This window comes from Erpetoichthys calabaricus, chromosome 12 (genome assembly GCF_900747795.2).
Source record: "Erpetoichthys calabaricus chromosome 12, fErpCal1.3, whole genome shotgun sequence".
NCBI classification, from domain to species: domain Eukaryota; kingdom Metazoa; phylum Chordata; class Cladistia; order Polypteriformes; family Polypteridae; genus Erpetoichthys; species Erpetoichthys calabaricus.
Genome location: NC_041405.2, coordinates 134858739 through 135147096, shown reverse-complemented (window position 1 = coordinate 135147096; position 288358 = coordinate 134858739). Strand labels below are relative to the sequence as shown.

The 288358-nt window shown below is 39.8% G+C and overlaps 5 protein-coding genes and 1 long non-coding RNA gene across 18 annotated transcripts; 2 read left to right on the top strand and 4 right to left on the bottom strand.

Annotated features, from left to right (window-relative positions):
• Positions 1–11394: 11394 nt before the first annotated feature.
• ncln (nicalin) lies at positions 11395–32722 on the bottom strand. Of its 2 annotated transcripts, none has more exons than XM_028816314.2 (15): positions 32262–32722; positions 24875–25065; positions 24653–24797; positions 24438–24532; positions 24125–24205; positions 15333–15436; positions 15155–15243; positions 14711–14850; positions 14433–14611; positions 14260–14347; positions 14139–14177; positions 13861–14021; positions 12254–12307; positions 12090–12168; positions 11395–11897 (listed from the first exon to the last, which is right to left on the bottom strand). In XM_028816314.2, the coding sequence occupies exons 1-15, from the start codon at positions 32434–32436 to the stop codon at positions 11835–11837; spliced, it is 1683 nt and encodes a 560-aa protein (XP_028672147.1). In that variant the 5' UTR covers positions 32437–32722; the 3' UTR covers positions 11395–11834. The 2 variants fall into 2 exon arrangements, with proteins under 2 accessions (XP_028672147.1, XP_028672146.1); XM_028816313.2 differs by having other exon boundaries at positions 13861–14024; positions 32262–32634.
• Positions 32723–47552: 14830 nt separating this feature from the next.
• On the bottom strand, positions 47553–59365 carry s1pr4 (sphingosine-1-phosphate receptor 4). 3 transcript variants are annotated; one of them, XM_028816317.2, is made up of 2 exons: positions 59250–59365; positions 47553–49443 (listed from the first exon to the last, which is right to left on the bottom strand). In XM_028816317.2, the coding sequence occupies exon 2, from the start codon at positions 49368–49370 to the stop codon at positions 48225–48227; it is 1146 nt and encodes a 381-aa protein (XP_028672150.1). In that variant the 5' UTR covers positions 49371–49443; positions 59250–59365; the 3' UTR covers positions 47553–48224. The 3 variants fall into 3 exon arrangements, with proteins under 3 accessions (XP_028672150.1, XP_028672148.1, XP_028672149.1); XM_028816315.2 differs by lacking the exon at positions 59250–59365 and adding an exon at positions 58464–58547; XM_028816316.2 differs by lacking the exon at positions 59250–59365 and adding an exon at positions 58193–58353.
• A 15573-nt stretch (positions 59366–74938) lies between these two features.
• On the bottom strand, positions 74939–101615 carry LOC114662691 (hippocampus abundant transcript 1 protein-like). The gene is made up of 12 exons (XM_028816310.2): positions 101300–101615; positions 93113–93208; positions 78150–78212; positions 77677–77804; positions 77470–77584; positions 77151–77369; positions 76867–76980; positions 76676–76747; positions 76472–76584; positions 76299–76396; positions 76020–76186; positions 74939–75921 (listed from the first exon to the last, which is right to left on the bottom strand). The coding sequence occupies exons 1-12, from the start codon at positions 101381–101383 to the stop codon at positions 75709–75711; spliced, it is 1482 nt and encodes a 493-aa protein (XP_028672143.1). The 5' UTR covers positions 101384–101615; the 3' UTR covers positions 74939–75708.
• A 5796-nt stretch (positions 101616–107411) lies between these two features.
• LOC114662690 (unconventional myosin-IXb) lies at positions 107412–206956 on the bottom strand. 9 transcript variants are annotated; one of them, XM_028816309.2, is made up of 43 exons: positions 206737–206955; positions 188892–189788; positions 166131–166225; positions 165987–166049; positions 163379–163478; positions 144449–144549; positions 144220–144349; positions 144046–144135; positions 143816–143932; positions 143580–143714; positions 141018–141139; positions 140638–140779; positions 140137–140332; positions 139935–140010; positions 139620–139712; positions 136024–136137; positions 135089–135128; positions 133345–133467; positions 133174–133254; positions 132753–132863; positions 132550–132672; positions 132263–132412; positions 132018–132175; positions 131110–131937; positions 130706–130784; positions 124210–124368; positions 123717–123835; positions 123140–123273; positions 120526–120698; positions 120182–120289; positions 119888–120055; positions 119657–119698; positions 119362–119473; positions 119191–119264; positions 118469–118655; positions 118261–118389; positions 117684–117789; positions 117459–117590; positions 117193–117316; positions 111177–111221; positions 110465–110577; positions 110151–110278; positions 107412–108339 (listed from the first exon to the last, which is right to left on the bottom strand). In XM_028816309.2, the coding sequence occupies exons 2-43, from the start codon at positions 189726–189728 to the stop codon at positions 107930–107932; spliced, it is 6567 nt and encodes a 2188-aa protein (XP_028672142.2). In that variant the 5' UTR covers positions 189729–189788; positions 206737–206955; the 3' UTR covers positions 107412–107929. The 9 variants fall into 9 exon arrangements, with proteins under 9 accessions (XP_028672142.2, XP_051791054.1, XP_051791055.1 ...); XM_051935094.1 differs by lacking the exon at positions 206737–206955 and adding an exon at positions 206390–206596; XM_051935099.1 differs by having other exon boundaries at positions 108194–108339; positions 110139–110278; positions 206737–206956.
• A 459-nt stretch (positions 206957–207415) lies between these two features.
• LOC114661557 (uncharacterized) lies at positions 207416–209803 on the top strand. Its single transcript, XR_003717860.2, has 3 exons — positions 207416–208603; positions 209339–209488; positions 209597–209803. It is a non-coding gene; the product is annotated as an uncharacterized LOC114661557 (long non-coding RNA).
• Positions 209804–218107: 8304 nt separating this feature from the next.
• On the top strand, positions 218108–260916 carry use1 (unconventional SNARE in the ER 1 homolog (S. cerevisiae)). Of its 2 annotated transcripts, none has more exons than XM_028816308.2 (8): positions 218108–218240; positions 223608–223657; positions 225167–225245; positions 240124–240276; positions 244634–244649; positions 244995–245025; positions 250767–250929; positions 254803–260916. In XM_028816308.2, the coding sequence occupies exons 1-8, from the start codon at positions 218139–218141 to the stop codon at positions 254983–254985; spliced, it is 777 nt and encodes a 258-aa protein (XP_028672141.1). In that variant the 5' UTR covers positions 218108–218138; the 3' UTR covers positions 254986–260916. The 2 variants fall into 2 exon arrangements, with proteins under 2 accessions (XP_028672141.1, XP_028672140.1); XM_028816307.2 differs by having other exon boundaries at positions 223608–223723.
• The last annotated feature ends 27442 nt before the right edge of the window (positions 260917–288358 follow it).

The following is a 288358-nucleotide window of genomic DNA, read 5'->3' as shown; positions in this document are numbered from 1 at the left end:
GCATAGAAGGTGACGATTAGGAACAAGAAAAACGGGGGCTTTAGACCACACACCCAGAACAGAAGCTTGTCTGTCTGATGTCTTGTGTTTTATGTACCACATAGCACTAGGGTGTTGTACCGTGTTAGCCATTATGGATGTAGTGAAAAGTCAAACAAAATGGCCCCTTTTATTGGCTAATTAAAAAGATTTCAATATGCAGGCTTTCGAGGCAACTCGGGCCTCTTCTTCAAGCAAGATGTAAAGTGTGATTACAAGATGTGATCACATTTTGCCTGAAGATGAGGCCTGAGTTGCCTTGAAAGCCTGCATATTGAAATCTTTTTAATTAGCCAATAAAAGGGGCCATTTTGTTTGACTTCCCACTATGTTCCACACAAGAATAGAAATAAGAAAGAAGGGCAGAGATTTTTCATTTTGATTTTTGATTTGATGGAGGAAATTGTCTTTTCGCATGACCTTTGGGGGTCCGAGTGCCGATTGCTGGTGAACTTGCTGTAGCTGTTAACCCTTCGTACAGCACTGGCTCCGTCAGGAAAAGGGGTCAATAGGATTGTGCTGGAAGGTCATAATGGGATCACTAAATGTGACATGGACTGTGAGCTTTCAGTCGTTTAAATGGAGATGGTCCAGCAACAAGATCAGCAATCGCAGTCGGAAAATCTGACACCTCCCACGACTAGAAGTCCATAAAGTCAGGTCAGCTGATGAAAGGACCCTCCTACCCGACGATTCCTGCGATCCTCCATGACAGGTCAGCTGATGGTCAGTCAGACACTGGGGGGTTGATTTACAAGAAGTGCTCTTATGACATCTTAAACTGCACTTTCTGATAAAGTAGTGTACCTAAAATTCTACACTTCCAATTCCTCAGAGCTTTTACACTTTCTACATAAACGAATTATTAAAACATTCATGTACTTCTTGAGCAAACACCAACACATTAGCAGACAAGGTACATTTTTAGTTGCCAAGTAACATACAATACAATACAATTTGTTTTTGTATAGCCCAAAATCACACAAGAAGTACTACAATGGGCTTTAACAGACCCTGCCTCTTGACAGTCCCCCAGACTCTCTAAGAAGAGAAGGAAAAACTCCCAAAAAAAATTCTAGTAGGGAAAAAAATGGAAAAAACCTCGGAAATGGCAGTTCAGAGAGAGACCCCTTTCCAGGTAGGTTGGGCATGCAGTGGGTGTCAGAAAAGGGGGGACAATACAATACACAGAAGAGGACACAAGTACAGTAATGTTCAATACAATATCATAGAAATGCAATAGAAATGTTACAAGTACAGAGCAGAATTTAACAGCAGATGATCCATATTACTAACCGAGAACGGTAAACTGGATGGCATGGACCCAGGTACACGGCGATGGACGCAGGACACGTACTGCGCAGGCGCCGACAGCGCGCGTCTCATAAACCGCCAGGGAAGTATGATCCACCGCGCACAAAGGAGTCACCGCTCAAAAACGAAAGAGCTCTTGACGTGAATGAGAAATGAAGCAACAACTTGCCCATAGCTAACGACTACCGACACGGACACACAAAAAAGAGGATTCTACGCTGCAGCCCAGATTCAAAAAGGAAAAGGCTACGGAGGCCCCACAGGTCCAGAAAGATAGAACAGAAGGCGCGGGAAAGTACGAAAGGCAACGGCGCCTACACAGCATAGTGAAACCCAACATAGTACGGACAGCGCAGGAGTCACCGCCATATTGTGAGTGGCACTACTGCGGAGTGAAGTTCGGAATGATGTGCTGCTTGGGATTGTACAAACTAGCTCGACTAACGGAGCTACAAACACGAGCCCGCATGGATAAAGAAAATAAACGTGGGCGCCTACTACGCGCGTCTGAAACCGCGGAAGCAAAACTGTCTCGGCTCCAGAACCAAACAGCTCGACTAACAGAGCTACAATAACGCGCCAGCATAGACAAATACAATGAACATAGGCGCCTACAACGCGCATTTGGATTTGTTCAGAGTCCTGGAGACCTCGTCTCCCTCCCCCTATTGGCCATTCTACAGCTGAGTCAGCGCTGAGCCAGCCAATCCGATGAAAGGACCCTCCTACCCGACGATTCCTGCATCCTCCATGACAAGCTGCTGTAAGAGAGACGACCGTTTCAGCAGTGTGAGGAATAAAACGTCTTTGTAAAGTTCCGCTTTTTTAAAACATTATATGAAAACTTCTGCTCCTTTCTCCTCAGACCCCTACAACAGATTGGTGCCCCTTATTCCTGACCCCGTCAGGATACGCTGTAACCCCGCCATGACCCTGAACCAGATCAAGCGTGACTGGGAATGCTCCAAGTACGTTGTGTTAACAACAGCCCACAGGATGAAAACTGAGCCCCCGGATAAGGTCACTGCTGGGAAACCTAAACAGCGGCGGGACCCTCCAGAGAAGGCTGTGCCTCGGTGACGAGGGACCACTGATTCAAAGCCGTGCTCCTCAAACTCATTTCTGGGGACTCCATTCATCTGCAGGTTTTGTTGAAATGTAATGTAGAAGTTGTAAAATGAAGTTTGGAAACTTTTTATCATAATGCACCAAGCATCTTGTTACATGAAGATAATTTTGTATTTTTTTTAAGATGGTTTTTAAGATTTTCATGATTTTTAGATGGCTTTTCCAGGTGTTCTGGTTATTTAATTCATTATCTACTAGCTGGCATAGCGAAACACTCGTTTATTAAAATGGGCTCACTGGCACAATAGTCTGTCTGTTTCAATCGCCTGCTGCTGTACGTCCCTCTTTCTTTATGCGTGTTGCTGCCTTTCTTTGTCAGCCATTAATAATAATAATAATACATTTTATTTATATATTATATAGCGCCATTAATTCATCTCCAACAGACTCCGGCTACAGATCTACGGAGCTCCACGTCATTGAGGCGCTTGTCCCTTCATATATAACACTTGGTTACATTAGATAGATAGATAGATAGATAGATAGATAGACTTTATTATGTTTATAATTACGGTCAGGGGAGGGTTATGTGACCATTCAAGTGACAAAAACCTGCAATCCAATTGGCTGTCCAGCAGAGCTACTGAGTCACGAGCCGCGGAGGTGTGCAGCTGGACCCCTCACCATTAAACACTCCAGCCCTGCTCTGGTCACCGGACGACGGGAAGCGCAGTTTATTGTCTTACGGCAGCCACTATTGGCGCCCTCTTGTGGACGCAGGACGACATTACATTTAGGTACGGACATCTTAATACTTTCTATGGGGGGCGTGGGTTCGTAAACTTTTTTTTTTTTCTCGCGACCCAATTTTGAATTTTGTGTGTCTTCCTGACAGGCAGTCGCCACGCAGTGCCATCCTGGGGATACGTCCCCCTTGAGAAACTGCTGCCTATCATCATCCCTCCCCCATGTACAATTGCCCCTTGCAGAATCCCCCTGCCGATCGTTGTCCGGGGGTGTAGGGGGTCCCGTTTGGAGGATCACCACAGATCGTCATCTGGCAGGAGGAGGGGACAGTCGGCAACGTCACAAGCAGCAGCAGCCTATTAGGAGGCATTTCACAAACCTTTTTGCACCCTTTTCTCATTCATTACAATTGTAATTCACAACGCTGTGCGACCCAAGCACTCTCAAAGTTTTAGAAACGCAGCCTTGTGGAGTCTCTCCCTGAAGCAGATGGTGTGGTGGGGTGTAGCGGTTATGGCTTTGGACTTCAAACCTGAGGTTGTGGGATCAAATCCCACTACTGACTCTGTGTGACCCTGAGCAAGTCACTTCACCTGCCTGTGCACTAACTGGGAAAATAAAGGAAATGGAACCAATCGTATTATAAATGTTGTAAGTCGCCTTGGATTAAGGTGTCATCAGTGTCGTTTGTTCCCCCCTCTGCTCTGTTAATTTATATTTGGATAAAATTAGCCAGTGGCAAAAAATACAAATGTTTCTTAATGTCTTATACAGTCTGAGTGTCTGGGCTTGTGAAAGTCCTGATAAAAAACAAGATCCAGGCTTTTAATGAGCTCTTGGGCACGGCCATCAGCAGTGTGTCTGTCTGTGGAGAGAGTGTCGACCTCATCGAGAGGTTTACTTACCTCAGCAGTGACCTTCATGTCTTCATATGAAGTTAGTAGATGGATTGGGAGAGCATGGGGGGTCATGAGGTCACTGGAAAGGGTGTGTGGCTCTCTTGATATCTCTGCAAAAGGACGAAAGTCCACGTCCTTAGAGTCCTGGTGCTTCCTGTCTTGCTCTATGGTTACGAGACATGGACGCTATCCAGTGACCTGAGACGAAGACTGGACACCTTTGGTACTATGTCTCTTTGGAGAATCCTTGGGTACCATTGGTTTGACTTTGTGTCGAATGAGCGGTTGCTCATGGAGTCCCGAATGAGACCCATTACCTACATTGTGAGGGAGCGTCAGTTACGGCACTACGGCCATGTGGCGCGATTCCCAGAGGGTGATCAGGCTTACAGGATCTTCATTGTTGAGGACCTGAGTGGCTGGACCAGGCCAAGGGAACGCCCAGGTTAATACCTGGTATATGAAGGGTCATTTCCGGGGGGTGGGACTGGACGATGTGTCTGCTTGCGGGGTTGGGTGGTCCCAACCGGGATCTCAAGCTGTTTCGTCGTGTGGTGGGTGCGGCAACACGCTGTACCAGTGCAGGCTCCCCAACCTGACCTGACCTGACCTGTCTCATACAGTCAGTCATGTGAAAAAGTAAGTACACCCCATGGAAATGGTTGACTCTTCCAACATAGTTGAATAAGCAAACAAAAGATGCAGAGCCATCTCTAGGATTTTTGCTGCCCTGGGCAAAGTTGTAATTGGCATCCCAAACCACAGATTTTGAGAGGAATGATCGCTGCCAGACCTGTACATTGAGACCTGGGGACAGCAAAGCATTTAGGAGCTCAAATTCACAATTTGAGAATGTCGAGTTATAGCAACGTCTGTTTACAAGACTGTGTCAGAAAAATACGCTCTTGAGGGGGTGCCGTTTGTGAAAGTAAGCAGGAATTGGGCTTTATTCGTAGTCTTGATTTATCGCTTTTAACGTTTCTCTAAGAGAGTTAGAAGAAGAGCACCTCTACTATTACTAAGGGTTTAGTTTCTATAGATAAGGTTAGGAAAAAATGACATCTCGCCTGAAGAAGGGGGTCTGAGTTTCCTCGAAAGCTTGCATATTGTAATCTTTCTAGTTAGCCAATAAAAGGTGTCATTTTGCTTGGCTTTTCTCTACATTCATAATGGCTAACACGGTACAACACCCTAGTACTTTGGTAATAGTACTAATATATTTTTGCATAACCCCTTTGACAGTGGCAACACACTGATCTGAAAGTTCGCTAAATCAAAATTCACAGCAAACAAAAGTGGGACCGTGGAGTTATGCTTATATGATCAGCACTAAAAGGGACGGCGCACGTATTTGTTGCACGAGGCTGAATTGCACAATCTTTGAAGTCAGGGTGTGGTTCTTCATGAAGTAAAAAAAAGAAAAGAAAAGAAACACAACCGCCTGGCTGCAATGCTCACTTCTGGCCGCCCGATGGCACCAATCCACTATACTGTACTCACTAATCGAACTCCTCCTCCGGCCCACTTCTTGCGTTATTGCTATAATATAAAGACTGTCTGGTCAAAGGGGTCCTCGGGGACCCAGTGCAACTGGGGGGTGTTTGCACTGAACCGACAGTCGTGTGGTCTACAGTTACTTAGGTTATGGAGGACTATCACAGTGTATTACTTATATTTAAGGCCCAGAGACATTTTCACAATCAAAGAATGAAGGAATAAAATGAAGGTATATTTCAGACCACATTATTCAATTTTAATAGCAGAAGGTCCTCACGGGTTATTTAGGACAGCAGTGCACCTGCTCCACACCACAGCCCTGGTCCGTGTACTTTGTGTGTTATTCTCGTGTCTGTGTCTCCACTGTGTACCTTGGTTTTCCCTCCCACAAGAGTTTTTGTTTTCTGTTGTTTCATGACTAATGGTCTCAGACTTGAATTGAGTTTTCATATTGATTTAACAGACATTCAAAACTATTCCTACATACATACAGTACTACACATGCTGTGGGAAAATGTTTTTTGGCTGACGCCTTCATCCATGGCAGCTTACAAGTTCTATCTGACGGATAAGCAAGAGTTTGTTAGTCTTGGCAACGGCAGATCCAGCTCAGCGCCGGTCACACAAGGAGTTCCTCAGGGCTCTGTCCTCGGTCCTCTTCTCTTCTGTATTTATATGCTTCCCCTTGGCCATATTATCCGTAGCTATGGCCTGGCTTATCATTTTTATGCAGATGATACTCAACTCTATTTCAATGTTAAAAGTGGAACTTCATCAGAGCTCTCTCAGCTCACAACTTGCCTCGGTGAAGTTAAAACCTAGATGGAGCAGAACTCTTTAAAATTAAATTACAACAAATCTGAACTCCTGCAAATTGGGACTAAAGTGCAACTTAATAAAATGAGCTCCTTCCCAGTCTATCTTGGCGGTGATCTCATCAGACCTGCCTCTACTGCAAAGAATCTTAGTGTCATTTTTGATTCCTCCCTCTCTTATTCCGTCCACATAAATCACATTAAGAAACTTTCTTACTTTCACCTCTGTAACATATCCCGTGTTTGCTCCTTCCTCTCCTTTTCTAACACTGAGAAACTCGTCCATGCTTTTATCACATCCTGCATCGATTATTGTAATTCCCTACTGGCAGGTGCCCCTTCTAATCTTATATCACAGCTCCAGCTTATTCAAAACTCAGCTGCAAGAGTCCTTACTCGAACCAGCAGCAGCGAGCACATCACAAACACCCATCCTGCTTCGCCTTCACCGACTCCCGGTGTCTTACAGAATTGAATATAAAATCCTACTAATAACCTACAAAGCTTTAAATAACCTCGCGCCAAACTACACCAGTGACCTTCTCCATCACTATGTGCCTGCCCGCCCACTAAGGTCCTCTGATTCTGGCCCACCTTGTTGTGCCCCACACTAATCTACACTCTATGGGTGACAGGGCCTTCAGCTGTATAGCGCCCAGACTCTGGAATGACCTACCGAAATTAATCAGGTCAGCTGACTCCATGAATTCTTTTAAAAAACAACTCAAAACTCATCTGTTCAGGAAGGCTTTTAGCTCTACTTGACTTTATTACCCATCTTTCAGTTTACCTCTCTGTCAAGATGCTCATGTAACCTGTGTGTGTGTGCGAGACCATCAATTATGTTGTCTGTTAGGCTTTTCTCTGAATTTACTATCTTAATCTTCATTTATTTATTTATCTGGTTTAGTACAATGCGATGTACCGTATACCCTGCCATTCTTTCTTAAACTCTGTGAAGTGCCTTGAGCATGGGAAAGGCGCTATATAAATAAAATGTATTATTATTATTCATTTTGTTTGTGTATTTCAAGTTGGAGCCCAGGCAGGTGAAGTGACCTGCTCATCAGGAAAACACAAACCAGACCTGGGAGGTCACACTGATGCTTTTTCTACCGGGATGCAGGACATGTTTCGTCATGTGAGGAGACGACATTGGGCAGAATGTCCAAATGCTGTGAAAGGAGAAGTCCTTTACACGTTCATCAAACGTTACAGACTAAATGGCAGCTGCACAGACGATCATAACAAAAATGAATGCAGGCCTTACGGTGTGCCTTTAAGCAGCAGTTTTTGTGTTTTTTTGCATAAATAAGCGTAAAGCAATGCAAAAGTAGACACATGAGCTGCATTTCAGGTCAGGTCACCCACCTGAAGCCAAGCATGTTCAGGCCCGGCCAGTACTTGGATGGGAGACCAACCAGGAAAAGTTTGCGTTGCTGCTGGAAGAGTTGTTGGTGAGGCCAGCAGGGGGCGCTTACGCTGTAGGCTGTGTGTGGATCACAATGTCCCAGTGCAGGGACAGGGACACCATGCTGTAAAAATGGAGCCATCCTTTGGATGAGATGTAAAATCGAGGTCCTGACTCTACGTAGTCAATAATGATCCCTGGGCGAAAAGGAGTAGGGTTTATCGCAAAGTCCTGGCCCCTTAATCATCCCATCACTTAATGGCTAACGATCTGTCTTACTCCTTCACCACTTGGCAGCCATTATCGCTCACCACACATTAGCTGTAATTGCCTCAGTCAGGTGGTTGTGGTTGAAAAGGCTGCGCCTGTGTAAAGCATTTTGAGGAGTAACGAAGAACTAGCAAAGTGCAATTACTTTTATTGCAAGCTAAAATATGCACAATGAGATGAGAGTTCTGTCTATTGGTGCTCCATCACTTGGACTGTATTGACAATGACCTACTGCATTAGAATTCCTGCCATAATTCTGTAGTACTAGGGTGTCGTCCCACCTTGGTCATTCACACAGTTTAAATAGAGTTTTATGGCCAGGTATGACGACTGTGTGCATCTCTCAGACTGACACAGACAACCTGACTACAGACCCACATTGTATGGAAAAACCCATCAGAAACTTCGATACTTTGTTGGACAGTTATCTTAGTCAAAGATCTTGACCATACATTGTTCTCCTCTCTTGCTAAATGAATCCTGGAGAGGTCATATCTAAGATGTCTCATGTAAAGCTTTTCCAATGTTGTTATTTGTCCTAGTGTCTATATAAACACAGGGAACTCCACTTTCTGTATTACATCTTGCCTGAAGAAGGGGTCTGAGTTGCCTCGAAAGCTTGCATATTGTAATCTTTAGTTAGCCAATAAAAGGTGTCATTTAGCTTGACTTCTCACTGCTGCCATAATTCTAGTAAAAGAATGTGAACATAAATGTATGCAAAGCTATTATGTTTTTTTTTCTATCTTTTTGATTAAAAGTTTTGTTTGTGTGCATGTCCTACACGTGCTGTAGGTAATATTCATGGTCTTGTATCCCTGTCCACGAGTACCCAACACACACTTGTAGTTGTTCCAAAGCCCTCGGTATGCTTAACACTCTTATGTGAACCACCACAGTCACTCCGACAAAGACAGCAAATTCAGACACTCATTAAAAGTAAACTGCACCACTCGGGTCAGGTCAAGGTACTCATCAAAAGGTGGCACACGACGTGCCTCCAGAGTACAGCACAGAGGCTCTGGCGTTTGTGCTCAGATTTTTATGTCTCTGGACCGTGTGTCGTGTGTCTTTAAGCTTGTTCTGCAGCCGAGTCAGAAGAGCAGACAGAAGCCTGTGGCTTCCTGCTAATGGATTCTGGAGCCAAGGGAGCAGTTTACATAGACCAATTAAATATACTTAGTTACCATTTACAGCTTTTTAGGTTATGTTTTTACCCGGGTGGCAAAGAGGCTAATGCTACTGCCTCACAGCTCTAAGGACCCACTTTGGTCACCGTCTGGGTGGGGTTTACACACAACACCTCGAAATGGGCCTGTATGAGTCAGTGCAAGTGTACCCCAGCTATGGCCGATTGGATCCTGCTTTCCTCCAACTAGTGCACCTTGCAACCCTGTGTAGAAAGAAGTTCAGAAAAATGAATGTGTAGCCATCTTCAGCTGACAGAAACCCAGCCAAGGATGGTTAAAAAAAAAAAAAGAAAAGAAAATGAAAAATGGATAGAACCAAACTCGTCCAGCAACCAAAATAATCAGCCACAAGTATAACTCAGAATTCACTTGCAGGCATGGGAAAAAGCAAGTACACCCAATGGAAACATATCTGAACAGGCAAACCATTAGATCTTCCTTCAAACATATAAAGATGATCTACTCAAACAAATGGCCCCTACCAATGACATCCATTCTCATAATCTAAATGAACCAAAATGCAGGTTGGTCATGTACAGAGCACAAGTCCACCCACCCACACATGTAAACCGTAAAATCATGATTAGAACCTCCTTAGGGAGTATGCAGGTGGACCCTGACTTATTTTTAACCACAGATATCAAGGATCTGGCGTTCTCTTTGCTGCTGACATGTGCGGTCAAAAGAGCTCTCTGTGGCCCTCAAAAAGAAAGTCATGGATGGCTATGATTCTGGCAAGGGGTTTAAAAAGATGAGAAAATTATCTGAAACCATTCACTGTAAGGAAAATCATCTACCAGTGGTGTGGATTTCAAATGACTGTTAATTTGTCGAGGACTGGCCACCCAAACTAATTCAGCACAAGAGTCGACTGTTTCGTACTACAATAAATCACCCAAGAACCTCAAAATGTCACTGCGGCATCTGCAGGTACCTCTTGCAAAGGCTGGTGGCAGAGAGCACACATCCACAATCAGCTGAGAGGGCACAGATTTGCTGTCCAAAAAGAACATCAGAGCAAGACAACAGTTTGCCATTGAACATTTAGGCAAAGACCAGGCCTTCTGTAACAATGTGCTCTGAATAGATAAATCAAATACAGAGTTGTTTGTTCATAACAAGTGGATATGTTAGGGGCAAAGCAAAGAGAGAATTTCAGAAGAGTAACCTCACACAAATTGTGAAACATGCTGGGGGGAATGTTAAGGTTTGTGGTTGCTTTACTGCCTCAGGGCATGGCCAGCTTGCAGTCAAACTATGGATTCTGAATCATGTCAAAGTGTGCTTGAGAAGAACATCAGGCCAGCTAGTGTGCTTCAGGTTGTTACCATGTTGAAAGGTCCTTTTTCATTTTACAAATGGCCTCACCATTCTAGATTTCACTTTTCTGTTCATGGCACAGCATTCCCGATCCACCAAATAATGGCCCAGAAAGAAAAGATAGAGGGGTATAGACTGACCTAGCTAAAGCCTGGATTTGATTACCACTGAAATGTTGTGGGGCAATTTGAAATGGGCAGTACATGCAAGAAATCCTACAAATACCTTACTGTTGAAGGAATTTTGCATGGAGGAGTGGTCACAAAATTTCACAGAGTTGATGACAGAGACTGGTGGGCAGTTATGCAAAATGAATTCATGAAGTCATTTCTGCTAAAAGGGGTAATACCAACTTCTAAGGACAAGTGTTGATAGACTCTTTCCCCAGTGTTCCATTATATCCATCGATACTTTTGTTGAATAAATGATTGAAAAGACAAATTTTTCACAGGTTTTATTCAGGTATTATCACCTTAATCTGTAGACACTGTTTGCCAGTTCAAAATTTGGTGAAAATATCCACCATTTCCATTGGGTGTACTTACATTTTCACATGACTGTGCACACTCAGTTTATTCCTATTTAGGCATTAGGCTGTTCATCTCCAACACCAAGCCACTGTTTAAAAAAAAAAAAAAAATTGATTAGGTGGCCTCTGGTACAACTGGCACTGCACTAGCAATTTTCATTTTTAAGCATCTAAAAACAATTCAATAATAGTATAACCGCCATGAATGCAGAAGCCAATCACCCACAGTGCTGTTTAGGAATTTGCACCAATCCTGACCTGCACCACTCTCTATAAAAACAACACACACTCCCTCTGGTATGTAAGCCACTATTTTAATTAAAAAACAGAGTTCCAAGGGGCAGCAGGTTTTTGTTTTCAAGTTAATTAAAAATGCCCCACATGCTCCCAACCACACTCCCAAATTAAAGTTTCCAGTGTTTCACATTTTCTCAGTACCGTAAACCACATCCCAGAGTTGCTGTGGATTCAAAATGAAAACCATAATGGAGGTTGGCAGGTCCCCACTGTCCAAAAACCACTCCTGGAGTGTTATGGACCAGCAGCAAGTCGACTCACAATGGGAGGAAGTTGACCGGCTCTTCCATTCCCCTACAGGACAGCAGGAACTTTCAAACACCAGAAAACCGCTTCAAAATGAATCCCATTTGGTGCCACTGATATTTTTTTTTTTTGTTCTTTCAATGGCATTACCGTTAACAGAGCCTTTACAGTGGGTGCACTGATGGCCAGAATTTAATGCTGTTTAGATTTTGGCTGGATCACCCTCCTGACCAAATTATATAGCACACCGAAGTTCTGAAAAAAAGGAAACAGATAATGGTAAGTGTTTGAAGAATACATGAAAATAAAATAGAGGATGAGAGAGGTCAGCCAAAGAATAAACAGAATAAACGGGGGGGGGGGGGGAGCTGGGGGTTGGATAGTCTAACAAACGAACAGTTAAACTAGGGCACAGAAGGACAGAAGCATGTGTAGTAGCCAACTTACCTGAACTGCCATGTACATGGCCCCTAGGTAGGCAGCTATGCAGACTGCCAATAGAAGATCAAAGATGGCAGGCTTCACTCTGAAATATTACAAAATAGAACAACAGATGAGAAACCACAGAAGAACATGCCAGTAGCAGCCCAGTGGTTATTCAGGCCTCTTACCTGTATGCATTCAACGTCTGTTTTAATTGGTCATAGAAGACAAACTCTGGATCTCTAAAGGAAAGAAAGTAGACATTAGCCTATGGGTTAGTCCACAAGAAAAAAAAAAAAAAAAAAAAACACCTTTCAAATACTAAAATGAAAAGTCCGCTAGCTAGTGGAACAACCACCATCCCCCAAAAACACCTCTGCACAAATTAGTTGGTGTGCTGTGGCAAGCAAAAGTATTCAATCCCCTTGAAAGTCATCATAATTTTCTGCATGACAAAGGATGTGTACACATATTTATCTTTTCAATATTTTTAATGTGAATTCTTCTGCTGTAACAATACATTTCCAAAATTAAAATAAGCCACATTCTGTAGATATTTAACTGAAGAAAAACTAAAAAGTGCTTGTGTGCACAAGTGTTCATGCCCTACACGTTAACACTTTGTTGAGAACTCTTTTGCTGCAACAATAATTCTCCTTGGCATAACTTCTAGAAATCCTCTAGGTTGGTCAGCGTCACAGTCTAGATTCTCAATAGGTAAAATCAGGATTTGACTTGGCCATTCCAAAACATTCACCTTTCTGTTTCTGAGCCATTCCGATGTCACCTTGGCCTTAAGCTTATGGTCACTGTCATGTTGAAAGATGAACCGCTCCCATAGCATGATGCTGCCACCACCATATTTCACAGTAGGTAGGGTGTTTCTTTAGGCATGGACAGGGTTTGTTTTACACCACATATACCTCTTTAAAGTCTGTCCAAAAAGTTCTATTTTGGTCTCATCTGACCTTAAAACCTTCTCCCACATCCTACCTGGGTTTTAATTATGCTTTGTAGTAAATGTCATATGTGATTTTATGTGGACCTTCTTAAGGAATGGCTTCTTTCTTGCCATCCTCCCACAGAGGTCTATTTTATGGACAGCTCTCAAGACTGAGGACCCCTGCAGAATTCTGAGAGTGACGGTTGGATTTTTAGTTGCCTCTATCTTCAGTCGACATCTTGCTCTGATGTTCAGTGTTGAGGGACGGCCTGTTCTAGTAAGAGTCTGGCTGCTGTAATGAACCTTCCACTTTCTGATGATGTATCCAACAGTGCTTAACAGGACATTCAAACGCTTTGATATTCATGTAGCCATTTCCTGCTTTGTGTATTTCAATGACTTTGTTTCTCACATAAGCAGAATGGTCCTTTCTCTGAATTTTTGCAGTGACTGTCCAACAAAGACTATGACCCATAAAAAGGGAACTTTTAATATCCAGAGAGATATAAAAGGACTCACAAGTAGTACCTAATTATGTTTAATTATTGGCAAATGAATGTCGCCTTTGTGTTGTTTGTGATTAATTGGTCATTTGTGTAAACCTGGAGCTTCCAAAGCACAGAGGTTTATTATGTAAACACTAACTTTCAGTTTTTCTTCAGTTAAATATCTACAGAAAAGAGTTTATTTTGACTTTGAAAATGTAATATTAGCACATAAGAGTTCACATTAAAAATACTGAACAGATAAATGTGTACAAACCTTTTTAAATGCAGAAAATAATGAGGACTTTCAAAGGGATACTTTTGCACGCCACAGTAGCTCTCAAAAAGACAGAATACACAGTTTTACCTTTTATCTGCTTTGACGTAATGTCTTTTAATATCTTTGAGGTAGCGTCCCATGATGTACTCGAGTGTACTGATCACACTGCTGTCTTTGTCAATGAGCTGGGCTGCACGAGGCTGAGAAGTCAGCCAGTCGATAACGGCAGAAAGCTGCTGCTCTTGCACCTGCTAATGAGAGGAAAACATGTCTTGGCCAGGAAGGAGCTACATGCCACCACTTTGTATCTAAAGGGATGTAGGTTTTAACTTATTTTTTAATCCTGTATTACTGAAAGAACTCACCATTTGTTCAGTGAAGATCTGTAGATCTCCAGGGGCACTCTGCAAAGAGAAGAATAAAATAAAGGAAGGGGACAACAAGCTAATATTGTACAATTTTCCTTTACGCCCCCATCATTCTTACCTTCTCAGTCAAATTGTAGATAACTCTAGCAAGAGCTTCTGCCACAATTTTGGTGTTACGTGCCAGTTTTTTTACATCAACATTTGAGCTAAAAAAAAAAAAGTCCTTGTTAGATTGTCCACAACTTACCCATTCCCATTATCAAAGACGGCCTTTAGGCCTTTAATACTCACCGCACATCCATTATACTGTTACGGTGGGCACTCCGATGGCTCTCCAAATGTGAAAGTGTGAAAGCTGGCAGGCGACGGATGCCAAAGCGTTCGTGTTCCCAGGCCAAGGTGTCATCAGCCAGGTTGATTTTCTTATGCACCATAGAGAACTTGATATCTGGGTATTGACTGGAGACCACCTGTCAATGAATAAAAAAGAAATAGGAGGTGAGAATGCTCAACAACTGCTGGTATGGCCAATCACACACAGGAGAATCATTACTTATGAGGAAACTCACAGTCTCCAGCTCCCGGAGAAGCATGTGCTGTGGGCTACCCTCTTTTGGTGGCTTGGATACATGGAGATGTAGGGTATCACCTGCCCCCAATGTGTCAAGACATAAAACAAAGGCAACATTGTCCTGTAGCAGGCTAGAATCTGAAAAGCAGAAGCAGTTAGAATCACATCCTCTATATACTATAAATATGCTAGCCCCACAAAGAAAGACCCAACTCTTTCCATAACCCCAGTTTAGACATATCCATGTTTTAGTTAACCTTTCCAAATGGGTAACATTCACACACTATTTACTGAAATCTTTATGTCACCCTCTCTAACGACAAACCATAGTAACAAAGTAAACCTGCACCAGTCACCTCTAAATTACCAGTAAAGGAACATCCACTAGATAGGCCACTCACAATCCACACATGGAAGATGGTTCAAGCAAGGAATGACTTGCCTGTGTGATCAAGATTATCTTCCAGCCAGCGTTTTGTGCCTTGATAGTTAAATTTTCCACCACCAGAAACGAAAAAGAGCAAGTTGTACCTGAAAAGGAGATATCAAACCTGACTTTACCTTGGCAGAACAGCTCTGCAATATATGGGCCAAAAAGTACAGGAACAGAGACCACTTACGCAGCATGCGTCCTCTTGTAAGTGTAGAGGCGGGAGAAGAGCCGTGCCAACTCTAGGATTGCTGATACACCACTAGCATTGGAGTCTGCGCCATAGGAAAGCCACTGAAACAAGAGAGAAATAGTTAGGCTGCCAGCTTGCACACCCGTGCACACTCGCATAAAGCACCTTTTAGACATACTTCCATGGGTTAGAGTGAAAGCATGTACCTGTACATTATGACTGACACTTGCAGTCACTGCAAGATGAGCAGCATGAAATCATGGCAATTACCACTACCTCATTAACATCTGGAACAATTTGAGCATCTCCCTTCTGCTTGGCTTAATTTTTTTCCCCTCAAATGAGGGTCATACCATGCAAATTCTACACCAGAATTCCTGTTTGTCCTTCTCCTAAAGGTAAGGAAGGATGAGCCTCTGTTCCTCTCGAAGAAGCAAAATATTGGGAACAGTAGGAATAGCGCGAGTATTCCACCACTGTGGCTAGTTGGTGTTTATCTGCATAGTGAAGCATTGCTGCTCAGATGAAAGTTAACACTGTAGTATTTTTGCTGACTTCTGTTCCCATTGCAAAGATATCCAGTGCCATCTAATAAAATATTCTTTTACACAAACAGGACAGTCAGTCCAACAATTTGCAAGTTCTAGTTATTTGTTTGTACAAAATAATACAACCTACAGAGCTGCTAAGAATCTCGTTTTACTTAGCAAGATTTATGCATGTGAAAAAATACTTTCCAGCATTTATGTGATGTTAATCATACCCTCGTAAAAAGGTAATTTAAATTAACAACCTGTTTTTAAATATACTTAGCTGCTTTGTTCTCCTCTTAAGCTCTTGTTAATTTCACCTGCAAAGACGCAATATTTAAATCTTCCCTCAGAACCATGCGGCAATTCCCTGGACTTTCTATAGTGTAATCCATTTGTGTTCTTCTTGAAACTGGCCTTAAAATATTCTTCAATCCAGCCTCTCATTTTCAGAAACTAGCTTAACCCAGTAAAAGTTTGTGGGTGGGTAGAAGGAACCCATCTTGGAAGCATTAGGTACACCACAGGAACCAATTCAACAGGGGCACCAGTCTATCACAAGGCATATGGTAACACTGTAGTTTTGATACTGCAAAAGTGCATCTATTACTCATTTACTCTTATGTAACAGGACCTTAAGAAAGGCTTCTTTGGTCTTAATGGTAAAATTACATTTAGATTCACAGGTCTTATACTAAATATGTAATATCAATAGAAATATGTCTCCAGTAACCCACCTCAGATCATTCCAAAGTATAGGTTTATTAGTAGGTAACCTATCTAGTTAAGTTTAAGTGTTATGAAATCTAAAACAAAGGTTTAAGATCTTGTTACACAATAGTAAAGAGTTACCAGGCATACTCACACACTCTGCTGCACTCACATGAGATCAATTTAGAATTTTGGCGTCCAGGCTTTAAAAAGACATAGCAGCCCTACAAAAAGTCCAGAGAAGAGCAGCTAGGCCGATTCCAGGACTACATGGGGTGAACTGTGATAAAAGATTTAAGGAACTGAACCTTCTCAGTTCAATCATGTCACCTATTTCTCTCCATTTGCTTCAAGTACTTAAAATTATTTAAGGAATTAGTGCAGTGGATCGAGGCTGTTAACTTTAAAATGAGTTCAACAAGAACACAGGGGCACAGGTGGAAACTTGTTAAGGGTAAATTTTCACACAAACGTCAGTAAAGTCACTAAAATAAAATGTATCAAGTTTTTTCTCCCCACACAAAGAACTATGGACACTTAGAATAACTTACCACCTATTTTGGCTCAGAGTGAGATTTTAGGGGCCTTCAAAACTCTAAGCTTTGTTGGGCTGAATGTCTGTTCTCATAAAAAAAAAAAAAAAGTAAACTAGTGTGCATATGTTTGGGATGTGAGAGGAAATACCATGCAATCATTGGAAGAATATGCCCCCAGTGTCAAGAATTCAAACCCAGGGTTCCGCAGCCAAGAAGAAGCAGCAGTAACTACTCCGCCACCCTGCACATTTACACATTTTAAGAATGTGTTCAAAGTTGTTCTGAACATGATCTGCATCAGAATTGTTTGCAGGCACTGAAGCCTGAGGACAAGAACGTCACCAAATACAGATTTGCAGGCGTAACTTATGACCGATAATTAACTAAACTTTAGAAAATTCCAACATAAATAAGTAATTATTATAACTAACAGAAATAGAGGGCTCAATCACTGAATATCAAAGATCACCATCTCCAATAAAGTAATATTTACATTACACATTCTAAAAACAACTTTGCATATAAAAGGAGACAAAACATTACACATTCTGCAAAGCATCTTTTTCATCTGTTCTAATAAGATCCGTGTAATTTTGTTCTATACATACGCACACATTTAAAGTATTACGATAGGATATAAACTGTTACACTCTGCTGCTCTTCAAACACTGGCACTATTGTCTGAGACAAAGATACACTAATTATATTTGAAGTCAGCAACTTGGGATAAAACAAGAAACACTTTGAACCTGCTCCAAAAATTCATTTACTCAGCTGTTTAGGAAATGACCACACTAGCCACACATTTGCAAACATACTGCATGTGTTTTGTGCTACAAACATAAAGACAGGTAAAAGGTTACACCACCATTTATGGTCCAGATATGAATTTTACATTAAATGAGCGCAATGTTTCTTTTTCAAGGGTTTTGGATCAATCTGAAGCCATGGCAATTTAGCCTTCTCAGATGGCAGTGTTAATGGTTTAACAAAGCCCATCCCAGAATGCCACAGCATTTCTCAGAATAAGCTGCAGTATAAACAAAAATTAAAAGGTCTGCATTCATTGTAAACTGACCGATGCAATCACTTCTTTATTTAATGCATAAGTCATCAGGTTGTCAATAATTCTGTCTTTTAGATTCAGTGTTGAGTCCTTGTTGAATCAAATAATTTTATTTTGGTCAGGTCAAGTGTAATTTTTTGGACATCAATCATCAATGGTCGTTTTCAGAGCTCTGTTAAAGAGCGAAGTAAATGTGCATTATTATTATCACCCATCTTCTTCATCAGGTTAGCAATGTACACAGATTTATAAATTCTGTAGTGCCTAGTGCAATAGTTTTGATTTAAAATTATAACATGGTGGGCGGCACGGTGGCGCAGTGGGTAGCGCTGCTGCCTCGCAGTTGGGAGACCTGGGGACCCGGGTTCGCTTCCCGGGTCCTCCCTGCGTGGAGTTTGCATGTTCTCCCCGTGTCTGCGTGGGTTTCCTCCGGGCGCTCCGGTTTCCTCCCACAGTCCAAAGACATGCAGGTTAGGTGGATTGGCGATTCTAAATTGGCCCTAGTGTGTGCTTGGTGTGTGGGTGTGTTTGTGTGTGTCCTGCGGTGGGTTGGCACCCTGCCCGGGATTTGGTTCCTGCCTTGTGCCCTGTGTTGGCTGGGATTGGCTCCAGCAGACCCCCGTGACCCTGTGTTCGGATTCAGCGGGTTGGAAAATGGATGGATGGATTATAACATGGTACAAATGCTTATTATACACAAGCAACTGTTGCTTTAAACTTGTCAAAAGTATTGTTAGAAGAGTTTTTTTTTTTTTTTTTACTGTAGAACCATATCCCATTAATTCTCTCTTTAACTGTTTATAGATTGTAATATTTCACGCGCATTAATGAGCTGCTCACTAAAGGAGACGGGCATAAAGCCCAGCTAGTTTGCTTCCTTTATATAGCCTTGCATGTTCCTCATGTGTGTTCTCCCCTGACTTTTTGCCACAATCCAGACACATACTGAAAGGAGGATTGTAAAAACGAAAAATGACAGTGTGTGCCAAAAGTGTACAATTAAATTGAATGGAGCAGGTCCAGCTTGTTATTTGCTTGAGTGAAACATGACTCAAACTGAAGGAAACTTGTCATTGTTCCATCCAAAGTCACACGGTTGAAGTCACCACATATTACAACTGCACAGTCAGCATGAGTCATCATTAAAGTGTTAGCGACAGAATGAATCATTTCTGCTGTTGAGTCCCAGTTTGCGAAGCAAGAAATATAAACACTAATAACTATGACGTAACATATCTCCAAGGCACATAACGTGGATGAATTACAGACTGTAGTTTTAACTGTAACATGCTCCCTTTTATGCCATTCCTCATTAACTAAGATAACGAGTCTCACTCCTGTCTTTTTTCCACACCATACTTGGTCTCTGTCTGCTTGAATAAGATGAAATCTGTCCAACATTAAAACAGTGTCAGGTATATCAAGTTTAAGCCAGTTCTCCGTAATATATAAAATGACAGCGGACAATTCATCCATCTTATTTGAAAGCAATTGAACATTGCCCAATACAATGGATGGCAGATTCACAGCAAAAAAAAAAAAAAATACAAGTTTAAACTGAAAAAAAGTTAATTACTACTATAAAAAAAAAAAAAAATCATCACTGGATATCTGAAAAAACGTAATTTTCTTGTATTACCTTTGCCATTATAATCTCAATATAAATCAAGCACAATTAATTTTATATTTAGTACCAACAAATGACAGCATATTTAAATTAAATAATGTACTCTGCAGGCGGCACGGTGGCACAGTGGTAGCGCTGCTGCCTTGTAGTAAGAACACCTGGGTTTGCTTCCTGGGTCCTCCCTGCGTGGAGTTTGCATGTTCTCCCCGTGTCTGCATGGGTTTCCTCCCACAGTCCAAAGACATGCAGGTTAGGTGGATTGGTGATTCTGAATTGGCCTTAGTGTGTGCTTGGTGTATGGATGGATATGTGTGTGTGTGTGTGTGTGTGTGTGTCCTGCCCAGGATTGGTTCCTGCCTTGCGCCCTGTGTTGGCTGGGATTGGCTCTAGCAGACCCCCGTGACCCTGAGTTAGGATATAGCGGGTTGGATAATGAATGAATGAATGAATGTACTCTGCATAAAACACAATGGAAAATCTCAAAGTGTACTATGAACTTTTAAAACTCCAGCATACTGCAATACCAACCAAATACCCCCTAAGAGAGTGCCCCTCCTCATCGAATATTTATATGAGGCAGATTTCTGTGCTTTCGTTTTGCAGCCTGGTGTGTAAAACACACTTATATCCCTGCCACTTTTAAAACAGCAAACAGACATTGTTTGATTAACTATAACAAAGTTGCCTTAAAGATATGCTGCAAAGTGCTTGTGTCTTAACTACTATTAAAAGGAAGCAGCAAACACTAACAAATACAGTTCTTGAACAATAAAAAAGCAAAGCCAACCCCCAACCATAAGATTGCAACATTTCAGAAACCGTTAAATTGAAAGATGACAATTTAGTACAAAACTCATTCAGCCGTCTACCTTTGGGTAGTATTCAATTATATATTTAAATGTCTGTGCAGTTTGAATAAACTGAAATATTCAAAATGCCCAGCCTCAAAAAAAAAAAATAATAATAGCAGCACTCCTCTTTAGCAATGCATGGGTTAATCTAAATCGCAAGCTAAAATTAATATCTTTGCACATACAGTAAATTATTTATCACATCTTTATAATCCAAACTGAGGGACTGCTGCTTCTCAGAGATAAGAAGAAATAATCTCATCCAATGTGTGCTTGATGAGTTTCTGTTTAAAAGTTAGCATTTCTTGTGTTGCCTCAAAGGAGTGAGCAATCAGCTTTCACGCAGTGGTGACACCCGAGACACTGGGAAGAACAGATCAGTTTTCATTAAAACAGGTTTACTAATGTCTTCCACTGATCAAGTACCCTCAATCTACTGAAACTTCAGAAGGAAAGAAAATATAAAAGGTAGTGCTCTGGAATGAATGCAAAAAAAAAAAAAAACGTAGCAAGTTCTCTTCAACTGGAATGGGGTTCTGGACTGTCCCCAAAAATGATAAGTTACTCTTGTTAGGTTAGGAGAAACATTTTTATTATGACCTGCCAGTAAAAACTTATCTTTTCAGCAATGGACTCTTCAGCATTTTACTTCCTCTGCCTTTAAATTTGAATGACTTTATATTTTAAGTAGATATGCCACCCACTAAAGATGGATTGAAATCTTAGTAATCAATGTATACCTCAGCGTTAACATTTGCAGTGTACCTCCTAATGCATTTGTCTCTGCTATATGCCATTTCATATGAGATTTGTAAAAGTAGTGTTAATGCTTGTGAAGCGACATCAGTTGAAATGACAAATGCATTGTATTTTATTACTAAAAATGTTTGTCATCTTTTGGAATGACAGAAACATAGCAACTAGACAGACACACTTATTTTTATTAAAGTGGATTTTGGCAACATTAAATTCTCTGAAATCTACTTTCTTTTGGGAGAGTGGGGGAGGCACACAGATAACATAGCATAGGTTTACTGAAATATCTTTACAATTACTCCATCGGTTTGAAAAAAATCATATATTACAAGGTGGCTCTGAGGCCAAGGATCTGCACTGGTACCCAGAAGGTTGACGGTTTGAATTCCAGTTACTGCCAAAGTGATCCTACTCTTCTGGGATCTTGAGCAAGGCTCTTAACACTAGAATTATCAGGGCCTACAAAAAAAACTCGTAGATCCAGCCCATCTTAAATCCGTTCGCACCTCTCCCTCAGCGTCTTTTGTCCTGTAAATGTGCCTATTAAGATAAGCAGCAAGCAGCCTGGTATTCCATCCCCCACAGCCGAAGACCGTGCACAAACTTCTCCCAGCTCGTGCCTTGATTGATTATCTAGGAGTGAACTGCTGGAGTTTTAGAGTGGAAATAATAGATAGTTATTTGGAACACACGCATTTCATGTGTGTTCCATTTCTATAATAATCTGTGTAAACACATTGTTAAAACAGAAACGTTTGTCATATTTTAGTAGTAAATGACAAAATGTTGGCATTAACTATATAATGTGTGAAGCCTGAAGTCCAAAGATCAAATAAACACTTTCACAAAAGGTTCAAGGACGATACAACAGCTTCCGTGGCGTAGCAGTAAGATTTGCTGACTTGTAATCAAGAGTCCCCGGTTCGATCCTGTCTGCCTCCTGTATTTGCCGTTTTCAGAAGTGAGTTGCTCTTATTGTTAATATTATACAGTATACACATACATTTGGTTTGCATCCGTAACAAATGGTGTACATTTATAGGACTTGTGAAAGTTACCTTTTTTTTTTTTTACTTTTATTCTCTCAGTTACGATTGCGATACATACTACCACCCTAGGGATCTGACGCGGTTAGTTTTTATTTGAAACTGGGAGGAACTGTAGATGTGAGTGGTGTTTTGAGGCAATGGAACTGGACATTCTCTGACCTGGAGGGATAAAAGCTGACACACAAACGCTGGTGAATCTGCTTTCTTCGTATCTCACCGTTACTTGATTTTTTTTTTTTTTTTAACTCAGTTTTATTGAGTATGTTTACTCCCAAGTTCCAACGATTTGCATGTTAGGCTACTGGCAACACTAATTTGGCTTGATATGAGTAAATATGGATTTGTGCAAATATGGATTTGTGCAACAATGTGCGCAGAAATTAATTGGCATCCCATCTCAAATACTGTTGGGTTAATGTTTGTGTCCCTTTGCCTGTGTAATACATAAATGCTGGTTTGGACAATTAAATACTACCTTTACTCTGGCAGTTATTCAGTTACACACACTGATGGATATCTGAAAAACTAGATAACTACAAAATAAAAGGCTTGAATGACAGCTCAAACACAGGCGTAAAGCTGTGGTCCCTTGTACATTTCAGCTGCTTTATTTTCACTTTCCTTGTGAAAAATTAAAGCTTCTCCAAAGCACAACAAGCAAAGATTTCAGAGAATCAACAGGAGACAACGAAGGAATAAAAACAATGTAAATGCAACATTAGTTCACCAGCCACCTTTATGTCTTGTGTGATTACTTGTTTATTTACAAATGCAGCCAAACAAGAAACAGACCAAGTTATCCAAATTATGTTACAATTGGTGGCTACCAGATGGTACTAATGTTAATAGCAATAGGATCCATAACTCAAAAAAGTCACATCAGACTTGCAGTCGCAATTACCATCCTTACCCTGTCAACTATGAATGTGAGACGATGACAAAGTCAGAATCTGTCCAGCTATAATAATCAGGATCTTAACACAGATGTACAAATATTTTAAATAATTCTCTCCCACAAAGGAAATCACTTCTGATTCACCACCATAAGCAAGGGTCCTCCTCTCCTTCCACCACACCTCCCTCATATAAGCTCATACCCCTGAGGTCAGTGGTGCTAGTGGCAAAATTATCTATGTATAGAAAAGCGTTAATATAGCAATTAAGTCTCATAAGGGAACTTTTCCTCTCTGACTTACTTTTATATGGCTGAAGGTTTCCTTCCACATCCCAAAAGATGTGTGTACTGTGTTAACTGGAGATTGTATATTGGCTTTGTGTATGTCTGTGTGTACCCACCATGTCCAGGGTTGTTTCTGGTTTAACACCAAGTGCTACCAAGCTAATCTTCAGCCTCGGTGACTACCTTTAGTTTTCAGTGGGTTTGAGAAGGTTGTGTTTGATGGTCTTTTTCAAGAATTAGAAATCAAAAACTGACCAAAAAAAAAAAAAAAAGTGTACAGCAGAGCACTTAATGAAATAAAGAAAATATCACAAGTAGCAGGGCATCCAGGCAACATTCTCAAACAGTGAAATCTTGCACATATATGTCTCAGCGGGATGCTAATCACAGCACTGTATTTTGCTTTTGAATAAATTAAGATAAACAATTTACAATTTTTTGTCAAATTCAAATTTCATCCTCCAAAAATGAGATAACACTTACAGGAGCCACACCAAAAGAGTCGTGGTGAGCAACCAAGACAATGGTTGGAAGATCTTCACCACCTAAACCAGTCAGCCTGCCCTGTATGGAGAGAACAAACAACAAGTTAGAATCAATCATGAAGGACTGAGCTCTCTACGAGATCGGTAGATCAGAGATGCAACAGCCTATCAGGTTAAAAGGAGGCTTATGGGAAACGGCACCCAAAAAGGAAGAGCACAAAACAGAAGCAGAAGAATGCAGTGTCAACATTGACAAGACATAAAATGGCCACTGATACCCCATGACTCTACTAAAGGAAAATGACACATACCTCCAGGCTGGTGATGGCCCAGTCACTAACTGCTTTGCTCTGGGCACCACTGGTCACCATTTGGAAGCCATTGGCAGTTGCAGTGTGGAGCAGCACTAGAAGAGTAAGCAGAAGAACTATCAGGGCTGGCAAGAAGTCCTCAAAGTCTGATGTTCTGCATTTGTACACACAAGGCTATACTCCCCCAGCTCCCACTACCCCTTGATCCATTTTACCTTCTGCAGCTGAGGCAGAGCCTTGTGAGGAAGAGGAAGTCTGTGTCTGCTCATATATGGAGAGCAAATCTTCATCTTCTAGCGCAAAGTAGACTGGCACAATTGTCTCAGTGGACATCAACTCTGGCTCTATCTCCATGAATTGCTGGGAAAACAGGGATTAATTAAAAAAAAAAACACTCAATTTACAATCTGCAACCACCATGAACCCACCGTCTGTACCTGCACCACATCCTGTGGCATAGTGGACATGTTCTTTGGCAAAATGATCACAACAGCACCAGCCGACTGCCGAATCACTTTCTGGTACTTCTCATAGGAGAAATCAATAAGCCGCATTAGGACACAACGACGACTAAGTACTTCCGCCTCCACAGTACGGGCTTCTGTGTTGAGCATGGCATTTCTTGTCCCTGTGAATGAAAACAGTATTATTTTAGCATTACAGAGGTTTTGGAGGTGGAGTGGCAACAGTCAGCTAGGGTTCACAAGGCTGAACGGATATCGTCTGGAACAAATAAAATGTATGTTGTACACTGCTTTCTAAAGGAACTGGTGATGAGTGTTTGCTATTACTTAACTACATGAAACAATGATGATCTGATAAACCCACTGATATTCTGAAAGATAACTTGTCTTGATACTTCCACTTTCGGAAGCCACTTTTCCATTACAATCTAGTTATAATCACGTTACATACTCATCAAAGGGTTCACCTGTCCTTAGAAGGCAACAAGTTTAGAATAATCTCAGCATGAGATGCGAGATTTGGAAAATGGATTATATGGAGAAGTCAACTCCAAAGAGTCGAGGTCCCTAAAGCTGCTAGCACAACCAACAGAGGTTCCATTACCTGCCTGACACAGATAACTAGTAATGGAATCTGACAGAAGGCATCCATTTTCCTTCTAAGATAGAAGACTGTTAATGTTGGAATCACCATTAATTTTACTGAATCTGCCCGCAATCTAGGAGTTATCTTTGACTCTAGCATGTCATTTAAAGCGCATATTACAAAGTTGTCCAAATCATGTTTCTTCCATCTTAAAAATGTTGGGAAATTAAGGCGCTTTCTAAATAAACAGGATTCTGAGAAATTAATTCATGTATTTATTTCTAGTAGGATTGACTACTGCAATGCGGTGTTCACTGGATGTTCAAACTGTTCTCTATACAGCCTCCAGTTAATCCAAAATGCTGCAGCAAGAATTATTACAAAAACAAGAAAATACGAACACATAATTCCAGTTCTTAAATCCTTACACTGGCTCCCGGTTAAGTTTAGGGCAGATTTCAAAATCCTCCTTTTAACATATAAAGCCTTAAATAGCCTAGGTCCAGCTTACTTGTCTGAACTTATCATGACTTACAAACCAGAGTGCACATTAAGATCTCAAGATGCCGCTCTGCTTAGGATTCCAAGGATTAATAAAATAATGGTGGGAGGTCGAGCTTTTAGTTATAGGGCCCCTAAACTGTGGAATGGTCTGCCTGCTACTATAAGAGGTACCCCTTCGGTCTCAGCTTTTAACTCTTTTAGGGCTAATTTGTTTTTCTCCCAGGGCTGAATATTTTTCCAAAAATTAACTTTTTTCTTTTTTAAAAAAGAACACAAAGCAATGGTTTAACATATCAAATCAACAAAAAATTTATTTTTGCCAAAAGCTACTGTCTTGCATGTTGTATGAGCCTACATACTATATGATTTCACATACTGTACATGTTACACAGCAAAGTATGATATCACTCAAAGCAGCCAATTGCATGCTTTGCCACATTGCACTGCTTATAATGTGTGTTGCGCTGGCAACAATTCAATTCAATTCAATTGTCTGTTGCTGCACACAGCACAGTCAGGTTTGTATTTTTTGGCCTCATATGTTGCAGGAAAGTCACCCGTTTGACATCATGCCGTGCCAATGCCACCAAGTTATCTGCCCACATGAAAACCGGATTGTCACCTCTTTTAATCTTCAACCTGTCTGGTTTCAACTGTGAAGGCATGCGCCTCCTGTTCACCCTCACTGTGCCACAAGCTCCAATTCCCCTGCTCTGTAGCTCCATGAACAATTCTGGACATGTATAAAAATTGTCCATGTACACAATATGACCCAAATGTTCATAGCCCTGAAGCAGCTCCAGCACAACCTGACTTGTCAAGGGACAGTTCTCTCTTTGAAAAGAATACTTTCCTGTATATGTAATTAATTTCAGGCTGAAACCAGTGTTTGCTTCTGCCAGTACAAAATCCTTTATGCCATACTTTGTGGGCTTGTCTGGCATATATTGGCGGAAAAAAAGGCGTCCCTTGTATTTTATCATAGATTCATCCACAGATAAATCACGGCCAGGCTGATAAAATTGTTTGCAGCAGCACGTACCTATCACGCGGCATAACCTGTCCAAAACCACCAGGGGACAAAGCACGTTTGGACCAATGCTTCCTGAAGTTATATCGCCAGTCTAGTCCCATCTCTATTTGTAATGCCACAAAGCTCTTCATCTCGTCTTTTGTTGTGGGTTTCCACTTTGAAAAACGAGAATGCAGTGCAAGCGCAGCCCGCAATTCAAAAAATTGCTCTGCTTGTCTTGTCTGTCAGTAGCTGAAAAGCAGCCTCAGGAAAAAACAGATTGAAGTAGTCCACAAGACGGCACAGCTTGCTGTTGGACACGACAGAATACCAGCTGCTGAAGTCCAGTAGCCAATTTGGCTCCCACAGATCAATGTCTGGGTATTTCTCCCATGCGAACTTTGCTGTAGGTGCATCGGCTGTGCGAATGCACTCAGCTGGCATCCGATCAGCTGGGGCAGCATCAGCTGGTGTCCAATCAGCTGATGCCGACTCCTCACTCTCTCGCTCGATCTCCTGATCACTGTCAACAAAATCAGATTCTGAAAAATCAGAGTCCGACTCAGCAATAATGCACAAACCATCGACTGCCGAGTATTTTCTTTTCTGCACTCGCTTCGCTCCCTCGTGAGATGTCGATGTCATCTTGCCTTTGTTTACATTTCGTAACTCATGCACACGTAAGGATTAAATGCTGAGTCAATGAGTCTAACATTCCTCCAAGCAGAGAGGGAATGCATGTGACATAACAGTGAGTTTTGTCACCATTAAAAGCGGATTGTCGCTATCTACCCCTGGATGTCGACATGCGCCCTCAACTCCTCCCGTCGACAAAATTCGACATCCACCCTAAAAGACTTAAATCCCGGCTGAAGACTCACTACTTCAGTTTAGCACACCCTGACTAGAGCTGCCGATTAACTATACAGATTGCATCTCTGTTGTTAGTCATTAGCACTAAAACATAAGTAACATGATAGTTATAATTTGTTACTAACCCTCACCTATTCTGTTTCTCTTCTCAGTACTCAACTGTGGCACTTGGTGCCACGGCCCACCCGCCAAGTTGTTTTGCCTGCCTAAGGTAAAGTCATCCCTGATGGAGGATAGCAGGATTCGTGGGGTAGAGGGGTCCTTTCATCAGATTGGCTGGCCCAGTGCTGTTTCAGCTGTGGAATGGCCAAATGGGGGTGGCAGCTTGATGGCTGAGGTCTCCAGGACTCTAACCAAACCCAAATCATATTATGTGATATCATCTACTATTAAATTCTGGTCCGTATTTGAAAAATTTTTATTCTGTATTGAGGATTTGTTCTGTTCTGTGTTTTGTATTGTACTGACCCACTTCTTTTTGGCACCCACTGCACGCCCAACCTACCTGGTAAGGGGTCTCTTTTTGAACTGCCTTTCCCAAGGTTTTTTCCATTTTTCCCTACAGGTTTTTTTGGGAGTTCTTCCTTGTCTTAGACAGTCAAGGCTGGGGGCTGTCAAGAGACAGGGCTTGTTAAAGCCCATTGCAGCACATCATGTGTGATTTTGGGCTATACAAAAATAAATTGTATTGTATTGTATTGGATTGCATTGCAATGTGTATTACCCAGCATGCAACAGAAGCCAAGAGAGTTCAATAGCTTGTCCATGTTCTTCATCCTTTTCTCTTTGCGTCCTTTGTCTGTCTTTTCAACATGTCGCTGTCATTCATTTTCTTAAGTCTACTCTTTATCTCCTCCTCTTCTACATGCCTTCCTCTCTTTAATGCTGATTGTCAACATCCTCTTTTTCAGGTCTCCATTGCCAGTCTCTTCAACTCATGCCCACTTCTCTCCATTAGCCTCCCTTCCACCCACTTCCTCTCTTAACTATCCCTGATTGCTCCCTATGGTCCTACTTCCTCTTTCCCACCCTTGCAAACTGAAAATAAGGTACAAGTTTCTGTCACCGAAACATTAACACTGCACATAAATAAATACAGACGACATAACAACAGAATCCCTGTCCATAGTAATATCTCGTTTGAGAATCGGAAATATGTTTCCATTTTAGAGCGTAAAGTGTTGTCTGTCAGTCTTTAGGCAATTTGCTATTTATTTTATCCCAATATCTTTTCCATTTCCCAGTATTGCTTAAATTGGTCAATACATTAACAGAATTGTGTACATATGACTGGATATTTTTGTCACCATTCTCATGATTAGACAGAATATGAAGAAATATGAGTTTAAATCAAAAAGTAAAAGCAATTTGAAAATTACAGGTAACCACAATGGAGAGAAGCTGACACAATACAACACACGTACAACAGCTTATGGGTAGTTCAAACATGTACAGTGCAGCGCTCTGTCGTTACTCTAGTGAAGCCAAGTTCAAATGAACATTGACACTTCACACCAGATATTCTAAGAATTCTACTGAGCTGAAACAGTTCTGTAGGGAAGAATGGCCCAAAACTACTCCTGAATGTTGTGTGTAGGTCTGAATTGCAGCTGCTGGAAATGCTTGATAGATTGGTCTGAAGCTCCACTGGCAACAATAACCTGTCTCTAAATCCTAGGGTTCACTAGAGACATGAACAATTATTTGTGGGTTATTAGTGTAAGCATATTGTGTTTGTCTGTCCTTGTGACTTAGACAAAGATCAGATCTCATTTCATGACCAGTAAATACAGAAAAGCAGGTCAATTTCAAAGGGTGTACATACTTCAGCACCACTGTAACATTATCAAAACATCATTAGACAGCAAGGTCCAATACATTGTAATGTTCTTCCTGAAGTGCACAATTGAGTAACCAATCCATCTATTTTTAATAGTAATATTACAAAAATTCCTAAAAGAACAGGCCTCTCAGCCTAACAAAGCTTGCTAGTCCCATCCACTTAATTCATCCAAAATATCATTAAGTCATTCTTTGAATGTCCTTAAAGTCCTACTGTCTACCACACTATCTGGTATTACATTATAACATAACATAAATCAGATCACCAGGGCAGCATTTTTTGACTTAAGGAATATAGCAAAAGTTAGATCCCTTATAACTTTGCAAGATGCTGAAAAATTTGTTCAACAAATGAGTTTGTTTTTAGTCGATTAGATTACTGTAACGCTCTCCTCTCAGGACTACCCAAAAAAAAGACATCAATCGATTGCAACAAGTGCAGAATGGAGCTGCTAGAATCTTAGCTAGGAAAAGAAAATCTGACCACATCTCTCCAGTTTTGATGTCACTACATAGGATACCCGTGCCATCCAGAATTGACTTTAAAATGTGCTAATGGTTTACAAAGCCTTAAATAATCTCATTCCGTCCTTCATTTGGGAATGTCTTGTCACTTTACACTCCAAATCGTAACCTTGGATCTTTGAATGAGTGTCTGCTTATAATTCCAAGAGCTAAACTTAAAAGTAGTGGTGAAGCAGCCTGCTGCTGTTACGCACCTAAAAAACTGGACTAGCTTACCGATAGAAATTTGCCAGGCTAATACAGTGGTGCACTTTAGAAAACTGCTAAATACCCATTATTTTAACATGTTTTTCTTACAGCTACATTTTAGTGTATCCCTGTTAAGCTATACATGTACTGCATTATCATTATTATCAAGGCTCCACAATCCGTAGTAATTACTACTATTCCCTGCTGTTCTTTTTCCGGTTTATCTGGGGTGGTGATATGTGCCTGACCACCTGGACCACCTGATCAAGGAACCATGCAGTCCCTACACTGATGGGATTGAAGGCCAGATGTCCACATGACCATCATCATCTAATTCTTTCACACGAAGCCTGAAAATCATGAGGACTGATTTAGATCATTTGTTAGGAAGAATGCCCAGTGGGAGCTGGGTGGTCTCTTGGCCTTGGAAACTGCAGATTTTTTTTTCAGTTCTCCTTGCCATTTTAAACACTCCAATCATGTCACCTCTTAATCTCCTTCTGCTTAAATTGAAAAGGCTCAGCTCCTTTAATCTTTCCATACAATGTTTCTCCTGCAGTCCTGGAATCAGCCTAGTCGCTCTGCTCTGGACTTTCTCTAGTGCTGCTTTGTCTTTTTTGTAATATGGAGACCAAAAACTGAACACAGTACTGCAGGTGCAGCCTCAGTATAGTGCATTATAAAGCTTGAGTATAACGTCCCTTGATTTTGACTCTACGCCAGTGTTTCTCAACAAGTACATTGGGTCACAAGTTGCTATTGTTTATAATGACAGTGGTGTCGTGCTTGATCTGCTCTGACAATTGTGCTAGATTCATCCTTGAAGGGTCATGACACCAGAAAGGTTGAGAAACACATCGTACTATATAACCCAACATTCTGTTAGCCTTCTTAAATGCTTTTGAACTTCATCTGGATAAAGACAGTGAGGAGTCAAGCATGACTCCAGAGTCTTTCTCATAAGAGGTAATTTCAATTTTCAGACCTCCACTTGATTATTTAAATCTAATAATTTATACTCCCTACATGAAATACATCACATTTACTTGCATTACATTTAATCTGACACAAATCCGTTTATCCAGTTCATGTGTAAATATATTTTCTAACACCCACTTAATTCCACCTGAGCACAATATATCCTTAACCAACTTCCATATGTGGCCTCCCTGTTTAAGTAAATTTTTTTTTTGTTTGTTTTTGGTTAATGAATTTTAAAGAAACAAAAACATCCCACTTAATTCCTTTATAAATGCAAGCATTCCATCTATGGTCAATTAATTAGTGGCTTAAAATAAAAAGACTAACCGGGATTTCTTCAAAGTTCCTACCACACAATCCTGGAATTCGTCTATTGGAAAAATCTCTTACGTATTCACCAGTACTGTTCACACAACTCAATTCAATTCATTCTTAAAATCATTTTATAATAAAACAGGCTATAATTTCCGAGCTGAGGTCACACAGCTTCAGCATACCACCCCATAATCTGCACCCTAGGCATTGCATGCGCATTGCACACGAGACTTCCAAGTGACTTTTATAATCTGACGTACTTTCTACCCCCAAACACACCTTTGTGTTAATATAGCTTATACTTGTCCACAACAGGTCTAAACCCTTTTCATTTACTTAAACTTAAACTTAAGTCGCCACACATCTGACTTTTGTTCTGGACCATCTGTAAGGATTCTGCTGACCCTACGGTATAAACTAATCTACCTAGTGTCCCCTCCTCTAACCTTCCGTCCATCCCTTTGCCTCTTTATACCCTGTTGGTCACCTACCCGTCTCCCCTTTTCTCCCCGCCTTCTTTATTTTGAACTCACCATACGGCTGGCCCTGCAAGTCATACTGCTGCATGCGATAGACGGTGAACTCGTGGGCCGCTTCTGCGGGAAGCGGCGAGACAAGAATGAGCACAGCAGGCAAGAACACGATAAACGTCAGGGGGAATGAAGACTTCAGCATGTTCTCAAATACTTCGCTCGCCTCCTCCAGCATTTTGGCGTCGTCAAAGTAAACGTCTCAGAGTTGACAATACAAATAAAAATAATTCACGAAAACTCTGATTCCAAAGAGCCCCCCACCCCCCTCCTCTATTCAATCGAGGATATAAATCTGACAGTTTCGACTGCTCACTCACACACGAGTCGGTGCAGAGGTCTTTCAGGCGATTCTTGCAGGCTACTAAGTGAGGTTATAAATAAGAGGGTCCTTCAGGCACCCTCGATCAGCTGCTAATATGGACCCCAGAGTGTAAATTCTATGCAGGCAGTCGCAGACACCTCATAAGTTGGACGTCTTGTTTTAAGTTTTACGGTCAGTTTAGCACAATACTGTTGTTTAACAATTGTGGACGATCGTTAAAGTGTCATTACAGACGTGATGCAGTAGGGACACGTGTCTTTGAAACGGCGCGACGAGATGGCATCATGTCTGGTATAACGTTGTGTGTGTGTATTTATCGCAAGAGACGAATAATTTAACCAATTCCTGTCGTGACGTTTTATTCACACTGACATTTACAGGTATATATATTTGAATGTGTATCTATTACATAAAGTTGTTTTCCATAATATGTGTAGTAAATATTTTGAAAGTAATGTGAAACACACAATTAAAAAGTTTAACACGCGGGAATGATCAATATTTTTATGATGATGTGGATATTTTGAAAAAAATTGATAAGTGGGTCATTCCGTTTGACATCAATAGAGGCCACCCGACTAACAATCTCCGATTTGCGTCATACTTAAAGCAGATAATGTATCCAAACACTGGTGTTCCAAGTTTTAGCCTTGTGTTTTCATCAGTTTCTGAGATGTGGCGCCTTTAAAACTTTAAAAGGGGCGTGTGGCCCTAATTTCATTGTATAAACAAGCACTACTTAAAGGTACCGTAAGTCAAAACATTTGAACAGTTAATACTAGATCCATGACATTTTCAGGGGTTGTTATTTAGTACTTAGACGTATTTAATTCTAACATATTTGGCCAACATATTTCTAATTTATATCTTGCTGAAAATTGTATAAAAACATTTTTGTGTTATAGAGAGCCAAAGTTGTTCTATATCTCCAAACTAAACCACATGAAATGTTTAAAGTTTTGATAAGATTGAAAAAATCATTTTTATATCTATATTGCAAAGGCATATGGCTATATATAACATAGTCTGCTTTGAATAGAATTATACCACTAGAAAACCCTTTTTTAATTAGTAAATGCACAAAATATTAATTTGGTACCTTGAGACAATCTATATTTGCAAGGTATCAAACATGTTTTTTGCCATGTTTTACTACAAATAGAAATGCAAAGTACAAAGTCATACTACTTACAGTACAGTATAATATAATCCCAGATTGTGTAAAACAATTATAAAACGGTATCAGTAAAATCATATTTGTTTTTTTATCTAAATATAGAATATTTTTATTCTGCCATATTATACTAAACCTAGTTCTACAACTTAAAGAAACTGCAAAGAAATAGTGTCTGCTTTACAAGTTTGAACAATGCACAGATGTCCCTTTCTGCATCATCTGGAAGTTTATGCTGCCTGCCCCTTGACGTAAATGGTGCCTTAATGATGTTCAGGTATTCACAAGAGGGATCCAACAGTCATGTTCCCTCTTGAGCCAACTGTAAACCTTAGAAGTGTCATGAGGATGCTTAAATATTTCTTGTACATCTTGTTCCTCCACGGATGTTGCATGGATGCTTCCTATCCACCACTGACGGTCATAGATAGATAGAATTTTATTTGTCCCCTTGGGGAAATTTGTCCTTTTGCAGAAGCTCTTTAAGTAAATAAATGCAATAATAGGTAGGTAAGTAAGTAAATAAAGAAAACTTCTGACTTGACAGTCACAGTGACCATGAGGCATTATGCAGGCATATTGCTGTTGGTATAAAGGAGCCCACATAGCATTTCTTATCACACTTCAACTAAATGATTTATTTGCTGAAAGTCCTCAGTGTTGGTGTGTCAGACAGTGGATGTGCAGCATTGTTCATAGTGGCACTCAGTTTTGTTTTCATTCTCTCCTACTACCTCCACGTGGTCCAGAGTGTGTCCCATAACCGAGTCTACCCTTGTAATTAGCTTGTTGATTTGGGGGGGCCTCTCTTGAATTGATGTTACCAGCCTAGATCACCACAGAGTAGAAAATCACACTGGTCATTGCAGAGTTGTAGAAGATGTGAAGGATGTCACTACCCATATAAAAAGAGCACAGTTTCCTAAGGAAGAACAGTTTGCTCTGTCCTTTCTTATATAATTCCTCCGTGTTCCAAGACCAGTCCAACCTGTCATTAATGTGTACCCCCAAGTACTTGTAGGAGTGTATCACCTAAACATTCACTCCTTGAATAATGGCCGCACATACAAACAATAATAATATTTGTATGCTTTAAAAGAACATTTTGGTTTACAAGTTGTATAACATGGCATGTTGAATTCCTTCATAAATTTAGGTATGAGATGTTTGACACTGTGGCTTTAAGCTTGTATCACCTTAGATAGGTAGAACTTTGTCTCCAGATGAAATTGCGGCTTTTTACAGAAGCTCGTTAAATAGACTAATACACATATATTTATATATATAAAATCCTAAGCCTAAAATTGCAATGGTGAAGTTTTTATGTCACTTTTTTGTCATGCTTTAAATCGGCATATTTTAAAACCTACATATATATGTTTGGTATCATTCTTTTCAGAATTTATTGAACTTTAATGTGATGATGTTAGATTTTCAGATTCAAGTTACGTTTTTAAATTCTAAACTAAAAAATATCAAGAACTCACATCTCGCGAGACGGGACTTTGTGCCAAAAGATTTAACTATGCCGAGGGCTGGAATTAAAACACAAAGAGTAGGACAGCTGCTGTACAGACTTTTAAATGTTCGAAGTGGTGCACAAGATGTATATCACACGGCACGGCAGCAGCAAGCCAGCAGCTGATCGAGGAAAGAGGAGGTAAAAAAAAAAACTATTTGTTTCCCATTGTATCACCATTTAAGAGGGGGTTTCGGAGGAGCGACCGCGTCTCCTTGGGGTGCGTTCAGCCCCCCTCTTCACAACGCGAGCAGCAGAGAGGCGAAGTGGCTGGTGAGCAAAGCGAGCAGGGGGGAACCCCCTAGTATATATATATAGCCACCAAAAACAGACGCAAGAGTCATAAATAAATGGTGGCCAATTCCACCCGGGGGGGTAAACGTTAACATTATACAAAGTTACTGTCTGTTATACCTGCATTTTTATCACTCTTTAATATTGTTTTTATCAGTATGCTGCTGCTGGAGTATGTGAATTTCCCCTTGGGATTAGTAAAGTATCTATCTATCTATCTATCTATCTATCTATCTATCTATCTATCTATCTATCTATCTATCTATCTATCTATCTAAAAAGGTTTGGGGCAGCCACCCGTATAATAGTTTCTGGCTGCAAAAATATAAATTGTTCACACTGATGTGCTCAGAACGGAGTCCAAAACAGAACTGATCAGTTAGGGTAAATATGGCAGCTTTAAAGGACAGCAAAGGAAGTGAGGTCATCCAGGGCGGAAGGGTTCTCTTCCATAGGCTCGGACCCAGACATGACATCATCAAAAGGGCCGGAATCGGAAGGCTCTTCGTTCATAGGTTCTACACCGGAATTGACATCATCAGAATGCCCGTAACTGGAAGAGACATCATCAGAAGGGTCAGAACCAGAAGTGACGTCATCAGGGCCAGGCGGAATTTCCCATGAACAGTCTTCAGGAAAGTGAGAAAAAAGGTCAGTGCACTTCACCACCCCCTGGTCTGGCATGAAATTACTCTCATTTAGACCCTTTAGTTGCCTCCTATGCGCACGTGTGTGACAATATCCATCCATCCATCCATTTTCCAACCCGCTGAATCCGAACACAGGGTCACGGGGGTCTGCTGGAGCCAATCCCAGCCAACACAGGGCACAAGGCAGGAAACAATCCTGGGCAGGGTGCCAACCCACCACAGGACACACACACTAGGGACAATTTAGAATCGCCAATCCACCTAACCTGCATGTCATTGGACTGTGGGAGGAAACCGGAGCGCCCGGAGGAAACCCACGCAGACACGGGGAGAACATGCAAACTCCACGCAGGGAGGACCCGGGAAGTGAACCCAGGTCCCCAGATCTCCCAACTGCGAGGCAGCAGCGCTACCCACTGCGCCACCGTGGTGTGACAATATGTGTATATATATATATATATATATATATATATAAGCCATGATACATAATAGAACAATTTTAAAATATTTGCTATCTCCTGCCCTACATGTACTTTCAGCGCCTTTCCTCTGTATTTGCGTTTGTCTTAACCTCTCTTCACCAAGCTCTCCCTTTCTCAAGCAGATATATCAGAGAGACAATGTGTAGCATTGTCCCTAATGGCACTCAGTTTTGTTTTAATTCCCCACTTCACTTTTACCACTGGGGGTCCAGTGTGCGTCCCCTAACTGAGCCTGCCCTTTTAGTTAACAAAGTACACTTTCTTGAAACAGTGCATTGAAGGTTCATTGCCACATGACTGATGACATCCAAAGGTTTGTCACACCTCTGAAGTACTGGGAATGGCTTGACTGTGTTCTCCCTCATAGGTAGGGTTTTGGTGTGGCCTTATCCTTTCCATCCCTCATTTGCAACACATAGAGATGCAATCTTGTAAGTGTGGTTGCTGTCTCATCACCGCTCAAAAGTCAGGGTTCATTATATCATGTTTAGCCATCAGACCTCAATTTATTTAAAAAAAAAAAAAAAGGGCAGAAAGAAGAATCCATGCCTTCATGGCACTCTATCACAAAGCGTGTTCATGCACACACTAACATTGGACCAATTTAGAGAGGACACTCAAGCAGGAGTTCACAGACATGGAGAACATGCAAAGTCCACATGGAAGGCAACCCCACTAGGATTCACACTGTGCTTTAAGTACAGTCCGGAAACCAATGTAAGGAATTATTATTATTACTCTTGCCACTCTCCCTAAGAATAAATACAGGTTTATATATATTTACTAGGGGTGTGCGCCCCTGCCCACCTATGGCAGCCCAACCTCCTGTCCGTAGCTTGCTTCACATGCTATTGGTAGATGGTGGAATTTTTTCGTTTAATGAAAAAAAAAAAACCTTTTTATAATATTTCACACAGAGAGGACCCAAGGCACAAACTCACAATCTTCTCATTGTGAGACAGCTGTGCTATCATTGCGCCACATTGTGCAGCCATGGCTTGTTGACTACTAACACACAACTCAACCACTACTGTTCTAAGTGGAGCAGATGTATATAATTTTTTCTTTTTTTTTTTATGTTGTGACGTGTGAATCCCTGTTTTGCACCCCAACAGCAAAACCATCTTTATTTAGCTTTAAACAGGAACAGCATGGTTATTTATTGTAACAGGATCTACCACTCTCCTATACACAGACACAGCAGTCAGGCAGAGTTGTGGTCATGTTAGTGGCCAAGTAATACTGTTCCCTGTAGTTATAATGTTCCTTGCATCACCCATCGACGACAGGTGCTCATAGTGCGACTGCAATCTTTTCGGGTTTGTTTTGGCAGTGAACTGCTCCAGTGCTGGGAGCTTGCGGTTGCCTCGGCAACCTATAAGCTATCTTCCATAGACACGGTGATCACACTTTGGGACGGTCTTCGGCGTGTCGTCCTGTTGTAGATAGCCCCAAAAGAGTTTAGAAACCTTACAACGTATTCACATTAAATTGGTTGTATTTACACGAGAGTATCACTGTTGTATTCTTCTAATGAAGACAAAAAAATTATAGATGTACAGTATACTATATGATATACAGTTTTGAAGAGAAATGAGCATTACATGAAAACATTGCACTATTTAGTTAGTCTTTTTATATATAGAGAGTAGATATCAGTTACATATATATTGATTGTCAGTCAATGGGTAGAAGGCTTGAATCAGTCTTAAATGGAGTGTCTGTTGATTGCATGATAACAACAACATTTATATAGCACATTTTCATACAAATAATGTAGCTCAAAGTGCTTTACATGATGAAGAAAAGAGAAAAAAAAGACAAAGTAAGAATTAAATTAAGACAACACTAATTAACATAGAATAAGAGTAAGGTCCGATGGCAAGGGAGGACAGAAAAAACAAAAAAAAACTCCAGACAGCTGAAGAAAAAAAAAACAAAAATCTGCAGGGGTTCCAGACCATGAGACCGCCAGCCCCCTCTGGGCATTCTACCTCACATAAATGAACAGTCCTCTTTGTATTTAGGGTTCTCATGGAAGGACTTGATGATGATGGTTATGTAGACTTCTGGCTTTTAATCCATCAGTGTAGGAACATCATGGTGCTTTGATTAGGTGGTGGTGGCGCAGGTCAGGAAAAGAAACAGAAGAGAGAGTTAGTACGGATTCTAGAGCCACCATGAATAGTTATGATAATTAATTGAATATACAGAGCATCAGGATTAAACTAAAATGAAGTTATGAGAAAGCCATGTTAAAGTAGTGTGTTTTTTAGCAGTTTTTAAAGTGCTCCACCATATTAGCCTGGCGAATTCCTATTGGCAGGCTATTGCAGATTTTAGGTGCATAACAGCAAAAGGCCGCCTCTCCGCTTCTTTTAAGTTTAGCTCTTGGAATTCTAAGCAGACACTCATTTGAGGATCTGAGGTTACGATTTGGAATATAGGGTGTCAGACATTCCGATATGTAAGATGGAGCGAGATTATTTAAGGCTTTGTAAACAATAAGCAGTATTTTAAAGTCAATTCTGAATGACACAGGTAACCAGTGTAGTGACATCAAAACTAGAGAAATGTGCTCGGATTTTCTTTTCCTAGTTAGTATTCTAGCAGCTGCATTCTACACTAGTTCCAAACGATTTATGTCTTTTTTGGGTAGTCCTGAGAGGAGTGCGTTACAGTAATCTAGTCGACTGAAAACAAAAGCGTGAACTAATTTCTCAGCATCTTTCAATGATATAAGAGGTCTAACTTTTGCTATGTTTCTTAAGTGAAAAAATGCTGTCCTAATGATCTGATTAATATGCGATTTAAAATTCAGGTTACAGTCAACAGTTACCCCTAAATTCTTTAACTCCATCTTGACTTTTAATCCTAATGCATCAAGTTTATTTCTAATAACCTCATTATATCCATTATTGCCAATCACTAAAATTTCTGTTTTCTCTTTATTTAGCTTGAGAAAATTGCTATTCATCCATTTAGAAACACAAGTAAGACAATGTATTAGTGAAACAACAGAGTCGGGGTCGTCAGGCGCTATTGATAAATACAGTTGTGTGTCATCAGCATAGCTGTGGTAATTCATGTTATGCCTCGAGATAATCTGACCTAACAGAAGCATGTGGATCGAAAAGAGCAGCGGACCCAGGATAGAGCCTTGTGGAACACCATATAGAATATCATGTGTCTTTGAGCTGTAATTACCACAACTAACAAAGAATTTTCTACCTGCCAATTTTCAAACCAATTTAAGACACTGCCAGAGAGGTCCATCCATTGACTAAGGCGATTTCTAAGAATATTGTGATCAATGGTGTCAAATGCGGCACTCAGATCTAAGAGGATGAGAACAGATAAATGGCCTCTGTCTGCATTTACCTGCAAGTCATTTACTACTTTAACGAGTGCAGTTTCTGTGCTGTGATTTGTTCTAAAACCCAACTGAAACTTATCAAGAATAGCATGTTTATTGAGGTGGTCATTTAGCTGCATAATGACTGCCTTTTCTAGAATTTTACTTAAGAAAGGCAGGTTAGAAATGGGTCTATAATTCACACATTCACACTCACACCCACGCTCATCCTTACTGGGCCAATTAACCTAATGCACATGTCTTTCAGATGTGACAGGAAACCCCATGCAAACAATAACTAAGTCAGTTGTTTTTAAAAACTATAACATTTGGTTGTCAGTGACCCCACTGTTGCAAAAGGACAAAGAGCCAGTATGACCTAGTGACTCAGGCACTGCATTTTATGTATGTCATGCACACAATGTCAATTGTATGTCAATTAACATGCCTCTGTTTGGATTATGAAAGTTTAGAGTGCCTTCACTTTTTTCACATTTTGCTATGTTGTAGCCTTGTGCTAAAATCATTTAAATTCATTTTTTCCCTTATCACATAATGCTCACAATCCCAGGATTACAAAGCGAAAACAGGATTTTAGAATTTTTGCAAGTTTATTAAAAGTAAAAAAAAAAACTTGAATATCACAATTACCCTTTGCTATGGCACTTCAAATTTTGTTGAAAGTGCATCCCATTCCATTGAGATGTTTCTACACCTTGTGTGAAGTCCAACTGTGGTCCATTCAATTGGTTGTGTTCACACCTGCCTGTAGAAGGTCCAGTAATTGTGCAAAAACCAAGCCTTGGGGTTGGATTGTATCAAGGCACACATTTGAGGAAGGCTACCAAAAAAATCCTGCAGCACTGAACGTTCCCAAGAGTGCAGTGATGTCCATCTCTCTCTATGTAAAATCCATTGTCTGTCTGTTTGTATGTCTGTCTGCTTTTCACGAGGGAACTACTGAATAGATTTAGATTGGGTTTTTTTCTATAATTTGCTTGAACATTTCAGGTGATTCTGTGACTTCTGTCACTTGTGGTACCGATTTATTTGCACAAATCCGAGGGGGGAGGGGCCCTCCTCATTCACACGCCAACCTCGGGGCGTTCCTTACCTCCGCTTAGTTGGTGAACGAGAGAACTACTTTATGGATTTACATCGGGATTTTTCTATAATTTGCTTGAAAATTCCTGTTGATTTTGCGATTTCTCTTATTGCTCTAAGAATCATGGTTCGCTTGCAGCAGCGATATATTTGGGCTAATCTGAGACAGAGTCTGCAGGCCAAGGTTTAGCATGACATTAGGTGTGGAGAGCCGGGCAGGGCCATCCTCACTGTCCTGTTTCACTACTACACGGGCAGAGTATTGAGGGATGGCTAGTCTCTATATATATATATAAAATCTAATGTCTGTCTGTTTGTATGTCTGTCCGCTTTTCGCAAGAGAACTACTTAATAGATTTAGATTGTGTTTTTTCCTATAATTTGCTTGAACATTCCGGTTTGATTTTGTGACTTGTCTCATCACGCTAAGTATCATAGTTCATTGCCGGCAGCGTTTTATTAGCGCGAATCCAAGAGAGAGGCAGCAGGCCAAGGAGAGGGGGAAGCGTGACATCCGGAGTGGCGAGCCAGGCGGGGGCCCTCCTCACTCGCACACCAGTCTCCGTTCAAATCGGTGTACCTCTCGCCATGTGTTGGAGTGTACCTTGCCTCCACTTAGCTAGCAATACCTCTTTGTTTATTGATTTTTAAAGTTTGTTCTGTTTCACTACTACACGGGTCAGCTAGTAGTAGTTAAATGGAAAACATTTGAAGCAGCCACAAGAGCTGTTAACTTCCTAGAGCTGTCTGCCTGACCAAACAGAGCAATTGGTGGAGGTGATTAAGACCTCCATATTCACTCTGGCAGAGCTCCAGAGAAACTGTGTGGAGACTGGAGAAACTTCCAGAAGGATATCCATCACTGCAACACTCCACCAATCTGTACTTTGTGGCACATTAGCCAGACAAATGTGAAAGCCACTTGGAATTTGCAATAAAGCACTTAAAGAACTCTCCAACTGAGAGAAACAAGATTCTCTGGTCTTATCAAACCAAGGATTGAAATGTTTGACCTCAACACTAAGCATCATATCTGGAGGAAACCGAGCACCGCTCTTTACCTGCACAGTACTATTGCAATGGTGGTGACAGCATCAGGGACCAGGACACTAATCAGTGACGTGGAAAAGCTGAACAGATCAAAGTACAGAGATCTCCATAATTAAAAACCTGCTGTAGACCACTGTGGACCTCAGACTGGGTTGAAGGGTCACCTTCCAACAGGACAATGACCTTAAGCACAAAACTAACAGAACAGAAGGAGTGGCTTAGGGACAACTCTGGGAATGTTTTTGAGTGGCCCAGCCAGAGCCCAGAGCTGAAAACGGCTGCCCACCAATGCTTTCCATCCAACCTGACAAAGCTTGGCGGGATGTTTAGAGAAAAATGGCAGAAAATGCCCAAATCCAGGTGTGTGAAGCTGGTGGTGTCAGACCCAATAAGACTCCTGGCCTGAGTCGCTTCAACAAAAGGTCTGAATATTTGTGTTAATGGGATATTTCAGTTTTTTACTCTAAATGAATGTGAAGCAAAGTTCTAAAATCCTTTAACTTTGTCATTCTGGGGTGTTGAGTGTTGCATGATGAGGGATAAAAATGAATGTAAATGATTTTAGTACAAGGCAGCAACATAACAAATTGTGAAAAAGTGAGGTTGACTTCACCATCTGACTTTCCGAAGTGCCGCACCTTTGTTACAAGTGCATACTTCTAAAACTCAGTCAAACTGTGTACTTGGAGAAAGGTGCTAAGTGAAATGTGCTGCGTTTTCGCACTAAATCGGGAATTTTAAAAAAGAGAGCTGTCTTCTGCATCACCAGAATTCACCACTAGGGGAAGTGACGTGCCACCTGGTTAGCTGGACTGACTCTGCTTATTTTTAACACTAGTAGTAGTAGTAGTAGTAGTGTAGTCACGTTTACGATTTACAGTGAAATGCTCACTCACGTGTCTGACCAACATGCAAATCGTACAGCATACCATCTGCAGCAGTTCCTTTTATTTAGTGCCACTCAGCTGGAGCATTACATGCAGCTTTCCAGGTCCAACTTTTCTTTAAGTTAGTAAACTAATATGAATGGAGGACATAGGAATGGTGTTTGTAGCCCTGCAGACCTAACCGGTAACAAGGGAGACCCCAGCGTGAACACCTCAAATGGGCCCAATTGTGATTTAATGGCTTTCAAGGAAGAGCAGGTCTTAGTTTTGCTGAGGTTCCAAACATTTCATTGAGTTCGCATACACATTCTCAAGGCAATCGTTGGACTCGCAGCCCGAAGTATGAGATGAGGAGACTCGGCCTTGGGGTGCACTAGATTGCTGTGAGTTAACTGGCAGGTGAAACAACCTGTCTGTGGTACACACTGTAGAACTGTGAACAGACACACTTAGGTTCTGTGACTAAACTGGGATGTTAGGTGACCTGGCCGCAGAACACAAGAGCTTTATATTTTAACTAAGAATGGAAGGGACATGGTGCTGGAATATACTCAAGTAATGTGACTGAACTGGGACATGAGGTGACCTGCTGGCAGGACAGAGAGAAAGAGACATGGCTGTGGGACACACTTGAGTAATGTGACATAAAATAACAGTAAGGGACTAAGTACATACTGGTGATTTGTTACTTTTCTGTTGACACTAGGTGCTGGGATACACTCAAGGACTGTGATTGAACTGGGACATGAAGTGACCTTCCTGGAGGGGAAGAGATGTGAGTAATGTGACTTAAGGTGAAGGAAAGTGGACTGACCTTTAGCACACACTGCTGAAGTGACTTGGTGCTGGGACACACTCAAGTACTGTGACTGAACTGTGATGTGAGGTAACCTGGCTGCAGGACACATGAGCCTTGTAATTAACTAAAAGGGGAACTGGTTTGGCTCAGTGACACACTTGAGTAATGTGGCTGAACTGGAATGTGAGGTGATTGCTGGCAAGACAGAGGGGAAGGGACATGGCTCAGGGACACACTTGAGCAATGTGACTTAACGTGAAGGCAAGAGGACTGTTCTTCAGCACTCACTACTATATTGTGACTTCTCTGGGTGATGAAGAGACTTGGTGCTGAGACACACTCAAATGGGCAGTGGGACACATGACAGTCCTACTATTACTTGAAGGTGGTGGCACATGCCTCTCAGACTCAACTTGACTACTGTGACTTAACTTGAAGCTAATGTTACTCCTCTTTGACACACACTACAGGGTTGGGACATTGGAGCAACTTAATTAGGAGGTGAAAGGACTTGGCTCTGGGTCATTCAACCTCTATGATTTAAAGGGAAGGTGATGGAGTTCTACTGAGTGTTCCTGGAGCACTGTCCCAACATGGTGCTGGAACATATCAGAACTTTGTGATGAAACTGGGAGAAGATGAGAGCCTGGCTCTGAGGACCTTGTGGCTCAATAATTATACATGGAAGGTGAAGGGACATAGTTAACACTAAAGTTTGAGACTTGCTCAATAACAGTGTGGCCTTAACTGAGCAATGGGACTTGGCACTGGGCACACATTGTAGAACTTTGATTTAACTTTAAGGACAGGAGGCTCGATGTAAGGCCATTGTGGAGCTAAATGACTTAACTTTAAGGCAATTTGAGTCAGAGATGGGGAGGACTGAAGTACTCTGACTCGTTTGGATGCTAAAGGGGCCATGGCTCAGAGACATACTGTGACTGAATTGGTAGGCAAGGGGAATGGAAGGAGAGAAGACTCAGTGTTTGACTAGAATGGTCGTAGTTTATTTGACCCATAACCACAACTCCACTTCTTAAGGGTTAGGTGATGAGGCTCATAGAAACACTCCAAGTCAAGTCAACATCTGAACCATGACGTGAGGTGAGATATTCACATCCAGACTCACAGACCGGGATGGATCATCTCATGTAAAGGATGAACTCTTGAAATGGAAGACGAACTGGTAGGCAGTTAGTGGCTGATGTTTGAACTTACCTGATTCAAGGCCACTGTAAAGGCTGGAGAAGAACAGGCAATTGAGGTAATGAGACATGTTGGTGGACAGAATGGCGCCCTATCATTTGTAAAGGATTTTGTTTCACAAAAACATAAGAGAAGTGTGTGTGAGCAGCTTAAATCAGACATCCTGGAGGGCCACAGTGGTTGCAGTTTTTCAGTCCAGTTAACTCAAGTGTTTCCAACAGTCCAGCAGGGCTGCCATTTTCAAACCAACCAGTGTCCAGTTTACTATTTATGAAATGCATTTAATTATGCGGCTCATTGGTGCTGTCATATCTGATCTTCCTAAAGTGTCTGCTAAATGTAAATGTCACATCAGAACTTTCAAAGGTGTTGATTTTCTTTGTTTTTTGAGAGCACCAGCCACATACTTGGTAGAGTAGATTGGTTATTTCTCAGAACTTGTATTTTTTCTTTTTAAATATTATATTGAGATGGAGATGTTATAATGGACACGCAGGGGCAAATGGGATCAAGTCGTACATCATGAAGACCTTTGAGAGTCCAGTCCTGAAAATGTGCTATATAAATAAATGTTGTTGTTGTTGTTGAAACTGCTCCAACCTCTGGCTTCAGAACATCTCGATCCTCTGCAGTTTGTCCATCATGCACATGTAGGTGTGGAGGATGCTCTCATCTCCATGCTCCTCAGTACCCACCCCAACTTGGACAAAGCCCGCACCTGAGCTAGGGTCATGTTCTTTGATTTTTGCAGTGTCTTTCACACCATTCTACCTCATCAACTAGGAAGGAAGCTCTGGGCTTTGAATCCTGATGCCCCCACAATCTCTTGAATCATAAAGTACCTGACCAACAGATAGGAGTGTGTGAAGCTGAAGGACTGTGTGTCAGAAATTTATGTGGTGTATAATAATGAAGCACCTCGGGGAAGTGTCCTGTCCCCCTTCCTGTTTACTGTCAACACAATGGACTTCCAGTGCAGCACAGGGAGAACCGCCTGCTGCTCAACACCAGCAAGACAAATGAGATGGTGGTGGACTTCCAGCATCCCAAAGAGCCTCAGAGACCAGTCATCATTCAGGAGTAGGATATGGAGGGGTGCAGAGCTACAAGTACCTGGGGGGTTCACAAAAACATCAGACTGGACTAGTCTGACAACACAATGGCACTGTACAAGAAGGGCCAGAGCAGACCGGACTTCCTAAGGAGACTCGGGTCTTTTGATGTGTGCAGCAAACTGCTGGAAAGGGCCTACCAGTAAATAATAGCCAGTGTGGTGTTCTGTGCTGCAGTCTCCTGGGTCTCAAAAGAAGCACAATACTTGAACAAAACTTATCAGAAGAGCCTGCGCCATCACAGGGCCAACTGTGGACACAATGGAAGCTGCTGTGGAAAAGAGGATGCTGGCAAAACTGGATGCTGTCATGAAAAATCCCCTGCAGGAGGCGCTGTCATGGAGCACTTTTAGCCACAGGCTCATTCCTCCAGGGTCTCTTCTACCCACTATTATCAGGCAATTCAGTGTTTCCTCCTGATGTCCCAGTCTTTAAGTTCATGTTGCTATTTCTGCACAATATACATTCATTTATTTATTTGTCTGTCTATTGACTGTATTATTTGTTCTGTGGGACAGTATTGTTATGTTTTATATGTTTCTGCTGCTGTATGCATCTAAATTTGCCCTTTGGGTTAAGTAGTGAGAAGTCAAGTAAAATGACACCTTTTATTGGCCAACTAAAAAAAGATTACAATATGCAAGCTTTTCGAGGCAACGTGAGCCCCTTCTTCAGGCAAGATGTAATGTAGAAGGGGCCTGAGTTGCCTCAAAAGCTTGCATATTGTAATCTTTTTTTAGTTGGCCAATAAAAGGTGTCATTTTACTTGACTTCTCACTACATTCATAATGGCTAACACGGTACAACACCCTAGTACCCTTAGGGTTAATAAAGTTTATCTGCTTATCTATTGCATCCCATTATTGTTTGGCAACTGCGTAAAGTTAATTAAAATCAAGACAATTAAAGTCCATTAATGGCAGTAACAGGATACTAACAAAGAAAGTGGGAGGAACAAATACCTGCAGCCACGTCGCCCCCAGCCCCAGGGAAGGTGAACTGGTTTGGTCACACTGGCCATGAGAAGGCAGTACTGGAGTTACTTGTCACAGCAACATGCTGGATGTCATTAGTGAAGTGACACTGATTGACTCGGGGACGTATGGACATTAGAGCAGGTGACAGGACAAGGCTTGGGGACACACCAGGGTCAGCAACTGATCTAGGATTTAAACTTCCGTGGCTTGTAAAACCCTCAAGGCGAGCGCATGGTTAGGGTCACAACAAGTGCAGAGAAACAGAAATCTGACGGGCAGAGAATTGGCATGATTAATAAACATGAAACAGAAGGTGAAGATACCAAAAAAAGGAAAAGAAAGTGGCCACTTCTTTATCTGTTTGTTTCAGTCCCAGAATGGAACTTGTTTTTATTTTTATGCAATACACCACACCCCACGCCCTTTCACATTTGAATTTCCATTTTGCATCTTCTTCTTCAGCAATACAAGACCATTTACATTCAGTCATCTCGCGTGTTGAACATGAAGTATAAATGGCGAGTACGAGAGCCAGGACCAGAGTGACTCCCCCCTCGTCGGCCATGTACAGTACTTGTACACTATGGAGGCAGTCAAAGCAGTTGGGTCAGCCTGTGTTACACAGCGGGCAGCACTCTTAAGCTGCTTCCTGACATGCAGTGTTCTTTGGGAAAGGGGAAGGAACAAGCTGTGCAATTTTAGTAATGTCCAGGAAGCACTGGTGACAAGATGACTCTGACTCATCGGCCACCGGCACGTGACAGATTCCATAATCGATCAAACACACACACGGTCCAAATACTAGGAGCAGACACTGCAGAGGACAGTCTTTCAGGACCATTTCCACATCCTACATGTCCTTTGAGGCCCCTTATTGCTCATTGTGGGCCCCGATTCATGTTTTATAAAATTTCTAAAGCAATTATGGCACAAAGATCTTGAGCCTTGTCCATTTCTTCCCTTGACACTTTGATATTCCCTTCCTAATGCATTCAGGGCTGCCCACAGTTATGTCCAGCACTCCTCTCTCCTTTACCCGCTTGACATGGACAAGCAAGACGTTGTGGAGTTCAGGCGGGTCTTCTTCATCTTCCTGTCATGCCTCATCTGTGGGCTGATGACCCTCCTGAAGCTGTGTCTGAAACTTTCCCGCAGAGAGCTCTCCGACGAGGTCACAGGCTCGGCACCCAAGAAGACGCTGGGCTCACAGAGACCCACCCGGAAACAGCAGCAGCAGACAATACTGATGATGGCTTTGCGGACCTCCATGCTGCCACAGGCGTAGATGATAGGGTTGATGGCTGAGTTGAGGATAGCCAAGGCTATGGCCCAGTCCATGCTATAGAGGAGTTTACACTGCTTGGGCCCACAGAAAAAGTCCATGACCAGCAGGACAAAGAGGAAGCCCCAGCAGAGGAAAAATGCTCCCAGAATCAGGATAACGGTCTTCAAGAGCCGCATCGACTTCCTCTGGCTGCGGACTGGAATGTTGGAGTTCATTGTGCTGCTGACTACCCGCCGGTAAATGGACAGATACAGCAGCCAGATGACAATCAGGATGATGGTGAACATGATGACACAGAACAGAATGTATTTCTTGGAATACAGTGGGAGGAGAGTGGAGCAATCTTGGAGGTTACAGATGCAGTTCCAGCCCATCAGCGGCAGGAGGCCAATGACCACGGCAATACTCCAGGACAAGACAATCAGGATGTAGATGCGGTAGGTCTTACCGGTGGACTTATAAGGCATGGCCTGCATCATGGTGGTGTATCTCTCCACAGCAGTAAGCAGCAAGCTGAAAATGGAGGCAGCCAGAGTCACAAAGAGGACCCCTTCACGGAAAATCCAGAGACTTGGCGAGAGCTGGAAGGTGATCTGTCCAGACAGGCACAGGTTCACGATGAAGGCCACACCAGCAAGGAGGTCACTTAGAGTGATGTTGACAATGCACACGTAGACCCAGCTTCTGAAGCGGATGTGCCTCAGGATTGCGGTGAGAACCACAATGTTCTCCAAGATGATGCAGAAGCTGAGGATGGCAAAGCCGATCTTGGCCCAGCTGATCCCATTCTCCTGGAGCCGCCTCCTCTCTAGCTTGCCGGTGAAGTTGTAATGGTCAATGATGATGTTTGCATTGTTGCTGCTGTAGAGGTTCAGGCAAGTGCTGATATCCATGATGGGTCCTGGTGAAACTCCTGGAATGCAGGCTGACACACGATGGACCCTTTTTGGATGAATCAGATGTAACCTGCAGGTAGAGGGAGCGCGTTATTCTGCTGGGAACATTTTAGGATAGTGCCACAGGGGCCACACACACACACACACACCTTTCATTCCAGCTTGGACTTCTTGTCTGTCAATTTCTACACTTGAAATGAGACTTCTAAATTATATCTGTGTGCCGATTTCCAACAAATTTATGAAAAATGAAATTTCTTTAACAACTAAATCCAACAGGGGTGCACCTTTACATGGAATCAATAATGGCCTTAGTATAGAGTCGTCTCAAGGCACAATCATAAGAAGGGGGTTACGTCACGAAGTGTTCATTCACTCGTTCCAATAATAGGCTGGTGGGGCCAAAATCTGAGATGTCATCATGTGTTGTGTTCAGTTATCAAACGCACTGTTACATATCTACTATATGCACATGGATTAGATACTCCTCAGCTCTCCCAGATGATAGTTACATATATCTGAAACTACGTTTCATGTTTATGGGTTCATGGGGACCCTGGACAGACACTAATAGCATCATGCAAAAGGCAGAAACCACCGCTGGATGGGACACCAATTTGTAGAAAGCCACAGAAATTAATTCAGAACTCCCCTCTCATGTTGCTTCAGAATTCTGACCAATAAAGTGTGTGTGCTGTGCTGGACCCTTTCCCTTCTGTAATAGAAGAACAGTATGGAAGGAGGCATAGCCCGGCCAGGATGGAACTGAAGCAACATCCAAAGGGATAACTTAAGTGATAATGCGGGAGAGTTGGTGCATCCAGGGCAGTTCCTCCCCCAGTATAATAGATGGCAGTGCAGTGCAGTAGGGACGCCCGCAGGGGTGTATGGGACAATCCTGTCGGGGTCCTTGGGTGCCGCAGGCAGGCCCGTCTTAACAGCATCATAGGCCCCGGGGCAAAGTAGTGCGCTGGGGCCCCTGTTTTGATAGCTGAACAGAAACATTGTGGGCCCTCAGTTAGTTTCCATTGTGCCCATACATTAAGATGGCATTGGGCTGCAGGGAGAGGGACTCCCTGTTTCAGGAGGCATCCGTTAGGCTATGCCCCGGTACCGGAAGTACTCCTGGGTCTGACATAAAAGTGAGCCGTCCAGACTCCTCCAGTGGGTCTGAGTCGGGAAGCAAAAGGCAAATCTCACCTGGAGGAGGAACAGGAGGTGCAGTTTATTGAAAGAGAGTGGGATTGGTCAGGAAATAAGGTATTTTGTTCAATAAAAACCTTTATTTTGCACCTGGGACTCTTTACTGTGGTGTTCCTGAGGTTTTGAGGCTCTGTGATGCCCCCTGTCTTTTACAAAGGCCAACAAAGATATTAGCAGTTTGCAGGTAAGAAAGACAGAAGCTTCAAGGTAAGGTTGTTCTACTCACTAATCATGGCGTCAGAAACTGATGTGTTGCAAGCTGAATAACATGTCATGACCCTATAAACCTATATAAGCCCATAGTGGTGTGATTACTGTGGTTTGGTTATCCAGTCAGAGCCTGACGGCTCTGGTGGTCCAAAGCAGCAGGCTTTGTTATCCATTAGAGAAGCCAACATCCACTTGCAGATAAAGTCATGTCTGACAAGATCTTGAAGACCAGCTCAGATGGACGAATTCAGTAAAGGCAGAAATCCACCCCTTTTCTATCCTGTTGATTTACTTCAGTGTCATGGGATGCCAATGCAAATGCATTGGGCGCCAAACCAGAGCAAGGTGTCAGTCCACAGGTCAGTTTAAACATCAATTAACCAAACCTGCATGTAGGTGCAAACTCCACACAGAAGACTCCGGGGCTGGAATTTCCAGGAGCTGTGAGGCAGCAGTCAACAAATTCCCATTCCAGCAATGGCATCTCACTAGAGTTTTGAGGTAAGGAAGTTCAGCACACTAATCATGGGGCTAGATAATGACGATGTTGGTGAGCAAATGCAAGTAAGAATTTCATTGTAATATCCGTAACAGTATTAAGCCTATAACCCTGTAATTTCGAGATGCAGTTTAACATAAACATTAATGGGATGTGGCAGCAACCAGAAATTGTGGGGAACACTACGTGGACAGTGTGCAAACAGTAAGTGCGCTTTGCAGGTCTTGGGTATTCTGTTGCGCATGCGCACGCGCAAAGTCGTGACTGTGCGTGTCAGGTACAAATGCCCAAAATTACTGCGCGAAGTGGTCCCTTTAATTCAGGAAACTCCAAATTCATCAGTAGGATTCTGCATCTGAAGTGTCGGCTGTAAATGTGATATTTGATGGCCGATGGTTTACGAAGGATACACCAATCAAAAAGCAGAACTCACTAGAGCCTGCCATCTCAACTTTGACGAGTGAAAGTTACAGTTTTCATTCAGCGCTTGTTTCACGTTGCCTATAAGGAGGAATATTTCGGACAAAATTGAATAAATACTAAATAAATCAATGTAATTTGAAAGGAGACGACAACTAACTAATATGAAATGTATATATAAATGAGTAAATGTGTCACAACAATTATTTTTGTTATTTCTTTATGTATTTAACTATTTCTTCATTTATGTATTTCAGCGACACCACACAACATGAAATAAGCTCTGAAATGAAAATTGTCACTTTCACTCGTCATAGTTAAGAGAGTGGGTGTTTTGATTGGTAAATAGTCCGTAGAGCGGAGAGGACGCAATCATTTCGCCATCAAGTGCCTCGTTTACAGCGGACACATCTGAGCCTCTTGAATTAAAGTCGCCGCTTCGCGCAGAAATTCTGGGCCACATTACCGGGCGCACACGCTCACAACTTTGAGCATGCGCGTCAGCCACGGGATTCCCAAATCAAGCGAAGTCCACTCTACGGACGATTCACCAATCAAAAGGCGGTGCTCGCAAGAGCCCGCCCACTGAAATCTGATGAGCGACAGTTTTCATTCCATGTTGCTTGCGGTATCACTTAAAGAAATCAATGAAGAAATAATTAAGTAAATACTTAAAAGAAGTAAGCAACACAATATTGTGTGCAACATTTAATTATCTATAGTCACATTTCACGTTTTTATTTATTGCACCATGTCACAATAGTTATATTTAATTAATTTTGTCCGAAAATATTCTTCTGTATGCGCACAGAGGCTTAGGCGGGGTCTCCCAAACGCAACTTGCTTGATCAACATTTTGGTGGGTGTGGGTCCGGAATTTACACAGCTGCAACTCAGCAAAAAAAAAATCTAATCTGAGTTGTGCGAATGCTTACCGATCTGCCTTAATCGCCTTCTAAAATGAGATGCTTGTTGTATGAAGTAGAAACCTTTTCTACAAGGGCACACGTTTGATCCACTGACCAGTTGAGTGGCTGGTTAGGGTTTGACATTCTCATGCCAGACGATTTGTTTCTGATTAACCTCAGAATGCGTATTGTCGCGTTCTCTCAGTACTCTCCGAATGGGCAGCAGTTCTACATCCCGAGCTTAATTAACAGCCAGTCGGTTATGCATTATTAACCGCATGCAGCAGTCAAGCGCGTCAGCGGCAGCTCACTGGACTTCCGACTCGTGTGCACCTTTCCTCGGTGGTGCATTGCATTTATTAGCGGCGCGCTGTCTGGCTGCAGTTAGCGTCTGTCTTCTAAGCAGAATAAAATGCACCATCCTGATAACGAGCGTTAGATCGCCTTTTAAATTACAATCACTATCCGAAGAAAGTCAATAAAAAGAACAGCGCATCTCTGTACACTTCCTTAAAAGCTTTCTTGATTTGATGAGCTGGAGTGCTGTTATGAATCATTAACCCACCAAAGCTAACAGCGGTTGGAAGCCGCAGGTCGGTTCGTTAGTTCTGATTAAGAAAGGGAATTGCAGTTAAAGGAGTGACAGGTCCCTCATCTTTTGTTTTTATTTCCTTCCCACACTGAGGGATGGCTTGTGTGACCCTTTTTTGATGCTAATAAACCGATGCTATTTCTAACGGTAATATGATTTCCGCGCAGGAGTTAACTGTCATTTTCACAATAAAATGCTGTATTGGAAAAAAAAAATCACAAGAGGCTAAGGCATCTCCTGTCTTTAGACAGCAAATTACTGTAAAATTGTATTTGGACTGCTCCGCATTGCACTAAGGGGACATTTTGTGCATTTACATTCCGTGTCACTGATGTGTGCGGTAAGATGACAGTTAAAAGTCCAGTCCTGGCTACAGGGACAATGATGGCCACTTGTTTGGAATCGTACAAGCAGGAGAAAAAGAACCAGAGGCACAAGGAAGGAGTGACCAAATAGGCAGGTGGACAGGATGAAGACCTTAAGGACCTTCAAAACTCAACTTGATGTAAATTTAGGGGAAAATACGTGAATACAACGTAAAAATATCCCGTAAATATACATTACATTAACTATATATTTTCACAGTCAAAAAAACTAATAGAATGGTTTAAACGACGATTTTAAACAAATAAACTTACATTATGGCAGTGTTTTAGCTGGCAATATCAATTGTTTCAATGTGCAAGACTATTTCTATGAATAACTGTTGTGTTTCTGTAAAGACACAATCGTAGAGAAATGTAAATTTGCATAAAGTCGGTATATAATTGGTATATTTGCATAAACCACGCCCACTTTACTGCCCGCAATAATCATTGCTCCGATGGCCTCCACACCTTTCCATTGTGAGAAACAAAATCTTAAAAGGACGGCCAGCGGACTCGTTTTTCCTTTTCTGCCTGTGATGAAGGTTTATTTAATGTGGTTATGGGTGCTGGTTTATGGTGTTTTTTCTTCGATAGACTGGTGAACCTGTAGCGCACCCTACATCACCACAGTATACTCTAATTTCCACAAAACGTTGAAATTGTGTCTACGGATACAAATGATGGTATGTATGTTTGAAGATAAAACAATTAATTAGTAGTTGAATTGCATCTCATTTGACCGCTAGCTTACAGACAAATTGTTTTCTTTTCCTTACAACATTTTTAACTAAAATTTGTGTACGTAAATATACAGTAAATTACTGCGATGGGCATTTAATTCACTTTACTCATTCAACTCTTTTGATTTATTTGATGCGTTTAGAAGTCGAGTCCCTCAAATCGCATTACAAATATAATGTAATAATTCACACATTATTGTCATATGTATGTATGTGTTAATATAAATATACATATAACGCATATTGCTTCGCCACAACACCTGCGCTTTAGAACAGGTCATCCACTAGAAGCTAAGCTTGTTCGGGCCTGGCCAGTACAGTACTCAGATTCTAGGAAAAGCTTAGGTTGCTGCTGGAAGAGTTGTTGGTGAGGCCAGCAGGGGGCGCTTACCCTGTAGTCTCAGCGCCCCAGTTCAGGGAAGGGGACGTGGACACTGTGCTGTCCTCCGGATGAAACACAAACCTGAGGTCCTGTGGTCATTAAAGATCCCTGGACATCGTTTGTAAAGAGTAGGGTGTATCCCAATGTCCTGCCTAAATTGCCTATCACGGACCTGCCCATTCTGGCTCCTTAATTATCTCCAGGCTAATCGTCTCTCCCTCTTCCAACCTAACAGCGGACGTGTGGTGAAAATACTGACCCAATAATGGCTGCCCTCGCATCATCCAGGTAGATGATACACCTTGGTGGTGATTATAGTGGTTCCCCTCTATGTAAAGCGTTTTGAGCAATGAGAAAAGCGCTATATAAATGCAATTATTATTATAGCAACGTTAATATGCCACTGTCCTGTTTACAAACGCAACGCATGAAACTACATTAAAGATGCTTAATTAAAACAAGACGTTTCGTTACAGAATCAAAAGTGAATGAGAGCTGCGCCACTCGAAACGATTATTTCGCGAATCAGACGAACGAGAATCACTAGACTGACTCGTCGGTATTAACTCGTTCTCGAATCTAACGAATCTTACTAGCGGCAGCGAAACGAAAGACGACGGCGGCATCACGCAGGACACGTTCAGCTCCACTGAACCGAGGCGTTGCTGCTCGCGAATCCGAATCAGTTCACATAATTCATTGAAACGAGACATCCAAGAAGAATGAATCGTTCGCGAATACTATTACTGTTAACGTGTAACAATTCAAGAAATTACTGGACAGCAGCATATATCATATTCGTTTTGTGTCCTGGTTTACCGTGAAGTCACTGTACAGCATGGTGTTTTTGTTGAAAGTAATGTAATTAGTAGCCAGCAAATTTACTATAAATTTATAGTTATTTTTTACTCGGGGCTACGGGGGTGTTCTGGAGTCGGGGCCAATCTCGGCACCACTGGGCATAACGCGGGAGCGTCAGTCCATTACCGGACGCTATATGAGGCCACTTTAAAGCAGTGATAGATGTAGGTATGGGCGACATAAGCATCTTGCGGGGAGGGGGTGGACCAAAAATGTGGAACGGTTGCATCCTGAGCCGGTCAATCCTTTAGTGACACCGTTTATGAAAGTTAAGGGGCGCGCGCTCCAGACACCGAGGGGAAGGTCGTGGAATTCTAATTCAGACTACCGAGGGACGTCAACCCCCACATCCCTGCCTAGAGCTCCAAATAGGTGATCAATTCATAAAATTTCACACAGACATTGGCCGGGGTTATGACCTGGGATGCTGGATTCAGAGCTGGCACCGCACCAACACATACTTTTTTTTCGATTATTGCTAAATATTCAAAAGGCGGTTTCAATCAATCACACTTTATTATAGCGGCTTGTATAAAAAGCATCACAACGCTGCACTCTTAAAACTAACGGTTCTGTAACGACATTTTAATGGGCTGTGTGGTCTCTCGTAGCTCCATTGCCTGACAAAGAACCATTTTATTCTGGGGAGAAAACTGCATGTGAAGTTGGTTCGTTGGGCTTTGAAAAGGTTCCCTAATATGTGAACAAAACAGAAATCCTTAATGTCTAGTAGGCGACCTCTATACATAAACTGAACAAGAAAACCTGAGCTGACTACAAAAAGATAAAGCAAGATGAAGTGCTAGTCCATCAACGGGCAGCTATTCGCACACACAGACACCCCGGGCCATTGGGGCCAAGCTGCGTGTTTTAACAAATCTCACAGCGTGTGTGAGTGCGTGCGCGCGTGTGAGTGCGTGTGAGTGCGCGTGTGACTGCGTGCCCTCGCGCTTAAGCAGAAAAAAACATTCAAACTACCGAAGGGATTATAGGAGCCGTTACTGGGCACCGTAACTCACACCGATTTAAAAGGACCAACTAGACCTTTCATGCACGTTGTAATTTGGTAAAAAAACCGGGGTACAAAATGACCGGGAGTGGAACCAACGTTTCCAGGGCTGTGAACGTTACAGTGCCATCCGGGAGTAATGTTAGATCGATGTAAAAGGCACTATATGAAATTAAACAGAGACAGACAGATATGACACTATATGAAAGAAGAGAAGGTTGACGTGTAAGGCACTATATGAAATAAAGACAGGAAAAGTACTATATGAAATTCGATAGATAGAGACCAAGGGTGGCGCAGTGGTAGCGCTGCTGCCTCGCAGTTAGGAGACCAGGGTTCGCTTCCCGGGTCCTCCCTGCGTGGAGTTTGCATGTTCTCCCCGTGTCTGCGTGGGTTCCCTCCGGGTGCTCCGGTTTCCTCCCACAGTCCAAAGACATGCAGGCGATTCTAAATTGGCCATGCGGTGGGTTGGCACCCTGCCCAGGATTGGTTCCTGCCTTGTGCCCTGTGTTGGCTGGGATTGGCTCTAGCAGACACCCGTGACCCTGTGTTCGGATTCAGCGGGTTGGAAAATGGATGGATGGATAGATAGAGACCACTATGCAATAGAAATAGATACATGTGAAACGCACTACTACAATAAACATATAGATAGGAAAGGGACTGTAGGATAGGTGCTATATGGCGGGTAAGGAAAGACTATATGAAATATGAATAGATTGTTGTGAAAGGCACTATATAAAATGATAGAGATAGATAGGAAAGGTGCTATATGAAATAAGAACAGTGATGTGAAAGGCACTATATGAAATGAAAAGAAAGATAGATCGTAAAGGCACTAAATAAAATATATAGGAAAGGTTCTATGAAATAAAAACAGTGATGTGAAAGGCACTATATTAATTAAAATAAATACAGATATAAAAGTCACTGTATGAAATAAGAATAGAAAGGCATTATAAAAAGGGTTGATTGATGTGAAAAGCACTAAATTAAATAAAAATACATACATAGATTGTTATAACGATATAATAGTCACTATATGAAACAACAATAGATTGCTAAAGTAAAAAGGCATTATACGAAATAAGATTAGACATATGAATTACATATGAATAGGTTGATATGAAATGCACTGTATGAAACAGACATGAAAGTTACTATATGAAAGAAAATTAGTTACAAAGATATGAAAGGCACTACCATGAAATAAGAATGTGTAGGTGAACAGATATAAAAGGCACTATATGAAATAATCAATAAACTTATATGAAAGGCACTAAATGAAGTAACAGATATGGAAAGTGCTATATAAAATACAAATAGACATCATGTACACATAGATAGATATGAAAGGCACTATATGATAGATAGATAGTTGATATGAAATGAGAGAGGTCGATAGGTTTGAAAGACATTACATTAAATAGGAGACAGGTAGTCAGATTGGTAGACATACAAAGTCCTAAACCAAAACAGAATATAAACACTTAATCTATAAACAGTAAAGTGCAAAAGAGTAGAAATTTGCAACATGCTGTATTAAGGAATTAGAAGAGTCAAGAGACCTCAAGAGTAACAGAGAAGGAATATAAAAACTAATAAAAGGAAAGACAGAAGAGCTAACCTGTCCAGGTAAAGGTAACTTTATCACTGACTTGAGGCTCCCTGCAACGCCGCCGTCTCATTCTGCACAGAGCGGCACACGAGGGAGCAGATCCTCCTCCTAGACTGTCACGTTCAGGTCGCCTACACACACACACACACTCGGCTCAGCTCATGGCAGCTGATGCTCCAAACTTGACTGCACGCGGCTACTGCTGGCTGACACTTTTCTATGCCCCTGTAGACTAAACTGCTGTCCCGGACCTCTGAAAGAGCTTCAGACACCCACTTACTTGCCAGACTCCTGCCAGATGTGCCTCCCCTCCGCTCTGCCCACGGGCGTTGCTCTCACATCTGAGCAGATGGCCCCAGTTTAGAGATATATATATAGAATAGGGGAAGTGAAAAAAAAATCTTCAAGAGTTCACAGGTTCCACAGGTTATTGACTACACCCTACAGGAAATAAACCTACTGAGATGTCTCAGCTGAAACGTTCTGCTCCAGATGCCAGAGTGCCCTTCAAACACATCTGTGAGTGTCTCCAGCCACAGGTCTGTGGGCAAAAGGGCCATCAATCCTATTAGGTCGACCAATCTCTCCTGAAAGTCTGAGAGTATAGCAGAGATGATATTTTAATAGAATTAGCCATGCCAGTCCTAAATGAGATACTGCAAAATATGTGGTGCACAAGACCTTGGAGGTGGTGAAATCCTTCAAATCCCTGGCATTTAGAAGCATTTAAAGGCTCCTTCTATTAATGTTCCTCACAATTAGATTATCTGCTACAACATGGCTAGAGCTTTAAAGAGGGTAAAGAAAAGTGCCAGTCCTGCACCACACATGAAGATCTGGAGTATGTCAGCTACTCATTCAAACCCCCCAATTTCAGAAATATTTACAAACTCTCAAGGTCTACTTTAAAAAAAACAGAAAAGAAAAGAAGTAGTAAAAAGAAATAGTGGCAGTGTTGTCAGGTGTACCAAGTACATGCCAACCATTGCCCAACTAGCACCACAATAATCAAGAATGTGTTAAAAATACAGAACTGCATTTTACTTAATAGGAAAAAAAAGCTTACCCAATGAGCTCCTTGCCTGGACAGCTTTGCTCCCACTAGTTGGCCCCTTTTAGAAAAGACCCCGAGAAAAATTCCAGTGGTGTTACAAGGGATTTGCAATGGAGAAAACAATAGTGACACTTCGGTATGGTGGCTGGAAGAAGAGCAATCACACGTGTGAAAATTTTTAATGTGACTTTTGCAATAGTTACAGGATAGAAATAGCTTGAAATTGTGTCATAAACAGGATCCTAATATCCTCTTCTACAGAAGACACTCCAGCCTGCCAGCCAGCCAGCCCGCCCGCCCATGGCACTCTTGTTTGCTTGTAAATAGCACACTAATGGCTTTATCCCAAGGTGCTCCAGTCTTTTCATGAAACAGTTAGGCCAGCGGATGATGCCCACTCTGCCCTTGAACACACTAACCAGTGAGGTGCCAACGGGGTTTGTTGACTGCTGCCTTTTAGCTCCACGGTGCTGGAAATTCTGGCCAGGGGTCCTCCCATGTGTGGTTTGCACCTTCTCCATTTGTCTGCTCCATGATCTTCTCACATCCTACAGATATCCAGGTTTGGTTAACTGTCAGTCTAATACAAACTGACTTCTTGTGTGTCCTGCAGTGATTTGCACCCAAAGCAATGCCATCAGGTGATCCCGAAATAACAAAAAATCAACAGGTGAGAAAACGGATGGATCACTGCCTTTAAGACAACTGGGCCACCTGAGGTTGTTGTGTTAAGTTCTTAAGTCCACTGTTTTGGATCACCAGCACCATCAGCATCTGACTGGACAGCTGAGCAACATCAATCACATCACTGTAGGCTTATTTACACTCGCTGAGCAAATTATTAGGAACACCATACTAATACTGGGCAGGGTCTCCTTTTGCTCTCAAAACGGCGCCAATTTTTCATGGCAGGGACCCACAAGATTCCTCTGAGTTTCAGGTCCATGTTGACATGATTGCATCACACAATTTCTTTCATGCTCTGAATGTCCCGTTCTAGCACATCCCATAAGTGTTCAATTGAATTCAGATCCAGTAACTGGAAAGGCCACTGAAGAACACACTGAACTCATTGTCATGTTACTGAAATCGCTTTGGACAACTTTTACTTTTTGATGTATTGCATTGCCATTACAAGGAAATGAGTAAATTATGGCCATGAAGGGATGCACACGGCCAGCATCAATACTCAAATAGGCCATGGCACTCAAACAAAGACTAATCGGTAGTAATGGGTCCAAAGTGTACCAAGATAACGTTCCCACACCATTACATCACCAGCCGCACCTCTAACTTAGACTGTTGACACAAGGCAGGCTGGGTGCATGGATTCATGCTGTTCTTACAAAATTATGACTCTAGAACCTGTATGCCTCAGCAGAAACTGAGATTCATCACACCAGGCCATATTGTTCCAGTCTTTAGCTGTCCAGTTTTGGTGAGTCTGTGCTCACCACGGCCACAGCTTTCTGTTACTGGCTGAGAGGAGTGGAGCCTGATGTTATATTCTGCTGTTGTAGTCCATCCGCTTCACGGGTTGACGTGCATTCAGAGATTCTTTTCTGTTCACCACAGTTGTATTCAGTGGTCAACTGAGTTACCGTAACCTTCCTGTCAGCTCAAACCAGTCTGGCCAGTTTCCTCTGACCTCCCTCACCAACAAGGTGTTACCAACTGCCAATCATTGGATGCTTTTCTGAGTAAACTCCAGAGACCGGCGGTCCAGTCCCACCCTCCGGAAATGACCCTCTATCTGCCGCAGCCAGGTGTTATGTGGGCGTCCCCTTGGCCTGGTCCTGCCACTTGGGTCATGCGAGCCGGACCACCCTCAGGGAATTGCGCCACATGACCATAGTGCTGTAACTGCCCTTCCCTCACAATGCAGGTAATGGGCCTCATTTGGGACTTGTTGAGCAACCACTCAGTCGACACAAAGTGAAACCAGCGGTACCCAAGGACTCTCCAATAAGACATAGCACAATAGTAGTCCAGTCTTCGTCTCAGGTCACTGGATAGTGTCCATGTCTCGCAACCATATAGCAAAACAGGAAGCACCAGGACTCTAAAGACTTGGACTTTCATCCTTCTGCAGAGATATCAGGAGCGCCACACACCCCTTTACAGCGGCCTCATGACCCCCCCATGCTCTCCCAATCGGTCTACTGACTTCATAGAAAGAGTCACCAGAGACATGAAGGTCACTGCCAAGGTAAGCAAACCTCTTGATGAAGTCGACATTCGATCCACATACAGACACATGGCTGATGGCTTTGCCCAAGAGGTCATTAAAGGCCTGGATTTTGGTTTTTATCAGGACACTCGCAAGCCCAGACACTCAGACTCCTCACTCGGTCTCTCAAAGCCTCTGTGAAGATCACAGCATTGTCACAAAATGTCAAGTGCCCTGATTCATGATAAGCAGGACTGAAGGGGTCTCTAGCTCATTGTACTACCTACTTAAAGGAATACTCTACCCAAAAATTGTTTTTTGACCATAACTAAAATATGCATAGGGTAATTAACATAAGAAATTCCTTTTTAATCTGACGTTTTCATGTAGAATGAAGGTAATGAAGTTTATGATATTACAATGTTTTCTTTCATGTTCTTGCCTGAATTTATTGAGTAACCCTCATACATGCGTGGCTGAGTAAAAGTAGGCCAAAGATCAAAACTTGAGCAAAATGTTTGCGCATCATAAAATTATAAGTTCACAGGTTCTATGGTGACCAGTGGCAGATAACAACAAACAAAATTAAAATGTCCATGGAAAAAAAAGAAAAAAAAAACCTTCAGTTACTCATGTCATATAATCTGCACTTGATGTCATCCATTTGTAGGCTCACAATGGGCAAAATGCATGCATTTTGTTAGCTAAAATACCATTCACACTCAATTGAGACCCTCCTCCACCCTTCAGTCATTGGCCAAGAGACCGGTCTTCAATTCAAAAAGTCCATTCCCATATAGACGTTGTTTCTTCTCTGGTTTTCCTGTTTAATTAACAATATTTTTGCCAAAAATACACGTGTTTTGCTGTGTGATTAATCAACATGAGTAGTGTGAGATCTTTTCCGATATCGTTTGCTGTCATCCAGTGTTGGTCTCAATAGACTCCCATCCTTTTAGAAACTCTGTCATCTCCATTCAGTCCTGGTGGGCCACAGGTTTTTGTTTCAACCCAATTGCTTTGTGAGAAGTCATTTACTGCTGATGAGGCCCTTATTTTTCTGCTTGATTTTAATTGTCTCACTTGTTAAGATTTTGAACCCTTAATTGCCTTTTTGATTCCTCAGCAGCTGCATTCCCTTTTTTTTAATGGCTTCTTGTTAGCAATGAGATGCAAATGACAAAGGAACCTGCAGCTCTCCGTCTAGCTTGTTTCAATTTACACCTGTGGGTATTCATCATGAGCTCTTGTTTAATAAAATATTTGTAAGGAAACTGAAGAGAAAGTGAAGAACTGAAAATTAAGAGGTGCGTGCCACCAGCAGTTAAAAAAAAAAAAAGTTTTGTTAAGTTTCGACTTCATTATATGGAGTGTTATATGTTTTTAATAAATTCAATAAAAGATTTTTTAAAAAAAAGCCTGTCTGACGGCTACCTGTTGACACCTGGTCGGTGTAAAGGCACACGTATCACAACACATGGGTGGGTACCTTGATGATCACTGCTCTGAATAGGTTTACAGTATAGCCTTATTATTGTCACACACACAGATGGACATTTCTGGAAATGAGAACATAGAAACAAGGTTTGCACTTTCTATTAGATAAAAAGAAGACTTTATAATGGTGCCAGAGTGGCAACATGTTGGTCAGATATTCAAGTAAAAATGTCACTGTGCTCTGTACACAATATTACTACCACTATGACAACATCGTGCGTCAATTTCCCTTTTTATTTACTTCCTTAATTGTAACAGAGCTGCCAGACACAGCAGTTCGACTGTACTAATTAAATATGAGGACACCTGTGATGTGAACAAGCCATTCAAAGCAACACACTCATATATCCTATACACTTCCGTTGCCCAAAAAAATAGCATCAAGTCAAGATTTGAAGGTCCCAAAAGTTCTGCTCTCCACCATACTGCTTAGTCAGTAATTCCATGAGTCTATGTTTCGTTGCGTGAAGAATAGCTCTGTAATATTTATGTGGAACATGTTCTTGTTACAGAATTTATTTTAATGTAACAACTAAGACCTACTGTACTAATTCTCTTGATAACTGTAAACAGTTCAATCATGTCCCCTCCTAATCTCCATCCAAAACATCCTCTGAGAGTAACTTCTCCCAACCATCCAAGAACAGTTTGGTGACCAACAATAAACAATCCAGCATGATGGAGCACCAGGCAATCAGGTGAAAGTAATAACTAAGTAGCTTGGGGAACAAAACATCGAAATTTTGGGTCCATGGCCAGGAAACTCCCCAGGCCTTACGCCCATCAAGAACAAACAAAAACCCACAAATTCTGACCACCCCAAGCATTGATTATGCAAGAATGGGCTGTCACCAGTCAGGATTTGGCCCAGAAGTTGATTGACTGCATGCCAGGGTGAATTGCAGAGGTCTTGGAAAAGAAAGAAGGGCCAACATTGCAAATATTGACTCTTTACATAAACTTAATGTAATTGTCAATAAAAGTCTTTGAAACTTATGAAATGCTTGTGATTATACTTCAGTATACCATAGAAACAATCGGACAAAAAGATCTAAAAACACTGAAGCAGCAAACTTTGTGAAAACCAATACTTGTGTCATTCTCAAAGCGTTTCGCCATGACTGTACATGTAATACTTTACATTTACTTATATTAAATTTGATCTGTCACAAATCTGCCCAAAGCTCCTCTTTAACAATTAGCTGATTCTACATTATCTTTCACATAGTTCGGTATCATCTGCAAACTTAACCATTTTATTGATTATCTTCTTGTTCAGATTCTCTATGTATATTAAAAAGAGCAGTGATCCCTGAGGGACACCACTTTTAACATCACCTGGAGTGGCATGGTTCTCCTTATCTCTACATTGGCTTTTCTCATGCCATTCTGGTCTCTCATATTATTACAAAGTCATGCCAGTTAGGTTAGTTGCTATTCTAAAATGGCTTTGTATTAGTTAGTGTTCCCTTAAACAACGTAGTCCAGTCAGCCATGTGTGCACAAGTGTGACCATCTAGAGGTGCTATCAGCCTGATGGCAATGCTATTGCCAGACTCTGGTTTTCTAAAACCTTGATGGGAATGACCAGGATTGGAGAATAGATGGTTAAAAAGGTAAGTGTGTTAGCATCAGTTCCAAACAACTCCATAGACCCGGGTTTGCTTCCCAGCTCAATCACTCTTTTTTTTGTGTCCATGTGCAGTTTCTCTGTTTATCTTCCTACATTCTGAAGATGTGCATGTTTGAAAAATGTTTTCATTCACTCATTCTGAAAAGTACATAAAACAATTCAGGGGTGCAGTGAGCCAGAATCTACGTGTTCCAGCAGCATAAGTCACAAAGCAGGTGCCATCCATGTGCAAGGTGCAAGTACTGGTTGGAGATTACAAACTTGTAATTGGCCCAGTAGGAGAATGTGTGTACCCTGCTGCATTACTCTGGCACCCAAGCTGCTTCCCAGTTTATGCCTGGTGCTGCCAGTATAGTCTCTAGCTCTGTAAAACCGAGATCCTGATGCTCTGTGGCCATAATAGATCCCTGGGCATCCTTCAAAAAGAGTAGGCGTATCCCAAAGTCCTTGGTTAATTGCCCATCATGGGACTTGTCAATTCTGGCTCCCTAACCTTCCCCAGTCCCTAACTGGCTCTCTCTCACCCCTTCACTACCTAACAACTAAAGTCTGGTGCAATAATGGCTGTCATCGCCTCTTCCAGTTGGGTGCTACACATTGGTGGTGGTTGAAGTCATTAATGTCTGTCTAAGTGCTTTGAGCGGCGAGAAAAGAACTATATAAAAGTAATTATTACTATTAAATTTTTAAAAGCAACAGATAGACAGACCTGCATCCATTTCAGAGTCCAGTCACCGTGCAGCAATATAGTCAGAAATATTCTTCTACATGTCCCACATTTCCTCACATAGCAGTAAGCTGGAGAATTTTAGAATCTTCTGTGATTTGTTGATGCTGTGGGCAATAAACTCATCACCTACAGTTCTGAAGCCATGGAGGTAAACAGTAGAAGTCAACACTTTAAGGGGTAGAAGCAGTGGGGTACAGATGCTTGTCAGACCCCAAGATCAGCAGGCAAAGTTGTGACACAGAGGCTTGCAAGATTATGGGGTTCAATGTGTGGAGCCAGAGCAGGTGGACTCTGCATTGCACTCCCATGTTATTTTTTTTTTCTTTTGTCAATATATAAAAGTTGACATAAAGGCTGTTGGCATGGACAAACTCACTTGCCTGTAGCCCCTGGCTTCTGCAGAGTGACTGTATGCACTGATGGCCAAAGGCGGCCCTTCAGGGTGATAAACAATATGTTGTTTATACGTCAGGCTTAAATTTCTGAGAAATGATAACTATTGTAAGTGAAGCCAAACAGGAACTTTGTTAAATATGTTATCAGATTAAGAAATGTAGCACCACCCTTCTACCTTCTTTGATGTGTGAGATTTGAGGTCAGATGCTCCACTGCACTCAGCTGTTTGGTGTGGCACCCACAAAACCTACGAACCCCAAGCCAAAGGCAATGTAAAAGCTTGGCACTTAAGCAGACTGCCAGTACTACAGTATGTCATGTGGACACTCTTCATTCCCAGCAGGTGCCTGAGCATTAACACATGATATGGCGCTCTAACCCGTCCTGAAACTACGGAGTCCAGCCATCCGTTCATTCAAACCTCACAGAATGGAAAAAATGCAAAGCAGAATCTTTGAGGGTCTGTCACATCCTTGAGGCTGGTGCCAAACCTCAATGCAGCACACACATCATGCTATGGGGTCAACATGGCCTCAGACTTCAAGGCAGCAAACAAAGTAAGCCTGGGCATCGAATCTCAAGGCAGCACACAAAGCAAGCTATGGAGTTAGCATGGCATACATCCTTTAGGCAGCACCAAAACATGCAAAGGGGTCAGCATGGCATCAAACCTCTAAGTAGGATATGAAGCATGCTATGGGATCATCATGTGATCAAATCTCAAAGTAGCCCGGAAAGCATGCTATGGTATCAGCATGGTACCAAACCTTTATTTAGGTAGCACATAAAATAAGCTATGGGATCAGCATGGCATCAAACTTCTAGGCAGCACGCAAGACTTGCTAAGGGGTCAACATGGCATCTCATCTCAAGGCAGCACAAAAAGCATGCTATGGGGTCAGCATGGTATCAAATCTCATGGCAGAACACAAAGCATGCTATGGAGTCAGGATGACATAAGTGTCAGTGTACTCCACCTGGACATATCAGTGGGGTGTAAAGAGAGGGAAGCAAACTGCAGCAAATGTAACCCGTACTTGGCATGCCCAATATGTCCTTTGACTTTCCTAAAGTATTTGCCTGGTGCATTAGTTTGTGTAGGACACAAATAGGTGACTTGCCCTACAAAGGAGACTTGATTTTAAACTGGAAAGGCTTAAGACATGGAAAGACTTAACTGGCACACACTACAAGGGAACCTACTTCTTGTGTGCTGCTTGGAGAGGATTCAGTCTCTCGTTCTGCATAGATCGCTTCTCTCTGAAACCAATCTGATGAAGGGAAGTCCCCAGAAAGCAGCGAAGCACTACAAGACCACTGATGCTAGCCACCCAACTGTTACTCAGTTACATTTACTGCAAGGTTACAATTTTCTTGTCATTCCTCAGGGAGAGCGAGAGAAAGACAGAGAGGGAAGCCATACCAGCTTGGGTCATCCCCCCTCCCACCATCTGCATTGCCACCCTTAATCACTTCTTCTCTCACAACATGCCCCAGATGCTGGAGATATAGCCCCTATAAAGAGCTGCCCAGGATTTAATGCTACCGCTTTCCCAGAATCTGCACGGGTCATGGGTTGTGCTCCCCCACACCCATTTGCAGTTAACCTCAAGAGCTCCCCCACTATCAGCTACCCTCACACATTTTTTATCTGCTAGTCGCCAGCCGGGCAAATGCAGCAAAATTAGAGCAGCAGCTTTTAACACCACATCCTGAGGTGGGGTCACACCCGTCAAAACATAGGAAAGAAGAAGACGTGTTTTTGTCAAACAAAAGACCGCATTGGGCTTTACAATGTAAAAGAATTTAAGTAAACATGTAGTGGCAGCTTCTAATTTGTCGCAAATACCATAAAATGAACCAAGGAGTGTGTCAATATGAGTGAGACTGATTAGGCGTCTTGCAGGTGGGAAACAAGTCTATTAGAGGGCATCTCAGGGAGCACTAAGAACCGACATAAACCCTTAAAAGCCATTGACACAGTGCTGGGGGGTCCTAGTGAGCTGAGGGTGCAGAGGCTATATGTTTAAAGACAGTTTCATGTAATTTCCTTTGGTAGGCTGCATGTCCCTACTGACAGCCAGCAAAGAACCACTTTTCCTACAGCTAGTCCTATTTTATTACAAGCCTAGCAAGTCTGTAGGACTCATGGGCTAAAAGCCAAAGAAGGACAAGGAATAGAAGTTGGAAGCCCATCAACATAATTTAATGATCCTTGTATTTTAATCTTGAGCAAAGTAAGAAGACCAAGCCCTTGTAAAGATTGTGCCTCCATGAAAACAGGCAACTGGACAAACAGTTCGCTTCAAGCCCCATGCCACTATGTGCCACACTATTCAACAAAAAGATTATAGAGCTGCTTATGACCGTGCTATGTAAAGATCTAACACAGAATGCTGATTGGCATTGTGGTGAAGTGTTTCTGGGGTCTGTTGCGCGCAGGAGTTTCAAAAGAATAGTGTGGCTCAAACTTTGCGAGTACAGGTGCGCGGGAGAAAAGCTGTGCAGCTGTGGAGTATTTAATGGAGGAATTGGCAGCGTGAGTGCAATTGGCACAGCCACCCCCCAGTGCTCCATGGGGTGTTAGGGAGGCACTTACAGTCACAGGGCTATAAAAAGGTCTGAGCATATTGGAAGAGGATTTCAATGAAAAAGAAAGACGAAGCAATAAAATAAAAGAGGAATTAGGAGGAGAATCGGGCCATCCTGCTAGTGTTGACGGAAGGAGTTAAGCAGTTGGGGATGCTCTGTGCTGAAGCAAAAGGAGTGGTGTTTCAGGGTCAGAGTGTTTGGACGAAGGGGTCCTGCAGGTATCAATGGAGGCAGCAGGTCAAGTGTGCTGGGCTTGGTGTGTGTCCAAGCGTATGCCAAAGGAAATGCTCGAGACAGAAGCCAAATGGTGGACCGCACTTGCCAGCGTCTCAGCCCTGCTTGGCAGATCGATCACTAAGCAGGGCAGACTAGAGGGAGAGAAAACACTGGGAGATGAAAAGGAAGAGACAATTTTGCAATTTTTATCCTTGGTTTTAGCCATTTACTAATTGAAATTATTTACTGGATTTTAAACTTCCTCACTTCTGTACTGTTTTATGGATAATTTTTTGAAGAGTTGAAAAGCACTGCACTTTAATTTTGGGCACTGTTTGCCAGATGGTAAATCACAAAGTTCTAGGTGTGGTCAATATTCCAAATCTCACCGTGACCCTAAGCAAAGTTACTTTACTAGCCAAAGTTCCAGACGATGAAAAGAAAACTAGTGTGAATTTACGATTTCTAATTCATGTGCAACACGTATGCTGAATAATTAAACCAATTAATCTATTATCAATCCCACTGCTACCTATCCTGGCGACAACCGACTTGGAGTGTCATTCATAAATGCACCTAACAATAATACCAACATCTATCTTTACAGAACATTTTCATTCACAAGTGCAGTTGAAGGTCCACCACAAGAAGTAAAAAAAATTAGAAACGAGGTAAAATTGAAGGATCCCTACTTTTAATTCTCTGATGGTTAAAATGGTAGATATCAAATGTTTCATTTGATAACACAGGCCATAGTCAGACAGCAAGAGAGACGAAAACAAAAACTCCAGCTAGCAAGGTTACTGGAGAAAATAAACCTCTAGGGGTTTCAATCCAAAAATACTACCCAGCTACCTCAGGCAACCTACAGTACAGTACATACATGTGATACAAGTATTTCAGAATTATCTACACATCCTACAAGATTTGATTCTGCGGGTACCATAGTTGTGGTCGTTTCCTTCAATTATTCCAGCATGCATGAAGGCTGCAGAGTACTGTGGGCTGGTGACACAGGATACAAGAAAGAGAAAACAAAAATAACGGACGTTATTAGAAACTTGAAAAATATATACTGTATACAAAAATCGATATCATGCCTATAAAAAGTATTCACCCACTTATTCACCAGCCAGTTTTAACATTTTATTGTCATTGAATTAGAGTGGATTTGTCTTTTTTGATACTCATCAACAGAAAAAGACCCTTTAATGTCAGTTAAAAATAAGATTACTGCAAAGTAGTCTACAATAATTACAAAAAAGTAATTGTGTAAGTATTGAACCTGTTAATATAATATACCTAACAATTACTGGTGGAGAAAATTAGATTTAGAAGTCCCAGAATTAATTCAATGGAGGTCACCTATCTGGGGTTTCAATTGATTGCAGTATAAATGCACCTGAATGAGGAGAGTCCAACTTGTGATGATTCAGCATGGTGGCCAAACCCACAGAGTAAAGACAGAATAACACTCCAAGCAACTTTGTGAAAAGGTGATTGAAAAGTCAGAGGACGGGGACAAGAAAATATCCAAGTTACTAAATAGCCTTAGTCCAGTTTGATCAATCGTTAATACAATGGATATGTATGGCACAACTGCAAATCTGATAAGAGCAGGGTGTCCACTAAAATAGTGACTATGCAAGGAGACAAGTGAGGGAGGCCACCAACAGACTTGTGACGAATCTAAAGGTGTTATAAGCTACAGTAGCCGAGACTGGAGAGACTGTGCAGACAGCAGCGGTTGCCCAGGTGCTCTACCACTTGCAGGTTTAGGGGATAACAGAAAAAATGCACAACATCTTGACTCCAATTTGCTCGAAAGGCACATGGGAGACTCTTAAATCAGCTGGAAGAAGGTTCTGTGGTCTGACGAGACCAAAATTGAACTTGTTTGCCATCACACTAAACACTGTGCCTACAGTAAAGCATGGGGGTAGCAACATTATACTACGGGGATGCATCTCTGCAACAGACCATGGAAGGCTTGTGAAGGTAAAATGAATCCAGCAAAAATATAGGGAAATCCTGGAGAAAAAAACAAAACAAAAAAAAATGAAGTCTAAAAGAATCCTGGGCCTTGTGTGAACATTTGTATCCTGGCAAGACAAGGACACCATGAATTAAGTCAAAGCTACACAAAAATGGCTTAAACACAATGTGAATGTCCAGGAGTGGCAGGGTCAAGAGTCCACATCTCAATGTAATTAAGAATTTGAGGATGGACTTGAAAAAGGCTGTTCACTTGCGATCAACATGCAGCCCGACAGAGTTTGAGCAGATTTTCAAAAGAAGAATGGAGGAAAAACTGTGGGGTACAGATGTGCAATGCTGATACAAGAGACCCTGTGCACACACATTTAAGTCTGTCATGACTACCAAAGGTGCATCTACTAAATACTGAGGCAATCAATAATTTTGTGTTTTATATTGGTTATTTATACCACTTTGCAGAGATCTATTTTCCCCTTGACATTAATGGGTCTTTTTCTGTTGACAAAAGTCAAAAATATTAAATCCACTGTAATTCAATGTTGTATGATAATAAAATATGAAAACCTTCAAGGGGCTGAATACCTTTTAATAAATACATTGCACATGGTGGCAAGAAAAAGTATGTGAACTTTTTTGTCCTTTAATTGGTTACTAAATATGATATGATCATTATCTAAGTCATGGGTAAAATCTGAAAATTGAGGACTCTAAACAGTTGTATTCTATGAAGACACCCACACTCATAGTATAGCCAATTTTGGGCTACTAATTAAGCCAACAGAAATCTTTGCACTTTGGAACTACACATTGAGAGAACAAGCAAACTACACCCAGTGATGGTCTATGACAGCACCACTGTGACACCCCAAAAGAACAAAATGGTAGGACACCACTTATACAACTAGCCTGTTAGGTGACCAGCCATAAAAGTGCTGTCACTGCAATTGGAAAGCCTTTATACACAACACAAGCGGTTGTGCACTGACTAAATGTACACATATGGGTCACCTCAGCTGCCTAGCACTGGTGTCTGGTGGGCCAAGTCAGAGCGCTTGCCTAATCTTTCTATTTGACTGTACTTTTCTCAAGTGTGCAAGACAAGTCAAGTCGTAGAGCACATTTCCACACATGTGATGCAAGCAATGCTCTTCCGAGAATATCTCTCTCTTAGACCCCTTGCTCCTTCCGTTAAGAAGGTAAGCGTAAATGGGTGTTGCACTTCCACTACAATTTCCAACTTTGCACTACTCCCTGCCGCCCCCCCTCCCCCCCCCCCCCAATATCACCTGCCATGGTGGCGTAACACAAAATTCAAAGAAGAGAGAAGAGCCTTTCGATGCCGTAAAAGTAACAGTCATGATGATGTAGATCTTTGTCCAAATCTGGCAAGAGGAAGTTGCCTCATTCACACAGCTTTCCTGTTTACATTTTGTCCGGATTGTCAGGGTGCTGCATTTACTCCCCTCCCTGGACAAGTGAATAGCCACCTATGCCTGGAGGACCCTCTATGGTAAAAAGAGGACCTGTGTGGTTGGTCAGCTAAACACATAATTAGTATACAAACTACAGGATGGTCTTCAGGTTCACTTCCTCCTGTTACTGTGAATACAGATATGTCATCATATCATAAGTGGCCAAGAATGTAGCAACACCACTATGAAGTGACATGTTTGGTTAATACATTACTATGTGCCACCAGGACAGCATAAGACGCAATACAACCTACAAAAATCTGCTAGTATGAAGAAAACCTAGTAAACCACTGTTTCCTAAGAATGTCAACTCATACCTGATCACTGGAGATGTTTTCAAATGATTGATCAACAGTTGTTACGCTCAATTAACATCTGTAGATAGTCGAGGAGGAGAGAGGAGGTTGATCAGTCAAGTTCATGAATTATCATTTATCATCGATTGTGGCCTTCAAAAAAGCCATGTGCACCATTCACGTTTAAAGAGTTACTAGACACTTGCACTGTTACAACCATGATTCTAGGGCTTCTTTTGTGTGCACAACAGATGCTTTCTCCATTTTGAGAAGAAAATGTCATGTTCCTTTATCTGACCATATTCAATCTCTCCTGGGCTCACATGTTCCTTTGCACTCCATATAAAATGTCCAATGCACTCTAAATACATATTCATCTTCTTTAGATTTAACAAAGAAAATTCCTGATCATTCTCTAGCTTGATATTTGCTTATGATTACAGTCAAGCTGCTCACTTGTTCTGGCTCTGCACCTAGAACTAATGTGCAATACAACCTAAAAGCTTGTACTTCTGAAATGTAGTTTTGTGCTAATTGAAGCACTTAGCCCCTACTAAATATCTTCCAGCCAAGGCAGAGTAAATATGAGTAGCAAGGCTACATGGCCATTGTTTATATGTGATCAAGGACATGCTGCAATGTCCATCCATTCCCTAGGACTGTTGTTTCAGCACAGTCAGGGCTTTACTTACAAAGCTGGACCTAATCCTGGATTCATCTCTGTTCAAATGTTGCGCATGTTAACATTGTGTAAATTTAGAGTCGCAAATTAATCTACCCTGCACATTTTATAGATATGCAGAGAAAAAGCAATACATCCTAAAAAACAAAACAGTAAAGTAACAATATTTCCAAACAGACAATAACTGGACTATTAAGTCAACAATGCTATGCATACCACCACCGTTTGCCCATCCAGAAAAATCAAAAACTGAATTAACTTGGCAAGCTCGCCTGTTTGGATACACCTTCTGTCAATATACTTTGTGTCCCTCATTTACAAAAGTGTGTTGCCTCCTTACTGGCTTTAACTTGTAAGTTCATGTTTACTAAAGTTCTTGCATTGCTTAAAAGTAAAACTGTAGGTGGTTCCTTTTTTTTTGTTTTTTTTTTTTTTTAATAAAATCCTAGTAATGCTGTCAAATACAAACAATGTTAAAGGCGAGTGATTATTACTCATCTCTTCTAGAAATTCCAACAAGCAACAAAACACTGACCCCTACTGGTCACCAGAGAATGCTTACTCTTTGTATTAAATCAAGCCTGGAAAATTGTGAAAGTTGGCATTTTACCTTCTGCAGACCCTTTCTGAATAATCAGAATATATGTAATATTGATCTACTATGAAAAATTGTCTTTTCATTTCACAAGTTTTTTTTTTTTTTAATTTATATGCCACATATAGTACATGTGTTTAACATGATGGCGAACAGCTTGAGACATTTCTGTAAATCATCATGCACATATGAATAAATTATTTTTGCAATTCAAATGTGTGTGTATATTATATATATATATATATATATATATCTATAGATAGATAGACAGATACACACACACACACACACACACACACACATACATATACATACACACATACATACATATGTATATATATGTATCAAACCTCGGACGACAGATTGTGATTCAGACTACTAATGCTATGAATGTAATTACCTCAATCTCCAGACTGTCAAATAAATGAACCACACGCCGTGGCGCAACGTAAAGATGCTTTGCCTCTGACGTCCAAGGTTTGATCCCCGTGAAGGGTGGAGTGTGTACGCCTGATTAGCCCAAATAAGGGCATCTTTGCATTATTTGACAGTAAACTATGTAACACACACACACACTAATATATTATATATATATATATATATATATATATATATATATATATATATACACATATATACACACACACACATATACATACACACATACACACACAAATACATATGCCGCATGGCCACCCTGCTGCCAAGAGTTGATTCTACAATACAATAAAATAATAAAAAGAGGAATAACCTTGGAGGTCAATCATCACCCCGAAAGCGGATAGTAGAGGTCACGTAGTATATGTGTACCAAATTTTAGGTCAATAGTTCAAACGGTTTGTGAGCTACAGGTGATTTAAAATCCTGGACAGACAAACGGACAGCCACGGTAGCGTATTATATATAAAGATATATGCATTTATGCATTGACATATCTATATAAAAAAATCCATTATCATCATCCACAAATGGCGTTTGGCATGCAGAATGGACTTAGAGCAGTGTCATACCTGCTTAATATGCTTCCATTGCTTTACTTTTTACTTTCACAATTACATTTACAGCAACACTTGTTTTTTTTCCAAATCTAGCAGCAACTCAATAGCCATCTTGCATTTTTTTTCAAAACTGTGATGGCAAATGCACATGAATCGATAAAACTGGGAAGTTGAGACATCAGAAATGGTAACTCTCCAAACTGTCACAGAAACTGAAAACAGCAATATCAAGCTCTCCTTGGCTTCAGCACTGAAACAGAAGAGTAAAGTTCATGAGAACAGAAGACCTAGGAATTTATTTCTGCATTTTTTAAATATCATCCTTAAAAAGTAGGCACAATTTTTGCTCACCTTATTAACTTCCATCCACTCATCCATCCATCCAAACATTTCTTAATGTGTTGGGGTAAATAAAAAGAAAACACATTTTTAAATACCTTCAATTTATGTTAATAATTTAAGTCTTAAAGCAATTACAACATTTACAACAATAATTTTGAAACACTGTGCCACTTTAAAAATGGTGAAGCGCCACCCTATGGAGACAAGCTCCTACTTCACATGACATGAGAGAGTGAGCGCGATATAAATATAGATATGCTCCAATAGGAGCCACACTAGAAATTACGAACCCTTCAGAACCCAAATTCCTCATTTAGGCAACGTAATAGGAGTCTCTTGAAGGCAAAGCCACTCATCTTCCACAAGATGTCTGTGGCCAAAAAGGCAGAGAGAAGCCGCTAAACCACTGCTTTCTTTTTTAGTGCATCCTAAAACAAAGTTGGGATCAATAACGCTGTGGACCAAGCAAAAAAAAAAAAAAAAAAAAATCTTGGAAGCGACTTGGAGGTCAGCAACTCTTTGCCTAACTGGCCAAAGTTCTTCACCCTATGAATATTCCACATAGATTTATGCAGAAAAGGCCATCTTTCTGTGGAAGGCATTTCTTCAGAATGGGAGCTTACTACTTTCGTTTTTTGGCTGTGCAGGTTGGAAAAGCAGTATTACAGACAGATTTGTCTCCAGCAGGCACAGCTGAGTGGTCTGTGCTGCAGATTCTAGCAAAGTCCCTGGGGCTGGCCGTCCTCCTCAGTTGGGTCTTCCTTTGGCTGGCCTGCATCTTCCCTGTTGAGCCAGCACCCCTTTTCTCTTGGTTCCAGCATACACTTCTTTCCAGACTCCTGGAATTCAGCTGGCTACACACTACTGTCCTCCAGAAGTGGTTCCTTGCCATCCGAGACTCCAGCTTGCGGACTATGCAAGTGGCTCTGTGCACCGTTGTTGTGTTTCTTATAGTTGCCTGCCCGCAAGTTAAGGCCGCTGTGCTCTGGAATAAACAAAGCCACAAGGAGCGAGAGCAGGACTGAACAGGCACCAAAGAGAAAAGGTGGCCCAGGGATGATGGCACTCTGCAGGGAAAGTGGAACAACAGAGCCTTCAGAATTCCTGCCTTACAAAGACAGCCAAAGGACAATGGATAAAAGCATTTGATTTTCATAAGCCTCACCTCGTCTGTGGGATTGGCCATATTAGTCTTGGCAGCTTTGTCCGGATTCTCAACCGCATCCATTTCGTTGAGCTCCACATGAAAGAGGTAGAAGACAAACCCATACAGAGCTGGTCCCAGTCCATTACACAGACCACGAATGCCTGTAATCATGCCCTGGACAACACCTAGAGAACCAGAGGAGAAATACAGTTTGTGCTGTACTGTCAACTCACTACTCAACATGTTCTCTTCACTAAATTTTGAACATCACAAATACTTTAAGGGAAGAATTGTTACCTTGCTGATCTGGATCAGCATTCCTGGATACTATAGCACTAATTGCAGGGAAGGTAATGCTGGACATGGCTGCCACAGCTCCTGCTGCCCACATCATCCTGAAAAGACAGGGATGAAAGATGAGCTGTTACCAGAACACTAGAGCCCTATCAGAAAAGAGTAATGCTACTCACCATGGCTGAGACCCAAAACCATACCACGCTAGCTGCAAGATCTGGAACCCCAGGCCCAAGAGGATTGTGTTTTTGTTTCCAATAGACCTCATAAGTATTCCTAAGACTACAGTCTTTACATGAAGAAGAAAAGAGAAAGAAGTCTGCTTTACAACTACTTTCTGTGCTAAAAGCCTAACCAACTTCACTGGGTACCCAACTCACCTGCGCTAATATGGAGAGGATACCCACCACCGCAATGAAAGCTGCCACCGTCTCAGAAGTGAAACCAATCACCTGGAACACAAATGACAATGACAGCTTGCAAATGCAACTAAGGAAACAAAGGCTGTAAAGAAACAAGGTATGCATAACAAATCAAACAGAAGCCGATATGGCTACCTAGTTCTTCCTACCTGTCTCAAATACAGAAAGAAGCTTGAATATTGTCCTGCTTCAGGGAGGTAGGACAGGAAGACAGTGATGCAGATAAGAAGAACAGTTGAGTCTTGGCCAACCTTACGCAGAGACTGCAGAAGGATAGTATTATTCATTAAGTTATTATATTTGCTAGCAAGAAGCAAGAATTAACACCACTTTATAAGGATAAGATGCTTTGAGATGGGTAAGAAATCACTTGTAATGAAACATAAAAGCCATTGGCTTTGAGGAGGATAAATTAAAAAAAAAAGCTTCTCACAGCAAAAGGATCTGCTTGCTCCCAGGAGATTGGTGCACCCCATGAAGCTGGACGCATCTTCTCAGGGAGGGATTCTGGCACCGCTACCAGGATAAAGCAGATATCCAGAAGAGCAATAGCAGTGGCCAGTATCACGACAAGAGTGTCTCCATATGCTCGGGAGAGGTAGGCACCAATTGCTGGGCTTGTCACCAGACTTGCAGCAAAAGTAGCAGAAACCTATGGACCAAAAGCAAGATAACAAGTGTCCTCATCTCAACTTTGCCAAACAGGATACATTCACCTACCCATACCAACCTGTTCTGGTAGCTTTACTTACCAGTCCATATGCCGTACTCCTCTCGTGTTCCTGAGTGATGTCAGCAACATAAGCAAAGATCACAGAGAATGTGACAGCAAACACTCCTGACATGGAAATTACTGCAAAATACCACCTGTAGGCACAAAAAAAGCAAGTGCCACAATTTTATCATCCCACCCAGATTTAATCTTTGGATTCATTTCTATACTGACAAGAAGCACTTACCAGGGGCTGATCCTCATGAGGGGTATGGGAGCACAAGTGAAAAACACAGTCAGTAGTAGGAAGGATTTTCGACCCCAGACATCTGAAAGGGCACCAATCAGAGGGGCACTCAGGAAAGACAGTAGTCCCTGTTGAAGTGAAAAGTCATGTTACAGTCTGCAATAAAGAAGGTTCACCAGTCTCAAACAGGGAGTCTAACTTTAGTATTTCAAATAAATAAAAGACACTTGGTAATTGAACTCTGGCGAAGGGGTCAGAATGATTTTTTTTCTAGAGTCACAGGCATCAAGAAGCTAGATGGATAACATTCTTTGATACATGCAAATGGCACTATAATAAATCTTAGCATACAAACATTTGCAAATTACTGAACTGGGCGATAAGAGGTTAACCTTATAGACAGCTTTCCAGCAAATCCACACCAGCATACTGGTAATTTACCAAGGTGTGTTCACAAACAAGAAAAACCTCACCTTTACACCATGAATAAGTCCGTTCATAAGAAATGTGTGCTGTGGAAATGTCTGATGTAACACCTGCAAAGGCAGACAAGCAGAAATCCAGTTTAATTCATCTTAATCCCAGTGCTATGCATATTTCAGCAAATACTATGTCCAAATGCCACCACTCTGAAATAGCAAGCCACTTTCCTTGTATGTCACCTCACCACCCACCATATATCAGACGATAACCCCACCCAATGTGTCCTTGAGTCATCTTATTTTCTAGTTCAGACTGTGTGTCAGCTCTCACTTGAAACATTAACACTCTACCAGACTAAGAGAAGTAAATCCACCGCAAAATTGAAACAGTAACTTTGCGTCCAACATGACTGAGTCATTTAAACAAGTTAATCCCAGGTCGACTTGCTAAGTACGTTAATAGATCTAAAATGGAAAACAGACCTCAGTCCTCAGCCTTCAATGTCTTTTGACTCCAAAGTAATCACATGGCTTATCATGTTTCATAAATAAACCACCTCTCAATTTTGCCACCAACTCTCAGTATGCACCCTGGTTACATCCCCATTGGGCCGCTATGGCAGAAACAAAAATGTAAAAGTATATTGTAATACTTTAATATACTATTATAGATTTGAAATGAATACTTTTAAATCTAACTTAAATTAGTTCATAATGATTAGAGCAAAAATACATTAATTTGCATGTTACCTTTACATTACTACACTCCTGCTTGTTTTGCAGTTTATTTCTCATGATGGCCTTTCATGAATATCTGTATGCTGATTTATGTTTTTGTTAAGATTTAGTGTTCATTTTCTCAATCACTCAACTACTGGTATCTATTGTCATTTTTTTTTTTTTACATTTTCATTTATAAACAGTATGTGTCCACTTCAGGGCTCATCCAATGGTAATTACACCCAAAGTCAAGGGTTGGCACTGCCTAATGCCTCTCGTTTATTCTGTAGGCCTGATGATTGGCAACAAAAGACAAGTGACATCACTTCCCAGTTCCAGTCCCTGTCCCCGCCTAATCCTCCTTGCCCGCCATTCTCCAGTTCAATCACCGTCTTGCCTCAGTCTAGTACTAGACTCGAAACAGAATTACAAAGCAAAAGCAACAAACACGATTTAACATCTATGAGTTTTGCCTAAGTGTGCCCCAAACCTTATCTTTGCTCTGTTCTTGCGAAAGTTGTTAGATTTTTGTTCTAACTTTGATCTTTTAGATTTTGATTCGATATATTCAGTACTTTGCTAGCATTTGCGCTGCATATGTTTATCTTTGGAATCTTACTTACATTATACATATGTTTTTTGATAATTCTTTTCTCTTCACCATACAGTAATTATATACAGTCTAAGTTGGGTTGAAATCTAAGTATTCAACATGGACTTCAGTGTTAAAGACATATGCATTGAATGATGCACTGCAAACGTTGATAAATGCCATTTGGTATTTATGAAAGTAGTGGTAATGTTTGTGATGCGCCATCTTTTGGAATGACAGACATAGAAACCAGACCAACTCACGGACACTTATTCTTTTATTAAGGTGGATGTTAAAAAAGAAAGTATACCTCATGAATATTTTTAAACATATGTGGACATATCAAGATTTGTTCTTCATTGAAACAGTACTTATAGATAAATGTGGCATGCTGTTTGTTGTTATCACTTTTACATCTTGTACTACTACTTCATCCTCTTCATCGTTCCCACTTCTATGTGGGGTCAATGTGCTTGATCATCCTTGTCCATACAGCTTGGTCCTTCACATCCTTCCCCAGTTAGAACCTTTTCCTTCAGATCTTTTTAGATTATCCATCCATTTCTTCATTGACCTTCCTTGCTTTCTCTTCCCTTGTCCTTCCATTCCATTCACTTTTTTGCCTAAATATTTATTGTCTCTCCTCCTCACGTGTCCATACCACTTCAACCTACTTTGCTGTACTTTCTTAGATACACTACTGGTCAAAAGTTTTAGAACACCTCAGTTTGTCTTTAAATTTAATCAGTTGATATATCTGTAGTACTAGGGTGTTGTACCGTGTTAGCCATTATGAATGTAGAGAAAAGCCAAGCAAAATGACACCTTTTATTGGCTAACTAGAAAGATTACAATATGCAAGCTTTCGAGGCAACTCAGGCCCGTTCTTCAGGCAAGATGTAACATCTTGCCTGAAGAACGGGCCTGAGTTGCCTCGAAAGCTTGCATATTGTAATCTTTCTAGTTAGCCAATAAAAGGTGTCATTTTGCTTGGCTTTTCTCTACATCAGTTGATATACAATGAATGACCTAAAATTGTGAAAAGGTAAACTGAAAAAAAAAAGTAAATATCAGAATATTACAAATGCGCTGTGGCTTAGACAGGGCATGTAGCAATAAGAAAGCTATTCCTTAAAGAATAAAAAATAAGGACTTGAAATACCTGGTATACTACTGAAGACAGGACAAGGTCTCCTCTTTACAGCAGAAACTAAGACATGCATTTTTTCAACCACTATCAAGCTGTGCTTGAAGTTATTGTGCTGTGAGGCACCCATCATGCAAGCTGGTGAACCTCAGAAACTTCTCTTCTGATTAAGTTGTGATTTTGGGTCTGTCAGATCTCTTCCTAATAAGAGTTTCTTGCAGTTTCCAAGTGCCTTTGGATTTTGTAGGACACCACTGTACTCACTGACAATTTGATTTTTTTTTTTTTGCAGTTTTGTTAAATGAAAGGCCTACACTTCTAAGGGTAATAATATTGCTCTGTCTCATTTCACTTGTTAATTGACATTTTTGTGCCATTACCACAGGAATTTACAATTTTTAAACAGTGCAATATTATCCAAGTAGTACTTCAGAGGGTGTATTAAAACAGTCTGTTCTAACTTTGCTATAAAAAAAAAAAAATAAAAATAAAAAAAACCCTGTCTGAAGATTTGACAACTGTGCAGATTGTTTGCTTCCACTTGCAAGGTTTCATTTTCATTAATTGCTACAGACCCTGTGTACATTGTAACCTAGTTCCCTGAAGAAGGCCCATTTGTAATTTTCGGAGAATTCCTTTTTTTCAGTTTTTGCTAACCTAAACTTTAACTCTAGCACTTTACTGTTTACCTTTTCACCATTTTAGGTCATTCATTGCATATGAACTGATTACCGTATATACCCTAGGTTCTTGTCTATAAGCCGGACTCATGTATAAGCCGGAGACCAAAAATCATACGAATTTTTAAAATAAAATCGTATCATAGATAAGCCGGACTCATGGATAAGCCGAACGTACTATAACCTATAACTAATAGAAAGGAGGGAGGTCAGTGGTCTCACTCGCACCCATTTAATTTCTTTAAGGGGGGAGAGAGTGTGAGATATTGGCGTCTCTCTCACTCCCCGCATGGCGCGGTTGGAGCGGCCGGAGCGCGTTCTTTCTGCTCTGGGCGTCGCCGAGTCAACACGCGCGCGTAGCGGTCATTTAAATTGTGATTTTATATGTAAGCATATTTAAATATATATCGCGGATTTTTTGCTGGTTCGCGGATTTCTGCGGACAATGGGTCTTTTCATTTCTGGTACATGCTTCCTCAGTTGGTTTGCCCAGTTGATTTCATACAAGGGACGCTATTGGCAGATGGCTGAGAAGCTACCCAACTTACTTTTCTCTGTCTCTCTTGCGCTGACTATCTGTGATCCTGACTATGGGGATTGAGCAGGGGGGCTGTTTGCACACCTAGACGATACGGACTCTCGTCTAAAAATGCTGAAAGATTATTTTCACGTTGCTATCTTTTGTAAAGCTGATTCCTGAAAAGACATGCTGCACAGTGCTTCGCATACTTAAAAGCTCGAAGGGCACGTATTGATTTTTGACTGAAAAACAAACTCTGTCTCTCTCTATCTCTCTCTCTCTCTCTGCTCCTGACGGAGGGGGTGTGAGCTGCCGCCTTCAACAGCTTTGTGCCATGGTGCTTCGCATACTTAAAAGCCAAACAGACATATTGATTTGTTTGCTTCACTCCTTTGAAGAGGAAGATATGTTTGCATTCTTTTAATTGTGAGACGGAACTGTCATCTCTGTCTTGTCATGGAGCACAGTTTAAACTTTTGAAAAAGAGACAAACGTTTGTTTGCAGTGTTTGAATAACGTTCCTGTCTCTCTACAACCTCCTGTGTTTCTGCGCAAATCTGTGACCCAAGCATGACAATATAAAAATAACCATATAAACATATGGTTTCTACTTCGCGGATTTTCTTATTTCGCGGGTGGCTCTGGAACGCAACCCCCGCGATGGATGTATAAGCCGGACTTATGTATAAGCCGATATTCTATTTTTTCATTTTCAAAACTTTTTTCCTTAGATAAGCCGCGGCTTATAGACAAGAACTTAGGGTACTCTCGTACAAGTCGGGTCTTGAATCACACAAAAAAAAAAACACAAATCGATCATAAAAATCAGACCCAGACTTACACAACTGTCATATTTTTGTGTATGTGTGTGTGTTTTTTTTTTTTAATCTTCTTACTTCCTCCAATCTCGCACCAGTTTCTCAGACACATCACATTTTGTTACAGTAGCGCAGTTACCAATTTCTTTCGCCACTTCAACAACTTAATTTAAAACCAGCTTCATATTTTCTTCTGATCGAATGCTCCATCGTAGATAAGGGATGCTCTTACGATAAAGGTGTAGGAGGGTGTCAGATACAAAAAACACAAAACAGTGCAAACGTCGTTTTAGGATAGTTTGGCTATTACCATGTAGTCACAATACATAAGAAATAAAGGCCGTGTGCTCCATGGTTACTCTCTCAGGTGGGCGTTAGCATATCATAATCTCTTGGACCAATAGCGCGAGTTTTCCGCATTCGACTTATATGACCGACATTATAAAATACTGGAAATTATACGGTAAAATCATGGCCCAACTTATCCACAGGAGAACTTCAACGCGAGTATATACGGTAAATTTGATTTAAGAAAAATGGAATAACTGAGGTCGTCTAAAACGTTTGACCAGTAGTGTATCCCACTTTTCGTTGTACCTCCGATTGTCTCATTTCTTATGCTATCCTTTTTTGTAACTCCACACATCCATCTCAACATTCTCATTTCTGACACATCTATCTGCTTCTCCTGTGCTTCCTTTACTACCCATGTCTCAATTTACCACTATCTTAAGAACCTTACCTTTAACCTTCCTCTTAATTCTTTGATCACACAAGTACGCCTGATAACTTAATCCAATTGTTCCATCCCCACTGCACTCTATGGGTTATATCTGCATCTATTTTTCATTCTTGGGCTACCACTGAGTCTAGGTATTTAAATGCCTCCACTCTTTTCAAATGCTCTCTCTGCAGGCTAACTTCTGAATCTTAATCATCATTAAACCTCAAATATTCTGTCTTCTTCCTATTTATCTTGCAGCCTTCTATGTTCCTCACAGGTGGCGCAGTGGTAGTGCTGCTGCTTTGCAGTAAGGAGACTGTGGAAGATTGTGGGTTCGCTTCCCGGTTCTTCCCTGTGTGGATAGCGCTTTGAGTACTGAGAAAAGCGCTATATAAATGTAATGAATTATTATTATTATTATTATGTTCCAAAGACCTTCTTCATTCTTCCACCTTCCTCTTTTCTAGTGCTACACTTACATCTTGTACTCGATTGCATAACTTAAATGAACATAAATACAACTTGTGCATGTGGAAAGTAACAGTCTACCCCTACATTTATCACGACCTGAAATATCTAAAACTAGGATCTTGGTGCAAATGATCAGAACATCTGAAGAGAAAATCTTATCTGAACCTTAGATATTAAGTCTGGTTTGCTCTTTGTTGCCGAAGTGTGTGTAACCACCATGCCTAGATCAAAAGCGCTCTCTGAGGATTTTAGAAAGAAGGTTCTAGATGCTTATAAGTGTGGGAAGCGATTTAGAAAGGTCTCCAAACAACTGGAAGCCAAACATTATACAACCAGGAAGATCATCTGCAAGTGAGGAAGATTTCAAACAACTGCCAACTTGTCTAGGCCAGGCCAACCCAGAAACTTTAGCCAGAGGACAGAATGCAAGATGCTGAAAGAAGTTGCTAAGTCCCCCAGAATTTCATCACTAGACATGTCAAAATGAGTGAATCTAATATTAGAAGAGGTTAAACAAATTAGATCTACTTGAGAGGTGTTCCAATAGGTAAACTTTGCTGTCCAAGAACATCGGGGCAAAACAAAGGTTTACCCACAAACACCTGGAACAATGTGCTCTGGAAAGACAAGGTAAATATAGAGTTATATGGCCACAGTACCATAAGATATTTTTAGAGAAAACCAAAGACAGAATTTGACCAAAAGCATTTAATAACGATTGTAAAGCATAATGGTAGAAATGTTATGCTTTGGGGCTGCTTTGCTGCATCAGGGACTGGGCAGTTCACCATCACAGAATTCACCAGGAATTCTTCATTTTACTAGTGGGTGCTTGAAGACAATTAGTGACCATTTATCAGAAGACTGAAGCTTGACTGAAAGTTGACCTTTCAACATGGCAATGACCCTAAACATGCCAGTAAATCCACCAAGGAATGGCTAAAATAAAAATACATAAATAAAAAAAATGTGGATTCTGAAACCGGCCAAATCATAGCCCAGATCTGAACCCCGTCAAGATGTTATAGGATTGATTTGAAATGGGCTGTGCAAGCAAGACATCCCTCAAATATTACAAGGGTGCAACAATTTTACACAAAGAAGTAGGAAGAACATTTTCCCAGCTGATGTCAGGGACTGCTAGACAGTTATAGTAAATGCCTACTTGAGGCTGTTTCTGAAAGAGAGAGCAATACCAGCCATTTGTAAAATGTATGTAGGTACACCCATGACTCTAAGATGAAAATGTCATACCTGTCTATTTTTTGATTGAATAAATTATTGCAAATTCAAATTTTCATCCCCTCCAATTAGATAGCCTTTATCTAAAGATACTGTTTAAATGACGATCAAATCTTGATGTGTTCACATATGTTAAAAAGGAAAACACATTTCATGGAGTGTACTTACTTTTTCACGTGACTGCATACTTATCTCTTTGTCACAGTTTGTGATTACGATATGTTGCATGCATTAAATCTTCTTCTATTGTTATATGTTTTTCAGTACTTCCTTTCAATCATATTCATAACTATCTATATTTAGTATTGACATTTGTTAGTATTAAAATCTCCTTTTGGCTTTCTGCTTATTTCTAATTGATTTCTAGAGTTAAAACAAACAATCACCCAACATTTAAATGCATTCTCTTGACATTTACATAAAGCTAGGAGCAGCCCCAAGCTGACCACTAGAGCATCTTCTCATTGCACACCATGTTTGAGTCTGCCTTAGAACATGTTCTGGACCCACTAAAACAAAGATGACACAATGAACTGCAGCCAGCACATCTAGTTGTCCCACTTTATATTATGAACACAATTGTAAAATTATAGACAGCACAGTATCTAATTGTGTCATGAAATCAATCCTTTAATAAAAAAAAAAAAAAAAAAAAAACTATTTATTTAGTGAACTACTTAGAGTACTCTTTACACAAGCAGGTAAACAGCTTCAATGAAATGCACCAAAAACAAAGCTGTAAAGTCCTTCTCGAGTTGTATGGTCTATTTCACCAGCTTTCCAAACTAACAGTGACAGCTATTATTAAACATGACAATTTTCTAAAAGAAAAAAAAGCTATGTATCCCACAAATACCTAAAAAGCCTACACTATCTCTCTCTCTCATAAAAGAAATGATTTAATTAAATTCTCTCCCTGAGATTTGACTATGGCATTAAAGCAGAAACTAATTATAATGAACACTGATTGCTGACATACAAACAAAATGCAAATGAACAAACTCACTGTTTTAAAGCATAAAAACAACATACAAACACTGCAGTCCATTTATGTATTATTATAAAACAGTGGGTTGTCCTTTGACCTCTCCTGTGTTATTTAAAGCCTAAACGTCACAAGTTTTAAGATAAAATCCTTGTAAACTATAAATAATTCATACCATCACTATTCTCATATGATAATCCCTTTAAGGATTATATAGATGCATTAATGCTTCATATGATTATGTATTAAATTCATTAAGATTAATAGATATGACAGATGACTATCATTTTTGGTTGATGGTAGTGATGCAGAATTGTTAATCTGCTGCTTGTTACAAAATATTTTGATAAATATCTTCATATTACACAGATGTACATAATAAAGTAAACCGTCATAAAGCAGTTAAAAAAAGATTTTTAAATATGTTATGCAAATCTAAATGAATCAAATCAATAGGTTTCCTTGTTTGTTATGTCAAAAAGAAGCACTACTACTAAAAACAGTTGCTATTATCATCAAACTGGCAAAAAAAAACAAAAACAAAAACAAAGTCTACATATTTTATCTGAACTGAGGGCGCTGAGGTCAGCAGCACTACTTATTGTCTGTCTGATATCTGCACATTGTATCCCTGCCTGTGTGGATTTTCCCAAACATCAGGGTTGACTGTCGATTCCATATTGGCAATGTGCAAGTGTCAGTATTCAGAGAAGTATATTTTACTGGTCTAATGGCGTTTCTTGCTTTCACCTCATTCAGCTGGGGTATGTCCCTGTTCCTATGACCCAGAGTTGAACTGAGCAAACCTAAAATATTTTGTTACATTGCTTGAATTCTCCATATTTGCTTCAGTTTATTTACAGGTAGGGTGGCATAGTGAGCGTTGCTGTTGCCGCATGGGTTTGTATCTCATGCACAGTCATGGTTTGTCTGAAGTTTGTGGCACCCCATTTTCAGCTTTGTTCTCAGTGCTGCCAGACTCCCTATGAACCTGAATTGGATTATTTGGGTTTAAGGATGTTACTTAATGATGTTTGCACTACCAAATGAAAGTAAGCAGTTTTTTTTTTTGTAAATATTACCTAATATGTAGTTTATTTACTTAAAAGAACACAAACAGAAACAGAGCAAAAAAAAAACTATTCTGTTTAAATTGCACTATTAAGTATTAAATGTAATGTGCTAAATTAATTCAAATGTGGATACATATTTATATAGCTCAATTTACTAACCTAAGGAATAAGCAAACAATGGGAACTGTTCTGTTTACATTGTGCTATGAAATATTAAATGTAATGTGTTAAATTAATTTAAATGTGGATACATATTTTTATAGCTCAATTTACTGACCTAAGGAATACCTGAAAAGCTGAAAACTAGATGATGTGGCCACACTGTAGGAGGAAACCTTTGTGTATATAACTGCATATTCCAGTTTTATCTGCAAGGAATGATATGCAATGGCCTGCATTTGTGAAAAAAATATTTTCATGGAAGGAATTGCAGTTACCTACAGTGCATCCGGGAAGTATTCACAGCGCATCACTTTTTCCACGTTTTGTTATGTTACACCCTTATTCCAAAATGGATTAAATTAATTTTTTCCTCAGAATTCTACACACAACACCCCATAATGACAACGTGAAAAAAGTTTACTTGAGATTTTTGCAAATTTATTAAAAATAAAAAAATTGAGAAAGCACATGTACATAAGTATTCAAAGCCTTTGCCATGAAGCTTAAAATTGAGCTCAGGTGCATCCTGTTTCCCCTGATCATCATTGAGATGTTTCTGCAGCTTAATTGGAGTCCACCTGTGGTAAATTCAGTTGATTGGACAGGATTTGGAAAGGCACACACCTGTCTATATAAGGTCCCACAGTTGACAGTTCATGTCAGAGCACAAACCAAGCATGAAGTCAAAAGAATTGTCTGTAGACCTCAGAGACAGGATTGTCTCGAGGCACAAATCTGGGGAAGGTTACAGAAACATTTCTGCTGCTTTGAAGGTCCCAATGAGCACAGTGGCCTCCATCATCCGTAAGTGGAAGAAGTTCAAAACCACCAGGACTCTTCATAGAGCTGGCTGGCCATCTAAACTGAGCGATCCGGGGAGAAGGGCCTTAGTCAGGGAGGTGACCAAGAACCCGATGGTCACTCTGTCAGAGCTCCAGAGGTCCTCTGTGGAGAGAGGAGAACCTTCCAGAAGAACAACCATCTCTGCAGCAATCTACCAATCAGGCCTGTATGGTAGAGTGGCCAGACGGAAGCCACTCCTTAGTAAAAGGCACATGGCAGCCCTCCTGGAGTTTGCCAAAAGGCACCTGAAGGACTCTCAGACCACGAGAAAGAAAACTCTCTGGTCTGATGAGACAAAGATTGAACTCTTTGGTGTGAATGCCAGGCGTCACGTTTGGAGGAAACCAGGCACCGCTCATCACCAGGCCAATACCATCCCTACAGTGAAGCATGGTGGTGGCAGCATCATGCTGTTTGGATGTTTTTCAGCAGCAGGGACTAGGAGACTAGTCAGAATAAAGGGAAAGATGACTGCAGCAATGTACAGAGACATCCTGGATGAAAACCTGCTCCAGGGCACTCTTGACCTCAGACTGGGGCGACGGTTCATCTTTCAGCAGGACAACGACCCTAAGCACACAGCCAAGATATCAAAGGAGTGGCTACAGGACAACTCTGTGAATGTCCTTGAGTGGCCCAGCCAGAGCCCAGACTTGAATCCGATTGAACATCTCTGGAGAGATCTTAAAATGGCTGTGCACCGACACTTCCCATCCAACCTGATGTAGCTTGAGAGGTGCTGCAAAGAGGAATGGGCGAAACTGGCCAAGGATAGGTGTGCCAAGCTTGTGGCATCATATTCAAAAAGACTTGAGGCTGTAATTGCTGCCAAAGGTGCATCGACAAAGTATTGAGCAAAGGCTGTGAATACTTATGTACATGTGATTTCTCAGTTTTTTTATGTTTAATAAATTTGCAAAAACCTCAAGTACACTTTTTTCACGTTGTCATTATGGGGTGTTGTGTGTAGAATTCTGAGGAAAAAAATGAATTTAATCCATTTTGGAATAAGAATGTAACATAACAAAATGTGAAAAAAGTGATGCACTGTGAATACTTTCCGGATGCACTGTATATAAGACTGCTAGACCAGGGGTGGGCAGATTCAGTCCTGGAGGGCCGCAGTGGCTGCAGGTTTTTGCTCCAACCCAATTGCTTAATAAGAAGCCCTTATTGCTCAAGTAACACTTCAGCTTCACTTTAGTTGTCTTGCTCGTTAAGATTTTGAACCCTTATTGCTTATTTTAGTCTTAAACAGCTGTATTCTTGGTTTTTAATTGCTCCTAATTAGCAATAACATGCAAATGACGAAAGAGACCAGCATTTCTCCATTTAGCTTGTTTTCATTTACACCTGTGTGTATTTATCATGCACTAGTTGGTTTAATTAAATACTTAGAAGGAAAGTGAAGAGAAAAAAGTGAAGCACTGAGAATTACTCATCTGTTTTAGACTTCAAATCATTTGGATGATATCCTTAGAAAGGAAAATAAATCTAGGATATGAGAATGATCTGACATGGCAGAGTTAAAGTGCTAGCAAGCCATGCAATTAAATAATTGACAAGGATTGGTTTTTAATTAAGCAACTGGGTTGGAACAAAAACCTGCAACCACTGCGGCCCTCCAGGACTGAATCTGCCCACCCCTGTGCTAGACTATATTTCAAAATGTATAATTAGAAAATATATTAGGTTATGTCTATATCTAGTTTAATTAAAATATACAAAATTTTGTTTCGTTTTACTAAAAAAAATACAGTATGTTTGTTTGTGCTAACAGACAATCTGCAATTCTGCATATAAATTGAGAGCATGTCTTCATTGTTTTAATTGCATTGTTTGAATATATAACATTTGGTTAAATATGGTAAGAGCACTCTGTTAGAGGAAGCACTCTCCAGACTCTTCTATTCTCAAAAAATGGCTAGATCTACCATAGATCTGCGGCAACTACATATCCACAGATCTTAAAAGACATAGTGGAGAGATGCCATTTCAATTTCCCACTACCATTTTATATTATATATATATATATATATATATATATATATATATATATATATATATATATACACACACACACACACGCACATACACACACCTTTTATCAGTCAAAACTGAATTAAGCCAAATATTTCTAAAACCTCATAACTGCAATACAAAATCCTGGCTTATTAGTTATTTAATGGAATCTCTGATGAAGGACAATTAAATATCTTTTTGCTGGCTGTATTGGAAATACATATGTATGTGCGTACATGATGAAAGTGGAAGAAAGGAAGCAAATGCTACAGAGTATATGACGATAATCCTTATTGCAATGAAATGCGCTTACAGGTGTGACTGTTACTGAAATATTTGTTGGTTGCCATTCATTTTGAAAATGAGTTTACATTTGTTTATAGCGATTATATACTGATCAGACATTTTGGGGCTTTATTATCAGTGAATTTTGGGGGATACGCTGATATCTTTAACAGCTTCCTGCAGCAAATATGGAAAAAGAATTTACCTTAATGCAAAATTCAGTGATTGACTGCTGGCAAGTTTATTGGTCATCTGATTTTACAGGTCAGTCACTAACAATTAGTTCCAGTGTAACTCAGGGTTATTGTCTACTTCTGCCAAAAACTCAAACATCACCTCTGTAATAACAGACAATCTACCAGCTCAGCTGCTACTGAGACATTGACAGTAAGTTACTTCAGTTCCTGAACTGGGGCCTCATGTATAAATGGTGCTTACGCACAAAAACGTTGCGTACGCCCGTTTCCATGCTCACATCGCAAAGTATAAAAACTAAACTTGGCATAAAGCCACGCACATTCTCATGCACGCTCAAACCATTGTGTATGCAAGTTTTCGGCTCAGATTTGCAAACTGGCAACACCTAGCATCAAAGCAGTGCTACTGTTCCTGGGTGGTTTCCCTTTATTTTATAGATTCACATCCTTGATTAAGCTTTATCAAATACACTGAAATTAACCGCTTATCGTTTTTTAGTTTAAGGCATCTGATTGTAATCAACCTGTAACCATATAATGGTGCACAGAATGGCCAAACTATTCCAAATACCATTGCTGCTTTAGCGTTGTTACTTTCAGTGCACCACTCAAGAGTATTTCAACCCACTGTATCCGAGTGGGGAATCATAGCTCTGCAACAGACTGATCAGAAAGCTCTATGGAAGATTGTGTCAAGAGCGGAGAGAATTATCGGGATGCAGCTCCTAGCACACGCTGCCTCAGCCATAGGCACAGTCTGCTTTAACTTCTCCCATTTGGCAAACAATTCAGAGCCTTTCCTGTAGGGACTTCGCGGTTCAGAAACATCCCAAGAGCTATAAACACACTCAATCAGTCCATCAAATGGATTTTTACCATTTTATATGAAAAAGGTTTATGGAGAATTTGCATATTGAATCTCATTGTACCACACAACAACCAAAAAGAATTCAATTCAATTCAATAGAAGAGAGCATGTATTTACAGATGATGACAACTGGCTTCTAAGTTGATTTAGATTTCCAGGTGGATTCTTCTTGGAGCTCTTGATATCATTTTTAAGATGAAATGCAGTAAACTATATATATTACATTATACAGATACATTTTAAAACTTCATTTAAATAATGCATACTGTTAACAATTAAACGTGTGGACATGGTGGACAGCGGTAGTGATGAACTGGCACCCTATTCAGGGATTGTTTGTCTTGTGCTGTATGCTTGCTGGGACTGGCATGACCCTGGATGGATAGATGGATGGAATAATTAAACATGTACTGCGAGATATTTCAATGTTCCTTAAACGTTTAGAAGAATTGCCGTTCTACACTTACAGATGGTTTGACATTTATTAAAGAGCTGATTGTGTAATGATTGGTTACTTGGAGAAAGAAAAGGAAGGACAGGAATTGGGGGTTAGTACGTTTGAAAGAGACAGTACTGCTACAATAAAATTATTTTATCGGGGGATCACACATGGCGCAGCAAGCATCTGGCAGGAGGCAGGATCACTGCCTCTACCTCTGTGCCATCATGCCCCCATTTTTAATACATGCTTTAATTCCTATCATCATGAAAATTATATCAAGCATACATCTTAGTATTTAAATTGTTTGGAGAGATGTAATATCATGAATGTAAATATATTCTGTGTCCTGATGGTGTTAAGAGAAAGCCCATTTAAGAAGCACACAGTGATTCACACACAGAGTACATAGAAGAACACATAAGATACAAAGCATTTAATGTGCTACTTTAGTTACGATGGGATTTGAGAAACTAGTAAATTAAACGATTTTAAGATGAAGTTTATGACATTCTACTTTAATGACAAAACAAACTACGTGATTAAAGTCGAAATTTCGTCCTTTTTCTGTACCCTAATACACTTCCATATGACACTCAGACAGTGGGCTACGACTTGCCTTTTCACTGCGACTCCACCACTCTATCAACTTTCCTTTGTTGTTTATTCCACTGCTTAAGCCAACAAATAGTATGTTTTTTCTTGCGTTCACTTGGTATTTGCTGGAATTCTTTTTTCCCCTGTGCCTTTGCCATTGTCTTTTCACAGAACACTGAACTTAAGAGGCTATATATATATATATATATTGATTTGTATATTCAAAGAGGAGTAATTTTGGGAGGAGTCAGGGTGGGGCGACAGGTGTTTGCACATGCATTACATTTCATGCTGACTGGGATTTATGTAGAGGAAGAACGTGGAAGTTGGTGTATGCACAGATTTATGCATCTGAATTTTTTTGTGCGTATGCACATTTCTGGTTTTGTCCATACGCCATATTTTAGTGTGAATTCTACGCACTGCGTAATACATGAGGCCCCTGGGCACTAACTGCAATGGTCTTCCAGAAACAAGCCAACACGAAGCCAAAAGTGACTAACCAAAGTTTTAGATCTGCACCCCAGACCCCAAAGGCCCTCAGTGTACATTACATATTTATAAATTTACCAGAAAAATACTTCAGTAATAAAGACCAGTGGTAAAAATTGAAAGTAAGAGTTACTCACAGTGAGCATGGGAGTAGTGAGCAAACCCCAAGCGAAAAATTCGAGAAAAATGACCACCACTGCATGGTAGACACTGGGCTCGCCTATGCCTTGAGGCTGAAAAAGAAAAGAAATAGGTTATGGGATGCATATGGACAAGATCCTGCCGAGTGACTACCATAAAGGCAAAAGATCACTTGACTACTTGTCACAAATGCTTACACTCAGAATTGCAAGGCTGTTCTTAGTAAGCAACAAATCAATTAATCCTGACCAATCGCATTCATACCCACACATCAAAACATACAAATACATTCAGTTTGACATACAATGTAGGAGATCTGCATGTGTATATCCACTGTTTGGCTACCCAGACAAACAATTATGCTAGTCAAATACATTTCTTTAGCCACACACTTGGTCAGCTTGCGCACTGAAAATTGAACAGGGTCTCTTATTGACTTGCTGATTTATGTCTACACATTGCTCAATGAAAAAATAATGTTCAATCATTTTCAAACCCACCTTGCCCTGAAAAAGGTTTGGGTGGGTGTTGGGCTGGTGATAGCATTGTGCACAAGGCAGGAACAAACCCTGGACAGGATGCCAGTCCATCACAGTGCAAAAATCATGTTCAGAAATTTCCAATTAAATTTACAGAGGTTTAGGCTATAAACTCTCTCAAGATCATGTAATGATGACCTTTAACCATCTCTCCAGTTTTGATGTCACTACACTGGTTACCTGTGCCATTTAGAATTGACTTTAAAATACTGCTTATGGTTTACAAAGCCTTAAATAATCTTGCTCCGTCCTATATCTCAGAATGCCTTTCACCTTACACTCCAAATCGTAACCTTAGATCTTCACGAGTGCCTGCTTATAATTCCAAGAGCTAAACTTAAAAGAAGTGGTGAGGCGGCCTTCTGCTGTTATGCATCTAAACTCTGGAATAGCTTGCCAATAGGAATTCACCAGGCTAATACAGTGGAGCACTTTTATAAAAAAAAAAAAAAAACCTGCAAAAAACACATTACTTTAACATGGCTTTCTCATAGCTTTATTTTAGTGTAGCCCTGATATTCTGTAAATGCATTTAATTATTTTTTTCATATCTCCGAAATCCATACTAACCCCTACTTTCTCTAATGTTCCTTTCCGGTTTTCTATGGTTGTGGTCTGCACCATCACCACCTGATCAAAGCACCATGCCATCCCTACATTGATAGATTGAAGGCCAGAGGTCCACATGACCATTATTGTCTAATTCTTCCACGTGAAGCCTGAAAACCATGAGGACTGACTGAGATCATTTATGTTAGGTAGAATGCCTAGAGAGGGTTGGGCGGTCTCATGGCCTTGGACCCCTGCAGATTGTTTTTGTCTCCAGCCCTCTGGAGTTTTTTTTTTTTTTTTTTTATTTGTTTTTTCTGTCCTACGTGGCCATCGAACCTTACTTTATTCTTTAATTAGTACTGCCTAATTTTTATATTTTTTCTTTCTTCATCTTGTATAAATAAATGTTGTTGATGTTGTTCAACACAGGCCTAAGATCCACTATGCAAATATCCTTAAATGTTTCACTCACCTTTGCAGGTCTTAATCTTTGGAAACCTCTACCTAAGACCATAATCAATACATCCATATGTAAAATATCTAAAACAAACCTAAAATGTTATCCTTTTGTCATTTTAAACCTAGTATCCTGCATTCTGTTATTTAATATGAGCTAAGCCTCTGCTGCACTATTATTACGATTCTATTGAAGAGTATTATTCAGTGGATTGCTTTATATTCCAGTTTGATGGCAAAACACTGTTAAGCTCCTACTCAAGTGTTTAGGTGCATATTAGAATTCCCAAGTCTCTGTATTACAATATTAGTTTGTTATCAGAGTTTTCTTGAATGTGATTTGTTAAACTGTACAATTTTTTCACTACATTTGTTTGTCTGGTAAACTGCATCGGGATGTTGCTCAATAAAACAACTGTCTGGCAACAGACACAGGTGCATAACACGATGATCCCAGAAACAGCATGTCCACAAACATAGAGGTTTGGAAAGACACTGTTAAAATAAGTTTGCTAGATGATGGTTGCACTTTTATTCGCTGCTAGAACAGAGTATTGTGTCTCCTTCTCTTTGTTGGCTTTGATTAGGGCAGCATGGTGGTGCAAAGGTCAGGGTTACTGCCTCACAGCTCCAAAGTCCAGTATTTAAATTATGGAATACATTCTCTAAGAGTTTGCATGGTGTGTTCTCTTGCCATTATTTGTTTCTTCACAACCTAAAGCTGTGTTTTTGGCCAATTATTCACTCTAAATTTACTCTTTGTGCATTACTGTGTTTTGTGATGAAGAGACACGCCATTCAGGGTCTGTGCTGGTCTTGAACCTGATGTAACCTTGAACTGAGTTAACAGAATCTGGTAATGAAAGTAAAGATTTATAATTTTAATTACATTTTTCCCCCCAAAGCTTATGGATCCTTACCTTACTCTTTCCTCAATTACATATGTGCTATTAAGTAGTGTATTTGAAATGAAAGTTCTAGTAGGGCCATACAGACAAGACAGAAATGCTGTCAGATGGGGCACAGTCCTGAAAAGCTGTGCAGACAGGTGAGCGTGTTAGCAAGAGAGAAAAACAGAGAGATGCACTTACAAGACAAATGTCTCTACTTAAATCATATTGGCAGTGGTACATAGATGCCAGTAAGACCTGTGATTGTTCCTGCCTCAATAGTGCAGATGGTGTTACCCCTAGGTACCAGTGCGAGACTTATATCTTCAAATTCAAATACTTGACACTAAAAGCTGAATTGCAAACTGGAATTCATACATTTCCAATTTTTGTTCAATTGGCAAAGACCAAGATCATATTGAAAATAAGGAATCAACATTATTCATGGTAGTTATGACTAGTACTCCAAAACAGTAAAGATCTGCACGTTCATGTACCCTTTAAAATTGTGTCACAAAGACAAAAGATTCATAGAGACAATGAGTTCTATCCAAAAAGTTGCACCACATGCTCACACCTGAGCAAAGGTATGTCTACAACACTGCAGGGTTCAAGGGCCTGCACAAGTAAATTGAAAAAAGGCTTGCAGTGTCCAGGTACAAATAAAATTTCAAATACTCTAAAAAGAAATATTCTTCAAGGTAAGAAATTGCATTGAATTTGTCATGGAAAACTGGAAACATTTGATTATGAAGACTACATTGAGCTTGCTTTAAATATTTTAACAATATGTAAAAATTACTGAGGCAAGCTTACTACATTTTCATTTCTGCACAAAAGCACCACCTGCCCTTAATGCAGATAAACCACTAGTGCTAATGTGTAGTAGGCAAATATATAGCGTCAAACTTGTGAGTTTGGTGAGTGCCTTTAGCCGATGTCACATTATGCAGCTTCTATTTGTGAAGCATATCAGATTTGCCAACCACAGTTGCTGATCTCGTTGCTGGACCATGTCAATTTAAATGACTGGAAAATCACTGTCCATATTACATGTACCAGCAGAATGCCAACTTTCTAATACAATTCTCTCTCCCCTTTTTCTGTCAGCCAATAGTTTGCTGCCTGATGGAGCCTGCACTGAACACTGTCCTCACAGGTGGCGCAGTGGTAGTGCTGCTGCTTTGCAGTAAGGAGACTGTGGAAGATTGTGGGTTCGCTTCCCGGTTCCTCCCTGTGTGGATAGCGCTTTGAGTACTGAGAAAAGCGCTATATAAATGTAATGAATTATTATTATTATTAAAGGGTTAACAGCTATGGCAAGTTCAGCCACAATCTTTAAACACCACAACAGAAAGAAAAAGCATGAGACATCAGACAGACAAGCTTCTCTTCAGTCTGTGAGGTACAAAACATCTGCATTCCTTATTCCTGCATTACATACGCTGTACTTCCCCACTGGTTGTCGACTCTCAGGCACACAGAGCCTGCTCTTTCCAAACCAGTTTCATTTCATCAGATCTACTCATTGGGAAAGTCATATTAGGTGACTTTTTTCATGGAAGCATGCTGCCGACTGCCTCCAACTACCTAAGATGTGAAGTCTAGGACTACAAATTGCTGGAAAAGTCACAAAGTGACATAGCCTTTACAATGACTGGTTTCCAAAGACACAGGGGGTTTGGAAAAAAGGGCTGGACTTTCGCCAGTTTGTTTATGCTCCTATCCTCAAGCAAGCGAAAGTCCCGTCTCAGGAAACTTGACCTCACTTCCACTCACTCCAAGCTCCTCTTTCAGTCCCCAGACTATAAAGTACCCCATTACATAAAGTCTAGCGTCATTTGACTGGAAGATGCTACCAGAAGCATAGCTGTCACAATCTGAAGCACTTTACTATGCAGAAGACATTCTCCTTCCATTTTTTGCAATGCCTGACATTTTGGCTTTTCTACTTCTACTCTCTTCACCTATACTCTGCAAATACAAAAAGAAAGATTTTTAAGTGACTTTGGGGAAATAAGTGTTATATAATACAAAATCTCTTCCAAAAAAGTCGGGATGTTGTGTAAAATGTACTTAAAAACAGAATGCAATGATTTGCAAATCTCATACAACCCATATTTTATTCAGAATAGAACGCTGAAAACATATCAACTATTTAAAGTGAGACATTTTACTATTTCGTAAAAAATACCATCTCACTTTGAATTTGATGGCAGCAGCACATAGAAAAGTTGGGACAGGGCAACAAAAGGCTGGAATAGTAATGGTAATAAAAAAAAAGCTACAGAAGCATTTTGAAACTAATTAGGTTAATTGGCAACATGTCAGTAATGTGATTGGGTATAAAAAGAGCATCATAGAGAGGCAGAGTCTCCCAGAAGTAAAGATGGGCAGAGGTTCACCATTAAGCAAAAAACTGTCTACAAATTGTGGAACAATTTCAGAATAATATTTCTCAACATGAAATTGTGAAGACTTTGAATATCTCCTCATCTACGGTACATAATACCACAAAAGATTCTGATAATCTGGAGAAATCTCTGTGCACAAGGGACAAGGCTGAAAATCAATATTGGATGCCTGTGATTTTTGGGACTTCAGGCGGCACTGCATAAAACAGGCCTGATTCTGCGATGGAAATCACTACATGAGCTCAGGAACACTTCCAGAAACCATTATCTGTGAACACAGTTCACCATGCCATCCACAAACGCAGTTTAAAGCTCTATCATGCAAAGAAGAAGCCATATGTGAAGATGATCCAGAAATGCCGCCGTCTTCTCTTGGCCAAAGCTTGTTTGAAATGGACAGTGGCAAAGTGGAAAACTGCTCTGTTGTCAGATGAATCGAAATTTTAAATTCTTTTTGGAGAATGTGGAGATCGCTTCCTCTGGACTAACGAGGACAGGGACCATCTGGCTTGTTACCAGCACTCAGTTCAAAAGCCTGCATCTCTGATGGTACAGGGGTGCATTACTGCCTACGGAATTGGCAGCTTGCACATCTGGAAAGGCACCATCAATGCTGAAAGGTATATACAGGTTTTAGAGCAACATATGCTTCCATCTAGGCGATGTCTATTTCAGGGAAGGCCTTGCATATTTCATCAAGACAAGGCTAAACCGCATACTGCACCTAACAACAGCATGGCTTCATGTTAGAAGAGTCCGGGTGCTGAACTGATCTGCCTGCAGTCCAGACCTATCACCAACTGAAACATCTGGTGCATCATGAAATGAAAAATATGACAAAGAATACCCAGGACTGTTAAGCAGCTAGAAACCTATATCAGGCAAGAATGGGACAACAACCTCTCCCAAACGTCCAGCAACTGGTCTCCTTAGTTCCCAAACAGTGATAAACATGGCCCTGTCCCAACTTTTTGGAGAAGTGTTCCTGTCATCAAATTCAAAATTACCTTATTCTATTCTTAAAATGGTACATTTTCTCAGTTTAAACATTAATATGTTGTCTATGTTCTATTGTAAATAAAATAGGTTTAGGAGATTTGCAAATCATTGCATTCAGTTTTTATATACATTTTACACAGTGTCTCAACTTTCTTGGAAGACATTGTTCTCTAGTGTCAATAGTATTAAACTGGGACAAAGGCTTTACCACTCGAATCCTTAATGCCACTTTACTGTGCAACTTTGATTTTATAATTTTTATATTTCACTTGCCAGTGCACCAATCAAAGGCAAAGTATTAGGCTATCTACATATATGTTGTTACTGACATTGAATAAAGTGTAAAGGCAATTACAGTAATTGATTGTGCAGCGTGGCTATGCACATCTACATATACTGTAACTATTCATGGACACAAAATTCCATTTCCATATACACCCTTCTTCACATATTTATTGTCATTTACTGAAACCCCCCAGTCTGTCCTGTGGTAGAGAGGCAGTTAGTTTTCATTGTATCTGGTCTTTTAAACAGATGCAAATAACTCTCTTAGTTAACTCCCTTCTTCCTCAGGCTTGATGTCCTCCCATTTCTACATTAACATAGACAATTCCAAATAGAATGTATTATATGAAGCTATGCAAATATTAAATTTAGCTGTGACTTTTGCTCTACACAACAATTCTCCTTTCCTTCCACCCATCCAAACCTGAGATAAGACATGAAGGTTAGGTGGACGGACAATCCCAAATTGGTCCTAATTTGTGCATATGATGTGTGGGGGTGTGTGTGTTCACCTTGGACTGGACTGGCACACCCTGTCCAACAAGGATTGTTCCTGGCTTATGGCCTAAGCTTGCAGGGATAGGCTTTTCTTTTCCAATCTAACTTTTAATAGTTTCATTTTCCCCATCCTCAAGATTGCTGTTTAGATACAGACAGATGTCCGAGCTATAAAAGTAAACCATCTTAAGTATACACAAATATTAAGATTACAGAACCTGTTCAAACAAATGATAAACCTATAATGAGAAATGCTCTAATTAAGTAACTACTAACTACGGAGACAATTTAATGAGGCTCACAACTATACTCATGGTAGTTGCTACTCACTCATGACACTCACTCATGCCCAGACTAAACCACTTTCATTCATTCATTCATTCAGTGACATTCCTGTACATGGACAGGACTGTAACCAAAATAATACTGTATACATATTCACAAGTACAAACAGGTTTACCTTGATTTCAAATTACCAGACTTGGTGAGCCATTCAAATTTACAAATTCTCTGACAAACCGGCACTTGTACGTACATTCATTAACGATCTTGAAGTGTTAAATATCGTATATGCCAATATGACACATCCACGCTTAAGAATACACTTGAAAGAACACATTTTATTGCACACCAAGCACAATATCTACTGATCCAGTCATCTCAGACATTAACGGTTACACACAACAATTGTGTCGCTTGCAAATCCAGACTCACTAATTACCACTCATATTCAACCCTTTTTAACAAACACTCAAACGTAGACACTTAAAATGCATTATAATTACGTATACATTCATTCAGATAAAAATGTAGTATCACTCGTAAAGCCACACTCGCTAACATAAACACACATAACAAAAATCCACGCCGCCTATGCCTTATACATCAAGGTGCAAAACAACCAAATACGCGTACCCACTTAAATTCAGCAGCCCACAACGAATGTTACTCTTACACCCAGGCTGACTGTAAAACTCGTAAATATGGATGCACATCTAAAGTCTGTCTCTCGGTCATATTCACTCTTTAAACACTTGGCCTCTGCCAATATGTTCACATCCTGCATAATTTTAGTACCTTATGAACACCACAATTCAATGACATAGTAGCATATGTAAACACACATAAAGCACTGTTCCATACATGCAGACCCGGAGTGCCACCTAAATGTAGAAAACGCACTTGGATGGCCGGACGCCCTGACACCCTCGCTCACTAGTACATACACGCGTTCTGCTTATTACGATGGCTAGCGTGATTAATAATTTAAATGCACAAATGGACTGAGTCACGATTTCGGGGTAACCCAGGGTCCCCATCACAAATTTACACACAGTATCTCTTTTCCATCTGGTACCTCGCTTGACAGTCGTTCGCCGGTGCACACATAAAGAATCACAAACTCTAACGTGTACACACGCAGATTAAGTGTCACTCTATTTTACACACCTGGCCTTGTTTCACTACACTCAAATACTCAGACTTGATTGCTGTCTCTCTTACACGCAACGTCCTCATTCACCGCTCACACTTTTTTCCCTCTTACTCACCGTTCCTCCATCTTTTATTATAATTTTCTTGGCAAGCAGAATGCTGCGGTTTAGTCGCTTCTTTTTTTTCTTTTCTCCGGTCATCGTTAACTAGCTGCCATCCTTCAAAAGAGTAAAGAAACATATATATGTAGCAAGAGATGAGGGGGCGCGAAAAGACGACAGGCAAGCGGGCGGGTAAAGAAAACCCCGGAAAAATCAATTTTGCCCCCTATCTCTCTCCGCCCCACACGGCACCATCTTCCTTAACGGAAGAGAATCGGCACCGCCTCACGGAAAACATTTGCCCTGATTGGTCAACGGTTTCGTCTATCAAACACAAAGTCCTTCTGGTTGGTCATCGTCACAGTCCGTGTGTCACTCCCTCAACCGTGTTTTTATTGGATGAAGTCGTCAGGCTGTTATAAGAGTTGTGTAAACTGTATACCCCCACCCAGTTTAACACGCCACAAGAAACGGCGGAACGGCCTTAAAAGTCGTCATGTTTTTATAACATCCGAAATGAGTGTTAAATACTTGAAACACCTGAAAATATGGTCTTGGTTCTGAACTTCAAGAACAATATAAATTGAAGATGCAAATACATTTTGTAAAAACGGTTTAATTTCTTCACACAACCTAAAAAAGTGGTTTAAATTGGAGTACATCAAAAATAAAAAATATACGACTGCAAAAATAGTTTATTGGTTTATTGCATACTGATGACTACCAACAACCTTTGACTCCTCCAAGAAAAAGAACCTCATTCTACACTGGGTCAGCCCCCGCTTCTTTCGTTTCACATAATTGGACGATTGGCTGTCCTTCATTCTCTCCCTGTCCAACCACGCTAATCCCGGATGTGTAGTGTCGAGGATCTCGGAAGTGAAGCTGGACCAGCGCTTATTGTCATGACAACCATATCAGGATTTTTTTTTTTTTAATACGGCGTCTGCCTCCACACGTGACTACTGCGAATCTTTACGTGACGCTAACATGACGACGTGGGGAAATTAGATTTAGCGGTACAACCCAGCCTGCTAAAGGTGTTTGTAGGGTTTGCGTTTCCAAATATGAGACTATTTTTAAATCCAATTCAGGAATCTATGTTTATGACGCACTTTACTACGGCTCATAATGATATAGACGGTATTATTTACAAAAAAGTTATGGTAAGTCAAATTCCGCTAAAAATAAAATAAAGCTAAACGATACACATGTGTGGTATTTGCTAGAATATTCAATTCAACTGAATGTCACCATCCTTGGTTATAATATAATAAAATGTATTTCCTTTGAGGATTAAAAGTACACAAGACAGTTAAAAGTAAATTATCCTTGGAATTTAAAATGACCATGACATTTCCATTTCTGGGCTAAAGTCAAAATGTGTTAATAATAAAGATGAAGTTCGAAGATTTTATCAAACTTCTAAGAACTTCAGAAGCCTATAAGAACCTTCGGAGACACTAAAGGAGAAACCATTGAAAATGAGAAGAAAATGGGCAATGACTACAAGAAATATTTCATCCAAGTATTTGTAAAGGAACAAACAAATGGAAGAAATGCAAGAAACAAATACTTCTGTCTCATGCAGAAGTAAAAACAAACTCTCAGCTCATAGATGTTAAAACAGAACAGTCATACTGTGCATCAAGTTCACAGTATGTTGAAGATCAATCATACCTGGTGTGATTTTACCAGATCTACTGAAAGAAACGAAAAGAAATAAAAGACACCTTTAAACCCTTATCTACCTTAATAAAATGATAAGTATCCATGTTTGTGTCAGCCTGGTTGCTATGTTTCTGTCAGTCCAAAAGATCACACATCACATTTTCAGTGATAAAATGCATTGCATTTGTTATTCCAATAGATGGCGATCATAAACATTGACACTGCTTTTACAAATCTATTACCAAATGGCATAAATCAGATAATATGCATTGCATAGTGCACTGTAAACGTTAATGCTGAGGTTTACATTGATTAGCTGTGCTACCCATCTAACATGGGCTGAAATCTAACTAGTTGGGCATACTTAAGCAGTCACTTGAGGATGGAGAAGTATCTGAGGACTGGAAAGTTGCAAACGTGACCCCAGTCTTCAAAAAAGACAAAATGGTTCCAGGTAATTACAGATCAATGAGTCATTCTTCTGTACCCTGAAAAATTATGGTAACTGTAATAAGAAATATGTTTGAAAACCACTTCTATGAAAATAATATACTAAATAACCAGAACGGGTTTATGAGAAGATCTTGCCAAAGCGATCTTAGATTTTTGTTTTTGAACAGGCAGCTGCAATACCCGAAATAAGAAAAGTATACAACATAATTTATTTAGACTAAAACTAGCAGCAGTAGGCATCAGAGATAACCTACAAAACTGTATCTTAAGTTGGTTAACCAGCAGGAGACAAAGAGTACAGATAAGAGGAGAAAGCTCTGCATGGAGTGAGGTTATCAGTGGAGTCCCTCAGAGGTCTGGTTTGTTCTTGGGTCATTACTTTTTCTGATTTATATTAATGACACAGATTTTGGTATTGTTTGTAAATCTGAGAAATTCACAAATACCAAAATTGGAGGAATGACGGGCACCGATTAGATGACAAAAACAATTCAGAAAGACCCAGAGAAGAGTCAGAACTGTGCAAAAACTTGGAAATTGCAGTTTAGAACTTAAGAATGTTTTAGACGGGAACAGGCCATTCAGCCAAACAAAGCTCGCCAGTCCTATCCAGTTTAATGTAGAAAAGTGTAATGTGCTACAACTGGACAATAGGAATGTCAATTAGAAATACATGTTGTGAGACACTGACCTAAAGGAAGTAACCTCTGAAATGGATACAGAGGCTTATGTCAACACATTTTTATCATCTAAGCACTGTGCCAAAGCAATCAAAGGGGCAAATAAAAAAATAAAACAAATTTCATAAAACATATTGATCAAGGGATGTTATATTCAGACTATACAATGCACTACTGAGAACACATCTGGTGTAATGTGTGCAGTTCTGGTCACCACACAAGAAAGACACAGCAGCACTTGAAGCTGTGTAAAGAACAACAACCAAGTGCATCCCAGGACTTAGACATGTGCTACTCTCACCCACTCAAGGAATTAAACTTTTTCAGTCTCAAGAGGTGGAGACTGCAAAATTCTCAAAGGCATTGGTAAAGTAAATCCAACAAGCTGGAAATTATGGGGATGTGCATTTAGCACTGAGCCAGAAAGTGCTTCTTTACACAAGGATGTGCATTTAGCACTGAGCCAGAGTTGTGGGAATCTGGAACAAACTACTAAGCCATGTAAATGAAACAGAAACCTTGATAACCATTAAGTATCTGGATGAGATATTAGGACAGCATAGTTATTAACTAAACGAACAACCTTGATAATATTATAATAATTAATAATAATTCATTACATTTATATAGCGCTTTTTGATGGAATGAATGGCCTCCTCCTGTTTGCCAATTTTGTTGTGTTCTGAACTTGACTCATATACCAGTCACTCTAGAAGTTCTTCAGTTCAAATGCCAAGCAAATAAGCCAACAGAGGATGCGGTCAGTATTGCCATGCATGTAGTTCTCTCACTCATTAAGAACAATAGTAATGTCAGGATGCTAGGTATTATATCTGTAATTGGGTTCTAGACTTTCTAACAGACAGACCCCTCAGGTAGTTTGATTTCAGAACTGTACTTTCAACATACAGATTTTAAATACAGGGACCACCCTCTGTTAAGCTGAGTGTTGTTACTTCCAGAATACCACCAGTATCATCAAATTTCCCATGGATAGCACAGTTTTTGGACTGATTACTGAGAGAGGTGAAACTGCCTACACTTGAGGAGATAGAAAATCTGCTAACATGGTGCCAGTACAATTTATCATTGAATGCTGGCAAAACAAAGGAGATGACTGTAGATCCATGGATAAGGAGTGAGCAGCACACACCACTGTACATCAATAAGGCAGATGTGGAGAGTCTAAAAATCTTTACACAGATAAATTTCCTTTGTCCCCAGAGGGAAATTAGTCTTTTAACAGAAGCTCTTTAAATAAATACATACATCAATAGGTGGTTAAATAAGTAAATACGCACAGTTGTTATTCAACTTTTTGATTAATCAAAGTAGCCACCTTTTGTTGATATAACAGCCAAACACAGATGTGGCATTCTTTCTATAAGGGAAATCAAATATTGGACAGAAAGATCTTCCCAACACGGTGGCAAAAGTTCCCACAAATATGTTGCATTTGCTTTCTTTTGACTCTTCGGTCCAATTCATCCCAAACTAAGTCAATAATGTTCAAGTCTGGAGACTGTGCGGGCCACTCCATGTTCTGAAGTGTGCCTTCTTGTTCTTTTCTTTTAACATAGTTCTGACATAGCCTGGAGGTACCATATGTTTTGGGTCATTGTGTTGCTGTAGGAGAACCCCTGACGTACTAGATGTAGACCAGAACATACTGCATGAGGCTACAAAATGCTGTGGTATCCCCTCTGATTCAGAATACCAGTCACTCTGTGCAATTCACCACCTTAGTCTTCAGCAAAAGAACCCCAGACCAACACACTTCCTCCTCCATGTTTGACAGTTGGTGTGGGACCATCCTTTTACCAACTCAAAGACATACAAACACCCTGCCTGATGATTCAAACGTTTAAAATTTTGATTCAGTCCATAAGACTTTCTTCCAGTCTACTGTAGTCCATAGCCAATGTTTAATGGCCCAGGCAAGCCTTGCTTTCTTACTGTCACTCGCTCAGTCAAACCTGCAGCACAAAGTCTCCTATTCATAGTAGAAACAGACTTGCTTTTTACTACCACTGTTAACTTGTTCTTCACGCTGTTGTGCTGCGAGGCACCTATCATGCAAGCTGGTGACCCACAGAATCTGATTGGGTTGTGACTTTGAGTCTGTCAGATCTCTTCCTATCAGTTTCTTATAGTTTCCAATTACCTTTGGATTGTGTACGACACAGTACTCACTGACACTTTGATTTTTTTTAATGCAATTTCTCTAAATGAAAGGCCCATACTTCTAAGGGTAATAATGCTCCGTTTCATTTCTTTTGTTGTCATTTTCTTGCAATTACCACTGGAATTTCCTACAGTGTAATATTGTCCAAGTAGTACTTCAGAGGGTGTAGTAACACAGTACAACTCTTCTTTTAGAAAAAGGATTTTTTAAGTAATCTTCAGAAGTTGGGACACCTGTACAAATTGTTTGCTTCAACTTGGAAGGCTTAATTTACTTTGCTGCAGAACATCTGTAGGTTGTAACTTATTTGTTGTTCCCTGAAGGTGGCTCATTTGTAATATTCTCAAATTTCCCTTTTCAGTTTTTGATAACCTAAATTTTACATTTAAACCTCTAGCAGTTTACAGCTTACCTTTTCACCATTTTAGGTCATTTGTTGCCATTTCAACTGATTAAATTTGAAGAAAAACTGGAAAAACTGAGGTGTAGTAAAACGTTTGACCTGTAGTGTATATATTTTTGACAAGTTAATTTGTCTTTAAACATAAACTGTTAGAACACTTAGGATGTCAAACAATACATGCACATGTTTCTCCAATATGTATCTTTTGAAATTCAAAGAATAGTGATGACTTTTAAAGGGACTGAATACTTCTGCAAGGCACCCTGCCTCTGTGTTCTATTGCACTTTTTGTTCTAAATAAGGGTGGCAAATATGTATGCCCTTCAGAATTCAGGCATTATTTATTTTTTATATTATACACACATGCAGTGTGTATTCTTTGTGCAGAAAATGTTTTGATAAAACTGGCATGTTATAGTGAAAATAATACACAGAACTCCATTTGAAGGTTAGCAACATTCGTTAGACCCTGAAGATGAAAACACTTCCTGATTTATGAATGGCTTTTTTCAATCTGTTTCCTCAATATCACTGGAATGTGGCTCAAAATAACTTTTTTTCTGCCCACTGCAAAAATTTGAGTCATTTTCACATAGTCTGAAACATCACTCAACATATCATAAACAAGCTATAAAATTTTATCGCAGTGCCTTGGCCCCATGGGATTCTCTCTCTCTATTCTGATTGGTTTAAAAGCACATTGTTCAGTGGTTGCCAAGCATTTTAAAACCAGAATTGGAATGTTTTAGTATTTTTATTTATTCTGTGCTATTAAAAAAAAGTATAAAGTTAACAAATAAATATTGCAGGTAAAGGTCAAGTTACTCCATGGCTCCAAGCATAGCAAAAACAAATAAGACTGGGAAAAAATTTCCATTAGAAGAAATGCGGGATTGGCTGGGCAAGACCATAACAGAAGAGAAACTGTCAAGTGTTCTCACAGTGTAGGGGGAGCAGGAGCCATATTTAGGAATAAGCAGCATATGAAGCCAAAGGTCTCAGTCAAATGAACAGTGCTGCTCCAAGACCAGAAGTCAAATCTACATCATGGGAGTAGCAACTTTAAATCTCATATTAAAAAAAAAAATAATAATAATAAAAATAACACTAAAAACAATCAAGGAGATTAAAAAAAAAAAAAAAAAAAATAAGGCACATTGCCACTGGTCCCTCGAATCTATGAGGTGGCAGTAAGCGACATACTGAAAGTGCTTTGTGAAACAGAGTGCAGTCTGGAAAGAAAGCAGTTCTGTTCAGGCCTCGCCTTGTTCATCAATGTAAGGTATATCCGGGTTGGAGAAACGTCTCTTGAATTTGTCACTAGAATTGCAGTCACCCACGCTGGGTGGCAGTAGGATCGGCTCTACACCAGGCATTATGTATACAGAATGGATGCTGTCTTTACGTCGCGCTGGTTGCTCACGCAGCTTTACCAGCTGTAGTATCTTCAGTTTCCTCTCAGGCAGCAGCTCAGTGCTGACCTGCTTCTGCATACCAGGGGGCAGCTTGATATTTGATGTTGGCATGATGGGGTTGCGGCTGGGCACCTTAATTGAGCCATACTGACTTCGTACCGTGGCATAGTGGAGGCTCGAATCTGAATGCACAAATTGTGGCCTGGAGTTCTTGGAGGACAGCTGGGACAAGGCCTTCTTCAAAGATCCTAGAAAGATAGAAACAAAATTAATTAGGAGGAAATGTCGCTAGATAGCAAAGTACCAGTAAAAGCAGAGGTTCTTGGCAATGGATTATTTATCAGATATGAAGCATTCTAACAAAGAACATTCACTACAATAATCCATTAAAATATATCTGGATATACACAGGTATGAGTTATTATTTTAGATGCACACCGCAAAAACAAAAACTGGGATGCATGCAATATCCTTGAATGCTTCATAAAACACTGTAAAGATGATACTTGTGAAACCAACAATCTTAGTGAGAGTGTAAGAAGTTTACCACTTCAATAGTTAACACCAATGTATGTTAAGAGCAGACTGACTTTATGATCCTAAATAATAAAGAACATCATACATTTTAAGTTATCATAAGAGTTACAAGAGGAAGTGTTTTTTAAGGTAAATCCTAAGTCAGCAGACAGAGCAAAGAGCTCTGATGGTAAGACGTATGAGTTGAACTATGCAGTACATTGAATGGAATTCATAACAAGGTGTGTCCAGGAATTCAATTAAAATTCATGTAGTTCAAAGATATGTACCAGTTTCCTAGGGAAAATTGTATTCAATGTGCATTGCAAGCTTTATTTCTGAAGCCAGTCTCTGGATACCCGACCGATTTGTTGACCTGTTGAGTATTCTAGCAGGTGGCAGCAAATATAAAGTGAAAGAAAACAGGACCCACTTGATTTAAATACGTTCAATCCTCTGCACAATTCAAGAGCCATAGTAAAAAGGCTACTAAATCAAAATAAGAGCAGTAACTGACAAAAAGCAGGCTTCTGAGGTCCTGGACCAATTTACCAACTCTCAACAGCAAAACGTGAGCTTCTGCATGAGAGCAGGTAATCATAAAAATGAGACCTGTCTTTGTTCAAGTAGTTCTGTAAAAAAACAAAATTTGAAGCTAGAAGGAAAAAAAAAGAAAAAAAGATTCTGATGAAAACTTATTTTCTAGAAAAATTTTTTCAGAGACTAGCCTCTGAAAAGATACAAGCTACACAAAGTTGGCCACAGCATTATCATCTATACATCTGTTAAAATTTAAAGCAAAAGACCCCTGCTACAAAGGGTTACAATTTCCAACCACTCCCTTTACTGTAACTTAAACAAATATTCATGGATAACACTTTATGGTTTTATGAATTGGTTGCATTCAAGTCTGTAAGAAATGAGATGCTCACAAGACCAAAGATGGTACAATTGTTAAGCCATATTGTTAGAGGTGTCTGTGCAAAATTTCTAAAATTGCACTAGTTGCATTATTAATTCTTCTACGGAAGAAATCCTTGACTTTTTGAATTTTATATTTATTTAGTTATCTTTGTTGCAGGTTGCAATAAGTGGCACAATAAGGTCAGAGGCTAAGGATGCCATCAAATTACCATATGTTTATGTTCAATAACATTTGTCATTCTAAGGAGTGAGATCCACTCTTAGATGTTTTACCTGACATCAACCTAACAGTTTTGATCTCAGACATTTTCAGTAATGCCTAATATTCTGTATTCACTGTCAACAGCATAATAACTCTTTATAAAACAGGCATATGAAGTTTCAGAAACATTTTACTGTGACCCAGATGGGTTGGGAGCAAGAAGTAGTCCCAACAAAAGAGCCATAAGGCACATTCCTCCTCACCTCAAGGAAATGCATGTCAAATAGAAAAGCTTCTTAGCATGTAGAAACTTATTTTTGAAATCTAAAAGCAGTTTTCAAAAAGATACAATTATGTAACATAACCAATTTTTTTTTTTAGAGAAGAAAAAAGTGATAACTGTACCTTAATACTGACCTTCCGTGTCCGAGTTGCTTGGGCGCTCTTCCAAAAGACTCTCTGTACTAGCGGATGCCTCAGAATCAACATTTTCCTGGTCTGACCCAGGGTGGTCCAGCTCTGGGAGTCCGTAAGTAATTTCTTCTCTAAAGAAGAAAAGGAGCCCCGAGCCAGAGGATGAGAAATACACACTCTAAGATACTTTCAGACTTAAATATATAACCCAACACTTGGTCACACTCCAAGGTTTCCAAATCCACACAACTCTTTCACTCATGCCTTCTACAGAAGGCCAATACCAGAATCCATTTGGACAGTTGCAGTAAACTCACTTCTCTTGTTTAATGGACCGGATGCGCTCGATCAAAGTATCAGCTTCAATATCAGAATCAGTGGGCTCATAGTCTTCAGACATGGTTTCATCCAATGTTCGCTTCACAGTGATCTGTAAAGGCAAGACAAAAGATTTTTAATTCACAACAAAATGGGCACATGGAAACAAGCCTTTTCTTATAAAGTACCACACAAAGAATGTGGGACAACTGCCACTGACTGGGGAAGCACAGAACGCGTGTAAACAAAAAACAGGAACAGCTGGATTACAGCATTATGGAGGTGGCACAGGGAACATAATTTAACCCAAGACTTTGAATGACACAGTGAAAAATAAGTAATATTGCCTCTCTCATATAGCTGGCATGAGCTATCCAACAATCTGGACTTATTAAGGTGCAGGGCAAGGAAAGGAATTATGTAAAAAAAACTGCATGCATATAATAAGGTCCTGAATTACATGGAATGGTTATGTTGGGTGGGGGAATACGCAAGACCAACATGCATCATCCATGGACTGAACAGACGTGTTTAAACTGTACAGCACTTGGTCACTGCAAGTTTGTGACTAGGTGCTAAACTATCAAAGAAGACATGATAGTACCAAGTATTATAGCATGCAGGAATGAAATCTAGAAGCATTTCAGCTTATCATGCAAGTGGAATGTGAAACATGAATTATAAACATGCAGAAAAGGCCAAAGTACATACCACCTCTCCAGAAGGAAGAAAGTACCCAAGTTTTAAAAGCCAGGGCTGGAGACAAAAGGAAAACCACATTTCAACAAACCCAGTGTGAACCTGGGACATTTGATAGCCAGAAACAAGTGCAGTCCTGACCAACCCTGAAAAGTCTAAATCAGTGGCTCCCAAATTTAGTCCTGGGGGACATGCGGGTTTTTCATTCCAACCAACTTCACCAATCACTGGATCACTGTTACTTTTAATTGATCTCATTGTTTAACGACTTGTCCTTTTCCTTCTTGTATTCTTAGAAATGTTGAAATATTTGTATTTTTACTAAAAGAAATGCATTGCCATTTTCTTTTTAATACACCCTGTTCTATAGAGTTCACTCCCTTCACAACTTACTTGTATCCAAATGCTGACAAATGCAAAATGCTAAAGAAATATTTCTTAATGAGCAGACAAGAGAAAATGGCACTGAAACAATTGCTCTGCTTTAGGATTCAATGTTGTTTGTACACTGTGTCTGCATTGTCAATTGCTAATTACGATCATATGGATACAATGTGGGGCAAACCCTACAGAAAAAGAGTACATTAGAAAAGAAAATGGCAAAAGAAACCTGAATATTTAAACTTGTAATAAAGCATATATTTATGAATTCCTTGGAAATGTTTTTAGGTCTGATAAGTAAATAAGGGGATCAGGTAAAACAATGAACTTATGGTGAAACTGGCTGCAATAAAAACATAGGGGTCCCCAGGACTGATCTTGAAACCACTGGCCAACCTGACTGCAACCCTGAAGTGCAAGGGGTGAGTTTTATTTAGCCACACTGATGATGGCATCACATTGCTCCAATGCATGTTGGAATGTGTTGACATGGTAATGAGTGTCACAAAACCCTCAAAATGATAGCAACCATTGGAAAAACAAGATGGTACTGAAAATAACAGGATATAGAGACTTATTTAAAAGTTTATAATTGTTTTTAAGTGAAAAACTTGTCAGACACATTTTCTCCATGCCACAAAACTCTACAAAAGACATATTATTCAATTTTAAAGGTTCAGAAAAGCCCCGAAAATGAAATATAAATGTCAATTACAACAAATTATCTGCACATTATAATTATTCAACATTTCTCGGATACTAATTTATCAGCAAAGCTCCAGACCTGCTGTCCACCATGAGCCAATGCAGCCAACAATTTTATCTTGAGAGAGTTGAGTTAAGATTTTAACTCTTCATTGGCTACTGCTTTCAAAAATGTTATATTTAAGAAATATGAACTCCAGTTAGTCATTTACCCTCCACCACAACTAACAGCAGAACTTAATCAAAGCTTCCAACTGCATGATATTTTACAGTACTGTTAAAAGGTATGTATTTAGCACAGTCTACTAACACTATTGTAAGCATTCAATTATTGCTGTTCTTTTTGAATATGACTCACCTTTACAAAAATATTTAAACAACTAGTTAAATCTTTTGATTAATAAAAACATATAAACTGCTCCAACTTTCAAATCAGTTAACTAAGTCCCCGAATGCACTTGAAATGTGTGGAAGGTGTACATTTTCTGACTTAAGTTTCTAATATCTGTTACTCTTTGTCTCACGGTTTCAGATCTCTAATAAGCTATCAAAAGACAAATATACAATGGGACTGGGGCAAGGGCCATGAAGAAAGAAAAATTCTCACTAAAAGGCAAGCAAGCGCCTCCAAATAGGGTTGCAAAAGGCACACTGTGAAACAGATAACAAAAACATAAAATATAGCTAACTTGGGATGATTGTGGGGTTATCTATGGCACCCAAGTGTCACCTACCCCAAGCTAATGCAAAAAAGAACTTACAAATCCGTAATTACACAATCCACTATTCTCTCTGTACCAAACAACTTTGTGTGTGTGTGGTTGGCTGAACGATCAATGAAACACTCCAAAATTTTTCACCATGTTAAATTGTTATCAGCAAGAGGCACTTCAGTTTGTGGCATATAATAAATACAAAGATTTAACATTGTAAGTTACACAAATCAAGTAATGGACTTTGTAAAGCATTTTTAAAAATGAGTGACAGAAGAAAATCATTTATATCTGGAAAATGCACATATTATTACATTAAATAAGCTATGTTCATTAAGATAATAAAATTTAGTTCAGTTTTCAAGTATAACTTTGCATTAAATGTTTGACAAAAGCTTTAAAATAATCACGATCTGATTTACTTATTTGGACTGCAATTTCAAGGAACCATACATAGTTGAGAACAATATCACAACTCTTCAGGCAGATTAACTTAGAATCTAATAACAAAAAATGACTGTGGCAAATGCAATTTTTCATTTTAGACTTTTAAAAACATGTTTATTTACCATCTTGCATATCTAGGTAGATATCTTCTAACCTTGACATTAACTTTTCCAGCTGACTTGCACCACTTATCTAACATTGTACAACTATCAGCAGTGTTACTGACCAAAGAAGTCCAAATTAACTGATTCAGTGAGTTGTAGAATGCAAGGTTTCACAATGCATTGAGCTTATTGAATAATTCTGGAAAAAGAAAATACTAAACATTTTACTTAAATATTAAAAGCACCTTTAAACAGTCTCCTATACATAAAAAGAAAGATTGATGATAAATAATATTTTAACAATATTAAAAAAGGTCCTGGAAAAGACAAGTTTAGTCCTAAAACCTGTGTATATAATCCTTTTGAAAAACTGTGTTTATTTGCAAATACAAAAAAAGGATGGCACAATAGGTTTTGCTGCTCCGACCCAGGGACTTGGGTTTGATTCCCAGCCCAGTCAGTAGGTTCATTACACTATACTGGATTCAGATCAGATCTTCCATGTTAAATGGTACTGAATCAAAGAACCCTGGAAATAGTTTACACTTGCACTGCTGCACATTTATTGCATACATTCATGCTGGCCATAAACAAACAGAAATATTAAATATGACCCACCCTGATCTAGTTGAAATATTACTGGACATTCTAGACCTGACAATCTCTTAATGTGTATAATTAAACAAGAGCATGAAAACTTAAAATTGCACAATAACTTAAAGTATTCAGCTTTATGCTGGTGTGTACATTCTAAATTTAAGAATATATTTTGCATAATCAGTGCTTTTGGCTAAGGCACCTGAACTGAAGTTCTACCCTATCCTAAAGCATAAAACAAACTTACATTCATTTATTCAAGCTAATAAACTTAAAAAAAAAAAACAAAACAATGGTATCTATTTGGGTATTTTACCCATGAGAAACACCAGTTTTACTTACATTTTATTAGTTACAATATTCATTAAAGGTGAAAAAAAGGTGTAACCTTATTTGTTATGTTTTCAGTCTTTAAATCAACAAATTTCAATAGCTGTGTATAGACTTTGGTGTCCACTGTTGGTGCAATTCAAAACCTATAGGTGGAACAGTCTTTCAATAATAAACTCATGTATTTTGTCTCATATGACAATATAAATTCCCTGCTTTGATACTGATAAAATTAGTCCTATTCATATGCTTTAAAAAGTAGAATATTTCAGTAGATCTCAAAAGTTTATTTCAAAGAATTAACATTTTTTAAACTAATGAAAATTTTAGTTTTTATTACACATTTAGCATAATCAATAAAACAAATTTGCTTCCCACAGACAGCAATAGATCTGATTGCATATACAGTAATCCCTCGCTATATCGCGCTTCGCCTTTCGCGGCTTCACTCCATCGCGGATTTTATATGTAAGCATATTTAAATATATATCGCGGATTTTTTGCTGGTTCGCGGATTTCTGCGGACAATAGGTCTTAATTTCTGGTACATGCTTCCTCAGTTGGTTTGCCCAGTTGATTTCATACAAGGGACGCTATTGGCAGAGAAGCTACCCAACTTACTTTTCTCTGTCTCTCTTGCGCTGACTTTCTCTGATCCTGACGTAGGGGGATTGAGCAGGGGGGCTGTTCGCACACCTAGACGATACGGACGCTCGTCTAAAAATGCTGAAAGATTATCTTCACGTTGCTATCTTTTGTGCAGCTGCTTCCTGAAACGACATGCTGCACTGGTGCTTCGCATACTTAAAAGCTCGAAGGGCACGTATTGATTTTTGCTTGAAAAACAAACTCTGTCTCTCTCTCTCTCTCTCTTTGTCTGCTCCTGACGAGGGGGTGTGAGCTGCCGCCTTCAACAGCTATGTGCCGCGGGTGCTTCGCCCTATTGATTTGTTTGCTTTTCTCTATCTCTGTGACTTTATATGCTCCTGACGGGCACTCCTTTGAAGAGGAAGATATGTTTGCATTCTTTTAATTGTGAGACGGAACTGTCATCTCTGTCTTGTCATTGAGCACAGTTTAAACTTTTGAAAAAGAGACAAATGTTTGTTTGCAGTGTTTGAATAACGTTCCTGTCTCTCTACAACCTCCTGTGTTTCTGCGCAAATCTGTGACCCAAGCATGACAATATAAAAATAACCATATAAACATATGGTTTCTACTTCGTGGATTTTCTTATTTCGCGGGTGGCTCTGGAACGCAACCCCCGCGATGGAGGAGGGATTACTGTATAATGGATTAATAAAATTACACATTTTTATTATTTTTTCTTATTTGAACAAAATCTAGAGAACATCCATAATTTCTATACCGACTTTGGATGCGGGGAAGCTTTTTCATTATTAGGACCTGGTTATGAAACACTATAAAGTGATACAAGCAATTACATTCTCAATTTTATCACTATCAAAGAATTGTCTGCAAGTTGCTTATAACATCACCTCCAGTACCTTTTGTCATTCATTTTAAACATGCAATTTAAATATGGAATTCTATTATTAAACCTTTTTTTGTTTGTTTAACTGTTGAGTTCTTTCTTTCTTAGCTTTTTATCTAATAATATACAGTAGAATTGTAATTTTCCTTAATAAATGTTTCAGGTAAGGCAATAAGATAACAAAATATGTCAAATAAAGTACACTGAAGAATAAAAGACAGTAACTCCTCATTCTATTATTAAAAATTTCACTTGATGCTAATGGATACAATTTTAATAATGCAGAGTTTAAGTCTACTGACCAAAAACGACAGAGCTACTCTACAGTGTGATCTGTGTAAAAATTAATGTCAGGCATATTACTATCAAAAACTGGACACAAACTAACACCAACGCATTTAGACTATTACATTTTAGTTGGGGAGAGGGGTATGGTGCAATGAAGTAAAAAAAACCTTAACACATGCAAGATCTTTAAATAAGACACTGCCTCCTGGAAAAAAAATCTACAATTTCTGCTTTTATATTCCAGATCATAATGAACTAGTGAAATTGTAGAATACAAATTTTTCCCTTTTTGATGTAATGTTCATGACTGATACACAATTTAATGTTAACAAAGAGTTATAAAAGTAACAATGCGGCGCATTAACACCTGTTTAGATTTCACAGAATATTCCACAAAACTGTTAAAAAAGGCATCCTGCTCAGGCCTTGTTCATAGATTGCATCCAGTGCTTTCAGAAAGGACCCTACCTCTCCCACTGTCTCAGTACTACAAAAACACCTTTGAGATTAGGTGGGACTGACTTCTTCAGTGAGATCCTATTAAGTCGTATGAGCCAAAAATGCTTCTAGCACCCATTTTTAATCTTTAAAAAGACAATTCTTTTCAGACCTCTAGCCAAAAACATCACATTTCACACCTACAAAAATGTGGGCCACCTGGCTCTCCAAGCATGACAGTTATTTCCCAGTGTTGGCCCTCCTTCAGATGTGAACATGGGTTGCTGGAATTTGAGCTATCAGTTCTACTTCCTAACTAAAGAAGATCTCCATCAGCTAGATGCAGATATGGCTCTCTTAGCTGTGATGCAGCCAGCATGTGTACCACATCTTTCTCTCTTAGCACACACTACCAGTTACATATTTCCAGTTTCCTTACTCCTAAATAAATGCACATTCTTTTCACCAATTGTTTGGCTCCTGCCTTATAATTAACATAAGCACACAGCAACTCCCAAATAATGAATTACCGTATTCTGCCTTTTCAATCTGAGCTGGTTGACGGCAAGAGTCTCTGCAAACTCCAGCTGCTCGATCTCTTCAATCTTCTGGTTATATATTCTTATTTGTTCATTTATAATCATTTCCACACACCTGTAACCATAAGTCAGACTCGGTGAAACTTCCTGCTCACTTCTTGGTAAAAACAATCATGAAATTACATATAATTTTATACATGTACATATATGCATACACACATAAAACTATGATGTATATAAAGAAAAAGAAACCTTACATGGTTGTCTTGGCAATATCTTTCATGCTCATCAGGGGGTCTTCATTATCTGGGCAGCGAAGAATACATGGTGCAAAGACAATGGCCAGGGCATTTGGTGACATGCGATTTGATTCTTCAAACTTGGCCACTCTATAAGTTTAGGATCAGATGACAACAGAAAGCTGTTACTGGTACAAATACATTAGAAAGTGATGAAAAGCTGTCTTCTTACTGACCACTTACCTGACCAAGTGAAAAACCAGCCTCTCTAGGGTACTGTAGTGGGCAGGGGGTAGCTGGCCCAGAGTTCTGTAGATGGTCTGAACCTGTTCCTGCTTCTCTGGCAGATCTGTGGAAATGGAAGCATGGATTCTTTGATGGGACAGACACATACATACTTCTATGTAAAGTTTGGAGACCTCTGTTCAAATTGCTACATGCAGTTTACAAAAAAGAATGAAAACAAACAGCTAAAGCAAGACTGGAAAGACTAGCTACAAGAAATGCTTGGAAACTGATTTCTGCTAAGGATATTACAAAGTGATATTACAGGGTGATCAGTCTTTTGGACAATACACATTAGGTTTTATATTTATTTCTTCTGACAGGGTGATCAGTCTTTTGCACAATACACATTAGCTTTTATATTTATTTCTTAACAGTTAAATTTAGCAAGCAAACAGAAATTGTTCATTAAAATTTGCAGACATTGGACATATTTAAATTTGTACCCAACTAAACCAGAGTTAATTTTATTTAAGAAGTACAGTCAATCACTGTAAACTTTGCTGAAAATTACAATCTGGGATGGGAATCTTACCAACAGCATGAAGAAAGTCATTGTAAAGTGCAAAGGTCATCAGGGGCTCTGGCAGGTCACGCAGCCATTTCTTCAAAACGCCTGCAATAGCATGAATAGGGAAGCCTTCCAAGTTGACTTTGGTGGGATCTATTGAAAAACAGTAATACAGTACTTAATTTGTGATTAGAAATAGGGTAGAGTCAAGGGTGGTCTTCAGGACACCAACCTGACTCCAGAAGTATTTGCAGTTCCTTCATGCGGTTTGTAGTGCCAGACTTTCGGTAGATGCCTTCAGTGTAAAGCCCATGGATCTCTACATACTCTAGTAGAACCTGCATGACTACAGGAACAGGGTTCTTGTCACTGGTGAGGGAGCAGATGGAAATACCAAAGTGGTGTGACTCTGGTTCACCCTGAAAAGTTTAAGATAATACAACTACATTTAAGCAAAGGCATTAACAGCAGAATCAGTGAGTTCACAGAACACATACAAGCTGCGTAAACTGCAAGTGGAGGAGGGTGCTTTTAATTCTCTGAGATAAATGATAGTCTCTGCTTGTTTTCCAGGAAGAAAGCTGATTCAGGTTTAGAAGTAAAGTCAAGCTTCTTTTTTACTCCTTATATACTAATTTGCATGAGATTAACTATTGAAGGCATATACAGGAAACTGTTTAACAGATGTTTGTTTTCATGGAAAGAGTTCCAATATTTTGTGGAGAAAAAACACTTGTATACAGTAATTTAGAGAAGATGGGAATATGAAGTTGGATTCTTGTTGGTTAGGAGTACTTTCTGGAGGGTGAACTTTGTAACTGAGAACGAGTAATTAGCAAATCATTCTGTTTTTATGCGAAACAAAAATAAAAAGCTTGTTTATATTACTTTTTAGCACACAACCACCTTAGATGTTTTTGGTTAAATACTCAACATTCATATCCTAATACTAACCTTTCTTCTGCAGCCTACTGGACACTCACTCTGAATCTTGCATTTGCATTTTTTGTGAAATGCCATCTTGCATGCTGTGAATAAATCAAGTAGTTAAAAAAGGTTGTTTAATTGTGTTCTTATTTTCAACAATTGCTCTTGCCTCCTGGTTTTAGTGCAATAAATACTTACATCTGCACATCAGTGCTTTTTCCATGACCCATATGTATGATGTACACCATTCACAGGACTGTACAATGCTTACTTGGTAGCTGATTAACGTGTGGCCCATGTATGTTTCCAGCTAAAAAAATACAACATCACAATAAAGTCTGAATGATCCATCTCAAATGTATTGCTCTTCAATAAATACTCTACTTGTTTCTCTTGACATATACAATAGTGTAAACAATAATGAAAATAGCATATGTTGATCTTATATTGCAACATTATTATTAAGACAAGTCTAATGTGAACTCATACTTACAGACTTTTCCTTCTTTCTTCTCCTTTTCTCAGCTTTCGTGGACTGAAAGGGAAAGTCTAGTTAGTTAAAAACAATATTGTACACAGTTATGAGGGTCTTCAAACTAATCCTTCATAGGATCCTGAGTGGCAACATTCAATCAAATAAATGAAATAAATGAAAATAGTACATTTATAGATCTATAGGGTCATTTTGTAGTCAATACTATCACAGATTGTAAATGTAACATACTTTGGGATCTACTTCTCCTTTCTTAACTTCTCTACGAATGAATCCATCCAGCACCGACTGGAATAGGTTGGTTACCAGTTGAACCTCGGTTTTTTGCTTCTCTCCAGCTAAACGGACAACTTTTTTCTTATAGATCTTCAAAAGTTCCTTGTAGGATAAGCTCTGTTTCTGAAACAAAAATAAACAGATTTAAATCGGCCAGACAGCAGTCACAGTATGCCCAGACATAATACTCAAGGTGTTCTTCCAACCCGAGGCCCTTGAAAGATCCATCAAAAGACAAGAATTTCTTACTTGTACAGAGTATATGCTCTTGAGAGTTTCACGGAACTGCACAGTTGCTGTGATGAAAATATTTTCAACTTCAGACAGCTTTATTCCTCGAGAACGCAAGTCATTTACCTAGAACACAACACACAGGTGCTAAGGACAGGGCAGTGCTTCCACAACTGATCCTAAAGCAGAAATGCTAGATATCTAACACCATACATAACAGCAGTGCTCTTCACCTCAGCATAGTTTTTTTTTTTTTTTTTTTTTTTAAAAAAAGGCAGGTCTGTACAAGTATAAGTAAAGCCATCTTCCTAAAAGGATGACAGTGCAATGGACTGCCAACTCTCAATTTTACCACACCTCACCTGGTTGCCCAGAAACTCATCAAGTTCTTTCAACTCATTGCTGTTAGAGATCTCACAAAGCTTTGAATCACCCCACTGTTCTGACACATTGCTTATCTTAATGCTGCAATTCCGCCTCAGTTTCAGAGTGGCAGATTCTCCAGGATGTGGACGAGGTTGCTGATGTTGGGGTCCTGGTTGAGAGTAGAAATCATAAAAAAAAAAAAAAAAAAACAGGAAAAAATGGTTCAGTAAATTAAGCAGGGTAAGATATTTCCCTACTGTGGAATATGTTGACCACGAGTAGAAATCATTAAAAAAAAAAAAAAAAAAAAAAACAGGACAAAATTGTTTAGTAAATTAAGCAGGGTAAGTTATTTCCCTACTGTGAATATTTTGCCCACTAGAGGTCACTGTAACACAATGAAAAATTAGCGTCACCAGGCAAAAGAAAATGGATAGTCTAGAACTGCAGTGGGCTATGCAAAATGAAAATTGTACTTTTGGTAGGATAAAGGATGGGATTGATAAGATTGGCTTTCAAGAAGTGCATATGACCTCTCATTAGACAGCAAGGGAACAGACCTATTATGGATGTATGGATTTGGAGCATTTAAGAAGAAAAAAAAAAAAAAAAAAACAGTCAAATGAAGACATTGACATGCTACCCTGGATGGATGGATAGACAGATAGATAGATAAGGCACTATATGATAGATAGATAGATAGATAGATAGATAGATAGATAGATAGATAGATAGATAGATAGATAGATAGATAGATAGATAGATAGATAGATAGATAGTTTTTCACACCACTGTATTTATCTATCTATTTGCCCCCATCCTGATTTCTTATTCTTTTGCATGTTTGTCACACAAAATGTTTCTGATCATCAAACACATTTAACCATTAGTCAAATATAACACAAGTAAACACAAAATGCAGTTTTTAAATGATGGTGTTTATTATTTAGGGAGAAAAAAAATCCAAACCCACATGGCCCTGTGTGAAAAAGTAATTGCCCCCTTGTTAAAAAATAACCTAACTGTGGTGTATCACACCTGAGTTCAATTTCCGTAGCCACCCCCAGGCCTGATTACTGCCACACCTGTTTCAATCAAGAAATCACTTAAATAGGAGCTGCCTGACACAGAGAAGTAGACCAAAAGCACCTCAAAAGCTAGACATCATGCCAAGATCCTAAGAAATTCAGGAACAAATGAGAACAGAAGTAATTGAGATCTATCAGTCTGGTAAAGGTTATAAAGCCATTTCTAAAGCTTTGGGACTCCAGCGAACCACAGTGAGAGCCATTATCCACAAATGGCAAAAACATGGAACAGTGGTGAACCTTCCCAGGAGTGGCCGGCCGACCAAAATTACCCCAAGAGCGCAGAGACGACTCATCCGAGAGGTCACAAAAGACCCCAGGACAACGTCTAAAGAACTGCAGGCCTCACTTGCCTCAATTAAGGTCAGTGTTCACGACTCCACCATAAGAAAGAGACTGGGCAAAAACGGCCTGCATGGCAGATTTCCAAGACGCAAACCACTGTTAAGCAAAAAGAACATTAGGGCTCGTCTCAATTTTGCTAAGAAACATCTCAATGATTGCCAAGACTTTTGGGAAAATACCTTGTGGACCGATGAGTCAAAAGTTGAACTTTTTGGAAGGCAAATGTCCCGTTACATCTGGCGTAAAAGGAACACAGCATTTCAGAAAAAGAACATCATACCAACAGTAAAATATGGTGGTGGTAGTGTGATGGTCTGGGGTTGTTTTGCTGCTTCAGGACCTGGAAGGCTTGTTGTGATAGATGGAACCATGAATTCTACTGTCTACCAAAAAATCCTGAAGGAGAATGTCCGGCCATCTGTTCGTCAACTCAAGCTGAAGCGATCTTGGGTGCTGCAACAGGACAATGACCCAAAACACACCAGCAAATCCACCTCTGAATGGCTGAAGAAAAACAAAATGAAGACTTTGGAGTGGCCTAGTCAAAGTCCTGACCTGAATCCAATTGAGATGCTATGGCATGGCCTTAAAAAGGCGGTTCATGCTAGAAAACCCTCAAATAAAGCTGAATTACAACAATTTTGCAAAGATGAGTGGGCCAAAATTCCTCCAGAGCGTTGTAAAAGACTCAATGCAAGTTATCGCAAACGCTTGATTGCAGTTATTGCTGCTAAGGGTGGCCCAACCAGTTATTAGGTTCAGGGGGCAATTACTTTTTCACACAGGGCCATGTAGGTTTGGATTTTTTTTTCTCCCTAAATAACAAAAACCACCATTTACAAACTGCATTTTGTGTTTACTTGTGTTATATTTGACTAATGGTTAAATGTGTTTGATGATCAGAAACATTTTGTGTGACAAACATGCAAAAGAATAAGCAATCAGGAAGGGGGCAAATAGTTTTTCACACCACTGATAGATAGATAGATAGATAGATAGATAGATAGATAGATAGATAGATAGATAGATAGATAAACAAACAGAAAACAAGATTAAGATGTTAGTTAGATTGAGTAAACAGTGATGAAAAAAATTATACCAGAAAGTGAAAAGGCAAATTAACTGGAGGAAACTCTTAGAGACCAATATATTATTGTAAGTGTTTATTAATTTTAACCTTCAACTGTAGTTTTCGAGGCTACACACTCTGCCACTATTTGAGAGAAAGTCATCTCTGGCTCCTCAGGAGTCTGCAGAGCATCTCTGGGTGTTCGCTTGTCCTTCTTTAGTATCTTGCGAAAAAAACCGGTCCTGTAATCCAAGTAATTGAGCAGATGCTCTAATTATTTTCTGCAGCTATGGACAGGATTTTCTTATCACCATTTACAGAGTCATAGTCATGTTTATGGCAGCCACAAAAATAATATTAGTCAGTTCTAGTTTTAAAACACTAATTTTTGTGACACAAAAAAGATTAATCAGCTCAGCTTCTTTAACCTGTAAGGTCATGACAATTACTGCTTCCTCATGAAATTCATACATTTCACTTTTCAGTTCAGCGTACCACCCACTACTTCCCATTGCTTGCTATCCTCCTCCCCTGCAATAATATCAGCATCCCACATCAGACAATATAGATATCACTGCAGTAATAATTACACTTCAGAACTATAAATACAACTTTAACAAGCATTCTAGTGGTCACAGTAAGACATACAATGAACATGAAGCTGCACAAGTTGGAGTAAACATACTTGGTGTCTGGTGGAAATGGATTAGGATGCTGGGGAGTTGTTGGTCTCTGTTCGTTTTCATCCCTCTTTTTCTTTGGGATGGAGGGCATTGCTCCATCAGCAATACTTCCTGAGGGAATCTGAAAAGTTACAATAAACAGATTCTAAAAAAGAGATAGCAAAGAGTTCAGCTCTACAGCTGTAGATCAGAAGGCCCAAAAGTTAATATGGCAAACACCAGTTAGTATCCCAACACCAAGTCTCTGAAGAACTCATAGCCAACCCTTGGCCATGCTGAATATGACAATACACCATGTTAACAGCTGTCAACTTCAAAATTGTCAGGAAAGGATCTTTAGGTTATACATACAGTGATGAGCTCCACTCTACTTACAGAAGAATCTTAAGTATAGCTTGAGAGTGCCAGCCACCTTCTCAACAGCTATCAAATTTGACAAACACACAACTTTAAAGACACCAAAGCTGCGCTGCCTCACATGGGCTCCTCTTGTACCTGCATGCTGGGGCTGGGAAGTAAATAGGTGGCAGGTAAATCAGGGGTGAGAAGTGGAAGGGGAGAAGGCCAGTACTCAGTTTCTTCCATATCCAAGTCTCTGTGCACCAGCTCACTGCGAATGTGAGCTAGCCTCCGCTTGCGATGTGTGCCTAGGGCCTGAAGGGAGGAGCGGGGGATCAGGGAGTAATATTTTACATTGTAGAATATCCCAATACACAAAATAACAGTCATCACCTTATGAGTGTCAGAAAATAGTTTGTTCAAAGTGCAAACTAGACAGCATTGACAATGCAAGCAAAGGTTAAAGCAAACAGACTCAAAACAGCTACTCTTTTTTTTCACCAGGGAAATGGTTTGAACTTAAAAGTTCAGTATTTTTCAAACCAAAGGTAATTCTTCACAAACATGGTACATGTGCATTTGCCACACAAAATTGTGCACTAAAGTTAAGCATTTCATCTATAAATTAAATACATTGGCCACACATTGTGCTTTACATTGTAGTCTATGGGGCATGAAGGTACAGCTTAAAAACTTACTAAATACATCTATTTTTCAAGCTAAGACACTTTTTGAGTATTGATGTACATCTTGCGATTACACACACATTGTAAAAATTTATACAGTATGTTATTTTTGAACAAAACACACCAATATAATGACATTAAACCAGTTGTGCATGATAGCTCTGCACTTAGTCTTCCAAAGCAACCACCTTTCACCTCCTCATGCGTGTGGTTTCCTCTCAAAGACCAAATCACTTTTCATGGCACAAGGTTGGTTTTGTTCCGATTGACTTCCATATTTATGTGAAAACTCACACACACAAATAGAAAACATATCCTTACCATGAGAAAAATAGCATCAAGAGTATGTGATAAAATTATTAATTTTAGATCACTTTTATTGTCACAAACATGCATCGGAAACACGGAAGACACAGATCGATACTTGACAACTGTCTTGGCTTTAAAAATGGATGTATTTGGTATGGTACTTTCTACATATTAAAAAATTACTTCCTAACACACCTTCGCCTGGCAAATGCATACATACTTGGCTTATGAAGCAGTAACTTTGACTGAAAAAATATAGAACTTATCCTTTAAGTAAGTGAGATTTTTCACACCTTTGGCAGGGGTTTTGGGGTGGGAAAGCTATATGCTAATGATACCCATACAATATATGTTACTTGCAAAACTGTGTCCATAAATTATATTATTACAACAAAAAATTATCTAGTAGTCACGGTTCAGGGATCAGCAACGTTGAGGCTCTAGAGAATGCAGCAACGTGTAGGAATCTAATCGCAGTGGCTGATGCTTAACCAAAATTTAACAATACAAAGTGTAATTTCTATGATTTTGGCCAAGCTACTCTGTATACACTACCAGACAAATGAATAAGGATTTCTGCCAAGTCCTGGCCTTGCTTACTTTTAATGGCAGGACTAGAAGGCAAATTGTTCTAATACTGTAGTAACTTAATGCCTAGTATTTTTTGGCTTTAGGGTATGGAGGTATATCTTGGAATCAAATCAATAGAAAGGTATTTTGAAATGTGAATAACAAACTAGTATATGAATATGAATAATTAAAATGTCTCTAAAAATATATCAATTTTGTTGCTTATTTCTTTATGTAAATGTTTAAATTATTTTAGGACGCCTTTATTTCCATATTTTTAAATAATTTTTGTCCTACAGTATTCCTACATATTAGTGTGAATGAATTCAATGAAACAAAACAGATTCTGAAACATCTGGGACATATCTGTAAGCCTGCTCATTTGTAAGCAACCCAAGGGCAAAGATTTTTGATATATACTGTGGTTATAGGTGTACAGAGACAGAAATGTGTCTTTTAAGCTTTGCCCTTGTGAGGTGAAAAACACCCTCATTTTGTCATTTAAGGATTTAACAGCATGTGGGGGATGCCAAATAAAGAACAGTTTTCTTATTTTTCACTGTATACTCTGTTGACTACACATTTAGTTTACTTCAATACATTTTCATTGCTTGCATTCCAGTTCTTCCCACTCCAACACCCAGCATTATTGTTATCACACACTGGTAAAAGGCAAAGTGCTGTATGCCATTGTTGCAGCTACCAGCAATCATTATCCATGTTGCAGTTCCTTAGATAAGTGCTCATTACATATGTAGATTTTCCATTTGTAGAAGATGAACCACATTTACCTCTACATTTTCACTACAGCCAGCATCAAAGCATATAATTGTCTGCTTTTAAATAACCCTGATATCAGCAACATGTTCACTTTTTCTTCAGACATCTTATGCATATATATTTAAAGGCAAAATGAAATGTAATCATACTGTTTTATATCCTGATTTGTCACTGATCGGTTCATCTTGTCTACTTCAGTGAACAAGTATTACCTGTGACTTGGGAACACCAGTAATAACAATATGAATCATCTCAATGCTATAGAGAATAGCAGAAAAATATTAAAGTCATGCTCAGTGACCTGCATTAATGAAATATCAAAAACGCAACCAAGCCACTGTGTGACTGAAATTTGAGGAAATTTATAAGCAGATAGGACTTGGCTTATAATTTGTACATGGCTAAATGTTCATAAGCTGAAGGACTAGTTACATAACTTATTAATTCATCCAAGCAAGTGGCTATCCCAATAAGCTGGGTGCATTGAACCACAACTTCCACACTTCTTATCATCAAACTAAGGGTCCATACATACTCCAGCGCTGTAAATTTCCTGCGTTTTATACAGTTTTTCAAGCTTTTCAATGGCTATTTGCAAGCATTTTCATGCTTTTTTTCTGTGTTTTTCAGGCACTTTTCAGGAGTTTTGAAAGAGTTTCTTCATAGTGTTTTCATAGAAGCCTTCTGAAGGGAAAATATAATTGGTATCATTTCCATTTTGTAGGTTGTGAGGTGCTGTGAGATGACTGCTGTTTAAAGAATGACTTCTATATTGCTTTTAATCCCGGCTTTAATCCTGGTGATCACAGTACTGAAAAGGCGGTGTTGTCAGCATTGTGATTGCACAACTTGGGTTCACCCTGTTCTGCAGCAAAGGGAGTCAAGTACAATTATGGACTCTCCATGAAGCAAGCAGCAGCTTGAAAAATTCCAGGAGTACACACAAGTGTCGATAAGCATCTAAGTAGTGATATGTGTTTAAAATAAAATAAATTATTGCTGCTGTCAGCATATCATGATGCAAGTGCATCATCTGGTTTTCTGGTAATATCTAGCCAGGAAGGGGTTATCATGTGCAGTGTATAATTGACTCAAAAGAATTGAACATATGTTATACTCATATACATTTAATCCTGCATGTGTGGAGGGATAAATTTATTCTGCCAAGGTTATGGTCACTAGGAGACCATGATTATTGCAGCGGCAATGGGTGTAATGGAAGAAGCAAATATGCTGAATAGTGTCCCAATGCTTTTCATTCACATAGTCAAACAGGTAAGAGTGTGCTGCATGCAATGCAACAAAAGAAATCGATGACTAAAGCATCTATTTGGTTTTAGTTCAGTTATTTGATGAAGATATTTTGAAACAGTGTGATCTGGTGGTGCATCGGCCAATGCTCACCTGGGGCTCATGCTGGGGATGGACGTTATTTACTTCATGAAGGACTAAATGTATTTTCTTAACTAATAAGTAATACTGATACATTCTCTGTATTCAGTGTTAAAACAGGTAATAAGACTCAGTTAAATACACTCACTAATACTAAGAGTTAAATAAATACACAAGGAGAGAACAGTATCCTTATAGTTTTTAGCACTGGGACCAGGGGCTGGAGGTTGACAGAGTTCAATGAACCAAGATGATAACTGGTACACATCTAAGAGTGCTAGTCGTCAAGAGTAAAAAACAGCGCTTGCTAACCATAGAGCTTTGCATCGTCCTTGCCAAACTTTCTCTTTCCATTTCACAATGTGATCTTGTCTCTTTACCTATCCAGGACACTGCCCATTTTCCGCCATCTGCCCACCCTGTTGGTGAGATAAGCTTTACCTGTGGCCTGTCAATTACTTCTGCTGCATCCTGAGTTTGCATAAGGCCCCATGACAGCTCAGCACAGAGCATACACAATAGCACAATATCAATAAAAATTGATAAAAATAAAGTAAAAGTGTTTTTGTGAATTTCGTGTTCCTGCTTTTGCGAGGGGGTCTTACCCCCAAAATATTGACACATAAAAATGTCTTTTCTTAGCAGATACCTACTGCACTAGATATACCATCCAAACAGATTTCAGCTTTTTAACTAAACATGACTGAAGGAGTTCAGAAAAGGGCATCCATATCCAGAACTTGCAGATGACTCCATCATTGGGAGTCTTCCACAAGATAAGGACAGCCATGGATCTGTTGTTGATAAGTTTGCTCAGTGGTGTTCTTCTTTTTACAGCTAAATATCTTTTAAGACCAAAGATATAGTTGAAGATTTTTAGTATATCAACATTAATTAAAAGGGAGATCATGGACATGGTAGCGCACTACAAATAATTGGGGGCAATCATTAATAATAGACATTAGTAAAATCTTTGATCTTAACACAGAATAGATTTAAAAGCAGGGGCAGACAAAAGTGTTCTTAGAACATTCAGTTTTTAAATAGACAAAACCATAATGACACTTTTTTCTAAGTATTCCTTTGAATCTGTTGTTACATTTGCTTTATATGTTGGTTTGGCAACAAGAATATAATCTATCCAAACAACACTGTAAAAATTAGCAGTAAAATTGGTTTGTAGCAAACCTCTGCTACTGAATTGCATTATAAACAGGTTAGAAAGCAGTAGCATTTCTAGGATTTACAATCAAGTAATCATATTATGAATATTATTTTTTAAATAAATTGTGTAACTATTGTATATTCCTACAAGTGACGTTAAGACTCATTTTTAGCTTAACAAGAAATGGGAGATTAGGAGCTCATACTGAACAGGTGAATTCCCAGATATTAATTCCTCCAGGAAGTCAAAACAGAATCCTCCAATAGTGGCTAAGGTCAATGCAGCAAAATCTTCATCAAAGTCTGAGCTAAATAAAGGGCTACTACACATGCAAATGACTTCCAGCTTTCGGAACGGATATTTTTTCAGAAGAAAGCTAGCCGACACTTTTTTAAAAAAAAAAAAAAAAAAAAAAAAATGTTTTATAAATGGTTAGCAACCATGTGGTGATCTGGGTTCACTGAAGACACTACAATCAGTTGCTGGGATCAGAATGGGTTTAGTCATGATTGAACCTTTAGGATTATCTTTGTAGTGTATTATGCAAGACTTGGTAGGAGAAGCTGAAGATTAGCATTATATTTGGTAATGCATACATACTGTGTAGTGTTTCCACACACTGCATGTGAGTACGCATTTGTCAAACAAAACAAAATTACGGGATTTTCTTAAGAAACACAGTTTTATTTACCCTGGAGTGTTAAAAAGATGCACATACGTTTAAATAAATGAGAAAGTTGACAAACAGTGGACCTTGTTCAATACAGGGACTGACAAAGCATATAAAGCCAAAACTGCTTATAACTGCTTTAAAATCTCAACACTATGGAAATGCTGCTGCAGGCTAACATAAAAATAATCATGTTTTTTATGAAATTCCCTGCAGTGACCGAAAACAAAAGTAAAACAAAAACAAGAATATGGATTTTACTTATGTAACATTCACAGTAAAACTTGATATCATTCAGTCAAGCTGGTGTTAAAACATGAATGCAGTAGATATCCTAAGTCTGTAAAAATGTCATAAATCTTATGGCAATATAGCAAGTGTGAATTTAATATGAATTCTATGTACACATATATGGCAAATAAAGTTATATTATAAAAACTGTTGAAAATAAATTGAGGTACATTATGCTGACTATCTAATACACTAGTGAGGCAACATCTGGAGTATCATCAAATTTCAAGAAAGGCACAGCTGTACTTGAAGCTGTGTAGAGGAGAGCAACAAAGTGCATTCCAGAACTTAAGAACATAGCCTACTTTGAACAAACTCAACAGAATTAAACTTGTTTAATCTCAAGCAAAGTAGACTACATGGCGACCTAATCTAGGTCTTCAAAATCCTCAAAGGCGTTGATAAAGTCGATTTAGCAGAATTCTTCCAACTAAACAGTGAATCATATAGTAAGGCCACCAGTGGAAATTAGCTTGAAAAATATTTAGGACTGAAGCCAAGAAGCACTGTTTTTTTTATTTTTTTTAAATACGTAAAGAGTTGCAGGAATATGGAACAAACTATCGAGTCATGTAGTTAAAGGGGCAGCCTTGACAACCTTTTAAAAAGTATCTGGACGAGATATTGAAATAGCTTAGTTACAGTTTTAGCTAAACGAACAAGCCTGATGGGCTGAATGGCCTCCTCTCATTTGTTAAATTTCTTATACCTCTGCTTGTGCATGAGCTACAAAAAAAAATAGAGACACGGAGAGTTAAACAGAGAGTTGTGAGCTGGCTTTGTTCTTACCTCTTTGTTGGACAATAAGCCCACTGCACCGTCTCCAGAATGTCGTCTGTCTGTCAGAGGAGCAGGGCTCTCCTTATTCCTACAACAAACAAAAAATACGAAAGAATTTTTAGATTTATTAGAAAACAATCCAAATTCACTCAAACTATATGTGACAACAAATAAACATTATATAAATGATAAACTTATGCTAATGCTTTTATCTAAAGATACCTAAAAATCAACATTTCATAGTACAGTTCTGCTCATGTTTCTAAAATATTAATTCCACCAGATAAACTGATTTCCTTAATTTAAATCTATTCTCAAGTGGGCCCTGAACCATCAGCCTTATGCAATACATTTAATTATTTTATCAACTAGACCAAAATTACAGCCATAAATACAAAATAAGTTTTTTTTACCCAAAATGCTCTGGTGTCTCCACCGGACCTCCTTCCTGCTTGCTCCGTTCTCGCCAGCGCTCTGCTTTGTTCAGTAGCTCTGCCTGGTTAGAGTATCGCTGCAGTGCACTGCTGTTGGGGCTGCTCGGTTCCTTGCAGGATGTCTCACTGCTCCCTATGGTATTGAGAGGCAAAGAGTTGGGTCTAGGTAAGATGCTTGGGCTTGGCTTGCCATCTTTCTTCCCAGGAGAATCCTTTACTTTCACTTCAATATAAATGTACTGGTCTAGCTCCTTGGAGTCTGTTCTGACTGGCTCCTTTTCACTGAAAACTGTATTGGGCACATGTTCTTCTAGGCTGGCACTGGATGCCAGCTTGTTTTGCAGCTTGTCATGCTCAAGGCCCCTTTGTCTGCGCCGCTCTCTTTTTTCCTGATTACTAGGATGTCTGTCAATACTCTCAGTAGAAAGGCTTTTCTGGGACAGCAGAGGGGTCTTTCTGTCTTTCTCATCTTTAAGGTTCTCAGTTGGTTGCTCTACCTCATTTTTGGGGAACGTTTTATCCATCATTGGGTTAACTGGCTGCCACCTTTCAATCCCTCCAAGATGCTTGTCCATTTGCAACTCAGCTGCCCGCGCAGTCTCATTCTTGCTGGAAGTTCCATTTTGATGTTCTCCTTCATTCTTAGCAGAATGCTTGTAGATTTGCTGCTCAGCAGGCCTCCCCACCTCATTAATGGGTTTGATTTCTTTTGTGGGCTGGGTACTGTCCTCTTTTGCTTGGATATTGGCACGTAGCTGTCTCTCTGTCTCCCCAGCTTCTTGCTTCTTTTTAAGTAGGTTACTGGCCCTGAAATTGATAAAGATAGATTAAAAAAAAAGAGAACAGTATAGAAAATTAAAAATAAAGCAGGAAAATCTAAAATGTACCGTTCTCGTGCAGAGCGTCCACGGGCTATAGCTTGAATCTTCAGAACTGTTTGCAGTTGCTTCTGGTATATCATTCTTTGACGGTAACCACGCCACAAAGTCTGGATAATCCTTGCTGCTGTATTCTTCTGGTAAAAGCGATAGGTACGCCATTCCCTCTGGAAACAGTGATTAAAAATAAACTTCATGCAAGGGTTTCACTGAACATACAAGACAGTTTATATCACTATAGTAGAGAATAATACCTGAATGGAGATAGCTGCTCTCCTCATACACTGAAATCGCCTCCTGTCCAGTATGGCACGGAACCAGCGCTGAAGAAAGATAATCTTCTGAATTACCTCATTGTGAAGAATATCCTGCAACCTTTGGCGCTCGGATTCCTTCATGAATACCTGCAAATACAAACAAGAGAAGATGGGCAAAACCTAGACATTATTATGCTTTGTTTCATGCTTCTGTTCATAAACTATGCAACATCAATAATCCACTGTACCACAAAAAACAAAGTCCAAACTTCAACAGAACAAACCTTGGTTCTTCCTATTTGGTAGTTGTTTTTATCTAGTTCCATTTTTGTGAAGAGGGCAGAGATCACATCTTGGGTTGCTCTGGAATTCTTCGGCAGTAGGACCCGGAAATGATCAATAAACTCCTTTTATCATAAAAAAATATGTCATTGATTCTACTGTCACCTCACATTTACTACTGTCTCATCTGAAAGGCTCAACTTACCTGAAATGTATATTTGGCACTATACCCAGAGCGCCTGATTCGAACCGTCTCTAACATCCCTGTGTAACGCAGCTGTTGCAGCACTAATGCCTCATCAAAATAGAGTTCCCTCTGCAAGGAAAAACATACATTTCCCATAAAAAGGTCTATAAAAATTCACTCTCTCTCAAGCCTGGCATTGTTTACATTAACTGAAATCACTCGTCAGAACTTTGTCACTTCAGAGTTCACGCTATCCCCTAAATCTACAATTAACCCAAACTACTTTTGTATGTCTTGCCAGAGTAGCCAACACCTTTAATCCCTTCCCTATTCTGCACACAGATTCAGTTACTCATATCTCTGCCAGTCAAATTATTACATAACTATGCATGCCCGATAACCCTTCATCCGTGCTCATAATAATAAAATGTGATACTACCTTCCCCGCATTTGAACGGATGCATCTGATAAAGAAAGGTTCTGCTTTGCCTAACGTTTCCAGCAATTTACTTAGTGATGTCTGCAAAAGAAAAAGGATGAGATGTTGCACTTGGATTTAGTCTCTTACTTGCAAGAAGCTGCATGCCAAATAGCTGTACATAGTGCCCACCTGGAACTGTGCACTGATGCTAGGGGGTTTCTTCTTCTTGTGCAGGTGTAATAATGCCTTAGTGGTGCGATCATAGAGTGTCATGCTGACAATGTGCTTCAGAGACTGAGAATCCAACAAGTTCTGTGGAAATTATGCAGACACAAATGCTCAAGATAACTGAAGGAGCACCCATATATATTGCTCAAAATAATTAAAGGAACACTATTTAACCAGAGTATAGCATCAAGTCAGTGAAACTGCTGGGATATTGATCTGGTGAGTTAAGTAGCAGAGGGGGTTGTTAATCAGTTTCAGCTGCTTTGGTATTAATGAAATTAACAACAGGTGCAATAGAGGGGCAACAATGAGACGACCCCCAAAACAGAAATGGTTTGACAGGTGGAGGCCAATGACATTTTTCCCTCCTCATCTTTTCTGGCTGTTTTTTCACTAGTTTTGCATTTGGCTATGGTCAGTGTCACTACTGGTAGCATAAGGAAACACCTAGACCCTACAGAGGTTGCACAGGTAGTCCAACTTCTCCAGGATGGCACATCAATACGTGCCATTGCCAGAAGGATTGCTGTGTCTCTCAGCATAGTCTCAATGGCATGAAGGAGATTCCAGGAGGCAGTTACTATAGGAGAGCTGGACAGGGCCATAGAAGGTTCTTAACCCATCAGCAGGACCGGTATCTGCTCCTTTGGTCAAGAGAGAGGGGGTTGTTTGAGCACTGCCAGAGCCCAAAAATGACCTCCAGCAGGCCACTGGTGTGAATGTCTCTGACCAAATAATCAGAAACAGACTTCATGAGGGTGGCCTGAGGGCCCGACGTCCTCTACTGGTCCCTGTGCTCACTGACCGGCACCGTGGAGCTTCACTGTCATTTGCCATAGAATACCAGAATTGGCAGGTCCACTACTGGTGCCCGGTGCTTTTCACTGTTGACAGCAGGTTCACCCTGAGCACATGTGACAGACGGTTATGCTGCCTGTAACATTGTTCAAGCATGAGTCAGTGATGGTCTGGGGAGGCATTTCCATGGTGGGATGCACAGACCTCTACAGGCTAGACAACGGCACCTTGACTGCCATCAGGATGAAATCCTTAGACCCATTGTCAGACCCTATACTGGTGCAGTGGGTCCTGGGTTCGTCCTGGTGCATGACAATGCCTGGCCTCATGTGGCGAGTGTATGCAGGTAATTTCTGGAGGATGAAGGAATTGATACCATTGACTGGTCCCCACGCTCACATGACCTAAATCCAACAGAACACCTCTGGGACATTATGTTTCAGTCTATCCGGCGCTGCCAGGTTGCACCTCAGATTGTCCAGGAGCTCAGTGACGCCCCAGTCCAGTTCTGGGAGGAAATCCCTGAGGACATCCGTCGTCTTTAGGAGCATGCCCCACTCGACATTGTCAGGCGTGCATTCAAGCCATACAAACTACTGAGTACGATTTGGAGTTGCTGCAATGAAATTTTGGCAAAATGGACTAGCCTGCCGCATCATTTTTTCACTTTGATTTTCGGGGTGTCTTTGAATTCAGCCCTCTGTAGGTTGATAATTTTCATTTCCATCAAATGATGTGGCATTCTTTCATTCCTAACACATTACCCAGTCCATATCAGTATGGATATCCAGCATGATTTTTTTCCCTTTGAGATCTGATGTGTTTTCAAAGTGTTCCTTTAATTTTTTGAGCAGTTTGCATTAAAATGACAGGCACATCCAGAATACAAAAAAATGCTGTTACATACCTTAGGAATTAACTGCTTTTGCTTGTTTGTTCTGCTTTTCCTATTAAGAAATAATATTCAGAGATGTTTACCTGAAGTTGAGATTAGGTTTAGAGTTGTAAGTATAAGTTGTAAGTTCTTGTAGTTAGTGCAGAAAGCCATGCATTATGTGAATCATGCTGTTGAAGTGACCAGGCTTTAGGTACCCAAGAGGCCCAGGCACTAGCCGACAAATGTCTAGTGAAAGACAGGCTCAATCATCCACAAACAAACCAGGCTTCCATTGGCTAGATACATATGTGGCTGTAAATTACCGGTCTCTAACCGACTCAACACTCCTCCACATTTTCCTCTGGTTGCCTAATAACACTCATCATCTTTACCTCAAAATCTAAATACCTTTGCTCAACATGACCCAATCCACTTGATATCCTGAATTCTCAACTGATGCAATTAAGAAGCACACCTGCTCCAGCAATGTTCACTCAATTCTTCCTTCCTTTACCCAGTAGAGCAAAACCAAATCATACATGCTTCTAAACAGCCCCACGACATCAACCCATTTATATGCAGTCCACCATTTTCTTCAAGCCAAATACTTTAATAATGCTCCTTGTTTCTGTGACACTATGACATGCCCTAATACCATTTAGAAGAAAGCCCAGAGCCCTGAACACATAATGAGGGATTTGTGAGATGTGACTCCAGATTAATAAACTTTACTAACTGAAGAAGTGAAGAACTGCAATTAAAGAAAAGGCTATAGTTGCTTGTTCACATCGCCAAAGCAGCTCCATGTATATCATACTTAAATGTGCTATTGAGCTGAGATGCATAAATCTGGCTGAAAGTCAGATGAGCGCCATGCACTGCTGTACAGGTCGACCATGTATTGTGGTCATGGGTGGGGATCTGCCAAGCAGTAGTTCAGCAGCTTCACTGGGGCTTAAACTCACTGATCATGACTGCGAGGCTGCTGGGTTCGTCTCCATGAACGTAGAAACTTGCCGGGATCTTCACTGTCCAGCTGTAGGCCTCTAATACTTTTCATGATTTGAGCATGCTGATCTCTGATTGGTGCCCAGAAGGACAGAGAACAAAGGGTAATGGGTTAAAATAAAGAGAAGAAAGCAGACCCAGATACCAGTTACAGGAAAGTATGCACCATGATCCCAGTTAATTACATTGACTCAGAGATGAGTGACAAGAGAAGAACCCTACACCAGTTTTGTAGCGGCCTAATGGGTAGTTTAACCTCTCATGCACATATATACTTACCTGTACACCTCTGCATTTTATTGAGACATCAACACAGACATTGTGTGATGGGCACAAGTGTAGACAGATAGTAGAAATTTAAAATCTCTCACGAGGACCAGGACAGAGAATGTGGGGGTCATAACAGACATGTATGACTAATGGTAAATACAGGAAACAAAAAGAAAACAAGTCTAAATCCTGCAACAGATGGTATGGCCCACACGGAGCTCTGATCTAACCATCACTGAGCCAATCTGGGATTACTTGCAGAAACAGAAGCAAGGCTGACAACCAAAGTCTGCAGTGGAGATGTGGAAATTTCTCCAACAGAAACGTAACAACCTACCGTGCAAGGTCCTTCAGAAACTATATGCAAGTGTACCCTGTCCCTTTCTCAGAAAGTACACTTCTGTTATTTTGAAGGCAGAGGGAGGCCACACCATGCACTGATTTAATTTTTATTGGTTACTGCACTATTTAGGATGTTTATTAATACACATTAATGCCATTATTTTTAAATGCATTCCCACTTTACAGCACTTTTTCACAAGTGCCTAAGCCTTTTGCACTGCATCAACAAGGTCTCTACCAAGGAGAAATTTGCAGTGCCTTAAATAAGTACTTCAATATATTAAATTAAGAATTGTTCCATAAAAGAAACACATAGAAAACTTATCAATTTGCTAGTATTCATACCCTCATAACAAAAAGGCTAACTCCCTCTTGCGGAGGTTCAACAGTCTTCTTCTTTCAGCTGCTCCAGTTAGTGGTTGTTACAACGGATCATCTTTTTCCATATCTTCCTGTCCTCTGCATCTTGCTCTGTTACACCCATCACCAGCATAGGTCTTCTCTCACCACATCCATAAACCTTCTCTGAGGCCTTCCTCTTTTCCTCTTGCTTGGCAGCTCTATCCTTAACATTCTTCTCCCAATATACCCAGCATCTCTCATCTGTACTTGTCCAAACCAATGCAATCTCACCTCTCTGACTTTGTCTCCAAACCATCCAAGCTGAGCTGACCCTCTAATGTACTCATTTCTAATCCTATCCATCCTTGTCACACCCAATGCAAATCTTAGCATCTTTAACTCTGCAACCTCCAGCTCTGTCTCCTGTTTTTTGGTCAGTGCCACCATCTCCAACCCATATAACATAGCTGGTCTCACTACCATCCTGTAAACCTTCCCTTTCACTCTTGCTGATACCTGTCTGTCACAAATTACTCCTGACACTCTTCTCCACCCATTCCACCCTGCCTTCAGTCTCATTTTCATCTCTCTTCCACATTTCTCAATACTCTGAACTGTTGATCCCAAGTATTTAAATTCCTCCACCTTTGCCAACTCTACTCCCTGCATCCTCACCATTCCACCAACCTCCCTCTCATTTACACACATGTTCCTACTGACCTTCATTCCTTTCTTCTCTACAGCATATCTCCACCTCTCCAGGGTCTCCTCAGCCTGCTCGCTACTGTTGCTACATATCACAATATAATCAGCAAACATCATAGTCCACGGGGACTCCTGTCTAATGTCATCTGTCAAGCACCACTGCAAATAAGAAATGGCTCAGAACCAATCCCTGATGTAATCCCATGCTGAGGTTCAACAGTGGGGTAGACATTTTCCACAAAAACAAAACAAGCATAGTTTGGTTTGAACACTAAGCGGTATGTGTGGCATTAATCTAACACTGCAAATCACCAAGTCCAGGTTACACCATTCCCACTGTAGAATGTGGTGGTGGCAGTATCGTGTTGTGGAGGTGCTTTTCAGCAGCAAGGATTGACAATATGGAGAGGACTGATAGGAAGGAATGCTGGAACATACAAACAGATCCTGGAGGCTGCCAGAATGCTTAAACTGAGGAGGAAGTGTGCATTTTAATGGGACAATAAACCACAGCAACAATGGAGTGGCTTAAAATGAGAACAAAAATGATGTCCTTGAACTACGTAGTCAGAGTCCTAACCTTAATCATATCTGTGACAAGACCTAAAAACTGCTGTTCACTGCAGCTCTCCAACTATAACCTAGCACAGAGCTTGAGATATTTTGAAAGGAGGAATTGGTAGACCTTACTCCATTATATTGTGCAAGACTAGTAGAGACTTGTCCAAAATGACTAACTGCTGCAATAGCTCTGAGAGATGGTTGAACCAAACATTGAAAATGGTTAGGGGATAACTACTTAGAAACTTTTAATTATTTATGTTTCTCTTAACAGGTCAGGCTCAGAACATCTAGTCACTACTTGCATATTGATTGCTTCAGTAAATGTCAAATTATTTAAAAATACATGCTTTGTTTTTAAATAAACGAATAACAGAAGATGCCAGGATACTTAAGAGTGCAACTGCCAACAAAACTGGTTAACTTATATAATTATAATTAACTTGCAATGAATTAAAACCCTTTGTTTCCCTAAATTGTGATCTGTTTTATTGTATATCTTAAGCAATGAGAAATGAATTTACATTTTTCATAGCTATTTACTTTATTTAAAACATAGCTATTAGTTAACAGCTTTACATTTCTCAAACACAGCATTAAGTACTCTCATTAATGATAAATTTAATAAATTTTCCAAAGACTTAAAAGTTGCAATTTCTCCTACATAGAACTTTTTTTTCTAATTTAACTTCATTTTTTTCCTTTAATTGTTTGAGAAAAATGATGCATACAGAACCTAGTATTTTCCCTTATTACCTACCAGCTACACCTATCGTCTCATTAAGTTGTAGCTTGCCACAACTGCAGGGATGTTACCCAGTCTACCTGAATCTTTGTTATGCAGAAATGCACCAATTTCATACAGTATCTGGTTTCTACAGCCATACAACATCCCCAGTGAAGACCAGACTCTTTCTCATTTTTCTGTTTTTATCAGAGGTTTGCAGCCTGCAGCACCTTCCTGTCACATACATTAACAACAAACAAGCTGGATAAAGGAGGAAACTCAATAAACGCCACATGTAGGCAACAAAACAGTTCTTTAGCATTACACACACACAAACACCACATTATTTTTACTCAGAATAAAAATGGTGCTATGACAGTCTGTAATGAGCCATCTGCTACATTATTTAGCACATGACTTGCTCTCTTCCTGTCCTGGTACTCCTCTTGTGAAAGGTTTCCAAATCAATACAACCTATTAGTTCAATGTACATCGTACCTCTTTTCTAATCCGTCTGCCCTCAATGTCTGTATTGCACATGTCTCTATAAGTAGACAGAGGAGGTTGGAGATCAGATCCCCAACCCTGAAGTGTGAGGCCACTTACTTCTTATTGTCATAGTAAGTAAAGATGTCCTCAAATGCCTCTAGAGGTAGCTCCTCAGACTTATCAAAGGAGAAATCGAGAAGCGAGCAGCGGCTGTGGAGGGAAAAGGTAACACTTCTGTCAGGAGTAAGGGGGCACAGATAATGTATTTCGGTCTGACTGACTAAAGAAACAAGGGAACTCGAATAGTGGGTGGGGGGTCCATGGTGCAGAGTGTCAGGACAATGAGCCCTTTAGTCTCTTACACCTAGATTTTATGTTTCCATGCAAATCGACAGAAGCTAAACAACCTGTATACTGTAGGCTCCTCCTTACCGATACATCTTCTCAATGGGTGTATTAGCTCTCTTTAACTCTCCAAGTGGTATACGGGAGCCTCGTCGTACAACACCTATATTAAAAAAAATGTAAAAAGTCACAGATTTTGCACTTTTTTTTTTAGCAAGTGTCTTTCAACTAATCATTACCTGCTTACCAACCGCATACCACAAACATAAAACTGGATAATTCAATATACCTGCTGTCTTGGCAGCCCAAGCTCTCCCAGCTTCCTGAAAAGCTGCTATACCACGAATAGTGGCTCGAAGGATTGACCAGCGGAACATTGCTACTGGGTCCATGCCAACAAGCTCACGAATGTAGGCTCGATCACTGCTGCGGAGAAGTGCCACAATATCTGGTCTCATGTAGTCGGTGTTCTTCTCCCTGAAATCCTAAACAAGCGAGCATGAAATCAATGATTAATTAATGAATTCAGCAAATAAATTAAATCCCGCTAATGACACTGTGTGACTGTGAGCAAATCACTTGACCTGCTTGTGCTGTAACTAGAAAACCAAAAGAAATGTAATCAATTGTATCATAAAGGTTATAAGTCGCCCTGGATAAAGGCATCAGCCAAATAAATTTAATTGTGCAAGTGCATAACTATTGCAATTTCCAAAAGCATGTTCTTTAAATATAAACTGGTACAGGCAGACTTTCAGACAGATCTGTGCTAAACTCTTTAAGGACTTGCCTTGATTTGGTATTTGACCTTTCCTGCAAAGTGGCGAATGATGAACGCTGGTTCCAGTACTGGTGTTGCCACAAAGAAACGATTGTCCTCATGCTGCTGCTTGAATTTTGCCAAAAGAGTCTCATTAGTAGCATGAGGAAAGCTGTGTGGGACAAGACATTTCTAAATGAAAAACAATGATCCAGCAGCCTAAGAAACAGGCTGGCTAGTTTCAGTTAGTGAGAATAATACAGAGCTTTTCAGTCTACAGTACTCAGGGAAGCTTACCAAATCATTCCCAATCAAGTATAGAAGTTGAGGAAGGGGGAAAAGACTGGCCAGATACATTTCATGTTAAACAACCCACCTTATTTAGGTCTAATTCAATCTCAGGCACTTACTTGCTTTCCTCATCGAGCAGATAGAAGAGGCCTGTAGGCTTCTTGCTAATCAGCTGGATGCAGCCCACATTGTCCGTGTAGTCAATGTTATGCCATGTAATGCCTTCACTCTTATATTCTTCCTGCAAAATTCATTACAGAGAAACAGTAATTGAGAGTGGGGTCTTTAAAATCAACAAGGATTAAACAAAGCAATGGTCATCCATATTACTAAACGACAATGGTAAACCGGATATGGACGCAGGGACCTGCCCGTGGACGCAAAAGACATAGTGGAACGGGAGAGACTACGCACGTGCGCAGGCGCCACACAAAGCCCCTCCCCCCCCCCATCCCCCCCAAACCCCGCACCAGAGCAAAACGGGAGAGACTACGAACCGTCAGAGTAGGAAACAAAGTAAAACGTAATAAAGAGGGTAAAGAAAAGGGACAAACACATGAAGAGCAGGTTACAGATCAAAGCCCCCCTCCCCAGAGTACAACGAGAGAGACTACGAACCATCTGACATGCCGCAAGCGGGATAAAGCGAGGTCAGAAGTAAAACACAGAGTAGGAAACAAAGTAAAACTTCATAAAGGTATTAAAGAAACAAAGCCCCCCCCCCCCCCCCCCCCGAGTGAAACGGGAGAGACTACGCACGTGCGCAGGCGCCACACAAAGCCCTACCCCCCCGCACCAGAGCAAAACGGGAGAAACTACGAACCGTCAGAGTAGGAAACAAAGTAAAACGTCATAAAGAGGTTAAAGAACAGGGACAAACACATGGAGAGCAGGTTACAGAACAATGCCCCCCTCCCCAGAGTAAAACGAGAGAGACTACGAACCGTCTGACATGCCGCAAGCGGGATAAAGCGAAGTCAGAAATAAAACACAGAGTAGGAAACAAAGTAAAACTTCATAAAGGGATTAAAGAACGAGGACGAACACATGGAGAGCGGGTTACAGATGATGAAAACTGGAATGCAACAGCTTCAAAAAAACCTAGGCACGAAACACATGCACACCGAGATACAGAATATAAAGGCAGAAACAACGACAGTTAAACGTCCACACCACACAGCGTAGGCGGACCCAGAAGGTGCAGGCGCCTACATCGGGCATCAGAACGCGCGGTGAAGTACAAAAGGTAAACGCGCCTACACAGCATGGTAAAACCCGACATAATACGGAAGGCGCAGGTGTCGCCGCCATATTGTGAGTGGCACTAATGCGTAGATCTAATGAATGTGGACGCCTACAACGCGCGTCTCAAACTGCATAAGCAAAGCAGGCATGGGTTCAACACGACACAGCTCGAGTGACCGAGATACAAACACGCGCCTGCCTGGATAAAATTAATGAACGCAAGTGCCTACAACGTGCGTCTGAAATGCCGCAAACCAGGCAGACACTGCTCCAAAAAGACAGAGCTCGACTAAACGGGATACGAAGTGAAACGGGAAACACTACAGAGTCCGCAGTGCTCCACAATGCACCGCATAATAGTTCGGAAAGAGCTTCGTATTAACAGTGGAGAGACCCACAGTGACACGGGCGAACGCTCCGTATTAAACATACGTCATCCTCACACGTCCAAACTATACAGCATAGGTGAATCACATTACAGTAATGCATTATTAACAGTACGATAAACATCACAGTATCGCAAACAAATGAAAATTATTACTCGAAAAAGGGAAAATATAATCACCACGGACCAGGTGTCATTGAAACAAAAGCAGAATAAAGCGAGGTCACAAATGAAAGACAGAGTAGAAAGCAAAGTAAAACGTCATAAACAGGTTAAACGAGTGGGCCAAACACATGGACAGCAGGTTACAGATAATGAAGACCGGAATTCAAAAGCTTCAAAAACAACAGCTCGACTGACAGAAATACAAACTGAAAACGGGAAACACTATGGGGTCCGCAGTACTCCTCAATGCACCGCATAATAGTACGGACGGGGCTCCGTATTAACAGTGGAGGGCCCCAGAGTGACACGGGCGAACGCTCCATATTAAACGTGCGTCATCCTCACACGTCTGCCCAGCGGGCACGGGTTCAAAACGCTGGGGGTAGGCGAGCGAAGCGAGCAGGGGGCGGAGCCCCCTTGTAACAAACTAGACCAACAAAAAAAAATCATGGGCTAAGCTATTAATTTCCAAATAGCTGATTTAGATGACTTCCCGGGTCCTCCCTGCATGGAGTTTGCATGTTCTCCCCGTGTCTGCGTGGGTTTCCTCCGGGCGCTCCGGTTTCCTCCCACAGTCCAAAGACATGCTGGTTAGGTGCATTGGCGATTCTAAATTGGCCCTAGTGTGTGCGTGTCTTTGTGTGTGTCCTGCGGTGGGTTGGCACCCTGCCTGGGATTGGTTCCTGCCTTGTGCCCTGTGTTGGCTGGGATTGGCTCCAGCAGACCCCCGTGACCCTGTGTTCGGATTCAGCGGGTTGGAAAATGGATGGATGGATGATTTAGATGATTAAGCAATAGCACAGACAACAAGACTGTAAAGAAAACAATCTGGTGATATAGTGTCAAAAAGTTACAATAGACATGGAGAAGCATGGTCCAGGTTTACCTGCTCCAGCTTAAAGATGTGCTGGTTGAAGTAGTACTGAAGCTGCTCATTGGCATAATTTATGCAGAACTGCTCAAAGCTATTGGTCTTGAAGTCCTCAAATCCAAAGATATCTAGGACCCCAATGGATAGGCACTGCAAGAAAAAAAATAGGTAAGAAAAATGTGAGGGAACATAAGATGGTACCTGTGAGCCCATTCACTATTACTGTCAGGTTGCCATGGCACCTATCTTACAGAAATAGACTCTTCCATGTCTCTCTTGTTGAGGAGAGCGTGGTTGATGCGCAACACAATCCAATCAAACAAGGCACTATACAGTGATTTTGCCATGGAGTCACGAGCCGTGACAGCCTAAAGAGGTGAAAAAAAAAAACAAACAGAGAAAGGAGAGTCAAAGTTATGAGATAGAAAAGGTAACGGACAGCTAGTTCCCTCTATTTCTTCTTTTCTCCTTCATTTTGCACCTCATTGAGGCTGTAGTGCAGGATCAGTTTCTCATTGACAGTGACAGTCTTCCTCTTGGTCAGTGCTTCCACCAGCAGTTCCTGTTTCACCTGCAAAGCAAAAAGATGGCAAAGTAAGCCTTTGTGGGCTTATCACAGAGTTTACAAAATAGCAGTGATAGTTTAGCCACGCACCCTTAAAAGCTCTGACAGGATGCTCAGCACCTCTGGAGGACCCACATCAAGTCCTTCATCTCGCCCTGTCGATTTTTTCTTATATGTTACATTCCCAAGGTACAATATGGCAGACAGCACTGAGAAAATCCTGTGCAGACAAAAGGTCCAAGCCCATATCAGAAAAAATTCAGTTATTTTCCAACACTTTACATGCCCAACACCAATTCCAAATTTAGCTGATCCCTACTGTCTTGTGGTGGCTGGGAGGAAGCCAACCATCTCCATGGCTTGTTTGAGCCGCTGAAATTCATGCCTATGGTCCTCACCATCTTCAATTTGAAAGTTCTCCTGTAAGAGCAGATTTGTTTAATTAGACAAACAGACAACAGTGCATCATATAAAGCAGAGAGACGAGCACACAAGGGCAAATACATATAACAGTAAAACTACATAAGTACATATACAGTGACAGAAGTCAGCATGTAGCTTCATCAGATACACTATTTTCCTTGGAATGACTGACGATATGTAGATTCACATACAAAGCACACAGGTGCACTTACATAAATGATTGAATAAAGGCAAAAGAAAAAACACTATTAGATGGGTACATAGTACACAGTCACTCAATCCTCCCTCCTAACTCCAGCTGCCAGTAATGTTATCCATTGCTACTTACAGTATGCATTTTCACAGCTATATTTTAAAACATGCATGGGATGCATTTTCTTTATTGAAATATGAAGTTTTTTCCCAAATTATTAACGTACTAGAAAAATGCATCACAGTCCTAAAATGCACAATGTCCCACAATCCTGTAACTATCAAGGAAGTAAATATTATCGCTTTACACTTTAAATTCTTTATAATTTTCAAAAAGCAGATTATAAAAATGTCTATTATAAATAATTTTACATTAGCAAAATGCCAAAAGGCATAATGAAACTACTGCATGCAGGAGTTTCAAAGAAAAAAATGTTTAAATTGCTGTCTAAACTGTATTCCTGGCCATATTAACTGTGAAGAGGGATGGGTAGCTTGAAACAAAGGTTGACAGATATGTATCAATTCTCTAATGATTGGCCTTTAGAAAAAAAAATTGGGCAGGTTAACGTTATCATTGTACAAATGAGTGACAGTTCCCAAACCCCCCTCTTAATTGTCCAACTTGCCCTTTTCTTGTTTTTTTGTCTGAGGTAGGGTGGAGGAGAAAGTGATTTTGGCTGAGGTTGAAGGCAGGAGGAAGATGGCATTTTGCCAGAGATTGGGTGTTATTTTGAAAGAAGCAGGAAGGAGGATGGAGCTTTACTGCAGGGAGCAGAGATGTTTTGTTGGAGAACAGATGTAATTTTGGCAGAGGGAGGATGTACTGGAATGGACATTGTATATTTGGCCAATTTACCACTACCATACAGCCCAATCACCTTGTGTTTTGGAAGGGAGAAAAAATAAAGAGACAGAGGGAGATGCATATTCCTTTATGAATAGAACACAGGTATCAATCCTATTTATGGACAATAGTGGGTGTTACCAAATAAACATGAGATTTAAAAAAAAGCCTAGAAATGATAGCACCAGGCAATGGATAGTCCCCCATGTTGCTACATGGTAGTGTGGAGCCCTGTCACAGTATGGTTAGAGTCAGGACATTCTGTTTTGAGACTCAACATTGTACATCTTTAGTAGGACCAACAGGAGGAGCTCCTCAATGAAGGTCTGAAGCCACTTGCATGTTAATCTGGGACCCTGAAATTAATTCACCAGGGTCGTGATTATTGAAGATAAAGATTTGGGATTCACGCTTTCAAAGTCTTTCAGGCACAGAAGAACATGTAATAGTCCAGAGCTTAAAATCTTTCTGGTTAACAGAAGCATTGACAAAGGCTTAACTAACAGGAGAAAGAAAGGCTATGGTGTGAATTAGACTAATTCATGGAAGATGGGCATAAAGAGTTAAAAGAGTAGCATGCGTAAATAGCACAACCACCCCATGTAGAAGAAAGGACTTGTTTTATGAATAATCAGATCATATGGGAAAGTAGGTATTTTATCTGTTTCACCCCTTTGTTGTCATTTCAGCTTCCTATTGAGTTTAATATTCCTTAATAAATACTTTGTGTATTTCTTTTTTGAATATTTTAGACCTTCACGTTTTTCTTTCGAGTTTGGAATAGACACCCACCCTACAATCCACACCACACAGGCTCAAAGTTTATATATCCAATTTCTGAACCCACTTTTTCCACCATAGCATCACGGGGAAGCGGTGCTTATCTAAGGTACACTTGGTGCAAGACTAGAATCAGACTTATAATTATAATCGGAAATAAACAAACACTAAACATTGTAAAGGTATGTGACCTCTTTATCAGTTGAGTTACAGTATATGTAAAATCTACAATGAAAATGTATGAAGTAGTATTCCTAAATAACAGGGTACATTGTTAATATAACCATGTCACAGTTACTCAACCCCTATAAAATATTGCTGTTTTAAAAACCTTCTGGTAGTTTATATGGCCTAAAATGGTCTTAAAACATCATTAATCCTTTGGGAACTGTGTAAATGATCCTTAATTTGCTTCAGCTGTGATGAAAAAATATACCCCACCCATGAAAGTGTTCAAGGTAAGTTGCAATCATGGTTAACACCGAGGAGCATTCACAAAAAGCTGGCTGAGACAAGACATGATGTCATTGCACCTGAAAGGAACCAAGTTTAAGAATATTTACCAAAACTGTAACATTCTAAGAGACACTATTGGGATGTGACAGTGTGGGGTGGTTCCATTTGTCTGTTGCATTAGGGAGCCTCTTGAACCCACCACTGTCAATAGTCATGAAACAGAGATCAGCCAGGCAGATGAGGACACATGCATCCAGAGAAGGGGTAGGTGCAAAAATGAACAAGTGCTTTTATTCAAATCAAATAAACAGTGTCCAAATAGTGCAGTACTCCAAAGGTCCACCATACATTCATAAATAATCCAATAAAAATGAAGTGTTCAGGGAAGGCTAAAACCAGTTCAATAAACAATCCTTTAAAATCAAGGTTAAAATCCACAGGCAGTAATCTGTCCTTTAAAACTCAGTCCCCGGTACGACCCTTTTAAAACTAATGCTTCTTCAGCTTACCTCTCACTAGGTCCCACAACAGAGGAGATGCCCACCTGACAGGTGTAGCAATCCATCTTCTTCAGGTTCAGGTCCCTACTTCTCCATGGCTCCCAGTAGGGCACCCCATATGAACCTCATCTAATCAAGGCTCGAGTCCCTGTGGCTATCTGTGGCCCCAACAGGGCTCCCCACCCAAGCCTCCCTGACTCCCACTGCCTTCCCTGGACTTCTATGGGAGCGAGCAACAAATTCTCCAGGTCTCAGAGTCGCTCTGCTGGAGCAATCCACTACAGCAGCCCAGAGCATCGGACTCCCACTCCCCAAGGGACTGTCCTACCAGCTGTCTGTCTTCTCTCTCACTCCACTTTGCTTGCGCCAGGCTCTCTCTGCCTGCTTCTCGCCATTCTTTAACCTTTATTCTTTTTTCCTCGTTCTTTCATCCATCTCTTCTTTGTTGTGCAGGCTTCTCTTATACTGCCTCTTTAATTGGGCACAGGTGCAATGAGCTGCTTCTTCCGCAGCACCATTGAGACACCTCTCTGATCCACTCACCTCTGCATGTGTGTAGCACCTCAATTATATATAATAATAATAAAAAAAACACCCTGTGCTACTGCAAAACACTTACAGGATGAGGTGATGGAAGGCCAGACAAGCATTTCAGTGGCAACTATTAGACGAACACTGAACAAAAAAGAACTTCATGGCTGGACTCCAAGACACATTGCACTCCTGACCACAATAAAAAGCACAGGTTGATCAGAATATGCCAAGAGGTATTTGGATAGGCCTGTAAACTTTTGAGAGACAATTCTATGGACTGATGAAACTAAACTAGAACTATTTGGACACATGAACCACAGTATGTCTGGAGTGAAAGAGGCCAGGCTTATGACTAGACGAGTATGATCCCTACTGTCAAGCACAGAGGTGGGTCACTGATCATGGGGGGAATGTTCTTCTGCTGCAGAACTGGAAATCCTGATCACATACCTGGCATCATGGATCCCCAGGAATATCAGGCCATTTTTAAAAATGTGATACCATCTGTTGGGAAATTGAACCTTGGTGATCAATGGACTCTCCACCAAGACAATGATCCCAAGCACACCTCCAAGTCAACCAAAGCTTGGTTAAGAAATATTTCCTGGAATGTTCAAGAGTGGCTCTCTCAGTGCACAGATATAAATCTCAGTGCACAGATATAAATCACATACAAAGTCTTTTGTGAGATTTAAAGGCAGCAGCAGAATCACAGATGTCATCAAACATCAATGAGCTGAAGACTTTTTGCATGTTAAGAATGGGATAAGATTCCAATAGAGAGGTGCAAGAAGCTAGTCAGCACTTATTTTATAACTGAGAAGTTATAAAGTAAGGCTAAAGGATTCCCCAAAATGTACTGAAATTGTGGGTTGAATAATAGTGCACGCATACATTTATGAAAATAATGACTTTTTCATTTGAACTCAAAGTTAAGTCAATTAATGCATATGTACCAATAAATATTTTGTTGTTTAATGAGGCTTTTTGTTGTACATTTTACTTAACCTTGACTCATTTCGTTATAATGTGTTTTGAAGTGAGGGCGTTGAACATTTCCAATTGTAACTGTAGATCAATAAATAAGTCTGAAAAAATGATAAAATATGTATTCTTTTGGAAATATTTTGAAAAGTATGGGGATTACATATATTTTTCAATATAACTTTCAGGATACTAACAATTTTTCATGTGCAATGAACACTGGTTCTCACTGATCAAAGTTACATAATAGCCATCAAAAATAAAACAAAATTCTATGTTGTTCCAAATCCTCATCCGCTTTTTGTATTGAGCTTTTTTTTTTTTTTTTTTTTTGCGCAGAGTTTCACTGCAACATGGGCTGGATTCACACTCTCTGCTATAATGCACGAGGAGATTATACTATACGAGAAGTAGAATGACGCAAAGTCTCTTGGACAAATAGAAGGACAAATATGACAGCACACCCTTGAATGTTTTGGTTTTCTTTAGGTCTTTCTACCCCTCTGCTCTCCTTCTAGATTCAAAACTGCATAGCACTTTGTTAAACTGAGTATTCATCTGGTATTAGGAATAAACTGCATACTTATTTTCTGTTCTTTGTAAAGCACTTACAAAGTATAATGATGAGCCAAACAAAGATCATTACAATGCAATCATTAACTACATTCGAGTTTTCAATTTATAGAACATGTAAAGACACACATTACCCCCTTTTTAAATATAACACAGAATAGCAAGAATATTACAGATTCTCACATTTGGCAGCATGGAGAGAAGTACATGTAATTATGCTTTTTTTTCTGTGCAAATTTTCCACAATTCCACTGTGCGTGACTTGTAAAGATAATACAATTTATGGCAAACCAGGTTGGGTAAACAAACAATATAAAATCTGCCTGTCTGAACTACTCATCAGGCTTCAAGGTCTACCCTTCCTATGAAGTGGACAAGATATCAGAGAGATGTTCAATCTTCAGTTTAAGAAGCTGGTGATTATCCAACACACATCTGATAAGGAAAAGTCTGTTCTAATTAACAGAAGACTGTAGCTTAAGCAAATGAAAACATAAGCTATCCAAAAATATGAACTGGCTATTTTGGAAAAAAAAAAGTGTACAATTACAAGACACATGATGCTTAGTTGTGCAGAGTAAGGTGAAAATTATTTTTGATTAAATTTTTAAAATTTACCTCTAATAAGGTTAAGGTTAGGAGCACACAACGATACAGGCAAGGGGAAATATTCAATATTTTACATAAGGATATTTTAGGCCTAATTAACACTAACTTAATTAATTGACAGCACATACATTTTTTGAACAGCCTGTTTATTTCTTCAATCAAGTATGGCTTTCATGTTGTACTAGCCAACCCGCGGCGTAGCATACGTCGCATAATTATGTATTGATGGGTGAACACTTCCTGAAAGACACAGTTGTCCAAATGGGGTGGGTTTGAGGATACGACTGTAGGTGAATGAAAAGATGGAACTCTGGAGATGGCAACATACAATTGTCCGTGACTGAAAACTGGAGGACCGCCATCGCGCCTCCACCTTCCAGAGCGAGGGACGGGGCTGGACGGCACTCGGGCGCGGAGGGCGGAACGGGGGGAGAGGGGAAGGATGCCCATTCCACCCCCCTCGCCATTCTAGTCTGCTGATTTCTTAGTCATCTCTTAGTCATCGTTCAGTACACACTGCCTGCTCATGTGCCCGCCCCCAACTCCTCACCCGAGTTGCTTTCGTCTGTGTACAGTCCACATGTACCTGTGAGTCACGTTGACTGTTCATTTTCCAAACACCGCCTCAGTCGCTTTCGACTCTGCTACAGTCCACATGCACCTCTGAGCCACGTTGACTTTTCATTGTTCTTTGCGGTTCCGGCTGCTTTTCTATATATAATCCACCAAGTCACCCGACCATGGTAGTAGCGAGGGTGGGTGTGTACAAAGGGCAGGGACTTAATCAGTACGAGCGTATGACCCGCACTTACTGGGAATTCCTCATTCGTGGGGAACAATTGCAAGCCCCGGTCTCCATCACGAATGGGGTTCAACGGCTTACCCATGCCTCTTGGCGCCAGGTAGACGCACGTTGATCTATTCAGTGTAGCGCGCGTGCAGTACCGGACATCCAAGGGCATCACAGATCTGTTATTGCTCAATCTCACGTGGCTGAAAGCCACTTGTCCCTCTAAGAAGTTGGACGCCGACTGCTCGGGGGTCGCGTAACTATTTAGCAGGAGGGAGTCTCGTTCGTTATCGGAATTAACCAGACAAATCGCTCCATCATCTAAGAACGGCCATGCACCACCACCCACAGAATCAAGAAAGAGCTATCAATCTGTCAATCCTCTCCGTGTCCGGGCCGGGTGAGGTTTCCCGTGTTGAGTCAAATTAAGCGAAAGGCTCCACACCTGGGGCCTCATGTATAAATGGTGCGTACGCACAGAAATGTTGCGTACTCCCGTTTCCACGCTCAAATCGCGATGTATAAAACCTAAACTTGGCGTAAAGCCACGCACATTTCCACTGTAACTCATACCTTGGCGTACGCAATTTCTCCGCTCGGTTTTGCAGACTGGCGGCACCCAGCGTCAAAGCAGTGCTACTGTTCCTGCGTGGACACCCTTTCTTTCTTAGCTCCACATTCCTGACGCGGCTTTATAAATACACTGAAACTAACTGCATATTGTTTATTAGTGTAACGCATCTGATTGTAATTAACCTGCAGCAATATAATGGTCCAGGGAATAGCCATAGTATTCCAAATACCATAACTGCTTTAGCATTGTAACTCTCACTGCATCTTCTTCTTCTTTCAGCTGCTCCCGTTGAGGGTTGCCACAGCAGATCATCTTTTTCCATATTACTCTCACTGTACCAGTCGGAGTACTTATATCACTGTATCTGAGTGAGGAGTCACAGCAGCAGCTGATCGGAAAGAGAAATATCGGTATACAGCATGAAGCAGACGCTGCCTGAGCCACGGCAAAACACTTTAGAGACTTCCCAGTACGGACTTCGCGGTTTAGAAAAGGTTTCATCCCAAGAACTATAAACGCACTCAATCAGTCCATCAAGTGCTCCTTGTAGAACTGTTTACTTATAAGTACAATTACCTCACTGTAAACTTGCACTACAGTTATAATATTGCACAACCTGCGCCACTTTATAAAGCGCGTATTTACATATGATGACGGTATTCATTTTTAAGATGAAATGCAGCAAAATATGTTGATTATATTATACAGATAAAACTTTAACTTCATTTAAATAATCTGTATTGTTAATAATTAAACATGTGAGGACACGGTGCCGCAGCGCTAGCTAGTTCAGGGATTGTTCCTGCATTGCGTTGTATTCTTACTGGTCCTGACGCGACACTGGAATGCTAGACGGATAGAATAATTAAACATGTACTACGAAGATATTTTAATGTTTCTTAAAAGTTTTGAAGAATCGGCATTTTAAGCTTATAGATGGCTTCACGTCTATATAGCTGATTGTGTGGCGATTGGGTTTTTGGAGAAAGAAAAGTAAGGACAGGAATTGGAGGTTAGTACGTTTGAAAGAGACAGTACTGCTGTGATAAATTATTTCATTGAAGGTCGCGCATGGCGCAGCAAGCCTCTTGCGTGAGATATGAACAAGCACTGCGCCACCGTGTTCCCATGTTTAATAACATGCTTTCATTCCTATCATTATGAAAAAGATATCACTTATACATCTCAGTATTTTAATTATTCAGAGAGCTGTAATATCACGAATGTAATGGATTATGTGTCCTGTCGGAGAAAGAGAAAGCCCATTTAAGAAGCAGGTAGTGATTCACACATGTAGAGCACATAGAAGATCAAATACAGAGCAAAGCATTTAATGTGCCACTTTAGTTACAATGGGATTTGAGAAACTAGTAAATTAAACGATTTTAAGATGAAGTTTATGATGTTCTACTTTAATGGCAAAATAAACTACATGATTAAAGTGGAAATTTCGAGATTAAAGTTGACATTTCGTGTTTTTTTCCCCACTGTGTGCCTATTTTTTTTGTCTGTACTCTAATAAGCTTTCATATGACACTCAGACGGTGGGCTACGACTCGCCTTTTAACGGCGACTTTGAAATGTGATTTCTTTTTTATTTCGGGCACTGTGCGACTTTGTGAATTTGAGCTTTCGAGTTTCTCCAATGCTCTGTCACTCGATCAACTTCCTTTTGTTGATTATACCACTGTTTAAACCAACAAATAGTACGTTTTTCCATTGCCTCCACTTGGTATTCACTGAAATTCTTATATTTCCCCCCATGCTTTTCCCATTGTCTTTTCACAGAAGGCTATTTATATTGATTTGCATATTCAAAGAGGCGTAATTCTGGGAGGAGTTGGGGCGGGCCAGAAGGCGCGTGCACGTACGTTACTTTTCACACTGATAGGGATTTATGTAGTGGAATGCTTTTGAGGGACAATAAATTTCAAATGCTGAATACATTTATGTTTGATTTCTAGCGTATTAGAAAAGGAACAGTTGAAATGTAAATTGTATTATCATCTTATTCTGTTTAGACATGTTAGTGATATGTAACGTGAAAGTTTGCGTGCGTAGATTCCTGCATCTGGATTTTTCTGTGCGTACGCACATTCCCGCTTTTGTGCTTACGCCATGTTATAGTGTGAGTTCTATGCACGGCGTTATACATGAGGCCCCTGGTGGTGCCCTTCCGTCATTCCTTTAAGTTTCAGCTTTGCAACCATACTCCCCCTGGAACCTGAAGACTTTGGTTACCCGGTTGGCTGCCCGGCAGGACATGGGAATAATGCCGCCGGATCGCCAGGCGGCATCGTTTATGGTTGGAACTATGACGGTATGTGATCGTCTTCAAACCTCCGACTTTCATTTTTGATTAATGAAAACATTCTTGGCAAATGCTTGAATTGTTGGCGGGCGTGGCTGTCGTGCGTGTGCCATGGTCGGCTGCTTAGTGAATTGTTGGCAGGTGTGGCTCTGTCTTGCATGCGTCTTGCTTGCCATGGACTTAGTGAATTCTTAAGAGTTGGTTGGCGTGGCTCTGGCTCTGTCTTGCGTGCTCCATGATGTCTTGCATGCCTTAGTGAATTATATATATAGATTTTAACTTTTGAAGCTGGGGGCATTTAAAAGAAGCTGGTTATGCCTTCAACAGAGCAAAATGTTGAAGAGACACCTTACTCCACTCTGTCCATCTGTACAAATGCTGGCTATAAAGCTCACTCCTAACAAAATTGTAATGAGAAAGGCAAAACACATCAGGCAGCTTAGTTTCTTTGGCAAGGAGCTGGCAGAATGCCTTTCATCACCACTTCTAGTGATGACTAACCAAAAACAGAAGTCTTTCACCAGTTTACTGCTTAAGGAAAGCATTAACAAAGCACAAAAAAAAATTCTCATTAGTACTGCAGATAAGAAACTACTTAATCACTGGGCACACTCATTTACACAGCCACAATTATTATTTGGGGGCATTTTAGAGTTACCAATCAAGAGAGAAAATCTGAGCACCATTAAAATATCTGTAATTGGTGATATAAGCATGAATATTTTGTGAGCATCTTAGAAGAAAACTGAGGAACCACATGTGTAAGTTATGGTTGTGTTGCAGTTCACAAGAGTGCAAGGGTTTCACTGGCAGCATGTTTTACAAAAAATACTGATAATTAAGAAACCATTCTACCCTAATGTAAATGGAATTCACGGTCTCTAAACAAACTACAAAAGTACTTTTTTTTGTCAGACTGACAGATAGGCACACAAAGATCAATGATTACAAGACTAAAAATGCAATGTTTTATAAATTATACATTTCAGAAAAATAAAGCTGTCTATTTCATTACAGGTAGGCTACAAAAATATACTCTCTGATACATTAACAAATTTCTCAAAACCACTTGATCCAATTCATGGATGGCAGAGCTAGAGACCACCCTTGCAGCAGGTAGGAATCCACCGTGAATGGGGCTTCAGTTTAAAATAGAGACCACGTGTGCACAGAGCCATACTACTACAGGACCAATTTGGACTTAAAATTAAACCTAAAAGCATGTATTTGGTGAAGTGGGAGGAAAAATTATGAGTAATTGGTGAAAAACTCACACAGACAAAAACTGTGCAGGATTTGAACTCAGGAAATAATCTGTGAGGAAGCCATGCAGACCTCTACACCACTGTGCCACCACACTTAAAACAGTTAAATACGCTGTGTGCTAAATAGGTTAATGAGTAAAGCAGCAAGGCAAAAAAAAAAAAAAAAATTCTTTCAATGTTAGAAGGCTTTTTTTATCTATTGAAAAAGAAATTCTAAAGGAATTCTGACTATATGACGGTAGTGGTGGGTAAAGGGGAGATTCTCCTTGAATTTAAAGGATACTGTATCAGGGGAGATTTCTATAAAATTTTCAAAATGGAAAGCTAGGTAGATTTACTTCCTTAATCAACAATAAAATCAAGTGACTGAAGATAGTTCCATTTTCACTGTTTGAGTGGTGTTTGTGTGTGCCCTGTTACACAAAACTATTGCATGTTTTAAAAATTACTTATTTTGATACTATATTTAGAAAACATATCGTCTTCCAACAATACTAAATCAAGAAGCTTAAATTTAAGAATTACTTGACAAAATATAAAGTGGTAAGCAATAAGCCTTAAGTATTGTACACCCTATGATTACAGGGCAGCGTCTTGCTGTTTCTGCATGTGGTACTACTCATACTGTATTTCTCACACAAGCACCAATACCAGACTTCCACCACTATGATCTTCTGTGCTCCACACTGGCTTTCCAGCTGCAAAAATCTGCTAAACTTCAGAGTTCCATGTACATATGTTCTTGTGTATTGCTTTAAAATGCATTACTACTTGCAACAGAATTGATTAATAAAAAAAAGAAAAAAAGATTCAGCCTAGATTTTCTACACATCCTACTGACTACTTTCATTTAACAGTAAAGTATCTAATCTCATTTTCTGAAGTGACCTTTCTGTTATATATGTAGCATTTCCCTGAAAGAGTTACATTTAAACATCATGCTTGTTTTACTACATATCACTAACATGTCTAAACAGAATAAGATAATAATACAATATACATTTTAACTGTTCCTTTTCTAATGCGTTAGAAATCAAACATAAATGTATTCAGCATTTGAAATTTATTGTCCCTCAAAAGCATGAAGGAGGGGTTATGTTGATGCCCACCCCAAACTCAAGATATCGCAGCACAAACAAGGCACCAACAAACATACCTACAGAAACTGTCATTTTTATTCTAGCATTAATAGCCAGCATAGGTGGGCTAAGAGCATATGAAAATGTAATATTTAATTCAGCCATCCATCCATCCATTATCCAACCCCGCTATTTCCTAACTACAGGGTCACAGGGGTCTGCTGGAGCCAATCCCAGCCAACACAGGGCGCAAGGCAGGAAACAAACCCCGGGCAGGGCAGCAGCCCACCGCAGTAATTCAGCCATGGGATCTAAATATAAAAATTAAAAATGTACCACTTTCCTAATTAAGAATGTTTACATTTTTACTTTAGAAAACAAAAAAATGAGGGAAAAAATTTAATTCAATCGAAAGCGCACAGTTCAAGATTACAGAAAATTGATGAACATTAAAAACCATAGTCTACACTTCACACCCATCTCTCACCATCTCCTGCCTTCCCAATGGAGGTTAAGATTAGACATTTCAGGGTCTCTGTTCTCCAACATGCCAAGACGCATACCAAAACACACAACACTGAGTTTCCCTCCAACAACAATGACTTATAAGTTTATGAATGTAACATACACTAATTATCATCAATACTCCTTACTAAGGCAGTCAAAGGATATAAATATAGATAGAAAAACACAAGAGACCTAGTAATAATAAGTAAACTAATACAACACCAAAAACAACAGAATCAAATAAGGTCTTGCTATTTAAAAGTTAAACTAAAATGTTCTTCATTTATAAATATTTAAATTAAATGCTCCACTCTTCAAACTTAAATTACAAAAAGACAATACCTATTAATTAATGTAGTAAAATGTAATGATGTTTAAACAAACGACTCACAGAACAGCATAAAAATATTATAATGGAAAACTGATAAAAAGAGGAAACAATTACAATCAAGGGAGCCAATAGGAAATATAAGAAGCCTATTATTAATATTGACCATTATATTAACTGAAAATTTGCACGGCATTAGAAGTGCCATTGTCTAGATCATTTAAATCTCCTTGGTAATAGATTAGCGACCAATGCTTACTTTAGCATGTTTATTTGCATTTCCTATTCAACTCCATTACTAGACCTTATTCATATTTGAAATACAGTGGGGCAAAAAAGTATTTAGTCAGCCACCAATTGTGCAAGTTATCCCACTTAAAAAGATGAGAGCGGCCAAGACCAAAGAGCTGTCAAAGGACACCAGAAACAAAATTGTAGACCTGCACCAGGCTGGGAAGGCTGAATCTGCAATAGGTAAGCAGCTTGGTGTGAAGAAATCAACTGTGGGAGCAATTATTAGAAAATGGAAGACATACAAGACCACTGATAATCTCCCTAAATCTGGGGCTTCACGCAAGATCTCACCCCGTGGGGTCAAAATGATCACAAGAACAGTGAGCAAAAATCCCAGAACCACACGGGGGGACCTAGTGAATGACCTACAGAGAGCTGGGACCAAAGTAACAAAGGCTACCATCAGTAACACACTGCGCCGCCAGGGACTCAAATCCTGCAGTGCCAGACGTGTCCCCCAGCTTAAGCCAGTACATGCGCAGGCCCTTCTGAAGTTTGCTAGAGAGCATTTGGATGATCCAGAAGAGGATTGGGAGAATGTCATATGGTCAGATGAAAAAAACTCTACTCGTCGTGTTTGGAGGAAAAAGAATGCTGAGTTGCATCCAAAGAACACCATACCTACTGTAAAGCATGGGGGTGGAAAAATCATGCTTTTGGGCTGTTTTTCTGCAAGGGACCAGGACGACTGATCCGTGTAAAGGAAAGAATGAATGGGGCCATGTATCGTCAGATTTTGAGTGAAAACCTCCTTCCATCAGCAAGGGCATTGAAGATGAAATGTGGCTGGGTCTTTCACATGACAATGATCCCAAACACACCACCCGGGTAACGAAGGAGTGGCTTCGTAAGAAGCATTTCAAGGTCCTGGAGTGGCCTAGCCAGTCTCCAGATCTCAACCCCATAGAAAATCTTTGGAGGGAGTTGAAATTCCGTGTTGCCCAGCGACAGCCCCAAAACATCACTGCTCTAGAGGAGATCTGCATGGAGGAATGGGCCAAAATACCAGCAACAGTGTGTGAAAACCTTGTGAAGACTTACAGAAAACGTTTGACCTCTGTCATTGCCAACAAAGGGTATATAACAAAGTATTGAGATGAACTTTTGTTATTGACCAAATACTTTTTTTCCACCATAATTTGCAAATAAATTCTTCAAAAATCAGACAATGTGATTTTCTGGATTTTTTTTTTCTCATTTTGTCTCTCATAGTTGAGGTATACCTATGATGAAAATTACAGGCCTCTCTCATCTTTTTAAGTGGGACAACTTGCACAATTGGTGGCTGACTAAATACTTTTTTGCCCCACTGTACATCAAGAAAGGAACTGACTTGCTTTTAGTGTGGAATTGCAAGGTGGTTTTTAGTCTGTGGGCTTCATGCTGTGTTCATAAAAAAGTCAAACCTAATTTTAAAGATTTTCTTTATATTGTATTACATAGAGCCCCTGGTTTCAGTGCTGCCAAACGCTAGTCTCTGTGCTCAGCTGTCATTTGAATCTACTACTCTGTCTCATGGTGGTCCTGCTATTAGAGTTTTGTCCAATTGGCCACATTTATCTCTTCTTTATCATCCACCTGCACCATTTCGAAGTCTCATTTTACACACATTGGGTCTGAGGTAACCGCTCCTACTCACTCACTAGCTCTTTGAGCCAGTCCATGCCAAGATCAAAACTGCCCTGGAACCACGTGCCAAGACTGATGGATTTTTTGATAAAGAGAGTGTTTTCTAGGCAAGTACTATCTTTCTCACCCCTCCACCCAGTTGAGCAGTTCAAACAGTGCGATTCTCTGCCTTGAACTCAGATTTAGTACGCCACCGTTACAATATTTTTAGTTTTAAGTGAACTTGTTGGTACGTTATGTTTAGAACAGTTTTAGAAATTGGCAGATTAAAACAAAGGAATATAAAATGTCAATGAATATCAATAAAAAATACACATATGTAACATTTCATGTTAGTATATTAAAAAACAGCAGGAAAGTACATTTTGAATATAGTCACCAATATTCAGTTACCTTAGTCATTTCATAAAAAAATAAATACAGGAATATGCTGAATGCGGGAGTAGAACTGTGCTTAATGTTATCAAAATTGGATCCCAACACTGACAATAAAAACTGTATAAAACAAAATGAGACTTAGTGCCATCAAGCGGAATCAGCCTTCAAAATGAGTTATTTTCCTCTTTTTCCACATTAATTTATATGTAATGTTTGTGACTTTACCTAATTCTTTTTATCTGAATGCACATGTAATTGAATATTTGTGTGTATTAAAATTATGGGAATTGTAAACTAATTTTTATTCCTCAAACCACACTACTGTTTTTACATTAAATTACTTATTTGAAGAGTCTTTGACATACATGAGAAAAACTTAAAGACAAATAACCACACAAAAACCTATCAGTATTCCCTTGTTATCTTCAAATGCAATATTTTGGGAAGTGGTGGGAGTTAGATACACCACTTTTATTTGTGACTACTAAAAGAGCAGTACTTAATTTAACGGTGAAAAAATGGTGGTACTTCAAAATATTTCAATTCCTGCATATGGTCCAACAACAAAAAAGGTTACGTACCCCAGCATAGACATATCACATGACATTTGATTATATATGCATCAACAGTTTGCTGTAGTTAAAAATTTAGTTCGATTTAAAGGGTATTTACAGGATTTATACAAAAAATCACTTAGTGTGACTACTGATAGCAGTAATCAAGAGGTCATGCTCTGCTATGCAGCTTTGACTTTATATTAGTGGGGGGCGGGGCACTGACAAGACAGAACAACATTTAGGGGGCCCTTTACTTGAAATCTGGGAACTTCTGGAAAAGCACATTTTCTTATTCCCAAAGTTTATGAAATTTAATGACAGAAGTCCTTTATGAACATTTATCAGGTAAGGGATAGATATGCTATTTCAACCTTCAGTTTATAGAAATAAGGTCACAGAGAAAGAATTATAACCAATTTCATAAGCTTTCCAAATTTCAACTCAACTTTCGCTACCTGGTTTAACATTTTTAAATGTTTGTCATTTCAAGTCATTTGTCATTACAATTTTGTTTATTATTTTTGTAACAGACAACAGAAATCTCAAGGTAAATTGTTTGCCTACATCCAAACATAATATATTGTGGGTCATTGCTGGCGCTTTGCCGATGAATACCAGTTTCAGAGAAATACTGTATTGGATCATTATAATCTTTTAATAATGCAGCCATGTGATTGCTTTTAGTGTAGCCAAAATACTAGGTACATGTTTAGTCATTGTAGCATAAAGTATCTTCAAGCCATTCTTCACACATTTCTACATAAGTGTGGGATGAGGCAAAGTCAGAAGCCAGGCTGTTAAAAGAGGACGAGACCTTTACCTGCATTCTAGTAGAATAAGGGATGGTACTTGTCTTATGTTGTGCTTAAAAAACTAATAAGATTGTTACTACTGTATTGAATAAATACTATTTTTAAAAATGTTATGTATAGCAGCGAGATTTACTTACTTCAGTGGGCAAGAATACTGGTATGTAATTGTTTTGCCATTAGTAGTGGTTGTTAAATGAGTACAAGAAAAAAAAATTCAATTTAAAATTAATTGCTCTCAAGTTAAAACTGAATCAGTAAACTAACTAAGTTGCACAGAATGTTTCTTTATTTTAAGACAGAGGAGTTTGCAAATTTGGCAATGCTTTTAATGGGAAATTTATCACTTTTTTTAAAGTGATTATAGGGTGCTGTGTTTAGGATATCTCAAAAAAATGAACTGTCCCAGAACTTTTCATGGGAGGCAAGTTGCTTCATGCAGACGGACAGACAGTTACTCCCGATACTACTATGCAACACTATTATTTTCTTGGATGACCATCTGATATGTTTGGATTCACATTTGATTTCTAGGAAAAACATTTTTTTTATTTCTCATTTGATAGCTTTCTGCCCAACAATATGCAACTGGTCTTTTCTTTTTTAAATGGCGTTTGCCCTGTGGAGATTTGTTGTGATTCAGTTCCAACTAACCTCTCAACTTCAAAAACATAATAGCATATTTTTAAACATCACTAAAAAGTAGGGTGCAGCTAGGAGGCTGATTCATGCCTCAATGCAAAGGTGAACTTTAAATCCTTCATGTTCACAATCTGACCTAATCAAAGGAAACACAGACAAGCATGTACTTCCTACTCTGAAAAGTGCTCCTTATAACAGTCAAGTAAATAATTGTTATTACTTGCCTACTAAGTAAACCCTTTAGCCAAGGATTTCAAGATTAAAAAACAAATTAAAAACAGCAGGAAAATACAGAGTTCTTTCTGTCTCTTCAGGCTTTTTAAAAGGAAAGCACTAGAGCTTTAGTCCTACTGTAAATGCAGAGGCTAGACAAAAAATAGCTGCCTAACAAAACCTCAGTTGAATTAAAGTTAATAAGGGGGGCAAGGATTCAGATATTCTGAACTAAGTAAAACAGAAAAAGAATCATCCCAAAATGTGGTACACTGCCATGAGGCACTTCATGCCAATGAATTGGATGGCATTATACTTCACAAGCACCATATACTTTTATTCAAAGGATTTGCCATGCCCAGATCACTACCCAACAGTATGCACTGTACATGCCACAGAAGTAAAGAGAGGGATATGTAGAGCATATGTAGAGCGATCTTTAAATAACATGTAACACATTTAATAATACATTTTGCTTCTTTAACATCATTGCACATGGACTGGACAAATGAAAGTTGTGTAAGTTTCATAATTTATCATGAGGTGTATCATCTTCAGCTGATGTAAAGTACCTTGTGCAGTTATGAACAATTAACCACCACAAGTTGTAAACTATAATAAAATCTATTAGACTATAAGTGCCCATGAATTCAACAATGTGCCATATAAAAGTACAGTAATTCCTCCTCGATCGCGAGGGTTGCGTTCCAGAACCCCCCGCGAAAGGTGAAAATCCGCCAAGTAAAAACCATATGTTCATATGGTTATTTTTATATATTTTAAGCCCTTATAAACTCTCCCACACTATTATAAACATTTCCCACACAATTATACAGCATAAACCCTTTGTATTCTCTTAGATACCACATATGTTACAGCCATTATAATAGACAGGCCACCAGCAATAAATACGTACAATGCAAGAACAATTGTATACAGTAAAGTGTGTACAGTGACACTAAACTATGTACATTTAATAAGTACTGTACACAGAAAATTAATCATGGTTACTCACCAACAATGACATGACGACTTCTCCGATAATGAGGAGTTTAGTTTTACTGCACAACAAAGGGGAGCATTACAGCTCTTCTAAAGGAGCCTCTTCAGGCGACTGTGTAGCACTGCCGTTGTTCTTCTTCTGGCAGTCTTCAATCCAAATCCCTAAAGCAGATTCCATCCAGACTACCGCCTTATTACATCCACTTACAACTCGTTTTGCACCCTGGTTAAAGGACACTGCAGCCGTAGATCTTATATTCTTTTCCTCCTTTTTAAATAAAACGAATCGTGGACTCATTGATGCCGCTGTGGTGTCCTGCAGCAGTGTAGCTGTTCCCTTCCTTCAACATATCCAAAACTTTTACCTTTTCGGCAATCGTTAGCATCTTCCGTTGGTGCTTCGGCACCGCCCCTGAAGCAGTAGCAGGAGCACATTGATGCTGAATGAGCGAGACGAGACTTCCTGGTTAACGCAGCGGAATCGAATTCGGTGCTCTGTCACTGAGCCAATCAGCACACAGGAACTTAACTGCGTGCTCTGATTGGGTAGCTTCTCAGCCATCCGCCAATAGCGTCCCTTGTATGAAATCAACTGAGCAAACCAACTGAGGAAGCATGTACCAGAAGTAAAAAGACCCATTGTCCGCAGAAACCCGCGAAGCAGCGAAAAATCCACGTTATATATTTAGATTTGCTTACATATAAAATCCGCGATAGAGTGAAGCCGCAAAAGTCGAAGCGCGATATAGCGAGGGATTACTGTATATACAATTTCCTGTATTTGGCATGGCTGTGTTTGAGCCTGGCTATGTTCAATCAGTTGACTCTAAATTAATTGGGCTGATACCTAATGCATCATGGCACCTACTGTCTTGTCAGGAAAAAAGGGACATCATCATAAAAACCTGATAATAAGGGAGAGAGAAGGGGGACAAGATCAAATGCCTGGCATGGTTAACATGGTAAAACTCACCTGTCTGAGGTAGAAGTAGTCTTCAGGCCGGAGCAGCTTAAATTCCATGTGCTCCTCTTCTGAAGATCCAAGCAGCAGGTAGTAAAACGCATGGTAATTCCTGAGAAGTGCACAGGGAACAATCAGTTTGCATTGTTTGTACTGTACTATCTAAACCTTATTCAATTTCTGGTATGCCTCCCGACAAACACCCAGAGAAGGGGCATGACAGGTTTAATTTCTCACAGATGACAGACGAATGGCTAAATAAATAGCAACAAGTACAGTGCATTTCCGTTCCCAACAAAGCTTTTCAGTTTCAGCTTAATGGTCTGGCAAGTGGCTGGAAATCACATCTTACTCAGTTCCAGCAATTTAGAATAGTATAATGACAGAAAGACAGGAAATCTAACCAACCCAAAGACGGGAAGGATGAGAATTGACATAAGCTAGTGGAAAGTGTTAAGATGTTTTGTTGTTTTTTTATATATATATATATATATATATATATATATATATATATATATATATATAAACACAAGTAATGGATTCCAAGCTCAGCAATGACTAACTAGCTAGCCTTTGGAAAGTTATTTAAACCGTCAATGCTGAAACACAGAACTGTGGAAGAAACTATAGAACATGCAAAGTATTTTCTAAAAAGACGAACTATTGTCATACCATCTACATTTGAATAGTGAGGGAATTTTGCATGTTCAGAAGATTGGTGACTGAAAGGAATTAGGAGGTGTGAAGATGTTGTGACAATAAGAATTTTGCGAGTAGGAAGATATCGCGACAGAATTAAAGATGGCTTACAGTTTTCACTGTGAAAAAGAGCACATTTCAACAGAATGGAAAAAGGGAAGGGAAGAGCTAAAAGCATGCATAGTTACTCAAAAACATTGCACAATATGTTGAATACAGTGAAGGAATCATCATGTTTTAAGGAGGAGTAAAAAAAAAAAAAAAAAGATTATTTAATGGAACTTTTAGTCCATTATAGCAGCAGTTCATGCTTGTATATCTGTCTTTCCATTTTCTAACTTGTAATCAGTTCTGGCTTAAGAGAAAGCTAGAACCTAACCCAGCAGAAGTGGGCACATGGCAGGACCCAAAACTGAAGAGAATGCCACTCGAGCACACTCTCACACTTACTCATATAGGAATAACTTACAGTTGAAAATTAAACACACCTGCATGTCTTTGGGATATGGGAGGAAAACGCACACAAATACGGTGTTTAAGTGGACACTCCATACAAGCAATGACAATTAACCTCCCCTAAATGTTTTTGGAAAGTGGGGACAAAACCCACGGTTTGAACTAGGAAACTCCATACAGACAGCAGTAGTGCTTTACTTGTGGAAAGTAAAACTCCAGACACATTTCAAAACAGGTGGCTACCTCTAAACATGAAGCTTTTCTGTAATGGTGACAAAATGAACCGTACTATATGTTCATTATAAAATATGATTTATTTGTCAGTGTTTAAGAACTTCCACATTGGCCAGACTTTTATGTAGCTCAACTCAGAATGCTGCTTTGAAGCAGATGGCAAGCCACTCTAATGATAGAACTTGTGTGCTAATAGCAGTGCAAAAAGAGAAACATGCAGTTGTGGGGATGCTAAAACAGCTTATTTCAGTACTAAAAGGTAATTACAAAACATTAAATTTGTGGTGCTTCTTGGGTTTTTGAGGGCAATGTAATGTTCATAAGTACAACATCTAAAATTACCAAAAGCAAGTAGGTCTCATATTTGAATAGCATGGAAGTGACTGTAATGCAGCTTCAGTGAAGGATGGCCTGATTATTACACTTAAAGTTATCAGGCCTGCATTTCATGTACTTCTGGATAGGTACAGGAACTAGCAATAGCAAATATCTCATAACTTACTGTATACGTAATACCTTGAAAACAGAACAAACGCTGCTTTTGCAAGAAGTCTGAAATGACTGATTGAGCTTCAATAAAATCTGATATCACAAATGCAGCTTTTAAAGTGGGGAAAAATGTAAATATCAGTAGTTTGTAACATTTGAAATTTCAATTTTACTTGTCCATTAAATTTTACTTAGTTAGTTCTTTGGTCAGTATTGATTTTCTGCATTATCTATTTTACAATTAGTGAACAGAAAATATCAGTAAGTATATATGCACAAAGTCTATGATGATTTCATTTCTTTTAAGACCCACACTAAACCTCAAACCTGTAAAAAAAAATAAATAAATTAAAAAAAAAAAAAAAAATCACATCATTTACAGCTTCATAGAGGAAATCACAAATCATAAATAGTGAAATTCAGGCCCTAGCAGGCAAAATGTTGGGGGTACATCACTACTGAATCATTCTTTGAGGATTAATTGAAGAACCTTTTGAAAAGGTGAGTGGAGTGAGCACTATACAAGTCAAGTGACCAGATTAAGGAGTAGCAGGCAAAATGTTGGGGGTACATCGCTACTGAATTATTCTTTGAGGATTAATTGAAGAACCTTATGAAAAGGTGAGTGGAGTGAGCACTATACAAGTCAAGTGACCAGATTAAGGAGTAACATGCCAAACTGCCACCTATAGGTGCTAAGAAGAGCCCAACTATCACTTATGGTCATCATAGTGTCCCCTACCTTTCATTCTTCTCCCGAGATACTAATCGAGACTTTTCCAGCAAATACTTCTCCACAACCGCTCTGCCAGAAGGAAATATCTTGTTAGATAGATGTTCAGTATAATACAAAACTGGGTCAAAGTACCAAGCCTTCCCTACTTACCCTCGGACAATGCCGCTTTCCAGGTAGTTGACTTGAATAAACTTTCCAAAGCGACTGGAATTGTTGTTGTGTGCGGTCTTTGCATTGCCAAAAGCCTGGGTGAAGCAGACAAAAAGATGTGAATGAACTAAAAGGCAAACTGCAGGATAAGTGGGATATTACTTTCCAATAATGGTATTCTGTCTGCCTCTAGTACATTTATTGCATGCTCCAGCCTGGGTTGTCAGGTGTGAATGGTCATCTGATGATCCCGAGGCCCATGTTTCCTATTGAATAACCCTGGCATCAGTGCTGCTTCTGTAGAGCCACACAATGCCCTTTTTGTAAGAGCAAAAAAAAAAAAAAACACACACACACACACACACATACACACAAAGCCTTCAGTAACTTGAGCAGCACAGTTGAAAATGAGGGTAAGGGACTGTTGGGTAGGGAGACAATGCTCTTCCTCTTCTTCCTCCATCTCAAATATCATTATATCTTTCAAGTACCAAGGAAAGCATAATACAATGACATTGATGCACAAGCACTTACTTAAAATAAACTCACATAAAGTATGGTGTCATGATTCTCTCTGCCTCTGATTTGTTAGAAATCTAAAGTAGAACAAGTACAGAAGGCCAAATCAGCTTCCGTACAACTTTTCACACACATTACCTAGTAAGTGATTATCATCACACAAAGAAAGACACAATAAAGTCAACCACTTTTTCTTTACATATTCAAATAATTGTCATTTTATATTGCTTTAAAATTTCCAAGCACATTTCTCTTCAACAATGCCCACATTACAGCACTACCATATGTAGTGAATGGCCGGATGAAGTATAGTTGTGTGCAGTTAAGAAGGGGACGAGCAGTGGGCCCACAATCTATATTCACTTGAATTACTGATGAAGGGGTACTCTTACTTATCAAAGTGGTACAACCCTGGCCTGACTAAAGTACGCATAAGTGGAGTCATTTAAATATTATGCACAGGATATGTAGCCATTCTACTTTTTTTTTTTTCTTCAAACAAAACTTGATATCACTTCCTAACTGTTAGGAGCCAAACATCCAGACACTCAATCTACATTTATTCTTGTCTACAGCAGCCTCTACATTCAGCGTCATCAAACTCTTTGCCACCAAGTCTCTCCAACTAACGTTCTGTATTCCTCTTAATCCTCTTCCTTACAATAAAACTGGTCAACAAGCATTTTGCTACTGGGATTCATTCACCTGTACTTTAACAAATTTCACTTGCTGACTTCAAATCTGAAAACCGTTTTCGTCCAGCACGACCCGTTTTTTAGTTATGATGTTCCAGGTCTTGGACAACTAGGGTGACTGGACAGTAAAGGCGATGTATTTCAGCATTTAAGAAATAAGTTTGGTCTCGAGAAAAGTGAAGCCAAAATTAAGGAAATCCGTGAACTGATGCTTGACGATGAGTTCAAAAAGAAACTGAAGCCAACTGAATCAGCACCCTCATTCGTGCAGGTTGTCCAGAATCTTCTTGACAAGCACAGGGCAGAGAATTACGCTGAGCTTGTGGAGAACCTACTGAAAGTATATTAGCTTACGGGAGCCAGAATGTCACTGAAGATGCATTTTTTACATTCTCATCTCGACTTTTTTCCACCAAACCTAAGCGGTCAGAGGTGAGCACGGGGAAAGATTTCATCAAGATACAAAGATGATGGAAAAATGATATCGGGGAAAATTCACACCAAGCATGATGGGTGAGTACTGTTGGTTCTTGCAAAGAGAGACGGATGTGCAGCACAAGCGCAAAAGTGAGGGCCTCCAACATTTTTGGGCATAGTGACCTCACTTTTATATTGAGGTAAATTGACATAAATATGCTTTAATGTGTCTCTGGTATTGTCTTCTGGTTTGTTTTCAGAATAGACACATCAAAACAATTTTGGTGGGACATAATCCAAACTACAGATATCGTGTTGATATATTATATTGATATCCAAAAGTGTCAAAATGTCAATAATGTATACAGTGGAACCTCGGTTCACGAACGTCTCAGTACACATACAACTCGGTTTACGACCAAAAAGTTCGCCAAACTTTTGCCTCGGTTCACGACCACACACTCAGTATATGAACAAGCCAGGTTCCCTTTCGGTTTGTACATGTTAAGTCTCTTCCTGTGCATTTCCTGTGCAGCGAGCAAGAGAGAGAGCGAGAGAGACACACACACACACACACACACACACACACACACACACACACACACACACACAGAGGCAGCGCGAGAGACAGAGGCACACACACAGGCAGCGGGAGACAGAGAGAGCCACACAGGAGCACGCGTGAGAGAGGCGCGCACACACACAGGAGCTCCAGGCTCGCAAAAGAGAGACGGACGCACACACACACAGGTGTGGGAGAGAGAGGCACGCACACATAGGAGCGCGCTAGAGAGACACACACAGGAGCTCCAGGCTCACAAAAGAGAGATGCACGCACACACACAGGCGCGGGAGAGAGAGGCGCGCACACACACAGGAGCCGCTAGAGAGACACACACACAGGCGCTCCAGGCTCGCAAAAGAGAGACGCACGCACACACACACACAGGCGGGGGAGAGAGAGGCGCGCACACATACAGGAGCATGCTAGAGAGACACACACACACACACACACAAGAGCTCCAGGCTCGCAAAAGAGAGACGCACGCACACACACACACATGCGTGGGAGAGAGAGGCGTGTGCACACACACAGGAGCGCTAGAGAGACACACACACAGGCGCTCCAGGCTGGCAAAAGAGAGACACACGCACGCACACACAGGGGGGGAGAGAGAGAGAGCGAGGGACGCATAAGGTAGAGAAGGCTTGTTTTTGTTTTCAGTTCTATTTACAGTGATCGGTTCGTAGCCTGCATTGTTGCAATGTTACTTTTCTTGGTGGTTTATTAAATTACGGATTTTTCAAATGTTCATTTTTCCCTGTGCTTAAAACTCATTAAAAAAAGTGTTTTTAGCGAGCGGTTCCTAGCACTATAGCGCGAACTACTGCAGTTTTAGTTTTCTCTGTTGTTCAAGGTTTTCTCAGTGTTATTCAATGTTTTTACATTTAGTTTACCATTACGCTGTGCATTCTATGGTATAATTAACTATATTTCTGCTTAAAAACTAAAATATATATTATTATATATATATATATATATATATATATATATATATATATATACACACACACACACACACACACACACACACATACAGTTCGTACGGTCTGGAACGGATTAATTGTATTTACATACAGTCCTATGGGAGAAATTGCTTTGGTTCACGACCAGAGTTTTGGAACGAATTATGGTCGTGAACCGAGGTTCCACTGTATTTCAAAAACCTGATGTGCTAGTTTAATTCCGATTTCATATATGACATCAGTGTAAAAAACTTAATAAAGAGCTGCTCTGAAGTTCCCAGTAGCAAACAAAAAATATTTTTTGTAGATCAGTGTAATGATTACCAGGTTTTTCCAAATTGTTCATTCCCCCTCAAGTGTACAAAACATCCAAAACATTTCATTCTACTTTCCACAACTTTCCATATAAACAGATCTGACTGCTGCCATTTTGTGGACCTCCTCATTTGGTTTTCTTAAAGAAACACCTCACCCTCTTTCTCATTTTTCTTGTGTTCCAAGTTTCACAACCATACAGAAACACTAGTGAAACTACTGCCTTATATAGTTTAGCTTACACTTATGTTTAATTGGAAATATTTGATCATTTATAACTCCTGCCAATTCCACCTATTTTATCAATTTTGCCACAACTCTCTTCTTCATTGTTGTTTCACAGCTATCTTTTGGCTCAAACACAGAGCGTAGACATTTAAAGTGGTTAACTTGCATTACAATTTATGTACATTTTGTTCCTCTTCTTTATTGCATTCAACAACAACAGTCTTTTTGCAACTTAACCCTAAATCACTGACAAACAGTGGTTCCCTCAATTCTTCATTTCTGATGTTAATCGCTTAGTATGTCTATCACCAATTTAAAAAAGCATGGGACCCATGACGTAAACCTACAATTATTTCAAAACTCCGCTTTTCATTTGCATCACAGCTTTTTTCTGACATACATTTCTCAGACTATACTAATAATCTTTTCTGGAACACACTTCTTTTCTTCAGACACCAGCAGGCCACCTTCCTAGGCACTCTGGCATACAGTACATTTTTCTAAGTCCAGGAGTATATGGTATACATTTCTGTTCCCTCAAATACTTTCAATGTCTTTTGTATCAAGAAGAAAACTACACCTGTGGTTGGTTTTTCTTTTCTGGTAATGTACACATGGTGAATCTGCAAATTTGACAGGAGAGAAGTTCAAAACAGTGCGGATCTGCATACAGGACAAACACCCACAACAAATGATTTACATATAGTGCATCCGGAAAGTATTCACAGCGCATCACTTTTTCCACATTTTGTTATGTTACAGCCTTATTCCAAAATGGATTGAATTCATTTTTTTCCTCAGAATTCTACACACAACACCCCATAATGACAATGTGAAAAAAGTTTACTTGAGATTTTTGCAAATTTATTAAAAATAAAAAAAATTGAGAAAGCACATGTACTTAAGTATTCACAGCCTTTGCCATGAAGCTCAAAATTGAGTTCAGGTGCATCCTGTGTCCCCTGATCATCCTTGAGATGTTTCTGCAGCTTAATTGGAGTCCACCTATGGTAAATTCAGTTGATTGGACATGATTTGTAAAGGCACACACCTGTCTATATAAGGTCCCACAGTTGACAGTTCATGTCAGAGCACAAACCAAGCATGAAGTCAAAGGAATTGTCTGTAGACCTCAGAGACAGGATTGTCTCGAGGCACAAATCTGGGGAAGGTTACAGAAAAATTTCTGCTGCTTTGAAGGTCCCAATGAGCACAGTGACCTCCATCATCCGTAAGTGGAAGAAGTTCGAAACCACCAGGACTCTTCCTAGAGCTGGCCGGCCATCTAAACTGAGCGATCGGGAGAGAAGGGCCTTAGTCAGGGAGGTGACCAAGAACCCGATGGTTACTCTGTCAGAGCTCCAGAGGTCCTCTGTGGAGAGAGGAGAACTTTCCAGAAGGACAACCATCTCTGCAGCAATCCACCAATCAGACCTGTATGGTACAGTGGCCAGACGGAAGCCACTCCTTAGTAAAAGGCACATGACAGTCCGCCTGGAGTTTGCCAAAAGGCACCTGAAGGACTCTCAGACCATGAGAAAGAAAATTCTCTGGTCTGATGAGACAAAAATTGAACTCTTTGGTGTGAATCACAGGCGTCACGTTTGGAGGAAACCAGGCACCGCTCATCACCAGGCCAATACCATCCCTACAGTGAAGCATGGTGGTGGCAGCATCATGCTGTGGGGATGTTTTTCAGCGGCAGGGACTGGGAGACTAGTCAGGATAAACGGAAAGATGACTGCAGCAATGTACAGAGACATCCTGGATGAAAACCTGCTCCAGAGCGCTCTTGACCTAAGACTGGGGCGACGGTTCATCTTTCAGCAGGACAACGACCCTAAGCACACAGCCAAGATATCAAAGGAGTGGCTTCAGGACAACTCTGTGAATGTCCTTGAGTGGCCCAGCCAGAGCCCAGACTTGAATCCGATTGAACATCTCTGGAGAGATCTTAAAATGGCTGTGCACCGACGCTTCCCATCCAACCTGATGGAGCTTGAGAGGTGCTGCAAACAGGAATGGGTGAAACTGGCCAAGGATAGGTGTGCCAAGCTTGTGGCATCATATTCAAAAAGACTTGAGGCGGTAATTGCTGCCAAAGGAGCATCGACAAAGTATTGAGCAAAGGCTGTGAATACTTACGTACATGTGATTTCTCAGTTTTTTTATTTTTTAATAAATTTTCAAAAATCTCAAGTAAACTTTTTTCACATTGTCATTATGGGATGTTTGTGTAGAATTCTGAGGGGAAAAAAATTAATTTAATCCATTTTGGAATAAGGCTGTAACATAACAAAATGTGGAAAAAGTGATGCGCTGTGAATACTTTCCGGATGCACTGTATTAGATTAATTTACCCCATCTTGTATTCAAAACCACTAAAATAAATTTTGCTTCTTCATCTTTGACTGGAATGGCCTTTAAATTTGTGATTTCCTTCCTATATTCCTGTTTCACTAGAATATTGGCTGCTATGTCCTCCACTATTTCAAGTAATGATATGCTCCAATCTACTGCCCTTTCAAAAGTTGTTTGGGAGAAAAATAAAGAGGACTTCATTATATCTGGTACTATAGGATTTACCACTTAAAGTACATTCGCAAGGCACTGTATAATATAAACATTAAAAAAAGAAATCTAAAGAATGGCTTTATGTGACAATCTGTGCTTCTACTACTCATAAGAGAAGAAACCACACATGTATTGTAGCACGATTTTCAAAGATTTTTTCATGCAAAATAAAAACAGTTATCCTGTAAAAATATTTCTTCTATAACAATGTGTTTACTTTGTAAGAAATTATATCAATGAGTAAAAAATGTATGTTTCTGTCCACTAGGGGCTCATTTTTCTGTCCACTTCACTGACTTCCCACTGCCAGTCCCTGCCCATGACTCAGTGAAGCAGGGATTCAATGTCTTTTTCCAACAGCCTGTGGCTCGAAGGCCTTCAAACATGCCGCAGTCTCTCTGTAATAAGCTCACCAACAACTTGGCCTACTTGAGCACTTTTTTAAAATTTTCCACCCAAACTTCTGCCAGCACTAGTTTTTTAGGTCTAAATGTGGAACTACTTTGCAAACAACTTGATTTTATGGCTCCTCTCAAATTGCAGGGCAGAGCATGAAAAAAATAAAGACAAAGTGGCAAACTGACTGAATCTTCCTTTCAAGAAAAATGACTGCAAAGTTTGAGTGAACACTAGAAAAGACAAACAAGCTTATAATCAAATGCACTGATACCAAGTGAGCAGAAGGGTCATAACCTTCCAATTTCACCCATTAGTACTCAGTGTCTTCTAGGCAGTTTTCCTTCCTGTAAGCTCCCACTGTTTATCAAAGCCAAATAATTTTTAAGCGAAGAACACAAAAATATATGTGGTTACATTTATGCAAATGAAATAATCATACAAAGCTTGAGATACAATGAGTGGACTAGCCTGATCATTCCAGAGAATTTTATTCTTTGGTTAGACATTGGAAAAATGTCTGGAACTTGGATAAATTTGAGATATGGGTCTAAACTTTATTCGAATGGAAACTATTATGTCCAATCACCAGCAGAGTGCACTGCGCCTAACCAGTATTTACCACTAACAGAGGAAGTGGTGTTCTCTGCTGTCTATGAGGTAGCAGTGAAACTTGGGAAGCAGAACTGATGGGTGTTCAATGCTAATGGTAAAACGAGTTTAAAGGATAATTTTGATATTCTTCCATTCAAAGCTACTCCTTCACAAATATGGTATTTATTAATTTGACACATAAAATTGTGCCCTACAATGCACACACACACATACTGTATACACACAGTGTTCAAAAAAATTAATAGCATCAAGTCAATGAAACTTCTGGGATATTGATCTGGTCAGTTAAGTAGCAAGGGGGTTGTTAATCAGTTTCAGCTGCTTTGGTGTTAATGAAATTAACAACAGGTGCACTACAGGGGTAACAATGAGATAACCCTCAAAACAGGAATGGCTTAACAGGTGGAGGCCGCTGACATTTTTCCCTCCTCATCTTTTCTGGCTATTTTTTCACTAGTTTTGCATTTGGCTATGGTCAGTGTCACTACTGGTAGCATTAGGCGATACCTGGACCCTATAGAGGTTGAACAAGTAGTCCAACTTCTCTAGGATGGCACATCAATACGTGCTATTGCCAGAAGATTTGCTGAGTCTCCTATCACAGTCTCAATGGCATGGAGGGGATTCCAGGAGACAGGCAGATACTCTAGGAGAGCTGGACAGGGCCGTGGAAGGTCCTTAACCCATCAGCAGGACCGGTATCTGCTCCTTTGGCCAAGGAGGAACGGGATGAGCACTGCCAGAGCCCAACAAAATGACCTCCAGCAGGCCACTGGTGTGAATGTGTCTGACCAAATAATCAGAAACAGATTTCATGAGGGTGGCCCGAGGGCCTGACGTCCTCTAGTGGGCCCTGTGCTCACTGCCCGGCACTGTGGAGCTTGACTGGCATTTGCCACAGAATACCAGAATCGGTGGGTCCACCACTGGCGCCCTGTGCTTTTCACAGATGAGATCTGGTTAACCCTGAGCACACATGTGATAGACGTGAAAGGGTCTGGAGAAGCTGTGGAGAACGTTATGCTGCCTGTAACATCGTTCAGCATGACCGGTTTAGTGGTGGGTCAGTGATGGTCTGGGGAAGCATATCCATGGTGGGACGCACAGACCTCTACAAGCTAGACAATGGCACCTTGACTGCCATTAGGTATCGGGATGAGATCCTTTGATCCTCTGTCTGCCCCTATGCTGGTGCAGTGGGTCCTGGGTTCCTCCTGGAGCATGACAATGCACGGCCTCAAGTGGCGAGAGTATGTAGGCAGTTCCTGGAAGATGAAGGAATTGATACCATTGACTGGCCCCCACACTCTCCTGACCTAAATCCAACAGAACACATCTGGGACATTATGTTTCGATCCCTCCGACGCCGCCAGGTTGCACCTCAGACTGTCCAGGAGCTCAGTGTTGCCCTGGTCCAGATCTGGGAGGAGATTCCCCAGGACACCATCTGTCGTCTCATTAGGAGCATAGCCCGACATTGTCAAATGCATACAAGCACATGTGGGCCATACAAACTACTGAGTATGCTCATTTTTCACTTTGATTTTTGGGTGTCTTTGAATTCAGACCTCTGTAGGTTGATATTTTTCATTTCCATCAAACAATGTGGCATCCTTTCGTTCCGAACACATAACCCAGTCCATATCAGTATAGATATCCAGCATGATTTTTCTGAAAGTGTTCCTTTAATTTTTTTGATCAGTGTATATATATATATATATATATATATATATATATATATATATATATAAAATCCGCTACCGTGGCTGTTCATTTGTCTGTCCAGGATTTTAAATCACCTGTAGCTCGCAAACTGTTTGATCTATTGACATGAAATTTGGTACACATATACTACGTGACATCTACTATTCGCTTTCAGGGTGATGATTGACCTCCAAGGTTATGCCTCTTTTTATTTTTATTTTATTGTAGAATGAACTCTCGGCAGCAGCCAGCAGGGCGGCCATGAAGCACATGCGTACGGGCACCATTCTCATCGCTACCACCTTCTCCATCACTTCCCCTACCTCTTCATATCTTAAATCATTCTCGAGGCAGATTGAAGGCTTAAGTGCCAGCTTAAGTGAAAAATTAAAGAAAACGTACTAAGTAATTGCAACACAAACACTGACTTAATTAGTTTAAACATGAAAAGATGCCGACAGAACAGAAGAAGCGGGCTGCTAGGGTGGAAAAAAGAAGAGCTGCTCAGGAAGCAGCAAGCGCATCAACTTCTGAGCAAACGAATGCTAAACATACAGAGAAAGAGGATGAAAACAATGAATGCTCAAGTCAAGTGTATTCACTGCACGTTATTCTGCAGTGCACCGTTACCGGTATATATATATATATATATATATATATATATATACATACACACACACATACATACCCACACACATTTTTTAAATATGTACTTTTTTGTGCTTTAAAATGGGATTTAAGAGGCACCAGTCCAAATGTGACAAATCTTAAAACTTAGCAAGTACACCCAGTCTGAAGAAGCACATGTTCATACTTAAGAAAATTAGCTTCTAATGTAAACTGGAAGTAATACATGTTAATCACAAGTTGTTGGAACTATTTTCTTAAGGTAAGCATACATTTGCTGTTCGATCATCTACTCACAGTGGTCGTCATGGGTGTTTTTTTTATATTTTCCAAAAGCAGTTTGTTCTCAGACTTAGCCTGGCTGCAGTCTACATATTTTCTTCCTGATGTCTCTTCAGTTATATTTTATTAATGGTTGTGTTCTGTTGCGCCTTATAACAAATGCAGAAAACTGTGCAGTGTCTGATATAGCAGAAAGGCTGACAATATGCCATGAAATCATCTGACTGGAGTATGCATCTGCTGCCAAACCACTGTGACTATTCATGATTCAAAAGTGTGCCAGCATCAGCTGCAAACGCTTGCTCAAATCATATTCTTTATAAGCAATACTGGATATGTGCTGAAACTCATGCAGGCTGTGTGCTAATCACTCAGAGTGTTAGAAAAAAAAAATAGTACACCATTACTAGTGATTTTATATATAGATTTACCTAGCTGAAATTGTGAACCACACAACCCGCAGGACAAGGTGATGTGGTAGGGGCTACTTTTGTCCTGTTGCATTCTGTGAGGTTACATTTTACAATGCCTAGATTTATGTTGTGGTGCATGGTGGTCAAGCATTAACGCAAGAGTGCACATATGACAATAAATCTGAACTGAACTGATTAAGCTAAGTTGCAATAATTTATCAAAGCCTCAGAGAAAGAGGCTACCTGCATGATATTAAAAAAAAAAAAAAAAAAAAAAAAAAAAAACTGTAGGGAATACAGTTAAACCACAATTGAACAGACTGAAGCTCAACAAACCGATCATCAAAATTTACTGCACAAGATACGCCAATCTTGCTCAAAAAATGGTAATAAAAGAACTGAAAACAACATGAGTAATGTAATTAGTAATTTCACTGTTTGTTGGTAGACAACTACTCCATGAAAGATCACAATAAAATGAGGTAGGTCTAAGTTATGATTTGTAGCAAGTTTAGGTCAACTTTAAATAACAAGGATAAATGAAAATGTAGAGACAATTTGAAAATTACACAGTAATCACAATAGACAGAAGCTAACGCAATACAACATGTTCGTGATGGCTTGTGGGTATTTAGAACATACACAGTGCAGCATGCTGCTGTTGGTCTGTTTTGAGCCAGGATGAAATAAATATGGGTGCTTGGCTGCAGGACTGCACAACTGTTGAATTTCAGCAGGTTTCACTCCATCTGTCCAAAGAAATCTCACTACAGCATGTTGTTCAGCAAGGTGCAATCCTGAAGAGGTGATTCCACATTCATTTAACCATGGCATCAACTAGACAAACAGCAGAGGGCTGCGTGTGTTCAAACTACCCATAAGCCATAGTGAATATTAGGGATGCTCTGATTGGCAGATTTATTATGACAGTACGAATTATGGCAGTTAAGCCAGAGGGTGTCTTTTTTTTTTCCTTTTACAAAAAACTTCCTGCAGTGTAAACAAAGAGCAGCAAACGGAAGCTTGTTTTATTAGTGAACAAGAAGGAATTAGTATATTTGCCATTAAGTTAAAGAAAGTGGAGTAATAAACTGAAAAAAGTAATCAGAGAAGTCATTCTGTGGAACTAGACAAACAGCAAGAAAAGCTACTTTAAAGAATTCAAACCTTTATTTTCTCCTTTAAATTCAAACGGGCACTGCTTGAGTTTGGACAGCATGCGTGTTTAAAATGCAGCTGCTTACACTTTTTACTGGAAAAAGATAAAACAGACAAATCTGAAATTGCTGATTAGTAAACAATAGGCTTGTTTAAAAGGTTTACACTGTGTTTATTATTTGTTGCTGTGTGTCATACAGCATAAGTTTTGGTAAGAAACAAGTACTACATAATTAAAATGGTAATCCATATTTTATAATTACACCTCATGAATTAAAAAAACACACCTGTACAAATATAGTAAATGCATATTTTAACAGTAAAAAGCTGTAGTGCAATTAATGATTTAAAATTATTAAAACCTATAACTGCATGTATATTTACATGTAAGCACTGTTTAATTACTAATATCAATTAATTGTGTGAGAATGAATATCTTTTTTTGTTAGAGAAATGGTGTATATGCTACTGTATTTATTAATTAATTACCGGTAAGCCTCGTTTCAGATAGGTACATTACAGAAAAAATTGAACAATGACAGCTTGTAATTATGAGAAACATTTCCTTATATGTATTATGGATAAATATTTTTGTACATATCTTATTGAAGTATGTAGTTTAAGGAAATTTTATTTATTATAGTATTTTATGGTCACTGAACAATAAGCCTACAGAATTTCATTTTGTTAATAAAAAAAGAACAGTTAACACAGTGGTCTATAGTTTACTTTTAAAAATACACTTTAATAGAAGACATAACACTTCTATTATGCAGGAGATTTGTGTAAAAAGAAAAACAAAAATCGGTATTGGAATTGGCCAATCAAGTGACATGAAATCTGTATCGGCCTTACAAAACCTGATCAGATCATCCCTAGTGAATGGGTTGTGATGCGCCAGCTTCTATCTGTTGCAGTTATCACTTAATTTTTAAATTTCCTTTACTTTTTGATTTACTCTCGTATTTGTAAAAATCATTGTAGTATTACTGAATTTCGCTGCTGGTGCTGTTTGATATGGAATCCCTAAGCAATATCTATGGATCCACAGTCACTTCCTTTATGTAGATGCTTTTAGTCGGTAACTGAAATAAGTGGAGTGAAGACAGTTTTCAGATTTGACCTTTATCACGTGGTGAAAGAGAGTGAGTGACTTTGTTTAGCGATTACTATCCAGTTGTCTATAGAAAAGAAACAGCAATTCATATCTTGGTATTAACACTAGGTAATGTCAAACAAAGATCACATGGAGACGATTTCTTGAGATTAAAAATATATACTAAGAGGAAACCACACACCTTGGGCCAAAAGCAGTGAATTGAAGCCCACAGATGGTCTCCTTTTAAAATGGCTGAATCTCACAAAGAAGAAGAAGAAAAAAAAAAAAGCCATACATAGTGTTGTACAATATGTGTTGTCAAAGGTGGCTGGGGGTGGTACCCGGCCGGGACGCCCCGGAGGAGGGCTTATACCTTCCCCCAGACCATGTGGGGGCGACCATCCTGGTGGCTATGGGTACCACAGGTACAGAGCTTTGAAGCTCAGCCCTGTAGGGGCCCCCCGATGCCTATGGAGCCCTGGACCTCAGCACTTCCGCCACACCCAGAAGTGCTGGGGGGGAAAAGGATTGGGGACACCTGGAGTGTTTCCGTGTGCGCAGCCGGCACTTCCTCCACACTGGGGAGTGCCGGCAAAAGCTAATCGGGAGGCACCTGGAGCACGTTCTGGTAGGAATAAAAGGGGCCGGCTCCCTCCATTTGTTGGCTAGAGTTGGGAGGTCGAGAGGATGAGGTCTTGGAGGAGAGGCATGGAGGTGGCCTGAAGAGAAAGAGGCATTGTGTTGAAGGCCTGTACTTTTTTTGGTGAGTTTTGGGGGTTTGTGTGCACAATTGTAAATAATAGACTGGTAAAAAAAAGTGCGCTGGTGCTTAATACGATGACTGCCTGTCTGTGTCTGGGCCACGTTCCACACTGGCGTAGTCGGCAGGATGCTCCGCCTGGTTCAAGGTTGGGACCTGGATTAAGAAATAATGTTGTGGCCGGCCCGGCACAGCAGGGGAGCCCACCAACGTGCCGCGGGTGCGGTGTGCACACAACCCCGCGAGAGAGACTCGTCCCACGGACCGCCACCGGTCCACAGATTGGCCATTTCCCCCTGGTGGGGGACGACAATGGGTGGTGCAGAAGTGCAGCGGGCTCCTACAAGCATGCTGTCGCTGGAGGCGCCCGGGACGGCATTGCGTCTGGAGAGGCCACGCCGAGGACGTTTCCTCAGACAGACGGGACCCGGGAGGTGAGTTCCCTGCTCGCCAGCAGCTGGCCCTGGGGGACCACACATGTTTTGTGTTTAGCAGGCAGGGACTACCCGGATCAGCGTCGATGGCAGGCACGTGCAGGTCTGCGGGGCTTCAACAGCGCGGCGGCAGCAGGAGAAGCTGTGGAGGAGGAAAAGCTGCAGCTCGAAAGACCGCAAGCACACCGCCGCACCAGGAAGAAGGGAGACAAGATGGCTGAAGACCACAAGTCCGTCCCAGAGACAGGCATGGGATTAGATGGTGTGTCTTGCGTGCCCACCGATGATTGGATGGAGGCGGGACCAAGGAATGTCCATCTCAGGCCGGGGAAGGACCCGATTGGGCCGGAGGAAAGGCCCCACAGGAAGCAGCTGGCGTATGTGACTGACAGCCAGGTAAGCCAATCGCAGGCGGACTTTCTGTGCTTGCCAGTGGCTCTGCGTGAGCTGGAGGTCTGCCTTCAGCCCGCAGAGTCGCTTTTGCAGGTGTTACGTGCCTTCCATGAGGAACTGGAGAAGCTGTGGGGGAAGGCGATCGCGCCAGTGGAGACACTGTGTGTCTATTTTAAGCTTCAAGAGCAGGCATAACATTTTTAAAACATATAAAAAACGCTTTATGTCAGAATAAAATGCAGCTAATGAATACCGTGTATACCATAATAATAATAATAATAAATAATTCATACATTTATATAGCGCTTTTCTCAGTACTCAAAGCGCTATCCACACAGGGAGGAACCAGGAAGCGAACCCACAATCTTCCACAGTCTCCTTACTGCAAAGCAGCAGCACTACCACTGCGCCACCTGTGAGGACCATGATTGTAAAGAAATAACTGACTTGAAAAATACCAAACTTATCCTTTACTGAATAGTAAAAATTCAGAAGCATATACAGTACATTATGGTACTCATGCTAATTTATACATTTAATTTTCCTTTTTTTTCAAATTACTGATCCATAATGTGATCTTCAAATACATCTTTACAATTTGAGTGCACTGTGCAAAAAATAATTAAAATCAATAAACTGAACAAACTCAAAACTCAAAGTACATCAGGTGTATAATACTGTCCCCTTTGAAAGTATTGAAACAGCAAGACCAGTTTTATTTGCTATAAACTGAAGACTTTTGGGTTTGACAGCAAAAGATGAATATAAGACAAGAGTTCATAATTTCATCTTTAATTTCCTGGCATTGACATCTAGGTGTATTAAACAACACAGAACATAGCACCTTTTACAGCAGACCACTCAATTTTTTTGGCAAGCAAAATTATAGGAAAAAAATAGTCTTAAAGTAAATAACGCCTAATAACTAGTTGCATATTTCTTGCTTGCAATAACCTTATCAAGTCTGCAACTCATTTTGTTATGCTTCTCTAGCCTGGTACCACAGCATGAGTGGTTGTTTGTATAGGGCTTTTCACTTTAGTCTGGTGATTGACTTGGCCAGTCTAAAACCTTGCACGTTTTTCACCTAATAAATCCTTTGTTGAGTTGGCAATAGGGTTGCATGATATGACAGTACTGAAAAGGTACAGAAAAAAAAAATCACGTTTTTAAAGCTGTACAGTACACCTATTTCTTTAATTTCAGTACCAGAAGTAAATTGTAGTTTTCAAGCGCCTCACACTTAGTCCTTTATTAATGTGAACGAATATTAAGGGGTAAACATGCTCTTCAATTGTTAAATTGAATGACAAAGAAGAAGTGGGATAGTAAGAGAGATGCAGAAAGTAGACAAGAGTACAAGAAGATAAGGCACAAGGTGAAGAGAGAGGTGGCGAAGGCTAAAGAAAAGGAGTATGATGAGTTGAATGAGAGGTTGGACACTAAGGAGGGAGAAAAGGACCTGTAACGATTGGCTAGACAGAGGAACCAAGCTGTGAAAGATGTGCAGCAGGTTAGGGTGATAAAGGATAAAGATGGAAACATACTCACAAGCGAGGAGAGTGTGCTGAGCAGATGTAAAGAGTGAGTACTTTGAGAGGCTGATGAATGAAGAGAACGAGAGAGAGAGAAGAGGTTGGATGATGTGGAGATAGTGAATTAGGAAGTGCAACGGATTAGCAAGGAGGAAGTAAGGACAGCTATGAAGAGGATGAAGAATGGAAAAGCTGCTGGTCCAGATGACATACGTATGGAAACAAGGAGGTGTTTAGGAGAGATGGCAGTGGAGTTTTTAACCAGATTGTTTAATGGAATCTTGGAAAGTGAGAGAATACCTGAGGAGTAGAGAAGAAGTGTACTGGTGCCGATATTTAAGAATAAGGGGGATGTGCAGGACTACAGTAACTAAAGGTGAATAAAATTGATGAGCCACAGCATGAAGTTATGGGAAAGAGTAGTGGAAGCTACGTTAAGAAGTGAGGTGATGATTAGTGAGCAGCAGTGTGGTTTCATGCCAAGAGCGAGCACCACAGATGCAATGTGTGCTCTGAGGATGTTGATGAAGAAGTTTAGAGAAGGCCAGAAGGAGTTGCATTGCGTCTTTGTGGACCTGGAGAAAGCATGACAGAGGAGCTGTGGTATTGTATTAGGAAGTCAGGAGTGGCAGAGAAGTACAGTGCATCCGGAAAGTATTCACAGCACATCACTTTTTTCACATTTTGTTATGTTACAGCCTTATTCCAAAATGGATTAAATTCATTTTTTTCCTCAGAATTCTACACACAACACCCCATAATGACAATGTGAAAAAAGTTTACTTGAGGTTTTTGCAAATTTATTAAAAATAAAAAAACTGAGAAATCACATGTACATAAGTATTTACAGCCTTTGCTCAATACTTTGTCGATGCACCTTTGGCAGCAATTACAGCCTCAAGTCTTTTTGAATATGATGCCACAAGCTTGGCACACCTATCCTTGGCCAGTGTCGCCCATTCCTCTTTGCAGCACCTCTCAAGCTCCATCAGGTTGGATGGGAAGTTTCGGTGCACAGCCATTTTAAGATCTCTCCAGAGATGTTCAATCAGATTCAAGTCTGGGCACTGGCTGGGCCACTCAAGGACATTCACAGAGTTGTCCTGAAGCCACTCCTTTGATATCTTGGCTGTGTGCTTAGGGTCGTTGTCCTGCTGAAAGATGAACCGTCGCCCCAGTCTGAGGTCAAAAGCGCTCTGGAGCAGGTTTTCATCAAGGATGTCTCTGTACATTGCTGCAGTCATCTTTCCCTTTATCCTGACTAGTCTCCCAGTTCCTGCTGCTGAAAAACATCCCCACAGCATGATGCTGCCACCACCATGCTTCACTGTAGGGATGGTATTGGCCTGGTGATGAGCGGTGCCTGGTTTCCTCCAAACTTGACGCCTGGCATTCACACCAAAGAGTTCAATCTTTGTCTCATCAGACTAGAGAATTTTCTTTCTCATGGTCTGACAGTTCTTCAGGTGACTTTTGGCAAACTCCAGGTGGACTGCCATGTGCCTTTTACTAAGGAGTGGCTTCCGTCTGTCCACTCTACCATACAGGCCTGATTGGTGGATTGCTGCAGAGATGGATGTCCTTCTGGAAGGTTCTCCTCTCTTCAGAGAGGACCTCTGGAGCTCTGACAGAGTGACCATCGGGTTCTTGGTCACCTCCCTGACTAAGGCCCTTCTACCCCGATCGCTCAGTTTAGATGGCTGGCCAGCTCTATGAAGAGTCCTGGTGGTTTCGAACTTCTTCCACTTACGGATGATGGAGGCCACTGTGCTCATTGGGACCTTCAAAGCAGCAGAAATTTTTCTGTAACCTTCCCCAGATTTGTGCCTCGAGACAATCCTGCCTCGGAGGTCACTGACAATTCCTTTGACTTCATGCTTGGTTTGTGCTCTGACATGAACTGTGGGACCTTATAGAGACAGGTGTGTGCCTTTCCAAATCATGTCCAATCAACTGAATTTACCATAGGTGGACTCCAATTAAGCTGCACAAACATCTCAAGGATGATCAGGGGAAACAGGATGCACCCAAGCTCAATTTTGAGCTTCATGGCAAAGGCTGTGAATACTTATGTACATGTGCTTCCTCAATTTTTTTATTTTTAATAAATTTGCAAAAATCTCAAGTAAACTTTTTTCATGTTGTCATTATGGGGTGTTGTGTGTAGAATTCTGAGGAAAAAAATGAATGTAATCCATTTTGGAATAAGACTGTAACACAACAAAATGTGGAAAAAGTGATGCGCTGTGAATACTTTCCGGATGCACTGTACGTAAGAGTTGTACAGGATATGTACAAGGGAAGTGCGACAGTGGGGAGGTCTGTGGTAGGACTGACGGATGCATTCAGGTTGGAGGTGGGATTACATCAGGGATTGGCTCTGAGCCCCTTCTTATTTGCAATGGTGATGGACAGGTTGACAGACGAGATTAGACAGGAGTCCCCATGGACTATGATGTTTGCTGATGACATTGTGATCTGTAGCGATAGTAGGGAGCAGGTTGAGGAGACCCTGGAGAGGTGGAGATATGCTCTAGAGAGAAGAGGAATGAAGGTCAGTAGGAACAAGACAGAACACGTGTGTGTGAATGACTGGGAGGTCAGTGGAATGGTGAGGATGCAGGGAGTAGAGTTGGCAAGGGTGGATGAGTTTAAATACTTGGGATCAACAGTACAGAGTAATAGGGATTGTGGAAAAGAGGTGAAAAAGAGAGTGCAGGAAGGGTGGAATGGGTGGACAAGAGTGTCAGGAGTGATTTGTGACAGACGGGTATCAAGAGTGAAAGAGAAGGTCTACAAGATGGTAGTGAGACCAGCTATGTTATATGGGTTGGAGATGGTGGCACTGACCAGAAAGCAGGAGACAGAGCTGGAGGTGGCAGAGTTAAAGATGCTAAGATTTGCATTGGGTGTGGCGAGGATGGATAGGATTAGAAATAAGTACATTAGAGGGTCAGCTCTAGTTGGACGGTTGGGAGACAAAGTCAGAGAGGCGAGATTGCGTTGGTTTGGACATGTGCAGAGGAGAGATGCTGGGTATATTGGGAGAAGGATGTTATGGATAGAGCTGCCAGGAAAGAGGAAAAGAGGAAGGCCTAAGCAAAAGTTTATGGATGTGGTGAGAGAGGACATGCAGGCGATGGGTGTAACAGAACAAGATGCAGAGGATAGAAAGATATGAAAGAAGATGATCCGCTGTGGCAACCCCTAACGGGAGCAGCTGAAAGAAGAAGTAGATGATCTTGCTCGAATCACTGAGGGAGGCAGCTCTCACCACTCTTCAAACATATCCGCAAGACACTCAAAGGAAAGGAGCAACCCCAGTCCTAACCCACTCACCTGTTAATCATTTTCTGAGCACAGCAGAACAGGGAGTTGTAGGATTGTGCTGCAGGGGGGGCACGCATGTTTATGAGCTAGGGGAATCAAACAGTGCCCAGACAAAGATTTGAGGGGAGTTTTCAGTTATTTGCTTTGGAAGACTTTTGTTACTGGTACTAAGCCCCGAAAGCTAGTATCAGAACCAAAGTAAAAGTTTTAATAAAGATCCAATAATAGTCGGCACTGACTTGGGAAAACTTTCTTGTTGTATGATGAAGTTTCTCTTGATTGGTCTGGATGCATTTCTTTGTAAATTGGCAAACAAAATGTGTCTGTAAACGTCTAAAATCATTCTGCTGCTACTATCATGAGTGACATCAGTAAAGAAGCCAATAAAGTGACAATAAAGATTAATTGCTCTGTTTCAGAAGCAGCAATGCAAATCCAAGCAATGACACTACCTTCACTGTGCTTGACAGATGAGCTTGTATGTTTTGGCTCATGCCCAGATCCTGTCTTCCTTCACATTTTGGCTTTTCCATCACTTTATAAAGGTTGATCTTGATCTCATCAGTCCATAAGAATGTTCCAGAAACATTTGTGGGTAATATGTATACTTTTTTTGTTTTTGGTGCAAATTCCACTTCTTATTATAAGTGATTTGCATCTTGTGGTACAGCCTCTATATTTCTGCTCTCAGTCTTCTTTCAAATGTTGGATTGCAATTCCTCCAATCCTGCCCTGTGGAGGCTGTTGGTGATATTACTGACTGCCGTTTTCTGTTTTTTTTCTCCACAATGTTTTTGTAATGACCTGCTGTTCTCCTTGGCCAACCACTCAATGTCAGTTGCTCAGCACACCAGTGTTTTTTCTTTTTTTTCAGAAAATTGCAAATTGTTGTATTGCCTATGTCCAGTGTTTGTGTAAGACCTCTGAATGATTTTCCCTTTATTCAGCTTCAAAATGGCTTGCTTTTCTCCCTTAGACAGCTCTCAGGTATTTCTGGTGTGTTTAACAACAAATGCAGTCATAGGTGAAACCCAAGCTAAAACCAAGAGGTCACATTCAGAAATATTTATTGTTTAAACAATCAGTCAAAAAGGACACACCTGGGTAAAGAGAAACACCTGTCAGTCACATGTTCCTATACTTTTACTCCCCTAAAAATTGTGTGGTCTGCTCCAAAAGGTACTACTCTTCTATGTTGTTTAACACATCCAAATATCAACACCAGAATATAAATGCTGAAATTCTGAACACTAGCCTCATATTTACCTTTTAATCTCAAACCAAAAAGTGTCCTCTGTGTATAGGAAAAAAATTGAAATGGTCTTGCAGTACTTTTGGAGAGGACTGTATTACAACTAACACTGGAAATACCTCTAATTCTATTTCTGATTTGTCATTATAATAATAATAATCCATTGAATTTATATAGCATAACAATGATATGGAAAACTTAATTTTAACTTGTTAAAAATACTACAGATATGTCAAGCAAATTCTTTCCAGCCAAAATTCTACTTTAGATATGTAAAATGCTAACTTGACTCCGAATACATTTATAATGAGCAAAAAGCAGTCATTAAAACAGCTTGCCAAGTTCAAAGAGAAAAGACAAATCAAGCATCCATAGAAGTAAAAATGCAGGCACTAAAGGCTGACTGCAACAAGTAAGACGTTAATAGATAAAATTAATCAATTAAAATTAGCAGTCCTGAAAAACATGAATTACAACACATTTGCACATTTTTCAGCTGGTTACTTCTTAATTACTTTTACCTTTCTTTGCCAAGCCAAAGTTTGAAGATGAAACTTCAGAAGCTCAAAGTTGCTTACCATGTTGTTGCTACAGTGGATGTTTATTTAATAGACAAAGCCTCATTATCTAGTTAAAATGGAAGCACTCATGAAAAAGGAGCAGTTAAGGGCATACATGTGAATATACAGGGACAAAAATAAACAAATCTTGCGTGCTCAATCATTTTGGGAATTAAAGCAGCTGGCAAAGAATATTTAGTGTTGCACATTTTGAACACATCTATGACAGCCACATCACACCGCTCAGTGCACCCACACAAGCAAACTACAAACCACATACACTGTTGCTTGTGCTTCGGCCATACAACCTGTCTAAATAATCTCTCGCTAATGGGAATTTGATAAACAGCCCTTAATAATAATAATAATCTTTTTTTTCCCCAAACTTTCATTTAAGGCTAGTACAATGAGAAAACTAAAAGGCCATAAGTACTTCCAAAATTACTAGTTCTAAAGAATATCTTGTATATTCAGACAAAGGACTGCTGACAATTTTGCTCCATGACACATTATCCTTTTATCCATGGTGGGGTCTGAAATCTCACCTTCAAATTATGTCTGTTTTTCTTCCAGTTTCCTTATGTCTAATTTTACCCACTGAATTCAAGTTCATTCGGTTTCTAGTTAGGATGTTAAACCCAGTGTTTTAGAATTCAGGATATTCTCCTGGCTTGTCTAAAAACAGAAAGCAGAATTTCCCTGGTTCACTTTGCCACCCAATTAACCACAATCCTATGACCTAAAACCAAGTTCCCCATATCAGCTGCTGTCAACTACCTAAAAAATCATACATGCTAATGTAGAGCACAAATTAAAACTAGTTTGGCCTCAGTATAGCTTAATGAAGCAATTACAGAAAACAAAAAAGAAAAAAAAAACATAAGGCTGATGTGCATAGAAACCATTACTCCTCGTCTTATCACTGACATAACCAAATGACAGTCAGTGAGAGGATGGACCCTCGTCTCTGTTGAGTCTTCCTCACTTCATGGGGGCAGAAATCAGTCAAATATATTAAAAATTGCACTGAAGAAAAGAAAGAGTTTGGGGGCTGAGCACTTGCCTCCCTTTAGTATGTTAAACCATTACGTTTTCATCAAGAATAGTGCAGCAGTTTTTCTGAGCTCATTTAATGAGTTAATCCTTCTCCCATCAGTCCAAATCAAATACTGCTACAAAGATACTATGTTGTTTAAATGTAGGAAAACATACATTTTTCTTTCAGCAGGCAGTTTTAAAAAAAAAAAAACACCCGGAAGCGAAAAATATTCTCTATAACCACTTTCGCTTCTTCTTTAGTTTTGGCCAAAATGAAGTGGGGGGAGGGTTACGAGGAACTCATAGGACATATTCAGAGTGAAGATACAAGGCAGAGCAATACATGTTCTGCACTCAGCATAATAAAAATAGAGCTGATGTCACATTCTTAGGCATGACTTCCTGGCCAGCAGCTTATCTTGCAACTCAAAACCATTAAGAGAAATACTCGCCATGTTTAAAGCATAGCCAAATAAATAAGCACAGCAAAAGACTGACAGCACCATCCCTCACACACAGTCATGATTGTCTGGACATACTTGCTACACATCATGGGGGTCTTCCTCTGTTACTTCCCGCCACACCTCTCTCATTTTTTCTTTCTGGTGAACTGCTACCAAAGAAATTTTAAGTACATTCTGACATATTCACCAACATCTCTCTCAATTAAACACAACCTCATGGGAGTCTATTTTTTCTGGAAACGCCATATACTGAAAGGATTCATCTCTGATGTAAAAATTGTAACCTCTTCCTAATCTTTATTATTTACTCTGGTCACATAATTCCAATGGCTACCAAGCATCAGTCCTAAATTCAGAGGCTAGTAACCATGAGGACATGCGTTTCTACAACAGTTTGCTCTATTCTAAACTGTTTTCTTCACCTACCTCCAGAACAGGTCCAGCTCCTAGGATGGTCCTCTCCACACCACTGGCATAACCCTTTTGACTCAATGCTGTTAGACAGTGGATCAGGAAACTGGTGCTTTGCGTTTTGCCTGAGCCACTCTCCCCAGAGATCACAATACATTGATTGACTTGCTTCTTTAGCATAGTATGGTATGCAACATCTGCAATGGCAAAGATGTGAGGCTCCAGTTTTCCTAACTGGTGGTTGTCATATTTCTTAACATATTTGGGATTGTAGATAGACAGAAACTTGAAGGGATTAATGGCAATGAGGATGCTGCCTGCATAAGTGTAGATGCTATGGTGTTGGAAACGGAGTCTCAGATTGGCCAGGATTGATTCCTCGGTGAGGTTTGGCAAGTTGCACAAGTCATCCACTTCCTGCTGTCTGGGGGGCAAGAAGCCCCGTGCTAACAAGCAGCGCGCATCATCCACACCATGAGCAGCCGGAAGATGCATGTAACGAATGGATCCATCCAAGTTACGTTCCTGTAAGACGAAGTAGAACCCTTCACTCTGCGGGTGCTCCTCTTGAGCCCTGCGTGGCCACAGCAGAACTCTGTGAACTGGGAGGTCACCAGCTTCCAACACCCACTCTTCCCCACCACATTCCTTAACCTCTGCTAGCACGTAACATTTTGTGGCATCCAGTTTGAGCAAAGCAGCAACATTCTGTATGACCTCAGCTGCTGTGGTGCTCTTGGAGACTTGCAGCTTGCAGCATTGTGCCAGGTCTGGAGATAACCGAGGATAGATCTGCAGAGGATAGACCCTGCCATCACCTCTAGCAGTGCTGCCAGCGTCCACAACATTCATTCTGCCACAAATGGGCACACTGAAGCATACCGCAGCTCCGATGGGGTCACCATCGAGTACCTGCAATGCAAAACAGAAAAGAGAGTCACAGAGAGAAGCTTCAATTGCAGGCAGGGATTAGAGGAGGGATCAATATATCAGCATAAGGAATTTGTTGGGAAATTTAAGGACAGATTTCACAAAAATGTTTAAAGTATTTCTTCATGCACAGAACTATTAACACATGGAATACATTTCCAAGTATTACGGTGGACAGTAGAATTTTGTGGACCTTCACATATCGACTTGATGTTATTTTGGAGAATAGGATGCATGAGCTCAGGAAATAGCCAAGGGACAGTCCAACAAACTGCAAGTATGAATACAATCAAAGTCTTGTTTTAAAAACACCACAAAAGCAACTGCAAATACACCCCCATGTTGTCTTTGCATGTCAGTAAATGAATCACATGAAAAGGTAGATCTCATCCATGTGCTCCCCACAGACATCCCTCCCAACCTTTCGACTCTTTAACGTTAAAGAGCATGTATGAGGAATGGGATGAAAAACAAGTGAAAGAGATAGCATTGTCAGAGCTTCAGATTTCTTGCAAAAGCCTTCAGAACTACAAATTGTGCTGAGTTTAGGTGGAAATTGGAATTTTAGTAGTAATCATTTGTGCTGGTGTTCTGTTCATGTGCATTTCCAAGGTCAAAGTTGTTGGCAAAACACCGGGTTGTGGATGATGTGCTGCTTGCTTTACACAAAAAATAATTTAAGACTTGTCTTTTTTTTTGTAAAAATAAGAAGTATAGGAATACAGAGAAAGGTCTCAACATCTATCCAAATCTAATGCAACCACCAAATGACATTTCCCAATGAGCTCATTTTTATTTTATACTAGCCGACGCCCGCCTTAGTATACGGCAGTGTAAGAATAGGAACGGAAAATGGTGAGAAAGGAATTCAGAAATCAAGAAGAATTAAACTTGATAACTTCTTGAAAGACGCAGTGTGCAAATAGAATTTCCGGCCAAGCAGGATTACATGTGAAAGTGATAAATAAATCACGCTTTCTGAATTTACGTACTATGGCCATGCCATCCTGATAGCTTTGTTGCATGTATCTTGGACTTCCTGAATATGTGGACAGTAATATGATCATTTTGCCTACACGAACATTGTTATTTTCAGCGTTTGCTTGCAGTGTGTCTGATAGTTTGACGTGCAGATCTTGTTGATGTAATCTGAGATAGTTGAGACGCGCGCCCTCTGTTTTAACATACGCATCTACGACATACTGTTGGAACAGTTTGCCGCTGGAGTGCAAAATACTAAATGTATTCCTCATTGCTAATCTGTACACGTAAAATTGGCATCGAGTAAGCCTTATTCGCTTGGCGGTTCTTTTATCGGGAACATGTTGTAAATCTTTGTGCCAGCCAATGTCTCCGTAAGGGAATAAAAGTGGGTAAACCATAGGGTCGCAATTCATATTGAGCGTGGAAATCTGTTTACAGGAGTTGCCTATGGGATAGATGCAAATGTCCCTTTCGGCAGGTGTTTCGCCATCTTCTCCGACGAAAATCGCTGCAACATCGGTGTGACATGTCGGGGCATTGTATCGTTGTAAATCCTGCCTAGGGGTTTCCTTGAAAACCATTCGTACAGCTGCTGTTGGATTGGACTGAGCGATTTCATGCATGTGCTTGTATGATTTAGCGAAGGGGTTGATGGTTCTGAGCATGGAATCTAGCTGGAGAAGTACATTTTCACTGCATGCAAAATTTGCTTTATTTTGTAAGCGTACTTTAGTAGCTTGCGCTACATCAAAAAACATACAACTGTCCATATCCTGGAGAGGTAGAAGTGTTAGCATATAGTGGAGAGATTTGGTGATAAATTTGACAGTGTATTTTAAAATAGTATGGTCCGTGGCCAGGAGGTTGAGTTATCTGTGCAAAAGTGAAGTCTTTATAGTCCTGGTGCTTCCTGTTTTGCTATATGGTTGTGCGACATGGATGCTATCCAGTGACCCAAGACAAAGACTAGACTCCTTCAGTACTGTCTCTTCAGAGAATCCCTGGGTACTGTTCGTTTGACTGTGTCGAACTAGCAGCTGGTCACAGAGTCCCAAATGAGGCACATTACCTGCATTGTGAGGAAGTGACAGTTATGGTACTCTGGCCAGGTGGTGCAATCCTCCCCCCCACTCCCCCCAAGGTTATCTGGCTCCCAGGATCCTCACTGTCGAAGACCCGAGTAGCTGGACTAGGCCAAGAGGGCACCCACGTAACACATGGCTGCGGCAGATACACGGTCAATTCCGGAGGGTCAGACTGGACACTTGTCCGCCTTCTGGGGGAGAGATGCGAATCTGACCTCACCTGGAGCTACCACTAGGAAAGGCATTCATACGAAATATTCCATTGTGAATCTTCGATTTCCCTTTGCACATGAATGCTGTATTTAAGTGCTTTATTATTGGGTTAAAATTGCTCATGTAACCAGGTTGCTGCAAAATGTTTTTCTACCTCTTTAATATACAGCAGAACTATATACTTGCAGAAGTAATGTCACTTTATAAGTGTGTATAATTTTTAATTTCTGCATATAAAGGTAGTATAAGTAATAACAATCTATACCTGTCATTATTTTGCAAGATGGCCGTGAGGTGAAAAGATCAGTGATAAAATATGACAACTGACGCAACATTATTACCTGTAAATTTCCATTTGTAACACCAATTTAAGAAACTTAGACTGGAAGCTCAATTTCAACACCTCAAGGACACAGTAGTGCACAAAAGCATATCCCCTCCCATACCCACGTACAAAACTTTACAGTATTAAATATATGGTGAACTTCCACCTACTCTTAACTGTATTTCTAACCCTGATATTCTACACCCATCTCACAAACCTCATATACATATACTGTATACACATAAAAAAATTCAATGAAATGCACAAACATCACACAGAGAGACAAAAAAATTATAAAGACTCACACAGATTAGGTATGCATATTCCATGGGGCAAATGTACATGTGCACATGCATATACAAATACAAATCATGCAAAGAGATGTATAGAAACAAACAAAAAAGGTACATGCACATGGAAAGCACACACAGAGCTTTCCCATTACGGCAACCTTTGAGCAAACTGAGTGAGATATTATCTATGTAACCACTAAACAATCCAAGATGCAAAGCAGGCAATGTAAAAGAGGAAATCAGATCAGTTCACATGGCACTTGCAGAGCTGACTACTATAGCGAGACAGATTCTAGTAGATTAAGCAGAAGATGTCACCAGCTAGGAAGGCAACACAATGACAACCAACATTTAATCTTGCCTTTTGTGGTCTTTCTATGCCAACAATTATAACAACCTCAGAACAGAATGATCACTCCACTAGATGATACATAAATATTTGGCTCTATGGCCTGGTACCCATATCACAGCCTCTCTTTATGGACAAGAATTCCACACTCCAAAATCAAGGATATACAATCACTCAAGTAAAACAAAATGCCTACTAAACTTCAACAAAATCACAAACAACACATTTACACATCACCTATCCATCTATGTACACTTAAGTAACCACAATTGAACACTACACACACCCTTTCAAATGCACAATTCTAAACAATATTGTAGTGTTAAATAAAACTTTAAGAAAATAACACTTTGCATACAACATACCACAAGTACACACAAACCAAACACTCTACATGCAAATATGCATACACATAGGTTGGAATAATGCACTGATACAGCACATTGCTGCATCCACCACACGACAAACCATCTCAGGATCTCAATTAGGACCCGAGTGCAGCCGTGCAACAGATGACACCTCAGCACCGATAAACATAGAAACACAATAAATAATCCTCATACTTTCATCCAGCACTCATACATATCGAACTATATAATCTGCTATAAAAAGTGGATGTATATAAGTAATGACCACACACACACTATTAATTCTAATGATCCCTAGTGGAAATTAGATTTTCTTTCAGTCAATGCTTAGTAATTTATTGAGAGAGAGTCACTAGATATTATAAAAAAAAGCAAGAAATCAGCTGTAAAATTTTAAAATTTGAATATTGTGTTGGAAGACATATTGTTACTCTATGGTAATCATAAACTGCAAACATGAAACTGCATTTCATCTGATAGATTTAATTATAGCAGCAGTAACGATAAAAAAATAAAAAACATGAAGGTTTACAAAGCAGCTAGAGACAGTCATATCAAAATAACAAAATCAAAAGTTAACCAACATGTCATGCAAATAATTGAGACCCTCTTTTTTTTTTACATTGAGATTATCTGTACATCAGTTTATATAACTGAATATGTTTTTAATGCTGCCAGAGTGACACAGTGTTTAATACTGTCTTCAAAACTACTGTCCCGGACTTGCATTCGCACTGTGTGGTGTTTCAATGTACTTCTAGTCTCTGTGTTGGGTATTCTGACTAAACTGACTGTGTGTGAGCTTGTGCAAGAGTGGGCTCTGTGATGTGCTGCCACTTTATCCTGAGCTACTTCCCTGCTTGCACCTGTTGCTGCCCCACTGCACCCCAATATTGATTAGGTAGGTTTTCAAAGCTTATATGAAAAGAGTTTTCAGCAATAATCCTACATTCTGAGTAGAAATACTGCATGAGATTGTGCAGATCTATTATACTGTATCAATTCTGCATATGCTTTGTTTTGCTAAAATTGAATTATCTCATCACATGCAGTACATTTTAAATCAAACTTAAATTGCTAAGAATATTACCTTGCAATTCTATTTTTTGTGAGCATGTATGCTGTGGCACCCGGCTGGGGTTCATGCCCGGCCGGGATGCCCAGGAGGACCGGAGGAGGGCTTGTGCCTTCTCCAGAACATGAGGGGGCGTCCGCCCTGGTTGCCTTGGGGGCCACGGGTACAGAACATGGAAGCTCTACCCTGTAGGGGCCCGTGGTCACCGCCAGGGGACGCTCTGATGCCTTGGGAGCTCTGGACCTCGGCACTTCCGCCACACCCGGAAGTGCTGGGGGGAAGAGGATTGGGGACACCCAGAGGACTTCCGGATACACCGCCAGAGCTTCCGCCACACAGGGGTGTGGCTACGGAAGCTCCTCAGGATGCACCTGGAGTCCATCTGGGGTGGATAAAAGGGGCCGCCTCCCTCCAGTCAATGGCAAGAGTCGGGAGGAGTAGGACAAAGCTCGGAGGAGAGGAGTGGAGGTGGACCTGAGAGACTGAAGGGGAGATTGGTGCCGAGGCACTGGGTTGTGCTCACGATAAGTGTAAATAGTAGTGTTTAATAAACGTGTGGTGGACTTTAAAATGCTCTCCGTCTGTCTGTGTCCGGGTCATATTCCACAATGCATTATTGTCATGTAGACCAAGGGGTGTATCAGTTAGGATATTAAACTTAACACTAGTCTTCAAGGCCATTCCCTGACTTTGATTGATTCTGTAACCATGAGCAACTCTTACAACCTATGTCCCAACTGAACAAAAAAAAAAAAAAAAATTGGATTCTGACCTTGACATTTAGTTTGAGTAAAGGCACCTGTCAAATTAGTGCTGGGCGGTATACCAGTGGCGGCACGGTGGCGCAGTGGGTGGCGCTGCTGCCTCGCAGTTGGGAGATCTGGGGACCTGGGTTCGATTCCCGGGTCCTCCCTGCGTGGAGTTTGCATGTTCTCCCCGTGTCTGCGTGGGTTTCCTCCGGGGGCTCCGGTTTCCTCCCACAGTCCAAAGACATGCAGGTTAGGTGGATTGGCGTTTCTAAATTGGCCCTAGTGTGTGCTTGGTGTGTGGGTGTGTTTGTGTGTGTCCTGCGGTAGGTTGGCACCCTGCCCAGGATTGTTTCCTGCCTTGTGCCCTGTGTTGGCTGGGATTGGCTCCAGCAGACCCCCGTGACCCTGTGTTTGGATTCAGCGGGTTGGAAAATGGATGGATGGACGGTATACCAGTTCATACCGAAAACCGTTTTTTATTTTTTTTATGATATGGATTTTTCTTATACCGCAACACCGGTTTAAATTGCCTAAACAACGTTCGGAACGTGGCGCAGCAGGAAACTGTTCAAGTGGGGACATTTTTCACTGCTACACCGCTAAACACAGATTTGTTGCACTAGGGCTCTTTTTCACTGCTCCACCACCAAATAGTGGGTGGTAGCATAGGTATGCCGCGCGGTGAAAATGGACAGAGAGCTGAAAAAAATGAGTCACGTCTGTCGCCTGGAGATGCTTTAGTATTAAAAGGTCAGATGTGTAAATACTGTTTCTATACTACTGGATAATACTGCAAGCCGAGTTGTACTTGTTTTATTTGTTTTCAATACAGTGTAATGTACCTGGGTACTGTGTAATATTGTGACGACATGTTGACTTTATTCTCGTACTTTGTCATTAAAGTAGAACATCGTAAACTAAACTTCATCGTAAAATGAATATTTAATTTACTAGATTTTCTCAAACCCCATCATAAGTTATATAGCACATTAAATGCTTTGTGTTAAGTGTTCCCCGAGCTTCTTAAACTGACTTCCTCTGCACTAAGAGGAGGCACCGGCACTGGCAGCGATCGCTGCACAGAATCCATTCACATGATATTTATGCTCTCTGAACATTTAGAATGCCAAGATAAATACTTGATATAAATACTTGATATAAATTCTAAATTTTCAGAGAGCAGGAATATCATACAGTGAATGGATTCTGTATGGTGATCGCTGTCTCCTCTTAGTGCGGAGGAAGTCAGTTTAAGAAGCGTAGTGATTAACAACTGGGTCGGGGAACACAACACAAAGCATTTAATGTGCTACATTAACTTATGACGGGGTTTGAGAAAATCTAGTAAATTAAACAATGATTTTAGGATGAAGTTTAGTTTACGACATTCTACTTTAATTATAAAGTAAACTATGAGAACAGAGTGGAAATGTCGACTTTAATCTCGACATATAGTTTTTTTTTTTCTTCCCTGTGTCCGTATTTTTTTTTCTTCACCATGGCCCTAATACGATTCCGTAGGGCTATACCACAAATATAATTATAAATGCAAGTTGCAGTTGTATTATTTATGTATATAGCTTATGTTGAAGCAAGGTCCATATTAATGCAGTTTGCCTAAATGATAGTTCAGTTGGTAAAGATGTCATCACCAAGATTGCACTTGTTTTATTTTATTTTAATTTGGTGAATACTGTGTAATGCACCTGGGCTTTTGAAGCCTTGAAGTAATAGTGCAACTATCAGTAATAATACAATTATTTATTTTATTGTTATTTATTAGTTTAAATATTATGCAGTTTAATGATGGTAAAGTTGTTTAAAAAGTCACTTTAACGTGTCAGTGGACAGAGATTGTTAACATTAACAGAAAGTGTAGTTGTTTTACAAAAAATATTTATTTATTCCTTTTCTAAGACATGTTCAGTACAATACAACTTTTGACAAGCACTTCTGGATATTTTCCTAAGTCTAAATACCTCTTTGAATGGCTGAAAATATGTTGTCAAAATTATAATTTAAGTTTTTGCAAAATTTGTTAAATAAAAAGGTTCTATATTTTGACTGCATCTGTCATGCAATGTGATTTCCTTCTCTTCATTAGTGCCACCCCCTTGAAAAGTATCACTTTATGGGGCAATGCAAACCTGTATTAATACTTGTGTGCACATTAAAATGTTTTTTTTTGTACAATGTACAATGCTCTTGACATGGAATAGGTTATTCTTAGCCAGTAATTGCAGTGGAAAATGTGTTTAACATCCACTCATGCATGGGAAAAAAATACCGTCAAATACCGTGAAACCGGGATAATTTAGAAAAATACTGTGATATAGAATTTTGGTCATACCGCCCACCCCTATGTCAAATACACAATAACAATTATTGCTATAAATGTTTAGTAATATTTCATGGTGAACACTGAGCCCATACTCTGCACTTCAATGAATACATACCAGTTCGCAAATCACATCTGCTGTCTAGTTTATTGTATATCTCATATTTTAACATACGTTGATCTACAGATGTTTGTATCACTAAAACTGATTTTATCATTATGAAGATTGGTCACTTTTTGGACATTTTAAGAACATATTTGTAATCACCCTGAAATTATCAGGAGAGGCTCACTGAGACACTCAACTGAATCAGGCTTATTTGAATATGTTATTTTGTTACTTGCAATAGCCATGTACAAACTGACAATCCTGGGACCTTTTTTTTTTTTTTTTTTGCAAGTAAATCTTTTCCTAATACATTTAGGTCTAACTAAATGTGTGGTGTCTTTTAATGTGGAGAAAAAGCGACTGGTGGAGTGCCTGCACTGTGAGATTATATGAACATTATATTTATATTATAATTATATTATATTTATCATATTTATTATATGAACATGGGAGAAATGTTAACAACTCCGGATAATACACAATTCTGCTTTATGTTACAGTGAAACTGTTTTTAGTTTTCTGTTCCCTTGTACAAAATAAATTTCTTATTGTGGTTTAGTTATGAAACAACAGATTACCAAGAGACTGTTCTTTGAGTTAAATGATAATACACTGTCTAAACAATGTCAATTTGTATCATGTGTTCTGTGTTTACAAGAGTGCAGTATATAGAAACGTCCAGTGAATCCTCAGAAAATGCTAAATGCTGCACTGTTGGAAGAATATATTTAGTAATACCAAAGTAGAGATTTGAAGGATAAAATGTAATTTCTTTTTAGCAAAAAGTCAGCAGAATTTTTACAGTAAGTAGGAAGCATACAGTACTTCAGTAAAGCATGTACTGCTAATAATCTATATATATAAAATCCCTATGTGCGTCCAGGTGTCCGTGTGTGGGTGTCTTCTGATGAAGTGCGCATGCGCAGGGCACAGTGCAATGCGCAATATTAGCCTACTGTCAGAGAAAGTTAGAGGCGTTTTACGGAAATACAAGCCAGTATTACTGTCAGAGGAGATTAAAGGCATATTACCGACGCGCACGCCTGTATTACCGCCAGGGAAAATTAAAGGTATATTACGGACGTACAAGCCAGCGGACGTACAAGACGGTATCCTTCAATAAGGGTGCACACAAAAAGGCGACCCTCAAAAGGGCGACCTCAATTGGGCGCAGCGAATAAAGGCGCGCGTAAATAAAGATCTGGACCTTTGTTGCTCTTCACATATTCCAGAGCCATCTGAACTAAATTATCTATGAACGCCTTTATTCGCGTCGCTCAATTGAGGTCGCCCTTTTGAAGCTCGCCTTTTTGTGCGCGCCCTTATTGAATAGAGCCGTACAAGACAGTATTACTGTCACAGAAAATTAAAGACACACAATACACGGCGGCAGCCCACGAAGAACGGTCAGCTCAGCAAGTAAACATCAACAAAAGAAAGGCAGAAAGAAAGAAAAATACGACAAACAAAAAGAATGAGGTCAAAGTCCCCTGCCACTTAATATAGACTGTTCCTACTAATGTTTATGCACTACTGTTCTAGCGCCCGTTATTGTAACGGGCTAAATTGACTAGTACCAAAATAATTTACCTAACTAAAGAAAAAATGCCTATTTAATTTATGCAACAGCACAAAAATATTTGAAGAACTGAACTTAGAGGTCATTAAGAATTTTATATAATATTGAATGCATAGAATGGTGGCTCTCTGCTGTACACGTTCAACCAACCATCCATCCATCCATCCATCCATTTTTAGTCTACAGAGTTGCAATAGACAGAGCACAGAATTGAGTGAAAGGCAGGAAACAGAATGGGCAAACCACATTCATGTCAGAACAATTTTAAATCACCAATCAACCCTGCATGCCCATTTTTTCAAATATGTAATGAAAACTGAAGTCTATCCATCCATCATCCAACCCACTATATCCTAACTACAGGATCACGGGGGTCTGCTGGAGCCAATTGCAGCCAACACAGGGCGCAAATCAGGAAACAAACCCTGGGCTGGGTGCAGGCCCACTGCAGGGCACACACACACACACAAACACCCACACAAACTAGGGACAATTTAGAAACGCCAATGCACCTAACCTGCATGTTCTCCCTGTGTCTGCGTGGGTTTCCTCCGGGCACTCCGGTTTCCTCCCACAGTCCAAAGACATGCAGGTTAGGTGCATTGGCGATTCTAAATTGGCCCTAGTGTGTGCTTGGTGTGTTTGTGTGTGTCCTGTGGTGGGTTGGCACCCTGCCCAGGATTGGTTCCTGCCTTGTGCCCAGTGTTGGCTGGGATTGGCTCCAGCAGACCCCCGTGACCCTGTGTTCGGAAAATGGATGGATGGATGGACACAAGAAGAATTTGCACACTTCACATTGATGGTGTCCGGGATCCATACCCATCCTCGTCAAGCTACAAGTCAATAGCACTAAACACTGCTCCATAGTGCCACATCTGCACATGTTCAATCATTTTTTTTTTGTTAAGCTGATTCTTGCTTCCCGGGTCCTCCCTGCATGGAGTTTGCATGTTCTCCCCGTGTCTGCATGGGTTTCCTCCCACAGTCCAAAGACATGCAGGTTAGGTGCATTGGCGATTCTAAATTGTCCCTAGTTTGTGTGGGTGTTTGTGTGTGTGTGCCCTGCAGTGGAAAGAATCAGCTGATCCAAAGCAAATGACAAATTAATAAAAACACTGTTTTTCACCCATTACAAAAACACATTTCTTGTAGTCTTTGCATACATGGAGAACACTATAAAAAGTAGCATGCAGGGAGATAGGGAGTTGAGAAGAGTTACTATTAAACCAGCCATCTCTTAAAAAACACAATAATATTGATTGCTTTGTTACAAAGAATTTTGCTTTTTCATGTTGCTCCTAAAAAAATCATTTGGAAATATCACATTTCTGTTTATTGTATTGTGAATTTCCGCTTGGGATTAATAAAGTATCTATCTATTGGATAAATTAGTTGAGGGTCATTCCTTCTGCTCTGTGACCCGCGTCCAAAGGTAAACCCTTCTCCCAGAGATGCAGAAGTGAAACATTTAATATGCTGTGAGGGAAATCCGCTTTTGCAGGGGCAGATATTGCAAGAAAAAAAACAATCCCTCACAGACTGCTAACAGAGAGCCTACCTTTTGAGAAACGGTGTGCTTTTTAATGGTAACCAAAACAGTTTACTGAAAGGCTTTAGCACATTGTAAACTTTCCTCATTTTGTTTTGTTTTCAGTGTTCAATTGACCTTGCAATAATACATTTGATACCCAAATACAAAATGACTTGAGAATCTCTATTCTTAATACACATACACTAGGGCACATAAATAAATAAGGAAAAAGTGAACAGAAATACCCACAGAGATATAGTACACACAGTACATTAATTTGTCTTCCATACTCATTCAATTCAATACATGATAGTCATATGAATACAGTTGAACTATTCAGATTCTAAGCAGTTATTGCAAATATTAACAGAAATAAACAATTCAAATTCAAAATTAGAATGCAGCATTAATACATTTATCCAAACATCTATAATCAAATTTCCAAATTCAAGTCTGAGTCACAACGTGATGCAACTATATAGACCAATGAATACACATTATAAACACAAAATAAAACCATCTTAATTTACACTACTCAACTCCACATATGTCAAAATGACAGTACTCTTAATCTTTCTTAATACAGTTCATAGTCATGGAGGACCCAGAGCCCATCCAGTTTGTATCAGGCATAATGCAGGATAAAGCCTTAGACAGGTCACCAGTCCATTTCAGATTTCAACCTTACTTACAAAACAGACACACACACACACACACACACACTCCAGACCAAGTCAGAATTCGCCATTAGGCCAATCCTGGATATATATATTGACAAGCATTAATTATGGGGACTTTTACGAACTCTTGCACACCCACACAAATGCAATTTTCATTTATACAGGACACTTGTTAAAGATTATATTTGAAGGATAGATTTATTTATATATTTTAAGGGACTAGCAGATGAATTGACTTGCTTTTAGTCTCAATAAGCTGGGGGTAGGGAATGGACAAACAGCCTCAAGTTTTACATTTCAGCCCTAACCACACCCCTATTATTCAATGCATCAGGCACAATACACTTCTACAAAGTACTCTGCTCAAGTGGCAAATGCATACAAAGGACACATGCAGAAGACTGCCACAGCAGTCAAATACATGACCATACCCAAAAATATACACATACCACATCAGTTAGGACAATGGACATATGCTAACCCAGTCAATAGTCATTATTACTTTAAAAAAAAAAAAAATACCACAAATACATCAACCCACAATAAGTATTATGCCAGTCAAGAGTGTACAGATAAGAGAGTGTCGGTATGCAGGAGTTGTTGGTTACTGGGGACAATGAGTTGCACACATTCCACAAACACACTGGCATGTTCTCCCTGAATGCCCCCCACCCCCCAAACCCCAACCCTGCTCCGGGGCACTGCAAGACAGAGACTTTTACTTTAAGGTGCTGATAATAAGTTTCTGCAAAACCAGGAAGCACTGAGAAAGGAAGTACAGAGCACAGTAAATGTGTGGCTCAATGACTGCCTTCATTTCTTGACCCACAGGCAGTATAATCAAACAAACATCACGGCTGCGCAGGAAGGGAGACACCGGACGCTGGTACTAGAAAGGAAACTGGCCAGAAGGAAGCCAGTGTGGCTCAACAGCAAAAACCCTCTGGGTAAGAAAAAGTGGGGATAGAAACAGTTAGGGGCACTGCCCCCCCAGAAAGAAGACTAATAACATGATGAAACACTAGGCCTCAAATTTCTCCCTTCACTTGATGGAGAAAAGATCTTATGAGAAAGGTATCTGAAGTAAAATGTTGGTGCAGGTGCCTTACTAAATAGACTTCCACTGGTCGTGGTCATAAGTACAACTGAAAACAAAAAAAAAAAAGAGGAAGGCTATCAAAGCAACAAGGGGAAGCAGACAGAACAGAGAGGCATTACATTTTTTTCTCTCAAAGGTTTTTGGTGGGAAACATCAAACAGTACATTGTCAAAACGGCTTAAAAAAAGAATGAAGCTTTAAGCTGAAAAGAAGGGTTCCTGCCACTAATAATTCTGACATTTATCAGATCCCTTTTGCCTGAAAGCAAAAATGAAAGCAGAAGAGGGAAGGGCATGAAACAGGCAAGAGGGGTGATTTGCTGCCTGCTGTGGCCTTCAGTTTGTAAATGGCACAACATGAGCAACTACACAATATACTGTGCATTGTCCTCCTTTGTTGCTTGCAAAACAACTTGCGATGACATTAAAAATGAAGGTACAATATAAATACTAATATCTGTATATTGAACATATAAAAAACACACTTTAAATCAATCCCTCCCATTAAAACCAGCTAGACTGTTTTATAACTGTAGTCCGTACTGCTGAGCCACACCTAACCCTAGTGGTGGGATGGGTTCTGCACGGTCTACAAACCTTCCTGTTAACAAATTAGCCTAGCATTTACAGACAAAAGGGCCCCAACCAGGTTTAGGAGAATATAATCCGCGGCCACCACCCTTTGCATCCTAAAAAACACAGGCCAAACGCCAAACACTCATCTGTGCATTGCACAGACACGCCCATTAAGGGTTAATAAGAAAAGGAAGATCTTTATCACTTGTTTGAGGTGCCTGTCTGATCAAGTCAGCAAAGGAATCTGCATTCTTTCTCCTCCTCTTCCTACCAGTTCTCCAATGTTACAGTGCAATGCAAACAATAAGCCCTCCAGACAAACTGCATGATGACACACTGGGTGCCCAGTGAGTGGTTGTGTGTGGACAGTTGCATGCAGGCAAAGACCTGGACCTTCAACACAGTGGACTTCACAGGCTGCTACAGCTGAGTTTGCATTTTACTGACGCCAACACAACTTTCAACAGACTGCAGCTTCCTTCTTCACACAAGTTCCCCTTCTACGAGTAACTAACAACCCCCACCATCACCACAGATACAGAATAAAAGACTACTCGATAAATATTACAGTTGCCCTTATCTCCAGATACTCCCTCATCCATAGCTGCTATGCACTGTGACTCCAACTACTGGGAACAAGAAGCATAAGGTGGGTTAACCTAGCCCCTTCTCAAAGGTTAAGTAACAACTGATTAATGCCACTTGAAAACATGCTAGACAAGGCATCCTATATTAACAGACCTAGAAGAAATGCTAATCAGCTTTCTGGGCAGGGAGATTGAAGACCCCCAGCCTTATCAAGTGCTTCACAAGCACACTTCACTAATCAGCAGGATAAAGTCAATCGGCTGCTAATCTGTCGGTTGGGTTTAATTAAATTACTTGTCTTACACCATCAACATAGCTCCCGTAAGAGAAAGGTACTGGCTTCTTGAGGCCTATAGTAGTTCAACATGCCAATCACAACATCATATTATAGGTATATTCCACAGCATCAAGCTAAAACACATGCCCCACAAGCTGGATGTTACCCTATTCTCCAATTCATGTTCCCAGCCCCAGGACAGCTGGCATCAGGTCTCAATTACTGAAGCAAAATATAATTCATCTTGGTTAACTTAGGTCACTGCATTCATCATTCGCTCAAATATAAATACCCATGAATCACAATATGAAAGCAATGATGCAGCTGTATGGTGCCACACTTAACAGTTATCACTTACATGCCTTACTAGTACACTGTGCCATAAGTGTGCTTCTATTGTGGTATCTAAATATCCATGCAATCTAATCACACCATATACTGGATTGAATAAATCAAAGAATATAAAACAAACTGGACTGCTACAGATATCTGAACAGAGCGAATGCCCTCGGCAGGTGCCTAACCCAGGTAACAAACTTAAACCTGAGAAGAACAATGACCAGGTAGAGACTTTGCGACAGCAACCTAGAAGTAGAGACAAGATTTTTCACACAGACCTCAACCCCTCAGAAGCAGATGCCTGCGGCATAAGTGTTTGCTTAGAGGAGGGAACAGGAATGTACTTTGCTCCAACCTGAGTTAAACATGCACAGGGCAGAGGTATCTCCAGATCCACCACCAAAATCCCCAACTTATCTCAGGTCTGCCCAGAGACCAGGTTTACACTGCTGCTGGGGAAGGACAAAAACTGTGTAATGCAGGCAGCCCAGTACCTCATAGTCAACCAGAGCACCAAAGACACAGACAGATACTGCCACAACACTAGAACCCCAGCAACAGTACCATCAATAGTCAAACCCATATTTCATGTTAAAAGTTACTTACTTTATCATTGTCTTTTATTTTCATTTCTGCTTTCACAGTATTGATGTAAATTAGTCATGCTAATAAAGGCTTTGAACTTAATAAGGCACATAAAACTGAATAAAAATACCTGTCAGAAATATGACCAGTATCACACCCATACCCTTTAGAAAGGTTAACTAGCACACCAAATGGCTTTGATAACACTGGGATTGTTAAACATGACCATGCAAAGAACAAAAAAAAAAAAAACTATCCAGTTTTAAAATGCTGCTGCAGTACACATTGAAAAATAAGAAAACATGTCCAGTGTTCTGTTATTGATCAAATTCCTTCTTCACCATCAATAATACGATTGGTCCCTACTACCCCATATTCAGACACATAAGTGAGGGATTATATCCCTTAAGTATTCCCTACATAACATGGGCAAACCTATATATTGCTCATTAATGGGACTGAGTTTGCAGAAACACATTCTAATTTCCCCTACAGAACAGATGGGCACAATCTCATATCCTTAACTGTTAAAAAAGTAAGTCAAATACACACTTTCAGGGACTTCTGTGGTGGATGGCAAAGGAACAGACATTCATAACATCTATTAAAAAAAATAAGCCCAGTGGAAAAAGCACCACTTAGTGATGTACAAGCAGTAAATACACTGTCAACAGAGTGAAAACAGCAGGCACACCACCATTAGGCATGTTGGTTACCACATGCATGTAAAACTTGCACAATACGTGTGACAATACAGAATCCAGGCTCATTCCCAGTACCCTCACAATCATTGCACATACCACCACAACAACTCATGTAGATATAAGCAGGCACACTGCAGACACCCCCTTGGACGCACGCTTGGGACCACCCACAGCAACACCCAAGTGACCCAATGCTCATGTCACCTATAAACACACAAGCAGGTACATTCCCACGTGTCTAAAAATTAATTCTTGCGCACAGGCGCATTCCCAGTGGTCACATTAACGATGCTGTGCATTCTACAACTGGACGCTTACTGTAGTAACAACTGCACACCCCAGTTTGTTGCCTGTTGGCATATAGAAGAACGATGAACAATACATTTTTTCCTCATTACAGCGTACATATTGCATGAGGTGTTGCCTTCTGTTGTATGTTAACTGGGCATCGTATATGTTGGCACTACTTTTCCCCATAATTGTATTTACTTTTTTAGTGTAATTGCATTGCGCCTTTGATATTAGTTAAGTAAAAGTGAACATTAACCTTCAGGGCATGTCATTTCTCCAAAAATCAACACAAACAGGGTGGCACATATACTTTAACAATATTATAAAAAATACTACAGATGAATACCAAATGAGAAACAGTCGGGCATAAGTCCCTCTCGAAATACAGACAAAGCGCGAAGACAGTGGCCGGGGAACAGGCAAAAAATAAACAGAAAGAGAACTAACCTGGACTAGAGTTCCGGGTCCAGAAGTAGTGACTGTAGCCCGGGAGCTAAAGCTCGAACCTCGAATGTGACCACCGCCACTACATGAAAGGCGCCATATAAGTTAAACAAAGAGGATCCCCTTGTATAGGACAGTCTTTAACGGGGTATGGCTAATAGACCGATGGGATCCGAAACCGCATCGGGGGTTGATGTCGCGCGGTCGGCCTAGTTGGATACAAAGTTGCACGAATCACTTGCTGGGTTCGGCTAGACGAGACGCCCCCTCCCTTTACTTCCTTATCCTTTCTTTGTGAGCGCCTGCCTATCGGAGCCGGGACACAGAAATGAAAAAAAAGAAAAACTCACCGACTTCTCGCGGCGTATCTTTCCGACTTAAACGAAAGTCCAGTTTTATACACAATAAAGGATTGCGCCGATAATTCCACTAACAGAAAAATCGAAAGAAAGGAGGTGGCACAATCCTTCCTTTCTTTCTTTCTTTCCCTTTTTTTCATACAACTTTGGCGCAGTGCCTCACCGCCGACCCGTTCCTCCTAACTTTGCTCTCACATTTCCTCTCCACAGTCTGTCTGTAGGTGGAAGCCTTCTGCACAACTTCACCTTTTCGCCCCCTGGCGACCGGAGGTGGGAACTACGTAAAAAGCGAACAAGTCCCGCGAGTGAAGTTTAACACATCTGGCATTGTTAAAAAACAAACGAAAATGTGGATGATGGGAACAACACATAAAATGAAGGGTGTGTGATATATTTTATTGTTTTTTCCCAAATATGATATACAGAGGTTTGAAAAACATACACAAACTTAAAATAGTCCAAATCAATTAAGAAGAACAAAGTAAAAAACAGAAGCAAATCAATAAAGCAAAACAAGGTAACAAACAGAATTGTATCACAATAAAGAATTATGTATTTAAAGATTAAAAAGTTTTCCATTACAACGTTGGAATGATAGCGTTTGAAATTTTGCCGCTGCGGGTGACGCAACCAAAAAAAACTCCAATAGCTGCGGAAGAAGGTGAGAAGGATATTGCTGCAGACCGGAGACATTATGGGTGGATCTGAAGGCGGGATAACTGTAAATGCAAGTGGATAGTATTGGCTAATTCAGAATTTCAACGAATGAGATTGTTGTTCCTCTAGGACAATCAAAAACTCACCTGTCCAATTATCAACGTTTGAAGTTGTCTATCAAGTGTAACTTTAACCAAACGTTTCACAGTTCGTGATCCCTACCGCTTTGAGGTTCCGCCTTATACAGTTATCTCTTAAATAGCCTGCCGTTTTACCAAGCGACGAAACTCCATTAAACAAAAAGAGACAAAAAAAAAAAAAGCTGCGGTGATGAAACTCCATTAGACAAAAGAAGAAGAAGCGACGAAACTAATTGCTCGTATTTTTGACAATGGAAGTAAGTGTGCTTCGAAATGAAAACGTCTGAAAGTTGCAGTTTTTTTCGTATTTTTAATAGCTTTGTTTTGCATGGTTATGTTTGTACCGTGGACCTTTACGTTTGTATTAATAATAATTTTCGCTGTAGTAATTGATTTATATTCAGTGCTTGAAATGGATCGGCACTCAGCGGTACCGGCAACTCTTCAAATTCTACAAGGTAAGTTTCACGAGAACTCCTCGACTGTGCATGGAAGACGAAAAAAAACTTTTACAAGCATCTAGGAAACGCTTGATCAGCTTTTCTGTCGTGAAGTAGGCTTTTGATAAAGCTCAGATTGACTGCAGTGGTGCACGATATTACCTTTTTTTCTTTTCAGTTTAGTTCCTTATGTTCGAGTAATGTGTCTAAATTGTAATACCAAATAATCTGCGATGTTTTTGTACCGTCAATTTTAATAGAATTTCATGGTAGTTTTGTGCAGATGATGCCTGCTATTTCTAAACTGTTAAAAGACTTTCCTGCAATGGGCAGTGCGCCTCTAAATTATACGTGAGTCAGACTGACAGTCGCGATGTGCACAGAGCCTTTTCAATTTATTTACAAGTAACATTTATAATTTTTTTCCTTTCAGCCTGCTTGCTACAAGAATATTTTCTGGAAATTGGATGCTGATGAAAAATAAAGTAAATTGTAAACACCCATTTCTTAAAATTATAATTCACTTGTAGTGTTCGACTTTCACGTGTGTCTTTATTTCTTTCCTTCTTTTCCTAGGACATCCCTACTGGTTCAGTAGACTGTGGAGTAGACATGTTGATGGTATGTGAATATTAACTGTAAGTTTTATGTAACTTTACATTTGTGTTTAGATTGTGTATGATTTCAGTACTTTTTCTTTTATACTCTCTCAGTATGCTCTTTATATGACTATGGAGGAACCCTTTGATTTTACTGTCAGTCTTTTAAAGATGCTGATAATATATATATATATTTTCTTCATGTGTGGCATACCTTTAATTGTGGCATTCATTTAACTTGCCCTCCACTATTAATGACACCCATTATAAAAATGTTAATTTTAAAAATATGTATTTCTTGATGAGGGCTTTGTTTTTATTTAAATGAAATTGTTTCAATTAAAAGTCTGATGTTTGTAATTTTTTCAGTGCAAGGTGACATTTCTTCAGCAAACGGATTTTTTTTGTAACCATTCTTATTAATTTTTACAAGAGGTGCCAGTAATAATGGAGAGCACTGTATTTATCCTTTTTATCTTAGGATAACGTGTCTGTGACTTGCATATTACTTTAGGTAGTGTCCAGATTGGGGTATACATAATACTCTGAAATAATGTATGTATTCTAAAAAACTATTGAGATAACCATGAACGAGAGTTTTTGTAGTGAACCACAGAGTAATTCTCAAAGTTTGAACTTTATTCCAAAGTGTCCATTTTTATGAGAAAACAGGAGTGTTCAGACCAAAACCAGATACCTTGCACAAGACAAACACTACATGTGACAGTCTGATGTATTTTTTTGTGTGTCTCCACAGTGGCTATGTGGCTGCAGAAGGGCAGCTGACTCGAGAACAAGGGGCTCAGGTTTATGAGGCTGCAGAGATCAGCAGGGTCTCCAGGAGGACTCAACATAAAAACTGTTGGAGTTCATCATAAAAAGCCATGGAGCAGATGACCACTTGCTGGTAACTTAGTTCAGTTAACAAGTAAAAATTTGTTATTGCAATCTATCTAGTAGCAAAGAGCTATGATGACTTTATAGCACCAATCTCTTGTATTTGCTTGTCCAACAGGCTGTTGTATCTGAAAAGGTGTCATCCAAATGGTTTAAAAACGATGAAGATCCTAAAGGTCACCAGGTAATGACCTCTATACAGTAGAAGATGAGGAGCTGACAGATGTCCTCCACAACTACCTGATGAAGTGCTGTCAAGAGCTGTAGGTACCTTTGAAAAGATTAACAGAGTTCACATCATTCTGGATGTGCTGATTTGGCTTTAGTGCGTCTCTAATGAGTACAGAAAGTATCTCTATGAGTGACGTCCTCTCTGTTTCTTTTTTTGTGATTGGCTGTTATTAAAGCTTGAGGAACAGTTGAGAGGATTTCTCTACCAGAGGTAGAAGGTCTGTTCATTGATGGACCAGCAGACGGTGAGTGGGACGTCCTGTGGTGTTGGGAGCAGACGGTCCTTTCTTTTTATTTTCCGCACCATTCTTCTGTTAATCAGAATATCATTTTACTTGTAGTGAATTTAGACAAGAATATAAACTAAATACATATTAATATAAATATTTGTTTAAAGTGAAATTTAAAATACGCATTAATACACTTTTAGTATTGGTGAAAATAAATCTTTTTTTTTTTTTAAGGTGAGCGAAGAGTTTGACAAACTTGTGCTTCAACTGTTGGAGTACAAGGACAGACAGCATCACTGAGGCATCTCAACTTAGGATTCCATCTCAGCTACTCCTCTAATAAATGCGTCACTTGCTTAATTTGTCTTTGGCCTTTTTTATTTCTGAGTGTTAAACTGACTGTGCATAATAGAGTTGTGTATATTTGATTTAACTATTGATGTAAATAATAAAGGACACTTTGTTGATTAAGTTCTGTATATTTGAAATTGTCTGTGTATCTGTTTTTAGCCAATTCATGTCATCTGCATTTTTCTTTAACTTTTATAACTGCATTGTACAGTTTTATTACTTTTTTTGAACATTACAAGCAAACATGACTGTCCTCATTACATATTATTTATATATAATATATAGAAGTGGGTATGTTTTAGTATATTCCCCGATCAGTCTGTTTGTTAGAATGCACAAAGAAGATTAATTTTTCTTTCAGTTCAACTGACCCATCATTATTGTTAATTGTAAATATTTCTTGAAATGGTTGTACAATTTATACTGAATAATTATTAATAACACTTTGTTTTTGGTAGTGACAATACTGAGTGTTTTCATTTGTGCTGCCCCAATCAACTCGTGTATTAACACAACTAGAACTGATATATTTGAGCAGAGCCTCCACTTGTATCAACACCGTCTACAAATGGCACTTTGCTGGACTCACCGGTAATCCTATAGCTTGGAAACTGAGCATCCTGATCAAGACTTTCTTGTTCACTTACAAACATAATCTACAACAATAAGGGTCTTACTTATCTTTATTTAGGAGTCACATTTTCAATAAAACTTGCATTGTCTTTAACTGAAAATGAAGCTTGTATATAAGGAACAAAATTAAAGGAAAAGGATTGAATACTCCTGATAAATGGAAAGTCAAAACCTTTGAAGCTCAGTATTCTAAAACCATAACTCACAACTAGAACCTCATAATTCTAAGGTCTTGACATTAAGTGTGTGTCAATGTGTATGTGTGTGTATATACAGTATATATATATATATATATATATATATATAATGAACTGCTCAAAAAAAATTAAAGGAACACTTTGAAAACACATCAGATCTCAATGGGAAAAAAATCCTGCTGGCTATCTCTACTGCTTTGAACTGATATGGTGATGTGTTAGGAACGAAAGGATGGAAATGAAAATGATCAACCTACAGAGAGAGGGCTGAATTCAAAGACACCCTGAAAATCAAAGAGTAAAAAATGATACAGCAGGCAGGCAGACGACTCCATTTTGCCAAAATTTCATTGCAGCAACTCCAAATTGTACTCAGTAGTTTGTATGCTGCCATCCCCCCACCCCCTTTCTCCCCGCCTGACAACATTCTAATACAATACAATACAATACAGTTTATTTTTGTATAGCCCAAAATCACACAGGAAGTGCCGCAATGGGCTTTAACAGGCCCTGCCTCTTGACAGCCCCCCAGCCTTGACTCTCTAAGAAGACAAGGAAAAACTCCCAAAAAAACCTAGTAGGGAAAAATGGAAGAAACCTTGGGAAAGGCAGTTCAGAGAGAGACCCCTTTCCAGGTAGATTGGGCGTGCAGTGGGTGTCAAAAGAAGGGGGTCAATACAATACAATACAGTACACAGAACAATTTCTCAATATAGTAAGAAATAAAAAAATATATATATATATAAATTTTAGAAGTACAGAGCAGAATTTAACAGTAGATGATATATCCCATAATAAGATTTGTATTTGTATAGAGTCCTGGAGACCTCATCCTTCAAGCTGCCTCCCCCACTTGGCCATTCCACAGCTGAAACAGTGCTGGGCCAGCCAATCCGATGAAAGGACCCCTCTCTCCCACGATTCCTGCGATCCTCCATCTGGGATGACTTTTCCTTAGGCAGGCAAAACAACTTGGCAGGTGGGCCGTGGCACCAAGTGCCACATTTGAGTACCGAGAAGAAAAACAGAATAAGTGAGGGTTAGTATCCAATTATAACTGTCATGTTTCTTATGTTTAAGTGCTAATGACTAACAACAGAGATGCAGTCTGTACAGTTAATCAGCAGCTCTAGTCAGGATATGCTAAACTGAAGTAGTGAGTCTTCAGCCGGGATTTAAAAGCTGAGACCGAAGGGGCATCTCTTATAGTAGCAGGCAGACCATTCCACAGTTTAGGGGCCCTGTAACTAAAAGCTCGACCCCCCACTGTTATTTTATTAATCCTTGGAATCATAAGCAGACCGGCATCTTGAGATCTTAATGTGCGCTCTGGTTTGTAAGTCATGATAAGTTCAGACAAGTAAGCCGGACCTCGACCATTTAATGATTTATATGTTAAAAGAAGGATTTTGAAATCTGCCCTGAACTTAACCGGGAGCCAGTGTAAGGATTTAAGAACTGGAGTTATGTGTTCGTATTTTCTTGTTCTTGTAATAATTCTCGCAGCCGCATTTTGGATTAACTGGAGGCTGTATAAAGAACAGTTTGAACATCCAGTGAACACCGCATTGCAGTAGTCAATCCTACTAGAGATAAATGCATGAATTAGTTTCTCAGAATCCTGTTTATTTAAAAAGCGCCTTAATTTCCTAACATTTTTAAGATGGAAGAAACATGTTTTGGACAACTTTGTAATATGCGCTTTAAATGACATGCTAGAGTCAAAGATAACTCCTAGATTGCGGGCTGATTCAGTAAAATTGACTGGGATTCCCATTGAGTTAAATGATGACAAAATATTATTGTGATCAGCATCATTCCCTCCAACAATTAACATCTCTGTTTTATCTGTATTTAAAGACAAGTAGTTCTTATTCATCCACTCCTTTAATTCACTAACACAACTAATTAAAGACCACATTGGAGAAACTTCATTTGATTTAAATGAAAGGTATAACTGGGTGTCATCTGCATACGAGTGAAAATTAACATTATGTTTCCTAATGATAGATCCCAGTGGAAGCATGTACAGTGAAAACAGTAAAGGTCCCAGTACTGAGCCCTGCGGGACACCATATTGAACTTCTGTGTATAATGATGGAGTACTGTCAGCACATTTCTGTACATATTGGAATCGATTTGATAAGTAAGAACTAAACCAAGCGAGCACGGTGCCTGTAAGCCCAACATCATTTTCTAGCCTGTGCAGTAAAATAGAATGGTCGATGGTGTCAAATGCTGCACTTATGCAGCACTTGTGTATGTACTCTAATGATACAATGGATGGTGTCCTGGGGAATCTCCTCCAGATATGGACCAGGGCATCACTGTGCTCCTGTATGGGCATTGTCGTGCACCAGGAGGAACCAGTGTAGGGTCTGACAATGGGTCCATGGATTTTATCCCGATATGTAACAGCAGTTAAGGTGCCATTGTCTAGCTTGTAGAGGTCTGTGTGTTCCTCCATGGATATGCTCCCCCAGATATACCATCACTGACCCACCACCAAACCAGTCATGCTGAACGATGTCACAAGCAGCATAACGTTCTCCAGACCCTTTCACGTCTGTCACATGTGCTCAGGATGAACCTTTTCTCAACTGTGAAAAGCACAGGGCGCCAGTGGTGGACCTGACAATTCTGGTACTCTATGGCAAATGCCAATTGAGCTGCACGGTGCCCACTAGAGGACATTAGGCCCTCAGGCCACCCTCATGAAGTCTGTATCTGATTGTTTGGTCAGAGACATTCACACCAGTGGCCTACCTGCTGGAGGTCATTTTGTAGTCTCTGGCAGTGCTCATCCTGGTCCTCCTTGCCCAAAGGAGCAGATACCGGTGGGTCCTGCTGATGGGTTAAGGACCTTCTACGAGGGGCCCTGTCCAGCTTTCCTAGAAGAACTGCCTGTCTCCCGGAATCTCCTCCATGCCCTTGAGACTGTGCTGGGAGACACAGCAAACCTTCTGACAATGGCACGTGGTATTGATGTGCCATCCTGGAGAAGTTGGACTACCTGTGCCAGCTCTGTAGGGTCCAGGTATGACCTCATGATACCAGTACTGATACTGACCATAGCCAAATGCAAATCGAGTGACAAAACAGATGAGGATTGAAAAATGTCAGTGGCTTCCCTCCACCTGTTAAACCATTCATTCCTGTTTTGGGGGGGTCATCTCAGTGTTGCCCCTCTAGTGCACCAAAGCAGCTGAAACTGATTAACAAGCCCCTCTGCTGCTTAACTGACCAGATCAACAGCCCAGAAGTTTCATTGACTTGATACTATACTCTCATTAAAAAGGGTTCCTTTACTATTTTTGAGCAGTGTATATATATATATATATATATATATATATATATATATATATATATATATACACACAGTGTATATTATATATAAATAATATATATATTTTTTTTTTTCAGTTTAAACCTATGACAAACAAGAAAAAAATGCCTTACCAGAAATATCATTGCCAAAATTTAATGAATAATAATAATAATAAATTTTATTATTAAAATATTGCACTTTATATTTTAGCAATCCCAAAGTGCTACAGAGTAAAAATAGAATAATAAAAACAGAAGAATCTATAAAATACTTTAACAAAATGTCTTTCTAAAAAGATGAGTTTTTAGGTTTCATTTAAAAGCCTCAGTCAACTGTGGGGCTCTCAGGTAATCAGGGAGGGCATTCCACAGCCTCGGTGCCACAGATGAAAATGCCCTGTCACCCATGCTGCTGAGCTTAGTTCTGGGGACTTGAAGGGTGTTAGTGTGTACAGAGCGGAGGGAGCGTAAGGAGGTATGAGGGGTAAGGAGTTCCTATAAATAAAGAGGGGCATGTCCATAAATGCACTGATGTGTAAGAAGGGAGACCTTATACTCTATTCTGAATGAAACAGAGAGCTAGTGAAGGGTTTTCAGAATGGGGGTAACGTGATTATGCTTTCGCACCCTCATCAGGATCCTGGCAGCACTGTTCTGAATATACTAGAGTCTCTGGATTCTCTTGCCAGGAATCCCAATGAGGAGCGCATTACAGTAATCCAGCCCGGAAGAGACAAAGGCATAGACAAGCTTCTCTGCATCTGCCAGGGTGAGTATTGGGCGGAGTTTGGCCATGTTCTTGAGGTGGTAAAAAGATGACTTACAGAGATATTTGATGTAGGTGTCAAAAGTAAGTTGGGAATCCATTTTAACATTAGTAACAGATGTGGAAAGGGTAATATTTTGGCCAGAGAAAGTAATACTGGTGATGGTAGAAGAGCGGGGATGATGTGATGTGCCAACTAAGATGGCTTCTGTTTTGGATCTATTCAGCTGAAGAAAATTGAGCCTCATCCATGCCTCTATTTCCACCAGGCAGGTAGTCAATATAGATGTTGGCAGAGGAGCAATAGAGGAGGTGGGAGTAGTCCTGAGGTAAAGCTGAGTGTCATAGCAATGGAAAGATAAACCATGTCTGCCAATGACAATTCCAAGGGGGAGCATGTAGATGGTAAAAAGGATAGGGCCCAGCACAGAGCCCTGTGGAACACCACAGGTGACGTTGTGGGTGTGAGACTTTGCGCTGCCAAGGGCGACATGCTCAGTTCTGCCAGTCAGGTATGATGTAAACCAATTTAGAACATTTCCTGAGAGTCCAATGGTGTATTGCAGGCGGTGAAGGATGTTATGGTCAATTGTGTCAAATTGTGTCTAAAGCAGCTGTCAGGTCAAGGAGGATAAGTAGTGAAGGAGAACCAGTATCTGCCATCATCAGAAGATCATTGGTGACCCTGACCTGGGCTGTTTCGGTGCTATGGCCATGGCGAAAAACAGACTGAAACTTTGCAAACAGGTTTGAGATGATCATGAAGCAACTATTTTTTCCAGAACTTTAGAGAGAAATGGAAGATTGGATATGGGCCTATAGTTAGAGAGAACTTCAGGATCCAAGGTGGATTTTTTATTATTATTACTATTAAAATAAATTTCCAGATTTTCAGATTGAATTATTTAATGGTTAAGATTAGACAGACTCAGTGTAGTGTGTGCTAAAATGACCAGTAAAATGGAGTCATTTACAGCTGTACAGGTTGTTACAGTATGTCAGGGCCATACTGGAGTATACAGACTCTGTGTGCTCTTAATATGCTGTTTGCTTGGGTAGTCATATAGGATGACGTCCAGCTGAACTATCTGCCATCTCTATCTTGTTACCAGTCGTGATGCTGAAGCCCATCAGTGCCTGCTGTACAGCTGGACTCCTGACCTCCTCCAATCTCAGAGACCCTAAAGACAGGCTGACGTGTTTAGCAGACCACTAGGACCTGATGGAGTCAAATGGAGGCTCAATGAGATATGAACTACAAACATCTGTCAAGTTTTAATCTCTAAATGTCATTTTTGCATAAGTAATATGTATTATAATAAACATATATTTGATGATCTTAAAGAGGTATTTAAAATCCAAATAGTAATAAAGATCCAATTAAGTCAAATAATTGAATACCCTGATTAAAAGGTGCACAGTCACAAAAACTGCAAAATTATTACTCTTTTAAAGGCATAATATTTGCTCTTCACAGATCGTTTAACTTCATCCATCCATCCATTTTCCAACCCGCTGAATCCGAACACAGGGTCACGGGGGTCTGCTGGAGCCAATCCCAGCCAACACAGGGCACAAGGCAGGAACCAATCCCGGGCAGTGTGCCAACCCACCGCAGTCGTTTAACTTAGTAAACTTCATTATAAAAATAATTAATTGAAAGTTTACTATTAGCACTATGATAACTGTTTCTTACATTTAACATTGATAACATGTAGAGACAGCCAATAGACTCTTTAAAGTCACAATTTTATTGCCAGCTTTCTTAATGTTGTCTGTTCCCTGATACATGAACGTACGAGTGTCAAATATGTGATTTGTAATATTCTGTAATCATAATACAGCTAAAACAAACTTGACTACCAGATCCACATGCAAGAAACTCACTAGGCAAGAAACTCACTAGAGCTGCTGGTGTGTTGAGAACAGACATGAAGACCGCAGAATATCTGACAGACATCAGCAAACAGAGAACAGAGGCTGATCTGCATGCAGACGGGGGACCGTGAAATATTAGGAATACTTAAATAAATAAACGTGGATAAATAGTAATGAAAGTAATAAAACACATTTTAGGGTTGTATATTATAGAAGTAAGGATTTAACTCTGACAGTTTATTCAACGTTTAAAATTGTAATACGTTTATAGCCCGTCTTTAAGGTGACTTGTTAAATGTAGGCGACTACTTCATTTGGACATTCGAGTAAACAACAACAGTCAAACATTTGTTTTAATCTGACTGACTCAATCAAGTAGAGCCCACACTTAAATCCACGTCAATCCATTAAAATTAGGCGGACACAAATTTGTATTGTTATGTTCATTTAAATTTTCTTCAGACCTTGTTTAGTAACGATAAATATCACATATCCAAACTTTTATTATCATTTTTTCAAAGCCGCTAATCATAAATGACGGTGGTAAAAATACACTGCAGTCTTAATAATGCACTCGACAGAGTGTTATAGTGTAAGATAGTGGCACTTGTAGACTACCGTCGCTGATGTATTTTACGAATATACACTCCGTCTCTTACAGTCATTTTATCTTGACCGTCCACCTTTAGAAATTACTCCCACCTTTCTTTTTACGTATCCATAAGGCAATTGGCTAAAGTGGAGCATGAATGACAAATAACACCAATTGGCGATTTGTTAAATAAAAAGGTGATTGACCGTGACGTTTAAATTTTCGATTGGCTGATCAGTGCCTGACGTTCACAAATTTAATATATGATTGGCTGAAGTCGAAAATGATATTTACGCCCATTTTACGCCAGTCTGCTGCAATATCTACTTGCAAATATCCGGCCTGTGGCCAATCGACGAAGAACGTTGTAACAGCTTGGCCCCGCCTTCGCGTTCCCGCTAATTAAATGCGCCACGTGTTTCCTTGTAGTCCCCGCCTTTTCCGTTTTGTGCGTCATGGCGTCCTCACGGCTGGAAATCAATTTTGTAAGGCTTATGTCTCGTTGTGAGTCGATAGCGTCTGAAAAGCGTTCTGAGACGGAGTGGAGGCTAGAAAAGGTGAGGTAAAGGAGTTGACTGTGTACACATATGCAGTTTTTACGTAGACAAGGGAATTGTTTTTAAGTGAAACTATGTGCACTGTGAAGGATGACAGAGTAAAGGGTAGACTTCAGCAGGAGCTTGTAGGGATTGCGGGTAAGGAAGATTACACCAGCGTAGTTGTGTCTAAAAGTGAGAAATAGGATGACAGTTGTGTTTAACAGTATGCAGCTATTCTATGAATGACAACTTAGGGAACAACTGGCCATATACACTCGCTGAGCAAATTCTTAATCACTATACTAATACTGGACAGGAGCCCTTCCTTTTACTCTCAGAAGATCCTCCGTTCCAAGTGGCATTGATTCCAGAAGATGTTGGAAACGTTCCGTTGACCCATGTTGACATAATTGCATCGCGCAGTTTCTGCAGTTGTTGTTAATGATGACTAGTTTCGTCAATAGATCGTTTTTTTCTTTACAGCTAAATGTACGTAAGGCAAATGATATCGCTTTATCCTCATTTCTTCCACCACATTAACATTAATTAAAGGGGAGACAGTGGACATGGTTGAGCACTACAAATCTAACAATCCTTAACTTGTTGATGTTTGATCTTAAAAGAGAGCAAATTTGTAAGAAGGGGCAGACGTGGCCAAGTTGTGGACAATTCCCTAATGTCACTTTTTAAATAAGTCTTTTGCTAAATCTGTTACGTTTGTTTTTGTGTTGGGTTTGCCATCTTGACAACATTGAATAAATTAAATTAGCAGTAAAGTTTTTTTTTGTTTTTTTTTTTTTTGCAGATTTGTATCATTAAAATATTCCAAACATGTTAGAAGGAAGGCTAGCTCAGTTCTGTTAGATAGTAGCAATCCTCTTCTTCCTGTTTCAGCTGTTGTCATTAGGCTGCAGCGTTGGGTTTCTGATGGTAAAGAGCAACAGATTTAAGAACTGTTTTAATCCTAGAGCTATTAGCATTTTGTATCTGGTTATTTGTAGGGATGCTGCAAAATTGTGAATTGTTTTGTGTACAGTACTGTTAGGTAATTCTCTGTTGTAAAAATCTTGAATGTGTGTACTTATGAATAACCTTGTTGTTGTCTTGGCTTATTTTCTTGTATCTGTGTAACAGTGTACTATATTTTTTGTGTTTTCCTGCTGCAAACAAATTTCCGTCTGTGGTGATGAAGTCTAACTAACCTAACATAATCCTGCAAATCTCGCATTCTACCACGTCCCAAAGTTTTCCTTTAGACTCAAGATCCTGTGACTGGGAAGACCCATTGAAGAATGCTGAACAACATTTATTTATATAACACATTTTCATACAATGTAACTCAAAGTGCGCTACAATATGTTAGTTCTTCAATGCTGAAGTCATTCTCATGTTCATGACTCCAGTTGGAGTTGAATTTAGCTTTGTGACGTGGTGCATTATTGTGCTGGAAGTAGCCATTTAAAGATGGGTAAGTTGTGCACATGAAGGGCTGCACATGGTGAGGAACAATAATCAATCAGCCCATGGCATTTAAGTGATGATTAATTGGTATTAATGAGCATGAAATGTGCCAAGAAAACATATCCCATATCATCACACCACTGGTCTGGACTGTTGGCACAAGGCAGACTAACACAAAGTTCATGAATTCATGCTTTTGCTGCCAAATTTTGAGCCCACCATTTGTGTGTCCCAGCAGAAAACCAATGGACCAGGCTAACCCCAATCTCCTCCAAGACCCCAAAGTCTTCGGCTGTCCAGTTTTGGTTACAGCATTAGCTTTCTCTTGTTGGCTAACAGGAGAGGACCCAACATGGTCTTCTGCCTCAAAGTTCAATGTGTTGTGTATTCTGGTGTGTTTTGTTTCCCCCCCCTGCTCAGTACAGTTGTAGAGAGTGGGTTTTATGATTTACTGTAGACATTCTCACTGCTTGAAGTAGTCTGGTCATTCTTCTCTGATCTCTCATCAACAAGGCATTTCTGTCCACAGAACTGCCGCTTTGCTGGATGCTTTTTGTCCCATTCTGTGTAAATTCTAGAAGATGTTCTGTGTGAAAATCCCATGATGTCAGCAGTTACATTAATACAGTGAAACCTTGGTTCATGACCATAATTCGTTCCAAAACTCTGGTCGTAAACCGATTTGGTCGTGTACCAAAGCAATTTCCCCCATAGGATTGTATGTAAATACAATTAATCCGTTCCAGACCGTACGAACTGTATGTAAATATATATACTTTTTAAATTTTTAAGCACAAATCTAGTTAATTATACCATAGAATGCACAGTATAACAGTAAACTAAATGTAAAAACATTGAATAACACTGAGAAAACCTTGAACAACAGAGAAAACTAACACTGCAATAGTTCGCGCTATAGTGCTAGGAACCGCTCGCTAAAAACACTTTTTTTTTTTTTTTTTTAATGAGTTTTAAGCACAGGGGAAAAAATGAACATTTTAAAAATCCGTAATTTAATAAACCACCAAGAAAAGTAACATTGCAACAATGCAGGCTACGAACCGATCACTGTAAACAGAACTGAAAACAAAAACAAGCCTTCTCTACCTTATGCGTCTCCGTCTCTCTCTCTCTCTCTCTCTTTTTTGCAAGCCTGGAGCGCCTGTGTACAGTGGTGTGAAAAACTATTTGCCCCCTTCCTGATTTCTTATTCTTTTGCATGTTTGTCACACAAAATGTTTCTGAACATCAAACACATTTAACCATTAGTCAAATATAACACAAAGTAAACACAAAATGCAGTTTTTAAATGATGGTGTTTATTATTTAGGGAGAAAAAAAATCCAAACCTACATGGCCCTGTGTGAAAAAGTAATTGCCCCCTTGTTAAAAAATAACCTAACTGTGGTGTATCACACCTGAGTTCAGTTTCCGTAGCCACCCCCAGGCCTGATTACTGCCACACCTGTTTCAATCAAGAAATCACTTAAATAGGAGCTGCCTGACACAGAGAAGTAGACCAAAAGCACCTCAAAAGCTAGACATCATGCCAAGATCCAAAGAAATTAAGGAACAAATGAGAACAGAAGTAATTGAGATCTATCAGTCTGGTAAAGGTTATAAAGCCATTTCTAAAGCTTTGGGACTCCAGCGAACCACAGTGAGAGCCATTATCCACAAATGGCAAAAACATGGAACAGTGGTGAATCTTCCCAGGAGTGGCTGGCCGACCAAAATTACCCCAAGAGCGCAGAGACGACTCATCCGAGAGGTCACAAAAGACCCCAGGACAACGTCTAAAGAACTGCAGGCCTCACTTGCCTCAATTAAGGTCAGTGTTCACGACTCCACCATAAGAAAGAGACTGGGCAAAAACGGCCTGCATGGCAGATTTCCAAGACGCAAACCACTGTTAAGCAAAAAGAACATTAGGGCTCGTCTCAATTTTGCTAAGAAACATCTCAATGATTGCCAAGACTTTTGGGAAAATACCTTGTGGACTGATGAGACAAAAGTTGAACTTTTTGGAAGGCAAATGTCCCGTTACATCTGGCGTAAAAGGAACACAGCATTTCAGAAAAAGAACATCATACCAACAGTAAAATATGGTGGTGGTAGTGTGATGGTCAGGGGTTGTTTTGCTGCTTCAGGACCTGGAAGGCTTGCTGTGATAGATGGAACCATGAATTCTACTGTCTACCAAAAAATCCTGAAGGAGAATGTCCGGCCATCTGTTCGTCAACTCAAGCTGAAGCGATCTTGGGTGCTGCAGCAGGACAATGACCCAAAACACACCAGCAAATCCACCTCTGAATGGCTGCAGAAAAACAAAATGAAGACTTTGGAGTGGCTTAGTCAAAGTCCTGACCTGAATCCAATTGAGATGCTATGGCATGACCTTAAAAAGGCGGTTCATGCTAGAAAACCCTCAAATAAAGCTGAATTACAACAATTTTGCAAAGATGAGTGGGCCAAAATTCCTCCAGAGCGCTGTAAAAGACTCATTTCAAGTTATCGCAAACGCTTGATTGCAGTTATTGCTGCTAAGGGTGGCCCAACCAGTTATTAGGTTCAGGGGGCAATTACTTTTTCACACAGGGCCATGTAGGTTTGGATTTTTTTTTCTCCCTAAATAATAAAAACCACCATTTACAAACTGCATTTTGTGTTTACTTGTGTTATATTTGACTAATGGTTAAATGTGTTTGATGATCAGAAACATTTTGTGTGACAAACATGCAAAAGAATAAGAAATCAGGAAGGGGGCAAATAGTTTTTCACACCACTGTATGTGTCTGTCTAGCGCGCTCCTGTGCGTGTGCGTGTCTATGTCTCTCTCTCTCTCTCTCTTGTGTGCATGTGCAGCTTGCTCTCTCTCGCTGGCACTCTCTCACGCCTGTGTGTGTGTGTGTGCGCGTGTGTGGCACAGGAAATGCACAGGGAGTGACTGAACATGTACAAACTGAAAGGGAACCTGGCTTGTTCGTATACCGAGTGTGTGGTCATGAACCGAGGCAAAAGTTTGGCGAACTTTTTGGTCGTAAACCGATTTGTACGTGTACCGAGACGTTTGTGAACCGAGGTTCCACTCGGATTCACTTGAGCTGTTCAGGCACCAACAATCATGCCACAGTCAAAATCACTGCAAGCACATTTTTTTTCCTCCCATTCTGGTGTTTTGATGTAAACATTAATTGAAGCTCCTCACTGCTGTATGCATTGTGCATCTACCACATGATTAACACATTAGATAACTGCATGTATTAGCAAGTGTACAGGTGTTCCTAATAATGTCTTCATTGTGTGTATTCTGTGAACAGTAAAATAAACTTGCACCTGAGGCTGACAGTGAGGACAGGTCACTCAATAGAACTGGATGACAGTAGCAACACAGTCCAATTGAATAAGTGCTTTTAAAATTGGGTAGATCCACACATTGTCAGTGGAGTCCAAGTCTCAGGGGTCCCTCTGGGTGGCAGTAGCAATGTCACATATACAGTATGGTGAAATTCGTTCCTGCCTGTCTGACCCACATTTGCCACATCACCACTTTGACATATAACAACAGAATGCGTTTCTACTGTGGAAAAAGTCTTGACAGATGCATAGTGATAACAACCAGGAAGAATCTTGGCAGGACCATAGTCTATGACGTGAAATTGGGCGATTAGCAAGAAGAGCTTGTCAGTTTTCTAGGATGACTGTATGAGCAGAGTTTAGTAGGTGCTGGGTTGACTATAAGAGTGGATCATTTAGTTAAGGGTAACGTACAAAGAATAATCTGTTTAAACAAGACTCAACTAAAGAGTAAGTATTCACCTGCTAAAGTTTTTTTTTTTTCTTTTAATTGTCAAATTCCTGTTTATCCATCTACATCCAGAACCTGCTGTATTAACTTTTTTTTTTTTTTTTTTTTAATCCTAGTATGTTGCTGCCCTTGAAGAAATGCTCCTTGCTTTGAAGAAAAGCTCCAGGTATGACCACAGCTGCTCTGATGTACTTGTTAGCTTTCCGTTTTGTGTTCTACAGAGGATGAATTAGTTAACTGTTTATTTTTATGATGTTGGGGTGTGGTATATGGAAATATGCCTTGCTATACACAACATGTTGCAATTATAAACTTTACCAGTAGATGTGTTTATTACCAATAGATGTTTATTAAATTGTTAGGCTGAGAAACATGTTCTATATATAAATATAGAGAGAGAGAGAGTTCTGAAATCCTAAAGATCAGGTGGTGGTGGCCGTGGCCATAGCACTAGTGGCATTATTTTCACACATACTCTTGTTTTGTAGCAAAAATTTGAAGAAGGATTATATAATACAAGAGCTCACATGTTCACAACCTCGAAAGCATTCAAAAGAAAACCGAAGGGTCTTAAAAAAAAAATAAATAAATAAATACATTTCTGGAGGTCTGCAGTGGCTTCGGGGTTTTTGTTTGTTTTTTTTTGTTTCTGCCACCAGTTTCTTTATTATAAACCAATTATCACTGCTAATTGAATTAACATTCAGAGGGCTTAATTGCTTCCTTTAATTTTAAACCGCTGTAATATTTTTATTTATTTATTTATTTATTTTCTCCTTTCTTAACCTAGTGCCAATTAGATAGATAGCAGTGGGACCCAAATAACACTGCAATCCAGTAAACTTGGTTCCATTTGCACAAGTGTGCTTTATTGTTATTGTCTGAAATATTTGAAAAGAGAGGACAAGGTGAAGGACTGAAGAGTAGTAATCTGTTGTGGTCCACAAATGGTTTGATAATCCATCCATTTCACCCCTTTATTCAGTTCAGGTTTGTTGTAAGTCAATGTGTATTCTGGTAGAAGCGGTGCAAAGGCAACACAGCTCACAAATACCCATGCTTGCTTATTGTGGGTCAGTTTAAAACTAACCTAACTTTTTTTTTTTTTGCGCGAGGGTTTCAGAGTAGTGGCACCAACACCAGAAATGAGCCTTAGATATTATAAGAGTCACTCCGATTTATGGAGTCATGGATAGAAATATAGAACCAGCTTAGTTTAATTTAACTTGTATTTTAACAAGTAATTTTTTTTAACCCTGCAACTAATTTATTGAGCAAAAAGGAGCACATTCCACACAGACCATGAATAGGTGCAGAGGCTGGCTCTGTGAGATATGAACACTACCCACTGTAACACTGTGACATCTCTCTGTTTAAAAGGTGCTATATAAAATAAAGGTTCAGTAGTTGATTCTCTATTGTTGTAATTTTATCTTCTACTTTTTAAAAAACATTGTAATATACACCTTTTCCAGTAAAATTTAAAATAGTTGGTCATTTAAGGAATGGTCACACAACCCCACGCACTGATGTCACAAATTGAAGTGAGTTCAATCCTACAGTCAACAGTTCCAAAAGTCTGATATTTTAAAGATATGGTATTCTTGATTCATTTCATTGTAAAATTTGTCCACAAAAGACTGCTGTGCTTTGTTGTTTCTTTATTCACGTTTAGCAAACCTGTCCCTGAGGTCCTGACTGATTACACAAGGAAGGTGGATTTTCTCAAAGGCCTTCTGGAGGCTGAAAAACTGGTAAGCATTTAGACAGTCGCAAGGATCTTGATTTGTATGGGATTAAGTAGATAAAGATAAGTTGGAAGCATCAGTCCTGTTTGCATTTGACTATATACAGTACTGTGCAAACGTTTTAGGCAGGTGTGAAAAAATGCTGTAAACAAAGAATGCTTTCAAAAATGGAAGTGTTAATCATTTATTTTCATCAAACAATAAAATGCAGTGAATGAACAAAAGAGAAATCTAAATAAAATCAATATTTGGTGTGACCACCCTTTGCCTTCAAAACAGCATCAATTCTTCTAGGTACACTTGCACACAGTTTTTGAAGGAACTCGGCTGGTAGGTTGTTCCAAACATCTTGGAGAACTAACCACAGATCTGCTGTGGATGTAGGCTTCCTCACATCCTTCTGTCTCTTCATGTAATCCCAGACACACTCGATGATGTTGAGATCAGGGCTCTGTGGGGGCCATGCCATCACTTCCAGGACTTCTTGTTCTTCTTTACGCTGAAGATAGTTCTTAATGACTTTGGCTCTATGTTTGGGGTCGTTGTCCTGCTGCAGAATAAATTTGGGACCAATCCTACGCCTCCCTGATGGTATTGCATGATGGATAAGTATCTGCCTGTATTTCTCAGCATTGAGAACACCATTAATCCTGACCAAATCTCCAACTCCATTTGCAGAAATGCAGCCCCAAATGTTCAAGGAACCTCCACCATGCTTCACTGCTGCCTCCAGACACTCATTATTGTACTGCTCACCAGCCCTTCAACGAACAAACTGCCTTCTGCTACAGCCAGATATTTCAAATTTTGACTCCTCAGTCCAGACCACCTGCTGCCATTTTTCTGCACCCCAGTTCCTATGCTTTCGTGCATACTTGAGTCGCTTGGCCTTGTTTCCATGTCGGAGGTATGGCTTTTTGGCTGCAACTCTTCCGTGAAGACCACTTCTGGGCAGACTTCTCCGGACAGTAGATGGGTGTACCTGGGTCCCACTGGTTTCTGCCAGTTCTGAACTGGTGGCACTGCTGGACATCTTCCGATTTCAAAGGGTAATAAGCTTGATGTGTCTCATCTGCTGCACTGTTTCCTTGGCTGACCACTGCGTCTACGATCCTCAAAGTTGCCTGTTTCTTTGTGCTTCCTCAAAAGTGCTTGAACAGTACATCTTGAAACCCCAGTCTACTTTGAAATCTTTGTCTGGGAGAGACCTTGCTGATGCAGTAGAACTACCTTGTGTCTTGTTGCTGTGCTCAATCTTGCCATGACATGAAACTGTCTTCCACAACCTCACCTTGGTAGCAGAGTCTGGCTGTTCCTCACCCAGTTTTATGCCTCCTACACAGCTGTTTCTGTTTCAGTTAATGACTGTGTTTCAACCTACATGTGACATTGATGATCATTAGCACCTGTTTGGTATAATTGGTTGATCATACACCTGACTATAATCCTACAAAATCCCTGACTTTGCAAGTGTACCTATAAGAATTGATGCTGGTTTGAAGGCAAAAGGTAGTAACGCCAAATATTGATTTTGATTTAGATTTTTCTTTTGTTCGCTCACTTTGCATTTTGTAAACTGATAACAATAAACAATCATTATTTATATTTCTGAAAGCATTCTTTGTTTACAGCATTTTTTCACACCTGCCTAAAAGTTTTGCACAGTACTGTATATATAATATATAAATTTTTAAAGCTGTAGAGACCGTGCCATTTTATTTTCATAGCATACAGTAAGTAGAACCAGACTGGAATGACGCATTCATGGAGTTCTGGCCATTTTTATTGAATCTAACTTTAAAACTAACTAAATACTAACATGGGACAGTAATTGATATGTTTGGATAAAAAGATTCCTCTGCACACTTAATTTTTTCCTTCAAAAAGTTCCGAGTTATGTTTGAGTTTTGTTTTGCCAATTCCTTATTTGTACATCTAGCCTCCTAACAATTCAGCTGACACTATTGTACCCATGCTCTAAATCATAATTACTAATTGTGGTATCACACTTCTTGTTAAAATTCAGAAAAGTCATTTTAAAAGTAAACTAATTTATACCAAAGTGTTTTCCATTCTGAGATTCATTTGTTTGGGGGGGGGGGGATGATCTAGAGATGATCTATACAAAGATAAGAAAGGACCAATATAACATTATGCTCCAAGTTTGTTGGTCACGTGTTTTACACATGAGTCTATGTGACAAAATAAAATGAAGCATTTTAGAAAGCACAAAGCTCTTTTTTAATAGTATTAACATACTTGTAATTGTGTTCAAGAGCCATATGCTTCATTTGACAAGATTTAAAGGGTCTTTTTTTCCACAAAGCAGTAATAGGTTCAATAATGGTGCTAAATTTAGTTGTTTATACAGTAATCCCTCCTCCATCGCGGGGGTTGCGTTCCAGAGCCACCCGCGAAATAAGAAAATCCGCAAAGTAGAAACCATATGTTTATATGGTTATTTTTATATTGTCATGCTTGGGTCACAGATTTGCGCAGAAACACAGGAGGTTGTAGTAGAGAGACAGGAACGTTATTCAAACACTGCAAACAAACATTTGTCTCTTTTTCAAAAGTTTAAACTGTGCTCCATGACAAGACAGAGATGACAGTTCCGTCTCACAATTAAAAGAATGCAAACATATCTTCCTCTTCAAAGGAGTCAGGAGCAGAGACTGTCATAAAGGCAGAGGAAAATCAATAGGGCTGTTTGGCTTTTAAGTATGCGAAGCACCGCGGCACAAAGCTGTTGAAGGCGGCAGCTCACACCCCCTCCTTCAAGAGCACAGAAAGAGAAAGAGAGAGAGAGACAGAGAAAAACAAGCAAGCAAAAATCAATACGTGCCCTTCGAGCTTTTAAGTATGCGAAGCACTGTGCAGCATGTCATTTCAGGAAGCAGCTGCACAAAAGATAGCAATGTGAAGATAATCTTTCAGCATTTTTAGATGAGCGTCCGTATCGTCTAGGTGTGCGAACAGCCCCCCTGCTCAATCCCCCTACGTCAGGATCAGAGAAAGCGCAAGAGAGAGAAAGAGAAAAGTAAGTTGGGTAGCTTCTCAGCCATCTGCCAATCGTGTCCTTTGTATGAAATCAACTGGGCAAACCAACTGAGGAAGCATGTACCAGAAATTAAAAGACCCATTGTCCGCAGAAACCCGCGAAGCAGCGAAAAATCTGCGATATATATTTAAATATGCTTACATATAACATCCGCGATGGAGTGAAGCTGCGAAAGGCGAAGCGCGATATAGCGAGGGATTACTGTATTTCTTAATATGCAAACCTCAGAAGGTTCTTTATTTGATGTGGCTCTGTCCACATACAGTGGAACCTCGGTTCACGACCATAATTTGTTCCAAAGCTCTGGTCGTAAACCGATTTGGTCGTGAACCGAACCAATTTCCCCCATAGGATTGTATGTAAATACAATTAATCCGTTCCAGACCATATGAACTGTATGTGTGTGTATATATAATATATAATTTTTTTTTTAAGCACAAATATAGTTAATTAAACCATAGAATGCACAACATAATAGTAAACTAAATGTAAAAACATTGAATAACACTGAGAAAACTAACACTGCAATAGTTCGCGCTATAGCGATACCAACTGCTGGCTAAAAACTTTTTTTTTTTTTTAGATGAGTTTTAAGCACAGGGAAAAAATGAACATTTGAAAAAATCCGTAATTTAATAAACCACCAAGAAAAGTAACATTGCAACAATGCACGCTACGATCCGATCGCTGTAAGCAGAAGTGAAAACAAAATCAAGCCCAGTGCATTCTTTAACTGCCTTTCTACCTTATGCGTCCAACCCCTTCTCTATCTCACTGCCTGTGTGTGTCTCTCTCTCTCTCTCTCTCTCGCGCTGCCTGTGAGTGTGCGCTCTCTCTCTCGCGCTGCCTGTGTGTGTGTGTGTGTGTGTCGCGCTCTCTCGCTTTCTCTCTCTTGCTCGCTGCACAGGAAATGCACAGGGAAAGACTGAACATGTACAAACCGAAAGGGAAACTGGCGTGTTCATATACCGAGTGTGTGGTTGTGAACCGGGGCAAAAGTTTGAACTTTTTGGTCGTAAACCGATTTGTACGTGTACCGAGACGTTCGTGAACCGAGGTTCCACTGTAGTTGCATATTTTGATTTTATTTAAATCCATAAGTAGTGCTTTTGATTATTTCAACTTGAGTGGTTTTCAAAGTTTGGTCCATATTTATCTGCATGGTTCTGAAGATTCCAACCCCAAGTAAAATCAAAAAATGGTGGATTAGAAAAACTAGGGTATAAACTTTAATATATGCCAATATTTCAAAGTAATTTGTTTAATTCGATTAGCATAACTAGAATACGTGAGATTGCACATGATCCTATTAGTAATGGTGGATACCTTCTTAGGTCTAAGTAATAACTCCCTGTTCATGTAAAGAGCATGTTTAAATGCTGTCTTAACATAGGGTTTATAATGTCTTGATGAAAGACTTCCATATTTGTATAAACTATGTATATAATTAATTGAATACAGATTTATGGGTTAATTTTATCATGTATTTGTTTGATTCTGCTTACCATTCTTTGTACTTTTCACAGGCTGGTGGTTATAACATTTTTGAGGTTGTTATGGTGGTGTTGCTTATGTGAACTTTTGTTCACAATAACATGTGTGGATTTTTTTTTTTTTTTTTATTTGCCCATAACATTTCTCTGTATTTTTATTTAAATCCTTGGCCATTCTCCAATACATGAAAATGTGTTCCTACTAAAAAGTGTCATTTTTTTATTAAAAGCTTAGATTTATTATTTGGGAATATTGTTTTAGTTTTAGCGAGGACAACCAGTTTTACACGAATGTTGTTGTAGCTCAAAGCAGTGTCTGTCAGCTCATTCAAGTTACAGCAAGTCTCAACAAAAACATGTAATGACTTACATTGTACGTCCCTAACTTGTAATGAAATCATTCACATAAACAAGTAATGCCATTATTTTTACAAAGATGCAGTGTCTTACCTACCATATTCTCGTTATTCAGGAGTTGACAGTATGTCAGATAAGTTATACAGCTCCATCCATTCCAATAGAGGAATGTTTTATACTGTAGACACACTGAGATTTTGGCACAGGCCAGTAGTACAAGTCCTACATTATCGTCTTTCTGTTCGATACATATACTGATTATGCAATAGTTTAATGACTTTTGACTTTCACAGATTGAATGTACATAAAGATTTGTTTAGTCACATCTAGAAGGTATATTTAGTAATACTGTGGAGTGTGTTTTTTTTTTTGTTTTTTTTTTTTAAAGTAAGCTTCAGTAACATTTACCTCTGTGTATATAACAAGTCAAACAATTGAAGGAACTGGCAGGCTCAGTACAAAAAAAAAAAAAAAAAAAAAAAAAACCTTGCACACAACAGTTTAATCTTGCACTTTTTTTTAAAACTTGTATAAGTAGTATTGAATGAGCATATCTCTACCAAGTTGTTGTGTGTGGGTCCGTCCGTCTATCCATCCATCCATTTTCCAACCCGCTGAATCTGAACACAGGGTCACGGGGGTCTGCTGGAGCCAATCCCAACCAACACAGGGCACAAGGCAGGAACCAATCCAGGGCAGGGTGCCAACCCACCGCAGGACACACACACCAAGCACACACTAGGGCCAATTTAGAATTGCCAATCCACCTAACCTGCATGTCTTTGGACTGTGGGAGGAAACCGGAGTGCCCGGAGGAAACCCACGCAGACACGGGGAGAACATGCAAACTCCACACAGGGAGGGCCCGGGAAGCGAACCCAGGTGCCCAGGTCTCCCAACTGCGAGGCAGCAGTGCTACCCACTGCGCCACCGTGCCGCCCTCCGTCCGTCTAGTCTAGTCTAAAGCTGATCAAATTGTTTTTAAATATTCATCTGTCCACATTGCAATAACAGCAGTTACCAGCACAGGCAAAGATAAAATTATTGACAATAAAAATATAACCCTCCTATTTAGAGAGTACTATAACACCTTCTATTCTGCTCAGTTTAAAGATGTTAAGACCCAATCGAATTAATTGTTTTATTAGTTATAGTTACTACAGCTACATACTCTTAGTGCCGTGTAACTGGATAAACCTCTGACACTTTCAGAATTACTAGATGCTATAAACTCGGTTCAAAGTGGGAAAGCAGCCAGCCTGGATTGCTACCCAGTGGAATCGTATTTTATATAAAAAAAAAATTTCATATAAATTAGCTCCACTATTATTAGCAACATTTATAGAAGCGAAAGACGACAAAATTCTACCTTAAGCTTTTCGCCAAGCAATAATTACTGTCTTTCCTAAGAAAAATAAGGACTTATTGCAATGTACATCTCCTAGACAAATCTCTCTTCTGAACAACGACTTTAAGATACTCTCAACTTTCTAGAAGTTCCAGTAAGATTGCAAAAGTGCTTCCTTCTGTAATATCACAAGATCAAACCGGATTTATTAAAGGCAGACAAAAACCTTCATTTGATTAATAGAATATATTCACCCATTAAATCTAACACCCCAGAGATCTTATTTCTAGATGCAGAAAAAGTCCCTTTCAACCATATCAAATACTATCTATTCAACACATTTCACAAATTTAGGTTCGGTCCAAACATATGTGCATGGATCAAAATACTTTATACTAGTCCAGGAGTCTGTTTGTATTAACGTTATTTCAGACTACATAAACTAGAATTTGGTACTCTACAAAGATGCCCCGTCTCACCTTTGCTCTTTGCAATTGCCATTGAACCACTAAACTTTCAAAATGCATCAGAGACAAAGGGGATTCTCAGAGAAGAACTTGAACAGAAAATATTACTATATGCAGATGATATAGTATTGTATATATCTGACCAACAAAATTCTGTGCCAGCAGTCATAAAAGCATTTGCAGATTTTCAAAAGATATCTGGACTCAAAATAAAATTTAAAATTAATAAAAGTTTGCTTTTTCCATTGAAATGTCTAGCACATCATCGGACTGGACAACTTCCCATTTATCTTAGCAAATTAGTTTAAATATATAGGGGTAAATATTACAAGTAGAAATAGTTTTTTTTAACAAAATATGGCTGTCTGCATGGAAACAATTAAACAAGACATGAATAGATGGTCTACCCTCCATCTTACATTAGCAGGGAGAATCAACATTGTTAAAATGACCATCCTTCCCAAGCGCTTCTTCCTTTTTCAGAGCATCCCCATATACATTAACAAATATTTTTTTAAGAAATTAGTCAATCATAATCTCATTTATTTGGAATTTGAAACATCCAAAGGGTGACTCTACAATCCCCTAAAGCGGAAGGGGGCTTGGCACTACCTAACTTTCAGTTTTATCATTGGGTGGCAAATATTCAAGCTATAAAGACCTGGGGCCTCATGCATAACACCGTGCGTAGAATTTGCACTGTAACATGACGTAAGCACAAAAGCGGAAATGTGCTTCCGCACAAAAAAATCCAGATGCATAAATCTGTGTGAACGCCAACTTCCACGTTCTTCCGCTTCATAAATCCCGGTCAGCGTGAAAAGTAACGTATGTACACACACCTGCTGTCCCGCCCCAACTCCTCCCAGAATTACGTCTCTTTGAATATGCAAATCAATATAAATAGCCCTTAAGATCAGCCTTCTGTGAAAAGACAATGGCAAAAGCACGAGGGGAAAATAGAAGGATTTCAGCGAATACCAAGTGCAGGCAAGGAAAAACATACTATTTGTTGGTTTAAACAGTGGTATAAACAACAAAAGGAAGTTGACAGAGTAACATAGTGTGTCGGAGAAACTCGAAAGCTCAAGTTCACAAAGTCTCACGGTGCCTGAAATAAAGAAGTTGTCACATATCAAAGTCGCCATTAATAGGCAAGTCGTAGCTCACCGTCTGAGTGTCATACGAAAGCTTATTAGGGTACAGAGAGAAAAAAAAAATAGGCACACAGTGGGTGAAAAAAGCACAAAATGTCAACTTTAATCTCTCAATTTCCACTTTAATCATGTAGTTTATTTTGTCATGAAAGTAGAACATCATAAACTTCATCTTAAAATCATTTAATTTACTAGTTTCTCAAATCCCATCATAACTAAAGTAGCACGTTAAATGCTTTGTTTTGTATTTGATGTTCTATGTGCTCTGTGTGTGAATCACTACGTGCTTCTTGGCTTTCTCTTCCTCCGACAGGACACAATCCATTACATTCGTAATATTACAGCTCTCTGAATAATTTTAAAATACTGAGATTTATATGTGATATTTTCATGATGATAGGAGTTAAAGCATGTTGTTAAACCTGGGAACACGGTGGCACAGTGATTGTTCATGTCTCACGCAAGGTGCTTGCTGCGCCATTCATGACCTTTGATGAAATACTTTTATTGCAGCAGTACTGTCTCTTTCAAGCATACTAACCCCCAATCCCTGTCCTTGCTTTTCTTTCTCCAAATTCCCAATCAGCTCTGTAATAGACGTTAAGCCATCTGTAAGCTTAGAACGCAGATTCTTCAAAACTTTTAAGGAACATTGAAATATCTTCGTAGTACGTGTTTAATTATTCTATCCATCTATCCTTCCTGCCTCGCGCTGTATTCTTGCTGGTGCTGGAACAATCCATGAATGCGCTGTGGCACCGTGTCCTCACATGTTTAAATATTAACAATATAGATTATTTAAATGAAGTTAAAGTTTTATCTGTATAATATAATCAACATATTTTGCTGCATTTCATCTTAAAAATGATGTCATCATATGTAAATGCGTGCTTTATAAAGTGGCTCAGGTTGTGCAATATTATAACTGTATCACAAGTTTACAGTGAGGTAATTGTACTTATAGGTACAAACAGTTCTACAAGGAGCACTTGATGGACTGAGTGCGCTTATAGTTCTTGGGATGAAACTGTTTCTGAACCGCAAGGTCAGTACAGGAAAGGCTCTGAAGCGTTTGCCGTATGAGAGCAGTTCAATAGACTGCATGGCTGAGGCAGCGTGTGTTAGATGCTGTATACTGATAATTCTTTCTGATCAGCAGTTGTACAGCTGTGATTCCCCACTCAGATACAGTGATATAAATATTCCGAGTGGTGCAGTGAGAGTAATATGGAGAAAGATGATCCACTGTGGCAACCTCTAATGGGAGCAGCTGAAAGAAGAAGGTGCAGTGAGAGTAACAATGCTAAAGCAGCTATTGTTTTTAGAATAGTTTGACCATTCTGTGGACCATTATATTGTTACAAGTTAATTACAAACAGATGCATTAAACTAATAAACAATATGCAGTTAATTTCAGTGTATTTATAAAGCCATGTCAGGGATGTGGATCTAAAAAAGAAAGGGTTACCACACAGGAACAGTAGCACTGCTTTGACGTTGGGTGCCGCCAGTGTGCAAAACCGAGCACAGAACTTGCGTACGCCAGGGTATGGGCTACTGTGGAAATGTGTGTGGCTTTACGCCAAGTTTAGGTTTTATACATCGCGATTTGAACGTGGAAATGTTCTTATGCAACATTTTTGTGCGTAATGTCACACTTGGGTCACAGATTTGCACAGAAACACAGAAGATTGTAGAGACAGGAAATTTATTCAAACACTGCAAACAAACACATGTCTCTTTTTCAAAGTTTAAACATGCTCCTTGACAAGACGGAGATGACAAATCCGTCTCACAATTAAAAGAATGCAAACGTATCTTCCTCTTCAAACAAGTGTGCATCAGGAGCAGGGAAGGTCTGAGAGAGAGAGAGAGAGAGAGAAAATGAAACAATCAGAAACTGACAGGGGCTGTTTGGACTTTTAAGTCTCCGAAGTACCGCACGGATCATGCGATAGATCAGCTGCAAGTAAGCCCAGCAGCAAGGGAGCAATGTGAAGGTAGTCTTTCAGCGTCTTTTTTTTTTTTTTTTTTTTTTTTTTTAAACCTGTAGGGGTGCGATCAGCCCCCCAGCTCACAGTACGCACAGTTTATACATGATGCCCCTGGATATCGACACAAATTGATGAATATACACATGCCTGGTCTGCAATAGAAATAAAATTTAGCAGTTCTTTTATATTCCTTCCTCTGTGCCCCAGTCAATACTAATTTCTGTCAATACACAAATAATCCAATAGCCCTTCATTCTCTCAGAATATAGAACCAATGTAGGAATCGCATTAAGACTGAGAAGCTTTTATCTGTTGCAACTCACCTTTTTCCATCCTCTCAAACATACACAGTATTTAATGTGTGGAAAATGTCTGGGATTAAAACACCTAGAGACTTGGTGCATAGACAATGTCTTTGCATCCAATGAACAATTACACTTCAAATTTAACTTCTCATCAGTCAATACAATTTTTCCACTACTTTTCAAGTAAGAAACTTTGCTAAACACTTCCCACCTAGTTTTGTTCTAGAAGAAATGTTGGTCAATCTTGAAGACTCCTAGCATCTGTACAATTTATAAATATATTTTAAAGTTACTTCCTTTCAAAGACCTCAGACTAGACTGGGGAAAGGATCTGTCACTTAATATTTCAGAAAAGGAGTAGAAGGCGGCCATGCATAGACTACACTAGCTCCATAAGCACAAATCATTCAATGCAATATCTTTTTTTATTGAGCACATTTATCTCATTTAAAATTGTCCAAAATGTTTCCAGGGCAAGATTCAACCTGTGAACATTGCAATATAGCTCCAGCCCCACTGGACCACAAGTTTTTGGCGTGTACCAAATTAACAACACTTTAGACAAAAGTCTTTGAACGCCTATCAGACAGCCTTGGTGTCACCATCACTTCGAACTCATTAACAGCCGTGTTTGGTGTATAGTAATCCCTCGCTATATCGCGCTTCGCTTTTCGCGGATTTTATATGTAAGCATATTTAAATATATATCGCGGATTTTTCGCTGCTTCGCGGGTTTCTGCGGACAATGGATCTTTTAATTTCTGGTACATGCTTCCACAGTTGGTTTGCCCAGTTGATTTCATACAAGGGATGCTATTGGCAGATGGCTGAGAAGCTACCCAACTTACTTTCTCTCTCTCTCTCTCTCTCTTGCGCTGACGTAGGGGGGTGTGAGCAGGGGGGCTGTTCGCACACCTAGACGATACGGACGCTCGTCTAAAAATGCTGAAAGATTATCTTCACGTTGCTATCTTTTGTGCAGCTGCTTCCTGAAACGACATGCTGAACGGTGCTTCGCATACTTAAAAGCACGAAGGGCACGTATTGATTTTTTTATCTGTCTCTCTCTCTCTCTCTGCTCCTGATGGAGGGGGTGTGAGCTGCCGCCTTCAACAGCTTTGTGCCGTGGTGCTTCGCATACTTAAAAGCCAAACAGCACTATTGATTTGTTTGCTCCTTTGAAGAGGAAGATATGTTTGCATTCTTTTAATTGTGAGACTGAACTGTCATCTCTGTCTTGTCATGGAGCACAGTTTAAACTTTTGAAAAAGAGACAAATGTTTGTTTGCAGTGTTTGAATAACGTTCCTGTCTCTCTACAACCTCCTGTGTTTCTGCGCAAATCTGTGACCCAAGCATGACAATATAAAAATAACCATATAAACATATGGTTTCTACTTCGCGGATTTTCTTATTTCGCGAGTGGTTCTGGAACGCAACCCCCGCGATGGAGGAGGGATTACTGTACTCCCAGATGGGTTTAAAGTGGAGGACAAAAAAAACTACACTACTAGCACGTAGACTTACCTTGCTCAACTGGAGGAATCCCACCACTTCTAAGTCTGTGGATAACTGATGTTCTATGCTATTTGATATTGGGGGGGAAAAATTTTTAATTTTCACTTTTATGATCTGTTCAAAACTTTTTTTTTTTTTTTTTTTTAAAATAAGTTCCACTTGATTGTATGGCATGTTATCTGCTTCTAATTAAAATGAATAAAAAAATAATCTACTAGCTTGTAGTTAACCAAATGAGAGGAGAGGACGTAATGGTTCAATCCAATATGCAAGTCTATTTATGTTGGTTATTTTTTTTATGTTAAAGCATCTTTAAGAGCGTGTTTACTGTATATTAGTTATGATGCCATGTTGGATCCCAGGAGAAATTCATTTTTCCTGAATGTCTTTTTGGTCATTTGGGTAGCTCAGTCGCAGTATTTGACACTTGAGAATAAAGTGATGTTTAATCCTGGAATAGAAGGCTGTGTATAACCATGCAGAAAATACTTGGAGAAGAAAGAACACAGTGCATTTAAAGATTAGCATACTTGGTGGTAACTGGACTAGTAGGCAAGGATTATAAACATCTCTTAGCTCTCTATAATAGAATCTATATATATATAAAATCCCTATGTGCGTCCAGGTGTCCGTGTGTGGGTGTCTTCTGATGAAGTGTGCATGTGCGGGGCACGGTGCGACGCGCAATATTACTGTCAGAGAAAGTTAGAGGTGTTTTACGGAAATACAAACCAGTATTACTGCGAGAGGAAATTAAAGGTACACAATACAGTGACGCATATTACAGCCACATACAAGCCAGTATTACTGTCAGAGGAGATTAAAGGCATATTACCGACGCGCACGCCTGTATTACTGCCAGAGAAAATTAAAGGTATATTACGAACGTACAAGCCAGCGGACGTACAAGACGGTATCCTTCAAAAAGGCGAGCCTCAAAAGGGCGACCTCAATTGGGCGCGGCGAATAAAGGCGCGCGTAAATAAAGATCTGCACCTTTGTTGCTCTTCACATATTCCAGAGCCGTTTGAACTAAATTATCTACAAACGCCTTTATTCGCCACTCTCAATTGAGGTCGCCCTTTTGAAGCTCGCCTTTTTGTGCACGCCCCTATTGAATAGAGCCGTACAAGACAGTATTACTGTCACAGAAAATTAGACACACAATACACGGCGGCAGCCCGACGGTCAGCTCAGGAAGTAAACATCAACAAAAGAAAGGCTGAAAGAAAGAAAAATACAACCAACAAAAAGAATGAGGTCAAAGTCCCTTGCCATTTAATATAGACTGTTCCTACTAATGTTTATGCACTACTGTTCTAGCACCCGTTATTAATTGACTAGTCATTTAGCCTGTTACAATAATATGTTAACGTTCTCTGTTATGAGATATATGGTTTGTTTTTGTTTAGTTTTTTTTCCAGTTTTGTTATTACTGTAGATACTCGCATATTAGTCGATCTCGCAGATAAGTAGTGTATTTTTAAGCTGAAAATTACGAAATTTGTTATGACCTGCGTATAAGTCGAGGGTAAAACTTGACAGCTATCAGAGATAGAGGGCGACAATCAGCTGTTAATGGCGACAAAACTCACTGTCACGTCACAGGCATTCCCTCTGTGCTTGGAGAAATGCTAGACTCGTTGACTCGGCAACTAATCCTTGCGTGTGCGTGAGTTGCGAAATGTAAACAAAGGCAAGTTGGCATCGACATGTCACAAGGGAGCGAAGCGAGTGCAGAAAAGAAAACACTCAGCAGACGATGTTTTGCACATTATCGCTGAGTCGGACTCTGATTTTTCAGAATCAGATTTTATTGACAGTGATCAGGAATCGAGCAAGAGAGTGAGAAGCCAGCATCAGCTGATCGAACACCAGCCGATGCCGCGCCAGCTGAACGCATTCGCGCAGCCGATGCACCAACGGCAAGATTCGCGTGGGAGGAATACCCAGACATTGATCCATGGGAGCCGAACTGGCTACCGGACTTCACAAGACAGCATGGCTTACTGCTGGACACGACAGATCACCCGCTGCTGGACTACTTCAGGCTGCTCTCTCCTGATGCTGCTTTTCAGCTACTGTCAGATGAGACAAACGGGTAGGCAGAGAAATTTTTTGAATCGCAGGCTGCGCTTGCATCGCATTGATAGCGTGTGTTGCCTTGGTTCTTTTGATTCCAAATCTGGTCGCACTTGGCAGCTAATGGAATGTTTGTTATCCAAAACCTGCAAAAGCAAATGCTCAAATTCAAGTATTTCACAGTTTAAAGAATTATTTAATGAAATTAGGAAAAAACTAGCTAATTAGCAATAGTATTGCTGGCTTATAATTATTTCAAAGACTATGGGAAATGGCAGATGACCGGTGACTTAACACCGTGAAGCATTGAGTGTACAATGTCATTACCCAAATTTTTTGGACAATTGTGTTGCCCCGTGGATAAGTTGACCCTGGTTTTTTTTTTTTGTTTGTTTTTTTTTTTTTGAATGAATTTTAAGGAATAAATTTTTCGATTTATACGCGAGTATCTACGGTAAAATTTCTGAGAAACAAAAAAAAATCCTCTCTTGTACAGTTAATATCATTGCAATGGATTGCTTTATGTATTTCCCCCACCTCTTTGTGCCTAGTAGAGACTATAGATTGGATTAGGTGTAAACCAAATAATTTAATCTGAGGCTAGAGATCTGCACTGGTAATCGGAAGGTTGCCGGTAGAATCCCATAAATGCCAATAGGGACTCTGCTCTTTTGGGCCCTTGAGCAGGGCCCTTGAGCAAGGCCCTTAACCTGCAATTGCTGAGCGCTTTGAGTAGTGAGAAAAGCGCTATATAAATGCAGAGAATCAATTTTGATCTCATTTATATCCTAAATACTGGAAATGGTGGGTTATATGACTTAAGTATTCGATTGGGTCAGTGTTCAGTAGATAAAAGAACTAGTCTTGTGTGAGGTGCACAAATGGGTAATGTGCTCGGTGCAGTAGTTATTGTTTCCTTGAGTATGGAGTAGCAAATAATTACAAGAGATGTCACACAAGTAGTCACTTTGCATCCCAGCTTCCAGTCAAGATTTAAATATTGTATGTACAATATTCAGTTAATTTATAATTTTGGCTTTCTTTTTGGCAATACAGAAAATCCTGGCTTATTTAAAGTGCTTGATTTTCCTACATTTCTGCAGGTTTCTCCAACAGAAAAGGCGCTTGCTAACCAGTTTCTAGCACCAGGGAGAAACCCAACTATGGCAAGTGAGAAGACTCTTACAAGCAAGACTGTGCACCTGCAGACCAAGGCAAGATGTACAGGAGAGATGAGGAATGAACTTCTTGGAATGGTGAGTGATTTGCACACCCAGACCTTCTAGATGATGCATGGCAAATGCAATAACAGTTCTCACTTGTTCTTAGTTTTGTGCTTCCTAATTATTGTTGTCATCCACCACCACCTCTAACCATGTCCTCTTCTGCTTCTCGTTGGGTCTTCTATCATGGTCACAGTGGATTTCTTCACTCAGTCATCCTCTACCTTTCACATGAAATGTGTCAGTAGTAGTGTGCTGTCAGCTTGGGATGATCCCATGCTGGTCTGGTTTTAGTATGTATTAACGATAATGTTATCCAACTGTCTGAGTTGTGCAGAATTTATGTACATGAAAAAGCACTTGACTACCATTTTAAAAAAATTTTGTATACCATTAAAAACATTCTTTGCTAATGTCTTGCTTCTGAGGAAGTATTTTGTACATGTTTATTACTGTTGGATTAATTTGGTTATTTGGAAAAGCTTTCTGCATAATGAGTGACAAGAATCTACTTTTATTTGTATTATCTACGTAATTGGAAAATGAGTTGCAGAGTCAATTTTGCTTCACATAAGGTATTCGTAACATGTGCCTCTTGTCATTACTTTCTCTATAGGGAATTCAAGGTTTTTCATATTTTTAAAGTAGTTAACATATACAACAATCACAGCTTCACAATTGCAATCTTTTTTTTTTTTTTTTTTATGTTTACACAAGGGTGTACTTTTTCTCTGTGCTCTGTCCCTTTTAATTCGAGAGGAATGTGTAGCGGTCTGTTAATTGAGAGAGCTCAAGACACTTATTGCTGGTTCACTTCCATTAAGAGGCAATCAGCTAGATCAGGGGCCTCCAATCAGTCCTGGAGGGCCGCAGTGGATGCAGGTTTTTGCTCCAACCCAATTGCTTAATAAGAAGCACTAATTGCTCAAGTAACACTTCTGCTTCACTTTAGTTGTCTCGCTCATTAAGATTTTGAATGCTTATTGCTTATTTTCATCTGAAACAGCTGTATTCATTTAGTTTTTAATGGATCCTAATTAGCAATAACATGCGAATGACAAAAGAGACCAGCATTTCTCCATTTGGCTTGTTACCATTTACGCCAGTGTGTATTTATCTTGCATTATTTGGTTTAATTAAATACTTGGAAGGAAAGTAAAGAGAAAAAAAGTGAATGATTGAGAATTGCTCGTCCATTTTAGCCTTCAAATCATTTGGATGATATCCTTAGATAGGGGAAGAAAGTCTAGGATATGAGAATGACCTGACATAGCAGAGTTAAAGCACTAACAAACCATGAAATTAAATTATTGGCAGAATTGCTTTCTAATTAAGCAACCGGGTTAGAACAAAAACCTGCAGCCACTGTGGCCCTTCAGGACTGTGATTGGAGACCCCTGAGCTAGATGAACAAACCAAGGCAAAATTTGAAACGAAAACAAAAGTAACAGCAGAAGTTAAACTTGATCAACCTTGGTCTGCTGTTACTTGAGACAGCACTTGGATCTGAGGATCGTCTCCTTTTAGTACACTACTATGTAGTCCGGTATTGATCCACTACTAGTTTGTTGCTGTTTTGGGAACACTACAACTGACCCAGTGTTTTTCTTCTTAGCACATCACTTCTCGTCTCTACACCAACTTCTCTTTCTCTCTCTCTCTGATGTTACATACATCCACCTGGTCATACTTAGTCTCGGTTCTTTCAAAGTTTGCTCTGTGGTCTTCCTCCATTGGCAATGTCTCACAACAGATTAGTCCTCATTTAGCTTTCATTAACTTTTCCCTTCAGTGCCAGAGAGGATGGTGTGAAATTTTTCAAATTGTCAAAGCCTCGTGGTCCAATTGAAGATTATAGATGTTGGGGCCAAACCCTGTAGTATCGGGCACAAGGCAGCAAGCAACCCTAAACCAGGCATCAGTCAGTACATATCCTGTTTACACAAAGACTTCAGAATCCACACCATTAGCCAAATTCTTTCCTTTAATAGAAAATATAATTTTGTTAATTTTAATATGTTAATCCATTAATACTAAATACATGTTTATTTTACATTTCTAAGAACGTGTAGCTACCCACAAAGAAGAATAATTTTTCCGATCTTGCCTCTCAAGATTTTGTACTCGTTTTTCATTGTGTCTTTTAAACATTTCACTTCATTATGACCACATATTGTAGTTACCAATGACCTGAATTATCATAGCAAGTATGGCACAGTAGTTCACTAGAAGGCTTAGAGGTCCATCCATCCATTTTCCAACCCGCTGAATCCGAAAACAGGGTCATGGGGGTTCTGCTGGAGCCAATCCCAGCCAACACAGGGCACAAGGCAGGAACCAATCCCGGGCAGGGTGCCAACCCACTGCAGAGGCTTAGAGGTTTTCCTGATAAATACTGAATTAAACTAATGTATTTGTTTCCTGTCCGTGAAGTTAAGGATGGTGGTTTGAACAGAAGTATAGTGGAGTCCTATCTTGATTTAAAGCTGCAAGCACAGGCATAATTCTGTTATTCTCACAGTTAATCTGTAGATGGTCTTTCCCTAGTCCACTAAACAAAATATGGATGAGTAACCTCCATTCACCAATTAAGTATCAGTGTGTGAATACAGTTTTTAAATACTATTCCCTTTTTGTTTGTTGCTGTTTTGTGAAATGGCATCTCCTTAAGAATGCTTTTAGTTTACTAGTCAAGTCAAGTCAACTTTATATATAAAGCACTTTACATACAACAGCCGCTGACCGAAGTGCTGAACATAGGCTAAAATAAATTTTAAACAAAAACAAAATAATAAGTAAAATAAAATACAATAAATGAAACTAATTAAAACATAGTAAACACAAACAGAGTTAAAACAGAGTAAAATCAACTGCTCACACAGGATCAAACGCCAAACCAAAGAGGTAAGTCTTAAGAGCAGACTTAAAAATGGGCAGTGAGGAGGCCTGTCTAATGTGGATCGACAGAGAATTCCAGAGCCTTGGAGCCACAACGGAAAAAGCCCTATCCCCCCTGAGCTTTCGCTGAGTCCTAGGCACATCCAGAAGCAGCTGACCAGCTGATCTGAGTGAGCGGGAAGGAGAGTGCATATGCAGCATCTCAGCGAGGTAGGGCGGAGCAAGCCCATTTAAGGACTTAAAAACAAATAAAAGAATCTTAAAATGAACTCTAAACTGAACAGGCAGCCAGTGCAGTGAGGATAACACAGGTGTAATGTGCTAATTTTTTCGCGTGCCAGTTAAAAGGCGTGCAGCAGCATTTTGCACCAGCTGGAGCAGAGACAGGGAACACCAACATACAACGAATTACAATAGTCCAACCGGGTTGTAATGAAGGCGTGGATTACTGTTGTAAATTGATCTTTGGAAAGAATGTTTTTTATCTTCGCCAAACGTCTTAGCTGAAAAAAACAAGATTTCACCACCACACTGATCTGACCATCCAGTCTAAAATCCTCATCTATCCTAAAACCCAAATTTGTAATAACAGGTGTACCATATTGTGCAAGGGGACCCAAATCCACAGGAGCAGAAGTAGAAATAGACCCACTGGTGCCCCCAGGACCAAAAACTATAACCTCTGTCTTATTTTCATTAAAATTTAAGAAGTTTACTAATTGAAAGATTTTTTTCATTCATATAGTGTGGGTGCGTGAGGGGTTGTTTTCTAATCTTTCTATTCCTCTTAATATCTGTTCTTTTCTAGACTCTGCAATTACTATTTCAGCTTCATTCCACCTTTAAAAGTATAAGATGATGTTTCATTCTGTTAATGGCATTATATGAAATGCTACTTTTTAGAAAAAGTATCATTTTGACATCTACTTCCTTTCACTCTACTCCAACTGTGGTGGTAAATTAATGTGAAAAAGACATCAAGCAAAGATTGTATTTTGGCATGTCACTCTCTTTACTCTCCTCTCCATCTCGGGTATGTTAACTGTTCTTCCCGAAAAACTTAAAACTTGATTGGTACATTTACTAAGGGTGCTATAATGATGTATAATTAGTACATATGCCAAACAGAAGCAAGTTACGTTCTTTTAGCTATATTGCTAATATAAATGCTATATAATATATATATATATATATATATATATATATATATATATATATATATATATATATATATATATATATATATATATACTGCAAATATATATTCTGAATTTTGTGATTCTGTATGGCTACAAGACCTTTTAGAACAGAAATCAAATGTTGTTTTTCTTTATTAGATGCATTCTTTGCCATAATGCTTATTTTTATGGAGGATGAGATTTGTCAATATTTTCTAATTTGTGCTTTCACTGCCTGAATATAAAATTCAGACCTTCCTCTCAACAGGATACAGATGTCCAATTTCATGGTTTATGTTTTTGTCTCTTAATAGGCAACATCTGCAGCTGGTAAGAGTCCAACATTTCTTGAAGGTTTGATTTCTTGTGAGCAAGAATACATAGGGTCTGTAGTACTGAAGGGCTTTTCATTATGTTTCCTTGAATTGTGAGTAACGAGGAAGGCTTATCAGTTAACATGATTACCCTGGAAGGCCATTGGTGAGCATGGGCTATTGAATTTCTTACTAAAGATGTTTTTTAATTAGTAGAATTCTTCCTTTTTGTAATGTACATTAAGGGGCTGTTCAACCCCCACACCCCACATGATTTCATATTCATTCATATGGCTGTAATACAGTATGTGGTGTGCTTGGTTCAAATGTTTTTTGTTTTTTTTTTCCTTTTTTCCTCCAGATATTAAAGAAACTGACTTGAGGAACAGAAGGTGAGTGTTTGTAACAAGGTTATTATAGTTAATGAAAACTGAAACTATTATTAAACATTTTCATAAACTGAAATAAAATAAAACCGAAATGAAAAACTAAACAAAACTATTAAAGTAGCAGGAAAGACTAACTGAAATAAAATAATAATTTACTAAATATTTTTAGTTTTCGTTTTTGAATGAATATTCTTGCCATTAATCTTTAACCCTTGTAAGTTTTAACTCTAAAACAGAAAGTCATCCACCACGAGCCGCCTGCATATATTCATCCAGTGAACGGCGGCTGTTCACACAGCATTTGTGGTGGTGGAGCAAGCTGAGTGCGGGTGCATAAAGCGTGAGAAATAGAAAGCAATTTGCGTGCCACCTGTCTTTGTGCTTGTTGTATATCAAGATGTAATTCAAACGGCTGAAATCAGAATGTGCTGGTCAGAAAAACGTTTACCATATGGACAGAAAAATCACAAATTATATTTCAGTTTATTTCTCGGGTGTCTGCTTTTTGTTAACAGCAATTCACCTGCCACTTCGCACAGGAGAAATCATTTTTACTTTCTCATATACGAAGTATAGAGCAAGTATAGTAGTCATGAAAAAAATTCGACCTCGATATTTCAATGAATCTTGACATTATAGACTAACCAGTGTCCAACAATACTGTTTTTTTGGAACTGTGTGTGTACGCATGCACGTGTGTGTGTATAAACACGATAACTCAAAAACGCAACTAGATAGATGGATGAAATTCTGCATGTGGTTGTTACACCACAATTCTAGATCTGTATTAACTTTTGAGCCAAATCCATCACACCCGGAAGTGGTACTTTACCTGAGCACATAATCGATTTTTTTTTTTTTAATGTATGTTTATTTTAATGTACATAATATAAAAATCATTGTCTTGCGGTTTACTCCTCAAATATTCATCCCCATATCTGAGTATACAAGAAAGTCGGGGAGAGCACTCCTGGTTTTTGAAAATAAAATGGTACTGATCGAGAGACTGACTAGGTCATCATACAAGATCAGCATATTGTTGCTGACCAATCACTTTTGCTTTAAAAACATCGTTTAACAATGAAGCGATACAAACAAAGGTAGAGAGTCAGTCAGGTGATGAAAAACTAAACATACTAATGGGTTTTTGTATTTATTCCATATTTATTAATTTATCTTTTTTAGTTCATATTCACAACTCAAAATACCTGATATTTTGAAAGTAGTCCATAAGCAGAATTATATTTTAAAATATTTGTCTCCCTTTTTTCAATGTTTTTCTCTCTCAAAATAGATAGTTGAAATATCATTTTCTTTTTGTTCTTAACATCAGCCTTATCATACATATTGCATACCAGGGATTTTTCCTGCCTTGCATCCAAACCTGCTGCGGTAGGCTCCAGATTTCCTGCAATCCTACTCTGGATAAACGGGTTTCGATAATGTATATTTTGTTCTTAATCTCAGACGCTGTCTCTGTTGTTTTTTGCCTGTCCGTACTCCTATTACCTGCTCTTGCTGTGCTCATTATGGGTTTACTCTCCTTTATGGTGGTCTATTCAAGACTCGCTGCCCCTAACTTGAGAGATATATAATATACACATACATACATACATACATACATACATGTGTATATATGTATGATATAGAAATGTATTTGTGAAATAAACTAAAAATACATGATGAAGGAAAACTAAACTGAATTTCCAAGTAACGTAAGAAAAAATATAGAAATAAAAAGGCAAAACTATAATAACCTTGGTTTGGTTTGTAAAGGACATTTTGGACATTTTCGTTAAAGAGCATATTTATATTTTCCTCATTAGACATTTAAGGGTATCTTAATTCCATTAAGATCAGATGCAATCTCCGATCCAAACATCAGTGAGGCTTATACAGTACTGCACAGGGAATGGGTTGTGCACTGGAGTAAAATGGGTAGAAGGCTGCTCTGCTGATTTTTATCATCAGTTCACTTAAGTCTTGTATTTTTTTTCTTAATAAAATCTTGTAGAGAAAAGCCAAGCAAAATGACACCTTTTATTGGCTAACTAAAAAGATTACACATTGTAATCTTTTTAGTTATCCAATAAAAGGTGTTATTTTGCTTGGCTTTTCTCTACATTCATAATGGCTAACACGGTATAACACCCTAGTACTACTTAATAAAATCTTGTATAGTAATCTCTGTTCCTGAAGGGGGCAGCAATGCTCCATTGTGACACATAATGCAATGCAATTCGACAGCAGTTGTTAATTCAGTGACCCATTTGGCCAACTAAATTTAAAATCAATTTTTGGTTCATTTTGTTTTTTAAGAACATAGCTGAGGGCTAGTTGTTCTTTTATAATGATGAATAAACTTTGTTGTTCTTGTCAAATATTCTTGCATGTTATGACAAGACTTTTTTTTAATTAAATATATGGTATTGTGACAGAAGAACTCCACTAAAACTTTAAATTTACACAATTTTATCATACTGTCTAGTTTAGAGCAAGTCAAATTATCCAGCCTAGTACCTGTTTAATTTTCAGAAACTATTTTTATATTAGTGTAAAAAAACAAACAAATATAGTTTAGTGAACTCTTATTATGCCAGCTATGAGATACTGCTTGGAGAAACTGCCAGGAGTCGGATCTTTTGAGGGTTTGTATAGCAGCGTAGTGGATAGCAGGTGTGTGTCACAGCACCAATTTTATTCAAAGGTTCAAATCCTGGCTGAAGCTTTTTGGGGGGTGTGCGTGCATATTCTTATTATGCTCATATGGGTTCTTGTAAGTGATTTATGATTCCTTTTGAAGTTCTGTACATTACCCACCCAAACCTGTCTCTTGAGTGTGTGAGTATTTTCCAGTGAACTGAAGCACTATCCATTACCTCTTACCTCTGATCCGTGATAAAGAAGTCCAGAAAATCAAGAATTAAGAGTTGCTTTAATGTGATAGAAACTGGGTATTTCATCTAATACTGAAAAGAGGAACATGCAAAAGACCCATTGAGGAAAAACTTAATATTTGATAAAAATTCATGCAATGAATAGAGTATTACAAGAAATGGCCTTGCAGTTGTTAACAAAATGTTCAGCATGATTTCTGTTGCTTGATTAGCAAGCTTTCTGTGGCTTTCAGCATACTGTGGATTTTACCATTTAGTGAGCATTGATCTCCCACTTAAGGTGTTTCTTTATGTTGAGTTTCTAGCACTCCTTTTCAAGAGAAGTAAAAAAATGTATATTTTAGACACCCCGTACCCCATTGCAGGATTTGAGTGAATTATGTGTCCTGTTTTCACTGTCCTATAGATTCCTGCTGATTGTATGCTTTCTCATAATCGAAAAATAAAGAGCAAAACACCACTCAATAAAGCTATTGAAAAAAAATTGACATTATGAAATACAGTATGTTTTTCTGCAGGTTGCAGAATGTTATAATGCACTGTATATATTGCACCTGAAGTATTTTTACTACGTTTGCATTGTGTACTTTTTGGAAGTGGAACAGTATGCCTATAAAGCATGAAGTGTTTATGACCTTTGCAATGTCTTTTTAAAAAAACACACAGGTTTGACACAGCTAATGCAAAAATAAACGCATCATAAAAAAAGATAATTCTACATAAGAGTATTCTACATATGAAAGGCATAAAATATCACCTGTGATTGCTATAACATATTCAATGCAGCCATTAATCAAACTTGATTTTATTCCATAGCTATGCTTTTGTTTTGTACCATGTTTTCATTCACCATTCATATTCTGCTACTCCCTAGAACCCACCCTCTTAACCTCTAATCCTGCCTTGTATCAACAGTTCAAGGTGGTGGTGGTGTGGGGGCTATTTTCTTGGCACACTTTGGGCCGCATAGTACAATCTGAGCAACTTTTTTAATGCCACAGTCTGCTGCAGTATTGTTGCTAACCATCTCCATCTGTTTGACTGTGGTATACCCATCTTCTAATGGCTACTTCCAGTAGGATAATGCACCATGTCATAAAGCTCAAATCCTCTTAAACTGGATTCTTGAACATAGTCACCAGATCTCAATTTAATAGAGCACCTTTAGGATGTGGTGGAACAGGAGATTTGCATCATGTGTGTGCAGCCGACCAAATCAGCAGCAACTGAATGATGCTATTGTGACAAGATGGACCAAAATACCTGAGGAATGTTTTTAGCAGCTTGTTGCAGTTCTGAAGGCAAAAAGGGGTCCAACCCGGTACTAACAGGGTGTGCCTAATAAAATGGCTAAAGAGTGGAGGGTGTATTTGGTAAAATACAATATTTAATTTTTTTTCAGTGCCTGAAATTGTAACTAAAATAATGACATTTGTATGAAAATGTACAGTTTGAAAGGAATCTGATGCCCACCCCCTCAAAATGTACTGTATGTATGTATGTATGTGTATATCTCTTCTTGTATAATATGCTACTGTGGCTGTCCGTTTGTCTGTCCAGGATTTTAAATCACCTGTAGCTCGCAAAATGTTTGATCTATTGACCTGAAATTTGGTACACATATACTATGTGACGTCTACTATCCGCTTTCGAGGTGATGATTTTTATTACTCTTTTGTTTTATTGTAGAATCAACTCTTGGCAGTGGGTAGCTGTGCAGTACATGCGTACAGGCGCCGTTCTCATCCCTACCACCTTCGCCGTCACTTCATCTACTTGAACACTTAAGTGGCAGCTTATGTGAAAAATTAAAAAAAAAACGTACTAAGTAATTGCAGCACAAAAACTGACGTAAATCAGTTTTAATGTGGAGAGATGCTGACTAAAGAAGAGAAGTGGGCTGCTAGAGTGGAAAAAACTGCTCACGAAGCACCAAGCGCAACAACCTCTGAGCAAATGAATGCTAAACATACAGTGAAAGAGTAGGAAAACCTATGTCAAGTGTATTCACTGCACGTTATCGTGCAGACCACTGTTACTCGTGTTAATATACAGTATAATATACGTATATGTATGTGTGGGTGTAAGCCAAAAACAGACGAGATATAAAATAAACTCTTAAGAACAATATTTTACATAGGAAATTATTTATATACCACAATTAAAAAAAATAATTTGCTTGGAACATCTTTTATCTTCTAATAGTAAACTAAAATTGTAAAAATAGAAAAATCCCTAACAATTGAGATACTAAATTAAATGATAACAATTCAGACAGTTTTGGATTTTTAAAGACCTGACCAATTTGATAAGCATGGTTAAAAGGCCAGAGAGAAACTCTAAATCCCGTTCACATCAATGCAGGGGGAAATAAACTTAAGTGTTCTGTGGTCAAATGACTGCCCTGTTGTACCCGGACTTTCTGCAGTCATTAATGTCTATATGTCGTGAAATTTTCTGAAGGATTTAGTTCTGCAGGTTTCCTCATAAGACCTTCGTTTCCAACATCAGTGTCAGCTGTAGAATACTTTGGATATGTGGAGATGGTGCATAGTGTCAACACAGGATTTTGGGCTGAAAAGAGCAAACAAAGATTACTATTAACTGGGAAAATTATTTTAAATATGAATTGAAATGACTATCAACAGTTTTATAAAGATAGTTGTAAGCACCTTTAATCTAAAATATGAGATTATGAAGTATTTTTAATCTGTAACAGTATATATATTGCATGTGTTACAAATTTATGAAAAGGCTATAATCAAACTTACTGAGGGCTTTGTAAATAGGATACCATATTGCTGTTTTTGTTGAAACAATTTTTTTATCTGTGTTGGTGTACTTCAGGGGAGTTGTGCTTGATGAGAAGCAGTCAACAGCTGACTTGGACATGGTCCTAAAGCAACATCAAAATACACAGGAGAAGCTGGCTGAGGAGATGGTCAGTTTGGCCCGTAATCTCAAAAACAACTCTTTGGCCACACAGAATGTCATCAAACAGGACAATCAGGTGTGTTGAACTTAGACCAGAACTTAAATTCATTAAGCTTTCAGGCTGTAACTGTTTTCGGGGCATATTCGAGGCATCCTTATTTAACCCTGCATTTCTAAGATGTATTTTTAGGGGATTAATATAACTGTACCTTATGTTCAAGGCATTTTCTTGGGCAAGAGTGTGTGGTGTTGGTGGTTTTTTTTTTTGGCTTTTAATTTAAAATTTTTAACCTACTAATGTGCTTATTCCTCTACTCAAGTTTCTGTGAGACATACATACTATATGAGTAGAGCATTTCTCTTATAGTTAAGGAGATGTAAGAATATAAAAAACAAACAAAATTTCAGTTACTTTGAATTTGTTTTTTTTTTTTTTTCCTCCCCACATAATCCTCTTATGTGTGGAGTTTGCATATTTAACCCTTGTTAGTTTGGTTTTCTTATGACAGACCAACATTTAAGGCACACAAGTGGTTTTAAATTGGTTATGTCTGGCTGTGCGCACCATGTGATAGACTGGCCTCTCCTCTCGGGTGGTTTCTTTGCTTTGCACCCATTTCTGTAGGAATAGTAAACCCTGTTCTGCCAAAAAAAGAAATGGCTGAGGCTAACCGTGCAAAATGAAGATGAACACAGTTGTCTGCATTTCACTGCTTTCCCTAATTGTGTCTTTGTATTTGTTATAGGAGAAGCGCATTTGTACAGTAAGTGCAGAAGTAGTCTAATGTGTAAAATAATTGGAACAAACCGGTAAATGTCCATTGTGGCTACTTAGAGGCTTACTTTTTTCATTTATAATTCACTCACCATGTATAACCAGTCTGAAGGTTTTTTTTTCTGATTTGCCACATTTTTCCTGAGAGTGTGCAGTTGTTGAACAAGGCTAATTCTCTAAACATTTCATTCTGATGGTGCAGAGTGGTTACTAGAATGAAATCCTAGAGCTGCCCCAAAAATAGTTTTGTTAAAAAAGAAAAATGAGGTTTGCCAGTTCCCTCATCAGTTCATGTAAGAAACCAAAAGACTTTCTTTTACAGTTAAATAGTCAACAGTTCTGCGCCTCCTGTGTGTGAACCCGAGAGGGACAATCTTCTCTGGTGGCCGAGACCTGTCAGAGGAAGATGGAACTACATAGAGAAGCTGGCACAAAAGTATAGTGGGCAGAAGTTGCCTCTGAGGCAGGGAGGGGAGAGCAAATTGAAGTAGCTGGGAGATGTGACCAGAGTGCCCACTAAGTGCCGTTCCTGTGAGCCCTGATCTCACAACTGCTTTTTTACTGGCTTCTCCAGTAGTCCTACCTTCTTCCGACATATGAGCCCATGTTTGAGATTTTAATGTTTTTGAAGTTAATAAAATGATGGGCCTTAAGATGTTTTTGGTTACAAAAAGTGTGCCACCACAGAAAGAAGGTTGGGGAAACCCTGAAGTAACTTTTACTGCCATATTTTGCTTTAGTTCTTAACCCATCAGCTTACAGTGCATCCGGAAAGTATTCACAGCGCATCACTTTTCCCACATTTTGTTATGTTACAGCCTTATTCCAAAATGGATTAAATTCATTTTTTTCCTCAGAATTCTACACACAACACCCCATAATGACAACGTGAAAAAGTTTACTTGAGGTTTTTGCAAATTTATTAAAAATAAAAAAACTGAGAAATCACATGTACATAAGTATTCACAGCCTTTGCGCAATACTTTGTCGATGCACCTTTGGCAGTAATTACTGCCTCAAGTCTTTTTGAATATGATGCCACAAGCTTGGCACACCTATCCTTGGCCAGTTTCACCCATTCCTCTTTGCAGCACCTCTCAAGCTCCATCAGGTTGGATGGGAAGCGTCCGTGCACAGCCATTTTAAGATCTCTCCAGAGATGTTCAATCAGATTCAAGTCTGGGCTCTGGCTGGGCCACTCAAGGACATTCACAGAGTTGTCCTGAAGCCACTCCTTTGATATCTTGGCTGTGGGCTTAGGGTCGTTGTCCTGCTGAAAGATGAACCGTTCCCCCAGTCTGAGGTCAAGAGTGCTCTGGAGCAGGTTTTCATCCAGGATGTCTCTGTACATTGCTGCAGTCATCCTTCCCTTTATCCTGACTAGTCTCCCAGTCCCTGCCACTGAAAAACATCCCCACAGCATGATGCTGCCACCACCATGCTTCACTGTAGGGATGGTATTGGCCTGGTGATGAGCGGTGCCTGGTTTCCTCCAAACCTGACGCCTGGAATTCACACTAAAGAGTTCAATCTTTGTCTCATCAGACCAGAGAATTTTTCTTTCTCATGGTGTGAGAGTCTTTCAGGTGCCTTTTGGCAAACTCCAGGCGGGTTGCCTTTTACTAAGGAGTGGCTTTCGTCTGGCCACTCTACCATACAGGCCTGATTGGTGGATTGCTGCAGAGATGGTTGTCCTTCTGGAAGGTTCTCCTCTCTCCACAGAGGACCTCTGGAGCTCTGACAGAGTGACCATCGGGTTCTTGGTCACCTCCCTGACTAAGGCCCTTCTCTCCCGATCGCTCAGTTTAGATGGCCGGCCAGCTCTAGGAAGAGTCCTGGTGGTTTCGAACTTCTTCCACTTACGGATGATGGAGGGCACTGTGCTCATTGGGACCTTCAAAGCAGCAGAAATTTTTCTGTAACCTTCCCCAGATTTGTGCCTTGAGACAATCCTGTCTCGGTCTACAGACAGTTCCTTTGACTTCATGCTTGGTTTGTGCTCTGACATGAACTGTCAACTGTGGGACCTTATATAGACAGGTGTGTGCCTTTCCAAATCGTGTCCAATCAACTGAATTTATCACAGGTGGACTCCAATTAAGCTGCAGAAACATCTCAAGGATGATCAGGGGAAACAGGATGCACCTGAGCTCAATTTTGAGCTTCATGGCAAAGGCTGTGAATACTTATGTACATGTGCTTTCTCAATTATTTTTAATAAACTTGCAAAAATCTCAAACTTTTTTCATGTTGTCATTATGGGGTGTTGTGTGTAGAATTCTGAGGGGAAAAAAATGAATGTAATCCATTTTGGAATAAGGCTGTAACATAACAATGTGAAAAAATATGTCCACATCCTGTCATTGATTGAATAAATAGCAACATACACATCTGCCCCGCAGTTGAAATAATGTTTTATTAGAATATAATTCATTCTGTTTCAGTAAGCAACTCACATCTGACTTTGACAACAATAATGTAAATACCTCACTAGGACTGCCTGGCTTTTGTAAACACTAAACGTTAATTGGTAGAACAGAGGAAAAAGCTGTAGACTTGTTTTGTCTTCAAAAACTTCTACGCAAATAGCAGTGCAAGGTAATTGTCCAAAAACACACTGCAGGACAGTATTAAACAATTACTAGCAATATGGATCGGTAACCTTGATTCAAGAAATGCTTCGGGCCATGCAAAAAGCAGGCCACAATATGAAGCGTGGCTCCTGATAAGAGGATTAACTGTTGTGTACTTAAACCCATGACAACCATACACATCGTGCTTAATTTTGTAGAAGAGGAAAATACACACTATTGGGTGTTTCTGATTTGGCAAACTAAATACAGAAACAGGAAAATAACAGGCAAGGGTTTAATTAAAAGCAGGAATTGGACTCTGATTAACAAATGGGTTTATTACAGAAGGCAGCAAACATATGGTTCCCTCTGGAGCAAGATTGTGAAAAATTGCCTTTGGCTTCTATGGTGTGGAGTGGAATGCCCCACTTTCTACCCACCCCAGTCCCCACTCTTTGCTGTACCTAACTGTTCCTACTGCCAGGGAAATTGACCTAGAAAAAGTGATCAGGTTCAGTCTTTTTGCATGCCTTAAGATAGTGATGCAGTTTGCCTAATCTACTTTTTTTTTTTTTTTTTTTCTTTTTCTTTCTCTTCACAGACGCTGAAGCACTCCATTCGGCTTGCAGACCTGAACTTTGAGAAACTAAAAGCTGAATCAGAGCGGCTAGAGCAGCACACAAAAAAATCTGTCAACTGGGTCTTATGGGTGATGCTGATTATAGTTTGCTTCATCTTTATCAGTATGATTCTATTCATACGGATATTTCCAAAGTTAAGGTGATGCTGGGATTGGCAAGTAAACAAACCTTCAGAAACTTAATACTGTCATGAATGGCTTCTGATTTTTGGAGCTGCTTGACGTTTCTCGATAGATGCTTTTTCTTCTGTGGATATGTAACTGTTCTCCCACAGGTAAACCTGTTGCAAAAATAATTTGGAATTGTTTTGCTGGGAAATTATCTTTGACAAGAGAAAAGTATGAAGGAAGACTGATTGACAATACTGTCCCCTCATATCATCTTGCTGTGCCCCAGGGTAAAATTGTAATAATAATTCAAGAATGGAACCCTGAAGCAAATCCTACAAAGACTCCGAGCTGTTCCGTAAATGCAGCAAATACAGTACCCCATGTTTCTGAGTTCACCTTCTTTCTGTCCTGTCCGGCTTTTTTGGTTTTGCTTAGAAAGGATGGGTTTTTGAGAGTGTACAGGATAGGACCATTCTGTACTGGCCATATTCTCTCAAGGCTGTTGTTTTGACACACTGTCTTAATTGTTCTGCCATACCACACTAATTGATAAGACTCCTTGTTTACAAATATTTTCGCTGGCTTTTTTTATTTTTTAAAAACAGCAGCATGGCGCCTCAGAGAGACTGTCTTTTATGATAATGCATCCTTCTACCAAGGACAAGTGAAAGAATTGGATGTGTGGGGTTGTGTGACTCAATTTCTTTTGTATTTAAATGGTTGCAAGCAGCGCAGCCTAGCATTGCACCCTCATTTGATCATCTGTCAGTTTGATTTCAAATAGACAGTCGTCTTCTATACTGGTTTTTCCTAATATCTGCCAAAGAGTGAGATAGGAAGGCAAGCTTGCATGATGGATGGTTAGGTGAGAGGAGGTCTGTCGCTTTTTATATGTTACAACAACTAATCAGTCTCTGAATAAATCTGGATTTATTTATTATTATTAAATTGGGGTTGTCTTAGGAGCTAAAATACAAAAACTGATGCCTATAAAGGAGTAAAACATCTGAGCAGCTTCCATATTTACTCACACCATGCCACTTTACAGTTGCCAGATAGCTTAATCAGGGCACGTGTAAGGATGTGAGAGGGAAAACTCATACAGGCATTGGGTTCTTGGGGTGAAGGTGGGGGTGTGTTTGAGAAGAATGTGCAAGCTCCACAGAGATACAGGCCCGGACACAACTTTGCAACTGTGAGGCAGTGGGGGCTAACCTCCTTGCTGCTGTATTGCTGGACTCCTTCATACATACTCCCCAACCCCGGGCCCCAAAGAGTTTAAATAAAACTTACTAGTAAACAAAACCCTTCCTAAGAGTAAGCCATTTGACCCATCAAGCTTGTTTGTGTGCTAAGAACATGTGAGAGCTGTGCAGTTTGTCAGTACACCGTGGCCACGTAACCTGTTAGGTATTTCTAAACATCCAATGCAGAAACTGGTCCCTTATTTTAGTGTTAAATGAACATGCTATCTTACCTTGCTTGTGCCCACTATTAAATACATCTGAAGAATTATTTATTTATTTTTGTTGATTTGTACTTAAGAATTCAAACACTTGCGTAAGCACCATGTAATCTTCTCTGCTCAAACTTTAAATGCATTAATTCATCTTGTTTGTCTGAGTATGGGGCTTCATAGCCATGTGGTTCCAGAGTGCTTATTTAACAATCATATGTGGAACTACTACCAATACTTATTGAATAATATTGAATAACTGCACATCTAGAATCCAATTCATAAAATACTTGTAAAGCCAAGCTACCCATACTTTGTAATAAATAAATACTAAACAAATGTCTAATCTAACCTTCCCTTATTGACAACACTACTGCCTTGCTTCTGGAGTAATTCTGGGAGCCCCTGTCATGTGTTCAGGTTTTGCGTGAGTAGTGGAACAATCAAACCTTCTCCTTTTAGTGCATTGTGATTTAAAAAGGCTCCAAGCAATGAGTCACTGTTTATATAAGACTTGGTTTATCCTGTCAGAATGAATTGAAGTAACACAGTCCTTGGGAAATCAGCTGGAGGGGGTGTGTACATCTCTATTAATGAAAAATGGTGCAACAATTACGTCATCAAGAATTCCTTTTACAGAAAAGGCATTGAGATTAGTATATTGTGTGTTACCATTCTGGCTTGCTAGGAAGTTCAGCTAAATGATATATGTGACTATTTGTAGATTTAGGTAAAATTATCACATCTATTTATATTTTAATAATACTTCAGTAATACTATATACTTAAGTAACTTCACTCCAGCATAAGGTGTTACCTTTTCTCCAAACCATGTTCAATACGATTATCTGTGTTAAAAGTAAGTTATCTGTTTACTATATACCATATTGATAGGAGTGAAATACAGTGCATTTAATTATCATTCCAGAATCCCCTGTGAATGTTTATTTTTCATGTTTGATTATGTGATTTGAGGACATACAGCATTGTTATTTTTAAGCACAAACTCTTACCAACAAGAAAGAAATGCAGTATCATAGGAAGAAGGTGACCCCTTACTAGCACAAAGTTTATATTGTGATTGTCTTTTCCTTCTGTGGACCTTGCACTCTATTGCAACTCTCAGGATTGTTTTAGGTATTCTCTATACATGAAGGCAACAAAAGGATATAATTGGTGGGAAACAGAGGCATATTCCATTATTTATTTCGATTTTCATAAAAATGTTTGTATGGTACCACGTGAAAATCTAGGCATCAAACTAAAAAGTGGGAACTTGGAAAATTGTGTAGATGGGTACACAATTGTCTCAAAGGATTATGGTGAGGGGAACCTTATTAAAATTGGGTGATGTTAAAAGTGGTCTCCCGTTGGGATCAGGGCTGCAGCCACTACTCTTTTTTTTTTTTTTTTTTTTTTTTAAATAGACCTAAATAATCTGGATTGTATTATAAACAAAAGTGAGTTAAATTTGCAGATTATGCCAAACTAGGCAGATTTGCAAATAATCTAAAATCGACTGAAACCTTGCAAAGTAATTAGAAAGAATTAAAGCTTTGACAGCATTGTAATAGATGATATTTAAAGTAAGTAAATGCAAGGTATTACACATCGGAAGTAAAAATGTTAGATTTGTATAAAGAATGGGAAGTGTGAAACATAAAAGTATAAATTGTGAAAAGAACCTAGGAATCCTATAGGACTCATCACTGTCTACATCTGGACACTGTAAAGAAGGCATTAAAAAAGCTTCTAGGATGTTGGGTTATATATCACAAGATGTGCAGTAGAAGACAAAGGAGGTTATGATTAAGCCGTATAACACTGTTGAGTACTCATACTCCTGGCATACTATGTGCAGATTTTTGGTCTTGAGGCTACAAGATAGATATAACCGTCCTACAAAAAGACCTCAGAAGAGTGATTAGGTTGATTCCAAGACTGCCCTGTATGAGTTGTGATAGAAGATTGAAGGAGTTGAACAGCTTTAATTTAAGCAGATGGCGATCAAGAGGTAACGTGGTTAACATTTTTCAAAGTTATGAAAAGAATGAATACATTGGATCCCAGCTGTTACTTTAAAATGACATCTTCAACAAGAACACAGACGCACGGATGTAAACTCGTTAAGTGTGAAGCTTGCACAAACATTAGAACGTTTTTTTTCTTCAATCACAGAGCCACCGACACATGAAATAAATTACAAAGTCGTTTGTTAGACAGTAGGACTTTAAAAACTTTAATATTGTTTTGGAGAGCAAACTTTGAATGACCTGTCCTTGTCAATATTGTTCTAATGTTTGTGCCCTGATAGCTTTATCGAGAACATAGTGAAGAATATTCACGTTAGAAATTCTCTAATTTATCTTTGCATCACTTTGCCTGTTGTAAATGTACATTGTCTCATGTAATGAAGGCATTGTGTTCTCTGCACCCTGACTGATGATTTGAGTTTTTAGTGGACTTTTCCATTTGATGTAATTTTGCACACATTACACTTCTGAAGTACAGCATATTTCCTGATATGAATTCCTTGACAACATCAACTTAGAAAATTATTTTTTTAAATGTAAAAACTTACAACTCTTAACTGTCACAGATGCCACAGCCAACAATTGAAAAGTCACTTAGACATTTTAGTGTCATGGGAGGTTAATATTTGCGTCATCATGAGACACTGACCCTTTGTCTGGTATCACATTCAAGGCTCTGATTAAAAGTTAGTGGTGCTGTTTTTGGCAGCCTCCCACCTAGCCAGCCAGGAAGGAGGTTGACACTCCTTAACTGGAGACCTCACCTTCCCTGTTCTGTTATGGAAACCAGTTTGTTATGAGAGAAGCAGCTAAAATGACAGTATTGCAGGTTTTTCCTTGGAGCTCTTTTTATATCAGAGGAAGGTCAAGCAGGAGTCATTTACTGGCAAGTCTGTGATGGGGTTATAGAGTGCAGGGGATGTCATGTAGATTGTACTGCTGGTTGTTACTATCACATGAAGCTCAATCAAAAATCACTTAATTGCTATGGCAGTGTTGTGTTTTTTTGTTTTTTTTTTTTTCCCAAACAATACCGAAAGATCCTGAATGGATAAGACTTTTAAACATATTAAATAATGATATAAAATGTATATATTTATAAAATATTGTGATGTCCAAGATGTGGACATACAAAAAATTCCTTATTTAATCATCAAATTATGATAATTCCTTGGGGTTTTCCTTAATTATAGTAAATAGTTGATGACCCGCTCAAACTTCAGTGTTTGCTCTTTAGGTATGCCAATAAATATTTCCTTTAAGGATGGATGTTTACCCCTGAAATGAGGTCCTTTTTTCATGGTAGGACCTTTTATTGAAGATATTAAAAATTGTTGGAGGGGCCTTTTTTTCCCCCACTTGCATTACAAGTCATTTGTACCAGTGTTTATTTTCTGATTTATTCTTCAGTATCGACCGTATGCCTCCTACCTCTACTTCAATGTTCATCAACTCTTGCTGTCAATCTACTTCTAACTGCCTTTAGCCGATGTAGTATTACATGACTTTGTGTCACTGGATATGTCAGACTTGTCCACTATACTGTAGTTGCTGAACTCACTGCAGCTCCATGTCCATTTAAACAACTGAAAATTGCTGGCCATGCCAGTGTTGTACGACATTCTCTTTTGTTTGCACTGGCATTTATTTCTCGTCACTCCGTTATATAATATTGCATTTCTGGATGAGCATTGGTTGGTTGTCAGATGCGCACAGAGCTCACCTCTGTGACTAAAGACCAAATCACGGAGTCTCTGGGCATGTCACTCTATTGCCTCCTATTATGTAAAAGAAGGTTACAACTGTGACATGGCCTCTCAACATTTGTGTGCCTCTTACTTTGTTCTCACTTGGTGTTTGCTGCTGCTGCCTCACTGTTCCAGAGTCCTAGATTAAAATTCCTGTCCTGAGCATTTCCTCTAGAGACTTTGCTCTCCCCATGTCTATGTATATTTTCCTCCCACATCCCAAAGACCGTTGGTAGATTTGCTGACTTTATATCGACTGTATCCAACTGTGTGAATTTGCTAAGTTATGAACGGGTTGCCAGCCCAGGGTTGGTTCATGCCTTGACAGCCATGAATTGGAGAAGTGGGTCTGAAAATGGATGCATTTTTTATTTTTTGTCCATTTGTTGTTTGTGTATTCGCCTGTGATGATGTATTTTATGTGAGGTACCCTGTATTGCATTTTTTATCATATTTTTTATCTTAACCGCTCCAGAATTATTGGCACCCCTAAAGGTGGGTAAAAACAAACATATAAAATAACCAATACCTATAATAATTCAGAGATTCCTAAAAGATCTTGGAGAGATTTCTTACAGTATCTAATTATAATCATTCCTATGCAAACATTGTTTTAGTTAGAGAATAGTGTATTTTTTCAAGAACATAGGGGGCAGAAATACTGACATCCCTAAAGAATACCTTTAAATAAGACCAAATAAACATGCTTCCTTTTATTGCTCCTGTTATCCAGGAACTCCTTTGTTGTCTGTTACCGTTTCCTGTTTCCCTTGGGTATAACTATGAGGTTGCACTCAAGTGAAATCCTATTTTTTGACATCCATTAATATCTGTAACTCCAAATACCTTTCAACTTAGCTGAGCCTAAAGGTTGTTGGTGTGCACAGATTAGTCACTGGTTAAAAAAACAAACTCCTAGGCAACTGAAAACATTACAGTTTTAAAATGTTTCGGAAGAATGAAGCAGCTGAAAATTTGCTGGGAAAAGGGTGCGCGAGTTTGCTGCCCCCAGTAAATCCACTGAGAGTGAGGGTAAGGAAGGCTAAGAAGAACGTGAAGGTCAAGGTTTCTAAAATGTTTAGTTTGATTGAATCTTGGAGTTATTGTACTAATCTGTTAGCACCTCCATGGCAAGAAGCGTTATGGAAAAGTTCCACAAAAAGGGATCCATCTTAAGAACAAGCCACACAATGCCGCATCTGACGTTTACCAGGCATTGTTGGATCTTCAAATGAATTTCATATGTTATGGTCAGCCGAGACAAAAATTGATCTTGAGTCATGCACATCATAATGTATGGTGCAAAAAAGTGACTGCATACAAAGTAAATCGGCAGATACCCACTGTGCAGTCTGATGGTGGATCATTGATGCTCTGGGGATGTTTTGCAGCAAGCAGTCCATGGGCTCTTGTAAAGATTAACAGAAGAAATAATTCCACAAGTACCAAGAAATGTTAGCCCAGATCCAGGCTACCTCTTCCCATAGGGTTGAAACTTGGCAATGCATGGACCCTCCAACAAGCTAATGACCCTAAGTGAACATCAAAACCAACAGAGAAATGTTTGCAAGGACACAAGATCAAGTTTTGCAATGGCTATCTCAGTCTGCAGATATGCATCTAACGCAAAGTCTGTGATGTAAAATGAGTAGGGCAGGCCACCAGCACAAACCCAAGAATGTTAAAGAACTGCAGATGCTCTGCATGGATCTTGGACCACTCATTCATGCAGAATGTTACAGTTAAACACTAAAGTGTCTCACTGCTGCTGTTTCTGCCAGGGGAGGCTTCACTAAATTTTAATCATGGGAGTGCCAATATTTTTGAAACCTACCCATTGTGTTAGTAAAGAACATTTTTTGTTTAAGAAAATGTTATAACATTTGTACATTTTGTTCAAGCCCAAATCATTGCATGTGTGCTTTATCTTGTATATTAATGTTTAACTGGCTTCAATGCTAAATGCATTTCCCCTTAATGTTTACTGCTTTTCTCAAGTCTACTGTGTTGTCACATCCTGTGGCGTCATCATTGGTGACATCATGCAAACCAAGGAAATGAAGATCGTAACAAAAAGTATCTTTATGAATATCAAGTAAAATATAAAATTACCGGTAATATTAAAAAAATGCAAGAATGAACTTACAGTATGCAAAGGTCAATACATTCAGTAAACTTAATTGGCAAACCTTAGTCGCTCCATAGGTGAGTCTGCAGGTGTGCCTGACAGTGGACTGGCCTGCCATCCAGGTTTGGCTTCTGTCTGTTGCTGGTACATCTCGGGGCAGCCCTGCGCTCGAAAAAGTGGTGCTCCAAAAATGGATTGAGGAGAGAAAGGACTTCGCCTGCCTAGGAAAGAGATGACGTGATTTTTTGCCGGCGTAGTCAGGTGGCAGTGAAACCCATTTGTACTGTAGGAGCTTGAGCTTTAAGATATACTAGACGGTGATGAGTGTTGTTGTCTGTGCTTCAATTGCAGCTTTATGTTTACATCAAAGTAAAGGACTAAGCCTTGTGACAGGAATCGACAGAGTCCTCAATGTCTGCTCAGTGTTACAAGTGTTGTTTGGACAACCGCTCTTTGTAATTTCTAAGAATCCAGCAATCACTAAGCCCTCTCATGGGTAAAGTTGCTGAAAATAAGAATAAATTTGTAAGTATTCAAATATACAAAGTATAAAATAAAGTATACGGTATTTAATATGCTTTTACAGTGCTGGTAAAAAGCATTCACACCTTGCAAGTTTTCATACCATTGAATCACAGTGGATTTAATTTGGCATTTCGACACTGATCAACAGATAAATGACATTTTAATGTCACAAGTGAAAAATATGCACCGCATAGTCTAAATGAATTACAAATATAAAGCACCAAAAAAACAATTGCATACGGACATACCCTTTCACATCATATTTAATAGATGAACCTTTAGTAGCTGTGATAGTCTTGAGTCTCTATGTCCAGTCCTGTAAAATATGAAAACTTCCAGTTGGCTGAATACTTTTTACAAGCTCTGAAAGTCATTACTGCAGTGGGATCTGTCCTACAAGTCCATTCGCCCTTATGTATTTTGTATAGTGCCATGCATAGGTTTCTGCAATGTGAAGCAGTCCATGTAGCTTCATTTAGCCAACAAATCCAGAAGATAAAATTATGTTGTCTTTTCTGACAAAACAACTGTACTCTAGAAACTCCTGTAAATGTCTCTAAGAAGCACCCGTAGTTTTCTGGAGCCTTTTCTAACAAGCATGCATTGGTAGATAGGTGTGGCATAGTGGTTAAGGCTTTGGCACTCAACCCCTGAGGTTGTGGGTTCAGGTCCCACTACTGGTACCACTGTGTGACATTGAGTAAGTCACTTCTCCAACCTGTGCTTCAATTGGAAAAGCACAAGAAATGAAACCCAGTTGTATCTCAAATGGCGTAAGTTTCCTTGGAGGAAGGTGTAAGCCAAAAATCTAATAGATGTGAGCAGTTATCTCTATCAGGTTAGGACAAATTCCTATAGTTCTCTCTAACTAGCTCGAATACATTCAATCAGCAAGCATTTCTATTCAATGGTTTGTGTTTGTGTATTGCTGAATTAAAAAGCAATTAAATGACAAGTGTACATTTCTTGTAAAAATTAAAAGTTAACCGAGTGTAGGGTTGGAGTGCACCAAACACAATACACAAACCACCAACTCCCAACTATGGTTAAATTGATATCATTTTTTATTTTAAAGGCACCTGTACAAAATTATATATATATATATATATATATATAAAGTCAATATATGTATGCATGTGTGTGTGTGTATGTATGTTCCAGCATGACTTCCGAACGGCTGGACCAATTTTCATGAAACTTGGTACACGTTTCTCATTGGTCGACTAACAATACTGTAGGGTGAAAGCAACCCTAACCCACCCCCTTCTGGGGGGGGGGGGGGGTGGGGGGGGGGTGAACTTGCAGTCTTTCATGCATGTTGTCCAGTTGACACTCGGAACGACCACCAGAGGGTGAACTGGAGGTAACTGCCAGAATTCTTTATGTTTGAGCGCCACCGCTCCCCTGTTGCTCTTGAAATTAAATAGAGTTGGCCGGTTCTGAGCGTCATCTGGATGATAACATACATACAAGACTGCAAGACAAGCACATTAGTGAGTCTTCATTGTTTGTTAATTTATTTTTATTTTTAAAGTTGTGTTTTTTTTTTTATTCATTATATTTTTCTCAGACAATTTAAAAAAAAAAAAACTTTTTCTCCTGGGCAACGCTGGGTATTTCTACTAGTTACAGATAAATATGAAAGTGCGATGTACTAATATAAAAGATACATACACTACTGGTCAAAAGTTTTAGAACACCTCAGTTTTTCCATTTTTCTTAAAATGTAATCATTTGAAATGCAATGAATGAGCCTAAAATGGTGAAAAGAAAGCAGTAAACTGCCAGAAGTTTAAATGTTTAGCTTTGCAAAAACTGAAAAAGGAAATACAAGAATATTACAAATGAGCCTTCTTCAGGGAACAACAAATAGGTTACAACCTATTAAAGTACGTTAAGCCTTGCAAGTTGAAGCAAACAGGTTGCACAGGTGTTCCAACTTCTGTTGATTACTTAAAACACTGTCAGTCTTAAAGTAGATTTGGAACCGAGACACCCGCTGAAGTACTACTTGGACAATATTAGAAAATAAAAAGAAATTTCCTAGCAGTTTTTGATAACCTAAACTTAAACCTCTGTCAGTTTACTGCTTACCTTTTCACCATTTTAGGTCATTCATTGCATTTCAACTGATTAAATCTGAAGACAAGCTGAGGTGTTAACGCTTTTGACGAGCAGTGTGGATAAAAAGGCGCTTAATAAAATAGGAATGGACAGATAATAAAGTAACTATAAGAAAATGTTTAACTGATAGTAAGCTCACTATACAAAATATGAAAGACACTCTATGAAATAAAAACGAACACATGTAAAAGGCACCATATACAAATTAAACTTAGATAAATAAGAATGATGAACAGAAAGGAAAGGCACAGTATTAAACTGATTGATATATAGACTGACATACAGAAAGGGCACAGCGTGACTGTTAGACAGGAAGATGACTAGAAGAGGTACATATTGTCTTTGGGCTTTCAACTAGAAGTGTATCCTGTCATTTTGGAGAAAGGCACATTAATGGGTGGTCATACCTGTAAGCTGAAGTGTATGAATCCCTGGTACCTGCTTTGCAAAGATCTACAAAGAGGGCAAGGTGCTGTAAAATGCTTTTCTTTGCCTCTAAAACATCATGTAGTGGGTGGGAAGAAGCAGCCTCAACCAGCTGGGAGAAATCTCAGCAGAGGAAGGAAGTCGTTTTGCTCTCCCATTTGGATCCACATATATTTATTTGTTCAAAAGTGGCAAGGGAAGGAAGCTGGAAATACAGAGGGCGACAGACGGCCCGGGGAAGCTCCGCTCCCACGGCCGAGTGCCATTCACAGGAAGTTTTTGGGATTTAAGGGACTGAGCAAGCAGGGGGTGACCATGCAGGCTACCATCTTGGGACTCCAGATTTTTGTCATCTTTAAGCATCAGTGGGCACATGAAAGCTGTGCCTGTGTCCTTGGCTTCTCAATAATTATACAGTTGGTGACTCTGTCCTTTAAGGTAGCAACACTTTTCTTCTGTTGGCTAGTGCACTATTGACACTAGCATAGAATTAGGGACCTATTTGACCAAAGTATAATCATCACCTAACTCAGTGGTTCTCAAACTGTGGGGTGGGCCCCCCTAGGGGGACACAAAGTAACAAAAAGGGGGACTTGAAGATGTGAAAAAAAGAAAACGAATCGAAAATATGAAAAGTACATCTATTGAAACCAAAACAAATTAACTTAAACTACATTTTGATACTAGAAAAATAAATATAGAGTATATATATATAATATATATAAATGTTGATAAAAGTTAAGTAGGTATAATAAAATATGCATCTATGATATGTCATTAATTAAAAAAGAACAAATTGGTATTAGTGGGCTCCTTTCAAAAAAACATTAGGGGGGTGCGATTAAAACTGTTATGAAAACTCGGGTTGCAAATACTTAAAGGTTGAGAAACGCTGACCTAACTCATGCAAAGCTGATGCAGTGTACAGGGGCTTCTCAGATAAGGGGTTATTTTACTGTCTGGCTGGTCAAACAGCACAAGAGCATTATGTTGAGGATGACGTAGGACCACAGGAGCATAACTCTACCTCACTTTCCTTAGTTTTGTTTATATCTGTCTCTCTTGGTCTTTTGCGGTGTTTCTAATTCACAGATTAATAACACCTTATAAAGAAAAAAGGGGTGCATCTGCATCTCATGCACTTTGAAGTCAACTCATTTTATCATCACATTACTTAACACAAAGTTACAAGTAAGTGAAAAACTTTGTATGCCAGATTCATAACAGTAATAGAGCATAGGCATAATAAATGAATTTAAATATCAATTTACCAATCACACACTAATCAAAACTAAACACACTATATAAGCAGGCACTTACACTTACCAACAATTTGTACTTTATACAGTGCACACTAATAACACAAAATCGTTGTGGTGCAATGGAGTGCAGAGATGAAGGACCAGCCGCTGAAATGTGTGGGGGTTGAAGTGTCGATAAGGATTGGCACCAGTCGCTACACAGAATTCAGCTTGCTGGTCCAGGACCTGATGCTACAATGTCGTCTGTTGTCTGAAGGTAGTAATGTGAACAGTTCATGACACATTGATGATATTCCTAACTTTCTCTAGACACTGACTAACATACATGTCTTGTAGGTAAGGAGTTCATCTCTGATTTCTACTCTCGGCCTGGCTCTGCGACTGAGAGCTTTACAGTTCCCATACCAGGCGATGATGCATCCAGTTATGATGCTTTCAATAGTGCATGTGTAAAATGATCTGAAATGATTTTTACTCTCACGTTTTCACACAGAATGGAGATAACAAAGTTTCTAATAGAATGAGCAAAATATGGTGACCAATGCTGGCAAACAATAGCAAATCATCCATGGAAAAAAGTTTCACATTACTTGTGTCACATAATCCACATTTAAATTAATCTAGTTCTAAGCTCATTGTTGTGTTTTCAGGAAGCAGGTAATGGGCTGAAATGGCGTGAAGCCTATAAGAAGGCAGAACGGGTTCCTAAAATGTGCCACTAGAGCAGGTAAAGACTGTCAAAACCCTGGGCACGTCACACAAAAGCAAATAAGGAATCTTTATAAATATTGATTATATACAAAAATGCTGTGTTACAAGAAGTTCTGAGGAGCATTCTGAGGCACAGTAGGCAATGCCTACAAAAATGGACAATCCCAGCAGCAAAGTCCCAATACGAAATCCAAGAGAATAGTTGAAAAAATGAGCAGACACATACAGCGCATACAAATGTACGACATTTGTGTGAGGGCTTTCCTCAGGTTTTATGGGGCTGAGGGTGTGATTGATGGGATAGAACCACCCCAAAAATACACCAAACAAGCACTGAAACATAAAAACTAAATAGAGTGCAAGTATGACAAAAATACTTAGGTATATAAATAATAAACATTGTTTTAATAATAGGAGCATAAACAAATATATTAAAAATAAACAATACACATGAAGTGGATTTTAAAACATAAGCCAGGTAGAAAGCCCTGAATGAAACCTAACACTCAGAATGTCCCAAACAGATGTGGACAAATTTGTTGGTCCCTTTTCAGCTCATTGAAGATATGCGGTGTTCCTCCTGAAAATGGAATGCAATTGTCCCCTGTATACCTGCATGGCTTTGATATGTCATTGAGTAAAACAAAGCAAATTTGACCAGAGATCAATTACTGCTTTTTCTACAAAGATATTCTAAAATGGCCTGGACACACCTGTTTGGACCCCTAGAAAAGATCATTAAAAAATTGGATTTGAGTGATTTTTCAAGCAAGCTGTTTTCTTGAATTCATATCATATATGTCACCAATTATGCAATCAGTCATTCAGTTGATTTAAATTGTAACTCTGCTGTTTGGTATCATCGTGTGTTCCATACTGAACATGGACCAGAGTAAGCAAAGGAGAGAGTTGTCTGAGGAGATCAGAAAGGAGCATGCTAAAGGCAAAGGCCAGGAGACCATCTCCAAGCAGCTTGATGTTCCTGTGACAACAGCTGCAAATATTATTAAAAAGTTGAAGGTCCATGGAGTTGTAGCCAACCACCCTGGATGTGGCCACAAGAGGAAAATTGACCACAGAATGGTGAGAAGGATAGTGACAATGGTAGACAAAACACCAAGGGCAACTTCCAAAGAGATACAAGCTGAACTCCGCTGTCAAGGATGAGGCAGAACTGGAGCTCTTTGGTAAGTCATTTCAGCTCTATGAAGCTTTCACGGAAAAGCACACCATACCTACTGGGAAACATGGAGGAGGCTCAGTTATGTTTTGGGGCTGCTTTGCTGCATGTGGTGCCTTGAGTCTGTGCAGGGAACAATGACATCTGAAGACTATCGGGACATTCTGGAGTGAAGTGTACTGGCCATTGTCAGAAAGCTCTGTCGGAGTCACAGGTCATGGATCCTCCAACAGGATAATGAGCCAAAACACACATCTAAAACTCACCTAAGAATGGCTAAGAACAGAACATTGGAGAATTCTGAAGTGGCTTTCTATGAGCCCTGATTTGAAAGTTTCTATGGAAAGAACTGAATCATGCAGTGTGGAATACCCCCCCACCCCAAGTTCAGTGGGCCAAACAGGTGCAGAAGACTCACTAAGAGCTGCAAGAGTGGGTTGCAGTGAATGCAGTGATGGCCTCTAAAGGTTGTGCGACAAAATATCAGGTGTTAAGGGTCCCGTCATTTGTGTCCATGCCATTTTCATTTATGTTATCACTTCAAATATTCTGTTGAATCCAAACTCTAAAGCAAAGTAATATCAAAGTTTGATATTTGTTAAATACTGAATAAACAAAGATGGGTGCTAACTACTTTTGTCAGTTTCAAGTTATTTCAGAGTCAGTTGTGGGTTCTTCTTATTTTGTGAAGGAGTACCAACAAATTTGTCTGCATCTTATTAAAATATTGTTAAATAAACCACTTCTGGAAAACACTCGAACATGACTGAGCATTTGAATTGAACTCCTGGCTCCCAGCCTTATTCATTGGTCAGGCATCCAACCCAATAAGAGCTTTATCGTGACTAAATTGCACTTTAATCAACATTTCAAAGTGCACTGAGATGAGCATGACTACAGATTAAACGTTAAGGAAAAGCAAGGCAAAACATTATTAGTTACAGAATCGGACTTGTGCTTAGATGCTTCAACATGATAAGGGTTAATTCGCCTATGCAGTTTCACAGACTGTCACTAAATAAGCCTGAGGTACTCCAGTTTTGGTTTTGAATACACATGTAACAACAGGAGGTGCATCTATAATTCAAATGCTTTTTCGCGTCTGAGTGCATTCCATTTTTGTTTCCGGAAGTGGTGAGCATACGACTGGGTGTCTTGATTTGTGGATTAGGCAACATGAGTAACGTTAGATTTTTTTTTTCATGGAAGTTTTTGATATTGTTTGATGTTGCCTAGGATTGGTCACGATAGACACCTGTTCTATCAGAAAGTTTGTCAATGTGTAAACCGTTACTGGGCTGGACTCCTCACCAATGAACAGGTGTTCCATTCTAATGTTTGGTTGGGTCTGAAAGCATTCGATTTTTGTTCGCAAGAAATACTTTTATTTAACAGTACTTTAATAAATTTTACATGTTTGGGACATTGTGAGCTTATGACTAGATGACTTTAAATGTGGTTAATGTGACACAAGTAACATGAGATTTTTTTAAGGATATTTTAATATTGTTTGCTCTGAGAAACTTTTTTATCTCCATTCTGCATGAAAACATGAAGTTACAAGTTTGTTTCTGTGATAACTGCAAACTACATAAGAATATAAGAAATTTGACAAATGAGAGGAGACCATCCAGTCCATGAATTTTGTGTGTTTAGCTAACAGCTAAGCTATGTCAATATCTCATCCAGGTTCATGCCTCAGTAGTTTGTTCCAGAGTCCCACGACAACTCTTTGTGTAAAGAAGTTCTTTCTGGCTTCAGTCCTAAATTAACTTCCCCTTAATTTCTACAAGTGTGCTCAAATATCTGATTCATCCTTAAGTTGAAAGAATTCTACTGGATCTGCGGTATTGGCATTGCCTTACATGGAAGTAAGTAATATACCATAAGATACCATTTTTGGGTGCAGTATTCCTTTAATTAGTGTTGTTAATCGAGGGAACATAATGTCCACAAAAGGAAATGTTGGGGCACCAACTGGGTCACCCAAAGTGTTGAAAAGAACAGGAGCTCGATGGCACAAATAAATAAAGTCAAATTAGCCCAGCTTGGCTGAGGATATTTGAAAGTTCTGTAGAGCAGTCGTGTTTAGGATGGAAGCTCCATCCTGCAGACTGCTTTCTCTGTAGTGGGACAATCCCTTCCAGGAGTGCCTTGGCTTTATGGTGGCTGGACCAGAAGGGGTCAAGTCAGTTGCCTTCATTGGGTGGTTTCTCAGGACTGTGGGAGAAAGAAGAGATTATGCATTCAATGACAGTGCCCCCTCATGTCTTAAAGTGGTAGTGCTTACCTCAGCTGAACTCGGAAGGCAAGCGTCAGGCACACATGTATGATGCTAGGCTACAACCATCTTTTACTAACTTCCAAGTTATGCTCCACACCTCGCATATTTTACTCTGTCTCAGTGAAGCTCCACCGTTTGGTGTGCCTGCTCCTCAGGGATGCCCCTTTTTTTTTTGACATGGCAATATAGAAATGTGTGAGATTTAAGTGAGATAGAAGAACCAGTTCATGCCTCTTTCTTTTCACCTTATTCCTAATTTTTCCAGTGCTTTCAGGTTTAATAATGTATGACTTCTTTGTAAGATTTGTTTTTGCCATTTTTGCTGTCTTTTATTTTCTTCTCATAAAGCCACAGAGCCCTGGCCCATGCTCATAGTCTTAAAAGATTTTAGGAGTCTCTGTTAGCTCCATATGATAATGGCTGCTGTTTTGCCAATGCTGCTGATAAAGTCCTCCCAGTAGTTTGGCTGGTCTTGAATTTCATCCTTTGTGCTCAGTGTGGTCTGCCTGAGGCCACCTTGTCTTGCTGCTCTTATCACATGAAAGCGGATCTTACTTGTCTCAGTGGTGCAGCTGACTTGGATATCCTGCCCTGTAGACTAGATGGCCTCTTCTGCTGCCGAGTGTAACCAGAGCCTACCCTGGGAAGATACAGGCCTCTGGTCAGGGGGCCTATTTCAGTAGATGGTTTTGATTTAGGATCTTAGGACAGAAAGTAATTTTAATGGAAGCATGAAGCCAACTGTTAGAAGGAATCTGTGAAGTGGCAACGGCAAAAGAAAGAGTTCAGGGTCAGTATAGAGGGCACACGGGTCAGCTCACCTAAATTCACATCCCTCTCTTACACGGCTGGTCAGGCTCCATTACTGCAGTAGCCTTCTCAGAAGCCGAGGGGGGCAGTTTTCCAATCCCAGCTTCCAGCAAGTCTGTAAACGGGAACACTTCATCGTAAAAGTATTTGGAATTAAATGTGATTGCAAAGCGGAAGTTAGCTTCACAGTGGTCTGAATGAAATGAACCTTACTAGAAAATCTCAGTAGTCTGAGATCAGGCAGGTGAAGCCATTAGCTGCTCTTTAATGGAAAGTTACCAAGATCACTTAGGTTGGTAATATTCTGTGCACAATGTCTGAACATTTGATCAAGCAGTCTTTGTTACTAGCCTGTGGACAAGAAAGAAGTGAAAGTTTAGGGTACATGCCGGTGCCCTGCTTACTAAAGAGATGCATGGTGGATAAAGCTATTGCCACCGATTTTATACTTCCACCACAACGCTAGGTGGCAGCACCCCTAGGTTATGGTACCTTTATGGATACCCACGAGGCATGTTGGGAACTGTAGTCCCATAGCAAAATGCTGTTGGTTTCCGTGGGTGCCTCTAGAGGGTGCTGAAGGGATTTGTGATCCTTACTTTTCAGGACTTCTGCCACACTCGGAAGTGCTTCCTTTAGGTTATGCCCCGGTACAAGAATTACTCCCAGGCTCACCATAAAAGGAAGTTGTCTGGCCTCATTGTTTAGAAAGGATAGACAGAACAGAAAATGAGGTGGGATTGCTGTTTATGTCAAACAGAATTTAAACGCAAGTTCTCTACATTTGGACAATGAGCCCCATCTTATTGAGGACGTTTGACATTAGGGAAAGAGACCTTATTTTAGGAGTGTGTTATAGACCACTCAATGCAGAGAGCAATTTCAACACACATCCTGCACAAGAGTTTTTAGAAGTGACTATTTTTTAACACAGTATGTTAAAGCACCAATGCAATGCATGTCTACAGTAGATTTAGTATTTTGTAATAATCAGGATAGAATTCAAGGTATAGAAATTGTTCAACTACTAAGGTCAAGGTAGGATAGGACTTAGGAGAACAGGCTGCGCTTACTTGCTCTACCAAATTTTGTCTTAGCGTTTCTTTTCATTTAGCACATAGTGTTATAGATTATATTTTTGGTCTGTCTGTATTGAATATTGTTTATCTGAATATTGTTTTATTTGATAAATGTCTTTTCGCTGCCTCTTTTTTCTGTCTTTCAGGTTTGAAGCCACAACCAAAATGGCGGATCTCAAACTTTAGCATGTCAACGAAGAGCTCAGAATCTTGGATACACAGATTAGGCAGCTCCTCGCATGCCAGTCCGCGTTGCAGAAGCAGAAAGCCTGATTCCAAGGACAACAAGAAGACTCCCTCAAAAATACTCTGGAAATCTCAGCATCATTGACTCTGCGACACACCACTTGGATACCAGGCTGAGTCAGCTTTACCCCTGCTCCACTGAAGACCACCAACTGCTTTGGATCTCTTACAAAAGCACCACCAAAACTTTGAGAAGCACAAGCACAGACAATTTGGAAGTTTTGTCCTTCATGTGGGTGTAAATGATATTTGGAATCATACGTTGGAGATACTGAAGAAAGACAACTCATCGCCATCAAGGAGAGGACCCTGGCTGCAGATCATTGTCTCAGGACTACTTCCGAAGATGAGAACATCAGATGAAGTGTTCAGCACACTTCACTCCCAAAACAACTGGCTGAAGACTTTCTGTGAAGAGAACCGCATTGGATTTGTAGGTAACTGGGATCTCTTCTGAGAGAGACCATGGTTCTTCAGGTGGGATGGCCTACACCCCAGTAGACTCGGAGCTCACATCCTCTCTGAAAACATTGCTAAGGTATTACACCGTTCTTGACTATCGAATAATATGTTTAATGATAGACATGAATTTGTGTTAAAATATAATGAATACATAGAGGCTTTATCTAAAGAAATCCATTGCATTAAACCTGTTATAAAGAAGCATAGATCATCTAGAAAGTACCAGCGATCTGGTATAAATGCAAGCAATTTAACATGCATCTCTAGTCAACCCAGGGCTTCTGTAAAGTCATGTGCCAACACAACCCTTAATATGTTCTTATTTAAATATTAGGGCTTTAACTAGTAAAACATTTTACGTAAATGACTTTATCACAGAGAGTTAAATAGATTCTTTGTGAAACATGGTTAAATGTCAATACTATTACCGTCCTTTTAGAAGCTGCTCCTCCAGGCTATGATTTCCTTCTTTCTGTTCACCAAGGGATGAAAGGCAGAAGCCTTGCAAATATTTTTTGTAACCAGTTAAACTGTAATGTTATTAAACTTGGTAATTTTACATCTTTTGATATTCAAGGAGTTTCACACTCTCTGCTACTTACTGTTTATTGTCTTCGAAAATATAATGCAGCCTTTATTAATGAATTTTCAAATGTATTATCTATAATAATAATGGCTTATGATAGGTTTGTAATACTGGGCGATTTTAATCTTCATATAGATGATCTGGGTGATGCCGAGGTAAAGGAATTTATGAACCTTCTGATCTCTTTTGATCTTAATGTCACCCAGCCAACACATCAAGGGGACCATACTCTGGATTTAGTCATATCACATGGGTTTAATATTAACGTAATACTGATCCTGGACATTGGTATCTCTCATCATTACTGTATTCCTTTTACAGCAGCACTATCTGTGACTAGAAACAAAGAGAATAATTTGTTGGTAAGTAATGTTATTTTGACACCACAGCTGCTGCCAGATTTTCTAATATAATTAATAGCTTGAATTCACTGACTTTTCCATTGCAGACAGTAATGTACAGTAAATAATATGGTTGAGCATTTCAATGCGGAGATACAGGTTCTGGTAGACTTGGTAGCACCCGAAAAACATGTTAAGAAGCCATCTACGGTTGTAGTACTGTGGAAAACTGAGACAGTCTGCAAACGTAAACAGGAGTGCTGTAGGGTAGAATATCAATGGAGAAAGACTAAACTAATGGTTCATTATGAAATCGTAAAGGTTAATAGAGCTAAATATTATAACTCAGCAGTTCATCTTTAAAGAGCATCTTACCTTTCAAAACTTATTACTTACAGTGCAGAAAATCCAAAAGTCTTATTTTTAACTGTTGATTGCCTTTTAAACCCAGCTCCATTAGCACTGAAAGCATCAAAGGCTAATCTGAACTTCATAGAATAGTTACGCAAAACAGTCCACTTGTGCATTAGACCCCGTTCCTACAAGATTCTTAAAGAAGTTTTTGATCTACTTAGCAACAACATTCTTGACACAGTAAATTGTTTATTAGATTGTGGTATTTTCCCAGATTCTTTCAAACCTGCTATAATTAAGCCTCTGCTCAAGAAAAATAACCTTGATTGCTTTATCTTAGACAACTATAGGCCAATCTCCAATTTGCCTTTTCTCAGTAAAATTCTAGAAAAAGTAGTTCTTTGACAGTTAAATGATTATTTGAATGCAAATTTTATTCTTGATAAGCATCAGTCAAGTTTTAGATCAAATTATAGTACTGAAACAGTTCTAGTGAAATTAGTAAATGATCTGCAAATTAATGCAGATGCAAGTAAAATACTGTATGTGTACTTGTTCTGTTAGACTTGAGCACCATCTAAGGAGGATAGATTGCTTTAAGTGTGGAGACAGTTGAGAAGCAGTGGAACAGGTTTAAAATGTTTTACATGTAATGCAGGATAGGAGCATGCCTACCATTTGGAATTAATAGGAAATTTTAAAAACAACTTGGCAGTGAGTTAATAAATAGTTAAAAAAGAAGCTGCAAAGGAAATAACAGTTGTATAAGGCGTATAACTCTAATAACTCCAAAGTGAATCGTAGGGCGTATAAGAACATGAGGGCAACCATTAAGAAGGATATTAGGGAGGCTAAAAGACAGTTGCAGAGGAATATACTGTATCAGATAAGGAGAAAAACAAAACAAAGAGATTGTTTTGAACAGTCAAGGAGGAGGTTCACCAGAAATACTAAAGGGGAATTAAAAAATCCAGACAGTGAACTGGGGAATGCTCTAAATAAGCATTTTCCTGAGGTCTTCACAAGTGAAGAAGTAGATAACCTCCCAGCAGTAAATGGGACTACTAAGGAGGTACTGAGTGATTTGGAAATTGTAGAGAGAGAAGTGCTGCTCAGATTAAATAGGCTGAAATCAAACAAATCACCAGGAGCAGATAATATTTACCCTCTAGTTCTTAAGGAGGCTAGTGAGTACATACATAAACCCTTGACATATATTTTTAGGAAGTCCCTGCACACTTGGGAGATTCCGAAGGACTGAAAAATGGCATATATTATCCTGTTATATGAAAAGGGTGACCAGGCAGATCCAAGCAACTATAGGCCAGTAAACGTAAAAATTAATGGAAGGAATTACTAAGGATAAGATTGAGCTGCACATGGTAAATGTAGGAGTTGTACTGAACAGTCAGTATGGGTTCAGAAGAGAGAGGTCAAGTTTTACTAACATGCTGGAATTCTATGAGGAAGCAATAAAAGGATATGCTCAAAGTGGAGCTTATGATATTATTTATCCTGACTTTTAGAAAGCATTTGATAATATGCATCATGAGAAGTTGGACATAAAACTAAAAGAAGATGGAGTTCAGGGTGATGTTTTTAGATGGGTGCAGAATTGGCTCAGACACATGAAGGAGTGTGTGATGGTGCAAGGAACATTATCAGAATCGGTAGATGTTAAGAGTGGTGTCCAGCAGGGGTCAGTGCTGAGGCTGCTGCGATTTTTAATATGTATACATGTTTTAGATAGGAATATAAGTAACAAGCTGGTTAAGTTTGCAGATGATACCAAAGATAAGTGGATTGGCAGATAATCTGGAATCCATTGAATCATTACAGAGGGACTTGGACAGCATAAAGGCTTGGACACATTTGTGGCAGATGAAATTTAATGTCAGTAAATGTAAAGTATTACATTTAGGAAGTAAAGATGCTAGGTATGAAAACAAGATGGGGGGTCTAGTTAGCCTCGGTGGAGGTTCACTGACTGATTAATAGTGAGAAGTGTCATGAAATAGAGTCTTCAAAAATGCAAAGTGGGTGTGAGGCCTCCAAACATAAGCTTAGAAGCAGGCCAATGTTATGACTAGGAGTTCCAAAGCAAAGAAATCTCAAAAAAGTTGCAAAAGCACTTACAGTAATACCCAGTAGAGGGGGATATCCTGCTAAACCCAGGCTAGATAAACAGGTAAACACAGAAATTTCATAGACATCAAACATTTCATTCTTTACAAAAAATACTCTGTAATACAAAAAGCACTGTGGAAAAATGGATTTGCCTAAACTAGCGAGGGAAACCAAGCAAACAAAGCCCAAAAATAGAATCCCAAGACAAACTCAAAAAACAGCAGAAAGTCAAAAAATCCAATAAATAGCAATAAGCACAAGGCACACCAAAACCTACTTGAACATTCGAAATGAACTGCCAGGAACTATGGGAGGCTGTGGATTTATAGGCTGGAGGGGCAGTTCCTGGCTGTGATTGGCAGGTGGGTCTACCTCAAAAACACATGGAATATAACCCAGGCAAGCTTGCATACACAGAAAAAATAAAAAACGAAGAATAATTCAAACAATCAACAAAAGTAACTTTAACATAAATAAAATAACCAAAAATGAACAAAACAGACCTGAAGCATGAATTAGAACCCCAGCCGGGGAACTGTGGAGGGACCCTGGCTGAAATACAATAGCCAGAACCTGTTCGGAATTTTGATCTTTTTAAATTTTTTGCATCTTCCTAAATTCTTTTTCCACATAATGGAATTTGTTTTAGGGGTTTCTTTACCCAAAGAATCAATTTTTGATGTTTGTCTTTTTCATTATGTGTATACGTTTTGATTTCATAATATATTAGGGCTGTTTTGCTGCCATATTTGTTTATTACTAGTCTGTAACCTTTTTTACTCCCATTGTTAGGATCTCTCCGATGCCGTAAGAGACATGTCCTCGGGGGTCACGACACATTGCTTACAATGGAATGGGGTATATAAAGCTCACCTTTTTCTCACTTTCCTATCCGAGTTCATAGATGTCTAAAACTTTTATTTTGAAAATCTCTTATTCTTACCTATTTCTCTCTCTCTCAAACTCTTGCTTTTCAGCCTTTTGACTCTGATTCTTATCTTGCATTTTGATTTTTTTTGCTATCTCCTGGTATTTAACCTTTTTTTTTGTCTTTGCTTTTGTTTACTTAATAAAAATGAATGTGCCTTCAGTAAAGCATGACAAGACCTTGACTAGCCTGCTCAGAAGAGACTCATCTTAACTCAGCCAGACCCAAATATTATCTGCTGGCTTCAGCCAGAGGAGGCCCCAAAATGGGGAGCTGGTAAAAATGCACAAAATAGCCACAAATCTATCAAAAATCCCCACATAATTTATATTTTTTGATACTTACAGAGTTGCATATGTACTATTTATTGTCTTTTATATTTTTCTATTGCTCAGACTTGGAGTTAAACAACTAAGCATTTCACCACATATTATACAGTGTGTATTATATGTGACAAATAAAATTTGATTTGATTTATTTTGAAAAGAGCAACAAAGACTGTTTATTAATCAAATATTTATTAGTAAAAATATAAAATTAGGCAAAAATGCTCTGTGGAGCAGAAAAAAGGCAAAATGAGTTACCTAAAAGCAATCCTAAGAAAACAAGTCCAAAACACTATTCAGAAATGAGAATCCAAGAAAAACAGACAAGACATTCACAAAAGACAGAACATTCAAACAGAAAACTTAGAAATTAAACGAATGATCTGCCACTCCTGTGCCTTCTCAGGTGACTTAAATAGCCATAGGGAAGGCTCAGGAGTGGTGATATCAGGTGGCCCCGCCTCCTAGGGTACCACCCACAAAACACGAAGAACATAAGAGAGCATGATTTTACACAGTGAAAAAAAATAATTCATAAACAGAAGACTACTAACAAAAAATAATAAATAATTACAAAGGATCCCAAACAGAGACCAGGGAACATTCACTTGTAGACACATAACAGAATGTACAGTAAAGGTTTTTCTTTTGTTTGTTTTTTTGACAATTTTTTACTTTGTTAATAGTTTCTGAATATAGGAATTTGATTTGGACTTGCTAGCCTTGGGTTGCCTTTTTAGGCAAATACATTCTTCATTTTCTTTCTGATTTTTATTCCCTATTTATTATTTTTTTGCTTCCTGTTGTTATTTAAAATAATTTTTTTATATATAACATTTCTCACTTTGGCCTTGTCTCTCAAGCCAGAGGTTTACCAGTTTTCCTCTCCCTTGAGGGACATTTATTGTAGTTTGTATATCTGGATGTTATGAATCCTGCTACAAAGAAGTATAAAAAATTAGCATCAGTAGGCATTGCGCCCTAGGAACCAAGTTACCCAAATTATTCTATTCACAACATTTCAGTAATTTTTTATCGCTCTGATGCTGATCTTTCTGATCATAAAATAGGTCATTACGATAGCAATTGATGAGAAGAATTCATAATTAATTACAGAATTACAGTATTTGAGGGTTCCTCTAGAGTGCCTCTTTCTCATGCACAATATGGCTCAAAAACTAATCAGCACATTGTCATCTCATAACAGGCTTAAGTTTCGAGTTTGGTATTTTTCTGTCCAGTCATTTTAGCTCTAGACCTTCAAGAGACTGTAACACACAGACACACACACACAGGCAGACACACACCCGCTACCGAGAAATATATCAGGCACCAGGAGACCCTAAAACGTCACGGCCCATCAAAAGCCAGAGATCGAAATTTTTGCCAAATCTAAACCTTTCGTTCCTACCCCATAGATGATTAGTTATGGTGGGGGAGGGCACAAAGCAAAAATGGCTGTAGATCACCAAAATCACTTACGCAAAGGCCAGACCTGCTGTATTTTCACAAAGATTGCATACATCCCAGGCAGCCAGGCCCAAACTCAAAAAGGTAAATGGGGGATTTGGCTTTAGAAGTTCAAAAGTATCTTTAAATATTATTGAGAAAGGCAGGAGAGTCACTGTCAAATCTCAGCTCCACAACAGCACAACAAATGTTTCTTTGTAATTAGGGAATTTATTAAAGAGTTCAAAACATGAAGAATGGGCAAAAAAAAGCTTGCAGTATACAAATCCATAATCACAAAACAAAGAAATCCAAAGATCGAAACAAAAAGCACAAAACTAGAAATCAAAATCGAAACTTTATCCTGAAGATTCAGTACAAACTGAAGCTTCATCTTTTATAGTGGTGGGTAAATCCCTCAGCTGCCTCATCAGCTGCCTCCTTGGCCTGAACTTTAAGGATAATGTCATGATTTGGTTTAATGCTGATTATTCAGTATGTTTTTGATCTTGTATTGAGGGTTTTTGAGGTCACAGATTCTGTTCCTTTAAATGCTTTGAATTTGTAATGGTTTAGGTTTTGTATTTTGTTTTGCAACACCTGGGATGCCATTTTGGGTTTTCAGTTGCTGCCATTTTGAATGCTTGCATTAGGTCCACTTTCTGGTGTTTCTATTGGCATGGCCTTTAATGTCATGACCTGTGCTTAATCGATGATATGGATAAAAGAACAGCTAGGAATTAATTTTCTTATGCAATCTGTGGATACCATAGCACTCAAAAAGCCTTGTGTAAACTCTACTCCCATGTTGCTTTTGGGTTTGATCTCTTGCTTGTTCTCTCGACCTTGAATTTTGTCTCATTTTGGCTTTGGTTTGCTTTGTTTCAACCTTTTTTTCTTTTTGATGTCCTACTTGCATATTTCCAGTCATGCTCAAAAAGATAACTAAAACTAAAACATCCCATACAAACATAGTGCCAAATGGGAAAATATTTTTTGTACGTTACTTACCCCATGTAGTTTGTAGTGATGGCTATGAAAATTTTGAATCTCATGTTTTCGTGTAGAATGGAAATAATATTTCTGGTAGAAAATGAACCAAAGGTGACCAGTGCTGGACAACAGCAAAAAAATAAATATGTCCATGAAAAAATTGCACATTACTCATATTGTACAATCCACACAACAAGTTTTCCAAATGTATTATCAAAATGTGCAGAACGCACATATTTTTGGCTAAAATATTAAATAAATAACTCTGGAAAATGAAAATAGTCTACAAGCTGGAAGGCCCTTTAAACGGGATCATGTTTTTAAATTGAAGACAGGACTCTTGACCAGTGGTTGAGGGGGAGAGGTATGACCCAGCCTTCTTTTACCAGCCTCTTAGTGATGTCCCAAAACCCTTAAGTATCTCTCATTCGTGGAAACTTGACTCTATTTACATATTTCTTATTGATGCTCCACCCCTCTCTTACTCACATCTCAGGGATGTCACAGCTCTCAAATATAGTGTCTTCAGAAAGTATTCAGACCCCTCCACTTTTTCACATTTTATTTTGATGCAGCTTTGTGCTAAAATCATTTAATTTTTCCCTCATTAATCAACACTCAAAACCCCAGAATGAAACATTGAAACCAGGATGTTAGGGATTTTTTACTTTTAATAAAAATAAAAAAATTGAACTATCCCATTGAGACAAGTATTCAAACCTTTGCTATGACACAAGAAATCTGGCTCATGTGCATCCCATTCTATTGATCATCACAGAGATGTTTCTCCACCTTGTTTGGAGTCCACCCGTAGTCCATGCAATTCATTGTACTTCATTAAAAAAGACACACAACTTTCTAAATGAGGTGTCACAGTTGAGCAAAAACCATGTTGAAGGAACTGCCTGCAGAGCCTTGAGACAGAATTGTGCGGAGGCTCAGAACTGAAAATACTAACAAAAAAAATCCTGCAACATTGAAGGTTTTCATGGGCACCGTTACCTTCATAATTCTTACATCAAAAACGTTTGGAACAATCAGTGCCTCTTCCTAGAATCACCTATACTGAGCAATCACTAGAGAAGGGTATTAGTAAGAGAGGTGGCCAAAACCTGATGGTCATTGTGGCTGTGCTGCAGAGAACCTGTGTAGAATGAGAGAAACTGCCAAAAGAACCGTTGTCACTGCAATACTCCACTGATGTGGGCTTTATGTCAGAGTGGCCCAGCAGAAGCCTCTTCTCAGTAAAAGACACTTGAAGGCTTGCTTGGAGTTTGCAAAAATGCACTTAAAGGACTCTTAATTAGACTGTTTGAAACAAGATTCATTTGTCTTCGGGAACCAAGATTAGCAGCATTTCAGGAGGGAACCAGACACCATTCATCATCTGTGCAATACTTTTCCTAAGGTGAAGAGTGAAGGTGGCAGCATCATGCTGTGGGTGTCTTTTTCAGCAGAAGGGACTGAGAGATGAGAAGTGGTTGAGAAGCTGAACACAGCAAAGTGTAGTGATATTCTAAATGAAAACTTGGTCCATACCACTCTCGACCTCAGACTGAGCCAAAGGTTTACTTTTCCATAAGACCTTTTGCGTAAAACTAAGAGAACACAGGAGTGGTTCGCTTCAAAAAGGTTCCTAATGTGTGGGCGAAACAGACATTTTAACATATAGTAGGCTACCTAGCAGGATACCAGCAAATCAAGAAAACCTGAACACAGCCAATGTAATTTCACAAATCTGTTGTCATCTATTCATGGAACCTGTTACCAATCTGAATAAAAGGTTCATTCTGGATCCTCCATATGAAAGGATTTTTTGGGAACCAGAAAATGATTCCTGTAAGGCATTGCTGCAAAGAACCACTTTGGTACCTTTATATGAGTGACTGGGGCTTGTGTTGAACTGGCCATCCTGTCCATTGCTGGTTTCTAGCTTGTATTTCCCATTGGTTTCCTCGGCTCTAATACATACACGGCTGTGTCTCCACTTGCATTTCTGTGGACTGTCGTAACTGCCCTTCGCCTTCCTGTGACTGCTGTCTTTTTACATTCATGCAGTTCCAATGCACCCATTTTTAACGACATACAAAGGCCTTTTCTCACGTTCTTGTAAATCTCGTTTTCCATGGTTCACTTTTATATGAACACTTCCGTTATGTTTCCGCACACATCCATTTACAGGCTGGAGTCAAATTTCTGTTATTGTCTTCGTTATCTGGATGATTCAGTTACACATCATGGAAATGGCTATTTTCACATAGCAGTTTTATGAATTCTCCAGTCACATTACAGCAAATGCCTCATTCCACCCCTCACTTTTATGTGAACGCTTCACTTCCATTTCTGTCAAAGTTGTGAGCAGCATGGCTAAGAGATTTAGTGTCCCATCTGGAATGAATTAACTCTCAAATGTATAAGCACACACACAAAACCAAAGTTGCATGTGAAAGTGCCACTTGCATCTGTGGGCAACATGGCGAGTCGGTGGGTAACGCGGCTACCTCCCTGCGGCAGGATTTGAATCGTGATCCAGTCACTGTCTGTTTGGAGTGTGCACGTTCTCCCTGTGTACATGTTAGAAGTTTTTTTCCACTCTTTTACTTTTTGGAGTAAAACTGCTGTGGTGGGTGGTAGTCTGAGAGAATGATTGGCTGACAAGCTGATACATTTTTGGGGTGCCAAACCGTCTGTCCCCATTTATTTAAAGGTTTCAAACAAAAATAATACGCAATGGCACTCAAACTAAACAAAAAATGCTGCCACTGTAACACTCTGGCTTAGTCATTCTGAGTGTCTCATGCAGTTATTATTGGGATGTGGAGCTCCCTTGCTCAGCTCACTTAGACAAGAAGTGGCACCTCCTTCTGGGCGGTCACGCTTTTATGGCCTAGGGACCAAAAGGGGTGGAGTCAGCTGTCCTCACTGGGTAGTTTCTCTGCACTGTGGTGTGAGGGTGTGGGTTTGCTCCACCCTCCCGCGCCTATTTAGGGCGCCTGTTGAACCCGACACTGTCAATAACATAACCAGATCAACCAGAAGATGAGGACACAACATGAAGCAAGGAGTAGGTGCAAAAAGTGCTTTAATTTAAAACCAGTCAAAAACCTAAACTTTGTCCAAAAGTACAGTGCAACAAAATGTTCAATAAATAAATAATCCAATTAAAGAGTGACGGTGAAGGTTAAAACAAATAAATATTCTTTTAAAAATGAGGCTAAAATACGGCAGGAAACCATGAGCCCGGATACACTCCTTAAAAAATTGGCTTAACCCTAACGGGTCCTTGCAGCCAAGGAGGTGCCTAATCTGCAGGTCAGCCTTCCCTTACACGTTGCTCCTAGGCTTGGGCCCCTTGTAGGCCTGTCTGGCTCCCGGCAGGGCACCACATCAAGCCTCCAACTCCCGCTGCCAGGCTTGCTCCCCTGCTGTCCATGGCACCACCCGCAGGATGCCTCTCTGAGCCTCTCACTCCCCTGCAGCTATGCTGCCTGTCTTCGGCGAGTTGCTCCAACCGAGTGGCGCTTTTGTCACTCCAGCTCCAAGGTCAATCAGCTGGAGTGGCCATCACCCCCCCCCCCCCCCCCCCCCCCAAAGAGCCATTCACGTACTCCACTAGGGACATTCCTACTGGCTGCCTGCCTTCTTTGCCTCTCATTCTTTCACTTGCACCAGATCTCTCCACCTCCTGCCTTTCCTCTCTCCATTTTTTCCTAACCTCCTTTCTTTTTTTCGATCTTTAATTTTTCTCCACTCCGCTCTTTAATGTGTCGTATCTTTTTTTTATGTCTCTGTCTCAATCACTCACTGATGGCGATGAAGTAACTGAGACAGACCACACCCTCACGTGCAGGTGCGTCTGTGACGATTTGGGTTCTGCTCCATGCTCCCATCTTGCTTCTGGGAGCTCTGAACCCGACAGCGTTGGTAATGTCACTGAAGAGCTGGACAGTGAGGCACAACAATGAAGCAAAGGGTATGGTGCAAAAGTTCAAAGTGCTTTTATTAAAAACAACAAAACAGTGTCCAAATAAATAGTGCAGTGTCTCAAATCTTCAAATAAATAATCCCATAAAAATAAGTGAAAAGTGGAGGATAAAATCCAATATGAAAAAAAAATCCTTTTAAAAACAATGAGGTTAAAACAATGGCTGGAAGCAGTCTTTTAAAATAAAGCCCGGTGCCTTCTTTTACTGGTGACTTCCCTGTTTCTCTCATCCAGGCTATGTGCCAGGGGAGTCACCCTACATGCAGCTGACCTTCATTTCTCTGATCTGGTGGCCATTCCGATCCCTGGCTCCGGTTCTGCTCACCCAGACTGAGACTTGGGCTTCCCAGCGACCAGGACGCTCACGCTGGAGCTTTGACTTCCCAAGTTCCCCGACTCCCACTGCCTTTGCTGCGGTGAGCCAACCTTCTCCCGGTCACTCCTGTTCCAAACAAGCGCTCAGCAGGAGCGACCACTACTGTCGGCCCTCGGGTGCCGGCCAAACATCCCGCTCGGGCTCGCCTCTCCCCAGCTGCTTGCAAACAGCTTGAGCCTGTGCTCGCTTTCCTGCACTGGTTCTCTCCTTCTTTCTTCCTTCTCCCTTAATCTCCCTTCAATTACAGATGTGGACGACTCCTCACCTGTGCACTTAAGCGAGGACCGCCCGCATCACAAATTCACCCAAGAACCTGCTCCGGTCACACTACCATGCCCCCTCACTAAGCCGCGAGTGCAGAGATTATTTTTTTAAAAAGTGGCCCTGTTGACTTGAGCTGTGGACCCGCTACACCACAGCGTCACGCCCCAATTACTCCACCAACCCCTCGCAGCTGCACGAGTGCACACACCCACGGAAAACAGGCCAGCCAATTAATTATTTATTTATTAAATTTGGCCCTCTTTCTGAGCCATGGACCTACCATACCACATGTGGAGGAAGAGGAAGACGAGACAGTTAGTGGCAGTACCCCCTCTCAGCTGAGGGTGGTATCACATACCTGATTGGAGCTCGGAAGGTGACTATCTGACGTGCAGGCTTGACAGGTGTTAACATTTAACAATGAAACATTCTGAGACCCCAATGTTATTAATTATTTTTTTCTGTTCAAATACTGCATATCTTTATTTTAACCTGGTCTGAAGCTGTCAGGTTGTTTGGCACATCGTTATAAATAAGTTTGTGGTCTTCTGCAATGGGAAGAGGTGGACAAAGAGGACAAGCAAAAGAAGCCTTTTCTGTCACACTTGCTGTGATGCTTGATTCTATAATGGTCTACTCAGATTATGATGCCCACAGCATTTCACCAGTTAATCCTTCCACTGATACTTCAAGCACAGATGTTATCTTTGGTAGTTTGACAATGGTTTGTTGTGCCAGTTGCTTGATTTGGGCAGCGCTTCATTATTTTCTTTTCTTATCGTGATGGATCTCTTCATTGTCTTCTAGCTAACGGATGCAGAGTTTTTTTCTCTTTTGCTCGTCTCTTCCCTGTAACATCAGGCGACATGACACACCACTCCTCAAAAAAAACAACACTCGATCCATCCCACGTTAACAATTTCAGGACTGTCTCTTTCCTTTCCTTTCCTTTCTTTCCAAAATATTTGAACATGCTGTTTCTAACCACTGCGGTGGGTTGGCACCCTGCCCAGGATTGGTTCCTGCCTTGTGCCCTGTGTTGGCTGGGATTGGCTCCAGCAGACCCCCGTGACCCTGTGTTCAGATTCAGCGGGTTGGAAAATGGATGGATGGATGGATGTTTCTAACCAGGTCTCTTCCTTCCTTGTACAGAATGGATTGCTCGATATCAACCAGTCCGGCTTCAAGAAGAACCACTCGACCAAGACGGTTCTACTGGCTGTGGTTGACCAGCTACGACTTGCAAGAGCTACTCATATGTCATCGGATCTGATCCTTCTAGATCGCTCGTTTGCCATCGACACGGTTTTACCACAACTTCCTTCTTGCCTCCATCTCTGACATTGGCATCACTGGGACTGCTCACAGATGCTCTGAATCCCACATCTTGGGCATAGCCTATAGCGTGTTCTGCTGAGGAGGGTCATCAAAGGCACACCAGACATGCTCAGGGGTGCCCCAAGGATCAATGTTGGGTCCTCTACTTTTCTCCCTGTACAACACCTCGTTGGGCACCATCATCCAACCCCAGGACAATACAGTATCAGCTAGAGTCTCTGCTTGTCTTACTGATGTCTCAACCTGGATGAAGAACCACCGTCTACAACTCAACCTGACAATAACTGAGCTTCTTGTGACCCCAGCCTGCCAGTCTGTTCAACTCCCCATCTCTATACAGCTCGGCTCACTGTCGCTAACACTTGCCAAGTCAGTATGCAACCTTGGAGTGGTGATTGATGAGGTGCTATCTTTTTCTGACCACATTTTTACTATTTCCTGTTCATGCAGATTCATGCTGTACAACATCCACAAGATCAGACCTTATCTGATGGAATACACAGCACAACTTCTGGTCCAGGCTTTGGTCTTGTCACGTCAAGAGTACTGCAACTTGCTTCTGGTCGGAGTACCCATATGTGCTATCAAGCCGCTGCAGATCGTCCAGAATGCAGCAGCCCATCTTGTATTTAACCAGCTGAGATGGGCTCACGTCACTCCTCTCTTCAGGTAACTACATTGGCTCTCTGTAACAACACCCATTAAGTTCAAATCCCTGATGTTCACCCACAGAGTAGTCAGTAGGCCAGCACCTGAGTGCATGTGGGCAATGGTGAGATTCTATACTCCTCATCCACTCAGGTGTGCCAAGGAACAGCATCTGGTGATGCCACTTCTGTGTGGTATCAAGTCTCAATCCAGACTCTTTTCCTGTGTAGGCCCTAGTTGGTGGAATGAGGTGCCCACTTCCATCCAAACTGCTGACACCTTAATGTTTACCTCTTTGTAAGTGACATTGGATAAAAACATCTGCCAAGCAAATAAATGCACATGTAAACACCAGCTTTTCACTGTTTTGTTTAGCCTAAAAATGTACAACAGATTTTTCTTTCTTATTGCAGAAATTAAAAAGGTTTTTTGTACTTGGCTTTGTGGAGGTCTGGTGATGGAACCCTTTGGGTCTGGAGGCCCCCCTCTGTCTTGTGCTATGCTAGAGGTGAGCCATATAAGAAATTAAACCTCAGTCTCTGTAATAAAAGATATTAAATCTACTGGTTGCATATTGCTTGTACACTGCTAAAAAAAAAAGTGCCATAGTGGTTCTTCAGAGTGATGCTTTTTGTTTCCAAAAAGACTCATCCCACATGAAGGTTCCAGAAATATCCATTATTTATTTAGATCTGTAACAGGCTCCACACATGACCATGAATCGATGATAACAGATTTGTGAAATCTCAGTGGGTTTCTGATCTGAAAAAGGACTCTCACTACATACAAAAACTCGGACTAAGTTCAGATTTCCTTAATCTGTTGTGTCCTGCTAGCTAGCCTACTAGACATTAAAGATTTCTGGTTTGTCCACATATTAGGAACCTTTTTAGAGCCCAAAGGACCAACTTCATGTCCAGAGAACCCTCGGAATCCTGTGTTCTTTGTCAAGCAAAGGTTCTACAAGGAAGCAAACAACCCAGTAAAAAGCATTATTACAGAAGTATTATTTTAAGAGTGTAGTGCACTCACTCTCTCGTGATGCAGTTTATAAAGAAAACTGTGACACAGTGGGTGGCACTGCCACCTCGCCGGTTCACCTCAAAGTCAGTGCCTGGTGTGGGTTTTACGTCTTGTGCCTTGTGTAGCCAGGACAGGCCACTCTAAACCTAAAAGTGATTATAATAACTGGATGGATTTTACAAATTATTATCTTAC

What these genes read in the sequence shown, in the direction of transcription:
- LOC114662690 (XM_028816309.2), bottom strand. Translation starts at nt 189,728, where the DNA reads ATGAATGTTGTGGACGCTGGCAGCACTGCTAGAGGTGATGGCAGGGTC. An exon ending in CTCCCAGCCACCACAAGACA is followed by an intron (nt 144,350 to 144,448) that starts GTAGGGATCAGC and finishes TTGTCTGCACAG; the next exon opens with GATTTTCTCAGTGCTGTCTG. An exon ending in GATATTGCCAAGACAACCAT is followed by an intron (nt 117,317 to 117,458) that starts GTAAGGTTTCTT and finishes TTATGGTTACAG; the next exon opens with GTGTGTGGAAATGATTATAA.
- LOC114662691 (XM_028816310.2), bottom strand. Translation starts at nt 101,383, where the DNA reads ATGACCGGAGAAAAGAAAAAAAAGAAGCGACTAAACCGCAGCATTCTG. An exon ending in TCTTTCTGTATTTGAGACAG is followed by an intron (nt 76,748 to 76,866) that starts GTAGGAAGAACT and finishes TTTGTGTTCCAG; the next exon opens with GTGATTGGTTTCACTTCTGA. An exon ending in GGTTTTGGGTCTCAGCCATG is followed by an intron (nt 76,397 to 76,471) that starts GTGAGTAGCATT and finishes CTGTCTTTTCAG; the next exon opens with GATGATGTGGGCAGCAGGAG.
- s1pr4 (XM_028816317.2), bottom strand. Translation starts at nt 49,370, where the DNA reads ATGGATATCAGCACTTGCCTGAACCTCTACAGCAGCAACAATGCAAAC.
- use1 (XM_028816307.2), top strand. Translation starts at nt 218,139, where the DNA reads ATGGCGTCCTCACGGCTGGAAATCAATTTTGTAAGGCTTATGTCTCGT. An exon ending in CGGAGTGGAGGCTAGAAAAG is followed by an intron (nt 218,241 to 223,607) that starts GTGAGGTAAAGG and finishes TTTTAATCCTAG; the next exon opens with TATGTTGCTGCCCTTGAAGA. An exon ending in TCATCAAACAGGACAATCAG is followed by an intron (nt 250,930 to 254,802) that starts GTGTGTTGAACT and finishes TTCTCTTCACAG; the next exon opens with ACGCTGAAGCACTCCATTCG.
- ncln (XM_028816313.2), bottom strand. Translation starts at nt 32,436, where the DNA reads ATGCTGGAGGAGGCGAGCGAAGTATTTGAGAACATGCTGAAGTCTTCA. An exon ending in TGCCACAGGATGTGGTGCAG is followed by an intron (nt 24,798 to 24,874) that starts GTACAGACGGTG and finishes CTGTTTTCCCAG; the next exon opens with CAATTCATGGAGATAGAGCC. An exon ending in TACGTCAAAGCAGATAAAAG is followed by an intron (nt 12,308 to 13,860) that starts GTAAAACTGTGT and finishes TCTTTCCTTTAG; the next exon opens with AGATCCAGAGTTTGTCTTCT.